The sequence below is a fragment of the Oncorhynchus nerka genome, linkage group LG7 (genome assembly GCF_034236695.1).
Source record: "Oncorhynchus nerka isolate Pitt River linkage group LG7, Oner_Uvic_2.0, whole genome shotgun sequence".
Classification (NCBI taxonomy): domain Eukaryota; kingdom Metazoa; phylum Chordata; class Actinopteri; order Salmoniformes; family Salmonidae; genus Oncorhynchus; species Oncorhynchus nerka.
This window is the reverse complement of record NC_088402.1, coordinates 60,265,856-60,554,213: the sequence shown is the minus strand read 5'-3', so window position 1 is coordinate 60,554,213 and position 288,358 is coordinate 60,265,856. Positions and strand designations below refer to the sequence as shown.

The 288,358-nt window shown below is 42.2% G+C and overlaps 5 protein-coding genes and 1 long non-coding RNA gene across 7 annotated transcripts; 3 read left to right on the top strand and 3 right to left on the bottom strand.

The window, feature by feature from the left end:
* Window positions 1-64,123: 64,123 nt before the first annotated feature.
* LOC115132102 (thymocyte selection-associated high mobility group box protein TOX-like) lies at window positions 64,124-185,283 on the top strand. 2 transcript variants are annotated; one of them, XM_029664356.2, is made up of 9 exons: window positions 64,124-64,702; window positions 121,605-121,700; window positions 135,519-135,578; window positions 153,993-154,253; window positions 173,232-173,459; window positions 180,909-180,989; window positions 182,519-182,890; window positions 183,263-183,399; window positions 183,817-185,283. In XM_029664356.2, the coding sequence occupies exons 1-9, from the start codon at window positions 64,613-64,615 to the stop codon at window positions 183,857-183,859; spliced, it is 1,368 nt and encodes a 455-aa protein (XP_029520216.1). In that variant the 5' UTR covers window positions 64,124-64,612; the 3' UTR covers window positions 183,860-185,283. The 2 variants fall into 2 exon arrangements, with proteins under 2 accessions (XP_029520216.1, XP_029520217.1); XM_029664357.2 differs by lacking the exon at window positions 121,605-121,700 and having other exon boundaries at window positions 64,125-64,702.
* A 4,463-nt stretch (window positions 185,284-189,746) lies between these two features.
* On the bottom strand, window positions 189,747-191,659 carry LOC115132799 (E3 ubiquitin-protein ligase TRIM35-like). The gene has a single exon (XM_029665538.2). The coding sequence runs from the start codon at window positions 191,445-191,447 to the stop codon at window positions 190,164-190,166; it is 1,284 nt and encodes a 427-aa protein (XP_029521398.1). The 5' UTR covers window positions 191,448-191,659; the 3' UTR covers window positions 189,747-190,163.
* A 55-nt stretch (window positions 191,660-191,714) lies between these two features.
* Window positions 191,715-196,111, top strand: LOC115132798 (uncharacterized). Its single transcript, XR_003864119.2, has 2 exons — window positions 191,715-194,892; window positions 195,382-196,111. It is a non-coding gene; the product is annotated as an uncharacterized LOC115132798 (long non-coding RNA).
* Window positions 196,112-214,106: 17,995 nt separating this feature from the next.
* LOC115132101 (large neutral amino acids transporter small subunit 1-like) lies at window positions 214,107-224,661 on the bottom strand. Its single transcript, XM_029664355.2, has 12 exons — window positions 224,346-224,661; window positions 223,468-223,859; window positions 223,107-223,278; window positions 222,587-222,712; window positions 220,525-220,630; window positions 220,096-220,140; window positions 219,455-219,578; window positions 219,158-219,261; window positions 218,905-219,001; window positions 218,391-218,540; window positions 217,517-217,691; window positions 214,107-216,976 (listed from the first exon to the last, which is right to left on the bottom strand). The coding sequence occupies exons 1-12, from the start codon at window positions 224,422-224,424 to the stop codon at window positions 216,867-216,869; spliced, it is 1,680 nt and encodes a 559-aa protein (XP_029520215.1). The 5' UTR covers window positions 224,425-224,661; the 3' UTR covers window positions 214,107-216,866.
* Window positions 224,662-231,165: 6,504 nt separating this feature from the next.
* LOC115132100 (N-terminal EF-hand calcium-binding protein 1-like) lies at window positions 231,166-269,922 on the bottom strand. The gene is made up of 13 exons (XM_029664354.2): window positions 269,657-269,922; window positions 261,995-262,019; window positions 251,293-251,401; window positions 250,149-250,174; window positions 249,887-249,984; window positions 242,337-242,473; window positions 239,384-239,505; window positions 238,916-238,998; window positions 234,981-235,034; window positions 234,720-234,832; window positions 233,798-233,875; window positions 233,272-233,363; window positions 231,166-233,033 (listed from the first exon to the last, which is right to left on the bottom strand). The coding sequence occupies exons 1-13, from the start codon at window positions 269,774-269,776 to the stop codon at window positions 233,005-233,007; spliced, it is 1,086 nt and encodes a 361-aa protein (XP_029520214.2). The 5' UTR covers window positions 269,777-269,922; the 3' UTR covers window positions 231,166-233,004.
* A 659-nt stretch (window positions 269,923-270,581) lies between these two features.
* Window positions 270,582-284,935, top strand: alas2 (aminolevulinate, delta-, synthase 2). Its single transcript, XM_029664353.2, has 10 exons — window positions 270,582-270,687; window positions 272,111-272,475; window positions 275,061-275,153; window positions 275,870-276,092; window positions 279,571-279,755; window positions 280,137-280,316; window positions 280,644-280,808; window positions 282,502-282,770; window positions 283,721-283,883; window positions 284,302-284,935. Exons 2-10 carry the CDS (start codon window positions 272,133-272,135, stop codon window positions 284,463-284,465), a joined length of 1,785 nt encoding a protein of 594 aa, XP_029520213.2. The 5' UTR covers window positions 270,582-270,687; window positions 272,111-272,132; the 3' UTR covers window positions 284,466-284,935.
* Window positions 284,936-288,358: the final 3,423 nt, after the last annotated feature.

The following is a 288,358-nucleotide window of genomic DNA, read 5'->3' as shown; positions in this document are numbered from 1 at the left end:
AACACTAAGTCGGTGAATTCACTGGAAACCTGCCCATTTGTAACAAGTATAGTAACAAGTATTCGTTGTTACACTTCTGTAATTACAGTCCGCAATTACTACCCGGTATATGTTTTTATTACATTGTAACTACGAGTCGTGACAGTAAACTACAATACTTGTTACAATGTAAGTACACATGTAATTACAATGTAATAATTACCATTTAAAAGAAAGTGTTACCCATATATATTTAGTGGAGAATGCATTAATGGTAAACGCTGCATATGTCAGCTCAATTGGAAATAACCTTTACATTTCAAGCGTGCTACAAAGCTAAACTTCAGCGATATGGATTAAATCAATCCCTTGGTGTTCAAAATCTTGTTTTATTCCAATTCAGCAGTCCACAGACATTTGTATTTTATTTGACATACCATGACATTTGTCCAGTTTCCATAAAGCTCTCATTAAAAAAAAAAAGATACATAATAATTATAAGGCAGAATTTTCATTTTTTTTGATTTTGCATGTCATAGACATAATTGTACAAGCAATCATTTAGATGTGCTTATAAATCAATAAGAATTTCCAATAAAGCTCCACAAATCAATCTTGTAGCCTATTAGAGCATTTTGTCATCGGGCCCAAAATATTCGGAAGGCACTCCAGATGATTTGTCTGTTCCTTAGAGAGGAAATTAAGATGAATCCAACATCTTTGCCCCTGTTTCCCACCAAATATGAGATAGAGGCTTACAAGCACGTCTCTCAAAGATGAGACATAGGCTTGTGTACGTACCAAATGGTACCATATTTCCTATATTGTGCACTTCTTTTGACCAGGCCATGGTCAACGGAAGTGCACTATATAGGGAATAGGGAACCATTTAGAACGAAGATAGGACTCTCCACTCTGAGATTGCCCTGTCGCTCTGATTCAGACCCTTTATCTTGATTTAAAGTGGTGTCTGCCTGTCGCACCAGAAGCAGAGAAACCCTATGTTAGCACTACATTGTTCTATTACAGCAAAAGCTGCCACTACAGATATTAAGTACACAATGACACATTACATCTGCTCAATTATTAGCCAAGTCATGAAAATGACAGTGAAAATGTGCAAGGTATTTTTTATAGCTAATTGTAAGCTAATTACAAATAAATTGTATGTGTGTGGTTCTGTTCTGGAGAGTAGGGCTACATGTATTGCCACTTGACTTCAATGACATGAATATGAACAATAACTAGAGCCAGTACAGTCAGTCAATGCTGATTATTTTCATGGCTTGTATCAACAATGGCATCTCCATTTTCATAAAGTGTGTGCACTTGATAACTGTCTCTAACTCAATTAATCTTTCCATGATTCCTTGCGTCCTTTCCTCGCCTCCTCACCTCTTTCTCAACCATATTGGAGGAGAACATCCAAGGTCCCTCCCCTTGGACCTTCTTCTCCAATGCGTTTTGAGAAAGAAACAAGGAGAGAAGATGCAAGGAATCGAAGAACCTTGAGAAAGAGCCAATGTTTTGATTCCACTGCAGTACCACAGTTTTCCTGTAGATGGTTGTCTTTGCTTGAACATGGAGCCACAGATTGCTTTTGACCTCTTCCGCAGGTTTTACTGTAGCAAATAAAGGCTTATTCTGAAATCTTACAGCTTTAGTCAGTGTAGGAAAAAAACATATTAGGAATGCCTAAAATATCATTAACATGCAATATGTGAACCCATAAGGCTGTATAAGCCTGCCAGTGGCTGCAATCTGCCTGTCTCAATGAAAGCAGCTCTCTGTGTTCATTTTGATTGACAGCTATCCCCAGATCCCTCACACAGTGTTATTATACAGGGTGCAGTGAGGAGTAATTTATCTCCAAGAAAGGAAAGGCCATGCAATTTGCAAGGCCAAGAAAGTGCAGGACTGCATTTATAGAGTGCACAGTCAGTAACCAATGGAAATGTGGCTGTAGTCTGTTCAAGACTAGCTCTTGTAGAGCCTTATGTAAGAGCATCATCTTCTCAGTCACATATCACAGCACATATTTTATTTTGCTTATAGACTACAGTATCTGCCATACACATTGGCTTTCGGTATATGCTAAGAAAGTCTGCCTACTTCCTGGTTCAAGTCCTGTACTGTTTTTGAATGGGCTTCAAGCTAATATCAAATTCATGAAAATGTGGTCATTTAAGATATGCAAAATTGTATATTCATATTTATGGATGAATTCATTTAAACTTGATGCCTTTCATGAAGGTTTTCAATTGCATTTCTTTCTTTCATCAAAAACCTTCATTTTGAGTAAAGGTCAATTAATCCACAAATACGAATATCATTTTACATAGGTTATATCTTAAATGACCTATTAGAAAACAGTATGGGACTTAAACCAGGAAGTAGGCCAGGACTTTCATATGGTATTGCCAATTTCCTCCATCTTGTTTGCCTGATTGGTATTCATCAGCGCATGCAACGGAAAACATATATTTCCGTCTCTCTTTGGAACAGTCCAAGTAGTCCCTCTCTGTTTAAGTCTGTTTTCTTCTGTTTGGTGTCTAATGAATACAACCCAGGGCACCACTTTTACATGATATTCCAGACTCTCCCGATGCACAATTGTCTTCCCCTCATTGATATTTGCATCTCGTGTGAGTTGCGTTTACCCCGACACCTAGCTGGCCTCCCCCACCAAACCTCCACCACCATCTCTTTTCTCTGTCCTTGGGAATTCAATCATGGGATAGCAGAATGCCTTCTGCCTTCATGCATGTAACACAGCTTCGCTGCATGTCCTTGACATAATATCATTTTCACTTGTCATTTTGGATGTTGAATATACTGTATGTGAGTGGGGAAATTATAGGACTGTAAGTATGGCATTTTTATGTGTACTTTAAGGTCTTTCTATAGCCTAAATAATGGGGGCAATCTGTGGGATCAACGTTGGGATAGACATTTCAACATTTCAGACTGGTTTTAAACAAAAAAAAAGGATTTTCATGCAGTTCCACATGTGTACTTACATGAATAAAAGTGAATATATGCAAATTGACCCATAACTCCTCCTATACAACAACATAGGACTAGGACTATTCATCCTTTAAGCAGGGTTCATACAGACATTGGCAAATCAAATGCAAGCACTTAAATGTAATGTTTGAGGACCTTAATTGTACATATAGGGCCCCCCCCAAAAAAAAGCATGGCAAAAGTTTCCAAAAGGAAGGCCATTACCACTTTAAGAATAATGCATTTTTAGGCCTTGCCAATGCATTGATATTCAAATGATTATTACATTCTAAAAAATGTGAGAATAATGTGGACATTGTCTGACTAAATAGATTGGATGCATGGCGATTTTTCTGTAGCCTATGTGGCCGACGGTAGCATTAATCTCACCATAATAATCACACATGGTTTTACCGCAACAGAGTAGCGCAACACCCTTCAATTGAAGCTGCGGGAAACAAACAAAAATGGCCACATTTCTCAAAAACGGATATAAAAAGAACTCACAGATCATTACAAGGGAGCAGGAGAGCTTATCAATTGGCTACAAATTGAGAAAATGTCAAATTTTCAAGGTATGCCTATTCCAGTACTTGAATTTCTGAGTTCCAAATTCAAGTAGGCTCCTTAAGCCCTTTCTATTGTTTAGAATTTCAGGTCTAACATGGAAAGTAAAACGTATTTGTCATTATCAGATCTTATCATGAATAAGCCCCGTGGGCTATGTAATTTGTTGTCATTATATCCAGAATAATTAGCAAGAATAACATTGGGAGTCTATACAATTGTACACAGTAGACTTGGTGTCCCTGCTCTACAACACATTATCAACATAAATCTGCTAGGGATACTAGATCCAACTTGTCTTCACTAGTTTAAAAATGTCTTCCTGGATCAAATGATGATGTGTGAAAATATCACAGTGTAACTAATCAGCTGGGAACCAGATGCACATCCAACAAGTATTATGCATAATTATTGAAGAACCACGTTAATGACAGTATCGATTTAGGTTTTAAGTATCAAGGTACGGTGACTCTTTGATGGGAAGCATTCGATTTTGCAACAATTGAATACATGATTTTGGATTTGTGCGCCATGTAAACAGTTTTTACCCCCTTACATAAGTTAAACATATGGTTAAAATCAACTGGTGAATTTGATTGAATATAGCTATGATCCCCACTTACAGTATATGTTAATGTAATGACATGTAAAAAAAAAATGCAGATTTTTATCTATGACTTATAAACAGCTGTAACAAGTTGTCCAGCATGGGAAATCCTCACTGCCATCCTAGTTTTATAGAAAGACCCAGTACTGAATTGTAAAAAATGAAAAGGGAAAGGTGAAGCAATTAATAACAAGTAAGGATTGAAATGTCAATTTATGTGAATGATATCGATGCAACTACTGTATATGGTTAAAGAAGAGTATGGTACCATTCAGTAAACTCAACTTAGACCAATACTCCACTCACTGCATGTAATATTCTTCTTGTATTCTTCTTGTAATAACCAATGCTTTGTGGATCCATTGTCTTTCGACAGACCCAAAACAAGTCTAATTTGACCTCTGACTCTTGAGAATGCACCTGCCCCCCCTGACCACACACACACACACTACAATATTCTGTTATGTACATTATAGCACTGTACATGCCCTGGATTTGACCCACATGCTAAATCCAATTGCCATATTATCTGCACTCTAATGTTCTTCTCATTCCAGTCATCTTGCAGAGAGGGAATCAGATTTGGAGCCTAGATTGCCTTGAGGCCCTGAGGCATCTTCAAACAACTGTTAGGCACTTGAATGGTAAAGGGCTTGTCATATCAATCTCCAGGAATTGGGAATTCAGGGATACAGGGCATACAGGGGATGTAAGGGATTGGCTGTGATTGGCTGTGGAGGAAACATGGTTTCCATTGCTGTGAAGTGAGAAATGTAGCTTATTGAGGGATAAAGCAGCCTTATACCGTGTTTGTTTGTTATTACTCCATTCCTGTCATATGGCTAGTAAGGCCCTTTGTCAGTGAAAAAAACTTGAATAGTGCATTTCAATAGTCGTACAAACACTAAGATTCAGAATCACCTTTATTCGCATGTACAGGAATTTGACTCTGTGAAATGGTGCTGCCACAATAAACAGAATATAGAGACAATAAACAGAATATACGCACCACATATATAGATGCAGAATTTACACAATCCACATACCATATTTTCCAGAGATTCTGGAGCAGAGGGGCCACAGCCCCTAGGAGAACGGTTGCTTTACTTTGGGCAAAGGAGAACGGTTCCCCGACGTAGAAGTGTCATACCAGCCTGTGCCGTCGCTTCCCCGCCCACCTCCTCAGACTCTGTGGAGGCCCCAGCTGATCCCCCCACGGCTCCCCCTGGCACCGACAGAGATGAAGAGAACCCCAGGGAGGAGAACACCCCTGGAAAAATGTTTTCAGAGTTTCCCTTTGCGGAGGAGGGAAAGGGAACATCCCCGGGACAGTTTGGCACTGCCCAACTCACCGATCCCAACCTGGAACAGGCGAGGACGAGTGTGGGAGATGTCGGTGGAAAACCAGTAGTGATTGTTCCTTTCCACATTTTGCGGTAAAAAATAATCTATTTTATCGGGTTGTGAAAGTGGGAGACGAAATGGTGGAACAACTCCCAGTGCCCAAATTTTACATCTCCACACTCACATTTGCTTGGAGCACACCTAGGAGTGGGGAAAACCTATGATCGGATCCTGGCCCGAAATGAAGCCTGAAATGAAGTGGGCTGTCCAGGATTACTGCCAGCAGTGAGAGGAATTCCAGAAAACAGCCCCAAAGGTAACCTATCAAAATCAGTTGATCCCTTTACCAATAATCAATACACCTTTTCAGAGGGTAGCCATGGACATAGAGGGGTCTCTGCCCAAGTCCAATCGAGGACATAGGTACATCTTGGTAATCATGGACTTTGGCACCTGCTACTCTGAGGCCATCTCACTATGTGCCACCAGCGCCTGTTCCTTCTCTTCAGTCGGGTTGGGATTGCAGAAGAAGTCCTGACCAATCAAGTATCATGATTCATGTACCGGATAATGAAAGAAATGTGCAGGATGTTAAAAGTGAGCAAAGTACGTACTTCTGTGTACCATCCCCAAACCGATGGGCTTGTGGAATGATTTAACAAAACCCTGAATCAAATATTAAGGAGAGCCATTGACGCAGGAGGAATAAATTGGGACTAAGCTAATACCCTTTGTTCTGTCCTCCATGAGAGAGGTGCACAGGAATCCACAGGATTCTCACCCTTCAAACTCCTGTACAGCAGATGGCCCCGGGGAATGCTGGACCTGGCAAAGTATGCCTGGGAGCAACAACACTCCCTTAACCAGTCAGTTATTGAATGCATGATAGAGATGCGCCACTGCATGACGAGAGTCTTGCCTCTGATGTGGGAAAACATGCTCCAGGCTCAGCAGGTCCAAGCCTGGGTCTTCAACAGGAGGGCCCATCTCCTGGAGCACTGGTCTTAGTACTCATCTCCACCTCTGACTGCAAATTCCTGGCCAAGTGGCAGGGCCTGTATGCAATAATAGAATGAGTTACCTGAGAGACATTTCAATTGTATTTCTCCCCACCCCGTTGTCCCCAACCTTTATTAAACAACAACTTGGTTTTGAGCACCGCAAAATGGTCTCCTGTTGTCTTATTTTATTGTGAGTTTCACCTCTGACTCCCCTGGGCTGCCACAATGTATAAATAGTATACCAAACATTAGGACCCCCCTCCCCTTTTGCCCTCAGAACAACCTTAGTTCGTCGGGACATGGACTCTACAAGGTGTTGAAAGCGTTCCACATGGATGCTGGCCCATGTTGACTCCAATGCTTCCCACAGTTGTGTCAAGTTGGCTGGATGTCCTTTGGGTGCTGAACCATTCTTTATACACACAGGAAACTGTTGAGCGTGAAAAACCGAGCAGTGTTGCTGTTCTGGACACAACCGGTGCACCTGACAACTACTACCATATCTAGTTTAAAGGCACTTAAATCTTTTGTCTTGCCCATTCACCCTCTGAATGGCACACATACACAATCCATGTCTCAATAGTCTCAAGGCTTAACAATCCTTATTTAACCTGTCTCTTCCCCTTCATCTACACTGATTGAAGTGGATTGAACAAGTGACATCACTAAGGGGTCATAGCTTTCACCTGGTCAGTCTATGTCATGGAAAGAGCAGGTGTCTTTAATGCAATGACTAGTTATACTGTTCTAGCCCCTACTGCCACTGCAACTATGTATTGTGTATAGTTATAGTGTAATACTATGACAACTACTACTAGTAGTTCTATGACTGCTGGGTTTTCTTCTACTACTAGAATGACGATGATCACTACCAGGGTTGGGTATGTTATTTTCTAAATGTAATCCGTTACAGTTACTAGTTACCTGTCAAATGTTAACCAGTGACTTTTGGATGACTCCAAACTCAGTAACGTAATCTGATTACTTTCCCTTTAAGAGGTATTAGAAGAAGACAAAAAATGTATGTTACCAATTGAACGACATCTATTGCTGGATAAATCAATGTTAGAGTTTACATAGCTGGCCATAAATGGATGTTGCATTTTAGTTTATGGATTGGTTATGTAGGCTTCTTCTAACCCATTGATTTTAACTACAGATAATAATGTGTATGTCAGATTTCCAATCGATCCAATTAATTTAATACCTCTTGATCTTCAAGAATACTTGGAAATATGGAAATATAGATTAGTCAAATTGTTTTACCTGAGCATAATCCAAAAACTAAGGATTTATTAGCCTACTCTGTTGTTTATGATTTTGTTGTCAATGGAGAACTGATTGCGCTCATTGCTTTGAATTGAAAAACAAGGCTGCTCTCATGGAATGGCATGCTTTGAGCACTACCAAAAAGTGCTATTTGCATGGGAAAAAGGTTTGCGGAGCATGTGTCCATTAGGCCTTTGGACTTAATCAGCACGAGTTAGATGTACAATAAAAGCTCCACTTGTGTTGTTCTTAAATTAAACTTGTTTTTGATTAATACCACAGAGGAGTTTAGAAGGGAGGCACTGCCTCAAACTTTTATTCCACAGGCTGTGATCAGCACTATGTAGCTGTTGCAAGAGCACATTTTTCATTGGCTATTGACAAAAACAATGGCAGCTTAAACTTCTTAAATTGAACCATTATTGGGTTAAAATGCACATATACATTTGTGAACAGGCATCCACAACAACCACAATCCATTTGTAAGGCGCACAGTGGTGTACCCGCAAGGTCTGTGTTTGTATGCGGGGGCTGTGGTGGTGTGTGGTACGAATTGGGGGTTCTAGCTTGCATGGTTCCCTGAACCCCCACTTCAGCCCCCCCACCCCCCCACCCCCCGACCCAAAAAATAAGAAGCACCATTCTGCACTAACTGTAATTTTTATTCAGACATTTGGAACAACATTTTTTTTTTTTATCATAACATTTAAACTATACAAATATTACAATATATACGAAAATAAAAAATAAAGTAACAAATTTGTATTGATTTGGCACTGGAGCATCAATACATTACACCTCCCCCCAACACGGTCAACCAAGAGTCAAGACTAAACCAATTCACATTGGTGATGTGCAGACTGGTTTAATATTATTATTTACATTTACATTTAAGTCATTTAGCAGACGCTCTTATCCAGAGCGACTTACAAATTGGTGCATTCACCTTATGACCTCCAGTGGAACAGTAGTGCATCTAAATCTTTTCAGGGGAGGGGGTGAGAGGGATTACTTTATCCTATCCTAGGTATTCCTTAAAGAGGTGGGGTTTCAGGTGTCTCCGGAAGGTGGTGATTGACTCCGCTGTCCTGGCGTCGTGAGGGAGTTTGTTCCACCATTGGGGAGCCAGAGCAGCGAACAGTTTTGACTGGGCTGAGCGGGAACTGTACTTCCTCAGTGGTAGGGAGGCGAGCAGGCCAGAGGTGGATGAACGCAGTGCCCTTGTTTGGGTGTAGGGCCTGATCAGAGCCTGGAGGTACTGAGGTGCCGTTCCCCTCACAGCTCCGTAGGCAAGCACCATGGTCTTGTAGCGGATGCGAGCTTCAACTGGAAGCCAGTGGAGGGAGCGGAGGAGCGGGGTGACGTGAGAGAACTTGGGAAGGTTGAACACCAGACGGGCTGCGGCGTTCTGGATGAGTTGTAGGGGTTTAATGGCACAGGCAGGGAGCCCAGCCAACAGCGAGTTGCAGTAATCCAGACGGGAGATGACAAGTGCCTGGATTAGGACCTGCGCCGCTTCCTGTGTGAGGCAGGGTCGTACTCTGCGGATGTTGTAGAGCATGAACCTACAGGAACGGGCCACCGCCTTGATGTTAGTTGAGAACGACAGGGTGTTGTCCAGGATCACGCCAAGGTTCTTAGCGCTCTGGGAGGAGGACACAATGGAGTTGTCAACCGTGATGGCGAGATCATGGAACGGGCAGTCCTTCCCGGGAGGAAGAGCAGCTCCGTCTTGCCGAGGTTCAGCTTGAGGTGGTGATCCGTCATCCACACGGATATGTCTGCCAGACATGCAGAGATGCGATTCGCCACCTGGTCATCAGAAGGGGGAAAGGAGAAGATTAATTGTGTGTCGTCTGCATAGCAATGATAGGAGAGACCATGTGAGGTTATGACAGAGCCAAGTGACTTGGTGTATAGCGAGAATAGGAGAGGGCCTAGAACAGAGCCCTGGGGGACACCAGTGGTGAGAGCACGTGGTGTGGAGACGGATTCTCGCCACGCCACCTGGTAGGAGCGACCTGTCAGGTAGGACGCAATCCAAGCGTGGGCCGCGCCGGAGATGCCCAACTCGGAGAGGGTGGAGAGGAGGATCTGATGGTTCACAGTATCGAAGGCAGCCGATAGGTCTAGAAGGATGAGAGCAGAGGAGAGAGAGTTAGCTTTAGCAGTGCGGAGCGCCTCCGTGATACAGAGAAGAGCAGTCTCAGTTGATTGACTAGTCTTGAAACCTGACTGATTTGGATCAAGAAGGTCATTCTGAGAGAGATAGCGGGAGAGCTGGCCAAGGACGGCACGTTCAAGAGTTTTGGAGAGAAAAGAAAGAAGGGATACTGGTCTGTAGTTGTTGACATCGGAGGGATCGAGTGTAGGTTTTTTCAGAAGGGGTGCAACTCTCGCTCTCTTGAAGACGGAAGGGACGAGCCAGCGGTCAGGGATGAGTTGATGAGCGAGGTGAGGTAAGGGAGGAGGTCTCCGGAAATGGTCTGGAGAAGAGAGGAGGGGATAGGGTCAAGCGGGCAGGTTGTAGGGCGGCATATTCACAAGACGCGAGATTTCATCTGAGAGAGAGGGGAGAAAGAGGTCAGAGCACAGGGTAGGGCAGTGTGAGCAGAACCAGCGGTGTCGTTTGACTTAGCAAACGAGGATCGGATGTCGTCGACCTTCTTTTCAAAATGGTTGACGAAGTCATCTGCAGAGAGGAGGAGGGGGGGGGGAGGAGGATTCAGGAGGGAGGAGAAGGTTGCAAAGAGCTTCCTAGGGTTAGAGGCAGATGCTTGGAATTTAGAGTGGTAGAAAGTGGCTTTAGCAGCAGAGAGAGAAGAGGAAAATGTAGAGAGGAGGGAGTGAAAGGATGTCAGGTCCGCAGGGAGGCGAGATTTTCCTCCATCGGCTGCCCGGAGCCCTGTTCTGTGAGCTCGCAATGAGTCGTCGAGCCACGGAGCGGGAGGGAGGACCGAGCCGGCCTGGAGGATAGGGGACATAGAGAGTCAAAGGATGCAGAAAGGGAGGAGAGGAGGGTTGAGGAGGCAGAATCAGGAGATAGGTTGGAGAAGGTTTGAGCAGAGGGAAGAGATGATAGGATGGAAGAGGAGAGAGTAGCGGGGAGAGAGAGCGAAGGTTGGGACGGCGCGATACCATCCGAGTAGGGGCAGTGTGGGAAGTGTTGGATGAGAGCGAGAGGGAAAAGGATACAAGGTAGTGGTCGGAGACTTGGAGGGGAGTTGCAACGAGGTTAGTGGAAGAACAGCATCTAGTAAAGATGAGGTCGAGCGTATTTCCTGCCTTGTGAGTAGGGGGAAGGTGAGAGGGTGAGGTCAAAAGAGGAGAGGAGTGGAAAGAAGGAGGCAGAGAGGAATGAGTCAAAGGTAGGCGTGGGGAGGTTAAAGTCGCCCAGAACTGTGAGAGGTGAGCCGTCCTCAGGAAAGGAGCTTATCAAGGCATCAAGCTCATTGATGAACTCTCCGAGGGAACCTGGAGGGCGATAAATGATAAGGATGTTAAGCTTGAAAGGGCTGGTAACTGTGACAGCATGGAATTCAAAGGAGGCGATAGACAGATGGGTAAGGGGAGAAAGAGAGAATGACCACTTGGGAGAGATGAGGATCCCGGTGCCACCACCCCGCTGACCAGAAGCTCTCGGGGTGTGCGAGAACACGTGGGCAGACGAAGAGAGAGCAGTAGGAGTAGCAGTGTTGTCTGTGGTGATCCATGTTTCCGTCAGTGCCAAGAAGTCGAGGGACTGGAGGGAGACATAGGCGGAGATGAACTCTGCCTTGTTGGCCGCAGATCGGCAGTTCCAGAGGCTACCGGAGACCTGGAACTCCACGTGGGTCGTGCGCGCTGGGACCACCAGATTAGGGTGGCCGCGGCCACGCGGTGTGGAGCGTTTGTATGGTCTGTGCAGAGAGGAGAGAACAGGGATAGACAGACACATAGTTGACAGGCTACACAAGAGGCTACGCTAATGCAAAGGAGATTGGAATGACAAGTGGACTACACGTCACGAGTGTTCAGAGAGTTAAGCTTACGTAGCAAGAATCTTATTGACTAAAATGATTAAAATGATACAGTACTGCTGAAGTAGGCTAGCTGGCAGAGGCTGCGTTGTTGACTAAGTAGGCTAGTTGGCATTGGCTGGGTTGTTGACACTACACTAATCAAGTCGTTCCGTTGAGTGTAATAGTTTCTACTGTGCTGTTATTCGGGGCTAGCTGGCTAGCTAGCAGTGTTGATTACGTTACGTTGCGTTAAAAGAACGACAATAGCTGGCTGGCTAACCTAGGAAATCGCTCTAGACTACACAATTATATTTGATACAAAGACGGCTAGCTGGCTAGCGTTGGCTAGCTGTCTACGATCAAACAAATCAAGCCGTTGTACTGTAATGAAATGAAATGAAAAATGTGATACTACCTGTGGAGCGAAGCGAAATGCGACCGGATTGTTGAGTGCAGAAGTTCTGTTCGGTAGACGTTGGCTAGCTGTTGGCTAGCTAGCAGAGTCTCCTATGTTAAGGACGACATAAAACTACACACTCTAAACTACACAATTATCTTGGGTACGAAGACAGCAAAGACAACTATGTAGCTAGCTAACACTACACTAATCAAGTCGTTCAGTTGAGTGTAATAGTTGTGCTGCTAATCGGTAGACGGTGGACTAGCTAACGGTGGACGTTAGCTAGCTGGCTAGCTGCAGGGCAGTGTAGACTGCGTTAGGACGACGAAATACGATAATTACGCAATTATCTATGATACAAAGACGGCTGTGTAGCTAGCTAAGAAGAAATTGCTAAGATTAGACAAATCAAACCGTTGTACTATAATGAAATGTAATGAAATGTAATACTACCTGCGGACCGAGTGCAGATGCGACCGCTCGCTCCAACCCGGAAGTTTCTCACAGAAACAGAAAAAAATGCAACAATAAGTCTGTGAAACGACATATTCACAGTATTATGAATGAATTGTGGTTCATTTGGTGACTGATTTTACTAATTGCATTAGCACTGTACAGAGTTAGAAGTGCGCTATTTGATATATTCCCCCCATCCCCCTACCTCGGGCTTCCAGTGGGGAGACCTGAGGTCAACCCAGCCCTGCCACCCTCCCCATGTTGTACTTCTCAGGCAGTAGCCTGCCTAGCTCACAAACTAGAATCAGGGCATCCACTCCAACAAGGTTAATTGACCCACAGTCCCACACAGTGACATGATATCATTGACGTGACGTGCAAATGAGCGATAGAAAACCGATCGAGCAAATGTCACCATTCCGAATGATTTTGTGCGGGCGCCCGAGCCACCCTCGGCAAAATGCCGCCCCGGGCGGCTGCCCATGTCGCCTATACCTAAATCCGCCACTGGTAGTACGCCAGTGAAGGCCCTAATAGCTAAATGAGATTGCATTGATGTGAATCGCACTGCTGCTATGTAGATATCAATAGTAAGTTATTTGTATCGCATGTAGGCTACACCACTGCTGTCATCCTTAACTCTAAGCATTTATTCATGTCGGATAATCTTTGGATGCCGACAGCAGTCGCACCATTGGACTGTAGCCTACAAAAGCCTATTCCTGCTCTTTTCCCGTGATACATCAAATGCATTTGGTGTGTCATCATAGTGGTCTCTGACTTGTTGTCAAACTCATTCAGGCAGAACAAACTTAAACTTCTGTCAATGCTGGTTTGAATGTCATTGAGAGGACTGAAAGGTGTCAATTTTTTTCTCTCGCAAACATCCTTTCTGGATTTAAAAGTAATCCAGTTTTTCAAAAGCATCTGTAATTTGATTACAACATTTTAGCTGGTAACGTAACAGATTACAGTTACTGTAGGCCTACAGTTCTTTGTGCTACAATATTACTACAACTACAATAACTTCAACCACTACTACTAATGATAATAAATATTCAAAAGTAATACTGATAATAACGGTGATGATAACAATGCTTTTTAGAAATCCTCCACGTAATCTTCTATATAGGCGAGGATCCCAAGATCCCTTGGGAAATCTCAAATCTATTCAGCCCAAGCCTTGGAAGTAAAATGAAAACAAATGTGTAATAAAGTCAAGAAGATGAAGAGATTCCGTGATGATGCTCTCCACCACCCCTTTAAATCAAAATAAAAAGTGGAGCAGGCCTCCTCCGCCTCCCCCATGCATACAGATATAGGGTGCATGTAAGACAGAAGGGGCTTGAAGACAATCTTATCTCCACCCACACCACCACCAGTGGGAATATTCTCTGATGATAGGATGTTAGCGAGAAAGAGGGGAGGGAGGGAGAGATTCTCTATTGGGCTAGCTTTTAGTAGACATGGAGAGAAAAAAGGAGAGGCCTATTGTGTGCATGTTTCAGTCGGTTGTGTCACTGCATGAAGTTGGTACATAAACTCAGCAAAAAAAGAAACGTCCCTTTTTCAGGACCCTGTCTTTCAAAGATCATTTGTAAAAAGCCAAATAACTTCACAGATTTTCACTGTAAAGGGTTTAAACACGGTTTCCCATGCTTGTTCAATGAACCATAAAAAAATAATGAACATGCACCTGTGGAACGGTCGGTAAGACACTAACAGCTTACAGAAGGTAGGCAATTAAGGTCACAGTTATGAAAACTTAGGACACTAAAGAGGCCTTTCTACTGACTCTGAAAAACACCAAAAGAAAGATGCCCAGGGTCCCTGCTCATCTGCGTGAGCGTGTCTTAGGCATGCTGCAAGGAGGCATGAGGACTGCAGATGTGGCCAGGGCAATAAATTGCAATGTTCTTACTGTGGGACTCCTAATACAGCGCTACAGGGAGACAGGGCGGACAGCTGGTCATCCTCGCAGTGGCAGACCACGTGTAGCAACACCTGCACAGGATCGGTACATCAGAACATCACACCTGCGGGACAGGTACAGGATGGCAACAACTGCCCGAGTTACACCAGGAATGCAAAATCCCTCCGTCAGTGCTCAGACTGTCCGCAATAGGCTGAGAGAGGCTGGACTGAGGGCTTGTTGCAAGGCAGGTCCTCACCAGACATCACCGCAACAACGTCACCTATGGGCACAAACCCACCGTCGCTGGACCAGACAGGACTGGCGAAAAGTGTTCTTCACTGACGAGTCACGGTTTTGTCTCACCAGGGGTGATGGTCGGATTCGCGGTTATCATCGAAGGAATGAGCGTTATACCAAGGCCTGTACTCTGGAGCAAGATCGATTTGGAGGTGGAGCGTCCGTCATGGTCTGGGGCGGTGTGTCACAGCATCATTGGACTGAGCTTGTTGTCATTGCAGGCAATCTCAACGCTGTGCGTTAAGGGAAGACATCCTTCTCCCTCAGGTGATACCCCTCCTGCAGGCTCATCCTGACATGACCCTCCAGCATGACAATGCCACCAGCCATACTGCTCGTTCTGTGCGTGATTTCCTGCAAGACAGGAATGTCAGTGTTCTTCCATGGCCAGTGAAGAGCCCGGATCTCAATCCCATTGAGCACGTCTGGGACCTGTTGGATCGGAGGGTGAGGGCTAGGGCCATTCCCCCCCCCCCCTAGAAATGTCTGGGTGCCGTGCCTTGGTGGAAGAGTCGGGTAACATCTCACAGCAAGAACTGGCAAATCTGGTGCAGTCCATAAGGAGATGCACTGCAGTACTTAATGCAGCTGGTGGCAACACCAGATACTGACTGTTACTTTTGATTTTGACCCCCCTTTTGTTCAGGGACACATTATTCCATTTTTGTTAATCACATGTCTGTGGAACCTGTTCAGTGTATGTCTGTTGTTGAATCTTATGTTCATACAAATATTTACACGTTAAGTTTGCTGAAAATAAAAGAGTTGACAGTGAGGACGTTTCTTTTTTTTTGCTGAGTTTACAATAGTTCCCTCTGAAGATTGTGTTCACCCTGCCCTGAAAGCTTCATAGGACCTCAACATCTAAATACTGCCATGTGAGATGAATCCAATAAATAAAAGGTGGCATTGTAGATTAGATCTAGAGAAAAAGAGAACGCCGTTCATTAGGGGACACCATAGCAGTGTCGTTTTGCAACAGAAAACAAAAGGTTCAGCTAGTCCCCCCATTTCAGTCTGCCTGTACAACCAATATCTATTAAGTACAGAGAAGTTGACCATTACCTCCACAGTCTAAGGGCTGCTGTTGTAATTGTGACAGAGACAAGCACTCCAAAACAGAGTTAGAAATGCCAGTGGTTGAGCTCAAGCAGAAAATGACTGAAAACCTTACATTTTTTAATATTGTTTTTATTTTTAAAACAGCAACGTCCATCACACTGGTATGCCATCTACAGTCTTGTGACAGAAGAGAATCAGTATAGAAATAGTCAACACTAAACAATCTATTCTCTTCAGTAGTTTAAACGTAATTTAAAGCAACAGATTGAAACAAGAGCTCACTGACAAGGAGCCTACTTATTACACCGCTAAAGAATAAGCAGTATAGGCACAACAAATAATTTATACCAAAGTCTAGGGAGAGGGCTGTTTATTTTTCTCCCACTTCATATCCTTCTCATTTTACGAGGCAACAGCATATATAAGCTAGTCGAAACAAAATAAAAAAGTATTTAAAAATAATCTAGTTGGAGACAGATGAGGCAATTGTTTTTGGATAGTACATACGATCCCAGAGAATAATGTTCATGTGCCTCTAAACAGCTTGGAAAATCCCAGAAAACAATGTCATGGCTTTAGAAGCTTCTGATAGGCTAATTTACATAATTTAGTCAATTGGAGGTATACCTGTGGATGTATTTCAAGGCCTACCTTCAAACTCAGTGTCTCTTTGCTTGACATCATGGGGAAAAAAATCTAAAGAAATCAGCCAAGGCCTCAGAAAAGAATTGTAGACCTCCACAAATCTGGCTCATCCTTGAGAGCAATTTCCAAAAGCCTGAAGGTACCACGTTCATCTGTACAAACAATAGTACGCAAGTATAAACACCATGGGACCACACAGCCGTCATACCGCTCAGGAAGGAGATGCGTTCTGTCTCCTAGAGATGAACGTACTTTGGTGTGAAAAATGCAAATCAATCCCATAACAACAGCAAAGAATGCTTGAGGAAACAGGTACAAATGTATCTGTATCCAAAGTAAAGCGAGTCCTATATCGACATAACCTGAAAGGCTGCTTAGCAAGGAAGAAGCCACTACTCCAAAACCGCAATTAAAAAGCCAGACTACGGTTTGCAACTGCACATGGGGACAAAGATCATACTTTTTGGAGAAATGTCCTCTGTTCTGATGAAACAAAAATGGAACTGTTTGGCCATAATGACCATCGTTATGTTTCGAGGAAAAAGGGGGAGGCTTGCAAGCCGAAGAACACCATCCCAACCGTGAAGCACAGGGGTGGCAGCAGCATTTTGTGGGGGTGCTTTGCTGCAGGAGGGACTGGTGCACGTCACAAAATAGATGGCATCATGAGGAAAGAAAATTGTGGATATATTGAAGCAACATCTCAAGACATCAATCAGTCAATGGACAATGACCCCAAGCATAAGTCCAAAGTTGTAGCAAAATGGCTTAAGGACAAAGGCAAGGTACTGGGGTGGCCATCACAAAGCACTGACCTCAATCCTATAGAACATTTGTGGGCAGAACTGAAAAAGCGTGTGTGAGCAAGGAGGCCTATGCACCTGACTCAGTTACACCAGCTCTGTCAGGAGGAATGGGCCAAAAGTCACCGAACATATTGTGGAACGCTTGCGGAAGGCTACCCGAAACGTTTGACCCATGTTAAACAATTCAAAGGCAATGCTACCAAATACTAATTGAGTATGTAAACTTCTGACCCACTGGGAATGTGATGAAATAAATAAAAGCTGAAATAAATCATTCTCTCTGCAATTATGACATTTCACATTCTTAAAATAAAGTGGTCATCCTAACTGACCTAAGACAGGGAATTTGTACTAGGATTAAATGTCAGGAATTGTGAAAAACTCTGTTTAAATGTAATTGGCTAAGGTGTATGTAAACTTCCGGCTTCAACTGTACATGCATAGGGAGGTGCTCACTAAGAAAAAACAAATCATACATTTACATTACATTACATTTAAGTCATTTAGCAGACGCTCTTATCCAGAGCGACTTACAATTTGGTGCGTTCACCTTAAGACATCCAGTGGAACAGCCACTTTACAATAGTGCATCTAAATCTTTTAAGGGGGGTGAAAAGGATTACTTTATCCTATCCTAGGTATTCCTGAAAGAGGTGGGGTTTCAGGTGTCTCCGGAAGGTGGTGATTGACTCCGCTGTCCTGGCGTCGTGAGGGAGTTTGTTCCACCATTGGGGGGCCAGAGCAGCGAACAGTTTTGACTGGGCTGCGCGGGAACTGTACTTCCTCAGTGGTAGGGAGGCGAGCAGGCCAGAGGTGGATGAACGCAGTGCCCTTGTTTGGGTGTAGGGCCTGATCAGAGCCTGGAGGTACTGAGGTGCCGTTCCCCTCACAGCTCCGAAGAAATCCTTGTACAACAAGAAAAACAAATCCTTGTACAACATACACTTATCATCCCTTTCAATTTTCAACACTCTTCCTTTTCAGTCAATTATTCACCACCACTACTTAATTTCCTCTCCTCTCCTCTCCTCTCCTCTCCTCTCCTCTCCTCTCCTCTCCTCTCCTCTCCTCTCCTCTCCTCTCCTCTCCTCTCCTCTCCTCTCCTCTCCTCCACAGTCCAGAAGTGAGTTGGGAGCTCCATTATAACCATCATGGAGCTCGTTAACTGAATCAGGCCCAGGTGTGGCAGACCTGGGCCAACTCCCGTTTCCGAGGAGACCAGAAAAGTGGGAGGAATACACAATCAATCAATTAAGAAACACAGCAAATCATAATCATGCAAAATTAGAATAAGGCACACAAAATATATATAAATAACAATAGCGAGGCCTTGTTGTCCTTGCACCACACGGTCAGGTCTCTGACCTCCTCCATATAGGCTGTCTCGTTGTTGTCGGTGATCAGGTCTACCACTGTTGTGTCATCTGCAAATGTAATGATGGTGTTGGGAGTTGTGCCTGGCCGTTGAGTCATGAGTGAATAGGGAGTACAGGAGGGGACTGAGCATGCAACCCTGAGGGGACCCTGTGTTGAGGATCAGCGTGGCAGATGTGATGTTACCTACCCTTACCACCTGGGGGCATCCCGTCAGGAAGTCCAGGATCCAGTTGCAGAGGGAGGTGTTTAGTCCCAAGGCCCTTATCTTAGTGATGAGCTTTGAGGGCACTATGGTGTTGAACGTTGAGCTGTAGTCAATGAATAACATTCTCACATAGGTGTTCCTTTTGACCATGTGTGAAAGGGCATGGAGGTGGTCTTGAGGATGGCCGACCGGGCTCTCCTCCACGTACGACGACAGCGGAGGACAAACATCTGGGCCGACCTCCTCTTCCTGCTCAGAGGAGAGCGGGGGCTGATACCCCAGGCAACACTCCAAGGGAGATAGGCCCGTGGCAGAGCAGGGAAGGGTGTTGCGGGCGTATTCAACCCACACAAGCTGCTGGCTCCAGGTTGGCGGAGACCAGGAAGCACGGGGTAGTCTCGAGGTTCTGGTTGGCTCGCTCCGACTGGCCGTTGGACTGGGGGTGGAACTCGGAGGACAGGCTGGCCGATGACCCAATGAGGGTGCAGAACGCCTTCCAGAACTGGGAAGAGAACTGAGGACCTCGGTCAGAGACCATGTCCACGGGCAGTCCATGGATCTGGAAGACGTGCTGAACCATGAGCTGGGCCGTCTTTGGCAGAGGGTAGTTTGGGGAGAAGAATGAAGTGTGCGGCTTTGGAAAACTGATCCACCACGGTCAGGATGGCGGTGTTGCCATCAGACGGGGGAAGACCCGTGACAAAGTCCAGGGAGATGTGAGACCAGGGACGGTGGGGGACAGGCAGAGGTTGGAGGAGACCAGCCGGAGCTTGACGAGGAGTCTTGTTCTGTGCACACACCGTGCAAGCAGCGATGAATGTGGACATGTCAAGGACCATAGTAGGCCACCAAAAGTGCTGTCGCACAAAGGTCAGGGACCGATGGGCTCCTGGGTGGCAGGCAAGCCTGGAGAAGTGGGCTCACTCCAGGACACACTGTGCCTCATTGGCCTGCTTCCCTTTTCCCCAGCTGAGTGCCGTCGCCAGGCATAAAGTGGGATGGTTTCGAGTTCCGAAGTAGTGGTCGTGGGGCGATAGCGGCGGGACAGTGCATCCGGCTTGACATTCTTGGATCCCGGCCAGTATGAGAGAGAGAAGTTGAACCGTGTGAACAGCAAGGCCCATCTGGCTTACCTGGAGTTGAGGCGCTAAGCAGTGTGGGGATACTCCAAGTTATTGTGGTCAGTCCACACGACGAACGGACATTCCATCCCCTCCAGCCAGTGCCTCCATTCCTCCAACGCCATCTTCACCGCGAGAAGGTCACAATTCCCCACATCGTAGTTCCTTTCTGTGGTGTTGAGGTGATGGGAGATGAAGGCGCAGGGATGTAGCTTGAGCAATGGTGGAGCAATGGAACTCGCACTTCTCCGCCTTCACAAACAGCTGATTCTCCAGGAGGCATTGAAGGACCTGCCAGACGTGGAGCACGTGTTCTTGAGGGGAGAGGGAGAAGACGAGGATGTCATCAATGTAGAAGAAGATAAACTGGTTCAACATGTTGCGGAGAACATCATTCACCAGAGCTTGGAACAAAGCAGGGGTGTTGGTGAGGCCAAAGGGCATGACCAGTGGCCACTGGTCGAGCTGAAGGGGGTCTTCTACTCGCACCAGGTGGTAGGCGTTCCATAGATCCAGCTTGGAAAACACAGTGGCCCGTCCAGCACCCTAACGTCCATGGGAATGGAAAGGGGCTGAGTGGGGATGTTCAGCTCGGACGCCAGGGTAGTGTCCAAAAGCCCCCCGTCGGCCCCAGAGCCAATGAGAACACGGAGAGATTTTGACAGGTCTCTCCACAGCGGAATGGCATGAAAAGGGGTGCGAGCAGGGGAAACAGGAACGTTCTCTATGTGGCCCACCAGAGTACTTGCTCCTACTGGTGAACCTGGTTTCTTTAAAGGACAAGAAATGATACAGACAACTCTTCATGTCGATCCTGTATTGCTGTTCCACTGACGACAGCCCAGCTCTTTCTAGTGGCAAAGGCTCAGGAAGCGGTGATTCGGACGTCTTCAGCAGCCCTTTGGGGAGGTCAGGAAGCCTCAGGTTCTCTCGGTAATGAGACCGCGGGAGCTTCCGGGATGACTCGGAGGCAAGGTGGGATCCCTGGGCATGCGAGCAAAATCCAATTTCCTCTCCCTCCGTCGTTCCTGTAATCGCCCATCGATACCTATGTTGAAAGGGATTAGGGAATTGAGCTCCGTAGGTGACTCGGAGGGTCCCGGGCTGCAAGCTCGTCCTTGACCTCCTCCGAGATGCGGTGCAGGAACATATCAAACAGTGCCTCTTGATTCCAAGCACTCTCCCCTGGCAACATGTGGAAATCCACCGCATAATCAGTTACACTGCGGGTGTCCTGCCAAACCTGGATTAGCTTTCAGGCGGCCTCTTGCCCAGAGAACGGGGCATCAAAGACCTTCCTCACTTCTCCTACGAACCCCTCCTGACTAGAGCATATGGCCGGCTGTTGTTCCCACATGGCAGTAGCCCAGGTGAGAGCCCTCCGGGACATCAGCGTGATGAGGTAAGCTATCTTGGAGCGATCCGAGGGGAAGGAGAAGGGCTGAAGACGAGGACACACTGAGCTAGGAATGCCGACAGGTGCTCAGCTCTCCATTGAAGCATTCCGGAGGTGTTAAGCGGGGCTCTTGAGAAGGCGGGGTGACCGATGAGACAGCGCTGCCAGCAGCTGAGTCGCTGTGGGATTACCACCGTGGTTGGCGGTCTCCCAGAGAATCCTTGGAATTGCTCCAGCAAACTGTCCAATGCCCGATCATGGCGTTCAGCCAACGTTTGGACCCCCTCCACAAGGCTACGAAGCAATTCCTTGTGCATGCCGATGGTGGCTCCCTGGGTGGAGATGGCATTGCTCAGCTGGCCTGTGTCTGCTGGGTTAGTCATGGCCAGTTCGTACTATCAGGAATCAAGATAAGACTCAGATGCAGACCGTGTCGAGGTAACAATGTTTATTACAGCAAAAGGGACAAAGGTACAGGACAGCAGGCAGGCAGAGTGGTCAGGCGGGCGGGTACAGGGTCAGGACAGGCAAGAGTCAAAATCAAGAGGACGAGAAAAGGGGAGACTGGGGAAAAGCAGGAGCTGAATACAAAAATGCTGGTTGACTTCATAAACAAGACAATCTGGCAACAGACAAACAGAGAACAGAGGTATAAATACACAGGGCGACACCTGGATGGCGACACCTGGAGGGGGGTGGAGACAATCACAAAGACAGGTGAAACAGATCAGGGTGTGACACTACCGGCCTACTTACTTTCGAGCATGCTTGGCTATTAAATAAGCGATGGATAAATGGTAGGCTGATATTTGTTGTGGAGACGGAATAAACCAGGCATGTCATAAAAATTTAGAATTATCCAGCAATATTAACTCCAATCCTCGGGGGCTGGAGTAGTGTAACACTTTTTTCTCATCCCTAGCAAACACAGCTGATTGAACTAATTTCATTCGAAACTGAAGATCATGATTAGTTGATTATTAGTCAAGTGTGTTAGCTGGGGCAAAAGTGTGACACCAATCATGCCCCTGAGGACTGGAGTTGGCAATCCCCGATTTAGGCCTATATACAAAAAAAAAAGTCAAATAAATACATTAGGCTACCGTTTTTTTTAAACAAAGCGATTATTATTATTAATTCATTTAGAATGATATAAAAGCCCCTTAGACATTCTCACATATCAGATTTGCCCTAACAAAAAATCCCCTTAGATATTAATTTAGAATCTTCCAACCCTCTAAATGTAACTATTGGCGGAGAGTCACGAAATATACTGTAGGCCTATCGTAGGCGAGATGAGGCTCACTAGTGTTGAGTAATGTGCTGTTAAAAGTGGTGTTGGTCTTATTTATTTAAAAAGCATATTGAAGTTAAAAGCAATAGGATTTGAAGCAATAGCCTACCCGCTGTGGTCAACTATTTCAGCACCATTTTGCTCTGCTCTGAGACAAGCATGGGGACTGATCTTGATAAATCAATGAGATTTTTACTTTCACTGAATCTCCGTTTGGGTATTGATTAGATTACAATTAGAGTGTGGAAATGTTATGCTCTTACTGTAGCCTACTCCCGACCGTCACGTTGTACAGCGCCATATTTTCCGTTCCATCCTAACTGAAACCCTGAGGGTTTAGTTTTTCTTGGAATAGAAACACCATAATATTAATCAAATTAATTAAGCAAAATTTCTTAAAATCAATCCCATATTCTATGTTCTTACAAAACAAGGTTTTAAATGATCTAGTACAGCCACTTTTGAAGGCTATCAAATGCTTCTCATTGATGCCCTCTGGTGGTCAAACTAGCAGTAATGGTAACAATGGCTGACAATTAAATAATGTGCCATAGAATTCTGCTGCCGCCCGCAAGGTGTGCTGCAGTATGACGACCCTTTTGAAGGAGGAACCACTGTATAGACAGGTGTGTGCCTTTCCAAATCATGTCCAAATCAATTGAATTTACCACAGGTGAACTCCAATGAAGTTGGAGAAACATCTCAAGGATGATCAATTTCTAAAAACCTGTTTTCACTTTGTCGTTATGGGTTATTGTGTGTAGATTGATAAGGATTTTAATTTTAATTTAATCAATTTTAGAATAAGGCTGTAATGTAACAAGATGTGGAGAAAGGGAAGGGGTCTGAATACTTTCCGAATGCGCTGTATATTTGCATTCATGCTGCATAGATAGGGATTGCTTAACCATCCTGTTGTGTTCATTTCATGTTAATTAATTCTGTGTTCCTGGTCCAAAATGTCCGCCCCCATAAAAGCTGATTATATATCCATAACAATACATATATTATCACCTAATGTGGTGTTAGATCTTTTTATCAACTTAAGTTATTGTGAACATTACAAGTTTTGAACTTCTATTTTCTATTTATGGCCTGTAGGTCTCATTGACCTGAGCTCATACAACTTTTTTTTTGAGTAAAAAAGCATAATATATAGATTATTTTCACTATAACAAATACTCAGATGAAACATATTGTGATATTTATCACAGACTACTTTGTGTCAAAGTTGAATAAGGACTCTCTCCTCCTCACCAGTGTCATGATCAAAGATATGATCAAGAGCCTCACATACAGTATATCGTTTGGTCATTGAGCTGCCACAGAATGAATTGTGATCAAGGCCTCAAAAAAGCCTTATATACCAGAGTTGCGAGAAAAGTTCTAGATATTATTGAAACAATGTTGCGATTGTTGCGATTTCCCCTCACAGTGACACAGAAAATACATTTCCCCAAATGTATTTCAAGTGCAAACACACACAGTATGCACTTGCATATTATATAAATGTAAGGTGTGTGTGTGTATATGCAGGCTGTATACAATGGAAAGTGCAGCACACATTAACATTGTACTTCTTTGCGTTGTACTATTTCCTGAGCTCAAACGCTTTCAATAGACATGCCTTTGTTCTATAATTGGGTTCCAGGGAACAATAGAAACGCTTACCACAACAAGTAATCAGTACATTGGCCGCTCCTTTTCCCACCATGCTTTGCCCCATAAAGAAAACACAAGAATAGAGGCCAAGTGTTGAATTGGTAGAATGGTACGAGCTACATAAAACACTGTTGCAAATCACAACTGAGTCACACAATGTTTCTATCTATTTGTGTGTTCTGTTCTTTCTTAAATGCAAAAACATGACAGGTAAATTAATGTGATGTTATCATGCATGTAAGACACAATTAAGAATTAGCAAGAACTGAAGGCAAGAACATGTTCTCAGTGTTTCATTTGATATCCAGTGAGGCAGCACCACTTTAGCTGCCTGGTTTAATAACACAATATTTGACTAAAATACCTGTGGTTTGGTTTGTGTTTCCTTTGGCACATTTGCCAATGTCAAGTTCTTCCTAGCTGATGACCAAATGTACTCTAACCTCCGAACTCCATAGCTGTAATTCATTTCATGGTCTGTTCTCATTTGAAGAGAAGTGGCGCATAAGAGATTCTCAGATACACAAAGATGGAAAATACTGTAACCTTGTCATGTCTTATCTATGTGACACCATGTGATGCCATAGACTATAAATGGGACACTTTCCCGTGATGCAAGCTTCTATTTCTAATGTCATCCAGATGTGCTGTCACCTGGGAACACAAGGCCTGCTATTAAAAATAATTGACAGGGAAAATCACAATCCTTGTAAATTCTCAGTGAATTACTTAGTGTACAGTGCCGTGAAAAAGTATTTCCCTCCTTTCTGATTTTCTCTATTGTGCATATTTTTGACACTGAATGTTATCAGATCTTCAACCAAAACATAATATTAGATAAAGAGAACCTGAGTTTACAAATAACACAAAAAATGTATTCTTATTATATTTAATGAATTAACGCAGTTATACAACACCCAATTACCCTGTGTGAAAAAAAGTAATTACCCCTTTACATTCAATAACTGGTTGTGCCACCTTTAGCTGCAATGACTGCAACCAAATGCTTCCTGTAGTTGTTGATCAGTCTCTCACATCGCTGTGGAGGAATTTTGGCCCACTCTTCCATGCAGAAATGTTTTAACTCAGCGATACTTGTGGGTTTTCAAGCATGAACTGCTCGTTTCAAGTCCTGCCACAACATCTCAATTGGGATTAGGTCTGGACATTGACTAGGCCATTCCAAAACTTCAAATGTGTTGCTTTTTAAAACTATTTTCATGTAGACTTGATTGTGTGTTTTGGATCATTGTCTTGCTGCATGACCCAGCTGCGCTTCAGCTCACAGACGGATGGCCTGACATTCTCCTGTAGAATTCTCTGATAAAGAACATAATTCATGGTTCCTTCTATTATGGCAAGTCGTCCAGGTCCTGAGGCAGCAAAGCATCCCCAAACCATCACACTACCACCACCATGCTTGACCATTGGTATGAGGTTCTTATTGTGGAATGCAGTGCTCGGTTTTCGCCAGACATAATGGGACCCATCTCGTCCAACAGTTGAATTGTATAGCAGACCATAGCGTGGGCTTCTCAATCAATTTGAATTCAGCTAAGAGTAATTCCAATAGTAATAGCAATCTGATATAATTTGAAGGCCCTGATATTTAACAATGAGAAATACTGAGTGACTATTTGCACACACACATACACACACACACACCTCGTGAACACTCGCTCCACTTACACTTAATCAAGTAAATTTCATCTGAAGTTGCAGCCTCTCTTTGAAATGGATGCATCTGTGCCATTATGGGGGGGGGGGGATTAATTATGGCCACTTTCATCTGAGTGCAATTAGTCTTTTCTGTGAAGTTGTTTGCCATAAAAAGGACAAGAGCCAATAGAACTTTTGTTACTTTCATCATGCTACTCTTTTTCTAAATCTAAATGTGAATCAATTTCTAACAGTTGAATGTCAACGGCTCCAAATGCCCTTCAACCCATTTATAATGGTGTTCTCGCAATGAGTCATTTATGCAGCTTCTGTACAGGAAATGGTATTAGTCATTAACTGTTTTCATCAACAATTACAGGGACGGTTTACTGCCATATTGTGGCTAGTAGTCTATCAGATTGAGAATGCAGAGAAGAAAAATGGAAAGTGTGACCTTAGAGAACATTGTTAATTGTTAAGACAGGCTGCCTATTCTGAATGTATTGGGTGAGGTAGAAGCTGATACAGTTGCAGGTGTCCCGGTTAGAGGACAAGGATAGGGAGAGAGACTTGGGGTTTCAGTTGAGAGAGATTTCACTTTTGTCTTTTCAATTACTCATTTCATTTCCACAAGTGTGTGGTTGGGTATTGGATGCACAGATAATACAAATAAAAGGGATAAATGCTGGAGAACTGCATGGGTTGTTTGGTACTGAACTAAAAGACAAAGGGAACTCAGGTATTTATTAAGGGAATTGGTTGCAGGTGTCCAAAAGCCTCTCTTAACATGGGCAGCACCATTAAGGACTGATACTTGTGATCTCTATACATCTCTATGGCTCACAGGTGCCTACAGTTAGAGAAAGTTAACCAAAAAGTGCTATTTAAGTGACAGTTTCCCTAAAAAGTATAAGAACAATTAGAGCCTTTTCTACAGTTATTCTACATGACAAAATAGGGTATAACCACAGAAAATGTTTTAACAAGAGTAACATGACATACAGTGGAGAGGTTGGAGTCTGTTTGATTGAGTGTGTGGACAGGTGTCTTTTATACAGGTAACGAGTTCAAACGGGTGCAGTTAATACAGGTAATGAGTGGAGAACAGGAGGGCTTCTTAAAGAAAAACTAACAGGTCTGTGAGAGCCGGAATTCTTACTTGTTGGTAGGTGATCAAATACTTATGTCATGCAATAAAATGCAAATTAAAGATTTAAAAATCATACAATGTGATTTTCTGGATTTTTGTTTTAGATTCCGTCTCTCACAGTTGAAGTGTACCTATGATAACAAATTACAGACCTCTACATGCTTTGTAAGTAGGAAAACCTGCCAAATTGGCAGTGTATCAAATACTTGTTCTCCCCACTATATATCATAACATCTCATGACAGTGTACTACTTGGATCAAAATGTTGGGCCCAGTCCAGATTACACGGTGCACAGTAACTCAGCCCTCAGTTCAAACAAAGTTAATGTTCAATTACCAAAAGATACTAGTTATGACAGTCTTATTGTGATGCCATTTTGTTATCATCATTGACTCACCATCAGCCTGGTTTGAATCCCACTCTAGTGAATGGAACTAAGACTGTGGTGTTATCCCCACCCCCCTAAACCACTCATAAAGCTGATTTGGTCTGGCATGCTATATTGTTTTGAAAATAAATCAGTTGGCTCCTTCCACTTCATGCACTCATGACATGATTTGTTTTCCACCTTAACTCAATTATTGTCAATTAGTTCATCTGTAGGGCAACAATGATTACCTGTAGCTACATTAGGCTATAGTCCCTCCCCATTCTATACAGTAGGACGAGCACTAAGGATGGTTACTCCTCCCGCCTGTGAGTTTGTCAATGTCAAATAAAGGAGGTATAATATCCCCCCCTTTCTCTATCTATCTCCATCCCTTTTTTTCTTCCCTTCATCACTGACAAGCTTTGGCTTTGAGTTAAATGTCATCTCTACTTTTTAGAGATTGTGAATACTGCACACACCATTCAATAATCCATTCAATTTGATTCATATTCAATTTCTATGTTGCTTTGTTGTGTAGAATGACAGAGTAGAATTGTAGCCGGTTGTAACGGTTGTCGTCATCCTCTTCTGAGGAGGAGTAGGAAATATCGGACCAATATGCAGCGTGGTAAATGTTCGTCATATTTATTTCACAGAAAACAAACAAACAAGCGAATAAAGAAAAACCGAAACGTATGGTGAAAAACACTGAAACGGAAAATAACCACCCACAAGCAAGAGTGGGAAAACAGGCTTCCTAAGTATGGTTCTCTATCAGAGACAACGATTGACAGCTGCCTCTGATTGGGAACCATACCAGGCCAAACACATAGAAATATAAACACGAGAACAAAACATAGAATGCCCACCCCAACTCACACCAACCTAAAATAGAAACATACAAAAGGAACTTGCTCAGGACGTGACACCGGCACTGTGTTTGCAAATAGTTCTCTGGGAAGCTAAATGAATGATCACATGGTCATTCTAGACTAGGACAGTCAAGCCTGTCTGAACATGTTGTATTTTTTGCACATCACTCCAGTTTAACTGGACATTGCACTCCAAAATCTCGAATGCGGTCTCTTGTCGAGATAAATCCACGTCAGAGTGTGTTTTGTAGGTCCAACTGTATGCCACAATTCTAAATGAATGGAAAAGATAAGTACCTTATATGGTGTTTATCCTTTCAATTCATTTGGGGCTGAGGCACATAGCTGGATCTACACAATCGATTGAATGGGATGTGGATTTTGTCTTGATATTAGACTACATGAGGTATAGAAAACGGCAAATGTTTTATTTTGAAGTGTAATGTCCCTTTACGTTGCTATAACTATGTTGGTTGATAGTTTGATTATCTAGAGATCATATATAGACTACTATCCAAATAAAGTCATCCGCAGTCATGTTTTGATTTGTCAATCAATGTGCAGACACACGTTTCAACACATCATTACATATGTATTTTATTGTACAATAGTTCTGGATATTAGTTGTCTTTACCCTTGCAACCATAAGAGTTCTTTCTTTCAGCAATACCAAAGATCAACAACACTCAAATGCCAAATTCTGGATAGTTGGACATACAAGTCTTCCTCTTGAATAATTCAGCATTAACACAAGATGCCCAGACATTATTACATTCTGCATAAGCTTTTTATTGAACACACACATTAGAAAAGGTCTTTGTTGTGTCAATTAGTTGATTAAGTATAATCTATGTCTCATGGGTTCTGGCTACCTGATCTGTTTCTAAATGGATTCGTATTACAGAGCGAACCAAGAGCAAAGAAAGGGGACATTTTCAGTTACATGCCACTGTGTTGACTGACAGTCAGGCTCTATTTGATAGGGCTTTTATTTTAATTGCTTGTATTTAATTAAGGGCATTTATTATGGAAATTAATCTGTTCTGATTCAGCAATGTGCAACTGCATTATTCATGTAAGGCCAGCAGTCATTAGAATACATTCAATTATGGTATGAGAAGCCAGGTCTGACAATATGTATGAGGAGACCCAGGAATATACAGTATGTTCTGTTCATTAGTTACCAAGGCTGTTGCAATGTCAATTAATGAGAGAGAGAGAGCGAGAGAGAGAGAAAGAAAGACAGAGAGAGAATGAGACAGAGAGAACAAGCGAGAGAGAGCAAGAACGAGAGAATGAGAGAGGGAGACAGAGGGAGAGAGAGAGAGAGAGAGAGAGAGAGAGAGAGAGAGAGAAGCTCCAAGGTAGGAGGATGAATGGGAAACCCTCATCCTTAAAAATACTTACAAAGCACCTGATCATCAGCTGATTTAAAAGACACCGGACATACTTGGACTGGAACATCACAAGACCAGTGGGCCAGACGCACACTCACAAGATTCAACCACGATAACATACTGCTGATTAGTATTACTTCAGGCCAGTTTGCCTCACTTTGATTTCTTCAGTCTCTATAAGACAGACCCAATTTTGAATTAAATTGCATTGAATTACATTTTAAATACCTTTAATCTGAAATAATTTTGGAGAAAATTAAACAGAGGGAGAATAAGAATATCTCCTTCATCAAAACAATCAATCTGAACGTGCAACCACTGGCCACATTTCCTCAAATTAATTGAACTGTGTTGGGGAATAATCAGAATTAGTTGGTAACATAGGTAAGATGTTTTATATTCATTATATGTGTGTAAGTTACTTCTCATCAGAATGTTTATTTTTGTATAATACTGTTGCAGTCATCTGTTCTCTGTCTGGACTAAGTTACTTGGGCCGCAGAGAGGGGAGAGGTCAAGCCTGTATCTCTTGGCTCCACAATGTCTGTGTGCCAGTCAATGTGTATCTGTGATCTTGTCAAGGAGGGGGCATGTGATATATGCCTGTTGATATGAGGATTTGTTTTATGGTTCTGAGTTTGAGAAAATAACATAGTTTAGGAGACAAAGCTGAACGATAAATTATGGCCAATGCTGTCTGGCTATGTGTGTCTTTGCTATAAAGGATCTCAGTTGCAATGTGTAAGGGACTCTCAGGGAATTCATTGATAGACACTGAATTGATCTAAGAGTCACAGGGTTGTGATGGAGCTCATATAAATAAAGATGGACTTTATGATAACTCTGACTTGTGTGTGGTTTGCTCTCATGATTTGGTAAATACAGGAAATTTCCACGACAACTGACATTTTCAGGAGCTCTACTTGGAAATGTATGGCTCTGGACTTGTAAAGTATATCCAATATTCTGATTTATCCATGATTCACACAACTCGGATCCTCCATCACCTCCATTGCTTGGACGTGTTCATTGCTCAAGTAAGGAAGCAGCTTACACAGTTTTCAATAGACTGTGTTACCAATGGCAAACTCAAGATGCTATAGCATCACCTTTGCACCCTGGTAGTCAATTCATAGGCAGAATTCCAAGCACTGTAAATCTTGTCCTTTGACAGCATACCCTACAGATGTAGGATCTCTCTTCTAAAATGTCAAATTGTAGTGTATTTTAGTTTTAAAAAGGCTTCTAATTTCAATTTAGAATTTCAGACTTGACGTGCCCTAACAAAACATTTACAATAATTATAATCCACAATATAATTGACATTTCCTGTTTCTGCAGGATTATTTTCCTGCTGTACCAAACTGTCTCTAATGAAGATCCTCCATCTGTACGTAAATCCCTATTCCTTATCTTTATGTTGTCCTTTCTATAGTCCTTTGTTGATTTTGACACGTTTTAAAAAATATGCTACTTTTCAGTCAAACACTGCGTAGAATACAGCTGCACATCATCCATATCGAAAACGAAATTGATTTGGAAAGACAAAATGGATTTAGGCTATCATGGTTTCTTTAGAAAAATTGTTTTGCGTGCCTGTATCATTTTCAGAGTGTCATCTCAGCGACAAATCCATTCATATTGGAAAAAAAACAACAAAAAATATACGTAAATGAAAAGCATAACCATGAGAGGCAGGCATAAGAAACCTTTTGACGGCTGTTCTCTCATATTGTTTGAGGTGGATGTTGGGCAAATGATGAGGTGGCACTACTTCTCCATACACAGCGCTCTGTGTGGGAGTGTGCAAACAGATGGGTGACCTGATCTAAATTATAATCTGGTTATCCATTGAGAAGAGGGACAGCTCTGAATTGACGGGCATGACATTTGCATGAAAGTATGTGTACACACTGCTGTGAAAATCCCATTGCAGAGACATATGCCTTCACCCAAGTCTAGATCACAATGGAACCAAAAGATGAGGGTGACAATAGTCACACGGAAAGGAGCAAACCATCTGCGTTCATGAAAATGTGATAAAAATGAATTTCTGCCATTTACTTCTTTTTTTTTATCACTTTGTATTTATACCAGCTATTCTTGTGACTTAGTTGCACTGTAAGTCAAGCTTATTTAGACACCATATCATATTAAGAAACAGTACATTGACTGTGATAGAGAGGGACAAGACCTGTTGGGGAAATGCTAGTTATTCCGTTGTCTGGAACAAACGGGAAAGAAGGTTCAGCAGCTTTTGCTTTGAACGACACATCTTAGGTGTCATAACACTAAACATACAGTATATATCTGATGCAATGGGTTCTCGAAGGATTGAATCCAAAACTTGAGATCTGGGTGCGCAGGCTACCCTGAGTTTTTGTGCAAATCTCTCATTGACATCAACGCATAATTTACGTGAAAAGTATGTAGGTGTAGGACTGAGTGACCAAAAGCATTGATCATTATTACTGTGGCATTCTACTCTAATTCATATTCTCTAAAAACAAATGTTAATAAAATTGGCAATACTTAAAGCCCTGTGCAGTCAAAAATGTGATTTTCCTTTGTTTATTATATATATTTCCATACTATGAGGTTGGAATAATACTGTGAAATTGTGAAAATTATGATAATGCCCTTTTAGTGCAAGAGCTGTCTGAAAAGATTGCCTAAAATGTGCACCTGTTTAAGTAGGACGTATTGGCATGTCTAGTCACATCACCATGCTGTAAATGAGTTAATAGACCAATAAGAAAAAGAGTTCCAAACCTCTCTGCCAATAACAGCTAATTTTCAGTTTTTCACTCCCCATTCAGACCACTCCCAGACAGTCCCAGACAGTCTTAGAAATTGCTCTGTACTAAGAATCTATTTTTGTTAATTTTGACCATTTTATTTGAAAACAATCACAGTAGGGTACTTCATTCTTACCCAGAAAGGATTTGATATTGAGGAAAAAAAGTCTGCATTAGACCTTTAATTTTAAAGTTACTTTTACGAAATAGGATTTAATTATTTGGTTTAAAAACATACTTTGCCCTTCTTAGAACAAATGACAAATGTGGTTAAAATCTCCTATGTGTTTCTAAACGGCAATATTTCCACAGTGCTTTCCACCATCTGTGGGAATGTGAAACCTTTCTGTAGCACAGTGAACGGGGGGTGGTAGTGGTGTTTTCTGTAATTCCAGAATCCCTCAAATCGAATCATGCAAATTTGTGCACTTTGAAGCTAATCCAACTCCTACCATATGCACAGTGAAATCAACAATCTATTATGCATGCATTGCACCAAGCTTAAGGTAATGTTATTTCACTGGTATTCCATTTTTATTTTTTTAGAGTACATACATATCCTACGTTACCTTAAAAAATAGTTTATCTAATTGTGTTGTGCAATCCTGCATATTAAGTCATTAATATAAAGGAAGCTGATGATAACTGTTTGGTTTGAGTAAGGGTACATTTTTGCAAATTTAAAGTACAGCTCTGTTTCAGCTGTAGTACCATGTAATATTAAATCAAATTGTATTTGTCAGATGCAATGTGAACAACAGGTGTAGAATAACAATGAAATGCTTACTTATGGGCCCGTTCCAACAATGCAGAGAGAAAGAAAATAGAAAGATAATAACACAAGGAATAAATACACAATGAGTAACGATAACTTGGCTACATACATGGGGTACCAGTACTGAGTTGATATGCAGGAGTACGAGTTAATTGAGGTACATATGTACCCCGTAGATACGTACACTACCGATCAAAAGTTAGGAGTCACTTACAAATGTCCTTGTTTTTGAAAGAAAAAAACTTTTTTTTTGTCCATTAAAATAACATCAAATCGATCAGAAATACAGTGTAGACATTGTTAATGTTGTAAATGACTATTGTAGCTGGAAATGGCAGCTTTTAATGGAATATCTACAGTACATATGCGTACCAAGGCCCATTATCAGCAACCATTACTCCTGTGTTCCAATAGCACATTGTGTTAGCTAATCCAAGTTTATCCCTTTGAATGGCTAATTGATCATTAGAAAACCTGTTTGCAATTATGTTAGCACAGCTGAAAACTGTTGTACTGATTAAATAAGCAATAAAACTGGCCTTCTTTAGACTAGTTGAGTATCTGGAGCATTGGCATTTATGGGTTCGATTACAGGCTCAAAATGGCCAGAAACAAAGAACTTTCTTCTGAAACTCGTCAGTCTATTCTTGTTCTGAGAACAGAAGGCTATTCCATGCAAGAAATGACCAAGAAACTGAAGATCTCATACAACGCTGTGTACTACTCCCTTCACAGAACAGCGCAAACTGGCGCTAACCAGAATAGAAGGAGGAGTGGGAGGCCCGGTGCACATCTGAGCAAGAGGACAAATACATTACAGTGTCTAGTTTGATAAACAGACGCCTCACAAGTCCTCAACTGGCAGCTTCATTAAATAGTACCCGCAAAACTGCAAAGTTTGCAAAGAAAAAGCCATACTTTCCAAATATGCTGTACTGAGTGATCAAAACATTACGAACACATGCTCTTTCCATGACATAGACTGACCAGATGAATCCAGGTGAAAGCAATGATCTCTTACTGATGTCACTTGTTAAATCCACTTCAATCAGTGTAGATGAAGGGGAGACGACAGTTGAAATAAGGATGTTTAAGCCTTGAGACATCTGAGACATGGATTGTGTATGTGTGCCATTCAGAGGGTGAATGGGCAAAACAAAAGATTGAAGTGCCTTTGAACAGGGTATGGTAGTAGATGCCAGGCGCACTGGTTTGAGTGTGCCAAGAACTGCAACGCTGCTGGGTTTTTCACGCTCAACAGTTTCCTGTGTGTATCAAGAATGGTCCACCACCCAAAGGACATCCAGCCAACGTGACATAACTGTGGGAAGCATTGGAGTCAACATGGGCCAGCATCCCTTTGGAACGGTTTCGACACCTTGTAGATTCCATGCCCCGATGAATTAAGGCTGTTCTGAGGGCAAAATGGGGTGCAGCTCAGTATTGTAAACTCAGTGTGTATATATGTACTGTATATGAGATGCATTATGCACTATGATGGTGTTTATGAATGTTACTTAAACCTTCACGAATGTGTTATTCATATTTTTACATCTATTGTTATGAAGGCTTTATGCATGCAACCTTTCAAAGAAAGGATCTAAACCCAGCATTGATATTCATTGCTTACCGTACAAGTGTCATCCTGCTCGAATGTCTACGTAGTGTGTATGAATACTTATTGAGCCCCTTAATTGTGACACAATTTCCTCCCTCTATTCCTGTCGACATATATCAAATGCCAAATTATGTCTGTGAGCGCGTTTTATTCCTCGCTGTTTAAGGGTGGATTAAAACGCAAATTAATTATATTTTCATTTGTTCGCCGTCTAATGAATTCTCTCAACACGCCAAGAAGCATTTTTCATCTCAGCTAATTCTTCATTTAGGGGAGGAATCATGCAAGCTGTAATTGGCAAGCAGGGATGTGAAAGAGGTACTGGTGTTTCCCTTGCGGATGTCAGCTTGTTTGTTTTCCACATAGAATTCTCAGTGATGTGAGGAGTCAGTCAGTCACTGCTTCTGCTGTGCTGGCTTGCTAACATTAAGTGCAATACTACAATATATTTTAGCTCAACTTGTTGCAAGTAATCTTGACTTGTATTGCACCCATATCGTCCATGAAGCTTTACACTTGCAACCCATAGTCAAAGCCTGGATAAACTGCCATCATGATTGACATTGCAACGTGGGTGGTGTGAAAAGAGAAGGTGAAAAGATTCCACGCCAGGACAGCATGAAAATATTTTGTGTATCTCAGATTGTTCTGGCAATTCTCACATATAAACGTCATTGGTAGGAAGAATGTTTGACATGCTTCTTACATTCCTAACACACATTTTTGGGGGGAGGAAATCGTGATGAAAAGGGCCATTTTAGAGGCCTTTTTTTAGACCTATACATGCCTCCTGTAAAACCCTATAATCTGTGAACTGTATGAGTACAGACAACATCTTGGTGTCATTATCCTCCTTTTTCTCAAAGATTGTTTGTGATACAAATGTAAAAAGCATGTCAAACATCCTTCTTCCCAATTAAGTTTGTAAGTGAAAATCGCCAAAACAACATGAGATACCAAAAATCTTCCTGGGCTATCCTTGCGTGGAATCAACAAGGTCCCATGTAGGAACCGGCAATAAAACACACACACACGCACACACCCGCATGCACACACCCACACACGCATGCACACACCCACACACGCATGCACACACCCGCACACGCATGCACACACCCACACACGCATGCACACACCCGCACACGCATGCACACACCCACACACGCATGCACACACCCGCACACACCCGCATGCACACACCCACACCGGTTACCATTTGCCAGTAAGTGTAAACCACAATTCACATGTATCATAACATCATAACATAATTTCTCATAAAATTGTTTCTCACATTCAACGCCTTGTGCAGCATTGAGGCTGTACAGTGTGTAGATGCCTCTGCTGAAATAACTTGGATAGGTTTTACAGCTATTGTGATGTCTTGTGGTGCAATGTATTCCTTCAGACCAGAGGTTCCAAATGTCCTCTATCTAATCATGTGTGTATGTATTACAACGTCCTGCTAGAATCATTAATGAAGACAATAGTAATGAATGATATTACATTTAAGAAGTTGTCATTTGTGGTCAGCAGCGTACACACACACACAGGACAGTAGGTAACCTAGAGCAGTGTTTCCTAAACCTGGTCCTCCAGTACCCCCAACAGTACACAGTTTTGTTGTGGCCCTTGACAAACGCACCTCATTCAACTCATTGAGGGCTTGATGATTAGTTGACAAGTTTAATCAGGTGTCCTTGTCCAGGGTTACACTAAAAATGTGTACTATAGAGGGTACTCAAGGACCAGGGTTGGGCAACAATGGCCTAGAACATTGGGCCAGTAAACGAAAGCTGGCTAGGTCGAATCCCCGAGCAAACACTTGTACCTGTATGAAATGCAGTGTTGGTGGAGTAGTGAAATGCATTTGTTGGTGGTTGTTTTCAGTAGTTAATTTGTTTGTTTGTTTTTACCTTGTAGCCATGTAGCTAATTACTGGAACGACACACTACTTTATTTTGCAAAAATAAAATAATGTGTGAAGTAGGCAAGAATGTTCTTTCTTTTTTATCATCAGACCTGCATAATGCTCATTTGAATCATGTTTTTTTTTTTATGTACTACTCTGAAACTACATTTTCAGAGAAGCTTCCCCAACACTGGTGAAATAGGACAAATATAAGCATCCACCCAATTATTATTACACACACACACAACAAACTGGACCCACGCACATCAAAGTACAGTACACCTCGTGAAGTGAGGATATGTTATGTGGAATAAAAAGCTGTTAAGCTTCTACTGAGAGACCAGTTCGTCTGGGAGGCCGACTATCAGACAAAATTAGAGGGATGTTGGGTGGCTTTGTTTACCCAACTTGCCTCATTTAGCCTGTGCTCAGCCAGGAAGACTCAAGTTTTTCTATGCAAGTGGAGCATTGGTTTTCGAACAATGGAATCACTATAAAAGTGCAATTTGTAAAGGCTTCATAAGCAAAACATTGTGAAGGGTGGTTGTCCACAGTACTGTTATACTCAATATGTAATACTCATTATTATACAACAGCGAGTGTGACATCCCTGTTTATACAAACTGGCCTCAAGGACAAAGTTGATTTGTTCTCAAGCAAACTGTGAAGTGGTAGCAAAATCAATGTTAACAGAGAACTGAATGGAAACAGTATATGAAAATAGCTCCATTGTCAACAGCTAGTCAATTAGACACACTCTATGAATAAATAATAGTGCCTCCGCTCTATGCTCAGGCAAGTTTCTATACATTTTCATTCATGTCAACTGATATTTATTTGATGTGCCTTGTTGTATGCCTTACACGTTCTACTCCTCCACGGTTCTGTTATCAGTGATGCATGTAACATGTTCAAATGTTACAGTAAATACGTGGTGAAGAGCATGAAACAGACACCCAAGATAAAGTTCTTTGTCAGTGGAAAAAAGCTAGGAAACCCAAGGATCATAGTATGTCTGAATTCCAACCTGGACTCCAATTAGTATGATATATTACATTTGGTATGGTACAGCTGAAGTCGGAAGTTTACATACACCTTAGCCAAATACATTTAAACTCAGATTTTCACAATTCCAGATATGTAATCCGAGTAAACATTCCCTGTTTTAGGTCAGTTAGGATCACCACTTTATTTTAAGAATGTGAAATGTCAGAATAATAGTAGAGAAATATTTATTTCAGCTTTTATTTATTTCATCACATTCCCAGTGGGTCAGAAGTTTACATACACTCAATTAGTATTTGGTAGCATTGCCTTTAGATTGTTTAACTTGGATCAAATGTTTCGGGTAGACTTCCACAAGCTTCACACAATAAGTTGGGTGAATTTTGGCCCATTCCTCCTGACAGAGCTGGTGTAACTGAATCAGGTTTGTAAGGCCTCCTTGCTCGCTCACACTTTTTCAGTTCTGCCCACACATTTTCTATAGGATTGAGGTCAGGGCTTTGTGATACCTTGACTTTGTTGTCCTTAAGTCATTTTGCCACAACTTTGGAAGTATGCTTGGGGTTATTGTCCATTTGGAAAACCCAGTCAACTTAGTGTATGTAAACTTCTGACCCACTGGAATTGTGATACAGTGAATTATGAGTGAAATAATCTGCCTGTAAACAATTGTTGGAAAAATTACTTGTGTCATGCACAAAGTAGATGTCCTAACCAACTTGCCAAACGTATAGTTTGTTAACAATACATTTGTGGAGTGGTTGAAAAACTAGTTTTAATGACTTCCGACTTCAACTGTAGAAGAAGTTTACATACACTAAGTTGACTGTGCCTCTAAACAGCTAGGAAAATTCCAAAAAATTATGTCATGGCTTCACAAGCTTCTAATAGGCTAATTAACATAATTTGAGTCAATTGGAGGTGTACCTGTGTATGTATTTCAAGGCCTACCTTCAAACTCAGTGCCTCTTTGCTTGACATCGTGGGAAAAATCCAAAGAAATCAGCCAAGACCTCAGAAAAAAAATTGTAGACCTCCACAAGTCTGGTTCATCCTTGGGAGCAATTTCCAAATGCCTGAAGGTACCATGTTCATCTGTACAAACAATAGTACGAAAGTATAAACACCATACAACCACACAGCAGTCATACCTCTCAGGAAGGAGACGCGTTCTGTCTCCTAGAGATGAACATACTTTGGTGTGAAAAGTGCAAATCAATCCCAGAACAACAGCAAAGAACCTTGTGAAGATGCTGGAGGAAACAGGTACAAAAGTATCTATATCTACAGTAAAACGAGACCTATATCGACATAACCTGAAAGGCCGCTCTGCAAGGAAGAAGCCACTCCTCCAAAACCACCATGAAAAAGCCAGACTACGGTTGTACTTTTTGGAGAAATTGTACTTTTTGGAGAAATGTCCTCTGGTCTGAGGAAACAAAAATAGAACTGTTTGGCCATACTGACCATTGTTATGTTTGGAGGGAAAAGGGGGAGGCTTGCAAGCTGAAGCACAGCATCCCAAGCGTGAAGCATGGGGGTGGCAGCATCATGTTGTGGGGGTGCTTTGCTGTAGGAGGGACTGGTGCACTTCACAAAATAGATGGCATCATGAGGAAAGAAAATTACGTGGATATATTGAAGCAACATCTCAAGGCATCAGTCAGGAAGTTAAAGCTTGGTCGCAAATGGATCTTCCAAATGGACAATGACCCCAAGCATACTTCCAAAGTCAAGGTATTGGAGTGGCCATCACAATGCCCTGACCTCAATCCTATAGAAAATTGAAAAAGCGTGTGCGATTAAGGAGGCCTACAAACTTGGCTCAGTTACACCAGCTCTGTCAGGAGGAATGGGCCAAAATTCACCCAACTTATTGTGGGAAGCTTGTGGAAGGCTACCCGAAACGTTTGACCCAAGTTAAACAATTTAAAGGCAATGCTACCAAGTACTTCTTGATTGTATGTAAACTTCTGACCCACTGGGAATGTGATGAAAGAAATAAAATCTGAAATAAATAATTATCTCTACTATTATTCTGACATTTCACATTCTTAAAATAAAGTGGTGATCCTAACTGAACTAAGACAGGACATTTTTACTAGGAGTAAATGTCAGGAATTGGGAAAAACTGAGTTTAAATGTATTTGGCTAAGGTGTATGTAAACTTCCGACTTCAACTGTATGTTAGCACTTCAGATTTAAGCTAATAAGTCACTCACAGGACAAGAAAGTTGTAAGATTGTGCTTAACTGTATTTTCATTTATTTTATAGTTCTCACAGAAGGTGATAATTCTGACTAAACCTACAGAATATAACCGCCAGTTAAAATCAAGGAACAGTTGTGCTCGTGGTTACTGGAGGGAGTTACAGCTGCTATGAAAGTGAACTGTGTATACCGTTGGTCAGGGGTGTATTCATTCAGCCAATTCTGTTAAAAAAACGTTTCTTAAACATAATCAAACAGAACAAAAAAAAAACTATTGTCTAATAGAAACTCCCATTTGCAACTGTTGGACTAATGATTACACCCTAGATCAGCTAGATGCAGGCAAGAGTGTGCAATTCGCTGTTGAACGTGTCACTGTCTGTCACCTAAACATTTTCTCTCGACCTGTGTGCACCTACGTTGTAAACTTTCATTCATAGGTTGGACTAGGTTGTAGTAACCTCATGATGGGTATTGGGAAATTTGAGTATCATGTAGTAGCCTAAACCTGTCACTGTTACATTGAACTGCATGAATGGAATATGAATGACAGCAATCCAATAAACTACAATAGAAATAAGGCCATGCTCATGACATTTTTTTTGTCCCCCCTTATCTTAAAAGGCACTGACGACCACTGGTAACCATATCAAACATAACATATCATACTAATTTGAATTTCCCTGATTTTTGTTTACTATGTTACTATGTTCTAGTCTATGACAGCAAAAGTATGGTTGTTTCTATTGGTAGTAAAACTTGCAGAACTTTGACTTCCTGATTGTAGAAGCTCAAACAATTACAAATTGAACCACTCCTACGACAATTTATTTTCAATGCAACTAGCACTGTTGTTTCTGCTTACAGTGGTACTACAAACACTTCTACAACAAAATCATCAACAACAATACTGCTATTTCCCATTACTACTGCTGATTCTGATGAAATTGATAAGGATAACTGTAATGACAAATCTAAAATACATTTTAAGAGAATGGTGATCTTAACAGCAGCAGAATTGCCCTTCTTTTAGAAGATAAACACTGTCAATGTAATTACATCAGCGTAAATATGTAATATTGCGTAAATGAGATCTTTAGCTAAAACATTCTTGTAAATGGAATTTTATCTGTAGCTCAGTACCATTAGTGGCAGAGTTGGAGGCAGCCTAGAGGACTGTAATTAACTCCATTCATGCGCGACTAAACATTTTTGACATTTTCCCTAGTCCGGAATGAACTGTCACTGCAGAAAGAGAGTAACCATCTTGTCACATTGTGTTTGTATAAGAATAACAGAATGCTGTGTGTTCTATTTCAGAGAGTGTCAAGTTTCATTTCAGAGATTTTTCATTATCAGCAAAATGAAGGAAAGAGAGATAAATATCAGCCTGAAACACAAGAGTATGTCTGCCTTTTGGAGTGTGCTTGTGTGTGTGTGTGTGTGTGTGTGTGTGTGTGTGTGTGTGTGTGTGTGTGTGTGTGTGTGTGTGTGTGCAAGAGAAAGACAGAGGGAAAGAGAGCAAGCATATTCAAAATGCTTGGAAGCTTAGGATGGCAAGAATTCTACTACCCTCTTCTTACCAAACTGCACTAAGGCCCCGATTCAATCAGATCGAGTGTTAACCCACATTGAAAGTCCCTTCCTAGTTGTAGGAAGTCAAGCTAGCCTATTCTAAAGCCCATAAACAGTCCAAGTGTGGGCTTTAATGGACTCCCTTTGCCCACTGGGGTTATCCTTTACAGAAAATAGGCCCCAGTTTGTGCCTCCAGAGTTATATCTCCACTTGGAAGGAAAAGGGGTCATTACATCTGCACACAATTCAACCACCTTCAGACCTTAGCGGGTCAGGAACAACCGGATGCATCCAGTGTACGGGGGAAATGGGAAGAGGGTTTCCAACTAGCCTGTGATGCGACTTTCGTTTTTTGGATGTTAACCAGTATTTCTGTGATAACAAGGCAACACTCCATCTTAACTCTTCCTCCACATTTACTGGATTGGTTGAACAGTGGAGAAGAGGACCTCCCCAGACATTTGTTTTTCTCTCGCCAGGACCAGAATTAAGCAAACACTGCACATGCATTTATTTCACGCCTGCTACGTTAGGTTACCTACAAACCGACATGCTAGCCACCTCTCCAAAGTGAGAGCACGTTCTGTCAAGTTAAACACAGTCGACCCTGTAAGTCTACCAGCCATGAGGCAGGATGCCTCAGTTGCTCCACTACCCTATCAACAGGCAGTCATAGAGGGGAGCCCCAGTCTCAGCCTCGCTACCTGAACAACAGTGATACTGTGCTGCACGTTAATATTATACTGTTTGAACCGTGGTCCTACTTTAGCGCCAACCTAGCTACCAACCTAGTTACCAACCTAGCTACCAACCTGCTGCCTCTTGCTGTTATGACTCTTGCTGTATTTCCACTCCAATTTTGGAGCAAGGAGTAAAGTATGTGGGTACTTTGATTGTAAGTCGTTCTGTATAAGAGCATCTGCTAAATGACCAAAATGTAAAAAATAAAAATAAAAGAAAGTAAACGTACTTTGTGTTTTTTTACTAGATACAAGTATAATAGGTTGCAGTGCATGGTGAACAAAGCATAAAGAGATGACGAGGTGACTGACTGTAGCTTAGGTGATATTCCATGAGCATACTCGAAAAGACAAAAACATTCATCAACCTCCTTTTTGCAGGAGAAAATGCTATATCCTACACAACATGGTTCCTGAAAATACATTACATGCATTGAATGAACCAATAATGGTAGCTATGTGGAGAGGTATCGATTTTGTAACAATAAAGTTTAACTTTATCGTATCGTACTTTTGTCGTATAATTGCAGTCCTACCTTGTGTGTTTTTAATAATGGGGAAACATATATCCTGCATGACTTGATGAAGGAACAATATGATTTTTGTCAAGGCACATCAGTTAAAGTTTGATTGAATTCCAGTCTCAGTTTCAACGACAGTGAATTAGCTTCAGTAAAAAACAAGTGAAGTCAAGCTTTAAATCTGGTTGCATACCATGTGACTTGACACGAAGACAGAGAGAGTGCAATACCCCCATACAAACCATCTTTGTATTCGGTTTAAATAGGTCCTATGATTTCCATGACAACAGTGGTAATGGTAACATGGAAATATATTAATGCAAAACCATGGCAACGTTCTCCAATTGAATTAAGCAGCACCTGTGCACATTACAGAAAAAGATAAAAGACTAAAGGAGTTTGCGCTTGCCAAGCAGCTGTGGCTTTCAGACCTTAAGTTCATGTATATTTTCTGTATGGGAATAATTTGTTTTCATACGTGTCTGTGTGGTACATCACCGTGGCATTCAATGGGTTTGTGTGATATTTGAGCAAACAGGGATGTGTGTGAGTAATGTGTATTTGGTTTGCAATCAACCCGATATGAATGTCAAAGAGAAGGGTTTCATGATTAAATTAATTTCATTGGGTTTTATGCGCGTAAAGAGAAAGGTTTCGATAAGTGAAAACTGTGGTCGTTGTGTAGAGAATGATGAATAGTGGTGATGTGGTCTCTTTTCTCTAAGCTGTGGTGGGAGAGAACATGATCTACATCACCATGCAATCAAATATGATTGATTTACCCCCCTCCCCCCAGCTTCTGTGTTCAGTGGAAATGGCATCACCCTTCAAAATGTGTGTGTAAGAGAGTGAGAGAGTGAGAGAGGGATGGAGAGAGGGAGGGAGGGAGGTAGAGAAGGAGAGGGGAGTTAAGTGAAATGACTCTTAAAAGGATATTGTTGTTCCCAAAGAATGTTTAACACCTCTCATTGCAATATTTTATTAAAGTATTTATTGTTCTCACAGTGATGTTCAGCATAGATGTACGTTCAATTTGTCCACCCTGTTTTTTTTATGAAGAAATTAATGACATGTCCTTACAGTGCAAGATAGTGCTGATAAAGCTTTGGTTTTTCTTCAATGAGTCGGACGCGAGGCAAATACTGTTGACACCCGACCAGGCCCCGATTCGCCGGAGAAGGAAACAGAGATTTCGAGGCAAAAGAACAGGGTGCTTTATGAGGACCAGGCGACGAGTTGCTAATCTGCCCTTGCCCTCCGTTCTGCTAGCTAACATTCAATCGCTATAAAATAAATGGGACGAACTGAAAGCACATATATCCTACCAAAGGGACATTTAAAACTGTAATATTTTATGCTTCACCGAGTCAGGATGAACAACGACATTAAGAACATAGAGCTGGCGGGTTATACACTCCATCGGCAAGACAGAACAGCAGCCTCTGGTAAGACACAGGGCGGGGGCCAATACATTTATGTAAACAACAGCCGGTGGACGATATTTAAGGAAGTCTCAAAGTTTTGCTGGCCTGAGATTGAGTATCTTATGATAAGCTGTAGACCACACAATGTACCCAGATAGTTTTCATGTGTATTTTTCGTAGCTGTTTACATACCACCACAGAGCGAGTTTGGAACTAAGACCACACTAAATTAGCTGTATTCTGCCTTAAGCAAACAGGAAAATGCTCATCCAGAGGCGGCGTTCCTAGTGGCCTGTGACTTTAATGCAGGGAAACTTAAATCTGTTTTACCGAATTTCTATCAACATGTTAAATGTGCACCCAGAGGGAAAACAACTCTAGACCACCTCTACTCCACACATAGAGACGCATACAAAGCTCTCCCTCGCCCTACATTTGGCAAATCTGACCATAACTCTATCCTCCTGATTCCTGTTTACAAGCAAAAATTAAAGCAGGAAGCTCAGATGAAGCAGATGCTAAACTACAGTACTGTTTTGCTAGCAGAGACTGAAATATGTTCCGGGAATCCTCCGATGGCATTGAGGAGTACACCACATAAGTAACTGGCTTTATCAATAAGTGCATCAAGGACGCCCCCCACAGTGACTGTATTTACATACCCCAACCAGCCATGGATTACAGACAACATTCGCACTGAGTTAAAGGGTAGAGCTGCCACTTTCAAGGAGCGAGACTCTAACTATCAAACAGGCAAAGCATCAATACAGGACTAAGATTGAATCGTACTACACCGGCTCCGACGCTCGTCGGATGTTGCAGGGCTTGCAACCCATTAGAGACTACAAAGTGGAAGCACGGCCGAGAGCTGCCCAGTAACACGAGCCTACAAAATGAGCTAAATAACTTCTATGCTCGCTTCGAGGCAAGTAACAATGAAACATGCATGAGAGAACCAACTGTTCCGGACGACTGTGTGATCATGCTCTCCACAGCCGATGTGAGTAACACCTTTAAACAGGTCAACATTCACAAGGCCGCTGGGCCAGACGGGTTACCAGGACATGTACTCCAAGCAGGCGCTGACCAACTGGCAAGTGTCTTCACTGACATTTTCAACCTCTCCCTGTCTGAGTCTGTAATACCAACATGTTTCAAGCAGACCACCATAGTCCCTGTGCCCAAAAACACTAAGGCAACCTGCCTAAATGACTACCGACCAGTAGCACTCACGTCTGTAGTCAGAAATGCTTTGAAAGGCTGGTCATGGCTCACATCAACACCATTGTCCCAGAAACCCTAGACCCACTCCAATTTGCATACCGCACCAACAGATCCACAAATGATGCAATATCTATTGCACTCCACACTGCCCTGTCACACCTGGACAAAAGGAACACCTATGTGAGAATACTATTCATTGACGACAGCTCAGCATTCAACACCATAGCGCCCTCAAAGCACATCACTAAGCTAACGACCCTGGGACTAAACAGCTCCATCAGCAACTGGATCCTGGACTTCCTGGCAGGCTGCCCCCAGGTGGTAAGGGTAGGTAACAACACATCCTCCATGCTGATCCTCAACACGGAGGCCCCTCAGGTGTGTGTGCTCAGTCCCCTCCTGTACTGCCTGTTCACTCATGACTCCACGGCCAGGCACAACTCCAATACCATCATTAAGTTGGCTGATGACACAACAGTGGTAGGCCTAATCACCAACAATGATGATACAGCCTATAGGGAGGAGGTCAGAGACCTGATCATGTGGTACAAGGACAACAACCTCTCCCTCAACGTGATCAAGACAAAGGAGATGATTGTGGACTATAGGAAAAAGAGGGCCGAGCACGCTCCCATTCTCATCGAATGGGACTGTAGTGGAGGAGGTTGAGAGCTTCAAGTTCCTTGGTGTCCACATCAACAACAAACTAACATGGTCCACGCACACCAAGACAGTTGTGAAGAGAGCACAACAAAACCTATTCCCCCTCAGGAGACTGAAAATATTTGGCATGGGTCTTCAGATCCTCAAAAGATTTTACAGCTGCACTATCGAGAGCATCCTGACGGGTTGCATCACTGCCTGGTATAGCAACTGCTCAGCCTCCGACCGCAAGGCACAACAGAGGGTAGTGACTAGGGCCCAATATATCACCGGGGCCAAGCTTCCTGCCATCCAGGACCTCTATACCAGGCGGTGTCAGAGGAATGCCCTAAAAATCGTCAAAGACTCCAGACACCCTAGTCATAGACTGTTCTCTCTGCTACTGCATGGCAAGCGGTACCGGAGCGCCAAGTCTAGGTCCATGAGGCTTCTAAACATTTTCTACCCACAAGCGATAGCGATAAGACTCCTGAACAGCTAATCACATGGCTACCCAGACTATTTGCAACCCCCACCCCCACACTACGCTGCTACTTTATTTTATTATCTATGCATAGCCACTTTGACAACCCTACCTGCATGTACATAATTATCTCAAATACCTCGACACCGGTGTCCCCTGTAAAAAAAAAACTCTATTGTAATTTACTGCTGCTCTTTAATTATTTATTTTTCTTACTTTTTTTTACTATTTATTGTGTAGGTATTTTCTTAAGATTGGTTAAATGCTTGTAAGTAAGCATTTCACTGTAAGGTAATACAACACCTGTTGTATTCAGCGCATGTGACAAATACAATTAGATTTTATTTTATTTTATTTCTACACTCTTAAGGAAACTTGATCCAATGGAAAACCATTTTCTCCATCAGACTTTTACATTGATGAATTCCTTTCCTCTCCAATATCAAGTCTTTGAATAGCAATCCAACCATTTATTTTACCATCAAGTGAGCTGAAATAATGCACTCAAGCCTCATGGTAACCTCCATTTAATGGGCAAAAATTACATAACCATCAGCCATTTCAAGACAGAAAGAGACAGAGTGAATGAAGGAAAACAAGTGGACAAGAAATCAACAACAAGAGCAAACATTGAGACTCTTATCGGGCTTTGTCTCCATAGTGCATTAAATATATTAGAGCTGCTTGTTTCACTTTATGACCCCAGTTTTGTTGCACCACTGCCAGTGGGGGAGAAAATGTGCATAGCTTTAACAGTTTATGTCCCTTTGTTATTTTCCCTTATTTTACCAGGTAAGTTGACTGAGAACAAATTCTCATGTACAGCAAAGACCTGGGGAATAGTCACAGGGGAGAGAAATTAGTCAATTGCAAGCTTGGGAACTTTAGACAGCCATGATGGTATGATGTCCAGACTTGAAATTTAGCCAGGACACCAGGCTTAACACCAGGCTTAACACCCCTACTCTTACGATAAGTGCCATGGGATCTTTACTGACCACGGAGAGTCAGAACACCCACTTAAAGTCTCATCCAAAATACGCCACCCTTCACAGGGCAATGTCCCCAATCACTGCCCTGGGGCATTGGTATCTACTTAGACCAGAGGAAAGAGTGCCTCATACTGAGCCTCCAACATCACTCCCAGCAGCATCTAGCCTCCAATTCAGGAACCGACCAAGACCAACCCTGCTTAGCTTCAGAGGCAAGCTAGCAGTAGGATGCGGTTATTAGTGCTACATGTTCATCATGCCCTGTTACTTTTGTATCCTGTCTTCAAATTCAATTGTAGGGTAAGTTCAGATCACCTTTTTAGCAAGGTGAGTAATTAATTAACTAATAGATCATTCACAACAAATTATTTATGGGTGAACAATTGAAAATGTTGGTATTTGGGCTGTATCTGTTTTCTGTATCTGTAATTTCCCAACATAAATCACAGACAAAAATAGGTATTTACCCTCTAAAGTAGTAGCATTAGCATTAAGAGTAATACATATACATTGGAATAATTTAGCTGACACTCAAATCCAGAGTGACTTACAGTTAGTGCATTCATCTTAAGATAGCTAGGTGGGACAACCACATATCACAGGAATAGTAAGTACACGTTTCCTCAATAGCGTAGCTACCAGCAAATTCAGAGTTGAAAGGGGGGGACGGGACTATTTCAAATACTCTTTGAAGAGGTAGGGTTTCAGGTCTTTTCGGAAGATGGGCAGGGACTCTGCTGTCCTAGCTTCAGGGGGAAGCTGGTTCCACCATTCGGGTGCCAGCACAGAGAAGAGCATGGACTGAGCTGAGAGGGAGCTGCCCTCCCGTAGATGTGGGAGGGCCAAGAGACCAGAGGTGGCAGAAGGTAGGGAGGGGCAGTCCCTCTTCCTGCTCTGTAGGCAAACACCATTTTAAAAAATGTTTTTATTTCACCTTTATTTAACCAAGTAAGCTAGTTGAGAACAAGTTCTAATTTACAACTGCGACCTGGCCAAGATAAAGCAAAGCAGTGCGACACAAACAACATCACAGAGTTATACATGGAATGAGAATGTCTATATACAGTGTGTGCAAATGGCGTGTGGAGGTAGTCAATAAATAGGCCATAGTAGCGAAATAATTACATTTTAGCAGATTAATATTGGAGTGATAAATGAGCAGATGATGATGTGCAAGTGGAGATACTGGTGTAAAAAAGAACAGAAAAGTAAATAAAAACAATATGGGGATGAGGTAGGTAGATTGGGTAGGCTATTTACAGATGGACTATGTACAGCTGCAGCGATCGGTTAGCTGTTCAGATAGCTGATGTTTAAAGTTAGTGAGGGAAATATAAGTCTCCAGCTTCAGCGATTTTTGCAATTCGTTCCAGTCACTGGCAGCAGAGAACTGGAAGGAAAGGCGGCCAAAGGAGGTGTTGGCTTTGGGGAAGACTAGTGAGATATACCTGCTAAAGCACGTGCTACAGGTGGGTGTTGTTATCGTGAACAGTGAGCTGAGATAAGGCGGAGCTTTACCTAGCATAGACTTATAGATGACCTGGAGCCAGTGGGTCTGGCGACGAATATGTAGCGAGGGCCAGCCGACTAGAGCATACAGGTCACAGTGGTGGGTGGTATAAGGGGCTTTGGTAACGAAACGGATGGCACTGTGATAGACTGCATCCAGTTTGCTGAGTAGAGTATTGGAAGCTATTTTGTGATGACATCGCCGAAGTCGAGGATCGGTAGGATAGTCAGTTTTACTAGGGAAAGTTTGGCGGTGTGAGTGACGGAGGTTTTGTTGCGAAATAGAAAGCCGATTCTAGACTACCATGGTCTTGTAGTGGATGCAATCTTCGACTGGATGTGAGTGGAGTGTGTGGAGGAGCGGGGTGACATGGGAGACTTGGGAAGGTTGAAAACCAGGCTGGACAAGTTGCAGGGGTTTGATGGCACAAGCGGGGAGCCCATCCAACAGTGAATTGCAGTAGTCCAAACGGGAGATGACAAGTGCCTGGACTAGGACTTGCGTGGCTTTCTGTGTGAGGTAGGGTCGTACTCTACAGATGTTGTAGAGCATGAACCTGCAGGAGCAAGTCACTACTTTGATGTTTGCAGAGAACGACAGGGTGTTGGCTAGGGTCATGCCAAGGTTTTTTTCACTCTGGGAGAGTGACACTATGGAGCTGTCAACTTTGATGGAGAGATCTTTGATCGGGCAGGCCTTCCCCGGGAGAAAGAGAAGCTCCGTCTTGTCGAGGTTGAGCTTGAGGTGGTGAGCCGACATCCTAAGCTAAGATATCTGCAAGGCAGTGTCATCTGCATAGCAATGATAGATGAGACCATGTAAGGATATAATGGAGCCGAGTGACATGGTTTATAGAGAGAAGAGGAGAGGGCCTAGAACCGAGCCATGGGGACACCAGTAGTGAGAGTACGTGGTGCAGACACAGATCATCTTCACGTCACTTGGTAGGAGCAATCCAAGAGTGTGCAAGGCCTGACACGCCCAGTCCTGAGAGGGTGGAGAGGAGGATTTGATGGTTCACGGTGTCAAAGTCAGCAGATAGATATAGGATGAGAACAGAGGAGAGAGAGTCAGCTATGGCAGTGCGGAGAGCCTCCGTGACACAGAGAAGAGCAGTCTCGGTTGAGTGACCCGTCTTGAAGCCTGACTGGTTAGGGTCAAGAAGATTGTTCTGAGAGAGATAACAAGTTAGTTGATCAGAGACAGCACACTCAAGTGTTTTGGAAAGGAAAGAAGGAAGGGATACAAGTCTATAGTTTTTTATTTCAGATGATTCGAGTGTTAGTTTCTTGAGGGGAGCAACTCCGCCCATTCTGAAGTCAGAGGGGATGCAGCCAGTGGTCAGAGATGAGTTGATGAGGGAAGTAAGGAATGAGAGGTCTCCAGAGATGGTCTGGAGAAGGGAGGAGGGGGTAATAGCAGAGTGTATTCCTATCAAGATCTTCACATCTTTAACATATACTGTATATCTTTCTGAACACTCGTGACGTGTAGTCCACTTGTCATTCCAATCTCCTTTGCATTAGCGTAGCCTCTTGTGTAGCCTGTCAACTATGTGTCTGTCTATCCCTGTTCTCTCCTCTCTGCACAGACCATACAAACGCTTCCACCGCGTGGCCGCGGCCACCCTAATCTGGTGGTCCCAGCGCACGACCCACGTGGAGTTCCAGGTCTCCGGTAGCCTCTGGAACTGCCGATCTCGGCCAACAAGGCAGAGTTCATCTCCGCCTATGTCTCCCTCCAGTCCCTCGACTTCTTGGCACTGACGGAAACATGGATCACCACAGACAACACTGCTACTCCTACTATCTGCCCACGTGTTCTCGCACACCCCGAGAGCTTCTGGTCAGCGGGGTGGTGGAGGATCCTCATCTCTCCCAAGTGGTCATTCTCTTTCTCCCCTTACCCATCTGTCTATCGCCTCCTTTGAATTCCATGCTGTCACAGTTACCAGCCCTTTCAAGCTTAACATCCTTATCATTTATCGCCCTCCAGGTTCCTCGGAGAGTTCATCAATGAGCTTGATGCCTTGATAAGCTCCTTTCCTGAGGACGGCTCACCTCTCACAGTTCTGGGCGACTTTAACCTCCCCACGCCTACCTTGACTCATTCCTCTCTGCCTCCTTCTTTCCACTCCTCTCCTCTTTTGACCTCACCCTCTCACCTTCCCCCCTACTCACAAGGCAGGAAATACGCTCGACCTCATCTTTACTAGATGCTGTTCTTCCACTAACCTCGTTGCAACTCCCTCCAAGTCTCCGACCACTACCTTGTATCCTTTTCCCTCTCGCTCTCATCCAACACTTCCCACACTGCCCTACTCGGATGGTATCGCGCCGTCCCAACCTTCGCTCTCTCTCCCCGCTACTCTCTCCTCTTCCATCCTATCATCTCTTCCTCTGCTCAAACCTTCTCCAACCTATCTCCTGATTCTGCCTCCTCAACCCTCCTCTCCTCCCTTTCTGCATCCTTTGACTCTCTATGTCCCCTATCCTCCAGGCCGGCTCGGTCCTCCCTCCCGCTCCGTGGCTCGACGACTCATTGCGAGCTCACAGAACAGGGCTCCGGGCAGCCGAGCGGAAATGGAGGAAAACTCGCCTCCCTGCGGACCTGACATCCTTTCACTCTCCTCTCTACATTCTCCTCTTCTCTCTCTGCTGCTAAAGCCACTTTCTACCACTCTAAATTCCAAGCATCTGCCTCTAACCCTAGGAAGCTCTTTGCAACCTTCTCCTCCCTCCTGAATCCTCCTCCCCCCCCCTCCTCCCTCTCTGCAGATGAGTCATTTTGAAAAAGAAGGTCGACGACATCCGATCCTCGTTTGCTAAGTCAAACGACACCGCTGGTTCTGCTCACACTGCCCTACCCTGTGCTCTGACCTCTTTCTCCCTCTCTCTCCAGATGAAATCTCGCGTCTTGTGACGGCCGGCCGCCCAACAACCTGCCCGCTTGACCCTATCCCTCCCTCTCTTCTCCAGACCATTTCCGGAGACCTTCTCCCTTACCTCACCCCGCTCATCAACTCATCCCTGACCGCTGGCTACGTCCCTTCCGTCTTCAAGAGAGCGAGAGTTGCACCCCTTCTGAAAAAAAACCTACACTCGATCCCTCCGATGTCAACAACTACAGACCAGTATCCCTTCTTTCTTTTCTCTCCAAAACTCTTGAACGTGCCGTCCTTGGCCAGCTCTCCCGCTATCTCTCTCAGAATGACCTTCTTGATCCAAATCAGTCAGGTTTCAAGACTAGTCATTCAACTGAGACTGCTCTTCTCTGTATCACGGAGGCGCTCCGCACTGCTAAAGCTAACTCTCTCTCCTCTGCTCTCATCCTTCTAGACCTATCGGCTGCCTTCGATACTGTGAACCATCAGATCCTCCTCTCCACCCTCTCCGAGTTGGGCATCTCCGGCGCGGCCCACGCTTGATTGCGTCCCCTACCTGACAGGTCGCTCCTACCAGGTGGCGTGGCGAGAATCCGTCTCCACACCACGTGCTCTCACCACTGGTGTCCCCCAGGGCTCTGTTCTAGGCCCTCTCCTATTCTCGCTATACACCAAGTCACTTGGCTCTGTCATAACCTCACATGGTCTCTCCTATCATTGCTATGCAGACGACACACAATTAATCTTCTCCTTTCCCCCTTCTGATGACCAGGTGGCGAATCGCATCTCTGCATGTCTGGCAGACATATCCGTGTGGATGACGGATCACCACCTCAAGCTGAACCTCGGCAAGACGGAGCTGCTCTTCCTCCCGGGAAGGACTGCCCGTTCCATGATCTCGCCATCACTGTTGACAACTCCATTGTGTCCTCCTCCCAGAGCGCTAAGAACCTTGGCGTGATCCTGACAACACCCTGTCGTTCTCAACTAACATCAAGGCGGTGGCCCGTTCCTGTAGGTTCATGCTCTACAACATCCGCAGAGTACGACCCTGCCTCACACAGGAAGCGGCGCAGGTCCTAATCCAGGCACTTGTCATCTCCCGTCTGGATTACTGCAACTCGCTGTTGGCTGGGCTCCCTGCCTGTGCCATTAAACCCCTACAACTCATCCAGAACGCCGCAGCCCGTCTGGTGTTCAACCTTCCCAAGTTCTCTCACGTCACCCCGCTCCTCCGCTCCCTCCACTGGCTTCCAGTTGAAGTCGCATCCGCTACAAGACCATGGTGCTTGCCTCACGGAGCTGTGAGGGGAACGGCACCTCAGTACCTCCAGGCTCTGATCAGGCCCTACACCCAAACAAGGGCACTGCGTTCATCCACCTCTGGCCTGCTCGCCTCCCTACCACTGAGGAAGTACAGTTCCCGCTCAGCCCAGTCAAAACTGATCGCTGCTCTGGCCCCCCAATGGTGGAACAAACTCCCTCACGACGCCAGGACAGCGGAGTCAATCACCACCTTCCGGAGACACCTGAAACCCCACCTCTTTATGGAATACCTAGGATAGGATAAAGTAATCCTTCTCACCCCCCTTAAAAGACCTAGATGCACTATTGTAAAGTGGCTGTTCCACTGGATGTCATAAGGTGAAAGCACCAATTTGTAAGTCGCTCTGGATAAGAGCGTCTGCTAAATGACTTAAATGTAAATGTAAATGATATCTTTACATATATATACAGTATAATGGCGCCGGAGGAGATGGCTGGCTGCCTTTTTACGGGCTACTAACCAATTGTGCTTTTTTTGTTCTTTTTTTTTTTGCATTGTTTGTAACTTATTTTGTACATAATGTTTCTGCCACCATCAATTATAACTGAAAAGGGCTTCTGGATATCAGAACAGCGATTACTCACCTCGAACTGGACAAAGATTTTTCTTTAACGATTCGGAAGTCAAGAATTTACTGCTGATACGACAATGCCCAAATCCCGTCATTGTCATGAAGAAGAGAAGCCAATACAGGGGTCGCAGGTCCGGGTGCCTTGTGAGGATTCGTTGGTGAGTGTGTAACCCGCCCTATACCATCTGTCCTATAGGCCAATGTGAAATCAGTGGAGAATAAACTCGATGAGCTCATACCAATGGGACATTAAAAACTGTTATATCTTATGTTTCACTGAGTCGTGGCTGAATGAACACATGGATAATATACAGTTGGCTGGGTTTTCTGTGCATCGGCAAGACAGAACAGCTGTCTCTGGTAAAACGAGGGGTGGTGGCATGTGTCTATTTGTCAATAACAGCTGGGGCGCGATATCTAATACTAATAAGTCTCTAGGTCTTGCTTACCTGGTGTAGAGTATCTCATGACAAGCTATAGACCACACTATTTACCAAGAGAGGTTTCATCTATATATTTTGTAGCTGTCTATTGAACACCACAACTGATGCTCAGCACAAAGAATGAGCTGTTTAAGACTATAAGAAAACAACAAAATGCACATCCAAAGGCGGTGCTCCTATTGGCTGGCGACTTTCATGGAGGGAAACTTAAATCTGTTTTACCTCATTTCTCCCAGCAAGTAACATGTGCAACCAGTGGGAAGAAACTCTAGACCACCTTTACTCTACACACAGAGGTGCTTACAAAGCCCCGACTTGACCTCCAATTGGAAAATCTGACCATAATTCTCTTCTCCTGATTCCTGCTTACAGGCAAAAACGAAAACAGGAAGTACCAGCGACTCGCTCAATACGGAGGTGGTCAGATGATGCAGATGCTAAGCTACAGAACTGTTTTGCTAGCACAGCTTGGAATATGTTCCGGGAATCATCCGATAGCATTGAGAAGTATACGACATCTGTCAACGGCTTCAACAATAAGTGCATCAATGACTTCGTCCCAACAGTACATACCCCAACCAGAAGCCATGGATTACAAGCAACATCCGCACTGAGCTAAAGGGTAGAGCTGCCACTTTCAATAAGAAATCCTGCAATGCCCTCCGAAGAAACGATCAAACAGGCAAAGTGTCAATACAGGACTAAGATTGAATCGTACTACACCGGGCATGCAAACTATTATGGACTACAAAGGGAAGCCCAGCCACAAGCAGCCCAGTGACACGAGCCTAACAGACGAGCTAAAAAACTTCTATGCGCGCTTCGAGGCAAGCAACACTGAAGCATAGCACCAGCTGTTCCAGACCACAGTGTGATCACGCTCTCCGTAGCCGATGTGAGTAAGACCTTTAAACTGTTCAATATTCACAAAGCCGCAGGGCTAGACGGATTACCAGGACGTGTACTCAGAGCATGCTCTGACCAACTGGCAAGAGCCTTCACTAACATTTTCAACCTGTCCCTCACCGAGTCTGTAATACCTACATGTTTCAAGCAGACCACCATATTTCCTGTACCCAAGAACACCAAGGTAACCTCCCTAAATGACTACCGACCCATAGCAATCACATCTGTAGCCATGAAGTGCTTTGAAAGGTTGGTAATGGCTCACAACAACACCATAATCCCAGAAACCCTAGACCCACTCCAATTCGTATACTTCCCCAATAGATCAACAGATGACACAATCTCTATTGCACTCCACACTGCCCTTTCCCACCTGGACAAAAGGAAAACCTACGTGAGAATGCTGTTCATTGACTACAACTGAGCGTTCAACACCATAGTGCCCTCAAAGCTCATCACTAAGCTATGGACCCTGGGACCTAACCCTTCCCTCTGCAGCTGGATCCTGGACTTCCTGATTGGCCGCCCCCAGGTGGTGAGGGTAGGCAACAACATGTCTGCCACGCTCCGCAACAGTGGGACCCCTCAGGGGTGCGTGCTCAGTCCCCTCCTGTACTCCCTGTTCACTCATGACTGCACAGCCAGGCATAACTCCAACACCATCATTAAGTTTTCCGACGACATAACGGTGGTAGGCCTGATCACCGACAACGATGATACAGCCTATAGGGAGGAGGTCAGAGACCTGGTAGTGTCGTACCAGGACAACAATCAACGTGATCAACACAAAGGTGGACTACAGGAAAAGGAGGGCCAAGCACGCCCTTACTCATCGACAGGGCTGTAGAGGAGCAGGTTGAGAGCTTCAAGTTCCTTGGCGTCCACATCACCAACAAACTGTCATGGTCCAAACACTCACAGACAGTCATGAAGAGGGCACAACAACGCCTATTCCCCTTCAGGAGACAAAACACATTTGGCATTGGTCCTCAGATCCTCAAAACGTTCTACAGCTGCACCATCGAAAGCATCCTGACGGGTTGCATCACCACCTGGTATGGCAACTGCTCGGCCTCCGATCGCAAGGCGCTACAGAGGGTAGTGCGTATGGCCCAGTACATAACTGCGGCCAAGCTTCCTGCCATCCAGGACCTCTATACCAGGCGGTGTAAGAGGAAGGCCCTAAAAATTGCAACCAGTCTAGCCATAGACTGTTCTCTCTGCTAATGCACAGCAAGAGGTACCAGAGTGCCAAGTCTAGCTCCAAAAGGCTTCTTAACAGGTTCTACCCCCAAGCCATAAGACTGCTGAACAGTTACTAAAATGGCTACCCAAACTATTTGCGTTGACAACCCCCTTTTTTACGCTGCGGCTACTCGCTGTTCATTATCTATGCATAGTCACTTTACCCCTACCTACATGTACATATCACCTTAATTACCTCGATTAACCTGTACCCCCGCACATTGACTTGGCACCCTTACCCCCTGTATATAGCCACATTATTGTTACTCTTTAATTTTTTTACTTCAGTTTATTTAGTAAATATTTTCTTAAATCTTAAATCGGTCTTCTCACGAAAACGTCTGTAGCTTCCGAACGGTTTGGCCAAACGGTTTGCCCCCTCTATAGAAAGGTGAGACTCTCAGGAACACATACACTACCATTAAAAAGTTTGGGGTCACTTAGAAATGTCCTTGTTTTTTAGCACATTTTTGGTCCATTAAAATAACATCAAATTGATCAGAAATACAGTTTAGACATTGTTAATGTTGTAAATGACTATTGTAGCTGGAAACGGCAGATTTTTATGGAATATCTACATAGACATACAGAGGCCCATTATCAGCAACCATCACTCCTGTGTTCCAATGGCACGCTGTGTTAGCTAATCCAAGTTTATAATTGAAAAGGATAGTTGATCATTAGAAAACCCTTTTGCATTTATGTTAGCACAGCTGAAAACTGTTGTACTGATTAAAGAAGCAATAAAACTGGCCTTCTTTAGATTAGATGAGTATCTGGAGCATCAGCATTTGTGGGTTCGATTACAGGCTCAAAATGGCTAGAAACAAAGACCTTTCTACTGAAACTCGTCAGTCTATTCTTGTTCTGAAAAATTAAGGCTATTCCATACGAGAAATTGTCAATAAACTGAAGATCTCATACAACGCTGTGTACTCCCTTCACAGAACAGAGCAAACTGAGCCAGTTTAGAAAGAGAACCAGAATAGAAAGAGGAGTGGGAGGCCCTGGTGCACAACTGAGCAAGAAGACAAGTACATTAGAGTGTCTAGTTTGAGAAACAGACGCCTCACAAGTCCTCAACTGGCAGCTTCATTAAATAGTATCCGCAAAACACCAGTTTCAATGTCAACAGTGAAGAGGCGACTCCGGGATGCTGGCCTTCTAGGCAGGGTTCCTCTGTCCAGTGTCTGTGTTCTTTTTCCCATCTTAATCTTTTCTTTTTATTGGCCCATCTGAGATATGGCTTTTTCTTTGCAACTTTGCCTGGAAGGCCAGCATCCCGGAGTTGCCTCTTCACTGTTGACGTTGAGATTGGTGTTTTGCAGGTACTATTTAATGAAGCTGCCAGATAACCTTTTTGGGCAAAGGCTCAACATCAAAACTCACAAGAACAGACAATGACTCTTCTGTTTCACAACTCACACCACCCTGTCTGCGTCTTACCAAGCGAAGAGCATCTCAAACACTGGGAATCTTCCCCTTCAGCTGGTCCACTTTCACATTTACCGCTACACCAGTAATCACTCCTTTCAATGGCTCCCTTTTCTTGAGCGCAAAACAGGTCACAGCTCTTGTCCTCATCTGTGTGGCGTGGAGCTCCCTATCCCTCTGACTGGCAGAAACACAAACAATGATCACAAGACCACTATGGGTTATCTTCACCGATTTCACAGCTACCAACTCCATTTTCACCCACCCTGCAACCACGTATGGATCAGCCAAAAGGCAGGGGTCCACTTTATCCTACCGTCACAAAAACATCTTTATCCTGACCATCGGTGCAAGCCTCGGGCTCCGAGAACTTCACCACACCTGCCACTTCCAATAATTCACTTCCATTTCACCTCCAGACCTCGATCCAATTTACGGCTCACTCTGCTTACACATTCTACTTCCACAAACCATCTCCCTTTTATCCACCATTGTCAACCGTTTCAAGCTCACCCTCTACCTCCCTCACTCTCTTCGACCTCCTCCGCCTCTCTTTTCCCCTCCATTCCTCCTTATAATAATATTGCACTTCTCCTAACATACAGTGAGCTCCAAACTTTTGAAGCTCATTGTGCATCTCGTTCTTGCCCTCTCAAGGGACGCCATATTTCCCTCGCGGTCCTCCCTCCTCGCTCCAAGCACCACTCTACCTCATCTCGTAAAAATCAAATCTCACTTTCATTCTCAGGCACAGTGCAAGAAACTAAACCCATTAACATAATGAAACTCTGAAGCTAAGCAGAGTTTGTCCTGGAGGGGAGACCAGATGCTGGTGGAAGGGGTGTTGGAGGGCCACTAGGAGGCACTCTTTCCTCTGGTCCCAAAAAATTAATATCCCGACGGCCCAAGGCAGTGATTGGGGACATTGCCCTGTGTAGGGTGTCTTTCGGATGGGATGTTAAACGGGTGTCCTGACTCTCTGTGGTCACTAAAGATCCCATGGCACTTATCGTAAGAGTAAGGGTGTTAACCCTGGTGCCCTGGCTAAATTCCCAATCTGCCCTCATACCATCACTGTCACCTAATCATCCCCAACTTTCAATTGGCTCATTCATCCCCCCTCCTCTCCCCTGTAACTATTGCCCAAGTCATTGCTGTAAATTAGAACAAGTTCTCAGTCAATTTACCTGGTAAAATAAGTTAAATAGGTGAAATAAATCAAATAAAACAGAATTAAACTATATAATTCCAAGAATTGCATAAACATGCAGGTTTGGGAAGTTACAGAGTGGTGAGGAGGAGGAGTCTGCTGTGTCCAGGTGCGCCTTCACCATTCATTTTCTGGATTCAGTTTCACTCAAATATCGTTTGAAGCTTTGTTTTACTATTGACAGTTACAGCTGTTTTGGGATTGTATATCGATTCGCCATCCTTAACTATTTGTCATCTAATGTATTCGTTTGACTCTCTGAATTGTTTAAACAAACTTTTCACCACTTTTCGATATCAGGGCATAAAAACTACAGTCTGTGTCCTGAATTAGACTGGTGTGCATATGCGCCCAGATTATCCTGTCCCAAACTAGTTTTCCCCGGTTTTGCCTGGCTAAACTAGCTGGCTAGTTTTCGTCCTGATTGACAAAAATCTAAAATACTGCACCCTCAACTTCAATGCTTCTTTGCTAGTTATACATTCATGTAATTAAGTCATTTGTTGGACTGAAACTTTTAAATTATTTATTATTTTGTTGAATAGTCATAACTGGTTTGAGCTATCTGTCATTTCATAAGACAACGGTGGCGAAGGATATCATTACTTTAACTCGGATCCATGTTCAGCTTTGAGATCCACCGGCGTCATTGGCGTAGCGTTAGCTGGACGTTTCTGACTGGTCTTGGAACTTCCCATTTGGCTCGATTGGATATGTAGTGACTTGTGTTGGCGAACTTTATTTTAAAACTTTCTTTTAAATGACTATCGTATTTGTTGATTAAATCTGACTTTATTAGTAGAACGAGTAATCCATTAATGTCACGAGTTCTTTGACAACTCTACAAAAAGAGCCAAAGGCTACAATGAATTAATGGCTAAATTATTTCTGGACACAAATGGTTCTCCTCCTCCTCAACACTCTATTAGGTCTACACATAAACGTATACTTCCAAGGACACAGAGCGGAGCTGTGATGAAACCTGCAACAATGTAATCTTATTCCATGCTATTTATATTACAGCAAAAGGATGAGTGAGCTCTTTGGCATTGTTTTATTTTAATGTGAAAGATAAAACAATGTTGCCTTAAAGCATCCCAATGTTCTTTCAGACAAAGCAGATGAGGAATGAGGTTTGCATGCTTTCCGATTTTAGTAATGATTATGAAGCTACCAATTGTTAAAGACCATGGCAAAATTCATCACATTGGAACGAGGAAAGTTAAAAGTGTTAAAAGTATAAGCTAATACAAATTGCCATTTGTCATTATGCTTCATCTAAGCTTAAAGTAAAAAAATATATACATATTTAGCCAATTCTGCTTACATTTATGCAGATGATTTCATGGTATAACAATTAGCACCACCTTTATCAAAACAATAACAGATAGGTGTAGGTTTAATGGTGAGCATTTATGAAGATAAATACAACAGAGAATAGGTCTCGTTGCTGATTACTGCCATGAAAGGTGATATATATTGTACATTCTCAAAGGAGTGCAAAATATGAACAGGAGCTGGATCTTACATGGCCAAGTGAGTGTAAATGTATAGGGAAAGGTTGAGCGAACTAGCTCCCTTTGACAGCTCACTGAATGTGATGGATTGTGCTCCCTTCTCCTGTGATGTGCATGCACATTGATGTTGAAATGGCCTATCCATGGGACCATTGTCTTTCAATCATGTCAAGGCAAAGTACAGAATACACTCTGCAGCGCTGTGTTGTTATTATCATACCACTAGTCTGTAGCAGATCATGCACCATGCACAAAATGGCTTATACAGTGCATTTGGAAAGTATTCAGACCCCTTCACTTCTTATTTTTCTTTTTGTTACGTCACAGCCTATTATAAAATGTATTAACCCCCCCTCCCATCAATATACACATAATACCCAATAATGAGGGAGCAAAAACAGGTTTTTAGAAATGTTTGCAAAATTATTAAAAATAAAACCTGAAATATTACATTTACATAAGTATTCATACCCTTTACTCAGTACTTGAAGCACCTTTGACAGAGATTACAGCCTTGAGTCTTCTTGGGTATGACGCTACAAGCTTGGCACACCTGTATTTGTTGAATTTCTCCCATTCTTGTCTCTGTCAGCCCTGTCAGGTTGGATGGGGTGCGCTGGTGCACAGCTATTTTCAGGTCTGTCCAGAAATGTTCGATCAGGCTCAAGTCCGGGCTCTGGCTGGGCTACTCAAGGACATTCAGAGACTTGTCCCGAAGCCACTACTGCATTGTCTTGGCTATGTGCTTAGGGACGTTGTCCTGTTGGAAGATGAACCTTCGTTCCAGTCTGAGGTCCTGAGCACTCCGGAGCAGGTTTTCATCAAGGATCTCTCTGTACTTTGCTCCGTTCATCTTTCCCTCGAACTTGACTAGTCTCCCAGTCCCTGATGCTGAAAAACATCCCCACAGCATGATGCTGCCACCACCACTCTTCACAGTAGGGATGGTATTGGCCAGGTGATGAGCGGTACCTGGTTTCCTCCAGACGTGACACTTGGCATTCAGGCAAATTAGTTCAATCTTGGTTTCATCAAACCTGAGAATCTTGTTTCTCATAATCTGAGAGTCCCTTAGGTGCTTTTGCCAAACTCCAAACGGGCAGTCATGTGCCTTTTACTGAGGAGTGGCTTCCGTCTGGCCACTCTACCACAAAGGCCTGATTAGTGGAGTGCTGCCTGACCAAGGCCCTTCTCCCCCGATTGCTCAGTTTGGCCGGTAGGCCAGCTCTAGGAAGAGTCTTAGTGGTTCCAAACCGCTTTCATTTAAGAATGATGGAGGCCACTGTGTTTTTGGGGACCTTCAATGTTTCAGAAATGTTTTGGTACCCTTTCCCAGATCTGTGCCTCGACATAATCCTGTCTCGGAGCTCTAAGGATAATTCCTGGTTTTTGCTCTGACATGCACTATCAACTGTGGGACCTTATGTAGACAGGTGTGTGTGCCTTTCCAATCATGTCCAATCAATTGAATTAATTTACCACAGGTGGACTCCAATCAAGTTGAAGAAACATCTCAATGATAATATTTTTAATACATTTGCAAACATTTCCCAAAATATTTTTTCATTTGGTCATTATGCATAGATTGATGAGGATTTTTATTTATTTAATCAATTTTAGAATAAGGCTACAGCGTAACAAAATGAGGAAAAAGTGAAGTGGTCTGAATACTTTCCAAATGCACTGTAATGTTTATCTAAAGTAGGTAAATATTTCAGGTGCCCAATTTGTTCCATACTGTATATTGTTGCTTGCAGCGTTCACAAATAGAGAGGGCAGACTTCTTCCATTCAAGCCTTCCACACCAGTCCTTAGAATAATTGTGATTTGCATTTACCAACCAAAAAACAAAGAATGTGGATCTTAATACATTTTGTAGTTGCAGCAGGTTATGTCATAATGCTATATTGCCAGGATAGGCCTTCAACAGTTTATTTGTAAACTCTAGATGTTCCCCTTATAGGGTAATGTATGACTGATAATGTTATTTTGACGGGAGACAACAACAATGTATTTGTAAACGATGGATGTTCCTTATGATTGGTTGTGGACCTGTTTCATTCTGGACCATATAGTGCATGCTGATTGTGTCGTGTGGACCGGACTGTATAGATTTGCCATTTGCCACACAGGGTTAACTCCGTGGCCCAGTGCCATAGATTCATGGGAATGGAATGTGGAGTGCTGTATGTGTAGGGCTCCCTTCCCCAGCAGCCTTCACTGCCCACTGAATGCTAACGATCAGTATTATTAAAGAACAATTGATGGGCTAGCAAACAAACAAGATAATAAAATGACTTCTAAAGCTTTATTGTCCTTTAATTACTAAATGCTCTATGGCAATTAATGGAACAAAAACACTACCCGCTTTAATGCAAAATAAAATGTATTGTGGCTGGGGTTAAAACAATAGTATTTGTAAAAGCTGGATAATGTGATCTAGTGTGAAAAATGATTGTTGAGTTTGAGGTGGTCTTTATTGAGACATGTTCGTATAATACTATGCCCCATTGTCTCACACCAGTCTGTCTGCATAATAATTCTGTATCCTTTCAGTTGTTCTTTAAACAAACTTCAACTTAAAGGCTTTATAGGGCATTTACAAATCATTTATAAACAAAGTCATAAAGGATATTATTCATTGTTAATTTGGTGGTTTAATAAATGTGGCATTACCCCTTTGCCACCCGTAGGATGACATTTGGTTACATGAATGATTTAAAAAAGCAATGCAGCTCCAAATGCATTACTAAAGTGGATGTAACATGCAGCATATACTTTAGATCTGCATAAAGGATGCAAAGCCTACTAAATACATTGTAAATTGAATTAGCTATACTTTAATACATGTAATAATATATATAATAACAAATATATGAGGTACAGTACTGAAGAATCCGCTGAGGGAAATTATCATTTTCAAGGGAACCCTTTTCTTGATCAGGTTCCAAATCAAAATGCTAGCTGCATTTAAATTGGAAATAAATGGTTGGTTCTAGGTTTTGCATAAATATGTGCTTTAAGAGGTTTGTGTTTAAGTATGAAAATAAATAAAAAACCATGAAGAAACCATGCATTGACAGCAGAATGTGGGTCCAAACGAGTTTCCTTTCAGCTTGGCACACTAAAACAAATGGAACCTTTGGAAATAAGTAGACCTTGTAGTAGCAGTGGGTTCTTTATAATGCACAGCCGTGCACACTACTACATTTCCAGCTAATCAGAATCGCGCAGTTGCAGAAAGGAGAGCGGTTGTCAAGGCAGCCCCCAATATCCCCTCCCCCTTTTCCCGTTTATCAGCAGAGGTCGCATGGCATATGGGGAACAGTCCAACCACTTCTCTGTCCTGGAACCAATGTATGAATATGCACCTCCGTGACAAAGCCTATGGAGTATGAGAACAGCGGGGGGAAAAGAAGCAACATTATTAGAGTCTTACGCTTTTTAAAATATATATTTTTAACATAAACCAAGGGGGGATATTTAATTTAATTAGTTCTGGAGTACGTAATAGTATAACCGATCTGGATATTTGCAGTTACTTTTGTTCTACGGTTGAGTGATAACTGCATTTGGCTCTCCAAAGTGGACGCATCTTGTAGTCTAGCGAAAAAAGGACTGTGCATCACCGGGACGCGAGTTGGTGCAGAAGTTCGACCGCGAACGGATGTGAGGGAAGAGTGCACTGAGAACCTCAACCCCCTTTTCTTTCTCTCCTGGCTAAACAATAGAGTCAAAGTCAAAGACACTGAAACTGATTTCATGCCGTCAGCCTCACAGACCCTGACATGGACGTGAGATTTTATCCTACGCACCCGTCAAGTGTGGGTTCTGATCCAAGTTGTCTAAGCTCGTTGGACTATTACCACGCGAACAAGGTAAATACAAAGTGCAGTCCTCCTCGTGTGGTAGTACCATGAGTTTGAAGTCTACACGTTCTCACCTGCCCCCGCTTCTTCTTCTTCAGCATGTCTGCAACATTTACGCAATGCACGTGTAGGCTATGGAATGTGGTGTTTAAAACCTTAATTTGTTTCCTTCTACAAAAAGTATGTTTTGAGATGGTGTTCGTTCCCAGACAACCCACACCTCCACATAGCCTAAACCACGTTTTTCTCTACTACATATCTTATTCAGTCAACATTTTCGGCATATGATATAACTATTCTAGTCTAGAACATATAGCTATTTTGCTTTAGGCTATGTTTAACACAAGTTAGAGTGCATATTACTGTTTGGATGAAATTATTATTTTGGAATGAACGAACATGCGCAGGTATCCTACTTTTTGAAGTGATATGTTTGACAATAAGACGAAACCATGACTGGCTGTGTTCATGCCAAATTAAAAGATCATTTAAAAAAGATCATTTAAAAAAAATGTTTACCGTTAAATGACACGTCTTTACTAGTAGGCCCATAAAACATTTTATTGTACACGCAAGTGCGTTCACACAGGAGGTCCAGTGAAAGAAAACAGACCACCGAATGTAATTCGCACTCTGGTTATAAATGTTGGGTAACGTGAAAGTGCATTCATTCATCTGCAAGAGCAATGCATTATGATAACAGCGATATGGTTTATCAAAAGTAACGTTAGCCTAGACTGATTCTAACAGCAATCATGTAGCCTATGTAATATATAGTGCGCAACACCATAGTGCCCTCCAAGCTCAACACTAAGCTCAGGCCTAGGACTAAACACCTCAGTAGTAAGGCAAGAAACAGCGCATGCCTTTTTTTCCCAGACTTTTCCCAATTATAGTCGCACACCTCATGTAGCCTAGCCCATAGGCCTATATGTTTTGATACGGTTTGTATCACAACTAAAGTGGCTACATAACTTCTTAAAATTAAGCACATTAATCCACTTCACAACTGGTGTAGAGCCTAACTGGCATACATAGGCGGCAAGTGAGTTTCAAGTTTGAGCAAGATCATTTTTAGGGGGAATTACGGCCACACAAGGGGGATGCTGCCGGGAAATTGGAGGCCTGGTGAAAATATTATGAAGTGCTTGTCAAATTGTGAATGAGAGACTGATGAGTTGTGTGCAGCCTGCACAAGAAACAAATCAGAGCTCATGACTTTCATGCAACACTTTTTTTCAAATCATCATTACTGTCGCATCATGCAACCTTTAGAATCTATTAAAATCCAAACATATAACCCAACATTTGTATCACAACTAAAGTTGCATAAATACTAAGAATATAGGAGGACTTGTTTCTTTGTTAACTGCTCAACACAGAATAGCCGCATGTGCACATCCTTTCTATTTTATTCAGCTAAATTCAATTGTATTCTTCATACTCTATAATAATAAAAAATAATGCCACATAATTCTAAGCAAATCTTGTCTGCTAAATGAACTACTGTAGGCCACAGCCATAAGGCGTAGCCATATCAGGGCCTAAAATAAGGACAGTCTGCATCAGTGACTTGTAGGCTATGCATGGAAGCTAGGAGATTAACGGTCAATTACCGTGAGACTGACAGTTATTTGCTTGACAATCACCGACTGACAAAATATCATGACCGCCACAGCCCTAATCTTGAATGGCTGCATCACCGCTTGGTATGGCAACTGGTTGGCATCCGACCGCAAGGCGCTACACACTACACAATGGCCAATGCGCAATTGTGTCATGTTTCCGGCTTCGTATCTTAAAGCCATATCAAATATCTTCGTTGTAAAATAGTTCCTATTGAGCTCAATATTAAGAGATGAAAATTAAATTATTAAAGTAGTTTCTTCCAAAGCTATGTATTTCCCACAATTGAATTTTGAAATGTTATACAACAGACACCTTTTTTCCCTCTCCCAGAGTGCACATCAAGTGGCTCGCTCATCACAGAAGCAGGCCCCAGAGAAACAGGCAAAGGGGCTACAGTAGGCACTTTCATTATAGGAATCATGAGGATAATGCAGTTTATTGTTTGACCAAATCATGCTTTTAGCAGAAAGAAAAAAACAAGTTTTGAAACTTTTGAGTGAGATGACCATGTAATGAATGTTCAGCTCGCACTGATGCGATCAATTAAAAATGTAACTTGCACAGCCAAGTCAAAGGGTCGCAGTCTGGAACCCTGTCCCTTGACACACCGTAGCTATGTTGTAATCAAAGTTATGTCATAAGTAGTGGTTACAGCAAGCTAACTAGCTAGCATTATCAATCTGTTATAACCTGAGCGTATATATTGGAATGATGTGCTTTCCGATGTCTTTTGAGGTTGGTAGTATTTTTCCCTGTCGACCTGTCTCCCTGTCAGCGATATAACAAACGCTGTCTTTTCCCGTGGAAATCATTGCATTCTTGTCTTGTTTGAATCGACCTTATACGTAAAGTGGCTCCAAATGTCGCTATTTTTTCTACCAGGAGCTTGTACCACTGGGAGAGTAGCCATGCCTTATTCACATGATTGATTTGTTGCCGCCAGATTGGAGAACGGTTTCCTGGCAGAGAGGTGACTCGTGAATGACCTGGGCATGGTATATATTTTACACTGCATTGCAACAATTTAATGAGAAAGCCTTACAATCCTGCTCATGTCATACATGCTTTTGATTAGACCAAACAAATAACACTGAAAAGCTCTCAATGTCTCCACAAACTCTTGTCAAATCCACTGACTAGTAAGATTTTAGTCACAGAGAACATTTAGTTAACATTTCGTTTCCGTCAACAGAAATGACAAAAATGCTTTGTTTAGTTATAGTATTTTTCTGGGTCTATTCAGTCAGTTATCGTCTCATAATTTAGGGGGGCTCATGTCTCATTCAGGTGGTCTGAGACCCTCTCTGGGCCGCTGTAAATCCATACCTTCTTGGATTATTTTCAATCACCTTGTACGGTAGGTAGGCTACTGCTCTCGTTCTGAGAGGCTATCCCGTCAGATGAATTAGCATGTTGGATCAAAATAGGCCATGGGCTATTTGTCCATATTGTCCGTATCTATGATGATTATGAGTCCCAATCATGGTGTCTCACTGTGAGATGAATACTAAAATGGTTTTAGAGATGCATCTTTTTACACCCCACTGCTTCAGTTCTCGAACTGACCTCTGACACTTCATCTCCATCTTTGGAGGATGTATGGTTGACCTAGCCAACTATAGCTAGGCTACTTATGATCTATTGCTTGTTAGTTTTTTGCTTTTGTTGTGCTTGAGATTATGAAAAGCGCTATAGAAATGTAATCAAATTATTATTATACCAAATATAGTTTATTCAAGCAAAAAGCTCTAACAAAGGCCAAGAGGCCGACACGTAAGCTTCAATATAAAAGTGATGTTAGCAAGAGCAGTGTGCGGGCTTCTTTTTTCTTTTAACGTATTTAATTGTTATGCACCTGCAACAAGATAGCTCAGATGTGCGAGTGCATTTTTGAATGTTGAAATGGAACACAACAACAGTAGATGTACCGGTATCAAATAAATGATTTAATTACACACAAGAAACATTTATTGAGAAAACAGAAATCCACTTTGGGTTTAAAAAAAGGACCACTTCCAGTGTGCGGCTGTGACCTCCCCTCCCCCTGTGCCGACTCCGGTGGGGGGAGCTTTTAACTCCTGGAAAATATGCAAAAGAATAGCTCTCAGTCATCAAACATACTACATGTAAAGGCCTGTAAAACGTATTATGCCAATTACAGTACATTTCTCTGGAATACACTTGCACGTTTCTAACACGTAACACTGAGTGTACAAAACATTAGGAACACCTGCTCTTTCTATTGCATAGACTGACCAGGTCAATGCTGTAATCCCTTATTGATGTCACTTGTTAAATCCACTTCAATTATTGTAGATGAAGGGGAGAAGACAGGTTAAAGAAGGATTTTTAGGCCTTGAGACAATTGAGACGTGGATTGTGTATGTGTGCCATTCAGAGGGTGAATGTGAAAGACAAAATATTTAAGTGCCTTTGAATGGGGTATGGTAGCAGGTGCCAGGCGCACTGGTTTGACTGTGTCAAGAACTGCAAAGCTGCTGAGTTTTTCACGCTCAACAGTTTCCCGTGGGTGTCAAGAATGGTCCATCACCCAAATGACATCCAGCCAACTTGACACAACTGTGGGAAGCATTAGGGTCAACATGGGCCAGCATCCCTGTGGAACACTTTCGACCGAGGTTCTCCCACTTCTTTTTCACCCATGCAGATGTCAGCTGCCCCTCCAGCTCACACTCCTTCACATATATTCTTAACAGGCATAAGATGAAGTACAACATTAACCAAAACATAGCTAGACTGCCACATAATTTGTCAAATTGGAAGGTGAAACAGTAACGAGTGCATTTTACCATTACTTTCACCATAACAGCTTATGTGCAATGAAACTACACAGATAAACAGTGACAAATCAGGAGAACTAGGGGATTAGAGAAGTGTTGGGACTAGCTAGCTCTTGATCATGACTCTCGGTTCCATTACATTACACATAAGAGTCATTGGACAAAGGCGTCTTCTGTTTGGTGGAGTTTTGTTAAGATTCCCACATCGCTTGCGGTAGCACTTGTTTACGGAAAACAGATGGAAGACGAGGCAGCCACATGTGCTAATTAGCTATCAAGCATGCTCCGAACTCCTGTGTGTAAGGGTAACTCAGGAAGTGTAGTGGAAGTGTAGTTTCATCGGACGGAGACACCCATAGCTGTATGGATCTGTTCAAAACTACTACAGTAAGTGTATCTTCTTTCTCGCCGATGAAAGATAAGGGCCATATGTTTCAAAAGCCAGATAGCAAACAATGATTATTGACGTTTTTTAAACGTTAAAACTCAAAGAGTCGGGATTGTAGTTCACACAAGGCAGTCGTGGGCAAAGCTAATGGCTGTGAACTTTAGGGAGAGGGCAGAATGCCACCTATAGTTTTGGAGCTGTGACCAGCACCACTGTGGAAAATAGGAATATGGGCTGGCACGTTACTAACGCTAGCTATAACACAGCTAGTGGCAATGCATAGTGCATTGGCAAGAGGACTAACTATGTCCACATGACTTACTCAAACCCTTTTCTTGTGGCATTTCTCCTGCTGATTTCACTACTGAATTAAATGCCTTGTATTGTCATCACACCTTGTAACAATTTGAACACAAGCCCTGGTATTTACAACAAGTAGCTCGCTAACTCGGTTAATATCAAATATGAAGTTATCGCTAAACAACAAGAAAGTAACTCTATAGCTAACATTACTGTTCAAACAGTTATAACCTTTAGTCCTACTAAATCACGTAGCCAGCTAAATGCACGGCAGGCAGCAGGCTGCAGATCTGTTTTCAATGATGTAACGTTATGATGAAATAGTTCGCTATTCGCGGTCCTCCAAGTTGTTTTGTTGTTTACGTGAAGCTATCTATCAAAACGCTCAGCGCTCCCTTTTCCAATGTATTGTGGCTGTGAAATTCCCGAAAAGTGTGCAGAGAATTCTACTAGATGAAAAAACAAAATTAGTATAATATCCTGGCATTTAAAGCATAGTCGATTTTCAAAGATGCACATACTTCTATTTTCACATACTGAGAATGTGTCATGCACAATTGCGTTGTTTCCCCACTATAAATTGATTTCTGTAGTGCATCCCCATATCTAATTGATCAGCTGTTGACAAAGCCAAAGTGAGTGTGACATCTGGGCATTTAAAGTATACTTTGTGTTTGAAATGTCTATTAAACATGATTTTTTTTCCGCATACTATTCGCCTACTATTTAGGATGCAATTATGGGTAGTAGGACACGGCCAGTATCTCAGGAAGAAAGAACGCATCAAGTTGGCTATAATAGGCTACAATGGAATGCTCCAAAATATGTATTCGGTCCCTTGAATCTCAGGTATTTATTTGAAATATTTAAAGGTGGCCTATGCTTCTGGTTGATAGGTCCCTCACAAGGCGAGATTACAATCATCCCACATGTAACATTAACTGCCTTCACTGACATTACAAATGAGACGGAGACCATTGGGACCGTCTGATCTCATGTTAACAAGGTGCACAGGGTCAGTTTCTTATCCTCAAACAGTTGTCAAACTGGCTGTCTCATTTAAGAGTGGCATCAACCTCTCTAATGTAGGCCATATCTATATCTGATCTATCAGTAGCTAATCGTTTTAGGTGGGCTCTGCTGCCGAGATCCTCAGGAATTTTGACACATACCCTTTCAGAGATGGAAAGGAGAGGCAAGAGAGTCTCATGATTGCTCATTTCCATGACAAGATAATATGCCATTAGCAGACACTTTTATTTAAAGCGACTTCCAGCAGTGCGTGTATAAATGATCAAATGGGTGGCCACAGCGGGAGTCAAACCCATTTTTAACACCATGCTCTACCAACTGAGCTACACAGGTGCTGTTTTAGGTTTTTGTTGCACACTTCCTAATTAGACATTGTGATCCCTGGTTAAAACCTATGACGTATTTTGGGAGGAGAGATGAGAATATGATTGGCTTAACGGTGAGGTGATTTGCCTAAAAAAAAGGTCCCGGGAAGTTTCGCTGGCTGCAGTATGCCCCTTGAATATCCATCCTCAAGCCGAATCACATCTCTGAAAATATGGGAGAATTAACAATTCTTGTTTCTTACTATCCCCCTGAAAAGCAATTTGCAGCCTGAGGAATCGTTTTTCTTTTCATAGGTCTTGAATTAACAAGTCTCACGTGTCTCACCAAAGCTTGATTGGAAAACACGATAAAACATTTTCTGGTATAGATAAAAGGGTATGTTTCTTTGCCAGCATTTTGTCAGAGCAAATTTACTACTTACTTTCAAATCCACATAGGTTACAAACCTTGTTATGGTAACTAATTAGCATGCTTATGAGGCATCCAGAGAATCAAGAATGGTGTAAGTCTGTTTTAGCATACAACTGTTAATTTTAGTGTGACTGCTCTTACATATTTTAAAGGTATTTCAAGGAAATTAATTTCAGTAAGAGGTTAATAAATGACCCTATGATTCAGTTCAACTGACCATGGCAATCTCAATAATTGGTTGAAATGTCTTGATGAGAGAAAATGTAAAGCCTTTTTTTCAGATTTCATTTTTATATGGCTCCAAAGCATTGCATGTCAATTCCTCCATAATGTCTATAACACCCTATAGCTAGCCATTTTACCTGGTGGAGCTGAACCGTGCACATTTGAGGGTAAATGGAATTCTGTGAAATTATCACGAGAGGGGCTGCTGGAGAAGGAAAAGAGAATTGGTAAGGAGTTGAGACTTTCACATGTCCATGAATAACTCTGAATAATGTCTGTGATAATACGTCTCTCTTACTCTGTGGCGCTCCCGCAGCCTAGAAATAACATCAAACGTTGTAATTACTGCCGTCTTTGTGCTACTTTGGAATATGAACCAGTACTATGTTTTAGTGTTCTCTACCTTTGCTTTCAGCACATCAAGTAATTGCTGCATAGGTTGTCTGTAAACGATAGAAAATAATGGAGTTGAACTACATTTTTCGACTGCCACTTCTAGATGTTTTGTTCAGCTGTAATTATGTATGGTCTTCTATTCTGTCATCCTGCACGTTCAGTTTGTTTTGGGAAATAAGGGTACGCAATGGCAAATCCACTGTTTGTATAACTAAATCAGACAGTGCCAGCTGTCCTTCTGTCCTACAGTATGCTGAACACTTTAAGTGGAGGCCACACCCAGGTCCTATATTTTCCGACAACTGACATCTGGATGCCTGTCTGCCTGCTTTATATACCAAGCCAAGGCCGCGTAAATCATTGTCTGTAGGATATATGTATATATATATATATAATATTTAAGTTTACATACACCTACACAGTTTTTCACAATTCCTGACATTTAATCCTAGTAAAATTCCCTGTTTTAGGTCAGTTAGGATCACCACTTTCTTTTAAGAATGTAAAATGTCAGAATAATAGTAGAGAGAATGATTTATTTCAGCTTTTATTTCTTTCATCACATTCCCAGTGGGTCAGAAGTTTACATACACTCAATTAGTATTTGGTAGTATTGCCTTTCAATTTTTAACTTGGGTCAAACATTTCGGGTAGCCTTCCACAAGCTTCCCACAATAAGTTGGGTGAATTTTGTCCCATTCCCCCTGACAGAGCTGGTGGTACTTAGGCCTCCTTGCTCGCACACGCTTTTTAAGTTCTGCCCACACATTTTCTATAGGATTGAGGTCAGGGCTTTGTGATGGCCACTCCAATACCTTGCCTTTGTTATCCTTAAGCCAATATATCCACATAATTTTCCTACTCATGATGCCATCTATTTTGTGAAGTGCCCCAGTCCTTCCTGCAGCAAAGCACCCCCACAACATGATGCTGCCACCCCCATGCTTCACGGTTGGGATGGTGTTCTTTGGCTTGCAAGCCTCCACCATTTTCCTCCTAACATAGCGATGGTCATTATGGCCAAACAGTTCTATTTTTGTTTCATCAGACCAGGAGACATTTCTCCAAAAAGTACGATCTTTGTCCCAATGTGTAGTTACAAATCGTAGGCTGGCCTTTTAACCTCTAGGGCTAGCGTCCCACCTGGCCAACATCCTGTGAGATTGCAGAGCGCCAAATTCAAATACAGAAATACTCATTATAAAAATTCAGAAAAGATACAACTATTTTACATAGGTTTAAAGATGAACTTCTTGTGAATGCAACCACGAAGTCAGATTTAAAAAATGCTTTACGGCGAAAGCATACCGTACAATTATTTGAGAACATAGCCCAGCAGACAACTCATTACAAACAGTAACCGGCCAAGTAGAAGAGTTACACAAGTCAGAAATAGAGATAAAATTTATCACTTATCTTTGATGATCTTCATATGTTTGCACTCAGAAGACATTCATTTATTCCATAAATGTTCCTTTTGTTCGATAAAGTCTCTCTTTATATCTGAAAACCTCCATTTTGTTCACTCATTTTCTTCAGTAATCCACCGGCTCAAACGCAGTCACAACAGGCAGACAAAAAAATCCAAATTGTATCCGTAAAGTTCATAGAAACATGTCAAACGATGTTTATATTCAATCCTCAGGTTGTTTTTAGCCTAAATAATCAATAATATTTCAAACGGACAATAACTTCGTCAATATAAAAGGTAAACAAGAAAGGCACTCTCTCGGTCGCGTGCATGAAAAAGCTGTGACACGGTAGGGTCCACTTATTCAGACTGCTCTTACTCCCTCATTTTTCAGAATACAAGCCTGAAAAAAATTCTAAAGACTGTTGACATCTAGTGGAAGGCATAGGAACTGCAAGTTGAGTCCTAAGTCAATGGATACTGTAATGGCATTGAATAGAAAACTTCAACAACAACAAAAATCCTACTTCCTGAATGGATTTTTCTCAGGTTTTCGCCTGCCAAATCAGTTCTGTTATACTCACAGACATTATTTTAACAGTTTTGGAAACTTTAGAGTGTTTTCTACCCAGATCTACTAATTATATGCATATCCTATCTCCTGGGCATGAGTAGAAGGCAGTTTACTTTGGGCATGCTTTTAATCCAAAATTCCAAATGCTGCCCCCTACCCTAGAGAAGGTAAAGGTGGTTTTGGAGCAGTGGCTTCTTCCTTGCTGAGTGGCCTTTCAGGTTCTGTCGATATAGGATTCGTTTTACTGTGGATACAGATACTTTTGTACCTGTTTCCTCCAGCATCTTCACAAGGTCCTTTGCTGTTGTTCTGGGATTGATTTGCACTTTTCACACCAAAGTACATTCATCTCTAGGAGACATCTCCTTCCTGAGCGGTATGACAGATGCGTGGTCCCATGGTGTTTATACTTGCGTACTATTGTTTGTACAGATGAATGTGGTACCTTCAGGCGTTTGGAAATTGCTCTCAAGGATGAACCAGACTTGTGGAGGTCTACCATTTTTTTCTGAGGTCTTGGCTGATTTCTTTTGATTTTCCCATGATGTCAAGCAAAGAGGCACTGAGTTTGAAGGTAGGCCTTGAAATACATCCACAGATACACCTCCAATTGACTCAAATGATGTCAATTAGCCTATCAGAAGCTTCTAAAGCCATGACGTAATTTTCTGGAATTTTCCAAGCTGTTTAGCGGCACAGTCAATTTAGTGTATGTAAACTTCTGACCCACTGGAATTGTGATACAGTGAATTATAACAGTGAATCAGTGAATCATGCACAAAGTATAAAGGAAATCAGCCAATTTAAATATGTTCATTAAGCCCTAATATATGGATTTGACATGAATGGGAATACAGATATGCATCTGTTGGTCACATATGCCTTTAAAAAAAGTAGGGGCTAGGATCAGAAAACCAGTGTGACCACCATTTTCCTCATGCAGCACGACACATCTCCTTCGCATAGAGTTGGTCAGGCTGTTGATTATGACCTGTGGAATGTTGTCCCACTCCTCTTCAATGGCTGTGCGAAGTTGTTGGATATTGGCGGCAACTGGAACACACTGTCCTACACGTCGATCCCGAGCATCTCAAACATGCTCAATGGGTGATAGGTCTATTGAGTATGCAGGCCATGGAAGAACTGGGATATTTTCAGCTTCCAGGAGTTGTGTAAAGGTCCTTGCGACATGGGGCCGTGCATTATCATGCTGAAACATGAGGTGATGGCGGTGGAAGAATGGCATGTCAATGGGCCTCAGGATCTCATCACGGTATCTCTGTGCATTCAAATTGCCATCGATAAAATGCAATTGTGTTCATTGTTCGTATCTTATGCCTGACCATACCATAACCCCACCACCACCATGGGGTACTCTGTTCACAATGTTGACATCAGCAAACTGCTCGCCCACACGATGCCATACATGGTCTGCGGTTGTGGGGCCAGTTAGACGTACTACCAAATTCTCTAAAACGACGTTGGAGGCGGCTTTTGGTAGAGAAATTAACATTTCATTTTCTGGAAACAGCTCTGGTGGACATGCACGCAGTCATCATGCCAATTGCACGCTTCCTCAAAACTTGAGACATCTGTGGCATTGTGTTGTGTGACAAAACTGCACATTTTAGAGTGGTCTTTTATTATCCCCAGCGCAAGGTGCACCTGTGTAACGATCATGCTGTTTAATCATCTTGTTGATCTGCCACACCTGTCAGGTGGATGGATTATCTTGGCAATGGAGAAATGCTCACTGACAGGGATGTTAACAAATTTGTCCACCAAATATGAGAGAAATAAGCTTTTTGTGTGTATGGAACATTTCTGGGATCTTTTATTTTAGTGTATATTCACACACATGAAACCAATGCAAAACTTGTTGGTCTGAAGCATTTGTAATATTGTTAATTCCATTAGATGCCAGGAAATAATTCAAGCTACGGTACGGTTTTATATCCTAGGGCAGCAAATGTAGTAATGTAGCTATTAGCTAATAACAAGCCCTATTGTGGTGAAGGGAGAGCGAGTGGAATGGGTTGAAATAATCAGTGCCACACAGCAGGTGGACAGTGTCTGTGTCTCAAATGGCACACTATTCCCTATATAGTGAGCTACTTTTGACCAGGGCTCATATGATGTATTGCACTGTGTAGAGAATAGGGTGCCATTTGGATTGCAGCCAGTGTGTTCTCACTCTGACCTCAGCCATTCAATGGTTTTGCTGACTTAGACATCACAATCACAATTGCTTTTCTAGACTGTGAAGGGGAAGGCCATGCATACCACAGTGTGGACTCATGACACAGAGGGCCCAGGAGAAAAAACATGCAGTAAATCACTTGTGCTCCAAGGAGATTTTACTGGGAATTTGTACCATTTGAAATCATCCATGGGGCAGATATTTTGTACAGGAGACTCACTAGATTATTTTTGTTAGATGTGAGAAAGTCTTCGGGCCCCCATCTCATTTTGAACCTCTAACTGAGCTAATTTTGTTCTGCCCCAAGCTTTAGATTCTCCAGGAAGACATCCATTTGAATGTGTGAACTTTTTTGCCAAGTTTTAATAAAACACCTCTAGTTGTCAACTGTAATATCATCAAGAGAGTAATTACAGCATAGAAGAGCTCCATGCAGCTCGTCTTAGAACAGGGATTAGTCCTATTTAAGAGTTGGATTTATGTAAATCAGCCTGAAGAGAGAGCAAAGGAATCCAAGAAATGATCAGTCCGTACTAGAGGTCGACCGATTAATCGGAATGGCCGATTAATTAGGGCCGATTTCAAGTTTTCATAACAATCGGAAATCTGTATTTTTGGACAACAATTTGGCCGATTTAACTAGGCAAGTCAGTTAAGAACACATTCTTATTTTCAATGACGGCCTAGAAACGGTGGGTTAACTGCCTTGCTCAGGGGCAGAACGACAGATTTTTACCTTGTCAGCTCGGGGATTCAATCTTGCAACCTTACAGTTAACTAGTCCAACGCTCTAACCACCTGCCTCTCATTGCACTCCACGAGGAGCCTGCCGCAAATGCAGTAAGAAGCCAGGGTAAGTTGCTAGCTAGCATTAAACTTATCTTATAAAAAACAATCAATCAATCATAATCACTAGTTAACTACACATGGTTGATGATATTACTAGTTTATCTAGCGTGTCCTGCGTTGCATATAATCGATGCGGTGCGCATTCGCCAAAAAGGACTGTCGTTGCTCCAACGTGTACCCAATGATAAACATCAATGCCTTTCTTTAAATCAATACACAGAAGTATATATTTTTAAACCTGCATATTTAGCTAAAAGAAATCCAGGTTAGCAGGCAATATTAACCAAGTGAAATTGTGTCACTTCTCTTGCGTTCATTGCACACAGAGTCGGTGTATATACAACAGTTTGTGCCGCCTGGCTCGTTGCGAACTAATTTGCCAGAATTGTACGTAATTATGACATAACATTGAAGGTTGTACAATGTAACAGCAATATTTAGACTTAGGGATGCCACCCGTTATATAAAATACGGAATGGTTCCGTATTTCACTGAAATAATAAACGCTTTGTTTTCGAAATGATAGTTTCCGGATTCGACCATATTAATGACCAAAGGCTCGTATGTGTGTTATTATGTTATAAATAAGTCTATGATTTGATATTTGATAGAGCAGTCTGACTGAGCGATGGTAGGCACCAGCAGGCTCGTAAGCATTCATTCAAACAGCACTTTCGTGCGTTTTGCCAGCAGCTCTTCGCAATGCTTCAAGCATTGAGCTGTTTATGACTTCAAGCCTATCAACTCCCGAGATTAGGCTGGTGTATCCGATGTGAAATGGCTAGCTAGTTAGAGGGGTGCGCGCTAATAGCGTTTCAAACGTCACAAAATCTGAGACTTGGGGTGGTTGTTCCCCTAGCTCTGCAAGGGCCGCGGATTTTGTGGAGCGATGGGTAATGATGATTTGAGGGTGGCTGTTGTCGATGTGTTGCTGGTTCGAGCCCAGGTAGGGGCGAGGAGAGGGACAGAAGCTATACTGTTACACTGGCAATACTAAAGTGCCTATAAGAACATCCAATAGTCAAAGGTATATGAAATACAAATGGTATAGAGATAAATAGTCCTATAAATACTATAACCTAAAACCTCTTACCTTGGAATATTGAAGTTAAAAGGAACCACCAGCTTTCATATGTTCTCATGTTCTGAGCAAGGAACTTAAACGCTAGCTTTTGTTCATGGCACATATTGCACTTTTACTTTCCTCTCCAACACTTTGTTTTTGCATTATTTAAACCAAATTGAACATGTTTTATTATTTATTTGAGGCTAAATTGATGTTTATTGATGTATTATATTAAGTTAAAATAAGTGTTCATTCAGTAATGTTCTAATTGTCATTATTACAAATACATTTTAAAAATCGGCCGATTAATCGGTATCAGATATTTTTTTGGTCCTCCAATAATCGGTATCGGCATTGAAAAATCATAATCGGTCGACCTCTAGTCCGTACTGTGCATGTAGTGTTTGTATTGAGCGTCTCTCTGTGTGTTGGATAGTGTGAGGGAGATTCAGAGCGATAAAGAGAGAGAAACAGAAAAATGAATACCCGTGCTACCCGTGCACTAATTAGTGGGACTGGCAGCCATGGATTGCTGCCTGTTGTTGTAAGAGAGAGAGAGAGGGGGGAGTAGTCTGTTCCTCGGAGCGGCTGTTGGCATAATTAAGACCAGTCGGCCTGTTCCAGTAAGACTTCGTCAGAACGAGCCTCCCATGGGGAAACTCCACGGCACTCTAATTTTACCTGCAGAAAAGAAAGAAACTGCTGTGGGTTAGGCCCCTGGGTGTAGTGTTAAGCGTTGATTATGTTTGTTAATGGTTACGAGCGCCGAGAAGTCAAAAGATGGGGTTGTTAAAATGGATGCGCTAATAACAGTGTATGTCCATCACGTTGGTTCCACTTCTTGCTGCATGAGGACAGAAGCATGGACAAACATTTTGGATGTCTTAGCATCACAAGGAAGCTATTGTTCTACTGGCCTTGACATGTTCATAGACCTTTCTGGTATCCTTCAGCCATTTGTGTGTGGGGTTGAGTTGTGTAGAATATTTGAGGGGATCAGTTTGAGCAAGGTGAGGGACAAAACCGATAATCCTGATCACATAATGAACAGATATTTGGGATGTAGGTGTTTTGCAGTCTTACAAAGCCAACCTTACAAATTGTGCCTCTTTGACACAACTATTGGAATATGACTATTCTGTTAGAAATTCCTGGGCTTCTGAGGCTAGATGATTTGTAGATCAGTGATTCTGCCCAGTCCGGCTGCAATGTAGAGAATTTCAAAGTCAAAGATGTACACTAAGCTATATGGAATTGTTTAGCTATTTGATTTAGAATTTTAAGACCCCTTGAAGTATAAAGAAAATATAAAACATTTTTTGGTATATATTTTTATTCAAGTTTTACTAAATGTACAAAGATATGACCACATCCCTCCCTCCCTCCCTCCCTCCAACCCCCCCAGCCACTTCCCTACCTCAGTCCACCCACCTCAATTCCCTCCAAACCAGTCACCCCAACCTCTCCCAACCACCCACCCCAATAAAAAAATTATTTCATGAGAAATAAAAATGTGGCCTTACTGCCATTAGCTTGTACAAACACATTGAATAAAATATTCACTACATGGAGAAAAACATCGCAAGGAAGTTTGTTCTGAAGTGTCTGTCTTATATCCAAGAGATGTAACAAAGATCAAGAAACATTATTATTTATTTTTGTACATGTATTTAACCCTTTAACTTAAGCACTAAACTGTCTCCATATACACAGAGTATACAAAACATTACTCTTTCCATGACATTGACTGACCAGGTAAATCTAGGTGAAAGCTATGATCCCTCATTGATGCCACTTCTTAAATCTACTTCAATCGGTCTAGATGAAGGGGAGGAGACAGGTTAAAGAAAGATTTTTAAGCCAATTGAGACATGGATTGTGTATGTGTGCCATTCAGAGGTGAATGGGCAAGTAAAAAATGTAAGTGCCTTTGAACAGGGTATGGTAGTAGGTGCCAGGCACACCGGTTTGTGTCAAGAACTGAAACTCTGCTGCAACTCCGTGTGTATCAAGAATGGTCCACCACCTAAAGGACATCCAGCCAACTTGACACAACTATTGGAAGCATGGGAAACAACATGGGCCAGCATCCCTATGGAACGCTTTCGACACCTGGTAGAGTCCATGCCCCAACAATTGAGGCTGTTCCGAGGGCAGGGGGGGGGGGGGGGGTATATTCAGTGTATACTTCCATACATTTTTTAAACTGTTATCTGGGGATATCCAGACGAGTCTTCTAAGGCCTGTGGGCCTTAGTCCAAACTGTTCAGATGCTACAGACAGAAGTTGGCATATCGTCTGTACCGACTTCAGACGAGTCCCAAGACGCTTGTGGGGGTCGTAGAGCAAAACAGAAAACACCGTCTGTAACGATCCTCTTCCTGTGAATGACTGGACCAAAGCGCACTCTGAGACGTGTTCATGATATTTATTTAAATTCAGAACACTAGAAGAAAAAATAACAAAGAGGAAAACGAAAAGTTCTGTAAAGAAACTAATAATACAGAAAACAACTACCCACCAAACCCATGTGGGCAAGAGCTGCCTAAGTATGGTTCCCAATCAGAGACAACGATAGACAGCTGTCCCTGATTGAGAACCATACCCGGCCAAAAACAAAGAAATACAAAAACATAGAAAAAATAACATAGAATGCCCACCCTAGTCACACCCTGGCCTAACCAAAATAGAGAATAAAAGCCTCTCTATGGCCAGGGCGTGACACTGTCGTGTTTGTGAGAGTCTCATCTTTTCCATAATAGTTTGCAGGCCAAACCGTTCGGACGCTACAGACGGTTGTGTGAGAAGACCAATTTTCGGGATGTCTCACGGTCTGACAAACACAGCTTTAGCTTTGTCGTTTTTTACTGCAGATGCGGAAGTGCGACATCGGTGGATGCGGTGGATTGAGACGCAAACAGATTTTTTTATTACATTAATTACATTTCCGCGGGGACATCGACGCTAGTTAAAGTGATCAACCAACAGAGGGAGATAATACGAGGGGGGAAATTAATGAATTTATTAATGATTGGGGAGGAATGCAAGCTGCTGGGGCTGTGTGTATGTATGGAAGAGTCTATGAGCTGGACAAACATTCACAGTTGTCTCAGCCTCCTGAGGTATGTCCTGTACAAATAGTATCAGCAATGGCAAGCTCTTCGTCTGGCTTAAAAGCTCTTTCCCACACTTGTTTTTTCTGAATATCCTTTACAAACATTATCGGGTGAATGTCAATGCTGTGTTTGCACTGCGGCCTGGAGGGATGGTATCAACGAAAAAGGTTACATTCATTAATGATCTAGCTCCAAATGCAAACAAACAAACAGATGGGAAGAGGGTCCAGTCTTACATTTTATCCAACTGTTCTAACAGTTCAAGTAGTTATTTAAAAGGCTCAAATCTAGACACCAAAGATACGTTTTGTCGTAATGTTGCGCTGTTCTGTTGCAAAATGGCAGTGTTGCATCATCCCTTGTAGATCCAACATATGTTTAGCTTGTGGTGTGTTTCCCTCAGCCTTGATAAATGGCATACATGCAATCCATCACCATGACATAGAATGTGTGTTATATTTAGTATCAGTCTCCTTCAGAAATCCATTGGGCTTATCGATCCCATTGGTTGTCAGGTAGGAGATGGACCTGAATGACTGGGCCTCTCTCTTATACGAGGCTGTATCTCCTGCCTTGTCCCTCGTCTGTCAGGAATGCCGGATTTATTGTGTGTGACATATTTAGCTAGCAGATATAATTGCCTGTGCGAGGTGATGATAGCCCCATCCAATGGAGTCACTGGAGAGGGCGCCGGCAGCGCGACAGCGAGATCGAATCTGTGGCTCATTCTTCTTCATTGAGACTTTAATGATGAGATTAATTCACAAATGGGCAGAGAGAAACATCACAGCGTATGGCAGAGCCAAGCAGAAGCCGTCTTTTTCCTCACAGCATTTCTGTAATGAAGTGGTGTGGCAGAACAGAGACGCAGAGGGAGGCCTTATTTGTCTTTGTTTTGTCCGGCTGTTTAGTTTCAGCCAGACAAGCCATCCTGTTGAGGGATGTAAGAAAAACAAACAGAGGAAATAAAGTATAACACCGTGTTGTGCTCAGTTGATTCCGTTTCGTCGAAACAACACCATGACAACTTAGTAATTGTTGTTAACACCGCAAACACAGGAAAGAGTAACTTACAATATATTTTTTTTATAGAACTGTTAATCACACAGTAGACAGTAGTGGAAAAAACACTGCCTGTGTGTGCACACTTGCATGTGTATGTGTGTTGGGAAGAGAGAGAAACAAAGACGCTGAAAGAGGAATGTATGAGAACATTTGAACAGTTGCTCCTTTCAGCCTGGATCGGAAACTGAAATAAAACCTGACTTGTTTACTAAAATGGCTAGATCTCTGTTCTTCAGCAGCTCAATGTCCTGCAGGACCTCATGTTGTCTAAATTCGTGACGTTCCAATGTACGTGGTGACTTTGAATATCTCAAATAGCATACTGTATGTGGGCAATTTCAAGGTAACAGAGTGATGTGGAGACTCAGATTTTTTCACTTTAAAATGTACCTCAAACATAAAACAATGATTGCAAAGTTAAACAAACCATAGAGCTCTATGCACAAGGAGAACTTTAGTCATTTTGCATAGAGTTGTGTGGTTTGTTTAACATGGAATTGATCATGTATCAATGCATTTAACATGTGGAAGATAACACTCCAACTCAATTTAATTTACTGAACAGCAGGTTTTGGGTATGCACTGGTACCCAGTACTCAAATGGCAAAACATGCTTGACTCCTTACTTACTTTCTTGAGTCTTTCCTTCATAAACAGTGCAAACCATGAGGCCTGAGGTCAATACGATATTTGGTGTGATTTACTTCACTACACAGGTCTGAAAATACACACCAATCAAGCCTAACTGATTATAGACGAAAATAGGCTGCTGGTCAATTGTACCTCTTCACCCTTTCTGTTGCTTACCCTGTTGTTAAAACCCATAGAGAGAATAGAGGCTTGAGGGTGCAATGCCAGCAAGGCTAAAAAGAGCTTATGAAAACATAATAACCGTCCTGTTTTGGGCTTGATGAGTATCAATAATTCAATGAAGAGCTCTGATGATCCGAAACAAGGCCCGTGGAATAAGAATGTCTGACTCATTTCATCAGAAAGAGCAGGTCAATATCGATTATATTGTCAGAATAAGGGCTATCGTTGGGTGCTCTTATTGAAAATAAAGCACCGGGGCCCTTATGCATAAAGTGTCTCTGAGTAGGAGTGCTGATCTAGGACCTGACCATACAATCATATTCATTGTGATCTAAAAGGCTAAACTGAGCCTAGCCCAGCACACTTTCTTTGAGACACTTTGCGGATATAATCCCAGGTCCTCCCTATCCATACCATTTAAATCATTATGATCTAAAAAGGAAAACGGATCCTAAATCAGCACTCCTACACTGAGACGCTTTTTGAAAGTGGGCTAAAAGGTTCCTGTCGTAAACAGGAGCAAATGTTTGCGGTCCGACAGGTCATGTGATATCAAGTGAAACTGAATGGAGCCAACAAAGAGATTGTCGTCATATTTTATTGAACAAGATAACGTGGGCTAATCTCTGGCTCAGGTTACCCAGTGCTTTGTGGGAAATTAGAGATCATGTTGTAGGGGAAAATGACACCCCTCTAATCCCTTCCTCCCCATCCTCCTTTCTCTCTCGTCAACCTCCCTACTTTCCCTCTTCATTGAACTGCATGCTTCCCATAAGCTGGCACCGTTTAAGACCAAAAACAAACAAACAAACAGCCATGTCCGTGCTTCAGAGATTGCGGCTGTTAAATGAATGACTAATCCGTTCGGGCAAGTGCTCAACGTTTACTCTTACCCAAACAATGGCACTTGATACAGTGTGTCCTTGGTTTACACATAGGACTTCAGACCACTGGTGCTTTCTTACCGAAACACTGGCCTAGGGCCTATTATATTAGAGCAGGTGTTACGATAGAGTTAATACGATTTCCCAATTAGAACTGTACATCTCAGACAGGACCCCCCCACCCCCCCCCCCTCGTGTGATTTCCACATGAGACTGTAATTAAGTCATCTCAGAGCCTTGAGCGCATGAGTTGCGCACCGAGCTGAGACCAATCTGGAGCTAATTGTCCTGAGTTTTAATTTCTAATAGAATAAGGACCAGCGGGAACAGAGCTTAATGAAGTGCATGCTGTGTGTGTGTGTGTGTGTGTGTGTTAAACTGCTTCAGAGCTAAAGATCAACTGACTCTGTATGAGTACTGTTTGCTTTCATCACTTCATCATCCGTCAAAATTTGATTAGACTTCCGGATTCTTCTAGATGGGTGGATTTGTGGTGTTCAAGAACTTGTATTCCATTATCAGTTATGGACTGATAATAACCGAGTTCCTTTCAATGTAACGTCTTAGTTGTTCTAGGGTGTTGTGCCTTTCAACAGTGTTGAATCATTTATTTTGCTATAGTAATAACAAGGGTACGGGGTGAGGGAGGTGGGCCCGCTCCGCCTTAGTAAAGTGGAGAAAGTGCCTTTGCCTCAGGCGTCAAAGTTATTGCCTAGAAACCATGCATGTAGATTGTAACATTGAATGTGTTTACATTGCCATGGGAATGTTTGTCTAATGATTTAGATTCCAGTAATTTTGACATTGGAACAAATCCGTTTCGACTTGTGTGGGAAAATAAACCTCCAATAAGACAAGTAACAGCTGTACAAAATATGCTAGATTGTTTTCCATGATACGTTCAGAACACTGTGTATACAAAACATTATGAACACCTGCTCTTTTCATGACTGACTGACCAGGTGAATCCAGGTGAAAGCTATGATCCCATATTGATGTCACCTGTTAAATCCACTTCAGTCAGCGTAGATGAAGGGGAGGAGACAGGTTAAAGAAGGATTTTTAAGCCTTGAGACAATTGAGACATGGATTGTGTATGTGTGGCATTCAGAGGGTGAATGGGCAAGACAAAAGATAGTAGTTAAATAAACATTGAATTGTTAATATTATCTCATTAGCTTACATAACATGCTTTAGCCTTTTTATTAGATTCTGTTTAGTCCATTGCTATCGCATATTCAAAACGTTTTGAAATGCTATTGCATTAGCAACAATATTCCTTGGATCTTAAAGGATTGACTTGGCCAATACTGTGTGTTATATTTCTTCATGACGCCGAACCCGATCTAAATCCACTGGCAATACTTTTGCACCATCAAATTAATTATTCTACGAAAGACTATAGTGAATGTCATTTACTGTGCGCACTAGAGTCGAGTTTGCTTTTGCAACTGGCTCAAGGCTCTTCCTCTTATTGTTTCAACTTGTCAGAGGCATTGTTTGAATGAGGTCATCCATTACCGATTTGGCCTGAGGCCAGGTTGACTTCGGCTGATTTTAATTGAATCTACAACATGACTCAAACTCAAACAAGCAGAGATTGCTCCGCCATGACAGCCTCATTATTCCACATTAAGGACTCATTTCGGAATGCATTGTGACTCGGCTGCTTGACGAACGATGGAAAGAGACTAAATAAATAAAAAAAAGTGGGGAGGGCTCGTTCTGGAGAAATATATTCCCAAGACATGAAATGATGGGAAAAGGGGGCTTGGGGGGGTTGGGGTTTTACAAGTCAGAAGTGCATCATACATTTCTGTCAAATAATGTCAAGTCAATAGCTATTAGTCTATATACTTGTACTATAGTTCATCAACGGAGAATGGCATTGACAGGAACGCTCTCATGAATGTATTACAAAATCTAACCAAAATTATTTGTAAAAGCATTGGCAGTGCAGAGAAGGTCAAACATGCAAATCAAGCCTAAGATAGATACAGACCTATGTTATCTGCAAACACAAGCAAATGAAGAAAAGCCATTTCAACACTTTAACTAACTGTACATCGGATAAAGGACGGATCAATATCATATACCAAGGCACTACAGAGGGTAGTGCGTACGGCCCAGTACATCACTGGGGCCAAGGTTCCTGGCATCCAAGACCTCTATACCAGGCGGTGTCAGAGGAAGGCCCTAAAAATTGTCAAAGACTCCAGCCACCCTAGTCATAGACTGTTCTCTCCGCTACCGCACAGCAAGCGGTACAGGCCACAAAACGAGCGGTACAGGCCACAAAACGAGGCCTCTATAAGTATAGACCTTTAATTGTTTGTATAAGGGACTGCACCAAGTCTAGGTCCAAGAGGCTTCTAAACAGCTTCTACCCCCAAGCCATAAGACTACTGAACATCTAATCAAATGGCTACCCAGACTACTTGCATTGACCCCCCCCCCTTTTACGCTGCTGCTACTCTCTGTTATTATCTATGCATAAGTCACTTTAATAACTCTACCAACATGTCTATATTACCTCAATTACCTCGACTAACCGGTGCCCCCGCACATTGACTCTGTACTGGTACCCCCTGAATATAGCCTCGCTATTGTTATTTTCCTGCTGCGCTTAAATTTTTTGTTACTTAATTTCTTTTTTCTTCTTAAAACTGCATTGTTGGTTAAGGTAAGCATTTCACTGTAATGTCTACCTGTTGTATTCAGTGCATGTGACTTGCACAGAAACGCACGGTTGGCTTCGAACCGCCAGTGCCTCACAATAGGAAAGGAAATGTTGAGACTGTGAGGGCTGCAGAGAGAAGATAGGCAATGCTTGCTCAGGGCTAGGTATCGGGCACAAAAACAAACATGGCCACCCTTAATGAGCCTGTTTGCCTGCCAAAGGTAAAGACAGCTGCTCTCTCTCTCTCTCTCTCTCTTGCTCTCTTTCTTGCCACAATGGAACAGTCTCACTGTGCCACAGAGCAGTGGAACACTCCACGTCCCCATAGTAACGTTCACTCTCTCTACATCCGGGGGAACTTATAACTGAGGTCAACAGAGATGGATAGAGTGATATGTACTGTAAATAGTGAGGCTATAGCTACAGGCCACAAAACGAGGCCTCTATAAGTATAGACCTTTAATTGTTTGTATAAGGGACTGTGTACTAGCCAAGTGACTGTAGTTTAATGTACGAGTTGAAAGAAGGGGGAAAACATATGCATAGGTTTGTGAGTTGAGAGCTTGTCAATGATGAGGCGCTCTTTGCAGTCGTATGTATGGGTAATGACTATAGTGGTCATACAGTAGTGCACAGTTGTCTTATATTTATCTTGCCATCAATGGGGGGGGGGGGTTGTTTTTAGTGTTTGAAAATTCGGGTTATTTCCCTTTCAAAAACCTCAAGGGACTTCTGAAAATGCCCCTAATGCAAAAGAATATGAGCAAAGTGGTGGGGGGGGGGGGGGTATTGAAACGTTGAAAAGCACTTTCCTGGCTTACGAGAAAATGAATACACTTTCCTGTACCTGTCTGGCTGAATCAGCATTGACAAGTTTCTGCTTTCAGAGGCTATATTTAGCAATAGTTTTCAGGGTCGGTTTTTGAGTGAGAAGACTGCACCACTACCCTTCAGTGGGGAAGGCAACAAGAGACCACAAAACTAAGTCAAAGAAAGGGGCTTTCATAACGATTTTATACTTACAGTACCAGTCAAAAGTTTGGACACACCTACTCATTGAAGGATTTCTCTTTACTTTTTTACTATTTTCTACATTGTAGAATAATAGTGAAGACATCAAAACTATGAAATAACACACATGGAATCATGTAGTAACGAAAAAGTGTTAAACAAATCAAAATATATTTTATATTTGAGATTCTTCAAAGTAGCCACCCTTTGCACGCTCTTAGCATTCTCTCAACCAGCTTCACCTGGAATGCTTTTCCAACAGTCTTGAAGGAGTTCACACATATGCTGAGCACTTGTTGGCTGCTTTTCCTTCACTCTGCAGTCCACTTCATCCCATACCACCCCTACCTCGTCACAACACAACTGATTGGCTCAAACACGTTAAGAAGGAAAGAAATTCCACAAATAAACTTTTATCAAGGCGTTCCAGGTGAAGCTGGTTGAGAGAATGTGCAAAACTGTAATCAAGGCAAAGGTGGCTACTTTGAAGAATCTCAAATATAAAATATATTTTGATTTGTTTAACACTTTTTTGGTTACTACATGATTCTATATGTGTTATTTTATAGTTTTGATGTCGTCACTATTATTCTACAATGTAAAATTTTTTAAAAATGTATTAAAACCATGGAATGAGTAGGTGTTTCCAAACTTTTGACTGGTACTGTATGTGATTAGATTCAGAATGTTCTTTATCTCAATAAAAACTTCATTTAGATTTTAATTAGGATTTTCATGTTGTGAAAATACTGATACATTTAGACTGTGGTATCTATGTTGAGTAGAGTGGTAAAATATGCCAAAAAAGATAGCTATTTGTATTTATTAAGGATCCCCATTAGCTGCTGCCTGGCATCTGGCAACATTAAGGCAGTTATGTACAATTTAAAATATTACTTGACATTACATTTCATAACACTTTTCACAACACATTAAGCGTGTTCCCTCAGGCTACGACTCTACTATCACATATCTTTAATACAAAATCCATGTGTACGTGTGTGTAGAGTGCATGGCTTATCATGTGTGTCTGTGCATGTGGGTGTGTCTCTTCACAGTCCCAGCTGTTCCATAAGGTGTATTTTTATAGATAACAAAAAAATCTGGTCCTACTGCTTGCATCAGTTATCTGAAGTGGAATAGAGTTCCATGTAGCCATGGCTCTATGTAGTACTGTGCGCCTCCCATAGTCTGTTCTTGATTTGGGGATTGTGAAGAGACCTTTGGTGGCATGTCTTGTGGGGTATGCATGGGTGTCTGAGTGGTGTGCTAGTTGTTTAAACAGACACCTCAGTGCATTCAGCATGTCAACACTTCTTACAAAAACAAGTAGTGATGAAGTCAATCTCTCCTCCACTTTGAGCCATGAGAGATTTACATGCATATTATTAATGTTAGCTCTCCGTGTTCATTTAAGGGTCAGCCGTGCTGGTCTCTCTTTGTAGCACCTAACCACACGACTGAACAGTAATCCAGGTGCGACAAAACTAGGGCCTATAGGACCTGCCTTGTTGATGTTGTTGTTAAAAAGGCAGAGCAGTGCTTTATTATGGACAGACTTCTCCCCATCTTAGCGACTGTTGCATCAGCATGTTTTGTCCACCTCAACAATTTCCACATCTTTTATTACAAGTTTTAGTTGAGGTTTAGGGTTTCGTGAATAATTTGTCCCAAATACAATGCTTTTAGTTCATTTTTTTAAATGTAGAACTTATTCCCTGCCACTCATTCTGAAACTAACTGCAGCTTTTTGTTAAGTAATTGCAGTGTTTCCACTCTCTGTAATAGCTGACGTGTATAGGGTTGAGTCATCCGCATACATAGACACACTGCCTTTACTCAAGGCCAGTGGCATGTCATTAAACATTGAAAAAAGTAAGGGGCCAAAACAGCTGCCCTGGGGAATTCCTGATTCTACCTGGATTATGTTGGAGGGGCTTCCATTAAAGAACAACCTCTGTTCTATTAGACAGGTAACTCTTTATTCACAATATAGCAGGGGGTGTAAAGCCATAACACATGTGTTTTTCCATCAGCAGACTATGATCGATAATGTAAAACGCTGCACTGAAGTCTAACAAAACAGCTCCCACAATCTTTTTATCATCAATTTCTCCCATTCATCAGTCATTTCTGTATGTGCCATGCTTGTTGAATGTCCTGCCCTATAAGCGTGCTGAAAGTCTGTTGTCAATTTGTTTACAGTAAAATAGCATTGTATCTGGTCAAACACAATTCTTTCCAAATGTTTACTAAGGGTTGGTAACATGCTGATTGGTTGGCTATTTGAGCCAGTAAAGTTAACGTTTTTTTTCCATAATTTTGTTGTGTTACATGGTGGGATTAAAATGGATTTAACTGTTGTTTTGTGTCAATGATCTAACCAAAATACTTTAATATCAAAGTGGAAGGAAAATTCAAACATTTGTAAAATAAAAAAAATAAAAAATATATATAACTTAATTAATATTTGGAATATTTGTATTCTGTACAGACTTCCTCCTTTTCACTTTGTCATTTAGGTTAGTATTGTGGAGTAACTACAATGTTGTTGATCCATCCTCTGTTTTGTCCTATTACAGCCACTATGTTTTAAGATCACAGTTGGTTTCATGGTGAAATCCCTGAGCGGTTTCCTTCCTCTCCGGCAACTGAGTTAGGAAGGTAGCCTGTATCTTTTTAATGACTGGTGTGTATTGATGCATCTGCCAAAGTGTAATCAATGACTTCACCATACTCAAAGGGATATTAAATGTCTGCTTTATTTTTATTTTTACCAATCGAATAATAGTTGCCCTTCTTTGCAAGGCATTGGAAAATTTCCCTGGTCTTTGTATTTGAAATTCAGATAATTGTATGTGTGTGGGGTACAGAGATGAGGTAGTCATTAAAAAAATATGTTAAACACTATTATTGCACATAGAGTGAGTCCATGCAACTTATATTGTGACTTGTTAAGCAAATTGTTACACTATTTAGGCTTGCCATAACAAGACAGTTCAGCTTTTCATTTTCAAAAACATTTCTGAAAACATCATTCCACTTTGACATTATGGGGTATTGTGTGTAGGCCAGTGACACAAAATCTCTCTTTTTTTAAGGCTGTAACACAGGTGCATCCAATATCCTTTGATCATATTTAAGATGTCACTACAAATTCATTGGAGTCCACCTGTGGCCATTGTTTGGGCATGATTTAGAAAGAAACACACCTATCTATATAAGGTCCCACAGTTGACAGTGCATGTCAGGTCATAAACTATTCCATAAAGTCCAAGGAACTGTCCCTAGATCTCTGAGATAGAATTGTGATGAGGCATATGTCTGGGGAAGGGTATAAAACCATTTCTAGAGTGTTGAAAGTTTACAAGAACGCAGTGGTCTCCATCATTAGAATTGGAAAATATATGAAACTACCCAGACTCTGCCTAGAGCTGGCCTTCCGACTAAACTGAGCAGCCATGCAAGAAGGACCTTGGTCAGGGAGGTGACCAAGAACCCAATAACCACGCTGACAGAACTACATAGATCCTTGGCTAAGATGGACTTCCAGAAGGACAACAGTCTCTACAGCACTTCATCAATCTGGGTTCTGTGAGAGAGTGGCCAGACGGAAGGCACTCCTGAGAAAAAAAATCACATGGCAGCACGCCTGGAGTTTACAAAAAGGCACGTGAAAAACTCTGAGATCCTAAGGCAAAACATTCCGTGATCTGATGAGCTTTAACTCTTTGGCCTGAATACAAAGCACTATGTCTGGAGAAAACCAGGCACAGCCCATCACCCGTCCCTACCGTTAAGCGTGGTGGTGCCAGCATCATGCTATGGGGATGCTTTTCAGTGTCAGGGACTAGAAGACTGGTAAGGATAGAAGGAACAATGAATGGAGCCAAATTTAGGCAAATCCTTGATGAGAACCTGCTTCAGTACAAACTACCTTAGACTGGGGCGAAGATTTATGTTCTAAATGGACAATGACCCCAAGCATACAGCCAAAGCAATGCTGGAATGGCTAAAGAACAAGAATGTGAAAGTCCTTGAGTGGTCCAGCAAAAGCCCAGACTTGAATCCCATGCTGTTATCCTGCGTTCCCCATCTAACTTAACAGAGCTTGTGAAAATCTGCAAGGAAGAATGGGAGAAAATCCCCAAAACCAGATGTGTAAAGCTGATAAAGACATACCCAAGACGACTCAAAGCTGTAATCACTGCCAGGGTGCTTCTACAAAGTATTGACTCAGGGGTGTGAATGCTTATGTAAATGAGATATTTCTATTTTCCATTATGAATAGATTTGCAAACATTTCTCAAAACATGTTTTCACTTTCTCATTATGGGGTATTAAGTGTAGATGGGTGTGAGAAAAAAATATTTAATCCATTTTGAATTCAGGCTGTAACACAACAAAATGTGGAATACGTTAAGAGGTATGAATACTTTCTGAAGGCACTGTTAAACATTCTCCTGAGAAAATGGAAATTCGACATATGAGCTTGTCTGAACATCACGCGTACTACCGCATACTATTCTTATTTTTTATCCCATCCCCGCAGGAGGCCTTCTGCCTTTTGGTAGACTGTCATTGTAAATAAGAATTTGTTCTTAACTGACTTACCTAGTTAAATAAAGGTTAAATAAATAAAACATATAATAATAATAATAATGTTGCAGGCATTATAGAAAATTAACACGGATCTCATAAACAATCTCTCAAGCACAAGCCCACGTGCTAGTGAGTAGTCAGCTAAAATTTCTATTTCAAGTTTAGCCAACTTAGGTCTAGGTATAATTTTACAAGCTCTGAATTCAGCTAACAAGGCAAAACGGTTGAATTGTTATGAACACAACCTTCTGTCCGTCTCCAACTGTTTGAACAGCGTGCTAGCCTGTCCACTTTGTTCAGATGTTGAAGTCAAGTCAATTCCTGATATAATTGTTTCATGCTTATTGCACATTTATAAACCACAGTCTCAACAGCTAGTATAGCAATCTTTATTTGACTGAAATGCTGCTGTCGATACATGGTGCCGGAATGCGCGTGCGACAAACTGAGCATACATTTTCCAGAATGAGTGTTCATTGGTACGTCCGCTTTAGTAGTGTCTGCTCGACATTTGAGGAGCTGAAATGGTTCGAACGGTTAGCTTCTCCTCTATTACAGTAAAATAATGGCTCCAAGTGTTTCGGTGACCATATGACCGATTCTGTTGCACCAAACCTCAAATACAAATAGCGAGTTGAAACTGTTTGTCAGAGAGGAAGAAGTGATCTCTTAGGAGATGGAGGCGAAGCGAGAGGTTTCACTCTCGCCAAAGTCTGTCCAAAATAATCCCAATGCGTTTCTATGCTCTTATTTTAAACCTAAGCGTGTCACCTGCCTTCCCGCCTTTGGGACAACCACTCCCATTGTTAGGGCGGAGACATGAGCATCTCGTTATTATATACAGATCTCTGGTGTAAATGGGAAGGAGCACAGCACAGAAGGAGCGAACGAGACGAGACCAAAAAGTTAACATGACAACAAGAGGACATAAACACTCATGAAAACGAAAAATACAAAAGAAAACTAAATACAGCGAAACAGGCATTTGGAATATCGTGGAAAAACATCAATTCTAATTAATTGAATTAATTCAATATATCGCCCAGCCCTAATCCACATCAAGACTAAGTCCTTTCTAAAATAATTAAGAACTACTCTTCTCTCAACTGAGCAAGCCGCCGCGTTGGGAGCCCAAATCTTCTTCAATGAACTGAAAAGGGCATTGGATAGCGTGAATAAAGATATTCCTCCTGAGGTCTAGTTGACATTTAGGAACTAATTAGGTGTTTTAAATGATTAGAACAGCCGTTAACAAAGGCACATTTGGGAGGGTTGTGAATAGAGCACAATTTTTGCTTTTATAAAAAAAGGTAAGGATGCCACCCATTGTTCTCATTATCATCCCCTATCTTTGATAAACACCGTTATTAAACTGTTTTCCAAAATGTTGTCATCCCACCTTGAGACTTAATTACCCAAAGAGGTCCACATAGACCAAAGCGGGTTTGTAAAAAAATGTTATTGTCGTATAATCGTCGACTATTATAATCGTCAACTTTTTTATCTCTTGATGCAGAAAAAGCTTTTGATAGACTAGAATGGTCACACAGAGTATTGGGAAATATTCAGACTCCTTGACTTTTTCCACATTAAGTTACGTTACAGACGTATTCTAAAATTTATGAAATTGTTTTTTTCCCTCATCAATCTACACACAATACCCCATAATGACAAAGCAAAAACAGGTTAAGACATTTTTGCTCATTTATAAAAAATGTACAGAAATATTACATTTACATAAGTATTCAGACCCCTTACTCAGTACTTTGTTGAAGCACCTTTGGCAGCGATTACAGCTTCGAGTCTTGGATATGACGCTACAAGTCTGGCATACCTGTATTTGGGGAGTTTCTCCCATTCTTCTCTGCAGTTCTTCTCAAGCTCTGTCAGGTTGGATGGGGAGCGTTGCTGCACAGCAATTTTTAGGTCTCTCCAGAGATGTTCAATCGAGTTCAAGTCTGGGCTCTGGCTTGGCCACTCAAGGACATTCAGAGACGTATTGCAAAGCCACTCCTACGTTGTCGTGGCCGTGTGCTTAGGGTCATTGTCCTGTTGGACGGTGAACCTTCGCCGCCCCATTTTGAGGTTCTGAGTGCTCTGGAGCAGGTTTTTATCAAGGATCTCTCTGTACTTTGCTCCGTTCATCTTTCCCTCGATCCTGGCTAGTCTCCCAGTCCCTACCTCTGAAAAACATCCCCACAGCATAAAGCTGCCACCACCCTGCTTCACCGTAGGGATGGTGCCAGGTTTCCTCCAGATCTGATTCTTGGCATTCATGCCAAAGAGTTCAATCTGGGTTTTATCAGACCAGAGAATCTTGTTTTCTTGGTCTTAGTCTTTAGGTGCCTTTAGGCAAACTCCAAGCGGGCTGTCATGTGCCTTTTACAGAGGAGTGGCTTCTGTCTGGCCAGTCTACCATAAAGGACTTATTGGTGGAGTGCTGCAGAGATGGTTGTCCTTCTGGAAGGTTCTCCCATCTCCACAGATAAACTCTGGATCTCTGTCAGAGTGACCATCAGGTTCTTGGTCAGCTCCCTGACCAAGGCCCTTCTTCTCCTATTGTTCAGTTTGTCCAGGAAGCCAGCTCTAGGAAGAGTCTTGGTGGTTCCCAAATTATTTCCATTTAAGAATGATGGAGACAACTGTGTTCTTGGAGACCTTCAATGCTGCAGACAATTTTTGGTACCCTTCCCCAGATCTGTGTCTCAGAGCTCTACGGACAATTCCTTAGACCTCATGGCTTGGTTTTTTCTCAGACGTGCATTGTCAACTGTGCAACCTTATATAGACAGGTGTGTGCCTTTCCAAATCATGTCCAATCAATTGAATTTACCACAGGTGAACTCCAATCAAGTTGTAAAAACATCTCAAGGATGATCATTGGAAACAGGATGCACCTGAGCTCAATTTTGAGTCTCATAGCAAAGGGTCTGAATACTTATGTAAATAAGCTTTTTTTTTTTTTTAGGTATTTCTGGGTTTTTAAAAATACATTTGCAACAATTTTGAAAATCCTGTTTTCGCCTTGTCTTTATGGGGTATTGTGTGTAGATTGATGAGGAAAATGTTTACTTAATACATTTTAGAATAAGGCTGTAACGTAACAAAATGTGGAAAAAGGGAAGGGGTCTGAATACTTTCTGTATCTCTGGTCTGTCTTGGAACATGGGAATTGGCTCCAATTACATTAATGTGAATATATTGCCGTAGAAAAATGTATATATTGCCACGGCTGAATTTCTGTAGTGCAATGCATGTCTCCCCCTTCTGGCTATTGGGATACAATTCATAGTGCGGTTTCAAAATTCATGTGGCAAGGTAAGCAATCCCGGATAAAATTAACAAACTTACAAAGAGTGGAAGACGTAGGAGGACTATCCATACCAAACTTTAAATTGTATTCCCAGGCACTAGCATTTAGCCCCATCCTAAATGGGTTTAGACGTTATTCTTCTGCCCCCTGGCTGAGTATAGAGAGCAATTTGGTGTCTTCTTTTGCCCTGAAGAGGTGCCTTAATCAATGTAAACTACTCTTTGGTCCTATTATTACTCACAACATTTATATTTGCCTCAAAATAAAAAAGCTCTCTAACTGGGAATCAAAATGGCATGCCCGTATACTCCATTATTTCACTATAATGCCTTGCGATCTGGAGGACGGCCTTTTGCATCCCCCGCAATGGTCCACATGTGGAATCTGTACCATTGTCGATATGATGGACAGTAATGGTTTGAGAACATTCCAAGATTTGAAAGACACATATACATTACCAGGCAACTCCAAACTGTCCAATGATGGGATTTATAAATAAATTATCTGGGCTCCCAGAAGGATTGATCTCTATAATATATAAACAGCTTTTGGAAAGCTCATATTCTGAGCTAGCCATTAAAAGAGTATGGTCCACAGATCTAAGTGAATGACAACCCTTTAAATGGAACAGAATATGGAAAAATATGACCTTGGCATCCTGTTTGTTCACAGACTGTATTTAACGACAAAGAAACGTTTTCAGAGGAAGTTGGCCCCACCTCCCAACTGTTCACTGTGTTCCCTAAATCAGGTAGACACATTCCTTCATATGATGTGGGAGTGCCCTGCAGTTAAATGCTTATAGGACAAAGTTACAAAATTAATTTTGAAGTGCATGAATGTTAAAATGTAATGCGTTGCATTTACTATGCTACGTAACATTGACAGCTCCTTGAATCTCACCCTCTGAATGGCACACATACACAATCCATGTCTCAATTGTCTTAAGGCTTAAAAACCATTCTTTAACATGTCTCCTTTCCATCATCTACACAGTTCAGTCTGTTATGTAAAGATGTTTTGTACGCTCAGTGCATATACAGTACCAGTCAAAAGTTTGGACACACCTACTCATTCAAGGGTTTTTCTTAATTAAAAAAAAAACTATTTTCAACATTGTAGAATAATAGTGAAGACATAAAAACTATAAAATAACACATTTGGAATCATGTAGTCACCAAAAAGTGTTAAACAAATCAAAAATATATTTTATATTTGAGATTCTTCAAAGTAGCCATCCTTTGCCTTGATGACAGCTCTGCACACTCTTGGCATTCTCTCAACCAGCTTCATGAGGTAGTTACTTGGAATGCATTTCAATTAACAAGTGTGCCTTGTGGAATTTATTTTCTTCTGAATGCGTTTGAGCAAATCAGTTGTATTGTGACAAGGTAGGAATGGTATACAGAAGATAGCCCTATTTTGTAAAAGACCAAGTCCATATTATGGCAAGAACAGCTCAAATAAGCAAAGATAAATGACAGTCCATCATTACTTTAAGATATGAAGGTCAGTCAAGAACTTTGAAAGTTTCTTCAAGTGTAGTCGCAAAAACCATCAGGCGCTATGATGAAACTGTCTCTCATGAGGACGGCCACAGGAAAGGAAGACCCTGAGTTACCTTTGCTGCAGAGGACAAGTTCATTAGAGTTACCAGCCTCAGAAATAAAGTTCAAGTAACAGACACATCTCAACATCAACTGTTCAGAGGAGACTGCGTGAATCAGGCCTTCATGGTTGAAATGCGGAAAATAAACCCCTACTAAAGGACACCAACAAGATGAAGAGACTTGCTTGGTCCAAGAAATACGAGCAATGGACATTAGACCGGTGGAAATCCGTCCTTTGGTCTGATGAGTCATTTTTGTTTCTTTTTCTTTACATAGCAATTTTATTATTACAAAATCCTGCGTGATCAATATGATCAGTTCTCTGTATGTATTTTGTACATTCTTTTTCCTTTAGAGTGGAAGCCTACGGGTACATGTGGTATAAACCTAAGTGTGTAAATTTACATGAATATTGTACCGTTTCCTCTTTCTATTCTGGTTAGAGCCAGTTTGCGCTGTTCTGTGAAGGGAGTAGTACACAGCGTTGTATGAGATCTTCAGTTTCTTGGAGATGTCTCGCATGGAATAGCCTTAATTTCTCAGAACAAGAATAGACTGACGAGTTTCAGAAGAAAGTTCTTTGTTTCTGGCCATTTTGAGCCTGTAATCGTACCCACAAATGCTGATGCTCCAGATAATCAACTAGTCTAATGAAGGCTAGTTTTATTGTTTCTTTAAGCAGTACAACAGTTTTCAGCTGTGCTAACATAATTGAGAAATGGTATTCTAATGATTAATTAGCTTTTTAAAATGATGGATTAGCTAACACAACGTGCCATTGGAACACAGGAGTGATGGTTGCTGATAATGGGCCTCTGTACGCCTATGTCGATATTCCATAAAGAAATCAGCCGTTTCCAGCTACAATAGTCATTTACAAGATTAACAATGTCTACACTGTATTTCTGATGAAGTTGATGTTATTTTAATGGACAAAAATGCGCTTATCTTTCAAGAACAAGAACATTTCTAAGTGACCCCAAACTTTTGAACGGTACTTTAATTCCCCCCTATGGGAAGATGATGGAACATGAGTGCTGTGTAGGTTGTGTTCATTAGGCACCAGACGTAAGAAAACGGACTGAAACAGGAAAGACTTATCTTGGATTTGTCCAATAAGAAACAGAAAATGTTGTTTTCTGTTGCAAAACATTTCAAAGCATTTCCCGTTTCATTCGTGACTTAAAATGAAAACAAACTGAGCCACTCACACCCTGTTCTCTTTGTGAAACGACATGAAGTCAATGATGTTTAAAGGCAGAAAGTGCACTTCTCAGAGATGGATAGTTAATAGCCTCAGCTGGTTGTTGATTGAGAAATAAACCCTAATAAAGAGGAGCCAATTAGCCTAATAGGATAGGGAATGTAATGGCAGAATTAAACGCCTGTGACAGACAGACAATGGGCTGCACTGTCACTGCCACACACTGACTAGTTTATTACAGTTAATCTGGCATGATTAAGAATGCAAATGGATTAAGGTCATTGATGAGTTTAAATGTTTTTATAATGTTTAACTGACTTAATTACACGGAAAATGAACCGGCGCTGTGTGATAGAATATTTCCCCCCGCCGATTGCCACACTCAAAATAATATTTATTCCCTCTTGCCAGGTAATGAGATTGTTCCTCTCAAGGAAAGTGATGGCATTGGTTTTAGAGGAACTAAGAAAGTCTCTCCACTGGCTTCCAGTTGAAGCTCGCATCCGCTACAAGACCATGGTGCTTGCCTACGGAGCTGTGAGGGGAACGGCACCTCAGTACCTCCAGGCTCTGATCAGGCCCTACACCCAAACAAGGGCACTGCGTTCATCCACCTCTGGCCTGCTCGCCCCTCTACCACTGAGGAAGTACAGTTCCCGCGCAGCCCAGTCAAAACTGTTCGCTGCTCTGGCCCCCAATGGTGGAACAAACTCCCTCACGACGCCAGGACAGCGGAGTCAATCACCACCTTCCGGAGACACCTGAAACCCCACCTCTTTCAGGAATACCTAGGATAGGATAAAGTAATCCTTCTCACCCCCCCCCCCCCCCCTTGAAAGATTTAGATGCACTATTGTAAAGTGGCTGTTCCACTGGATGTCTTAAGGTGAACGCACCAATTTGTAAGTCGCTCTGGATAAGAGCGTCTGCTAAATGACTTAAATTTAAATGTAAATGTAAGAAAGGGGGACATTTTTTAAGAGGGCTTCACTTGCAGAAAATGCATTGCTTTTTTAAAACGTCATTTTACACCTCGTAATGTGGCCATCCGATGCCATGACATGTTTCTGGCACTTCAAACTACACCATGTTCATTATGCCCAATTAGGCTCGATTTAATAAGATAACATAATATGACCGTTTGTGTCTGATGTTATAGATTTTCTTCCTAGCATCCAACACATATTCTAAATAGTAATTTCTGATGACATATTGCAGTCAGCTTTACAAACAGAGCTAAACAGGACCACACTTAGATAAGGTAGATTTGTAACTAAATGGATAGTTTCTCAGTTGAAACATGCTAGGTTTTTTAAACCTTTCAGCTGCTGTGGTCATTAAGAATTCTATCATGAGAGGATATCCTGTCGGGAAGGAAATAGATTTTTGCCACTTTGTTTTTTCAAGACTGGTGGGCAGCTCTCACTGTATGTTTTCTTATTCATGTTCATTTTTGCCGGATCATTTTATTGACATATAAATATGTTTTATGACCTTTATCGCTTCACTGCTGTTTTTGGAACAGCTTTATTTTGAAACCAGTTAGACCTTCTTATTGTTTTCCACAATAAACAGACTTTTCTGTGCTGGCATTGATAGCTGTCTGTCAACTTGATTGATATGAATCTGATGCCAGCTGGGTCTATTTTACCAAAAGAGTAGCTTTGACACATGTTCCTATTTGGACATACAGGTGGCCATGTTATTTTTTTATGTTTGTGTTGGGGCAAATGAGAGGGATAATGTGTGTGCTCGCATTGTTAAAGTCCAAGTAGCAGATAATGGAACCTAATAGATATTTATGTAGTTGGTACTGTATATGAACTCATATACATAAAAAAAAGATTTGTTAATGATTTGTTAGTTTACAATTGCGCTCCCCGCATATAAAAACCACGAAGACTGACGAAAAGCTACGAACGCATGATTGTAATTTGTATGACTCACGCGGTGGAGGAACATATTGCTTGTAGCCTACTGTACTTGGTAAGCTGTAAGTGGCAAGTGAGGATTTTTCTACAATATTCACAACATATTGACACAATTACATCAATAATATGTGATACATTTATTTCAGTGAACATTAGCAAGCCAGCAGCAGATGAAACAGAAAGTGAATTAATCTCCTCCCTCTTTCCCTGGTTTTAGCTTGCCATCTAGCTGGCTATGTTTAGGATATTTAATAGCGTGGCTCTGGGGCTTCTCCAAAATGCCTCCTGATCTTCGATCAGATCGATAGCGGAAGTGATGCATTTCAGTTTAGCTCGCAACGCGCAGCCCCTACAAACACATTGAAAACTTGCTCTATACAGTAACAGTGACCTCCGTTGCGGCCAAAACTACTCTTTACCATAGACTTGTAATATCTATACGACAGCATCAGCAGTTAGCTACCAACAACTGGCAGACATGTTTACATTTTGGTTAGTTTTTATCAGTGTTGTTTAGATGGAAGACGTGAGCTAAATGGGCTATTGCTAGCTAACGTTAGCATAGAGGTAGCAAGCTAGCTCTTTGAATTTCACTTACCAGGTGGACTTTCATGCTCACTGAAGCCCATGATAATGCCCTGTCTCTGCTGGTGCTGCTGGCTGTTTGAGATGCTTTAGAAGCCACATTGATGGTAGGGACAGCATCCACTTTGAGAAGCAACTTCTTACTGAAGCACTCCTTCCATGGTTGATAGCGGTGGAAGTTCGCAAGGATGAAATGTGCCCCGCAGATGGACGAGTAGATGCCCAATTCGCCCGCCTCATTCTTACAAATGTATCCCATTTTTTATGAAGTTTAAGTAACTATTAAATGTGTTTCTGGCACTGAGAAATAAGTGCTACACTGCCTTTAAAATTCAGAGGTGGCAATATAGACTTGCATTTTTTAAAGCAAAGTGTCTATTAAGAGTCACCGTAGTAATATGGTAATATTGCTTGATGTCCCATTTGCTACTAAAAGCAGCCCATGGAACTCAATAACATTTTCTTGGCATCACATAATTTATAGTGCAGAAATCAGGTAGTTCATAATGTGTCTACAATACTATTCTCCACGCAGCTATGAGGCTGCAAGGCAGACATACTTCAGTTATTCCCCCTTCCCCCGTAATTTTCCCTCAAGGGAAAAACATAATTACTCAATGTGCTGTGCCGTATATCACATTTTGCACATTTCAGGCAGAGAAGAGAGGCACTGTTTTTTTGTGGCATCATGATCAATATGGTTGAGAGGAGGAGGGTGGTGGTGGTTCACTGTCAAGGCATACATTGAATGAACAATAGTGTGGTGACTGGATTAACATACTGTAAACAATGGGTTATTTAAAAAAAGATATTCCAGTTCAAGTGTTTCTATATTAAAGGGAAGTGAACTGAAAAATAATGACTGAATATTTGCGAGAAACAAAAAGGCACGAAAAGGGTTTGAATTTAAATATTGACGATTGGTTTGATCATTACTTGGTATGTTTGGGAATGCTGATATGTGGTAAATAAATATTGTGTCTCAGCGACAATTATAACATGGATCCAAAAATACTGTCTGGCAGTGAGTTAAAGTTCTATTTTGCCTCAACGCAGAAACTCAAACTCTCTAGCCCACAATGTATGTTGCTCATAGTACAGTCGGGGGCATTCAAAAGTTGGCCTTTACTGCAGTGCAAGTAAAAACACAACCTTTAAAATGGACGTACCTATGGAAATAACTAAACCATCAGGGGCATATTTCAGAAATGTATTTCCTCACATGGGTCATTGTTAGATGATGACTAATCAACTTGCTTCATGGAGACGAGAGTGGATATAGAGAGGTAAAGGCATGATAAGAGTGAGAACGAGAGACTCTCCTTGAAAAGCGATTGAATTGGGTCAGCACATCTACTGTACTGTGAGCCAACACTGAAATGACAGGAAACGTGTCGGTGACAAGGAACACCCTGGCAGTTGCACACAGTAAAGCAGAGAGTAAAAATAGGGCATGGAGAGAGGAGCAGGAAGTTAGTGGACAGTGGCTTCTAGCAGGGACTTTCTTCTGGCGAGCAAAGATAAGAAACTTAACCCTTCGGTGTCTGTGTGGGCTTTCAGTTCAATCTTTCATCTTTGTCTTATTGTCTCCAAAATTGTTCAAGAATGTTGTTCGGCTTACCAAGGGCCTAGTGTTACTCATAACCCCTCTTTTGGAAAGGTGGCATACTGTATATTCTTGTGTGGTAGTTTCAAGGTTTACATTAAGCAACTCTCTTAGCCTGGTCGACCATATAGGTGTGGGCTATACAGCACAAACAGATCTGGAACCAGCCTATGAATTTACACCAATCTGAGTACGGTTTCACAGAGGTCACGTTCTGGTCCTGTAAAAAGGGTCAAACAGGTAGCCCACAGGGAAAGCAACCACACAGATCACTTCCATCTCCACAGGTTTTCCCATTCATCTGCGCTCCTCCTTAATGGGTAATTACCTGTAATTAGTGAATCATTCCTCTTAATGAGGATGTTTAGAGCTGCCAGAAGGAGCAGTCCAGGTTCGGAATGATGTGCAAGACGGGGCATGACTCAAATTAATTAAAGCCTGCGTGGGCTACTTGTTTTGCATGCACATCAGGGGCCATATGCATCAAGTGTCTCAGAGTATGATTGCTGATCTAGGATCAGGTCTCCCCTGTCCATGTACTCTTATTATTTGTGATGTAAAAGGCAAAACTGATCCTAAATCAGCATTTGACCTGATTACTATATATTTAGGCCATTGATCCCCATAGACGTATATTGTACGCTAAGTTAAGCTCTCAGTAGACGCCTTCTAACCGGTCTTTCTATGCAGGCTTTCTATGTAATGTAAGCTAGGCAAAGTAGCTTCAGTACTGTACCTGCACTGCCTGCCTTAGCCAGCATATATTACATCCAACCATAACTCCAGTGACATCACATTTCCTTACTCTGGGGGCAAGTGTGAGTTATTATATCAAAGCAGGCTAATGCTGGAGATGATAGCTGTGTGTATGTGTGCGCACAGTGACTGTTTAATCTGGCCCAGTGGTGTGCCTTTGGCCCGGCTAATCATAGTCTGTCTGTGGGAGCGAGGTGAGCCAGGGGAGCACGCCATTGCTAACAGCGCCTGACAGACTCATTAGAGAGGCCTGGCACTGAGTTAGCGACTCCCCGACCCACTCACACACTCCACGTGTGAGAACAAGGCAGCCGGTGACCTCTCACAGTCTCAGGCCAAACACGAGGCAGTGCCAGGAGAGCATCTGGTAAAAAGGGAGGGAGGGTGGGAAAAAAGGAGAGATGGGGAAGAAAGGAAAGGAAGGAAGGGGAGGACCAAGCAAGTGAGTCGCCTGACACAGCAACTTTCTCTCCAATTCAAATTGTTACCTAGGCAGTCAAATGACTGAACTTCAATGGACTCCCGAGGCTTATTGCCATCTATGCTAAGGAGGCAATGTGTGTCCCATGTAGAGTTTTTTTTATCAACCTCATACCAGCACAGTGGATGGATATGGGACTACAAAATGTGATGTTTATGATTGGTTGATCATTTGACTTTGGATTAAAAAAATTATTACATACCAAATGTCTCTGTAGCGATGTTATTTTTTAGTTTGTTGCGTAAGGCTGATGTAGGCTAAATCAAGTGTTATCAAATGTTGTGCTGCTGTGTGGCAGTAATATTGATATTTAAACTAGGTAGCTACACACACTCGATGGGTGACCTCATCTCTCAAGCCATGCATGTTTGGATACCGGATGCGCACAATCTCCATACAGGGTAGACTGGGGGAAACGGGCACAAACAACGGACTGGGTGGTGGGGGTGAACTTGATGATGACTTGAGGGTAGTGGGTTCTGAACAACAATGACAAAAATGTATTTGGGGGGGGAAATTATACCACCACCCAAAAGGGCACTTTGAAAACTGGGAGGGCAAAGGGGCATGTGCTCTGCACAGGTAGAGCCCTATCTGTGCATGTGCCTGCTTAGAACCTCTTTCACCCCTTTGGTGAAAAGGTTCTACCTGGAACCAAAAAGGGTTCTCCTACACATAGACAGTCAAAGAACCCTTTATGGTTCCCCCCTTTTTTCTAAGAGTGTGTGTGTTTTCATTGGTGCGTTGTTGTGATGAAATGAAGGTGTTGCGTGTGTGGTTCAGTGCAGAGGAAGACTAGGGCGTTGGATGTTGCACCTGACACACCAATGGGCAGATTCACACACTTTGCACTGGAGTTGATGGCAGGGCAGGAGCGCTACAAGCAGACAGTGGAAAATGTTTGGTTTGGCTCACTAACAGGTGGATGCAAAACAAGTCAAGACAATAATGTAGTCAAGAACACACGCACACACACACACACATACACGCTCCTGCTCCAGGTAAACCTTTTTCATCTGTTGTGCATTATGGGCACTCGCAGAGTAACCTTCTTGTCAGTGGCTTTCATCTTGCCCACTAGCTATAACAGGTAGACCCCTCTCTGACGACCTTGTTTCACGCAAAAACCAAATCAAACACGCTTGAATCTTCTCTCTCACTGTTCATAGAGACTGCGTCTCTGTGATGTGAAGGGATGTAATTGTGGTGAATAATGTATTCTGCTAGGATTGTAGAGAGCAAACGGAGCAGATGGCTGCAGGTTGGTGTGTGTGTGTGTGTTCTTGGGGGAGGGGATGAGCGGAGGGTGCTGGGCTTGGGTTTCCATTGTGAATGTAAAACGTGCAAATGGTGGATTATTTTAATGCATTTCTTTCTAGATCTGAATCCCTAATCCCTAAAGCAGTTTGAAATGAAAAAAGTATATGTTTTCCTTCAAAGTAACCCCACCCCCCTTTCCAGATAGGAATTTACAACTACCAGCTGTCTAGGAATGTGATCCTTTGCACTTTAATTCCACTGTGGCACAGTTTTATACTGCAAAGCAAATAGTTACATCACTGTAACATGGAATGGAGCCAGTTTGGTCAAAACCATACTGAATTAATTCTCCTTTTCAAATGTTATATGATGGTTATGATAATGACAGTTGTGATGATACTGTGGAATTATTTTTATCTTGAGTATTTACAGAGTTAAAAAAATGATACCCACACAAATAAATTCACCTTTGGAAAGGTTGTTTGACAGTGATGATAATTGTAATGATAATATAGAAAATGTACTGTATTTAGAACCTTCAATTGAAACAGGGTGGAGGCCCACACATCAAGTCTCTTGTGTCAATTATCCTCTATAGACTCCGAGGTAACCGATGAGAAAAGCTCTTTGCACTCATAGTATTATACTGTAGGTGGTCATTTTACCCCTACCTACAGTATTGCCTCGACTAACCTGTACCCCCGCACATTGACTCTGTACCGGTACCCCCTGTATACAACCTCATTATTGTTATTTTATTGTGTAACTTTTTAAAACTTTAGTTTAATTAGTCAATCTTTTATTAACTCTTATTTGATTAAAACTGCATGGTTGGTTAAGGGCTTGTAAGTAAGCATTTCACAGTAAGGTGCACACCTGTTGTATTTGGTGCATGTGACAAATCAAATCTGATTTGATTTAAATCACTTTGTGAACAACAGTGTTGTTTGACATGACAATGAATGAAAATAAAAGGGAGGTATTGTGACAGGGTAGGAACCACGATAAAAACTCAGTAAACAGAAGGCACAGTATGTGTGGATGGATGGTGTGGTGTGTGTCTTTTGGTGTTTGGGAAAGTGTGGCGTTGAATGGGAAAGGAAATGTTTGCATATCTCAGAGCCAAAGTTTTGCTGTGAGCAGGGGTTGTGAGAGAGCTTTTAATGTTGTTCAGATGAGGGCTATACATTTTATAATGAATTATACATCTTATATATTTATTTATTGTCCTATCATGGTGGAACAGCGTTTTAATTTTTTTATATTAATTATACATCTAATGTATTTATTTATGGTCTTATATTGATGGAATGGTCCACAACCCTATACCCTAGACAGACCTGAATGACCCAGATACTAGTCCCTAACTGTTTTATGGGCCTGCTGTAAGCCGCCTGTATGCCGCCAAAATGCGGTCAGAGACCTAGAGCAGCACCGCCCCCTCAAGATTTTGAGCCTGCCTGGCAGGGTTGGTCCTGCAAAGCCAAAGCCCCCTGAGGGGAGAGCATAATATACAAGGAAATTCTCAAAGCTGCTAATGAGAACCTTAATGACCTTGTACCTAGCCGGTGGGGATTCCGGTGGGGTGCCCCCACCCAGGCAGTGGCAGTGCTGGCAACACTAGCTGTAGTAACCCATGGGGAGGGGGTCACACTCAGACATTCAGAGATGGGGCATATTATTGTGGCCCTGGTGGCACAAAATCAAAGGTCTGACTGCATGGAGATGCTTGGGAATATGGTCAATACGAGGGGCCATGTTGTGGGTGTTTCAGGGGAAGGGGGTATATCTGACCTCCATCATCTAGGATGTGACAATGGTTAATCAAATCTCCCCATTTCTGCCCATTTTTGGCTCAGTTTTGCAGGCCTTCTCATACAGCTGCAACTGTATATGCATTCGTAAATCAAGACCTTTCTTGAGTTGGGTTCTGGGATGGTGCAACTGTTGAGAATCTGAGTCTATGGTTGTTGTGGGGGAAAGGGGTTGAGTGTGTATCCCACAACTGTTGCGAGGGAGTAAAAGATTTTAGAGACAAAATATAAGATGATTCACAATAATTGTTTGCTTATATAATAATTGCTTGCCATAATGTAATTTTGGTAATGGCGAGACTGGTAAGAGGTAAAATCCTTTGCATAAATTCCCTACATTACTTCAAATATTAATAGCTAATTATGGAAAATAAGATGAACATGATTTAAAAAATATATATATTTATTTAATGGCTATATATAATTAAAATCGATGTGAGGTCGATGGAAAAACATTTGGCGGTTGTTCTGCTTCTGTTCTGTGGGTGGCACTGTGTGCTCTTTTCAAAGGATGGGTCCTGGTCTCTCCGGGGCCATGGGATCCGGGGGGTTGGGAGCGGTCTTCCGGGCATTGGGATGACAACCCAACTCGGGATGAGGAGGGCTTTTAGCGGGTGGAATAGTGCGGACCAATTGGAGATTTACTTAGTAGCAATGCAAATATCATGGTACAGCTATATAGACACTCAATTATCATGTTACTTTTTAATGGTACGTTTAAAAAGTAATCAGTGTTTACTTGGCTAAAAGAGAAGGAATATAATATCTATTGTTTCAGGAAACTCATTCAACAATTTTAGATACAGTTTTGTGAAAAATGGACTGGGGGGGTAATATATTTCTCCCATGGGCAAAGAAATTCAAAAGGTGTGATGATATTAATTAACAGTAATTTTGATCCAAGGTAGGTGGTAGATGGATTATTTTAAGTATGTAATTGGACAATAAATAGATATGGCTTATTAACTTATATGGTCCAAATAATGATGATCCAAGCTTCTTTGAAAATATATGTAAGAATTTATCAACTCTACAAGCAACACTATACTCTATTATTATGTTGGGGGATTTTAATACGGTATTAAATATCTCTATGGGCCGTAAAGGAAAATCACACTACAAACTATCACCCTCGGGCAATTAAGGAAATCACCAATGTCATGGATATATTGGAATTAGTGGATACAGTTGAAGTCGGAAGTTTACATACATTTAGGTTGGAGTCATTTAAACTCGTTTTTCAACCACTCCACAAATTTCTTGTTAACAAACTATAGTTTTGGCAAGTCGGTTAGGACATCTACTTTGTGCATGACACAAGTAATATTTCCAAAAATTGTTTACAGACAGATTATTTCACTCATAATTCACTGTATCACAATTCCAGTGGGTCAGAAGTTTACATACACTAAGTTGACTGTGCCTTTAAACAGCTTGGAGAATTCCAGAAAATTACGTCACGGCTTTAGAAGCTTCTGTTAGGCTAATTGACATCATTTGAGTCAATTGGAGGTGTACCTGTGGATGTATTTCAAGGTGTACCTTCAAATTCAGTGCCTTTTTGCTTGACACCGTGGGAAAATCAAAAGAAATCAGCCAAGACCTCAGAAAACAATTGTAGACCTCCACAAGTCTGGTTCATCCTTGAGAGCAATTTCCAAACGCCTGAAGGTACCACATTCATCTGTACAAACAATAGCACGCAAGTATAAACACCATGGGACCACGCAGCCGTCATACCGCTCAGGAAGGAGACGCGTTCTGTCTCCTAGAGATGACCGTACTTTGGTGTAAAAAGTGCAAATCAATCCCAGAACAACACAAAGGACCTTGTGAAGATGCAGGAGGAAACAGGTACAAAAGTATCTATATCCACAGTAAAACAAGTCCTATATCGACATAACCTGAAAGGCTGCTCAGCAAGGAAGAAGCCACTGCTCCAAAACCGCCATAAACAAGCCAGACTACGGACTGCACATGGGGACAAAAATCGTACTTTTTGGAGAAATGTCCTCTGGTCTGATGAAACAAAAATAGAACTGTTTGGCCATAATGACCATTGTTTTGTTTAGAGGAAAAAGGGGGAGGCTTGCAAGCTGAAGAACACCATCCCAACCATGAAGAACGGGGATGGCAGCATCATGTTGTGGGGGTGCTTTGCTGCAGGAGGGACTGATGCACTTCACAAAATAGATGGCATCGTGAGGCAGGAAATTTATGTGGATATATTGAAGCAACATCTCAAGACATCAGTCAGGAAGTTAAAGCTTTGTCGCAAATGGGTCTTCCAAATGGACAATGACCCCAAGCATACTTCCACAGTTGTGGCAAAATGGCTTAAGGACAACAAAGTCAAGGTATTGGAGTGGCCATCACAAAGCCCTGACCTCAATCCTATAGAAAATTTGTGGGCAGAACTGAAAAAGCGGGTGCGAGCAAGGAGGCCTACAAACCTGACTCAGTTACACCAGCTTTATCAGGTAGAATCGGACAATATTCACCCAATTTATTGTGGGAAGCTTGCGGAACGCTACCTGAAACATTTGACCCAAGTTAAACAATTTATTGGTAATGCTACCAAATACTAATTGAGTGTATGTTAACTTCTGACCCACTGGGAATGTGATGAAATAAATAAAAACTAAAATAAATCCTTCTCTCTACTATTATTCTGACATTTCACATTCTTAAAATAAAGTGGTGATCCTAACTGACCTAAGACAGGGTCTTTTTACTAGGATTAAATGTCAGGAATTGTGAAAAAATGAGTTTAAATTACATTTGGCTAAGGTGTATGTAAACTTCCGACTTCAACAGTATATGGAAGCTTAAATACCCTGACTTAGTGAGATATAGGCTTAATCAAGCTAGTTGTCTCGATTACTTTCTTATGTCGTTCTCTCTGGCACCAAAAATTTAAAAAGTGTTGATAGGGGACAGAATGCGGTCGGATCATCATGTATTTGACATATGTATTACTCTTACAGAATTTCCACGTGGGCGAGGATATTGGAAATTTAATCAAAGCCTACTGGATGATAACTTGTTTATAACTAGGACAGAATCATTTTTAACTGACTTTTTCCGACATAACATAGGTACAGCAGATCCCCTTATTGTATGGGACACTTTTACATGTGCCTTTAGAGGCTATGCAATTCAGTACTCATCTATAAAACAAAAGATCAAGAGTCCATCTTTACAAAGGATGTTGATGGACTAACAGTACAGTTAGATATAAATAAAAACTGTACCATAGAGGCATTGTCACGCCCTGACCTTAGAGAGCCTTTTTATTTCTCTATTTGGTTAGGTCGGGGTGTGATTTGGGTGGGCATTCTAGTTTTCCCATTTCTTTGTTTGGCCTGGTATGGTTCCCAATCAGAGGCAGCTGTCTATTGTTGTCTCTGATTGGGGATCGTACTTAGGCAGCCTTTTTTAGTTTGTGGGATCTTGATTTTGTATAGGTGCTGGGTAGCCTGCAGAACTTTACGGTCATTTTGTATTTTGTTGTTTTTCAGTATTCATTTTAAATAAAGTAAGATGTTCGCCTACCACGCTGCATTTTGGTCTAATTCATCGCACGAACGTAAAAGGCATGGAGGAACTTATTCAAGAAATTATCCAGTGTGTCACGTAAAGTACTTTCGAAATATGTTTTCGTTTCAGTCTCCTCCATCTCCACTAACCAAAGTTAATTGTATGGATTTTTCCCCTATTAATAATGTAAAATGAACATCTGTACAGAAAGACTCATGTGAAGGCCAAATTACAGAGGAGGAACTTCTTGATGCAATTAAAGCCTTTACGGCTGGGATAACTCCAGGGCTGGATGGCATACCAGTGGAAGTATACCAAACTTTTTTTTATATACTCAGAGGACCAATTTTAGCATGTTTTAATCACTCCTATATACATGGTAGATTATCACCCAACAAGAAGGTCTGATTTCATTATTACTGAAACAGGATCCAAGTGGTATATATAAAATCCAGTCCATTTAAAAAAATTGGAGGCGTCTTACACTTCAGTGTTGTGATAAAAGAAATTATAACTAAATGCTTGGCGCATAGAATTAAAAGGTTATTGTCAGATATTATTCATCCTATAATCAGACAGTTATTTTTTACAGGGACGATACATTGGAGATAATATAAGACAAGTACTGGAAACAATAGAATATTATGAAATATCAGGGACACCAGGCCTTGCTTTCAAAGCTGATTTTGAAAAGGCTTTTGATAAAGTACGACGGGGGTTTATACAGTGGGGCAAAAATCAGTGGTCTTGTATGTCTTCCATTTCCTAATAATTGCTCCCACGGTTGATTTCTTCAAACCAAGCTGCTTACCTATTGCAGATTCAGTCTTCCCAGCCTGGTGCAGGTCTACAATTTTGTTTCTGGTGTCCTTTGACAGCTCTTTGGTCTTGGCCATAGTGGAGTTTGGAGTGTGACTGTTTGAGGTTGTGGACAGGTGTCTTTTATACTGATAACAAGTTCAAACAGGTGCCATTAATACAGGTAACGAGTGGAGGACAGAGAAGCCTCTTAAAGAAGAAGTTACAGGTCTGTGAGAGCCAGAAATCTTGCTTGTTTGTAGGTGACCAAATACTTATTTTCCATCATAATTTGCAAATAAATTCATAAAAAATCCTACAATGTGATTTTCTGGATTTTATTTTTCTCATTTTGTCTGTCACAGTTGAAGTGTACCTATGTGTACCTATGATGAAAGTTACAGGCTTCTTTCATCTTTTTAAGTGGGAGAACTTGCAGAATTGGTGGCTGACTAAATATTTTTTTGCCCCACTGTATATAAATGCCTAGAATATTTACATTTTGGAGAATCTCTTATAAAATTAGTTAAAGTTATGTATAGTAACCCTAGGTGTAAAATAGTAAATAATGGCTACATCTCAGAAATGTTTTAACTATCAAGAGTAGTAAAACAAGGTTGTCCACTATCGGCATATCTATTTATTATTGCCATCGAAATGTTAGCTGTTAAAATTAGATCCAAGAATAATATTAAGGGATTAGAAATCCGTGGCTTAAGAACAAAAAGCCTTAGAAAGTTTGTTGCAATTTCAGTTTAATCCACTTGAAAAGACAGAACAAATAATACAACAAATATTGTGGTTAAACTCAAAAACACTAATTGATTAAAAAAACGTATTTTTCAATGAAATGTTTAAAAAAGGTATACTTTTTGAAAATTATATCATAAATAGGACTGGTGGAGTTATGTCACACATGCAGCTAACACAGACATATGGAAATTTCTCCTCTACCCAAAATTACAACTGACTAATGGGGGAAAAAGGGGGGAAAAGTAAGGAACTTGTCTGTCGGCCCTGGATTTAAGACCATAAATGGTTAAAGAAAATTGTGATAAATAAAAACATATACCAATTTAATTTAGGGACCCAAAAATGGACAGCTGTGCCAAATAAATTGCAAAATAGTTTGGAAGAGATTTTCGATGTACCTATTCCATTCAAATTTTTCAATTTAAATTATTATACAAAATGCTGGCAACCAATAGAATATATATATATATATATATATATATATATATATATATATGGGCTCTGCAGATTTTGCTGTGAGGAGGCAGTCATTAGATAATTTATTTTGGTACTGTCCATATGTAGCTCGTTTTTGGTCACAGGTCCAGGAATGGCTGAAGAATTGCAACATTTATCTAGAACTAATGCTGCAGATAGCAATACTGGATGATTTGAAAAGTCATAGTCAATCAATCGATAATATAATAATTATTTTAGAAAAAATGTTTATCTTTAATTTACAATCTATTTTTACCTGCTTTTTAAATCTGATTCTTGCAAGAACTTGCATCAGTTACCTGATGTGGAATAGAGTTCCATGTAGACATGGCTCTATGTAGTACTGTGCGCCTCCCATAGTCTGTTCTGGACTTGGGGAATGTGAAGAGACCTCTGGTGGCATGTCTTGTGGGGTATGCATGGGTGTCCGAGCTGTGCGCTAGTATTTTAAACGGACAGCTCGGTACATTCAACTATTCAGCACTTCTTACAAAAACAGGTCATGAAGAAGTCAGTCTCTCTTCCACTTTGAACCATGAGAGATTGACATGCACGTCATTATTGTTAGCTCTCAGTGTACTTTTTAGGGCCAGCCGTGCTGCCCTGTTCTGAGCCAACTGCAATTTTACCAAGTCCCTCTTTGTGGCTCCTGACCACATTACTGAACAGTAGTCTCGGTGCGACCAAACCAAGGCCTGTAGGACCTGCCAGTGTTGTTAAGAAGGCAGAGCAGCGCTTTATTATGGACAGACTTCTCCCCATCTTAGCTACTGTTGTATCAATATGTTTTTTCCATGACCGTTTACAATCCAGGGTTAGTCCAAGCAGTTTAGTCACCTTAACTTGCTCAATTTCCACATTATTCATTACGAGATGTAGTTGAGGTTTATGGTTTAGTGAATGATTTGTCCCAAATACAATGCTTTTTAGTTTTGGAAATATTTTTAACTAACTTATTCCTTGCTATCCATTTTGAAACTAACTGCAGCTCTTTGTTAAGTGTTGCAGTCATTTCAGTCGCTGTAGTAACTGTCGTGTATAGTGTTGAGTCATCCGCATACATAGACACACAGGCCTTACTCAAAGCCAGTGGCATGTCGTTAGTAAAGATTGAAAAAAGCAAGGGGACTAAACAGCTACCCTATAATCTTTGGCTACATTGAATGTTTTCTCTTAGCTACTTCATGTAGCTAACATATTTTGCATCGGCTTGCAGCTGTGGTAGCGTATAAGAAGGCTGAGTATTTTTATCAATCGCTGTTTGACCATCGACAATTTCATGCATCTAAGATGGTAGAAGCGGACGCTGATGTGGATTGTGAATCTAATGGCGGTAGAATCAAGGAGAATTTGAATATTGTCCAAAATAATGCAAAGTAGTGTATAGTCCTCAGAATGACCTTCTGAGGACTACGGTTTATTAATGAGCAGCTGATTGGATTGAAGAATCCATTTGAGATAGCCAAACTGGTGGAGAGAGTGCTGGGAAAAGTGAAGGCTGTGAGGATCACGAGAGGCGGCTTGTTTAGATCTTTTGTAGTTCTGAGGATCAGAAGGAACGTGTGTTGCGTCTCATCCGATTTGACAAGTTAGATGTGTCGTGTGTGTCTCTTCGGAACAGTGCACCCCTCAAGGGGGTAATATCTGGCGTCTCGTAGGAAGTCAATGTTGAAGAGCTGAAAAATATTCCTGGAGTGATTGATGCACGTTGGATGAATCTGGTTGTGAATGATTAAAAAGTGAAGAGTCTATCAGTTCTTTTGTTTTTTGATATGGAGTCTCTCCCTACTCAAGTGCAGTTGGGGTATATAAACTACAGAGTCTAAGCATTTATCCCAAGACCAATGCAGCAAGATCACTGTAAAGGTTTTGGACATGTTTCAAGTGTTTGCAGAAGGGAGATGCCGAGATGTCCAAGTTGTCGAAAGTTCACGTCATCAAATCAAATCAAATTTATTTACCTAGGAAGAAACCTAGAGAGGAACCAGGCTATGTAATGTATTTTAAAAGTGCTGAAAATGTGACATGTTGCAATTGTGGGAACCCATGAAGCCATGTCTTTGGAATGCCCGACAAGGGTGAAAGAGATTGAGGTAGATATCATTGTGGATGCGGCGGAGTGGTTCCTGGGACTGAAAGATCTCTCGGCAGATGAGTTGCATGGAGTATTGTCACAAGCCGTACCCTAGAGCCTGAGAAGGGAGCTATGGAGATTTAAAAGAAGGAAGAAGTGGGAGTTTGGTTTTGTTTTGTTTTGTCAATGTACTTTTTTTATTTAGGTGGATTAAGTTAGTTTTCCCTATCAACGTATGGATTTTTTCCCCCCTTGTTTTTTCAACCCGTCCAGTTGGTGGCGGCAATACACCTTTTTGTGTTGTAGTCTGCCATAAAACCCACAGAAGAAGATGAAGAAGAACATTTTCTTGCTTTGAATTAAAAGATACTGTTGCACAAACAATATGCTGATTTACGTCTACACCATCACTGGTATTATCAGGCTGTATAGCTAATTACGTTTGCTCTGACTCAGTACAGTTATTAGCTAGCTAGCAATTAGCATTAGCGGCTAACAAGATTTAAACCCAAACTAGCTGTTTGTAGATGTAAGAAACACAAACTAATAGTGTAATTATAGAATCCTAGTGGACTTATATTAAGAAGCAAAGTAAAAACAGCATCTTGTCATCAATGTTGTTGCATGTGCTGCATTGACCATGCAGACTGAACGCAAGTGTCTCGTGGTTGAGAAACAACAAATGGGCTCCTTGAGTGGGGCTAGGTCTGTGTGGAAAGCGGCATGGAGAGAGTTGAGTCAAGTACCTTAGTAAACTATAAAAATGGATGTTACACACGGCACATCACATTTAACAAACCAAACATTCAAATACTGTTATAGAAAGTAAAGTAAAAACTCAAACCGGTCCTTGCATCAATACCAGTATACCGCCCAGTCCTACTGACATAACTTTGTCACTCATTATTATGACGTTTTGCACATTGCAAACATATAACAAACACTTCAGTGAAGAGAACAGCAGGGTCCACAAAGAAAAGTAGCTGTAAGAAAAGATACTGTCAGACATTACAGCATCATTCACTTTATTGGTCCACGAGGGGCTGGATTCCTCTCTAATTGAAGTTGTTATGGTCATTGGGATTGTTCTGTTGGTCACATAAGCCACGCTATCTCAATCAAGCACAGATAAAGTACACTGCTCAAAAAAAATAAAGGGAACACTTAAACAACACAATGTAACTCCAAGTCAATCACACTTCTGTGAAATCAAACTGTCCACTTAGGAAGCAACACTGATTGACAATACATTTCACATGCTGCTGTGCAAATGGGATAGACAACAGGTGGAAATTATAGGCAATTAGCAAAGACCACTTCTCAGTTCCTATGCTACCTGGCTAATGTTTTGGTCACTTTTGAATGCTGGCGGTGCTTTCATTCTAGTGGTAGCATGAGACGGAGTCTACAACCCACACAAGTGGCTCAGGTAGTGCAGCTCATCCAGGATGGCACATCAATGCGAGCTGTGGCAAGAAGGTTTGCTGGGTCTGTCAGCGTAGTGTCCAGAGCATGGAGGCGGTACCCGGAGATAGGCCAGTACATCAGGAGATGTGGAGGAGGCCGTAGGTGGGCAACAACCCAGCAGCAGGACCGCTACCTCCGCCTTTGTGCAAGGAGGAGCAGGAGGAGCACTGCCAGAGCCCTGCAAAATGAGCTCCAGCAGGCCACAAATGTGCATGTGTCTGCTCAAACGGTCAGAAACAGATTCCATGAGGGTGGTATGAGGGCCCGACGTCCACAGGTGGGGGTTGTGCTTACAGCCCAACACCGTGCAGGACGTTTGGCATTTGCCAAGGTTGGCAAATTCGCCACTGGCGCCTTGTGCTCTTCACAGATGAAAGCAGGTTCACATTGAGCACATGTGACAGACGTGACAGAGTCTGGAGACGCTGTGGAGAACGTTCTGCTGCCTGCAACATCCTCCAGCATGACCGGTTTGGCGGTTGGTCAGTCATGGTGTGGGGTGGCATTTCTTTGGGGGGCCACACAGCCCTCCATGTGCTCGCCAGAGGTAGCCTGACTGCCATTAGGTACTGAGATGAGATCCTCAGACCCCTTGTGAGACCATATGCTGGTGCGGTTGGCCCTGGGTTCCTCCTAATGCAAGACAATGCTAGACCTCATGTGGCTGGAGTGTGTCAGCAGTTCCTGCAAGAGGAAGGCATTAATGCTATGGACTGGCCCGCCCATTCCCCAGACCTGAATCCAATTGAGCACATCTGGGACATCATGTCTCGCTCCATCCACCAACGCCACGTTGCACCACAGACTGTCCAGGAGTTGGCGGATGCTTTAGTCCAGGTCTGGGAGGGGATCCCTCAGGAGACCATCCGCCACCTCATCAGGAGCATGCCCAGGCGTTGTAGGGAGGTCATACAGGCACGGGGAGGCCACACACACTACTGAGCCTCATTTTGACTTGTTTTAAGGACATTACATCAAAGTTGGATCAGCCTGTAGTGTGGTTTTCCTCTTTAATTTTGAGTGTGACTCCAAATCCAGACCTCCATGGGTTGATAAATTTGATTTCCATTGTTAATTTTTGTGTGATTGTGTTGTCAGCACATTCAACTATGTAAAGAAAAAAGTATTTAATAAGAATATTTCATTCATTCAGATCTAGGATGTGTTATTTTGAGCAGTGTATTTGAAATGATTTCAAATAGTATGTGTGCCAGGGTTGGGCTTAATTGAGAATTTTGGAATTGACTCCCATTCAACCCATGAGTTGAAATTGCAATTGAATTGGCCACTGCACAGTCTGTAGCATTTGAATTAGAGTTCCTGAGTGACAGGAACAGCGGCGATTTAAGCATGTACATCTTGATGGGGCAAAAACAAATTATGCATGTCAGCAAAGCCACAACACTAAACAATACATTAATTGCACTATAACGGTGCCCACAAACTGTTAGGGCCTACATAAAGCTGTCCTAACAGCACTACCAACACCTTACCACTGCTCCACCTGGCTATCAGCAGAGCCTTGTCTGGCAGCGAAACAGTACTGCCTTTAAAAAAACATAGCTGATATGGCTGACTTGTTTAAATAAATGTGTTTTCTACTGACAATTGAAACCACATTTGAAACCACCATTGGGCGGTAGGTAGCCTAGTGGTTAGAGCATTGGGCTAGTAACCAAAAGGTTGCTGGATTGAATCCCAGAGCTGACAAGGTAAACATCTGTTGTTCTGCCCCTGAGTGGTATACTGATATTGATGCACCTGCTGTTCCCTGGTAGACTGTCATTGTAATTAAGAATTTGTTCTTAACTGACTTGCCTAGTTAAATAAATAAAAAAAATGTGTAAAATGTGCAAACTATGGCATAAGGGAATGACGAGCGGACAAGAGGCAATCTGTCATTTCTATTAAGACATTAATGAGCGAGCTAGGATGGACGTTGTCAATGTAACTATTTGTTCAGCACTTTTTAAATGTACAGCGATCGAAATCAGAACATGGGCCGTTCTTACAGTATTCTCCCGGTACACCAAGTTAGACCCGTAGGATAAATAACGGGCCATATAAGCAGATAATATTCAATGATTACATTTCTCTAAAACAGGTTATAGGCTACAGGTGCACGTGCACCACCAAGTCAGAACAGTAGGCGAAAGAGGGGAAACGGGACCAAATTATTAATTAGCGTGAGGCACATGGGCAACAGCTTGCTACACCACATATGCTTAGTATTACTTTCTTAGCTACAGTATACATATCTCCCTGGCATATTACATATAACGTGATTTGACGTAATGTTATCTGTACCCAATTACCTTGAGCCTTCTTGGATGGGCTCGAATTCTCGAGGTCTCCCCTTAGACTTTGCAGTGACGTAGTTTCCCCATGAGTGACAGAACACTGAGCCAATCATGGCGCAACGCTCCGTATTTTCTGCTGACTTGCCCCACCACCACAGAAGCACTGGCCTGAGCTGCCTTACTTAAGAAAGCAAAAAAAGAGACCATGTTTATATGCAGCTTTATTAACTCAGTGATATATATACACTACCGTTCAAAGGTTTGGGGTCACTTAGAAATGTCCTTGTTTTTGAAAGAAAAGCACATTTTTTGTCCATTAAAGGAACATCAAATTGATCAGAAATACAGTGTAGACATTGTTAATGTTGTAAATGACTATTGTAGCTGGAAACGGCAGATTTTTTATGGAATATCTAGGCGTACAGAGGCCCATTATCAGCAACCATCACTCGTATTCCAATGGCATTGTGTTAGCTAATCCAAGTTTATAATTTTAAAAGGCTAATTGATCATTAGAAAACCCTTTTGCCATTATGTTAGCACAGCTGAAAACTGTTGTTCTGATTAAAGAAGCAGTAAAACTGGCAATCTTTATACTAGTTGTGTATCTGGAGCATCAGCATTTGTGGGTTCGATTACAGGCTCAAAGGACTTTCTTCTGAAACGTTTCAGTCTATTCTTATTCTGAGAAATGAAGGACATTCCATGCGAGAAATTGCCAAGAAACTGAAGCTCTCATACAACGCTGTGTACTACTCCCTTCACAGAACAGTGCAAACTGGCTCTAACAATAGTAGAAAGAGTGGGAGACCCCGGTGCACAACTGAGTAAGGGGACATGAACATTCGTGTGCCTAGTTTGAGAAACAGACACCTCACAAGTCCTCAACTGGCAGCTTCATTAAATAGTACCCGCAAAACACCAGTCTCAACATCAACAGTGAAGAGGCGACTCCGGGATGCTGGCCTTCTAGGCAGAGTTGAGAGTTGCAAAGAAAAAGCCAAATCTCAGACTGGCCAATAAAAATAAAAGATTAAGATGGGCAAAAGAACACAAACACTGGACACAGGACCTCTACCTAGAAGGCCAGCATCAATATGTCGCCTGGTATGGAAAAGAGATGAGATGGAAGCGAACATCCGCTCGTGTTAGTCATATTTGCTAAACCGGGTATAATTGAAAATTGAACCAATCTAGTGAAGTATTTTACAGAGATGATTTACTGTCTCATAGGGATCTTTGATACTTTGAAAGAAATGTAACCCGAGGCAATATTCATTAACTGTAAATAATTGAGCGGCTTGGAAAGTGTATCACCAAGGTGAAATTAGCCTCTTATTATTTTATAAAGTTTGTGTTCCTAGGGCTTTCCAGTTAGGATTATAAAAAATGTACAGCCCTCCAACAAATTACTCACTAGAATGATTCGCTATGGGCCTTTAAAACAACCCAATCAGCTCCATATGGTTTCAAATTGATAAAATGTGATGTTGCCCTCTGTCTCGTCTTTGTCTAGTACAGAGGATAGCTTGGTATGTCCTTTATCTCATGTGCCTTCTATATTTCTAACTACACCCATTATTTTTAACATTTATATTTGAGTAATTAAAGGAGACTCTCTTGTTCATAGAGACCTACAATAAGTGCATTCAAATAATGAGAAGTAACCATATCATACAAACATTGCAAGTAAAACCTTCTTCAAAGGTTCAAAGAAATTGTATTTGAAGAGTTTCTTGAAAAGGATTTCCATTTTGGGACCCACTTGGATTGATCCACTTATTCTCCCAATAGGGGGTAATGGAGCTCCTCATTGAGCCAGGCAGGCGACAGGCCGGTAGATAAGTAGCCAGGGCTCACACGCGCCAGCTCTCCTAGGGGAAGCCTCACTGGCAAACAAACACATCTACCCTCTGCCAACGTTGAGTGAATCAGCGTCTTTTTTTCTTCTTTCATTTTTACCTCAGGGAGGATCTCACAAATGGAGTTTGTTTACATTAGCTAACACCAGGCTCATTTCTTAACCGTTTGCGAACCCATATGAGTTTTATGAAGGTTTCACCTCTCTTTGCCTCATGTTTTTTTTCTTGTCTCTCGCATCCTCTCTCTCTTTGTATCACCAGAGTACTTTTGCATTGAGTCTCAGCAGTACCAGTGTGGGGGTGGCATCTTCAGTTTCCGGTGAAGCAACATAAAAGGCCGCTGAGACTTTATTTAACATTTTATTCACCCACAAACCATGTGACAAACGAGAAATGGGGCAGCTGTCAATGCCTCAATTGGTTATTTTGCAGTGTCCTTTAAGGTGATAGGCCACAGCCACACCACGTTTTGAGGCCCGGGTTTCGGTATGTGTGCCTCGGCTTCACAAATTGTGTTCCAAACTGCTTTACAGTAAAGCAGTGTTGTGTTGGTAGATGTGCGTAAGTGTGGTGTTCAGAGGTGTGCATACATTATGAAACGTGTTGGTCTGTGTATGTGTGGTGGTTGTGTGTGTGTGATTGTAGGCCTATGTGTGTGTGTCTGTGAGTGTGTAGTGTTTGTTCTCATGTGTGTTTTTGTGGGTTTGGTTGTGTGTGTGTGTGTGTGTGTGCCTGTGTGTGTGTGTGTGTGCCTGTGAGTGAGGTGTCTGTTCTCATGTGTGAGTTCTTGTGTGTGTGTTCGGTTGTATGTGTGTGTTTGTGTATGTATGTTTGATTATGTATCCTCTCTAGTTACAGTTCAAAGTGATCCCTCTTTTCCATCATTCATCCTAACCCGTATAGACTGCTCTAGTTTGGTCAGACAGCCACTACTATGAGGCCTGGGAGCTCCATGGCTCTTCCCTAGTCTCCAAAGCCTTGGCTCTGTGTCAGTGTTCAACCCGACTCTTCTGGGAATTGGGGGGGCACCGGGAAGAGGGCTGTAAAGGGGGTGGCGGAGGATGTCAGCTCATTAAGCTCCATTCTTCCCGTGCAGCGTGGCACTGTATGGAACCACTGTTTGAGACCCATGTCATTACCCCTCGGCTCCCCCTGCACATGTGGGGAGAGAGGGGATATTTTGGGGCTTGATATATTCCTTTTGAAAATGCCCTGCTTGTAACGCCGATCTAAAGGGCTTCCCTCTCCTTTCCTCCCCCTCCTTCTGTTCTCTCTCTACCTCCTGTCTCTCTCACCACAGGCCCGGTACGGTGCGGGTGGAAGAGGTGTTCACCTCCTCCACGGTACCCCACCCCCAGGCTCCAACCCAGCTGGGAAAAGACTGCCCACTGCTGGGGTGAGATATGGCTAAGGCCCCCCTAACCTCCTACCTCTATGCTAAAGCCCCAGAGGGTGTTCCCCAGGGGTTGGTACTGAGCCCCTTGTAGGTTCAGAAGGTTGTGATCCATGAATTAACACTCCCTAGACTCTAGAGTTAGCACATTAGTGGTCCTCTAGCATGCCAACAAGCAAACCCAGAGGCACTTATATGCAGGGCAGGTACACACACCATTTATTTATTTACCATAGAGAACGAGTAGTAGATTAGCTAATATGCTCTTCTTGTATGTTCTACTTTTGTTGTCTATTATACATCTAATAGGATATCATGGCCATAAACACATGTAGGGATTTCTCAAAGGATCTTTGTGACGTTTTATACGTCCGGGTAATTTCCATCTCACTGGAAGTTGCACTGAGAGTATGTTTATATTGTTCTTGTGCTCCAATTATTTATATTCTAGAGGGTTCCCATTGATAGTAAATATGGAAATCATATTTAAAGCACACACACACTGCTCCGTACTCATCGAGACTCCAAACACTCTAGTAGTCATTGTAACCATCCCTTATGTTTCCCCCGTGGTTGTTCTCGGTTGTTTTCACACAGAAACCATGCAGGGAGAAAAGAAGCCCGAGATGTAAATAGACTGATACGCTTCCCTTGCTGGTAATGATTTCTTTTTGTCACTGCCAGAACAGTCAAAACTTCAGCTGCGCTTTTTTTCCTCTCTTCTTTCTATTCCTTTTCTCTTTCATACGTTCATATGGTGCAGGGAGGCACGAGAGCAGTAGATCGCATTCAGATAACCAATTATATGCTGGAGAAAAACTAACGTACCCCACCCTATCTGATGTTGCGGCGAGCAGAGGCAAAGAGCTGGGGTAATGTGACATTCACTCTGCCCTTCATCTCCCCATCGCTGTTTGCCAGATTCAGTTAAAAGTGGGTTCTGCTGTACATCCTCTACCCCGCCAGAGAAACCTCACTGACACATACACACACACACACACTCACACACGTGTACACGCGCACACAAACGTGCACACACACACACACATACACCCACAAACACACACACAAAGAAAGAAATGGCAGACACCCGCTCACACCATCCCCTTCCCCCTCCATGGCTGCACCTTACCGTTACATTAGAATGTGTGTCTGTGGATGGGTGCAGTAGATATACCAATGGTTTGTTTTATGTGTCTGTCTGTGTGCGTGCGTGCGTGCGTGTGTGTGTGTGTGTGTGCGTGTGTGTGTGTGTGTGGTGTTCAGTGTCTGTGTTCAGTGTTTATCTACCTCTCCACTTGTTACCCTATGCATGCTCATGTTTAGGTTTCTGATAGTTCACAGGTTAGCCCACACTACAGCATATGAGCTAACACAGTTGAACCTGAGGAAGTCCTCTTATCCCCTGTTCATGCTAAGACTAAAGTGGCAGGCTAGTTATATTTTGCTCATTAATTCTAAGTGTTTCCCCCGACACAGGTTAATAGGTGGGCTGTCAGAGGCCATAGTGCCTGGATGGGTAAAGACAGATTGGGTGAAACACATTTTCCAGGGGACTCAGGGGGATGTTTTATAAGGGCTCTTTTACTCACGTTCACTTTCTCTCATGTATACACACATCCTTGTTCACACTGTCAAAGCAACAGACACTCAAGCTCATGAAGAAGCACACACGGATGCATGCACCCTCACACACATAGACCAAGAACTCACTGAATATAAACAGTATTTATTATACAGCTATTTTACATTTCGTATCCCCTATTGTGGGCTGTTGAGGCCTTTTGTTATACTATGGCAGTAGTTTTGAATTAGATACTCTTTATGCTTCAATCTTGTCTAGTCCTTGTGTTTTGAACATATTTTTCTCTACTATTGTCTTAACTCCAAACTCTATCCACCAGTATTGTGAAATTATATTTTTTTATAATGGGAGTGAGTTGAAAAGCTTGGAGTTGAAAATGGTCACAGTGGCCAAATCAAATCGGGCAAAAAGAAAAAAACATCTCTCAAAACTGATTCCATCTTTCTTTCAACTATTGACCTGTGAGCGTTGCTTGAATGGGAGATTTTTATCCTATTGTACGCGCTCACAGTGAAAACAAGACCTTATTTAGCGCCACCCAACCCCATTCCATTGCGCCTTTCTCTTCAATCTCTCTTTCAATCTCTCTATTGTTCAACCTCGGCTGTGTTGTGGTGGTTCGACTGCAACAGCAAGTGGATGGATGACAACCATCTCAGCTGGCTGCCATTTTCTTTTTACATATTTGCAGTGTAAACATGCCTCCATAGTTTGTCATCCTTCTTTTGCTCTTTAAATTATCATTATTTTAGAATGAAAACGTTATTTTATGCGTTAGCACTACATTGATGTGTCGACCAAATAATGCTACCAACAGAATATATTCTCTTTGAGTCTCTGTATTTATTGTCATAGAGTTGAATATTGTTGTCTTCAAGTCAGTTTGTTGGAGCATTAGGCCAACCTTGCTTACTGGTAGTAGTTTGATCCTAAGGTTAGCTAAAACCGTTTTTCATTGAAATTGTAGTGGGATTCGGGTATAATGCCACACAGTTTGACACTTGCCCTACTAACTCGTGTTGAGTGCTAATTATAGACAGTCATACACTATATTTTAAAAAGTATTTGGACACCCATTAAAATGAGTGGATTTTGGCTATTTCAGCCACACCTGTTGCTGACAGGTGTATATAATCGAGCACACGGCCATGCAATTTCCATAGACAAACATTGGCAGTAGAATGGCCTTACTGAAGAGCTTAGTGACTTTCAACGTGGCACAGTCATAGGATGCCACATTTTCAACAAGTCAGTTTGTCAAATTTCTGCCCTACTAGAGCTGCCCCGTTCAACTGTAAGTGCTGTTATTGTGAAGTGGAAACGTCTACGTCTCAGCCGTGAAGTGGAAAGCCACACAACCTCACAGAACGGGCCTGCCGAGTGCTGAAGAGTGTAGCATGTAACAATTGTCTGTCTTCGGTTGCAACACAGTTCCAAACTGCCTCTGGAAGCAACGACAGCAACTATTCGTTGGGAGCTTCATGAAATGGGTTTCCATGGCTGAGCAGCCGCACACAAGCCTAAGATCACCAAGCGCAATGCCAAGCGTCGGCTGGAGTGGTGTAATGCTCGCTTCACCATCTGGCAGTCCGACAGATGATTTTGGGTTTGGCGGATGCCAAGAGAACGCTACCTGCCCAAATGTATAGTGCCAACTGTAAAGTTTGGTGAAGGAGGAATAATGGTCTGGGGCTGTTCTTCATGGTTCGGGCTAGGCCCCTCAGCATAAAATGACATTCTAGACGATTCTGTGCTACCAATTATGTGGCAACAGTTTGGGGAAGGCCCTTTCCTGTTTCAGAATGACACTGCCCTAATGACAAAGCTAGGTCCATACAGAAATGGTTTGTCGAGATCGGTGTGGAGGAACTTGACTAGCCTGCACAGAGCCCTGACCTCAACTCCATCGAACACCTTTGGGATGAATTGGAACGCCAACTGCGAGCCAGGCCTAATCTCCCAAAATCAGTGCCCGACCTCACTAATGCTCTTGTAGCGGAATGGAAGCAAGTCCCAGCAGCAATGTTCCAACGTCTAGGGGAAAGCCTTCTCAAAAGAGTGGAGACTGTTATAGCAGCAAAGAGGCGACCAACTCCACATACTTTTGGTCATGTAATGTATCTGTAATATAGATATGTGTACTAGGTATAGAAATAAATATTTGCATGTGCAAATGAATTGTGTGATAGAGAGGAGAAAACAAAAGGTGGATTTGAGGCACTGTTGGTGGATTTGACCTAGCAGTGCTGGTGCAGCTCTGTCTGTGTAGTTAGGATCAAGCAGTCAGACCCAGGAAGAGGCCCCGTTTCCCCTTATCTAACGACAACAGAGCGCGTGTCGCCATGGCCACAGGCTGCACTCTTTATGGGCTTACGGCTGTGTGGGTGTGTGTCTGTGCATGTGTCTTTGTGTGTGTGCAATAAAACCTTTTTATTTATTTATTTATTTTCTTTGTGACAGGTTGGGCCCTCTCAAAATTCAGTCACACATTGTTTCAGGAATTGTTTCAGGTTGAAGCTGGCGAGGACCTTCAGTTAATTGCACAGGAAAAGAAGGGGAGAAGAGGAAGATGGAGGAGTAGAGTGCTCAAACCGACATGCATATTGCATGAGTCCCTCCACTGCACCCCGTTCTTCACAGAATGGCTGAGCAGTGCTTGTTAATTCCGCTCGGTGAGAGAATTATTTTTGGAGAGTTAGTGTACTGTACTGGCAAAAGCTTTTAAAGTCACAAGTATCATACACTCGCTCTTTATAGATTGTCTTATATAAATTGACAAAAAATAAATCACTGTCAAAATATTTCCCTTCTTCCATGGTAAACTGCGACACATTGTAGCCACCAATGTTAATGGTTCCGAGGCCACCTCGCCAGTGATTGAGATTTCAGTAACACATTCAACGTGTCGCCATAACGCCTTCAGTTCTCAGTCCTTTTTCTGATTGGTGCCTCAAATACAACATTTAGTTGAGTGGTCTGATCGATCAGCCTATTTGTTTTCTTACTGCCATTCAGCAGTAGGCCTATGCTGCAAGGTAAAATGAATGAAGTCATGTAATGTAGGGCTATGTAAGGTGTTTATGTTGGCTAGCTTGGCTAGCCCACCAACAGGAATGGATTATTTCGTGTCATGGTGGGAAAGCAGACCTGGGTTTGGATACTATTTGAAATCTTCAAATACTTTGAGCGTTTAGTTTAACCTGATTGGAGTACCAAGGGTTAGCACTTTTGCCACTACTCTATTGGTTCTATTGTGCCAGGCGAGCTCAATCAAACCCAGATCACGTATTTGTAAGGATTGTAAATAAAGTTTTAAGCCAGGTCTATGAGATAGTTGTGTTGATATTCAAGAGGAAATTATATAACATTGAACAATCGCGCGAGCCAAGATGAGAAGACAGCAACATTGTGTTCGACCATTACATGTATAATGTCTGTAGTAACTCATCTAGTTAACATTACTTCCACCTCTGAGTTCATTATTTTTCAAGCTCCACACTCATCGATGATGGCAAGGCCTGACCTAGTTCTGACTTCCTCTCTCTCTCTCTTTCCCAATCTCTCTCGCTCTCTTTCCCAGTTCATTCCATCTCTTTCTCCCCATCTCTCTCTCGCTCTCTCCCCGTTTCGCTCTCTCTCCCCATTTCTCTTTCTCCCCGTCTCTCACTCCCTCCCCGTCTCTCACTCCCTCCCCGTCTCTCTCTCGCTCTCCCGTCTCTGTCACTCTCACCGTCTCTCTCTGTCAGCCCGTTTCTCTCTCTCCCCATCTCTGTCTCTCTCCCGTCTCTCTCCCCATTTCTCTCTCTCCCCGTCTCACTTTTCCCATTTCTCTCTCTCTCTCTCTCTTCCTCCTCGTCTCTCTCTCTCCCTGTCTCTCTCTTGCTCCCTGTCGCACTCTCTTTCTCCCCGTCTCCCTCTCTCTCACTCTCCCCATTTGTTAACATTGCCAAAGCAAAGTACATTATAAAGAACAGTGAAATAAACAATAAAATTAACAGAAAACATTACACTCACAAAAGTTCCAAAAGAATAAAGACATTTTAAATGTCATATTATGTGCAAAAAGTTAAAGTTGAAGTTCATTATTTTTGAAGCTCCATGCTCATCGATGATGGTAAGGCCTGACCTAGTTCTGACTACCTCTCTCTCTCTTTCTCCCCATCTCTCTCTCGCTCTCCCTCCCCGTTTCGCTCTCTCTCCTCGTCTCTCGCTCTCTCTCTTCCTCCCTCCCTCCTCTCTCTCTCTCTCTCCCTCCCTCCCTCCCTCCCTCCCCCCATTTGTTAACATTGCCAAAGCTAGATTAAAAAGAAAAGTGAAATAAATCAAATTAACAGGAAACATTACACTCATTACAAATACATTTTAAATGTCATATTATGTGCAAATAGTTAAATAACGAAAGGGAAAATAAATAAACATAAATATGGGTTGTATTTACAATGGTGTTCTCTCTCAATTTCAATTAAATTCAATTGACTTTATTGACATGGCAAGTTCATTATTACTTACATTGTCAAGTATACGTATTGAAAAATAAAATAAAAATATATATTTATATATAAAATATATATATATTTATATATAAATAAATGGTGGGACCAACAGCAATAACAGCAACCAACAGCAATCTCTCTCCCTGTTTCTCTCTCACTCCATCTCTCATACATGCTCTCCCTCACTCTCCCTGTCTCTCTCTCTCTCTTTTTCTCTCCACCACATGTCACACTGGGAAACATTGCAAGTGGCGGTCCCTGCTGAACAATTACCATGCAAAGCAATCCAAATTGAGATGTTTCCCGAAAACAACATGTGTGTAATTACTGCTTAATGAGCCCCTTGTCTAGGCCGAATGCACAATTAGACCGGAAATGGGGAAGCAGTGCCGGGGCCCACTGGAGAGGGAGGGGGAGAGAGTGGGAGAGAAGGAGAGAGAGAGAGAGAGAGAGAGGTTTCTGCAGTGAATGTGGAGTAATGGCTGCGCTGATAGCATTCTGCCGAGGATAAATTGGCATTTTAAAAGGGAGAGAGGCAGCGCAAGGAGAGCTAGAAGAGCAGAGAAAAAGCCTTACATTGGAATATATGTGCAGCCATGTTGAACCACAAAATGGCTGACCTTTCTCTGTTGTATTGGGGCCTTTTGGTGGTTGATTGGTAGTCGGTTGGATTCAATTTGAACGTCAGATATCGTCCCAAGTCAGTGTTGAAAAGACAAGACTGTGACTACACAGATAAAGACTTACATTCTGTATCCATTTTTTCAAAAGAAGAGGGTAAAAGGATCTAACAATTGTTGTATTTGTTGACTGTACTATGAGACCTGACATGAGACCAGACTGAGTCTTTTCCAGCCTCACCTCTTTATCTAACTGCCGACTACAGTGGTTTTTGATAGATGAAATTCAACTCATATGTTGATGTACTGGAGAGGCTTTCATGAAACAATTATATCACCCCGTACCACTCATTGATCAAGGTATTGTACACATAATGTATGTCGTGCGGTTTTGAAAGGAGATGATTTCACCAAGATAAATGTCTGAACATATCATACCTATTCAAAGTGAACAGAATATAGGTGCTTGGCATTTAAACTGTTCTCGCCATAATATATACTTGGTCTTTTACCAAATAGGGATATCTTCTGTATACTACCTGACTGGCTCAATGATAATAATAAATGCAATGAACTTTTAACAAGGTGCTCCAGGTGACTACCTCATGAAGCTGGTTGAGAGAATGCCAAGAGTGTGCAAAGCTGTCATCAATGGGAAGGGTGGTTACTTTGAAGAATCTAAAATATATATTGATTTGTTTAACACTTTTTTGGTTACTACATGATTCCGTATGTGTTATTTCATAGTTTTCAATATTATTATTATTATTATTGTAGAATTTTTTAATTTTTTAAAATAAATACAAAATTATAATATTAACTTGAATGAGTAGGTGTGTCCAAACTTTTGACCCCCAAAATTAATGATGCTTGTGTTTCGTGCCATGCTAAAATGTGTTAAATATATTATTGGAGACAAGAAACTGAGGTGTCATTAAGACATCTTATTTATGTGTCTGGGTGGTGAATCTATAGGGACGAATATTCATGTTTATTAGAATAAGCAAGTCGATCCTCACAAGGTTTCCTTGAGATGCATCATTAACCAACCATTGCTTCGGGCCACTGCTCCTTCCCCAGTCATTACTAGCAATAATTTGGTGTAAATTGTGAATCCCTCTCTGTCTTCTTTTCTCTGTATCTTTCATTCTCCCTGGCCGTGTCTGAAATCCATGTTGCCTACTACTTACTAAAACTGCATATTGTGTACTGATCAAACAACGTACTATTTGGAACACACTGTTTCGTAAAAAAAAACGTATGCAGTAAGGTACAAATATCAACATGCGTCATCTAATGTGGAATTGCGTTGTTTCCCGCCATTCATTCATTTTGGTACAGCACGTCCCCTAATCTGATCATGGTTATGAATAGATGATTCTCTTCCTCAATAGCATGCAGTGAATTTGGACTAGATGACAACCGAAACAGTATGACATCCTGGCATTTAAAACATACTACATTTTTTGAAATTTCACACACTATGAAACATTATATTTTCGCATCCCAAAAATGCCACCTATTTAGAACGCAAGTATTGGTATTCGAACACAACCCGTCTCTTGCTGTCTCTCTCTCGCTCTCTTTCTATCGCTCTGTCTGTAGTAACTCATCTATCTACTGTATCTACAGTGCCATTTTCTGTCAACGATCTTCACAAAATACTCTAATGTCAAAGTGGATTTTAAAAAAGACATTTGTAAAAAAAAAAGACAAATAAAACATGAATATATCTTAGTTAGATAAGTATTCAACCCCCTGGGTCAATACATGTTAGAATCTCCATTGGTAGCGATTACAGCTGTGAGTCTTTCTGGGTAAGTCTCTAAGAGCTTTCCACACCTGGATTGTGCGACCTTCGCCCATTGTTTTTTTCAAAATTCTTCAAACTCTGTCAAATTGGTTGTTGATCATTGCAAGACAACCATTTTCAGGTCTTGCCATATATTTTCAAGCAGATTTAAGTCAAGACTATAACCCGGCCACTTAGGAACATTCACTGTCTTCTTGGTAAGCAACTCCAGTGTAGATTTGGCCTTGTGTTTTAGGTTATTGTCCTGCTGAAAGGTGAATTAATCTCCCAGTGTTTGGTGGAAAGCTGAACTAAATTATCCTCCAGGATTTTGCCAGTACTTAGCTCCAGTCAGTTTATTTTTTATCCTTGTCAGAGTCGGGTGTATAGGTGGCAGGGAAGTCAGGCGCAGGAGAGTCAAACGGAGTGTAAAATTGAGTCTTTTAATGAATGTCCACGTAACATGCTCCATAACACTAATAAGAAATGAATATAAACAAACATGGGTACGAGGACCCGTCGCGCACCTATACAATAAACACAACACTGACAATAAACAATCTCTGACAAAGACATGAGGGGAAACAGAGGGTTAAATACACAACAGGTAATGAATGGGATTGAAAACAGGTGTGTGGGAAGACAAGACAAAACCAATGGAAAATGAAAAATGGATCAATGATGGCTAGAAGCCCGGTGACTTCGACCGCCAAGCACCGCCCCAACAAGGAGAGGCAGTTGTGACAGCACCACGCCCCTGTCGCGCGGCTCCAGCAGCTGCCTCGAGGGCGAGGTGCAGGGCGATCCGGATGGAGACTGTGGAATTCTTTTAACATGGAAGGATCTAACACGTGCTCCAACGGAACCCAGCATCTCTCCTCCCGCCCGTACCCCTCCCAGTCCACGAGGTACTGAAGGACCATCGCCCAACGTCTCGATTCCAAAATGGATCGAACAGAGTACGCCGGTACCCCCTCGATGTCTAGAGGAGGCGGAGGAACATCACGCACTTCAGCCTCCTGGAGCGGGCCAGCCCCACCGGCCTGAGGAGAGACACATGGAACGAGGGGTTAATACGGTAATTAGTGGGCAGTTGTAACCTTTAACATAGCTCGTTCACTCTCCTCAGGACTTTCAACAGCCCCACAAACCGCGGACCCAGCTTCCGGCAGAGCAGGCGGAGGGGCAGGTTTCAGGTTGAGAGCCAGACCCTGTCCCCTGGTGCGAACACCGGGGCCTTACTGCGGCGACGGCCTGCGCCAATTTTCTGGCGCCTTATGGCGCGCTGAAGGTGGACGTGGGCTGCCTCCCAGGTTTCCTCAGCGCACCGAAACCAATTGTCCACCGCAGGAGCCTCGGTCTGACTGATGCCAAGGAGCCAGAACCGGCTGATACCCTAATACACATTGAAAAGGAGTAAGGTTAGTGGAGGAGTGACGTAGTGAGTTCTGGGCCATCTCTGCCCAGGGCACGAACTTCACCCACTCCCCCGGCCGGTCCTGGCAATAAGACCGCAGAAACCTACCCACACCCTGGTTAACTCTCTCCACCTGCCCATTACTCTCGGGGTGAAAACCTGAGGTAAGACTAACCGAGATCCCCAGACGTTCCATGAACGCCTTCCAGACCCTTGATGTGAACTGGGGACCCCAATCAGACACTATATCGTCAGGCACCCCATAGTGCCGGAAAACGTGTGTAAACAGGGCCTCTGCAGTTTGTAAGGCCGTAGGGAGACCGGGCAAAGGGTGGAGACGACAGGACTTCGAAAACCGATCCACAACGACCAGGATCGTGGTGTAACCCTGTGAAGAATCCACCGACAGGTGCGACCACAGCTGTTGAGGAACGGGTAAACGTTGTAGCTTACCTCTGGGCAGGTGTCTAGGAGCCTTGCACTGGGCGCACACCGAGCAGGAGGAAACATAAATCCTCACGTCCTTAGCTAAAGTGGGCCACCAGTACCTCCCATCAAGACAGTGCATCGTCCGACCTATCCCATGATGACCAGAGGAGGGTGACGTGTGAGCCCAATAGATCAATCGGCCGCGGACAGCAGACGGAATGTACAGACGACCAGCTGGACACTCAGGGGGAGAGGGCTCTGCACGTGACGCCCGCTCAATGTCCGCGTCCAGCTCCCACACTACTGGCGCCACCAAACACGAAGCTGGGAGTATGGGAGTGGGATCCATGGACCGCTCCTCTGTGTCATACATCCGAGACAATGCGTCTGCCTTGACGTTCTGGGAGCCTGGTCTGTAAGAAAGAGTAAACACAAAACGAGTGAAAAACATGGCCCACCTTGCCTGGCGAGGATTCAGTCTCTTCGCCTGCCGGATGTACTCCAGATTGCGGTGGTCAGTCCAGATGAGAAAAGGGTGTTTAGCCCCCTCAAGCCAATGCCTCCACGCCTTCAAGGCTTTTACGACAGCTAACAGCTCCCGGTCCCCCACATCATAGTTTCGCTCCGCAGGGCTGAGCTTCTTCGAAAAGATAGCACAGGGGCGAAGCTTCAGTGGCGTACCCAAGCGCATAATTGATTCAATTATGTAAATGTTTTAAAGTCATCATTGACCACATGGTGAAATCCCTGAGCGGTTTCCTTCCTCTCCGGTAACTGAGTTAGGAAGGACGCCTGTATCTTTGTAGTGACTGGGTATATTGAAACCCCATCCAAAGTGTAATTAATAACTTCACCACGCTCAAAAGGATATTCAATGTCTGCTTTTTGTGTTTTTACCCATCAACCAATAGGTGCCCTTCTTTGTGAGGCATTGAAAAACCTCCCTGATCTTTATGTTTGAATCTGTAGGGACCTTACAGATAATTGTATGTGTGGGCTACAGAGATGAGGTATTCATAAACAAATCATGTTAAACACTATTATTGCACACAGAGTGAGTCCATGCAACTTGTGACTTGTTACACACATTTTTAATCCTGAACATGTTTATGTTAATGTTAATGTCTTCCATTGTGGGTGTTTTCGTTCGCCCTCAGGAATGGTATCCATTAGTGCTCTCAGGACATAATTTCTTAGCTAATTGTAGTGGCCCATTTGTGTTCCCCGATATTTTTCTTCTGTTTATCTAGGTAGTAAAACTTCAGTCCATGTCTTCTGGCTCGGAAAATACCACACACCGAATCGCCATGTATCTCCACATCTCTGGAATTTGAAATGGAATGCTGTCTAGTTTGATCATGTTTTCATTGCGGTCTGTCTGTTCCATTTTACACAGAGCTAGGTGATATGCGCTATGCAAAGAATGACTTTTGTCAATAAACAAGAAAACATTGGCTCTTCTTCATGTCTTTCGGCACTTCCACAGCAGTTTGAGAGCTGGCGTTGATATGTGTCTATGAACTTTCTGTGTTACCCGATGGGCGGTGAGGTCACTGTCAAGGTTTATCAAACTGCTTCACTACAGAGCTGAGTGCTATGGAGAGTCCAAGGTTGCACAGGGAATATATTTACATTCCCTTTCTGTTGGGCAATAACACTTTTTTCACCATCCCAATTGCTACCATCTTATTCGTTTGTAGTGTTCCCAGTTTGGGCTTTGTGAACTTTCCCAATTCTTAAAAGATGAGTCTTTAGATGACTATCGTCACTGGTGTAAAGTACTTAAGTAAACATACTTTAAAGTACTACTTAAGTAGTTTTTTGGAGTATCTGTACTTTACTATTTATATTTTGAACTACTTTTACTTCATTACATTCCTTATGAAAATATTGTACTTTTTACTCCATACATTTTCCTTGACACCCAAAGTACTCATTACATTTTGAATGCTTAAATTGTCCAATTCACACACTTATCAGAGAACATCCCTGGTCATCGCTACTGCCTCTGATCTGGCGGACTTTCTAAACACACATGCTTTGTTTGTAAATTATGTCTGAATGTTGTCTGAATGGAGTGTCCCACTGACTCTCCTAAAAAAATATTTTTTTAAATGGTGCCATCTACTTTGCTTGATATAAGGAATTTAAAATGATTTAGAATTTTACTTTTGATACCGAAGTATATTTTAGCAATTACATTTACTTTTTACACTTAAGTAAATTTTAAACCAAATACTTTTAGATTTTTACTTCTACTTGAGTCATTTTCTATTAAGTTATCTTTACATTTACTCAAGTATGACTATTGGGTACTTTTTCCACCACTGCCTATTGTGATTGAGCACACTACCATCAATCTTTCCTCAGATAGGCAGGACGATTCCAACTTAATAGTAGTACTGATCTAGGATCAGGTCCTCCCTGTCAATGTAATCTTATTAATTTTGAACAAAAATGCTAAACTGATCCCAAATCAGCACCCCTAATCTGAGACGCTTGATATATCTGGCCCAGAGCCCTTAAACGGGCCTCTGAGTATCTTTCCCAGGGGTTGTTAAGTAGTGACCAGTCAGTTAAACTAACCATAGCAACATACTGTAGTTAAAACCAGTTTTCGGCATTTAGGGCCATATCATAACATTCTGCCATGCAATCTGATAGGCCAAGAGGCGTGCGAAGCCTTGGCTTCGTCTCATACGTACTGTATGAGCACAGCAGTTCTAAAACCACAATGAATCACGCCCCCTTGTGTATTAATCCTTTATTAAAACACACTTAGCAGTGTTTTGGCATCTGCAGGAAGTGTTCTCTCCGTGACTAGAACACTCCTTATTACCTACCTGTGAGAGACATGGATCACCTAACTTCAACAGCACTCGGACATGCACGCACGCAGAGACAGTGTACACACACGCACACGGTATGAACAACCCCACAGGGGAAGTCCAACGCTTGTCACTCGGCTCAACTAATTACCGCCCCACTGACGAACAGTAATTACCGAAGCCACCGCAACGAGGTTTAGTGAATGTGACAAAGTCATTAGACTCACGCTCCTTGCCTCCCGTAGAGCCATCATTACTTCTCTTTGCTTATTTATAAAATCATTTTTTACTCCTTTTTTATTCCCAATTTCAATCTTGTCTCATCGCTGCAACTTGGGAGGCAAAGGTCGAGTCATGCGTATTCGGAAACACGACCCACCTAAACCGCGCTTCTCAACACTTGCACGCTTAACCCGCAGCAATGTGTTGGAGGAAACGATGTTCAACTGACGACCGAATGCTGGGCCAATTGTGCGACACCCTATGGGACCCCCGATCACGGGCCGGTTGTGACACAGAATGGGATGGAACCTGGGTCTGTAGTGACACCTCTAGCACTGCGACGCAGTACCTTAGACCGCTGCACCACTCTGGAGGACCGCTATCTTGCTTATTATTCACAAAATGTTTGTTTTTCTTTTCTTTTTCTGTTCACAGTTTGATGGTGACAACATGTACATGAATGACAATAACCAGGAGTTTCGGTCACCAAGCCAGGTGAGTAGTCCGGTCCAAGGTTCATCCTAAAGGTTATACCTCCATTATGGTCAAGAGACATTCTCTTTGTGGTGACTAGGTGACTTAACATAAGCATTCAAATATCTATTAGCGAAGTATGGAAAGCACAAACAAAGGAATGATACTGGTTCAGTGCAACCACCCCGCTGGGGGTCATCCACGCTGTAGTTCTCTTCTAGAAACATTCAATACATTTGTTAAACACCAATAATGCCACCCGAAAGGTTGCCCTAACTGCTTATTTATTGTGTAGTTCTTAGGTAGTTCCCAAAACCCATAGCTGTGTGACCTACTCCAGGTAAGGTAAAGTGTAGATTTGTTGTTACCGAAATGAGTTTCACTTACTTGTCTCAAACCCCATTCGCTCCTTGGAGGGCATAGGTCATACACAAACTTCCTCCAGCAGACTTGGTGTTGTGAGGTTTTACAGTATTTGAAGGTGTTAGATGTGTCTAACTAGGATGTTGGGAGCTCAGGGCCCGTATCCCCACAGTGCCACAGATCCTAGATCAGGACTGCTACTCTGACACAATTTGTGAATACGGGCCCAGGAGTGTAAGATAGGAGCGGACCGACACTCACTCTAGTGGTTTGGATGCAGGTTGACATTTATTGTCATGAATCTTGGAGGCAGCTCTGCAGAGTGGTCACAAGTTAGCACAAGTCACAAAGTCATACAATTTTAAAGCTAACCCTATGTCACAGTCGTCGTATAGAGGAGACCAAGGCGCAGCGTGATATGAATACATTATTCTTTAAAGGAAAAACACTAAACAAACCTTGACTCTATATAGACCGAGTGCTGACATGCAACTACACATAGACAATAACCCACAAAACCAAAATAGAAAATGGCAACCTAAATAGGATCCCCAATCAGAGACAACGAAAAACAGCTGCCTCTGATTGGGAACCAATTCAGGCCACCATAGACCTACATTTACCTAGACATACCAAAACCCCATATATATACAAAAACCCTAGAGAAGCCAAAAAACACATACCACCCTCGTCACACCCTGACCTAACCTAAATAATAAAGAAAACAAAGATAACTAAGGTCAGGGCGTGACACCCTAACCTTAATCCTAACCTTAAACACACAGCTGACCCTAATGCCTAACTCTAACCTTACACTTTTGTGTTCATGAATTTTTACAATATAGCCAATTTTGACTTTGCAGCTGGCCCATCTAGCGGAAATCGCTCAGTTCTGCCCCCAGGGCAAGATTCATGACAATAAACGTCAACCTGCAGTTTGGACGGGAGGGAGGGGAGAACGTCTTGGTTGACATATGGCAGTGTTTAGATCTTCCAGGCTTTGTTGATACTGAGGCAAAGCCTTGGTGTTTAAACAAAACATAACAAGGTTCCAACTACTCATCAATTAGCACTTGCCTACACAGAGAGAGAGAGAGAGAGAGAGAGAGAGAGAGAGAGAGAGAGGGAGAGCTAAGGAGGGTGGGGAGAGGGGAAGAGGGAGGGAGAGAGAGAAAGAGAGAGGTGGAGGGAGAGCATGAGGCAAAGCCCCTCTCCACCTTTCCTAGTAAGTTTGTATTTTCTTTTAAGTCTTGATTGACTGCATATAATGAGGGGTTGAAGGATAGATTTAGCAGCTTATTGGTTGCTCAGTGCAGAAGCACAAGGTCTACCGTGTTGACTACGTGCTTTTGCCTGACGACATCACTGGACACACATTGGTTGCTTGTAAACTGTTAGGCACTATTGTCGGTCAGACTGGTCATATGTCAATCAGCACCGACTGTACTTTAAAGTGTTACAGAGAGCTTTTGAACTACTTTGCGGATATGAAACAAAAAGACAATCATAATATCAGTCATACATATCAAATTCCCAGTTTATGCTACAAAACCAAGTTTATAAGAGGTTTTAAAAATAAGTTATAGTTGACGAAAAATTCCATGGCGTAGAGTAAGGCATTGTTGGTATAATAGATGGATACAGCTCAATGCATGATTAATACAATTCAACAATACATTTCTTGGTAGTCCAGCAAATATTGCTATCAGGTTGTAAATCACAGCTGGCCTGGTACATTGTTTGCTGCCTTCAACCATTTGGGATGCACTTGTTTCAGTTTCAATTACTCAATATGTTGGACAAAAAACGGACTAATGCAACTACGGACCAATTCTAACTATGTCGTTTTTTCTGTGGCTATGGCTAGAGATGTGCAATTGATGGCAGGGAGATTGTGATGTGCAAAACTCCCTGATCTTCTAAAAAAAAAATAGGTTTGTCTAGTTGTGTCCAGTCCAAGTGGTGCTTGTACAGGCAGACCATCTATGGGAGGAAGGACGTCAGCGTTGCGCAGCAGCTGAAACCTGGTCCTGACGGAGTCCGAATGCTCCTTGGCGACAATGTCAATGGCGTGCGTACTGGGAGCGGAGTCAGGTGCAGGAGAGCAGAGAGTTGTGAACAGGCGCACACTTTATTAAGGCAGGAGAAACCAACAGACGGACGCCACTGCGTCAAAACCTCCAGCCAATGCAAAAGTGCAAACGCGCAAACGGTCACATTAATATTGTATAAACACAATAACATACCTCGTGAAATAAAACACGGAATAAACGCATACCAGTAAAGCGCATCAACATAGACACGTAACACAAAATATTCTCACACAAGGACATGAGGGGGAACAGAGGAATAAATACATGTAGTGTGATTGGGGAATGAAAACCAGGTGTGCAGGGAACAAGACAAAACAAATGGATAAATGAAAAATGGAGCGGCGATGGCTAGAAAGCCGGTGGCGTCGAACGCCGCCCGAACAAGGAGAGGGGCCGACTTTGGCGGAAGTCGTGACAGACAACAACACCAGGCTCTAGAGCATTGAAGCTGTAAAACAGGAAAATAGACCCCAACAAATGTAGAAGACATTACAACCTTGCATAACATCAATTCACCTCCCAAGTATAGATAATAAGAATAACCTCATACAATGCAGTGAAAATGATATTCACCTGAAGTGCTGGTACTACTTGATCTGTGGTTGCGGCCTGAAGTACGCGGTCATGTTTTGTTGCCAGACATAACTTTCCACCAGCACCATACCATTCTGCAGTCCAACCTGTTGTGGGATGTTGACCCCCGGTCACAGTGCTGTCCTTGACCACACCAGCAATTTCTCCACAGATTCCCGAAGGAAGACAGCCTGACTACATGTACCTGTGAAAAATACACAAATAATGTGAGATCAATTAAAGTAGTGCCAATCATGTTGGAGGTAAATGAAATAATGAAAACGTGTTGTTTGTGCTTTACATTCCAAGTGTTGTCGTCGATTCCTTGTGGAGACGCCACACTGCTGCTTTTGTCACATGAGATGGCAGCAGCTTTCCACCAAAGTGTTTGTGTCTTGGGTGGCGTCCTGGTAATACTATTGCATTATTCTCTGCATAGTTGTTGACGAAGTTCACAACTCGCTGCAAGTCCTCATGCTTCAGGTGTGACCTGTGCTCGCTTGGGCCAGCTCTCTTTTTGATGAGAGGCATTAGACCATTCTCCTTGTATGACTGGTGGAGGAGAGTCAGTCGGGTTCTACTGATGCTGAAAGACAAATTCCGGATACAAATATACAGATACAATATTTGATCATTATTATACAAAATATGGCCGTAATCACCTCCAGACACACCTGGCTAACTAGAAGGGGTCATGTAATCATCTGTGGAGTCTTTTGTTTAGACATGTAGCTAGCTAGCTAGCTAAACAATGAACCATTATTCCAACCCATCACAGGAGGTTGGTGGCACCTGAATTGGGGAGGATGGGCTCGTGATAATGGCTCCTATGTAGTTATGTGGCAATATGAGCCAGGACCCCTTTAGTCATCACCTTGTTTTCTTTTGTTTATTGCATCTCCAGGTTTTGGTGATTTTGGGAGTATATGTTGTTGTCATATCATGGCCTTTATTTTCCTGACCTTTTCAGGAAATTGGCAAATTCAAGCACATATAGTATGCCTAATGGCCTATTTTAAAAGGATGGGGAATGATCCAAAACAGTTGTTCTGCCCTTAATGTGGGTTACTTTTGATGGCCCATCAATGTTGTGTCCTACGTCTGTGGACAAAATGTGGAGTCTAGTACAGAGTCGCCTTTGTGACTGTGTCCAGGGCTTTTTGTTGTGTCTAAGTAGCACCCTTCAACGCAGAGACAGGAGATTGCAGTATCTCAGGCCCCTTCAAGAGAAAGCCACTAAACAAAAACAGCTTTCATTGACTCTAAGCTAGGAAACAGGTCTAGTCACTCAGTGGCTTTTTCCCAAAGGTATTCATTTGTTTGTTGTTACTGTGCATGTAAGGGACTATGTCATTTTTGGTTTGTTTACCAGTTGACATTCTTGCGGGTGACCTATTTAGTGGATCAACATGACATGGTTGTTGAGCAGTGTTACCTGTGTTTTCCTACTGCATACTGTACCAGTATAACTCATAATATCACTAATTCACCCTATTGACTCGCGTCCGTGTGCCGCGTTTGATTCGAATCCAGGATTTTTAATGGCTCGTTCAATGATCCTGATTGAGATGTTCCAAGAAAAAGCATCACACCTGTCATTTGATCCTTCCTATCTATCATTGGATGCACATTATTCACACCCACACACTTCAAGTGCAATGATGTTAATTGCTACACATACATGTAAAATAAATGTAGTACGTATTGTGGATTTGTACTTCCGGTGCCGACAGAGATGGCCGCCTCGCTTCGCGTTCCTAGGAAACTATGCAGTTTTTGTTTTTTTTACGTGTTATTTCTTACATTGGTACCCCAGGTCATCTTAGGTTTCATTACATACAGTCGAGAAGAACTACTGAACATAAGAGCAGCGTCAACTCACCATCAGTACGACCAAGAATATGACTTTCGCGAAGCGGACCCTGTGTTCTGCCTTTCACCCAGGACAACGGAATGGATCCCAGCCGGACTCCGGAGACGGGCACATCGTGCACCACTCCCTAGCATTCTCCTCGCCAATGTCCAGTCTCTTGACAACAAGGTTGATGAAATCCGAGCAAGGGTAGCATTCCAGAGGGACATCAGAGACTGTAACGTTCTTTGCTTCACGGAAACATGGCTCACTGGAGAGACGCTATCGGAGACGGTGCAGCCAGCTGGTTTCTCCACGCATCGCGCCGACAGAAACAAACATCTTTCTGGTAAGAAGAGGGGCGGGGGCGTATGCTTTATGGTTAACGTGACGTGGTGTGGCCAAGACAACATACAGGAACTCAAGTCCTTCTGTTCACCTGATTTAGAATTCCTCACAATCAAATGTAGACCGCATTATCTACCAAGGGAATTCTCTTCGATTATAATCACAGCCGTATATATTCCCCCCCAAGCAGAAACATCGTTGGCTCTGAACAAACTTTATTTGACTCTTTGCAAACTGGAATCCATATATCCGGAGGCTGCATTCATTGTAGCTGGGGATTTTAACAAGGCTAATCTGAAAACAAGACTCCCTAAATTTGATCAGCATATCGATTGCGCAACCAGGGCGGAAAAAACCTTGGATCATTGCTATTCCAACTTCCGCGACGCATATAAGGCCCTGCCCCGCCCTCCTTTCGGAAAAGCTGACCACGACTCCATTTTGTTGATCCCTGCCTACAGACAGAAACTAAAACAAGAAGCTCCCGTGCTGAGGTCTGTTTAACGCTGGTCCGACCAATCTGATTCCATACTCCAAGACTGCTTCCATCACGTGGACTGGGATATGTTCCGTATTGCGTCAGACGACAACATTGACGAATACGCTGATTCGGTGTGCGAGTTCATTAGAACGTGCGTTGAAGATGTCGTTCCCATAGCAACGATTAAAACATTCCCAAACCAGAAACCGTGGATTGATGGCAGCATTCGCGTGAAACTGAAAGTGCGAACCACTGCTTTTAATCAGGGCAAGGTGACTGGAAACATGACCGAATACAAACAGTGTAACTATTCCCTCCGCAAGGCTATCAAACAAGCTAAGCGTCAGTATAGAGACAAAGTAGAATCTCAATTCAACAGCTCAGACACAAGAGGTATGTGGCAGGGTCTACAGTCAATCACGGATTACAAAAAGAGAACCAGCACCGTCACGGACCAGGATGTCTTGCTCCCAGGCAGACTAAGTAACTTTTTTGCCCGCTTTGAGGAACATACAGTGCCACTGACACTGCCCGCAACTAAAACATGCGGACTCTCCTTCACTGCAGCCGACGTGAGGAAAACATTTAAACGTGTCAACCCTCGCAAGGCTGCAGGCCCAGACGGCATCCCCAGCTGCGCCCTCAGAGCATGCGCAGACCAGCTGGCTGGTGTGTTTACGGACATGTTCAATCAATCCCTATCCCAGTCTGTTGTTCCCACATGCTTCAAGAGGGCCACCATTGTTCCTGTTCCCAAGAAAGCTAAGGTAACTGAGCTAAACGACTACCGCCCCGTAGCACTCACTTCCGTCATCATGAAGTGCTTTGAGAGACTAGTCAAGGACCATATCACCTCCACCCTACCTGACACCCTAGACCCACTCCAATTTGCTTACCGCCCAAATAGGTCCACAGACGATGCAATCTCAACCACACTGCACACTGCCCTAACCCATCTGGACAAGAGGAATACCTATGTGAGAATGCTGTTCATCGACTACAGCTCGGCATTTAACACCATAGTGCCCTCCAAGATCGTCATCAAGCTCGAGACCCCGCGTCTCGACCCCGCCCTGTGCAACTGGGTACTGGACTTCCTGACGGGCCGCCCCCAGGTGGTGAGGGTAGGCAACAACATCTCCACCCCGCTGATCCTCAACACTGGGGCCCCACAAGGGTGCGTTCTGAGCCCTCTCCTGTACTCCCTGTTCACCCACGACTGCGTGGCCACGCACGCCTCCAACTCAATCATCAAGTTTGCGGACGACACAACAGTGGTAGGCTTGATTACCAACAACGACGAGACGGCCTACAGGGAGGAGGTGAGGGCCCTCGGAGTGTGGTGTCAGGAAAATAACCTCACACTCAACGTCAACAAAACTAAGGAGATGATTGTGGACTTCAGGAAACAGCAGAGGGAACACCCCCCTATCCACATCGATGGAACGGTAGTGGAGAGGGTAGTAAGTTTTAAGTTCTTCGGCGTACACATCACAGACAAACTGAATTGGTCCACCCACACAGACAGCATCGTGAAGAAGGCGCAGCAGCGCCTCTTCAACCTCAGGAGGCTGAAGAAATTCGGCTTATCGCCAAAAGCACTCACAAACTTCTACAGATGCACAATCGAGAGCATCCTGTCGGGCTGTATCACCGTCAGGTACGGCAACTGCTCCGCCCACAACCGTAAGGCTCTCCAGAGGGTAGTGAGGTCTGCACAACGCATCACCGGGGGCAAACTACCTGCCCTCCAGGACACCTACACCACCCGATGTCACAGGAAGGCAATAAAGATCATCAAGGACAGCAACCACCCGAGCCACTGCCTGTTCACCCCGCTATCATCCAGAAGACGAGGTCAGTACAGGTGCATCAAAGCTGGGACCGAGAGACTGAAAAACAGCTTCTATCTCAAGGCCATCAGACTGTTAAACAGCCACCACTAACATTGAGTGGCTGCTGCCAACACACTGACTCAACTCCAGCCACTTTAATAATGGGAATTGATGGGAAATGATGTAAAATATATCACTAGCCACTTTAAACAATGCTACCTAATATAATGTTCCCTACATTATTAATCTCATATGTATACGTATATACTGTACTCTATATCATCTACTGCATCCTTATGTATCACTAGCCACTTTAACTATGCCACTTTGTTTACATACTCATCTCATATGTATATACTGTACTCAATACCATCTACTGTATCTTGCCTATGCCGCTCTGTACCATCACTCATTCATATATCTTTATGTACATATTCTTTATCCCCTTACACTTTTGTCTATAAGGTAGTAGTTTTGGAATTGTTAGCTAGATTACTAGCTGTTGGTTATTACTGCATTGTCGGAACTAGAAGCACAAGCATTTTGCTACACTCGCACTAACATCTGCTAACCATGTGTATGTGACAAATAAAATTTGATTTGATTTGGATTTACATCAACAATCACGGTCGCCATATTACCTGTGGCATCATGGGTAGTGTAGTAGTGTAGTGTAGTTGTCCTCATACGAGCCTTCCTCTAGCCCAGTGTTTCCCAAACTTGGTGCTGGAGCCCCCCCTGAGTTCATATTTTAGTTTTGGTCTTGGCACTACACATCTGATTCAAAAATCCAACTCATCGTCAAGCTTTGATGATTTTAATCAGCTGTGTAATGCTCGGGCAAAAATGAAAACGTGCACCCAGGGAGGTCCCCAGGACCAAGTTTGGGAAACCTTGCTCTAGCCTCTGTCTGCCCAGTGCATTGAGAATCCAGTGGTTCCCCAAATAATCAGGCTGATTGGATATCAGGACAGTGGGACGGACAGGAAATGCTTTGATTGGGGCTGGTCTGGAATGAGCGGTGAGGGTGATCCGTTTGGGTGATTACAGACTGGAGCCGGTGTGTGTTTACGTTGCTGTCGGCCTCCTCAGTCCCTGTCCCACTGGGGTTTCATTTACAATAGGGTTTTAACAGACTGGATTTATAACTTCCTCTCTATGTTATAATCAGTGTAAGGAGAGCAGACCTGAGTTTAAAAAAAACGTTTTGAAATATTTTGCGTTTGCTACCTGGAGTGCAAGGAGGCTAAATAAAACACTTTTGAGACTGTTCTATTGGTTCCTTTGCGACAGGCGTACTGAATCAAGCACAGATCCAGTATTGAAAATACACTGAGTATACCGAACATTAGCCCTCACAACAGCCTCAATTCGTTGTGGACTCTACAAGGTGTCGAAAGCGTTCCACAGGGATGCTGGCCCATGTTGACTCCAATGCTTCCCACAGTTGTGTCAAGTTGTCTGGATTCCCTTTGGGTGGTGGACCACACTTGATACACACAGGAAACTGTTAAGAGCGGAAAAACCCCAGAAGCGTTGCAGTTCTTGACACAAACTGGTGTGCCTGGCACCTACTACCATACTCTGTTCAAAGGCAATTAAATGTTTTGTCTTGTCCATTCACCCTCTGAATGGCACACATACACAATCCATGTCTCAATTGTCTCAAGTCTTAAAAATCCTTCTTAAACCTTTCTCCTCCCCTTCATCTACACTAATTGAAGTGGATTTAACATTGACATTAATAAGGGATCTCAATAAGGGATCATAGCTTTTACCTGGGTTCACCAGATCTGGTGTGTAGAGGGAGAGAAAGAATGATAGAGAATGATAGATTATTTTCTCTCTGTTACCTCGTTTTTCACTTTTGTACCGAACCTGCCTTGCTGTAGAAAGATACCCAGGGTCTTTTAAGAACCAGCTAGTTTTAGCTTGTTTGTGTTTGTGCCTTTGTTTCTTTTGTTGTTGAGAATGCAAGACAACGTGGGGCTCTTATATAGTCACGACCACAGGGGAGCTGTTGCTGATGGTCTAGATTAGAATAGAAACTTGGATAAAGTGGCTCCTCTCTCTCTCTGCCTCTCTCTCTCTCTCTCTCTCTCTCTCTCTTTCTCTCTGTCCCCTTTCTCTCATTTCCTGTCTTTCTCTCTCCCCTTTCTCTCTTATTCTCTGTCTCTCTCCATCTCTCCCCTCTCTCTCTCTCTCCAATCTCTCTCGCTCTTTCACCCCTCTCACCGACACACACATAATGCACTCAACGTAGACACAATATCCCTCCCCTCTCACCACACAGCAGCTTCGTCCAGTCAAGTGCGCTGCCCATAGGGTCCGTGCAGATGTTGTTTGGCCTCTCTGGCCCTGCGCTGTTTCCAACACACATCTCCACTGACTGACTCACAGCGCAGGGAGCAGAGACACGATGGTAGCACATACACCACATGTGGGTGATGGTGAGGTGAGAGCAAAGTTACTTAATGGTGACTCATGGTGTACCATTTATAGTCGGAGCACAACAGACAGACGCACGCACACACACGCACACACACACGCGCACGCACACACACACACACACACACACACACACACACACACACACACACACACACACACACACACACACACATACACACACACACTCCCCTTCCCTCTTCAGTGGATGTGCATATACAGGTCTCTTCTCATCATCTTTCCTTTCTGGTAATGTGAAAAGTTGCATGAGTAGATGACTAATCATGTGGAAAGGGTGACGCACATCTCTTTCCCGAGCCCAACTAGAACACTTTGTGCGATGCATAAAACAATGGAGAGAGTGGAGATGAAGGCCTTATCGTCTGGCTCTATCTGTTGTGTACTGTTATTCTAAAGCAGTTACACCCCAAAAATATGCTCCTTCAACATTGAGACAACATTGAGACAACATTGAGGGAATAGGATGCCCACACCCACGCTGAGAGGATTTGTTAGGGTCGTCTTATGTAGGTCAGCCTATGTCAGCCAATAAATCCAATTATCATCAGCTTCTGAAGGAGTAGAAATGAAAGAAGAAATGGGCCTAGGGTCACCACAATCTCTGCGAGTGCGTTCCAGTTTTAGCTGAGATTTCCCTTTATGTTTCAGGTTCTACTGGACTAGACAACAGGACCGATACAAGACTATCCCAATATCTTTAGTATTGTAGCAGACTTCAAAAATAATATTTCAAATAATAAAAAATGCTTTTAAGCTGGGCTTGATTGAGCTTGCCTGGCGCAATGGAACCAATAGGATAGTTGCAAAAGATCTGGTACTCCAGACAGATGTGTATTTGAAATATTTCAAATAGTATTTGAACCCAGGTCTGGAGTAAAGTGCATGAGGATGATCTAGTGAACGCCCTCCTTTGACTGTGACTCGCTAGGTCCTCCTCATCTAAATGTACATCGTGCTAACATCTTAAAACCACCTTATCAGCAGGGGAAGTAAACTGAATGATTCATGCACTCTTTTATGAGAACTTGAAACCTTGGATCTATTTTCAGCTCCACTCCATATGCAGTATTGCTGTTGCGGAGGGATTTAGAGAGGACTAAATAGTTTTAGCTTTTTTTCTCCCCCCACCCTCTCCCTCTCCCTCTCTCTCTCTCTCTCTCTCTCTCTCTCTCTCTCTCTCTCTCTCTCTCTCTCTCTCTCTCCCCCCCTCCCAGTGATCTTTCTCATCATATGGAGACCAAGGTCATGCCTGAAATACAATAGACGTGTAGACATCTGGTATAATACTGTGGAAAGTTAAATCTATATGAATGGCCCTGCCGCAGTAGATTCTCTCTGATGCACTCCTCGCGGTTCAGTGGAAGTAAATCACAATGTTCTCTTATTACCCTGACTGGAATGAGGGCATAGAGAAAGAACATGAGGGATCACCCCCCCCCCCCCTCCGTTTGCCACGGCTTAAAGAGAATGACATCACGGAAATAAAAAATAAATGAGGATTATGGGTAGGCTATTGTGCCATATGTGATTACCAGGGCTTCCACATTCCCCTAGTGGGAAGAGTGACTACAGGCTGACATCTTTTATTTATTCTTGTGATTTTAACCACAATGAATGGATGAAATACGGAAATGTGGTGCACCACAAATATCCCTGTTTTTGGCCCCTGACAAAGATCATGCTTTCTGGATGTTTCAAACAATTGTAGGAGTCTGTCAGAGCTTTATTTCTTTATACATACACTTATTACCCCGTCTGAGAAAAGAAAACACTTTTCAACCCATATGATCTAGTACATAATAAAAGTATAATAAAACATATACAAAAATATTTAAACAATGTGAAGGAATAAGCCTTTTCATACATTATAATATGTCCATATATAGTTATAATCTGTTGTAGAAACATCTACCCAAGATCATTCACATTCTTTATTACTTTACCAAATGTATCACGACATTAGTGATGTTCACAAAAATAACAGCTTTTGACTGTCTAAATCAACATTTGGGCCATTTAAACAGCGTGTGTCCCTGCTATAGACAAGGGGAGGCGGGCGATGTAAAGCATATGCAAGGTCTCTGCCTCCGATGTACAACAAATGTTTGACTTCCACACAAAATGACTTTGTTACTTATTTTAGGTTTAAGGTGGTACGTCGCATTCTTTTTATTTATTGTATTCCGATCCACCTGCTCGAGACAAATGCAACGATTGCGTTGCCACGTCTGTGCGGTGAAGCAGTCGAGCTGAATAAATGTTTTAATCAGGACCGCGTCTTTGACGTAACGTTGCAGTGAACTTGATTTCACCACTCTCTCTGAAAACACATCCATCACGTACTACGCTGAATGTCCTTTGAAGAAGCAATAATGTAAATGAATCTAATGATGCAGCCGACCACCGGAGAAAGGCTAATACACGAGTATTCGACAGAGGACGTTGATGTTATCCCAGGATGGCTGTCTTGTGACTTCTGAAATGGTGTGAAATCAAGAAAATAAGTGATGTAAACATATACAAAAACATTGGGGGTAATTCTAGTGCCAGATTTCAGGGGACTGTCGAGCTTATTATGGTGTGTTTCTTTTTCCACTCTGGTCAAAAGTCTTCCACATAAAATGTATTTTGATGTGGTTTTGGTGGAGATCGAGCTCTGCTCAAATAGGCCACACACAGCTGTAATGGAGTGTGGAGAGGGGTCTTTTACCCAACTAAATTAGATCTATTTTGGTGTGACATTTGAGGGAATTGCCAGTGAGAGGAGCAGGATGGAAGATACCACACTCCCCCTCCCCAAGGCTTCTGAAGGACATCACCTGTGACCCTGACACGGGATTGGATGGTGAAAACCGCCCCCTTTTCAGGTTACTTATCCCAGTTCTACCTGGCTGTCAGTCAGCCGGCTCTGAAATCCATCTTCTGCTCTTTTTCAATCGAGGGCCATTTATTGCCATTGCCATCTATTGTAGAGGGCTGGTTCTGCTGATGCATTAAACCCAATGGAATTTTGTGTCAATTGAAAGCCTGGTGGATAGGTCACGTGCCTGTCCTTTGTCTTTTTGACCATCGTTCTGAAACACGCACTCGTTCTTGTTGCTGAGTGTCGTTTTTGTCCTCTCTCTGCTCAAGAGGCTCTTTTTAGCTGCTGGATCTAGTCCTAGAATGTAATGTTGTGTTGTGTTTGAGTAGCCTATCCTAATCCAACTGTCATATATGCTGTGGAATACTAGTGGATTTATCCAATATTTTTATTCAACATTGATATTAATCCATATAATCACCGGTGTTAGATTATCGCATATGTGGACAGCCTACATGTGGAATGGAATTGTAGAGAGGAGGAGTTGTGTCGTGTCCTCAGAGCTTTACAAGCATTTTTTTCTCCGCCAAAAAAAATAATACATTTCACCTTTAATGGGAGGGCGATGGTTGGGTAGCGAGGTTGAATTTTACATTTAGTTTTGACCCCTTCTGTTTTCTCCGCAGCCGCAATGTCCTGAAAGACAGTAGATATATGAATTATTTATCTGTATTTGAACATATTAAACTTGTAATGTCCTTGTCCCACCTTTTATCCTCAAGGGCATCCAACAGAGCTGTTAAAAGAATGGAAGGCCTGATTGTAAAATCGCCTCTTGCAGCATTCAAATCTTCTAACATGAATCCTACATCAATTTACTTTAATCTTGGAGAATGAATTGTCTGAAATACATGTTGTGGTAGTTCGGATAAAAGCTGGATGAAATGCAGGGGAAGCTTTAGCCATTTTAAGCATTTAAAAAGTGGTGAATCCATACAAGCAAAGAAGCTAGCGTTTCGTAACATCTTAGCAACATACACTGCTTTACCAAAAGTATGTGGACACCTGCTTGTTGAACAGCTCATTTCAAAATCATGGACATTAATATGGTGTTGATCCTCCCTTTGCTGCTATAACAGCCTCCACTCTTCTGGAAAGGCTTTCCACTAGATGTTGGAACATTGCTGCGGGAACTAATGCCACAAGAGCATTAGTCAGTTCGGGCACGGATGTTGGGTGATTGGGCCTGGCTCGCAGTCGGCGTTCCAATTCATCACAAAGGTGTTCGATGGGGTTGAGGTCAGGGATCTGTGCAGGCCAGTCAAGTTCTTCCACACTAATCTCGACAAACCATTTCTGTATTGACCTCATTTTGTGCACGTGGGCATTGTTATGCAGAAACAGGAAAATGCCTTCCCCAAACTGTTGCCACAAAGTTGGAAGCACAGAATCGTCTAGAATGTCATTGTATGCTGTAGCGTTAAGATTTCCCTTCACTGGAATTAAGGGACCTAGCCCAAACCATGAAAAACAGCCCTAGACCAAAATTCCTCCTCTACCAAACTTTACAGTTGGCACTATGCATTGGGGCAGGTAGCGTTCTCCAGGCATACGCCTAACCCAGATTAGTCTGTCGAACTGCCAGATGGTGAAGCGTGATTCATCACTCCAGAGAACGCGTTTCCACTGCTCGAGAGTCCAATCTGGCTTTAGAAGATGCTCATTCCAATGATACTTGCCGTATCCACCTTTTTGACCACACAAGCAGGAAAGTGAGAAGGGGAACTATACAGGAATGGTCATGTTAAACATGCAGAAAGCTTTTGACACAGTGGACCATGATATTCTCCTGATGAAACTGAAATGCATGGGTCTAAATGGTGTAGCAGTGAATTGGTTTGGGTCTTATCTGACCAACAGAACACAAGTATGTAATGTTGGCGATGTTCTGTCATAGGCCAAAGAAATATCCTGTGCAGTACCGCAGGTATCAATTTTAGGGCCTCTCTTATTTCTTATATGCGTTAATGATATGCCAAGTACAGTAAAGTGCTTTATGCTGATGACTCAGCCATACTGGTATCAGGGATGGATACAGTTTACAGAAAGGAAACCCTGAGTAAAGAATTGCATTTTGTTAGAGATTGGTTGACTGACAACAATTTGTCGCTACGTTTGGGAAACACTTTAGTGATTTTGTTTGGAACAAAACGTAGATTGCTTAGGGCTGACAAGATAAGGGTAAACTATGCAGACAAGGAGATTGAACCTAAAACAATTGTAACTTATTTTGGTGTGTCCCGAGATCAATCCCTTTCTGGAGACCTGATTGCTGCTAAAATGATTTCTAAAAAAGCGAATAAATTGAAATGATTGATATTTTAACATCGAAGTTAAGAAACTGCTTGTCTCAACCTTGATCCCGTGTCATTTCGATTATGTCTGCTCTGCTTGGTATAGTGGGCTATCAAAAAAGTTATATGCAGGGCCTGCAAAATAATGTTATCAGGTATATGCTGAATGTCCCACCTAGGACCCACACAGGGGTACAGGACTTCCGGGAGGTGGGCATGTTGCCTTTGGAGTCCAACTTAATTAAACTTAATCATTATGTTTGACATCTTAAATGATCGTGCCCCAGGTTATATGAAGAACCACATTGATATGCTCGATAACCAACACAGTTACAATACCAGATCTAGTGTTATGTCTTGTAAAATGTTCATCTGGACAAGGTTGTCTAAGTAAGAGAAACCACTCCACTGCCCCTTGTGCCCCCTACTGCTGGTCAGGAGTATTTATTTGACTTACCTGTATGATGTGCAATGGACAGAGTGTTTTAATGTGAAATGAATATGGATGATTTTTAAGGTTAGGGAGAAGTGCAGTGAATAGTGGCACTTTTTAGGATGTCAATATAAATTAATGTATTTATGGTTGTTTGTAATTTTGTCTTGCCTTTTGTCATTATATGTGTTATTGTTTTCACCATCGAGGACCACTTTGGAAAAACAAGCATTTTAATGAATACTTTCAAGTGATATCCTCTGGTTCTACGTTGTACATTTTGTTGTATATGTCTGTTACTCAAAATAAATTCCATTCAATTACGGCGAGCTTTACACCACTCAAGCCGATGCTTGGCATTGTGCATGGTGATCTTAGCCTTGTGTGCGGCTGCTCGGCCATGGAAACCCATTTCATGAAGCTTCCGATGACAGTGTTTGTGCTGACGTTGCTTCCAGAGGCAGTTTGGAAGTCGATAGTGAGTGTTTCAACCGAGGACAGACAATTTTTACACTCTACATGCCGTTGTTACTCCGAGACGTTTCCACTTCACAATAACAGCACTTACAGTTGACCGGGGCAGCTCTAGCAGGGCAGGAATTTGACGAACTGACTTGTTGGAAAGGTGGCATCCTATGACGGTGCCACGTTGAAAGTCACTGAGCTCTTCAGTAAGGTCATTCTACTGCCAATGTTTGTCTTTGGAGATTGCATGGCTGTTTACTCAATTTTACGGGTGTGGCTGAAATAGCCGATTCCACTAATTAGAAGCGGTGTCCACATACTTTTGTTAGTGTATAGTGTAACAGTCAATAAATGTATCCTAGATACAAGTATCTAATTGATACTTGATGTCATAACGTGTCTTAATAACAGCTGTTCTTTCATTGTTGTGCACATGTTCAAATGCACAGTAAACTACCTCATATTACTGTATAGCCAAGTTATGACAAACCACACAGAGTCCCATAAAGTATCCCTTCAATACCATTGGTAGGTTCATTCAGAGAATAATAGGACTGATTAGAGCCAGATAAATTCATAGGACTTTCTGCAGTAGTCTAATTATGGTGTTCCCAAATGACATACTTGAAAATACTTGCTAAGTGGACATATTTGCCTTTTTTTCAAGAAATCCTTATATATTACAATAATATGCGATATTTATCTCGCTCATTAGACAAAACTATAGTAGCACTGTCCTTGAAAGTGTTTTGAGAAGTGCAATTTCGATGGACAAAGTAGAAAATAAATATGGGTTGTCATTAACCTGTTTTGTGAGAATACGAGCTGAATACAATAGTAATTGTAGTATTGTTTTATCAGCCCGTACACATGTAAAGTGTATATCATGAAAACATCAAGAAAAAAACCCAGCCTTTTATCTTGGTTCCATGCACCAACACAGCCTGTTGGACCATGCTTTATTTTCCTCAGTATTTCTTTCCATTTGTTTGCTAAAAGTATTTGTTTGCAAGATAAATGGCTGCTCTGGCAGGCGAGGTGACGGCCTACACGAAGATGATATTGAATTGATTTCTGAAATGTTGCAGAACGGACTGCTTGATGTGTACCCCGAGACATGAATCATAAAAATTCTATTAAAAAGCTCTTGAATGGCTGACACTGGAATACCATTTGTGATGATTAATTTTCCCCAGTCATTATAAAGGGAGTCAGCATCAGATTGCCTCTGACAAAATTGCTTTTCATTCCCTGGTGAATACCCTCAGTGTGCTTTTGAGAGTGCAAAACCATATTTCTCAGCATAATATTATGTCAAGATGGCCCTTGAAGATACCACAGTGAGGCTTCCTCCTCTACCACCTGATTTACATATGCAGAATCATGAGAACGTTTTTCACCTTGTTCTGATAGAGGGAGAGAAGAGGTATTTAGTCACCTTAGATACAAAACTCATGACGTCAAGACTGTCAGGGGGATTTAGTTAACTCCCATCTCCACCAAATTCAGTTCAGGAATTTGATTGAAATCCCATTATTAATCAGAACATAGAGAAATGTTAGTCAATGTGAGGATCTTTCATTCAAAGAGTTAAAGTAATTGACCGCAACCCTGGTGTTTGTTGCCAGGGCTCCACGAGTAAAGATTTGTTTGGCTTCTTGATTAATAAGCCATTAATCTTCAAAAGACATTGAAGTAAATTATTTTCATCATCACAAACAGATTTCTTTGTTTGTACATGCTCCTGCTTTCTGGACTGACACTGAGGCCCCCTAGTCAGAGAGAGCTTTACATCATTCTGCATTATAACATGCTCTAGGATTGATTTCAAAAGCCGAGTGAGCACATTAGTATTGGATGTTAAAGTAGGATTTGTATATTCATGTCTTCCTACCTAGAGAAGCATGTGCAGTTGTGGTTTCAGGTGAATTCATGGTAGTTTAATCTCCTAATAGATGACTGTAATTTGTGGCATCATGAACGATGGCATTTGCTGTTATTTTTTATTTCATTATCTCAACTCCTATGCTCTACAGTCTCACCATATGGGGCGGCAGGGTAGCCTAGTGGTTAGAGCGGTGGACTTGTAACTGGAAGGTTGCAAGTTCAAACCCCGAGCTGACAAGGTACCAATCTGTCGTTTTGCCCCTGAACAGGCAGTTTAACCCACTGTTCCTAGGCCGTCATTGAAAATAAGAATTTGTTCTTAACTGACTTGCCTTGTAAAATTAAAAAAAATATCACTCCTTTTACCGTAAGAACTCGAGTTAGCAAGGTTTCCAATGTGTTCATCACTAATGGAAAATAAACTGAAAATGTGAACCTTGAACTTGAAACTAATCCCATCACCTTGTCTCCCCTCTCAGAACTATTCCAGTCAGGGCCGAGGAAGCAACAGTGGAGGAGGAGGGGATGAAGACTACGAGATCCCCCCCATTACGCCCCCCAACCACGCTGATCCTTCTCTGCTGCACCTTATGGACCCCGAGTCAGGCTACACCTTTCACTCGCTGCCCCACAACGGCCTGCTCAACCCCTACTCCTACCCGGAGCTGCCCGCAGCCCTCATGATGTCCAACATGCTGAGCCAAGATAGCCATCTTCTCTCGGGGCATAACATGCACTCGGTAAGATTCACCAGTTACAGTCTTTCTCCTCTTCTGTCTCTTCCTCTTCCTCCTCCTCACTCATCCAGAGCTGCAGGTTGGTTTATGTATATCGTCATGGAACGTTTGCTACCACTTTTCTTAAAGCCTGCAGGTATAACACATTAGGATGCAGTTATAATGCATTGCACGACTTGTTTATGAGCATGTATGATAATTGAATTGGTTGTTTTGTCGTCGTTGGACTGTTGTTAGGGTTGGTATGAAGGTATAACCAGTATTTGTTTGCCAATGCAGAGTAGGATTCAATTCAATGTTTTGTTAATTGCCACATATTTTCAGTGTGGCTTCATAAGGGACATGTTCTGGTTTTAGAACAGGGAAACACGCTCGTTTCAATTAGCAGCCGTCTAACAGGCCTATTACAGAGTGTGGAACTAAAGCTTACAGAGACCCCAGCAGACACATGCAACAATTTTGCTTTACACATGATGCTTTTTAACTCCCAGACCTTTGCGACAAACTCCTTCACGTCTATTCAAATCGTCAAACTCAAAAAGATTTGATTCGCTCAAAGTGAACACAGAAAGAGAGCAACGAGCTGTGCGGTGCACATTTTCATTCACTCTCTAATAGACAAGGCGGAAAAAGGGGGTCTTGGAGGAGAAAGGGTTCTCCCTTGTCAGCTACTTTTCTCCTTCATAAGGATGCCGAGGACCTCCATTCCAACGCCAGTAAGCGTCTATTTCACGTGTTAAACATGGTTCACACTGAACATGCAAACACCCCTGGCGTACACATTCAAGTTTTTTAATCACGAAATCGAACGAGATGAATTATGGAGGACCTGCGTGTGAATAATTCAGTTTTATATACTTTCATCTGACACAAATATAACTTTTGGGTTATAAATATTCATGGTTTAATGTGAGCATCCGTGGCATTTATCCTTGGTTAATCAGGTTTTATGTGATTTTGGAATCAAAGTGCATATGTTGTACATTTTATGTGTGTGGCAGACTGGGCTTAAGTCACTGTGTTGAACATACCAGTGAGCTGAATATGGGTGGTAATAGTGATATATAGTAGGCTACGTATTGTGTTTTTTTTGCGTTTATTTCTTTAGTTATACATTTGCCAGTGGTCAGAAAATGCTCGAGCTACTATTTGTCATAGCAAAGACCGCATTAATTGACACAATTGGAATGAGGCATGCACGGGTGCGTGTTCATGTGCATGCCATGCGTATGTGCCTACGCGCACAAACATAGACATTTACGTATGGGAGAAAGCTGCTCCCTTTCCTACCTGGTGTATTAGGCCAATAACATTTGAGAAAGAGAGTCCTGGTTTATTAACAGCTTTTGTTTCACCTTTGCTATAATTTATTTTCAAGTAGTCCTTCAGGGTAATGTTCCATTTTCTTATTTCACACCCCCTTTTCTCATAAATGAATCGTCATAGCCATAAATCACTGCACAAACAGAGACTTGCACACACCGTGAACAGTCCAAAGATTTATGTAACACATTCATGTTTTCCACTTCCTCATTTTAGTACTACTCTACTGGAGCCTGGCTAATAATAGTGACTATTAATATTTCCTGTTGCCTAGCAACCTGAGCAAGTAATAGCTTACTCTGGGAAAAAAAGATAACCGATAAGGAAAAAAATGTAATTCATTTATTATCTCTGGGGACAAGAGGAGCTTATTTCTCAGGCAGAGGCATGGAAACGTATAGCATGAAATATCTTAAAGGAATTGAAGATGAGGATGTTTCATTTGACGTTTTTCCTATGATGTCAATGAACCTTAATTTCATGCCAATAAAGGCATAATTGACAGATGAAATTCATATTTTTGTCATAGCCACAGCACGGTATTTGTGTTTTAGGAACATACTGTGTCGAAAAAGGCAGAAAGTGCGGTTTTTGCAACGTGGGATAATGCAAAACATAAAGGTTTCCTTAGTATTCGATGAAGGCATATGCTGATCATTATTATTATTAAATTGAAACATTATAATTCAGTGTCAAGTGTTTTCTTTCATTGTAGCTGTACTGTAACCGAAAATAAAATGAGTTGATTCAACAGCAATGCCTCAAGCATACAGTTCATATCAGCAATGATAAATATCCTACAGGGTATGTAAACTCCTTTACAAATACAGAACTACAAGCTCAGCTGGAGCAATAGACATGGCTCATCTCTGGGGATGATGTTGCTGGTTTGAGTACAACATTTAGCCTAAGGCTAAAGCTCAGGAAACTTCTCTCTGCTTTAGGATTCTCCATGCACCTCATGGTCTCACATCGCAAACAGTTTTAAAGAGATAGTTCAGGGAAATGACATACTCTTAATATGTGTTGTCTTACCTTGAAAGCAGTCTTTAGGACAAGGAGTGACTGCAATTATTTTGCTTTTGTTAAACTAGCCACTATTTTTTAAATATGTACGTTTGCTGAACTATCCCTTTAAAGGCACATGTGTCATACTCATTCCACAGAGGGCCCATGGTCTGCGGGTTTTCGCTCCTCCCTTGTACTTAATTGGTGAATTAAGGTCACTAATTAGTGAGGAACTCCCCTCGCCTGGTTGTCTAGGGCGTAATTGAAAGGTGGAAAAAAAAAACAGACACAAAAAAAACTGAACCCGTGGAATGAGTTTAACATCCCAGATTTAAGGCATTACAGTATTGTCAGCAGTTGATCTGACCATGAGCATCAACATCATGTTAGAAATAGACATAGTCATATAAGCCCACTTGTTAATTTCTTGTCATAGATGTCTCAAATTGATTTGTTTTATTACTGAGAGCAGTGGCACAAATATCCCAAATCTCTGGTCACTGGTGGAGTACATGATAATACCCTTCCACTCGTTTAGAAACCTCACATTTTTTTCCTATTAATTCATCTCATCTTTGACAGGCTCCTCTCTCTCAGTTCATTCTGACTGCTCAGAAGGCTAAATAATTAGCTGCTAATTCACAGGATGATCTGCAGGAGATGGGGGAAAATGGGCTGAAGCAACTAAATGTTGATACGATATGTAGCTTTTGACTTGGATATGAAAGTAGTATTTTTTATGATAGTTAAATTAAATTCCTATTTTCGTCAAGCTACTGTATGTTTCATCTGAGACTTTGAATCTTAGCCTGCCTTTCTACAATGCATTTGTATGTAGTAGCTGACAACAAACTCTGCCTTTGTTGCTAATTACAATAATGACATACCACACGTTTAAACAGCTAGCAAAATAAGTTTCCAAAACATGCTGGAATGGTTCGGATATGTTATCCTTAATTAGAAGTTTACGGTGGCTTGTTATCGGTAAATTCAGCGGCCCACTACTAATTTGGCTGATGTGCTTTCCAGTGGTCAGACGGCAGTAGCCGACACTACTTATAGAGTAAAGTCTATCGACATGGGTCCAATATCAGCTTACAGTGGTGTACTGCCTCATAGCCATCAGTGGTCCGATAGGTATTTGCTAGCTGGATAGTGTTATAGGAGGATGTAAGGTGTTTACACAAGTGTGATGTTCAAGAAACGTTCTGACCCCCCTGCCCAAAAAACTCTGTTGTCTAAGGGCAGACGAACACAAAGTTTGAATGGGACATTGAACAATACTTCATTTCTAAGCTTGATGGAGATCTCATTATGCCTGCATGGAGAATCCCTATCACTGTCAACGTTGCTTTCTCCTCAGTGTGCTACTGTGGGGGGCGTCATGTTTGACTGGCCACCAGATCCCGAGCCTGGATCGTCTGGCTTATGTTTGCAAGAAGAAGAGGAGGGAATTCTCCGGCAGGCGGCAATGTGTCGAGGATGGGGACAGGCACAGTGCCAAGGGGGACGCCGGGACGTTTAAATATTAAAACTGAACGCCAGCCGACGTCTCCTTACAAGCATAATGAGGGTGGTTTGGCGAACTGCCCACCGCCACAAAAACTCAGTATAATCTGCAAGTTAATGTAGAACTCACATTATTCGAATTAGGGGATTTGTTCAATCTAGTTAAACATGTGGAGCTACGTAACTATTTTTGGCAGGGTGCATCTGTCATTAGACCACAGGCTGCCCGTATTCAGGAATCTCTGTTGTCTAAATACTTTAAATGTGGGTTATTGTTAGACTATGAATAGTGTCTAGTTGGCATTACTGTTGTGATGCAAAGCCAATGTTATTTTCAGACTGTTGAAGGCCATACTTGCTTTATCAATATAAAAAATAGTTGACTATGCTGCTATCCAATAATAACACACGGAAGGGATAGTTCATCCTTATTAGAAAATGTGTTTAAATGGAAGTCAATGTACTCAATGTCACATGTTTTAAATGACATGCCCAAGTATGGAATACTGTCTCCTTGTCCATAGACTCCGTTCAGGGTAAGGGACCAATAAACAATTCTTACATTTGGATGAACTATCACTTTAATCATGTGGGGTGTTTTACTGGTACTTCTAGATGTTCTTTATAACCCGTTTTAGATCTACACAAAGTGTTCGTTTTGAAACTGTCTGTGGCTGTTTGTGTGTGTTTTCGGCATACATTTTAGTCAGACTCACTGAATGTTATCTTAATTTAATCTGTTAAAGGAAATGTGTATTGCATCACTTGGCCTTTAGACCGGGGCATAGACAGCGAGGAAAAACAACACAACCATTTTAAAAGCAGCAACACAAAAAGTGTATCGATGGCTGCAGTTATTGACAGAATCATAGTACATGGAAGGCGAATCAAATGTTGAACAAGGTCAGAATGAGCCAGTCACATATTGTACAAATCAGTATCTGATCTTAGAAACATGAATGGTCATATTCAAACAGCATAACCTCGGGATGAATAATAATGATTACATGTGGGGCTAAAAATGGACGATTTCTGCTGTTTGAAGTGAAGTTAGCAATGAAGTCCCATTCCAGACAGTCTGGGCAGGCCTGAGACACATCTAATATGACCTGCCTGCACTGTTGCCTTCAACTGGAACATATATGACATCTTGTTTCGCTTTCACAGGAACTCAATAATAGTCAGGGCACTATGATTCAGTGTTTAATAGAAGTAAAGCTTTGCTTTTGGATGCTTGTGCATGGATGAGAGTAAAGAAATGAAGAAGTGTGTTGAAGGATTAAACATCAAAAACAAATGAGCATTCATTGCAGCCATGAATATTCATGCTGCTAATTCAAATAACCTTAGGCGACTGTTAAGACGAATGAATATTTAAAACAGCATGGTTGTAGAGTTTTTGTAACATTGCATGAGCTGACTTTCTGAGATTATGAGTATGTTATAATTGAGTAAACAATTGAATTTGGAGAACCACTTTTTATCCTGATGAAAATAGTTATACATTTTCATGTTGCAGTACATATTAGTTCCAGTACAGTAAAGTACTCTAAAGTAAGATTTTATCATGGAGAGAAGAAGCACAAAAGGGAGAAGCATACTCACTATTTAGTATAACTAACATAAACCTAGTACAATTATAACACCAGTATCCAGCAAGTAAGAGCAGAGGGAGGGAAGCGATTTACCAAATTGATACGCACCCCAGAGAGTGAGTAGAAAGGGCACTGACAGACTACACAGACTAAACATGTTGCTTTTCCATGCTAGTCTGAAGAGGGGAACCTGCTTACAGTACACATAGACAGTGGGACACACAGCCCACTTAAAAGGGGCTTGCCATTTCCTTTGAAATGCTAATTAAGCCCAGCACACAACAAGCCATTATTATAGTCATTTGTTTAAATTAAACGCTCTGTGATTCTACAATAGCAGCCGCGGCCCCGCGCACGGGGAAGCCATCACTCTCACCCAGGGAGCGACTGTGGTTAGGGTTAGACAGTCTGTTGGCAGGATTAGGGCCTACTACCTGCTTTCGCCAGCAGTAGCGCTCGCTCAACACAGCTGCTGTAGGCCTACAAGCAAGAGAGGGTGTAGCATACATACTGTAGGACTACTGTACACCCAGTAACACTTTATTTGAAAGGGCTTCATAACGACGACTTCATAACACATTCAGTGCATGACCATTTCTTCATTTACATTGTCTCGCGTGTCGTCCTTTGGGGCGTGAACACAATAGGGCCTACACAATTTACTTGACTGTTATTTCTGTTGTGGAATTGATTGAATGTTATTTCAAAGCATAAGTCAAGTTTATAGAGAATGATAGGCCTTGAACCCGGAGCGTTGCTCATTTTCATGTCTTCCTTTTCCCTTTCTTTAAATCGTGTTTGAAGGGGATCCAAATAAATGGTGCTGTGCTACAAGTGAATTTGACACACATTTTCCATCTAGTCTTTTTCGTATGAGACAGTGCACAGCCAAACAAAGCCTGTTGCGCCAACAACAGCCCTCCCCATCCTGACAATTAGTAATTTGTTATGTTTACACACCATCTCTGTACCATCTCGTTGAGGGGTGCAGAGGAGAAAGAGGAATGAGTCGTACTGTCAGAGCATGTTGCATAAGGTGTGCACATGGAGGAGATTATAGTTTTGACTAAGCTCACTTATGCTCTTCGCAGGAGCGGAAAGAAGTTGGAAAATAACCCCTGACTAGAATTAATGGGTACGCCAGCAGCTCAAGTCAGCTAGGCTTTCTACAGCAGCAGGTAGAAGCAAGCAGTTAGCTCCTATACAGCCATAAGCCAAGCCAAGTTGATTAGGGATACCGGGAGACCTCATCGTTTGCATTGTTATCGGAACGTATGGTTCACTAAAAAATATGCGTCCCTTTATGAACTTATAGACATCTAACCTTTTAAATGCATTATGAGTTTAATCAGTGTTTCCCCTATATTAATTTTAAAAATGGCATGGCATGGGGCCACCATTGATTTTGTTATAATATTTTGAGTCACTGAGATAGCATAAGAGCACGACCTAAGCCATGGCAAATTGTGTAGAATTGCAGGCAATTTGCTTTAGAATAACAACATATTGTCTCTGCGGCCAAGAGTAGGACATAAAAAAAATTGGTTGGATAACCACCCTACTCCCCCCGCTAACTTTGCCACCACTGATGAAAAATATCCCAGGGGAAACACTGGCTTAGTACAGCTGGCCCCACCCTGTCATAACCTGAAATGTATAGTTGTAGTATGCCATTGTTTATTTATGTTTTTAAAGTAATTTGAGTCTTGACACCACAATGCATAGCTTCATGTTGATTTCATGGAGTGTAGTTAAGAGTAGCTACATTTGAATTGAAGGGTAGTTACAGTGGTACTGTAAGAGTAGTTACCTAACCCCACTCCTCTATTTGCCAAACAAAGTGGCAGGGGCAGGCTGGTGAAATGACATATTGTGCCTTTAAAGTGTTAAGGCAGATATGCCATGTCAATATGCAGCAGAATATTGCTCTGGAGTGTTTTTCCTTTCTTTTTCCAATAGAAAATGAAAGTTTGATTGATATCAATAGGTTGTGGCCCTGTGATGCCTCTGTTGCTTGACATTCTGTTGCCGGCCATCTCTCCTGCTGGTCTGATGTTTACAGAGAAACATAGCAAATGGCCATTAAAGGGTCCACATTTTTCCATCGGGCTATTGCTATGGAAATAACCCAGCAGCGTTTGATTAATAGTTCATGTTTGAGTAATAGTTTTATCTTCTTGTATTGCTTCTCGGTCTGCAAAGCCCCATTCAGAGTGCCATGTCAGATAGAAAACAAAGAAAATATCATCCAAATCGACTCAGGTTTTTTTTTAACTTTTTGGGACTCAATGCTGTTTTCAGGTCTCTCCAGAGATGTTTGATCGGGTTCAAGTCCGGGCTCTGGCTGGGCCACTCAAGGACATTCAGAGACTTGTCCCGAAGTTGTCTTGGCTGTGTGCTTAGGGTCGTTGTCCTGTTGGAAGGATCTCTCTGTACTTTGCTCCGTTCATCTTTTCTAGTCTCCCAGTCCCTGCCGCTGAAAAACATCCCTGCAGACAGGTGTGTGCCTTTCCAAATCATGTCCAATTAAATGAATTTACCACAGCTGGACTCCAATCAAGTTGTAGAAACATCTCAAGGATGATTAATGGAAACAGGATGCACCTGAGTTCAATTTCGAGTCTCATAGCAAAGGGTCTGAATACTAATGTAAATAAGTTATTTCTGTTTTTAATTTTTAATACATTTGCTAACATTTATAAAAAACTATTTTCACTTTGTCATTATGGGGTATTGTGTGTAGATTGATGAGGGAAAAAGGTCATTAAATCCATTTTAGAATAAGGCTGTAACGTAACAAAATAAGGAAAAAGTCAAGGGGTCTGAATACTTTCCAGATCCACTGTAGGCCTACCTGGTTTGAAAATGAGCATTTAATTCCCCCACCTCTAAATAACACGGTTGTGTACAGAAACCCACTGGGGCCAATTAGAACGTGAGCAGAGTCAGGAAGTGCGTGGCAGATGCTTTGCCACTCTTTATGAAGAGCCGACCTCCAGGGGCCTCTCCAACAGCTCGTTAGCAAAGTGTTAATGTAATTAGTTTTCACTTAGGACTGTTTTCACCACATTATCAAATACGAGGGCTCAGCAATTTGTGCTTAGTTAGGTCCACCGCTGGGCAAAGGCTTTTAAAAATTTCTCCTTTAGGGTTGACAGTAGTGCCATTGTACATAATATAATTATATATACAGGGTTTGGGAGTAACTGATTAAATGTAAAAAACAATGTCAGTATCTTTTCCAGAAATCATCAAGAATTCTGAGGTTTTACATTGCGAGATGCCTGCCTTGGTTGCAATGTAATCAGTTACATGCAGGAATGGAATTTAAGGATTTTGGGCACTAGCCATCAGGCTAGTTGAGAACATTTTTTACTAGAAAAGTTCTAGCCTCAGGCTAGCGGGCCATCTTCATTTCCATCCTTGGTTACATGTAATACCAGCAAAAATATTGTAATCAGATTACAAATATATTTTTTTTTGTTAAACTAGAGGATTACTCCTTAGATTACTTTTAGATTCAGAAATTATGTATGTGGGAAAAAAATACATTGTGTTACCTTTCTGTGTTCTCAATGACATTCAATTCAGCATTGAAAAAAAGGCGGAAGTTTAAGTTTGTTCCACCTGAGCGAGTCTGTTACACACCAAATGCATTTGATGGATCCTTTTTGTCTTCTAATGCCTCTTGAGGGGAAAGTAATCCAAAACTAACTGAAAGTAATCCAATTACATTTCTGAGTTTGAGTAATCAAAAGTGCAGTTACTGTTTACAATTTGGGACAGGTAACATTTAGAAAGTAATGTACCCAACCATGTGTATATATATGCCATTTAGCAGATGCTTTTATCCATAGAGACTTACATTGAGAGCAGACTTTTTTATATCAGTGCCACAACGGGATTTGAACAGAGCCACACACGACCCATCATTCATATTTTGTAGGTTTAGTTCATATCAACCTAATCTGTTATCCTTTTAAATGGAGGTTATTGGTAGATGTCATGTCTGGTGTGCAAGTTTTGTCTGTATGCTGTATGTTTGAGGGAATACGATGTCAATATCTTTTCCATAAATCATCAAGAGTTCTGAGGTTTTCTGTTGCCGAATGCCTGCCTTGGTTGCAATTTCCTGAGCCAAAGAGCCTGGGCTATAATATGAATTTCCAACCAATATAATCATGTCTTAAATATCATGTGCCACATACATTTACACTTCCTCTTCATAATTGTTTGGTCTGAACAGTATTTCCTTTTGATTTGTGTGGTTCTCTGCACATATGCCTGGATATACTCAGGGTCATGACGTTCAGTCAGACTTACTTACAGAGGAACAGTATGACATGAGTTTCCAGATGTGTGTGGTATATAGTTAAAGCATAAACGTCAGTCTCTTGTTGGTATAGGTAGGGCTATGACCATGTGACTTGACTAGGAAAAACTCTGCCAATCTATAACCAGGAAAAACCAATAACCAGTCACCACAGTTCAAGCCATGCCCATGTTGCTTTTTCTAAACCTGCAAAGGCTTATAGACAACAGCTGCATTAAGCATAAAAGTCAGTTGTTGGAAGAGTCCATTGTCCAGGGAGCTAAGGGGGTACAATAACCAGGGATGGACAAACATTTGAAAATAAAATGGCAAACTACAATTACAAAATACCATAAAGATCAATGTATCAAAATAAACTACACAATACTTGTATTTTGAAATGTATTTAATCAAAATACATGTATTTTGTATTTTAAAATACAGAAATGCATTTGCAAGTAGCCGGCCCGAACAGCAACAACATTCTCAGTAATGGTTACAGAAATGTTTGACTTGATATGGCTGTGATATGTTGTTCTGGATAAGAGTGTCTGCTAAATTACCAAAATGTACAGTAAATGTATATGTGAAAATGAACATACCAGAATTAACTGCAAAGCACAAGTATTATTATTGTCCTCGTTTCAGGGTCATGTCTAGATGACGTACAGCGTGACCTAGTTCTCTTAAACCTGCTACGAAAATTTGATTTTGACAAAAGCTGTATCCCTTCTAGACAAAACCTTGTTTCGGGGCTGAGCTCATTAGAATAATATTTAGCATGCTTTGTAATTGTCTATTCTTACTTACACATTTAGGTTTAGTTCATTTAGCAGACGCTCTTATCACACCATAGTGCCATCAGAATTCTGATACCAATGCCGGGTGAAAGGGGGCCACACAATGGTGAACCACATAAAAAAATGATGTAGAAAGGTATTTTAAAAATACAAATACAAAAATACAGCTCTCGAAAGTATCTTCTTACGAAATACATTGAAGCCAAAAGTATGTGGACACCTGCTTGTCGAAGAGCTCATTCCAAAATCATGGGCAAAAATATGGATTTGGTCCACCCTTTGCTGCTATAAGAGCCTCCACTCTTCTGGGAAGGCTTTCCACTAGATGTTGGAACATTGCTGCGGGGACTTGCTTACATTCAGCCACAAGAGCATTAGTGAGGTCGGGCACTGATGTTGAAAGATTAAGCCTGGCTTGCAGTCGGCGTTCCAATTCATCCCAAAGGTGTTCGATGGGGTTTAGGTCAGGGCCCTGTGCAGGCCAGTCAAGTTCTTCCACACCATTTATGTATTGACCTTATTTTATGCACTGGGGCATTGTCATGCTGAAACAGGATAGGGTCTTCCCCAAACTGTTGCCACAAAGTTGGAAACGCAGAATCCTCTATAATGTCATTGTATGTTGTAGCGTTAAGATTTCCCTTCACTGGAACTAAGGAGCCTAGACCATGAAAACAGCACCAGACCATTATTCCTCATCCACCAAACTTTACAGTTGGAACTATCCATTCAGGCAGGTAGCATTCTCCTGGCATCCACCAAACCCATGACAGGTAAAGTGCATTCAGAAAGTATTCACACCCCTTGACATTTTCCACATTTTGTTGTGTTACAGAGTTAAAAAGTAATCAAATGTAGACTTGTTTGTCACTGGCCTACATACAATACCCCCTCAAATCAAAGTGGAATTATGTTTTAATATTTTTATAACAAATTCATTAAAAATGAAAAGCTGAATTGTCTTGAGTCAATAAGTATTCAACCCCTTTGTTATGGCAAGCTTAAATAAGTTCAGGAGTAAAAATGTGCTTAACAAGTCACATAATAAGTTGCATGGACTCACTCTGTGTGCAATAATAGTGTTTAGCATGATATTTGAATTATTACCTCATCTCTGTAGCCCACACATACAATTATTTGTAAGGTCCCTCAGTCGAACAGTGAATTTCAAACACAGATTCAACCACAGAGACCAGAGAGGTTTTCCAATGCCTTGCAAAGAAGGGCATCTATTGGTAGATAGGTAAAAAAACTGACATTGAATATCCCTTTATGCATGGTGAAATTCTTAATTACACTTTGGATGGTGTATCAATGCACCCAGTCACTACAAAGCTACAGGTGTCCTTCTTAACTCAGTTGCCGGAAAGGAAGGAAACCGCTCAGGGATTTTACCATGAGGTGATGGAGCTGGAGGGTAAGGCTGTCGTCTTATCGGCTTGCAACCAATCATCCTATTTTGTTAGTTTTTCGTATTGTTCAGAACTTGTTTTGTACATATTGTTGCTGCTACCGTCTCTTATGACCGAAAAGAGCTTCTGGACATCAGAACTGGGATTACTCACCTCAAATTGGACGAGGAGTTCTTTTTCAATGAGTCGGACGCAAGTGATATACTGCAGACACCCGACCAGGCCCCGATCCCCGTGATTCGCCGGAGAAGGAAACAGAGATTTCGAGGCAAAAGATCAGGGTGCCTTGCGAGGATCAGGCGACAAGTGGCTAATCTGCCCATGCCTTCCATTCTGCTAGCTAACGTTCAATCGCTGTGAAAAAAATGGGATGAACTGAAAGCCTGTATATCATACCAACGGGACATTAAAAACTGTAATATCTTATGTTTCACCGAGTCGTGGCTGAACGACGACATTAAGAACATACGGCTAGCGGGTTATACACTCTATCAGCAAAACAGAACAGCAGCCTCTGGTAAGACACGGACGGGGGCCTATGCATTTATGTAAACAACAGCTGGTGCATGATATCTAAGGAAGTCTCAAAGTTTTGCTCGCCCGAGGAAGAGTATCTCATGATAAGCTGTAGACCACACTATCTACCTAGAGAGTTTTCATCTGTATTTTCCGTAGCTGTCAACATACCACCACAGAGCGAACTTGGCACTAAAACCGCACTCAATGAGCTGTATTCCTCCATAAGAAAACAGGAAAACGCTCATCCAGAGGCAAACACTCCTGGTGGCCGGTGGCTTTAATGCAGGGAAACCTAAATCAGTTTTACAGAATTTCTATCAGCATGTTAAATGTGCAACCAGATGGGAACAAATTCTAGACCACCTTTACTCCACACACGGAGACGTATACAAAGCTGTCTCTCGCCCTCCATTTGGAAAATCTGACCATAATTCTATCCTCCTGATTCTTGCTTACAAGCAAAAATTAAAGCAGGAAGCACTAGTGACTCTGTCTATAAAAAAGTGGTCAGATGAAGCAGATGCTAAACTACAGGACGGCTTTGCTAGCACAGACTGGAACATGTTCCAGGATTCTTCTGATGGCATTGAGGAGTACACCACATCAGTTGCTGGCTTTATCAATAGTGCATCGAGGACGTTGTCCCCACAGTGACTGTACGTACATACCCCAACCAGAAGCCATGGATTACAGGCAACATTCACACCAAGCTAAAGGCTAGAGTTGCCGCTTTCAAGGAGTGGGACTCTAACCAGGAAGCTTATAAGAAATCCCGCTATGCCCTCCGAAGAACCATCAAACAGTCAAAGCGTTAATACAGGACTAAGATTGAATCGTACTACACCGGCTTCGACGCTCGTTGGAATTGAGCTTGTAAACAGGGCTTGCAAACTATTACAGACTACAAAGGAAAGCACAACCGAGAGCTGCCCAGAGACATGAGTCTACCAGATGAGCTACGTAACTTCTACGCTTGTTTCGATGCAAGTAACACTGAAACATGCATGAGAGCATCAGCTAGTCCAGATGACTGTTTGCTCACGCTCTCTGCAGCCAATATGAGTAAGACCTTTAAACAGGTCAACAGAAGGATTACCAGGATGTGTACTCCGAGCATGAGATGACCAGCTGGCAAGTGTCTTCACTGACATTTTCAACCTCTCCCTGTCTGAATCTGTAATACCAACATGCAGACCACCATAGTCCCTGTGCCCAAGAACACTAAGGTAACCTTCCTAAATGACTACCGAACCATAGCACTCCCCGTCTGTAGCCATGAAATACTTTGAAAGGTTGGTCATGGCTAACATCAACACCATTATCCCAGAAACACGAGACCCACTCCAATTTGCATACCGCATCAGCTCCATAGATGATGCAATCTATATTGCACTCCACACTGCCCTTTCCCACCTGGACAAAAGGAACACTTATGTGAGAATGCTATTCATTAACGACAGCTCAGCATTCAACACCACAGTGCCCTCAAAGCTCATCACTAAGAACGCTGGGACTAAACACCTTCCTCTGCAACTGGATCCTGGACTTCCTGACAGGCAGCCTCCAGATTTTAAGGGTTAGTAACAACACATCCGCCACGCTGATCCTCAACACGGGGGCCCCTCATGGGTGCATGCTCAGTCCCCTCCTATTCTCCCTATTCACTCATGACTGCACAGCCAGGCACTACTCCAACACCATCATTAAGTTTGCTGATGACACAACAGTGGTAGGCCTGATCACTGACAACAATGAGACAGCCTATAGGGAGGAGGTCATAGACCTGTGGTGTAATGACAACAACCTCTCTCTCAACGTGATAAAGACAAAGGAGATGATTGTGGACTACAGGAAAAGGAGGACCGAGCACGCCCCCATTCTCATCGACGGGGCTGTACTGGAGCAGGTTGAGAGCTTCAAGTTCGTTGGCGTCCACATCACCAACAAACTAACATGGTCCAAGCACATCAAGACAGTCGCAAAGAGGGTTCTTCAAAACCTATTCCCCTCAGGAAACTGAAACGATTTGGCATGGGTTCTCAGATCCTCAAAAGGTTTTACAGCTGTACCATCGAGAGCATCCTGACAGGTTGCATCACTGCCTGGTATGGCAACTGCTCGGCCCCCGACCGCAAGGCACTACAGAGGGTAGTGTGTACGGCCCAGTACATCACTGGGGCCAAGCTTCCTGCCATCCAGGACCTCTATACCAGGCGGTGTCAGAGGAAGGCCCTAAAAATTAGACACCCTAGTCATAAACTGTTCTCTCTGCTACCGCACGGCAAGCAGTACCGGAGCTCCAAGTCTAGGTCCAAGAGTCTTCTAAACAGCTTCTATCCCCAAGCCATAAGACTCCTGAACAGCTAGTCAAATGGCTACCCAGACTATTTCAAAGCCACTTTAATAACCCTACCTGCGTGTACATAATTACCTCAATTACCTCGACACCGGTCCCCCCGCACATTGACACATTGACTTTGAACCGGTACCCCCTGTATATATTTTTATTTACTGCTGTTCTTTAATTATTATTTTTTCTTATCTCTTACTTTTTTAAAAGTATTTTCTTATAACTGCATTGTTGGTTAAGGGCTTGTAAGTAAGCATTTCACTGTACCTGTTGTATTCGGCACATGTGACAAATAACATTTGATTTGATTTGACTTTAAAACAGTGACAGAATTTAATAGCTGTGATAGTAGAAAACTGAGGATGGTTCAACAATATTGTAGTTACTCCACAATAATAAACTAGTTGACACAGTGATAACATATAGCAAAACATGCATCCTGTTTGCAACAAGGCACTAAAGTAATACTACTAAGAAATGTGGCAAGCAATGAACGTTTTGTCCTGAATAGGTTTGGGGCAAATCCAATACAACACATTACTGAGTACCACTCTCCATATTTTCAAGCATAGTGGTGGCTGCATCATGTTATGGGTGTGCTTGTAATTGTTAAGGCCCAGGGAGTTTTTCAGGATAACAAATAATTGGAAAGCAGCTAAGCACAGGCAAAAGTCTAGATGAAAACCTGGTTCAGTCTGCTTTCCACCAGACACAGGGAGATGAATTCACCTTTCAGCAGGATAATAACCTAAAACTCAAGGCTAAATTTACGCTGGACTTGCTTACCAAGAAGACAGTGAATGTTCCTGAGTGGCCGAGTTACAGTTTTGACATAAATCTACTTGGAATCTATGGCAAGACCTATGGCAATGATCAACAACCAATTGGACAGAGCTTGAAGAATTTGGAAAAGATTAATGTGTAAAAGTTGCAAAATCCAGGTGTGGAAATCACTTAGAGACTTACCCGGAAAGACTCACAGCTGTAATCGCTGCCAAAGGTTCTTCTACAAAGTATTGACTCAGAGGTGTGAATACTTATTGAAATTAGATATTTATGTATTTCATTTTCAATACATTTACATTGTTGGGTATTGTGTGAGAAATAAAATGTTTTTTTTATCAATTTTGAAGTCAGACTGTAACACAACAAATATGTGGAATAAGTCCAGGGGTATGAATATGTACTTTCTGAAGGCACTGTACACATTCTCACCCATTTGAAATCGATACACAGCCCTTGGGAGACGTTTTAGAGATAACCTTACCCTTTCTGGGTTCCATTTTGCTTTTCATTTGATGTGTAAATATACGTATGTGCTGGGTCCTCTGATTAAACAACCACTCCCTCTCTCTCTCCCTCCCCCCTCTCTCCAGTTTTGAGAGTGACGCAGGTATCAGGCTGTCAAATCTAATCTCATCTTCTCTGCACAGTGCTGTCCATGCAGAATTACAGCAACCCCTCCCCCCTTCCCCATCGTCCTCTTCCCCTCTCTTCCTCTCCACATTTCTGACAACAGCAATTGTATGGGCCTAGAGCTGACACTTTCAAATCCAGGCCTAGACTTGCGAACTGAAAATCTATTTACCATGTATATACAATTTTGTTATATGTTTATAGTATAGTGCAATCAGCAGTCTGTGACTGTGTGGTGTAGTGGTTGGGGAGTGGCCATTTCTATTTTGATCTGTGAACAAGACTGCACATATTATAACTGCAGGTTCAGTTCATTTGAACGACCATCTTGCTTTTATGCCATCAGTAAGCTGCTTTTACTGTACAACGGCATTGACACTTGAACGTATAGGCTACCCAGCTTTACAAATGATACTCATCCGTTCCATTTCCTCAGTATTCTATTCCATCTGAGTCGATGTTCCATTGACATTTTGTTTCTTCTCTGTCTAGTGTAGCCAACTATCATACTGTATACAGAGAGAAAATGGTGCAATGAGAGAATTTCCTTTTTTTCTCTCTCTCTGACGGGTTGCTGTGCTTTGCCATTTATAAGTATAAATGATTTTTCCTGGAGATTATTTTGCTTTTCAGTTTGTCATTTCATTAGCTCTACTCCAATTTATTCGGCTTTTACATCAAAGGCAGAGGGGAACAGATGTCATTTCAAAGCTTTTTTTTTTGCCTAATTGCATAAAAGTGGAAGATTTTTTTTATTTTTATGAAACCACACACTCACGGAGAAAAAAATGTATACTATCCGAACCAGAGAGAGAGAGAGAGAGAGAGAGAGAACAGGCATGAGTGCATTTTCACTTTGAATGGGGTATCTTCATTAATTTCCGCATCCACATCACATCCAAAGTTATATTCAAGTGACCCTTTTTTATACCCAAAGCGTTTGCGAGTCTCCGATTCTGATTAGCTAATTTCATGCTGTGTGTGGAAGATATTGTTTCAAATGGTTTGTTAAACAATGCCATTTCAAAGGCAATCATTTCTGTTTAGAAAGCGCAGTTAAAAGGAATGATGATTGTATGAAATGGGAATGCTTTCAACATCCTAGAGTTGCCGTTTGATAGTTGCTAGTCAAGTGATCATTCAGAATTAGTTCACATGGTTTGTGTCCCTGATTGCCTGTTAATACTAGAGCAGTATGGATCAATGTTTTTTTTCACAGAACATTTTCAAAGTAGTTGTATTTTGTCAAATATAACACAATGGTAACATAAACATGACATTTGGAGATAAATAGATTGTATAGTCTTATATGACGGTGATTATGCTACCTGAAAAAAGCCCTTAAAATGGTCACTTGAGTCATGGGTTCAGCCTCACATTAAGAATGCATGCATCTTTCAATCCACACAATCATAGATGATCATTATATATTTGGTAATTATGTAGGCTATCAAATGTGATTATTTTTCTTTATGGTTACCAGGACTCTTAATGGCACATCAAGCTGCAGTCACTTCTCCTTTCCATCCTCCATTAGCTACAGCCTCACTCCACTTTATGTTTTTCTCCCTCTCCTCAAATGGTTGATGGGCTCTACTCACATCAGGAGGAATGAAATTTCCATAAAGAATCAAACCGAGGCTAAATTGACCTGGATTTGACTTCTTCGAAGATTTATGTGCCAGGTGACTAATGTATTCATAAACATTTGATAGACTTCAATGTCAAATATAGGCTAAAGCTGTACTTTACTGTGGAAAATATATTATGATGGCTGTTTATGATTATTCCTAATGAAACAAGCGGTTAGCTCTTACAAGAAGGTGTCATGTCGTCTTACTTATCCTGCAAATGACTATTTAGAGCTGCAGTTTGAAATTTGTCTGCTCAAATCCTTTTGATATTCTCATCTGGCACTCATATCATGGCCACCTAACCATCCCAAGCTTTCAATTGACTCATTTATCCTCTCTCCTCACCCAGAAACGAAAACATTTCAAACAAATGCAGAGTCAAGCATATAGTGTGAATGAGTAGTATAAAACCGCATTTAGTTGTGATAAGGTTCTACCTAGTGTCCTCCTCTCTCCTTCAGACCATGGCACTCTGCCCAGTCTCTCTACCTCAGGTTGTGTCCTAAAATGTAACCGTACTCTGGGGAGGTAGATAGACTCAGGTGAGGGTGTCCATAAATGTCAGCCGCCATTCACCCTCGTTCTCAGTAACTGATTTGTTTTCTTTCTCTTCTCAGAAGAAGGAGCTCTTGGTTTCTCAGAACCCTCCTTCTCTAATCTGTTCTTTGTGTTTGTGAAGGGTACCGACCGATCAGTCCTGTTCCATCGATGTCGTATTTGTGATTAATACGACAGTGTTGCTCTCCTTCCTTGTCGAAGATTTTCCCTACAAAGAAATATCTGACCTGTCTTTCCACTGTCTTGTTGGGGATACCATTGTGAGAAGATTGGTTCAAGTACTGTTTCTTTCGATACAGGGCTTTTACAATGACAGGCCCCTTACCTACCATTTGCCTAGAAAACAACATATTAAGGTACCATCTTACATCTCAGCTTCCACAGTTATCTGTTATCATTTTAGGATGACTAACCATGGAAGTAGAATAGGCGGAACCACTATAAACCGTTTTTATTGAGATCAGCACTTTTATGTCAGTCGTTGCTTACAATCCTCTCTCTGCCCCCTCCCCCCCCCCCGTTCTCCTTTCCTCTCGCCCTTCCAGATAGGGGAGAAGCGGCCCTCCTCGGAGATGACGAAGCCCAAGCCCAAACCGCAGAAGAAGAAGAAGAAAAAGGACCCCAACGAGCCATCGAAGCCCGTGTCAGCCTACGCCCTCTTCTTCAGGGACACCCAGGCGGCCATCAAGGGCTCCAACCCCAATGCCACCTTCGGGGATGTGTCCAAGATCGTGGCCTCCATGTGGGACAGCCTGGGGGAGGAGCAGAAACAGGTACACACACACATACACACATTGCTGAGTTCCCAGCAGATGGAGCCCGTGCACTAGCAGATAGAACTCACCTTTAATGAGCTAGTTCTGCTCTTTTCTCAAGAAAATCAGTCTGTTTATCCCCGGTCCCTTGACTCTCATTAAATGTATTTCATTCATAAAAAAAGGTATTTGAGCCAAAGAGGAAACACAAGATGAGCCTCCATGTGTAGCAGCAACAATAGAAAATTAAATTGATGTAGTCAAATGAAGTTAGATGTTTTACAGACAAACCTGTTTTTGACAAAAAAAACACCCACTGCAATGGTGTACCTCCTTCTAACTGTCCTGACAGCAGCTGATATAGAGCAGAGCCTATCATGTGAGTTCTAATCTAGAACGGAATATTACGTTTCCCCTATATTGTATTGTAGGGCAAGGTACTAACTAAGTTGCCTGAAGCGACACCCACAGCAGTTGTTGTCATCTGGATTTTCAATTGAAAACAGTTGAAAGTACATTTTATTATGTAGGATACAAAGATGGGAGGGATGGGGGACATTTTCAAGTCTTGCCACAGCTTTCAAGCCGATTTAAGTCAAAACTGTAACTAGGCCACTCAGGAACATTCAATGTCATCTTGGTAAGCAACACCTGTGTATATTTTGCCTTGTGTTTTAGGTTATTGTCCTCCTGAAAGATGAATTTGTCTACCAGAGTTTTTTGGAAAGCATACAGATCCTCTAGGATTTTGCCTGTGCTTAGCTCTATTCTTTTTTTTTTTCATCCAAAAAACACCCTGTTCCTTGCCGATGACAAGCATACACATAACATGATGCACCCACCACCATGCTTGAAAATATGAAGAGTGGTACTCAGTGATGTGTTGTGTTGGATTTGCCCCAAACATGTATTCGGGACATAAAGTTAAATTATTTTTTACTGCAGTTTTACGTTAGTGCCTTATTGCAAACAGGATGCATGTATTGGAATTGTTTTATTATGTACAGGCTTCCTTCTTTTCGATCTGTCATATGGGTTAGTATTGTGAAATAATTACAATGTTGTGTAATTAATATCTTCACCCGGCTCAAAGGGATATTCAATGTCTGCTATTTAAAATGTATTTTATCTACCAATAGGTCCCGTCTTTGCAAGGCATTTTAATACCTCCATGGTCTTTGTGGTTGAATCTGTTTGAAATTCCTTACAGAAAATTGTATGTGTGGAGTACAGAGATTAGGTAGTCATTCAAAAGTCACATAAAAATATGTCAGTTTAAGAGAGATCTGAGAGATCATTGGATGCGTCTCAATCCACCACATCCACCGATGTCACACTTCCGCATCTGTGGTGAAAGGTGGCAGAGCTAGAGCGATGTTTGTCAGACCATGTGACATCCCGAAAATTGGTCTTCTCACAAAATTGGCCTACAAACTATTATGACCCTTCTATTGAAAGATGAGACTCTCACTAACACGATGGTTTTCTTGGTCAGGGAGGTGACTAAGAACCCAATGATCACTCTGACAGAGCACCAGAGTTCCTCTGTGGAGATGGGAGAACCTTCCAGATGAACAATCATCTCTGCAGCATTCCACCAATCAGGCCTTTATGGTAGAGTGGCCAGACGGAAGCCACTCCTCAGTAAAAAGGCACATGACAGCCTGCTTGGAGTTTGCCAAAAGGCACCTAAAGACTCTCAGACCATGAGAAACAAGATTATCTGGTCTGATGAAACCAAGATTGAACTCTTTGGCCTGAATGCCAAATGTCACATCTAGAGGAAACCTGGCACCATCCCTAAGGTGAAGCATGGTGGTGGCAGCGGCATGCTGTGGGGATGTTTTTCAGCTGCAGGGACTGGGAGACTAGTTAAGATCGAGTGAAAGCTGAACGGATTAAAGTACAGGAAGATCCTTGATGAAAACCTGCTCCAGAGAGATCAGGACCTCAGACTGGGGGCCAAGGTTCATCTTCCAACAGGAGAACGACCCTCGGGATAAGTGTGGACTTGAGCCCGATTGAATAGCTCTGGAGAGACCTGAAAATAGCTGTTCAGCAACGCTCCCCATCCAACCTGACGTAGCTTGAGAGAATCTGTAGAGAAGAATGAGAGCAACTCCCTAAATACAGGTGTGTCAAGCTTGTGGAGTCATACCCAAGAAGACCCGAGGCTGTTATCGCTGCCAAAGGTGCTTCAACAAAGTACTGAGTAAAGGGTCTGAATACTTATGTAAATTTGATATTTCCGTTTTTTTTAATACATTTGCACAAGAAAAATATAAACAGTTTTTGCTTTGTCATTATGTGTAGATTTTTTAAAATTAAAATTTAACCTTTATTTTACTAGGCAAGTCAGTTAAGAACAAATTCTTATTTTCAATGACGGCCTAAGAACAGTGGGTTAACTGCCTGTTCAGGGGCAGAACGACAGATTTGTACCTTGTCAGCTCGGGGATTCGAACTTGCAACCTTTCGGTTACTAGTCCAACGCTCTAACCACTAGGCTACCCTTAATGGGGGGGGGATCTCTCTTATATCTCTCAGATATAGGACAGACTCTTCGGAACAAACTTCCTTTTGATTTGTTTTTCGACTCTCTGTTGTTCCATGTAGTGAATCTGTTATTCAGTGTGTTTGTATGGGCTAATAGTAGAAAGGCCAAATACATTTTTTTTTTTTATGTGTATATATTTTTCAGGGGGGGGGGGGATACTTCAAGGGGTCTTACATTTCTAAATCAAATAGCAAAATGATCCTTGGTATGACCTTCATAAATGGGTTTAAACACTGTTATTGCACACAGAGTGAATCCATCAACTTATTATGTGACTTATTAATCACATTTTTACTCCCAAACTTATTTAGGCCTGCCATAACAAAGGGGTTGAATACTGTTCACTTTTCATTTTTATATACACTGTATATATCTTTTTGACTCTAAAAACATAATTCCACTTCAATCCAAATTTGATCCATTTAAAATTCAGACTGTAACACATCCACATGTGGAAAAAGTCAAGGGGTATGAATACTTTATGAAGGAACGGTATCTGTATCAGTCTATTAAGGAAAATAAGCTGTATCGTTAATCTTCTTCTCCACCCATCAGTCTCAAAAGCAATTGCTAAAATAAGACGTTTATTTAAGGGATTTTTATGGATATGTTACCTTTCACCATGCATTTGCTCTCGTTAGTCTTTAGTAATATAGTTACTGTGTCAAAATGTCATTAAGGAATACTAACTATCAGGGAGGTGTGACAAATGAACCCATAGCCAAATATTCTACATAGAACTGAGCATAAATAAATTACCATTGGTGCTCTCTAGGTCCGTCCGTAAGTATGTAGGCAAGGTCTTCAAAGCATCAGTTGTTATGAATGAATGTAGTTATGAATGATATTGCATCATTCATGTCATGGAATAAAGGGAAGAATTGACCTGGCAACTGGAGGGCTGCTGGGTTCACATCTTAAAGACATTCCCCTACCGTTGGGCCCTTGATCAAGACCTTTAACACCACAATATGCTCTCCATCCAGGGGCACTGCAGTTTGAACCTGTGCTCGTCTCAACGGTGAAGAAACCACATTTACGTTGTTCGCTGTAACATGGACAATGAAGTTGTTATGTGTGCGCACTACAACAAAAGATTTTCAACCAAAGCATTGCGTGTGTATATCCACTTACAACTTTGAACGTTAAGGCCACACAGCTAAAATAACCCTAAAACACAAATTACAATCAGATCCTTATGAAATATCTTCTTGTTGTAGTTTAGCTCCCTCTCTTTTATGTCCTATGACTAGAAAACACTATCTCGCACCGATACTGAAACAATATAATTTCAGTTCAAATTCTTAATCAGCTCATTTTTGTTGAGCCGGCTGTATGTGTTTATTTGTATGCATTGTAGAGTCAGCTGTCAATCAAAATGCTGCCATGCTGCTCCATCTGGAATTTAAATCCATTATGATGTATTCCTTGTAAATCAAATCAAATCAAATTGTATTTGTCACATGCGCCGAATACAACAGGTATACCGTGAAATGCTTACTTACAGGCCCTTAACCAACAATGCAGTACAAGAAATAGAGTTAAGAAAATATTTACTAAAAAGACTAAAGGAGAAAAATGTAAATAAAAAGGTAACACAAGAAAATTACATTACAATAACGAGGCTATATACAGGAGGTACCGGTACCGAATCAATGTGCGGGGGTACAGGTTAGTCGGTGTAATTTGTAAAGTGACTATGCATAGATAATAAACAGCGAGTAGCAGCAGTGAAAAAACAAAGAGGGGGTGGGGTGGCCATTTGATTGTTCAGCAGTCTTATTGGCTTGGGGGTAGAAACTGTTAAGGAGCCTTTTGGTCCTAGACTTGGCACTCCGGTACCTACGGTAGCAGAGAGAACAGTCTATGACTAGGGTGACTGGAGTCTTTGACAGTTTGTTGGGCCTTCCTCTGACACTGCCTTGTATATAGGTCCTGGATGTCAGGAAGCTTGGCCCCAGTGATGTACTGGGCCGTACGCACTAACCTTTGTAGTGCCTTACGGTCAGATGTTGAGCAGTTGCCATGCCAGGCGGTGATGCAACCGGTCAGGATGTTCTCGATAGTGCAGCTGTAGAACCTTTCGAGGATCTGGGGACCCAGGCTAAATCTTTCCAGTTTCCTCAAGGAGAAAAGGTGTTGTCATGCCCTCTTCACAACTGTCTTGTTGTGTTTGGACCATTATAGTTCGTTATTGATGTGGACACCAAGGAACTCATGACCCGCTCCACTTCAGCCCCGTCGATGTTAATGGGGGCCTGTTCGGTCCTCCTTTTCCTATAGTCCACGATCAGCTCCTTTTTCTTGCTCACGTTGAGGGAGAGGTTGTTGTCCTGGCACCACACTCCTCCCTATAGGCTGTCTCATCGTTGTCGGTGATCAGACCTACCACTGTTGTCGTCAGCAAACTTAATGATGGTGTTGGAGTCATGCTTGGCAACGCAGTCATGGGTGAACAGGGAGTGCAGGAGGGGACTAAGCACACACCCATGAGGGGCCCCGGTGTTGAGAATCGTTGCCTACCCTCACCACGTGGTGGCGGCCCGTCAGGAAGTCCATGATCCAGTTGCAGAGGGAGGTGTTTAGTCCCTGGGTCCTTAGCTTAGTGATGGAGCTTTGTGGGTACTATGGTGTTGAATGCTGAGCTGTATTCACTGAACAGCATTCTCACATAGGTGTTCCATTGAGATTTTGTCATCTGTGAATCTGTTGGGGTGGAATGCGAATTGGAGTGAGTCTAGGGTTTCCGTCATGATGGTGTTGATGTGAGCATTCACCAGCCTTTCAAAGCACTTCATGGCTACCGACATGAGTGCTATGGGACAGTCATTTAAGCAGGTTACCTTCACTTTCTTGGGAACAGGGACTATGGTGGTCTGTCTGAAACATGTAGGTATTACAGACTCGGTCAGGGAGAGGTTGAAAATGTCAGTGAAGACATTTGCTAGTTGGTCCGGTCATGCTTTGAGTACACGTCCTAGTTATCCGCCTGGTCCCGCGGCTTTGTGAATATTGACCTGTTTAAAGGTCTTGCTCACATCGGCTACAGAGAGTGTGATTACACAGTTGTCTGGAACAGCTGGTGCTCTCATGCATGCCTCAGTGTTGCTTGCCTCGAAGCGAGCATAAAAGGCATTTAGCTCGTTTAGTAGGCTCATGTCACTGGGCAGCTCATGGCTGGGTTTCCCTTTAAAGTCCGTTATAATTTTCAAGCCCTGCGACATCCGACGAGCATCAGAGCCGGTGTAGTGGAATTCAGTCTTAGTCCTGTATTGACACTTTGCCTGTTTGATGGTTCGTCTGAGGGTATATAGCGGGATTTCTTATGTGTTTGGGTTGGTGTCCCGCTCCTGGAAAGCAGCAGATCTAGCCTTTAGCTGGGTGCGGATGTTGCCTGTAGTCTATGGCTTCTGGTTGGGATATGTACGTACGGTCACTGTGGGGATGATGTCGTCAATGTACTTATTGATGAAGCCAGTGACTGAGGCGGTATACTCCTCATTGCCATTGGATGAATCCCAGAACATATTCCAGTCTGTGCTAGCAAAACAGTCCTGTAGTGTAGCATCCGCGTCATCTGACCACTTCCATATTGATCAAGTAACTCGTACTTCCTGCTTTAGTTTTTACTTGTAAGAATCAGGAGGATAGAATTATGGTCAGATTTGCCAAATGGGGGGCGAGGGAGAGCTTTGTATGCGTCTCTGTATGTGGAGTAAAGGTGGTCTAGAGTTTTTTTCCCCTCAGGTTGCACATGTGACATGCTGGTAGAAATGAGGTAAAACGGATTTAAGTTTGCCTGCATTAAATTCCTCGGCCACTAGGAGTTTTTCTTGTTTGCTTATGGCCTTATACAGCATCGGTTTGTGGTGGTAAATACTGTAGATGTCTACAAATAATATAGATGAGAACACTCTTGGTAGATAGTGTGTTCTACAGCTTATCATGAGGTATTCTACCTCAGGCAAGCGATACCTTGAGACTTCTTTAATATTAGACTGCTCCAGCAGTTATTGACAAGTAAACACACATCCCCTCCCCTCGTTTTACCAGACGTAGTTGCTCTGTCCTGCCGATGCACGGAGAAGCCAGCCAGTTCTATATTATCCGTGTCGTCGTTTAGCCACATCTCGGTGAAACATAAGATTTGACAGTTTTTAATGTATCGTTGCTGGGATAGTCTTAATCGTAGACCGTTCAGTTTGTTTTCTAATGATTGTGGTGGTTTACCTACCAATGGTGCGTCAGGGCTTAAGTTCCATCTACCCCACAACTCTTCTCTCCTGGGGCTTACTGGGCTTGTTATTTACAACCCGCCTCAATATACACACAGACCAACATGCGCGCACACACACACTCACACATACCTGCATACACACGCACGCATGTGCATGTACGCAAGCACACAGAAATGTACACACACAGACACGCATGTGTACGCACGTGGGTGCACACCACACGCACATGAACACACAAACACACACACACACAATATTATTTTCAACATAACTGTTGCACTTGATTGGAGCACGAAGGCATTGACCACATTTATACATTTTTTGAATTGCACAAAACTTTTGAGTGTGTGATGCAATGTCTATTGTAGCGCTAAAATTATGGAGAGTTCGAGTTCATTTTGCTTCTATATAAACAATGTGTGGGCAGCAGGTAGCCTCGCGGTTAAGAGCGTTAGGCCCGTAACTGAAAGATCGTTGGTTCAAATCCCTGAGCCGACAGCGTGAAATATCTGTCTGTTTCCTTGAGCAAGGCACTTAACTCTAATTGCTTTGGATAAGAGTGTGTACTAATTGACTGTGGAGGAAGCCCTCTTGAAATGATGTATGGAAAGGGAGACATTTGTGAGTATGTCTGTAGACCTCTTCTCATTTTCCTTCTTCTTTGATTTCCAGGCGTACAAGAGGAGAACCGAGGCGGCCAAGAAAGAGTACCTGAAAGCCCTTGCCACGTACAGAGCGAGTCTGGTTTCCAAGGTAACACTTATGACACACCAGGCTTGCTTAGAGTGATGATGGATTGGATGGAAAATCTTGGCTAATGGCGGGGGAGGGGCTAAAGAAGAGTGGAGGTGGGGTGTTGCAACAATACTGTATACCATGGGGACAATACCTTATTTCCATAGGTTGGGGGTTGGGACAGTTGTTCTGATAGAGGAAGGTCATACTATTCTCTCCCTTATGCACCAAAGGGTATGAAGCTATAAAGCTTTGTTAGAAAGGGAGTTTAGTGATTTTAGTGCATGCGAAGCATACTGTATGTTTGCCCTGTGTATTCAGTATGTATGTATGTATGTATGTATGTATGTATGTATGTATGTATGTATGTATGTATGTATGTATGTATGCCCTATATGTACACCGTATTCCATTGAGCCAATATCTTTGTCTGTCATTACATGAAATGTTAATTCTATCTGGTCTGTCCAGACATAGTCCTATGTTTCTCTACAGTTGAGCTATGCCTGTTCATACAAGACACATGAATGGAACTAATGGTTTATTCTTGTTATTGATGCATCCATCATGTCTTCTGTTTCACTGCTTATACACGAATGTGCATCCAATTCAATACTACACATAATTGGGTTTTTGTTGCATTTTCTCCGCGTGACACCCCACTGCTAATTTAGATTTATGGCTTTCTCCTTTTTGCCTATGAGTAATGGCGCCCTATCTCCGGTGCAGCAACATGGATAGGAAGGAAGGAAGGAATGGTGGAATTGCATTGTTTAGTGCCGTGTCGCGTTAACAGGCCACAATGTAGCGTCTGGGAGATTCCTTTTGTCATTCCATTTGTTCTCCTGGCACACAGTCTCATTTCCCTCTCTCTATGTGTGTGTGTGTGTACGCCCTCTCTCTATTCCCATCCAACTGTCATGGTGTCCACTGATCATTATATGGCGGCACAATTCATACAAATGGGCTCCATTACCCCTGTAATCAACACTGATAGGTGCAGATAAGCAATCTGACAGCTCATCATAGGGTCTGGGTTGGGTGTGGGTTGGGGGGCGGGGGCAAGACGAGGGCTGCACCTGCTCTGAATGATTCACCCACGATATACATAAGGAGCCTATAAGTCGCATGATACATGACCTGGCAGTTCTGGGTTGCATTCATTAGGGTACGATACAGAAGCAAACAGGCCAAAACAGGGGAGGTACTATCTGAACTTGTCCAATAAGAAACATTGTTTCACATTTTGCATCACGCAAAATGTTAAAATGTTTTACTATGTTGTGCCCTAATGAATACAATCCTGAATAGCTAGGGCTTGTAAACTTGTCTCTTTCTGCTGTGGCCATTGTAGCCAAAGATAATGGGAAGAGTTGAATGAATGTGTTTGACTAATTTATTCCATAGATGAGAGATGAGTTTTAGGGGGAGAGTCCACTCTCCAACAGTATATGAAATCATTACATTTTTTACACATTTACACATATAACTATTTGTGCTTTCTCTAACTCTTCCTACTTCCTATTTCTTTTGTTTCTCCCCTCCAGACCTACGACGACCCCGTCGAACCAAAAAGTGCCCAAAGCAGCCAACCCTCCCACATGCTGCCCCCCAAGCAGCCCTTGTACAGCATGCCTCCGCAGCCCTCCTCCCCCTATGGTCTGGGCCCCGGCTCCTTCCCCCTGTCGGACCTGCAGAGCTTCGCCGGGCCGCCCCGCCATGCCCTGACCCGGACCCTCAGCCAATCCCAGATGCTGCCGCCCAGCATGAGTGCCTCTCCCCCCTCCCCCTTCCAGATCAGCCCGCCCCTTCATCCCTCCCAGCTCGCCCTGCACCAGAGCTCTCTGCGCATGCAGCAGGTCCAGTCACATTCAATGGGGCTCCAGGGGTCTCTGCACTCACCTCCTCTCAGCCAACAGGTTAGTCCTATCTCTGTTCTTTAGTGGTCAGCCCTGTAGTGTTGTGGAAACATTTGAAATAGGTGATAGAGCACTGATATAATGTTTGCTTTCAGGATCTCATAACACCGGGTGATTGGACTATTATTAATAATAGGAAAAAATCTTAAAGACCATGGTATCCATTCTGATCCTAGATCTGCACCAGGGTTAGGGATCAATTCGAAATGAAGCCAGTGTCCACTTATTCCCCAACTTAAAGTAAATTGAGCATTACCCCATTGCCTGCAGTGGACGTGAACCTCTTCCTATTGGGCACTCCAACCACATTGGAACATTTGAAATGGTAGTGGTTTTTAAGAGAGCACTCTTCTGTTTCCTCTTCTGCTCCAGGGGTTCTCTCACATTCAGGACTACCAGAACAGTGTGGGCGGTTCTCAGTCTCCGGGGGCGCCCAACCCAGGGCATGGACAGAAGCCCGACTGGGATGGCGAGTACTGCAACCGGGACTGTGGGCCCAACCACTGCAGGTGAGCACGTCGTGATAACCTAGTATACTGGGACGAGGAACAGTTTTATCAACAGTGCTTTGCCAGATGAGTGAGGCTTGAGGCTGAGTCGTGCTGTTTATTCAAAAGCGGTAGTAGCACTTTTCCCTACACTGTGAGAAAGTGTGACATCCAATGAAGTTTCCCTTTGTTTGACTTAGTACACATTGTTATATGGAATGTAGGTATTTGAGCATGCATGCATTCTTCCAGCACAAGATCATGCAGCGTCACTGTTCATTCACTTCCACTGCTATGCTAGTGACACACAACTACTTTGCCACCAAATAAATCATACAGAATTGAATAAATAGTTTTAAGACTGTCATTCGATGCTTTGGTTCCTGGACCAACATTTGCCTGTTTTTAACAGCATCTTTTCTTTGTTCTCTTCATCAGCAGTGGCATGGGAGTTCGGGACAAGCCTCTCTACCTCACTTGAAGCTGGTGGACCTCCATAAGTCAAGACTCCAGGGAGTTTTCCAACATTCATTAACAACGTCAATGTATCTTTTTCCTCCAGCTTGTTTTTTTCTGAAGGATTTTTAAAATCCCAAAGACTGCTACTACTTCACCTTTTTGCCAAGTACTTAGACTGGACAGGAGCCTTGCTTATTTTTTTCCATGAACGTTCCATTTTGTGGGGGGTTGAGCTTTAAGCTCACATCAACATACCATACACGAACCCCCCCCCAAAAAAATGTCTGTCTTTGTTTTGACAAAGGGGTCGTTGTAGGTCTGGAGGGGAGAAACACAAGTGTCCCATTTTTCTTTTCTCAGAGTGATTGTAAATATCTACCAAGATGGAACCTGGCCCCTTATGCCCAGATGTGTGTATCTAACCGCAATCCCCTTGCTTTTTACATAATTTTGTCTGGTTATGTGATTTTTGTGCGGGCTGGATTCAGTGAGGGAATACACACTAAATCTGATCCCAGATCTGTTTGTGCTGTCTTTGCCACTTCTATGGTGACAATGGCCATATAAATTGACAAGACAGCACAAATAGATCTGGGACCAGGCTAACTCCTCTCTAATGAAGAGAGAAATACAAAGACTGCAAATGATTCAGTTCCCCAGTTGTTATTGGGGGCTCTCTGAGAGAGAGTGTCTGCGTCTGAAATGGTACCCTATTCCCTATCTAGGGCACTACTCTAGTCAAAAGTAGTGCACTAGATGAGGAATAGGGAGCCATTTTGGACACCCTCTGCACTGGCCTCAGGATGTTACTGGACTGAAGAGGTCAAAGGTGAAACCTCTCCTGGTCCAGCGGACCATGCCCCCCCACTCCCCAACACCACTTGCTAAATGTGAAATGTTACTAAAGATAAAAACATAACAGTGGGTTTTAAAGTTTTTGACTAGTTTCATTAGGTGTTTTAGAATTGTGTTGATTTTAATCTTTATAATTTGTTGTGAAATAAATAAATAATGCATTTAATTCTTAAAACATTTTAGTTTTTCACTGTAGCACAATTTAAGTTTCTATGGTATGGTTGCCAGGTAGATATTTCATTTGCGCACAAACCTGCAAAAATGACTTATTTTATTTGTAAAGACAGCGATGAGAGAACCCATTTCCTTTAGTTGAAGAACATGTTTCACAATGTTGTAATGCTATTTAATTCGGTTGACAGATTTCTAATCTATTTATGAATGATATGAAGTAAAGTTTTGGCTTGTTTTCATCAGGGTGCATTGTTATTATTGTTATTATTAAAATTCCATGGTAATTTGAATAATTATTATTTGTACATCACTTCTTCCTGGTGCATTGACTTTTTGTCAGCATTTGGTTCATTGTGTGTTGCAATGCTTCTTTTGTTTTCTTTTGTGTGTAATAAAAAAAATTAAGTGGAAAAGAAACAGTTTGCCTCTGCTTATAATGTACATGTTCTTATTAGGTTTATCACATTTACATGGTGAGGCTAGCGAGTGAGTGAAAGGCTAGTTCCTCTCAAGGCTTGGCAGCCTCGCGTGAAAGTCCACATTTTTCACCCTTCTGAGATGTGTGCATTTGCACACTGTCTCGCGAGGATTTTACAATGGTGGGAACTTCACCCAACCAATGCTTATACCAATCCTGTATGTTTTGTTATGTGCACATATCAGTTATTTAGATGCTAGTTGTCTGAACCAATGTAGATGTCTTTGTTCACTTAGCATGTTTTCATTTTCATCAGGTTAGACTATGAAGATTAGACGACTATAAGAGTTGATACTGCTAGGCCTAGCTGGGGAAAAAAACACAGGCTCTCACTTATGAATTTCACAGATGGATTAGAGTTAGAAAATACATTTAATCTATCATCCCTCTTCTCTCTCTCCCTCTCTCTCTCTCTCTCTCTCTCTCTCTCTCTCTCTACCTCTCTCTCTCTCTCTCTACTTCTCTACCTCTCAACCTCAACCTCAACAGACAGGGCGGCAGCGTAGCCTAGTGGTTAGAGCGTTTGATCGAATCCCCGAGCTGACAAGGTACACATCTGTCGTTCTGCCCCTGAACAAGGCAGTTAACCCACTGTTCCTAGGCTGTCATTGATAAGAATAAGAATTTGTTCTTAACTGACTTGCCTAGTTAAATAAAGGTGTAAAACATGATAATATAGTGCCCTCTAGTGTTAGCTTTGGACAAGTTTTTAAACAACACCTAAACAAAAATGTGTCCAAATCTCTCTCACTCTCTCTCTCTCAATTCAGTTGTCAATATAAGGGCTTTATTGGCATGGGAAACATATGTTTACATTGCCAAAGCAAATGAAATAGATAACAAACAAAAGTGAAATAAACAATAAAAAAAATGTATAGTAAACATTACTCACAAAAATTCCAAAAGAATAAAGACATCTCAAATGTCATATTATGTGCAAATAGTTGGTGTTTTACGTTGTACACAGATGACATTTTTACCCATCAAAAAGGAACATAAAATTTGACATACCAACTAGGATCAGGCTAAAAAATAGTTATAGAACCCATCGCCCTTTATGGTTGTGAAGTCTGGGGTCCGCTCACCAACCAAGAATTTACAAAATGGGACAAAAACCAAATTGAGACTCCATGCAGAATTCTGCAAAAATATTTTCCCTTCTCTCTCTCTCTCTCTCTCTCTCTCTCTCTCTCTCAGCCTATAACTGTAAAACATGATAATGTAGTGCCCTCTAGTGTTAGCTTTGGACATATTTTTAAACAATAATGCCTAATATTGTCAACAGGTAAAACTAATGTGTCCGAATCTCTCTCTTTCTCTTTTGCTCTTCTTTCTCTCAGACACACAGCCTGAAACTGTAAAACATGATAATGTAGTGCCCTCTAGTGTTAGCTTTGGACATGTTTTTAAACAATAACACCGAATACTGTAAAATCATTGAACTATCCCTTTAATCTTATAATCTTATATCTAATGACACTTGGGACATTTTACAGAAAATACATCATGCATTTATTAGCAGTTACATCAATGACATTTGGCATTAAAGGCAGCATTAATGAAATGCTATTGATGAAAGAAAAATAGATTTACATTGTATTTCAGTCATGAGTCAATATATAGTTCAGACAAGAGCAGTGATGCTGTACAAAGTTTCTGAAGAGCACTGAGTGTAAACACACGTAGGATATTGTTACCAAAGCCTGTAACATTATACTATATAGAGTATCTGGTATATGTACTGCATAAATTTCAATTTTGTTTCCAGTTTACATTTCCCAGGATTTAACAGATTATTTTAGAATAACAGATTATTTTAGAATAAAATTTGTTTTCATAATTTGCAACATTAGAGCATTTCTCACCTATCGAGGAAACAACGATATAAAAAATGACCTCTCCAATTGAAATTAAGTGAATTTGAAGATGAGGTGAGTGATTAGAATCAAATGACAGTACTGTCCCTCCCACGTTCACGAAACAAGGCTTTCTGTTGCCATTGTAATTGTTGAGTTCTCCTGTGTGCCAGCTAGTGTAATCCAATCTAGACATGTCACTCCATAGTCACACCCAGTTCTGTAGGGAACATTTGATTTATTTAACCAGAGAACAAGCAGATCCCTTTAAAGCCTCAAAATTAAGCCCCATACAATACTTTTGGGGGGGGGGGACAATAACACAAGCTTTGTGGAGACACCACAAAATGGTTGAGTGAAGATTTCTGTACAGACAAAAAGGCTCGATTCAATCTGTATTGCCGAATTTCAACACTATACTGTTCTTGAAAATGTTAAGGTCATTTCCGATTGAGCCAACATGTGCAGCGTTTGACTTGAATGCAGTCTCCGTGAACGTGGGAACATTGCCTTTAATACTCAATCACGCTACAGCGCTGAACTTCAGCTATACGGATTGAATCGAGCCCAAACTCTATGTCGTATCAAAACAGAGATCAGTTGTAATCACAACCATTGTGTCCAATGTGTTGAACATCAGAGTGGTGTACAGGGCCTTAGTGGTTCTGTTCTAACATTTCCCAAACCTACTGTTACAGCAAGATGTGACACAATACATGGGCACTGAACGTGGTCCAATCCTCCGATCCAGGCAAAGGTTAAATCATTTGATGTGTCCACCTCAAAGTGCTATAGGAGGGGTGAGAGACAGAGTCAGCGCTGACAAGTAAGTCTGTTACAATTGATCTTTTAGACTCCGTGTAGAGTAGTAGACCATGGAGTCTTTGCGAGGGGAAGAGGTGCGTCAAAATATCAGCATACCTCTGCCTCAAGCCATGTTCTCTGGGTACGAACAAACCAGCCTGGACCAGCCTGAGGGACATGACCTCCTGCTCTGTTCCTCCACCTCCTCAGCCTCTGTAGAGAGGAAAGACACAGGCCGTGTGACACAGACCACACCGTCTCCTAGGTTACACAGCCTGGTTGGGACAAACCTCTGCTATTCAATCATAGAGCAGCGCACGGGACATCTGACTTTTACAGGCGTTAGCCAGGATCATACTCATGGTAAACACTGAGAACATCGGCATGAGTAACCTTTAAAAGGCAGTTGTCAGCTGTCCAGTACACTGCTCTATAATTTGGATTGAATCGCAGCCTTACTGTTAGTTATACCATGGCATTGTTGAATATTCGTTTCTGATCAGTGGTGTAAAGTACTTAGGTGAAAATACTTTAAAGTACTACTTAAGTAGTTTTTTGGGGGTATCTGTACTTTACTTTACTATTTCTATTTTTGACAACTTTTACTTCATTACATTCTTTAAAGAAAATAATGTACTTTTTACTCCATACATTTTCCCTGCCACTCAAAAGTACTCGTTACATTTCGAATGCTTAGCTGGACAGGAAAATGGTCCAATTCACGCACTTATCAAGAGAACATGCCTGGTCCTCTCTACTGCCTCTGATCTGGCGGACTCACTAAACACAAATGGTTTGTTTGTAAATGATGTCTGAGTGTTGGCGTGTGCCCCTGGCTATCCGTAAATCAATAAAAAACAAGAAAATGGTGCCATCTAGTTTGCTTAATTTATGGAATTTGAAATTATTTACACTTGTACTTGTACTTTTGATACTTAAGTATATTTTAGCAATTACATTTACTTTTGATACTTAAGTATATTTAAAACCAAATACTTTTACTCAAGTAGAATTTGACTGGGTGACTAACTTTGACTTGAGTCATTTTCTATTAAAAGTACTTTTACTAAGGGGGCTGGTGAGTCGTGGAACGTGTTTTTCATTATTTTCCATATAATGCAAAGCCCCTATATAAAACACCTACTCAGAGGAGGAACCTGTTCAAGGTTCATCTTCAGTAAGTGTTCTGTAACAGGGAGATATGTGATCGATAATGATGATGATGATATTAGGAAGGTGTTCCTAATGTTTGGTATACACAGTGTATGTGGCGTACTATGAAACTTTAGGCTCGTGAGCCATCTTTCAGAACTACTGGCTAAAAGTATACAAAAGTACAAGAGGATCTCTAATAGAAGAAAACACAAAAGCAAATTGGTGCTCACTATTTCCTGAGGTGAACTGATTTGACCTTTCCATTTGAATTGGTCTTCCATTTGTTATACTCTAATGGCATCTGCTGGAAGGGATGTGATAAGTGTGCTGGGGTATATGTCCAGGGCCCCTATTGCAACAGAAAACTAAAAGTCCAGGTCTCCCCTTCCTGTTTCAGTCCGTTTCCTTCCATTTGGTATCGAATGAACATGACCCAGGTCAAATGTTTTGAGGTTAGCAGCACAGCCCTGAAATCGAACATGCTATTACACTGAGGTTAGAATTCAGCAATGGGAAAAATATACAAGAATGCATGTGTATCATGTCGTACTGAAAGCCTCTAACCAATCAAGCAGTCTGAATTCTGGTCACATTTTTTAAATCAACTTTATTCACATTATAACTCGGGCTTGATTCAATCCGTATCGCTGAAGTTCAGCTCTATAGAGTGATTGAAATGTGAAAGGCAATGTTTCCGCGGTCACGGAATCTGCATTCATGGTAAAATCTACATATCCCGGCTCAATTGGAATTACCTTTAGATTTCATATAGCACTGAACTTCAGCTAAATGGATTGAATCGTGCCCCTACGATTAACATCACAAGTCTCACAGACGGGGATGAGCTAAGCATAAATTATATTATTTATTTATTTTCTTAAATTACTGTTCTGTTCAAGGCATTATTTCAAATCATTATCCCAAATTGTATTTTTTTTCAGCACAAGATTCTAGCCTTTGAATTCATTTTGATAAGTTTCAATTGTAAGATGTGATCACATGCCTCACTGAGATGCCATTACTGTCAGAGACACCTCTGATTGGCAGATATGTATATCAGGGTTGTTGGCACCACCAGCCAGTCCAACAAGAAAGTATGGGTACAGTCTCTCAGCAAACGTGTCTTTATGAGTATAGATGTGTGTCATATCTTTGGGGTCGTAGAAGGACACCTCCCCACTGGTGAAGTCCAGCTGCACTCGGATCCTCTTCAGCTTCTCAAAAGCAAGGGGCTCACCCTTTCCACTTTGATACACACCATTCCTGTTCAGTATAGCCCAGATTCCATACGCTGGTGAAGCAAGAATCTCCCCCTTCCTATCAATGGTTTCTTTAGCTACTCCCAGGTTCCACTCAGGATGGTCCCCCACCTCCACCTCCCAGATGTGCTTCCCTGAGCTGAAGCCCTCTGAGCCCAGAACCTTGGCATACTGTGCGAACCTCTCTGGGTTGTCAGTGATTTGCTGACCTATGTTATTAAATCTCACACTGGTCAGATTATCAGACACAGAGAGCCAGCGGTTTGCAGTGTTGGGGTTCAGAATCACAGGAGTGAATTGGACTATCTCCTTCATCTTCTCCCACACTCTGAACTGCAGGTTTCCCAGGTGTTTGGCCATGTCGATAAGCACCCCTGAGACCTGCTGTGTATCCGGCAATGTGCTGTTCTGGATGTATTTGTAGCTCACAGGGAAGGTGCGGTCGTCGTTCTGCAGGTCCTGTTCAAGAGAAGAGATCTGCTTGAGAATTCTCTCCATCTCGCTGGCAATAGCCCTGCCCTTCTGCTCCTCTTCCTCCCTGAGCGCAACCAGTCTGGCCTCTTCTTCCTCTCGCAGAAACCGGTGGAACTTTTCAAACTGCTCCCTCATCTGCCTCTCTGCGTCCGCACGTTGCTTCTTAATGTGGACCTCCATGCTTTTGTACGTTTCTTGATTCTTTCGAAGACTCTCTAAATTGGATTTCAGTTCTTCCTTTTGATGAAATGCAGTCTTTTTCAATGCTGGCACCTCTTCTAGAGTGCCTCTCTCCAGCTTCATAGCAAGATCATTCTGGCCCATCTTCCTCAGGATCGTCAGTGAGATCTTCACTGCTCCTTCATGGCTGTAGGCGCTGACCATCTTCTCCACGGTGTCCTCCCTGTCAGCGTTCTCCAGACGGCTCTTAGGAATAGGAAACCAGCCATCTAACATGTTCTTAGTCAGTAGATACTGAAATCTCTTCAGCTCGCTTGAGACCAAGCTATCCAGAGTGTCCAGCAGCAGCTCATGGACAGAAGCAGGAGTTGCCATTGTAGATGATCCAGAAGCTAAAATACAGTCAATAAACTTTGATCAACTTTACAACCTTCACTTTTAACAGCTGCGCTTAGAATTTACAGTTTAGATGGTATGTCCTTGTAATTGTTTAGTCTCTTGGTATTTGTAAGGAGAAACATTCCAGTTGTGTGTCGCAGTGAGAGTGAAAGTTATAAACAGTCTCTGTAATGACTTCTGATGGAACAAATCTATTTTCACTTTCGACAGCTCTCTTCCTGTTAGACATAGGTGGGAGGGGCTTCTAGGTTGTGCTAAACTTTCATGTTTGACTTTATTTTCCTTTTTGCAGCACATACCTTTACCCACACACTTTTTCTTTATATTATTTATTTGTGTTATGTATGAATACATACTGTTGCTATACCGGGGCGGCAGGTAGCCTAGTGGTTAGAGCATTGGGCCAGTAACCGAAAGGTTGAACTAACTGAATTCCTGAACTGACAAGGTAAAAATCTGTTGTTCTGTCTCTGAACAAGGAAGTTAACCCACTGTTCCCTGGTAGGCTGTCATTGTATATAAGAATTTGTTCTTAACTGACTTGCCTAGTTCAATAAAGATTCAATTAAAAAAATACTATAGTTATCATGCAATGTTGACGCTCCACCTAGTGACACATTAACCTTCTAATGCTGCCTGAGGAAGACCTTTGGCCGAAAGGTGTGGCACCATGCATAGCTGTGTATCCAAGTGTTGGATAGATGCCACATCTTTTCCATTATGGCTCCTGTGACATTATGAGCAGTGCCATTGAGGGCAATCTCCATTTTAAAGTACAGTAGTCAATGTCTTCTTCTTCTAGTTCTATAAGTTTATTTACAGTCGGTAGACAAACTGAAGGGTGCATACCGCCACCTAGAGTGTGTTGTCTGAACAGGCATGAAGCCAAGATTAGTAAATGACTGCCAGCTACAACTATCAAATGTTTGCTCAGGGGGTTGGAATTATGTGATCCTTCCTTAAAGGGGGCTGAACTCGCTGATTTTGCTTCGTTTTTTCACCCCCACATTAAGAAATGCTACAGTAGAAGCCAATCTAGAGTTTAAGTAGCGCTCGTTGGAGACCTCACCAGAACAACCGGGAGGTTTGCCTTTGTACTTGCCCTTCGGATAGCACACGCTTTGTCACATCCTGATCTGTTTTACCTGTCTTGTGCTTGTCTCCACCCCCCTCCAGGTGTCTCCCATTTTCCCCATTATCCCCTGTGTATTTATACCTGCGTTTCTGTTTGTCCGTTGTTGCTATAGTTACTAGTTGTAGGGGTTCCGACCATTTCTGCTTGCCCTGACCCCGAGCCTGCATGCTGTCCTGTACTTTTCTGACTCTGACCTGCTTCCGAACTTCTGCCTGCCCTACCCATGAGACTGCCTGCCGCCATGTACCTGTCGAACTCGGACCTGGTTACGAACCTATGCCTGTCCTCGACCTGCCCTTTGCCCATCTCCTGTAGTTTCATAAACTACTCTGTGTATTGAACCTTCTGTTTCCTGTGTCTGCAACTTGGTCATTTCCTGAGTTGTGGTAGTTTTGGGGCTTTTTCTGACTAAAGTACATTTAACCTATTTACTACCTATGGTATTAGGCCTAAGGAAATGGCGTCCATTGAGAGGGCAAGAACAAGATGTATGTTAGGAGAAGTGCAGTATTATCAAAAGGAGATGTATACTTGGGTTACGGATGAGGAATGGATGGAAAAAGAGAGGCAGAGGTCGAAGAGAGGGAATGAAGAGGGTGAGCTTCAATCGGAAAAAGGGGAGATGGTTTGGTAAAGAAGAATGGTAGGAAGTGTAAGCAGAGTGAGCTGTACACCGGATCAAAGACAGGAGGAGAAATGGAAGTGAATGACGGCGAAGTATCAGAGGTGGTAAGTGTGGTGAAGTTCTCAGAGTCCGTGGCTTGCTCCGAGGGTCAGGAAAAAGATGAGTCTGTGACGGTAGGAGTGACATTTTTGGAAAAAGTGGACCCTTGCCTTTTTAGATGATCCATTTGTGTTTTCAGGGTGGGTGAAAACAGAGTTGGGTGCTGTGGAATCAGTGAAGGTAACCAGAAGTGGTCTTGTGATAATTATGTGTTTCCGCTGGTCAGAGGGAGCAGTCGCTCTGCGTTAAACATGGGGACAAGAGATTTTGTTTTGTTTTGCTCTCATGAAAAGGGTGCCATTGAATGGTGTGATTACTGGGGTAGCAGTAAACGTGAAAGTTTACCAACTGAAGGGGAAGATTCCCAGTGTTTGATGCGCGTCCTTTGGTGCGACGCAGACAGGGTAGCGTGAGTGTTAAAACAGAAGAGTCGTCTGTTCTTTCAAGTTTTGATGTTGAGTCTTTGCCTGACAAAGTGATGTTAGGATATAGAAGTTATCCCGCACAAGCTTTTGTGTCGAATACATTACGTCGTTACAGGTGTCAAGCTTATGGGCATGAGACAAAATAATGTGTAGCATTGGGGTAAGTAGTGGTATGTGTTAATTGTAGGGTTGCCCATGGAGCTGAGGATCAGAAATGCCCGGTGTGAAAGAGGCAGGTTGAGGTTACCAGGGACAGATTAGTGCAGAAGTTGTGGTATGCTGAGGCAGTGAAGAAAGTAAAGGAAGATGGGTCAAGGGGGAGGGATCCTGAGAGGAGTGATGTGAGTAGTAGATCTGTACCAGTACAGAGGGATAGTCCAACAAGTGATATATGCTTCAGTATGACTGGATATTTAGCATTTATAGCAATAGTTATCAACTATACTGCAGGGATGTAACAAAAATCGCAGAAAATTTAAGTTGTGGTGGCAGCTGCAGAGAGGTATTTGAGTGTACAAGACTTGAAGTCAGAAGAGCTACAGCGTGTGTTGAGTGGTGGTGTCCCGTCCTTTCAGGCTGTTGGCCTAAGGGAGGACTAGATTGACTTAAATAGTGGAGTAGGGTGGTGGGTTTTGGTGAGTGTAGAATTAAATGGTTGGGTATTTGTTGATATGTTTTATTTTTTGAAGAAAAATATAAGGGAGTTATACTCCAGTCTAGTAGGTGGTGGTAATACAACATTTATTGGATGCCAACTGCTGTTAAACCCTATCGAAGAAGAAACAAACAGGAGTTATCTTGGGGGTGTGGTTTGATCAATGGGTTTGATGTGGGTGTTATGTTCACTATTAGGTGATTGGCAGTAGGAAGCCGTCTGCTTAAGTTTTCGAGATGATCGATCTCTGTGGACGGAGGAGCTGGTTTTTACATATTGTGTATATTTATTTATTCTGAAAATATTTCAGTTTGTTGGCACTGTCAATTCTTGCAGATGTTATTGTTCGCTAGATGGACAGGCAAATGTAAAATGTAAACCAATTCAAACTTGTGTACTATCCATGGTAGTATCTCTGCTGATCACGTTATCCGCATCTAAGGTAGTAGACTGGTGATCTCCGTTCATCAAACTGCTATCAGGTAAAGTCTTATTTAATTTGTATTTAACTAGCTGTTTAGTTATAGAAACATGATACCATCAGTGCAAGCTGTAAAATGGCTCTCAACTTAGAACACAGCAACCTTAGTAATGTAGCTAGTTAGCTAGCTACTGTAGTTACAACAAGTAGATATGTTGCTAGCTAGCAGGAGCAGAAAGCATTATAACGAGCTAGCTTGTCATTCCGGGACAATGATCGTTTTAGCTTTCAGATTACTCCAAGTAATAATTTAGGACTACAAAAATCTATAGGACAAGTAGTATAAATATACTACAGTCATCAAGGCAGGACCCACTTATTGTATTCATACTGACAAATAAGAAATAACACATTATCCCTGTCAATAGTTGGAGTAGGATGATTGCAGAGCTTTCGGGATGTTCATTTTCGAGCTACAAACGACATTCCTTTGCTGTGATTTATTTTATTCATTCGTGTCTCTCACTTTTGTCTCACATGACCTATTCAGCTCTCCTGTGTCCTGCTCCCAGAGATCAACCAAGTGCTATTCACCAAGCATGGGCTGATTCCCTCACCTGTGAGAACCATCCGACTGCAGTTTGAACTAACCCTGCCGTCACTATTTATACATTGGGACCACATATTGTCTTAGTCTAGTGCATTTTAGAATTGAAGAACACCCATTACAGATACATGTGCTTGTTTGAGCATATTTATTCATTGTCTCTCACTTTTGTCTCCTGTGATCTATTCACCAAGTCTTGCGGTTTGAACTAGCCCTGTCGTCACGATTTAGACATTGCATTTGCCTGTTTTTTTCTTCTTTGTGGTTTGTCTTACACAGTGTTAGGGTGGCAGGTAGCGTAGCGGTTAAGATCATTGGGCCAGTAATCGAAAGGTTGCTGGTTTGAATCTCTGAGCCGACTAGGTGAAAAATCTGTAATGTAAATGTCTCTCCACATCGCTGACCAGGGTGGGATACTTTTGATATGCCGCCAATGGGGTCTGAGCACACAACGACGCACACAATGAAGGAGGAATACTGAAGCATGCATTGATATGTCTCCTTCAGAGGCTCAGGCTTTTGGCATAGATGGTAACGCTCTCATTACTGGACTGTAAGATTGTGCTCTCCCCGGCACTTGAAATATATTGATTGGTACTGTAGGTTATACTATATTTAGATACTTCAAATACCTTTGCTATTGTCTCCGTAATCAATAAATGGTGAAACACTATTCGTGATGGTGTTCTTTGTTTGAATGTACAGTCCCTTTGTCTTTCCACATTTTGTTATGTTAGTCTTATTCTAAAACAGATTTGAATTTTTTTTTTTAAATCTATCTACACACAATACCACATAAGGACAAAGTGAAAACAAATGTATTACAAATAAAAAAAACAAAGACCTTATTTACATAAGTATTCAGACCCTTTGCTATGAGACCCTTTGCCTTTATGGTAGAGTGGCCAGACAGAGGCCAGTCCTCCGTAAAAGGTGCATGACCGCCGCTTGGAGTTTGCCAAAAGGCACCTAAACAAGATTCTCTGGTCTGATGAAACCAAGATTTAACTCTGACTTGAATGCCAAGCGTCACATCTGGAGGATACCTAGCACCATCCCTATGGTGAAGCATGGTGGTGGTGGCAGCATCATGCTGTGTGGATGTTTTTCAGCGGCAGGGACTGGGAGACTAGTCAGGATTGAGGGAAAGATGAACAGAACAAAGTACAGAGAGATCCAGAGCGCTCAGACTGGTGCTAAGGATGAACTTCCAATAGGACAACGTCCCTAAGTACACAGACAAGACAACGCAGGAGTAGTTTCAGGGACAAGTCTTGTGAGTGGCCCAGCCAGAGCCTGGACTTGAATGCAATTAAAAATCTCTGGAGAGACCTGAAAACGCTCCTCCATCCAACCGGACAGAGCTTAAGACGATCTGCAGAGACGAATGGGAGAAACTCCCAAAATACAGGTGTGCCAAGCTTGTAGCAGAAGACTCGAGGCTATATCGCTGCCAAAGGTGCTTCAACAAAGTACTGAGTAAAGGGTCTGAATACTTGAGGAAATGTATGGGGTATTGTGTGTAGATTGAGGGGGGGAAACTATTAATCAACGTAACAAAATGTGGAAAAAGTCAAGGGGTCTAAATAATTTCCAAATGCACTGTATATCCAGAATAAGTAGAATAAGTTAGTAGAATAATGAATGGATTGGCAAGATTTTGGCTTCGTCAACATTTTGGTTCATAGGAAAGTTTTAAAAAAATGTAATCCACTTAAATATATTCACATTCACTGAACATTTAGTAGCCTTCTTTGAAACTAAAACGTTCATTTCCCAACGGATATTTCTATAATCCTACTACAGGCTCCTTATCAAGATCAAAATGATGCCGACCAAGAGCACTGCCATGCTTCTAGCTCTTAGGAAACTTTGCAGTATTTTGTTCTTTTTAATACACTGCTCAAAGGGAAAAAAGGGAACACTAAAATAACACATCCTAGATCTGAATGAATGAAATATTCTTATTAAATACTTTTTTCTTTACATAGTTGAATGTGCTGACAACAAAATCACACAAAAATTATCAATGGAAATCAAATTTATCAACCCATGGAGGTCTGGATTTGGTGTGTGTGGCCTCCACGTGCCTGTATGACCTCCCTACAATGCCTGGGCATGCTCCTGATGAGGTGGCAGATGGTCTCCTGAGGGATCTCCTCCCAGACCTGGGCTAAAGCATCCGCCAACTCCTGGACAGTCTGTGATGGATGGAGCGAGACATGATGTCCCAGATGTGCTCAATTGGATTCAGGTCTGGGGAACGGGCGGACCAGTCCATAGCATCAATGCCTTCCTCTTGCAGGAACTGCTGACACACTCCAGTCACATGAGGTCTAGCATTGTCTTGCATTAGGAGGAATCCAGGGCCAACCGCACCAGCATATGGTCTCTCAAGGGGTCTGAGGATCTCATCTCGGTACCTAATGGCAGTCAGGCTACCTCTGGCGAGCACATGGAGGGCTGTGCGGCCCCCCAAAGAAATGCCACCCCACACCATGACTGACCCACCGCCAAACCGGTCATGCTGGAGGATGTTGCAGGCAGCAGAAAGTTCTCCACGGCGTCTCCAGACTCTGTCACGTCTGTCACATGTGCTCAGTGTGAACCTGCTTTCATCTGTGAAGAGCACAGGGCGCCAGTGGCGAATTTGCCAATCTTGGTGTTCTCTGGCAAATACCAAACGTCCTGCACGGTGTTGGGCTGTAAGCACAACCCCCACCTGTGGACGTCGGGCCCTCATATACCACCCTCATGGAGTCTGTTTCTGACTGTTTGAGCAGACACATGCACATTTGTGGCCTGCTGGAGGTAATTTTGCAGGGCTCTGGCAGTGCTCCTCCTTGCACAAAGGCGGAGGTAGCGGTCCTGCTGCTGGGTTGTTGCCCTCCTACGGCCTCCTCCACGTCTCCTGATGTACTGGCCTGTCTCCTGGTAGCGCCTCCATGCTCTGGACACTACGATGACAGACACAGCAAACCTTCTTGCCACAGCTCGCATTGATGGTCCATCCTGGATGAGCTGCACTACCTGAGCCACTTGTGTGGGTTGTAGACTCGGTCTCATGCTACCACTAGAGTGAAAGCACCGCCAGCATTCAAAAGTGACCAAAACATCAGCCAGGAAGCATAGGAACTGAGAAGTGGTCTGTGGGACCACCTGCAGAACCACTCCTTTATTGGGGGTGTCTTGCTAATTGCCTATAATTTCCACCTGCACAACAGCATGTGAAATTTATTGTCAATCAGTGTTGCTTCCTAAGTGGACAGTATGATTTCACAGAAGTGTGATTGACTTGGAGTTACATTGTGTTGTTTAAGTGTTCCCTTTATTTTTTTGAGCAGTGTATATTTATTACATTACTAGCTCAGAACATTTGTTGTGTTATTACATACAGCCGGGAATAACTACTGGATATCAGAGCGACAGTAACTCACCAGCACTACCAGTATTACGACCAGGAATAAGACTTTCCCGAATCTGATCATTTGTTCACACTACCCAGGGAAATTGAACTGATTCCAGAGACCGACCCAAAACACCGCCAGTGGAGGAGAGGTACTCGGAGTGGTCTTCTAGTTTGACTTAGGAGGCTCGCACACCACCCACCGCTTACGAGTATATAACTCGCTAATGTTCAGTCTCTGGATAATAAAGTTGACGAGCTCAGGGCGAGGATTTCTTTCCAGAGAGACATCAGGGATTGTAACATACTCTGTTTCACCGAAACATGGCTCTCTTGGGATATACTGTCAACAAAAGTTGACAGTCCGTCCAGCCAGTTGGGTTCTCAGTTCATCGCACAGACAGGAATAAATATGTCTCCGGGAAGAAAAAGGTCTGTGGTTTATATTTCATGATTAATGACTCATGGTGGGATTGTGATAACATACAGGAACTCAAGTCCTTTTGTTCACCCGACCTAGAATACCTCACAATCAAATGCCGACCGTATTATATTCCAAGAGAATTCTCTTCAGTTAAAGTTACAGCCGTGTATATCCCCCCTCAAGCCGATACCACAACGGCCCTCAAAAAACTTCACTGGACTTTATGCAAACTGGAAACCACATATCCTGAGGCCGCATTTATTGAGAAAAAGGCTGCTGAAGTTATATCAACACATTGACTGTAGTACTCTTGCTGCTAAAACACTGCCTCTGCTACTTCAACCTCCTCCCTTCCTATAGGCAGAAACTCAAACAGGAAGTACCTATTGTAAGGACTGTTATGTTCTGTTAATTACTGATGTCCCCTTTAAGGATGGAGCACCCTTGGTCATGCGCAGTATTGTTCTGTTATTCTGGTACTAACTAGTTTGAGTAAATGTGAAGCTCCAGTTCAATTGCTTGTATTCAGAGTCTTTCTTATTACATAAATAAGTACTAAGTGTTAAGACACTACAATGGCGACGAGGATGATTACCTGCAGTGTGCATCACGAATACAGATGGAGTTCGTAGGAAGAGAGGAAGATTTTGACCCTGTAGCACAACAGCTAGCAAGCAGTGAAGACGAGGGGAGAGCTGACGAGAACGAGGCGGCAGATCAAAGACCCGTGGAGCCAGAGGTAAAGAGAATGGCTAGCATCGGGAAAATAGATGTGTTTGATGACACGCAAGAAAACTGGGCAACTTACATTGAACGACTGGAACAGTACTTCATTGCAAACGACATTGCTGATAACAAAAGAGTCCCAGCGTTGTTGAGTTTAATTGGCCCAAAAACAAACAGTTTGCTAAGAGATCTGACTGCCCCTCTGAAGCCCTCAAATAAAACATTCACAGAGATTGTGGAGATATTGCAAAATCACCTATCACCTAAACCACTCCTCATCGCGGAACGTTTTCGTTTCCACAAGAGAGATCAGAATGAGGGGGAGGGTGTTAGTACATATGTAGCAGTGTTGAAGAAACTGTCTGAACATTGCCAGTTGGGAGAGAACCTAAATGACACATTAAGGGATAGATTTGTTTGTGGACTGAAACATGAACACATTCAAAAACGTTTGCTCACAGAATCAGAGGTCACGTTTGCAAAGGCTGTTGAAATTGCTGTGGCTATGGAAATCGCGACTAAAGATGCATTTGAGTTGCAAAATAAAAGAAGTACTGACCTGTCACAAATTTCCCTGCACAAGTTTTCACGCAGTCGACAGCGCCCCCGTGTGGCCGAAAAATGCAACAGGTGTGACAGAGATGGTCACAGAGCAGAGAACTGCCGTTTCAAAGACGAAATTTGTCACAAATGCAGTAGAAGGGGGCACATTCAAAGAGCATGCAAAGCAAAATTCAGTCACAACAGGAAAACGGAGAAAATTAAAGGGTCTGTGAATGCACTAGCAGAGAACAGTGGCAGTGATTCAGATGAACGATTAATTGGTACAATGGAGTTAAACACAGTGACTTCTCCCAGCAGTAGCATAATATGGGTGACACCAGATATTGAAGGCAAACCCCTCAAAATGGAGCTGGACATAGGATCTGCAGTGTCTATAATTTCCACTACTGTCTACAATGAGCATTTTAAGGCTATCAAGCTGAAGAACACAAATGTGTTGCTGAAGACATACTCAGGAGAGAGATTGAGCCCAATGGGGGCGTTGCAGGTCAGAATGCATTATGGGGGGCAAACACAGCAGTTACAGCTGTATGTGGTGCCTGGAACTGGCCCCCCATTATTTGGCAGGGAATGGCTTTCAAAAATAAAGCTGAATTGGTGTGACTTGAAAATGCTCCACACGTTCCAGTCCAAAGAGAAAGGCACAGACCAAACACTGGAACACTTGCGAAAGAAATACAACACAGTTTTCAGTGATCAGATGGGAATAGTAAAAGGCTTCACAGCAAAACTTGTACTAAGAGATGACGCAACCCCAAAATTCTGCAAAGCCAGGTCTGTTCCATACTCCCTGAGACCAAAGGTGGAAGCGGAAATCGATCGCTTGCAGGATACAGGGATCCTGACGAAAGTGGACAGAAGCGAATGGGCCACACCCATAGTTCCTATTGTGAAGAAAGACGGGTCTGTTAGAATGTGTGGGGACTTCAAGGTAACTGTGAATTCAATGTTGCATGTGGACCAATACCCCCTGCTGTGTCTGGATGACATCTTTGCTGCACTAGCTGGTGGGAAACACTTCAGTAAAATCGATCTGAAACAGGCTTACCTGCTGCTACCGGTTGAAGAGAGTTCCAAACAGTACCTGACAATAAACACACACAAAGGTCTATACAGGTATAACCGCCTGGTTTTTGGCATTGCATCAGCCCCAGCCATTTGGCAACGAACTATTGACCAGATTTTGCAAGGAATCCCAGGGACCCAGTGTATCCTGGATGACATGATCATAACAGGACGCACCGACAAAGAGCACCTGGCTAACCTGGAAGAGGTCCTGAAAAGACTGAAAGAGTATGGTCTACAGGCAAACTTAAAGAAGTGTGAGTTCTTCAAAGACAAGATTGTCTTCTGTGGACATGAGATTGACTGCAATGGATTGCACAAATCACAGGACAAAATCGAGGCAGTGGTACAGGCACCACGATCACAAAATATCACAGAAGTGAGATCTTTCACGGGACTGATCAATTACTACAGAAGATTCCTCCCAAACCTTTCAGCAGTACTCCAGCCTCTAAATCAGCTCCTGGAAAAGAATAGGACATGGCGGTGGACAGAGCAGTGTGAAAATGCATTTCTGGAGGCAAAACGGCTCATAACATCTGAACAGGTCCTGATGCATGACGACCCTGAAATGCCAGTGAAGTTGGCTTGCGATGCGTCCCCTTATGGATTAGGGGCAGTCCTTTCACACACACTGAAAGATGGGTCAGAGAGGCCAGTTGCATTTGCGTCACGAACATTGAATGATGCAGAGAAAAACTACTCACAAATCGACAAAGAAGCACTGGCACTAGTGTGGGGAGTCAAGAAATTCCACGCATACCTATATGGCAAGCGTTTCACACTGGTTACAGATCACCAGCCGTTGCTTTCCATTTTCAGTCCAAAGAAAGGCATTCCGGCAATGACAGCAGCCAGGTTACAGCGATATGCCCTGTTCCTTGCCAGTCAATGACAGCAGCCAGGTTACAGCGATATGCCCTGTTCCTTGCCAGTCAATGACAGCAGCCAGGTTACAGCGATATGCCCTGTTCCTTGCCAGTCATATGTATGACATTGAGTTTAAGCCGTCATCCCTCCACACAAATGCAGATGGATTATCCAGACTGCCATGTACAAGAGAAAGACAAAGGATGCAGTGGACATGTTCCATACCGCTCAGCTCGAGGCCCTACCAGTCACAAGCACAGTTATCAAACAGGAGACAAGGAAAGATGTGACCTTGTCAAAAGTGTACACCTACACCATGTCAGGATGACCAGCTACTGGCAGAAAGGAGCTGACTCCGTATTTCCAGCGGAGAAACTAAATTACAACGTACCAAGGATGTTTGATGTGGGGAATGAGAGTCATGAGACCCCAGAAATGCCAACACCTAAGTCTTGCAGCAACTACATGAAGGTCATGTTGGAATTGTCAAAATGAAGCTGCTCGCAAGGAGCCACTTCTGGTGGCCAGGTCTGGACCAACAGATAGAAAATATGGCAAAGAACTGTAGCGGACGTTTGGAAACCCTTCACATGCCTGCTCCTGTCCCAGTCCACCCATGGGAATGGCCCGCAGAGCCATGGCAGAGAATTCATGTGGACTACGCTGGTCCCTTTGAAAAGCACATGTTTCTGGTTATAGTTGATGCCCATTCCAAATGGCCAGAGGTGTTTTGCACTGACTCCTCCACCTCAGCTCAGATGATAGAGTGTCTCAGAACAACGTTTGCACGCTTCGGTTTGCCACTGCAGCTGGTAAGTGACAACGCGCAAGCTTTTGTAAGTGACGAGTTTACAAGATTCATGTCAGTAAATGGAATCAAACACTCAACCTCAGCTCCATACCACCCTGCCACCAATGGGTTGGCAGAACGCTTTGTGCAAACCCTAAAGCAAGGACTCCGTGCAGCAAAACGAGACGAAGGGACTTTGCAAACAAAACTGGCCAAGTTCCTGGCCTCCTACCGAAACACCCCACATGCCACGACAAATGAAAGCCCAGCCGCACTGATGTTCGGGAGGCCTCTCCGCACACAGCTGGACATCATGAAGCCAAACAGGCGTAATGAAATGCTGAACAAACAAGCCAAGATGCTCTCTGGTGGCCGGGAGCGCCATCTCCAAACAGGACAGGAAGTGATGGTGCGAGACTACAGAAGAGGAGGGAAATGGACAAGAGGGACCGTACACACACAAACGGGACCCAGAACTTACCAGGTTCAAGTGAGCCCAGACATAATGTGGCGGCGTCACATTAACCAAATGCATTCCACGGAAAACAGCACAACAATCGAGAGAGAACAGGCACAGAGAGCTCCTGAGAGTGACACACAAGGAACTGTAGAGGACGGTGGGGCAGTAGAGAGACCCCAGGCTGAAAGAAGGGAACGTGTTGATGAAGGTGCTGCTATAGCAGACGCTATAATGGAACAATCACACACTGAGGATGTTCAGGAGCCTCCAGACAATCCGAGGCGCTACCCAGAACGAAGGCACCGTCCACCAGACAGACTAGACTTATAACCAAAAACGAACTGTTCAAGTTCAAATTAAAAGATGCAAATAACTACAACAAGTTCTGGGAAATGTGTCAGTTGTGGTTTGGTAAAAGTAACTCTGATTGTATAAGAGAAGGAATGTTGGTCATGCGCAGTATTGTTCTATGTACTAACTAGTTTGAGTAAATGTGAAGCTCCAGTTCAATTGCTTGTATTCAGAGTCTTTCTTATTACATTTACATTTAAGTCATTTAGCAGACGCTCTTATCCAGAGCGACTTACAAATTGGTGCGTTCACCTTAAGACATCCAGTGGAACAGCCACTTTACAATAGTGCATCTAAATCTTTTAAGGGGGGAGGGGGTGAGAAGGATTACTTTATCCTATCCTAGGTATTCCTGAAAGAGGTGGGGTTTCAGGTGTCTCCGGAAGGTGGTGATTGACTCCGCTGTCCTGGCGTCGTGAGGGAGTTTGTTCCACCATTGGGGGGCCAGAGCAGCGAACAGTTTTGACTGGGCTGCGCGGGAACTGTACTTCCTCAGTGGTAGGGAGGCGAGCAGGCCAGAGGTGGATGAACGCAGTGCCCTTGTTTGGGTGTAGGGCCTGATCAGAGCCTGGAGGTACTGAGGTGCCGTTCCCCTCACAGCTCCGTAGGCAAGCACCATGGTCTTGTAGCGGATGCGAGCTTCAACTGGAAGCCAGTGGAGAGAGCGGAGGAGCGGGGTGACGTGAGAGAACTTGGGAAGGTTGAACACCAGACGGGCTGCGGCGTTCTGGATGAGTTGTAGGGGTTTAATGGCACAGGCAGGGAGCCCAGCCAACAGCGAGTTGCAGTAATCCAGACGGGAGATGACAAGTGCCTGGATTAGGACCTGCGCTGCTTCCTGTGTGAGGCAGGGTCGTACTCTGCGGATGTTGTAGAGCATGAACCTACAAGAACGGGCCACCGCCTTGATGTTAGTTGAGAACGACAGGGTGTTGTCCAGGATCACGCCAAGGTTCTTAGCGCTCTGGGAGGAGGACACAATGGAGTTGTCAACCGTGATGGCGAGATCATGGAACGGGCAGTCCTTCCCCGGGAGGAAGAGCAGCTCCGTCTTGCCGAGGTTCAGCTTGAGGTGGTGATCCGTCATCCACACTGATATGTCTGCCAGACATGCAGAGATGCGATTCGCCACCTGGTCATCAGAAGGGGGAAAGGAGAAGATTAATTGTGTGTCGTCTGCATAGCAATGATAGGAGAGACCATGTGAGGTTATGACAGAGCCAAGTGACTTGGTGTATAGCGAGAATAGGAGAGGGCCTAGAACAGAGCCCTGGGGACGCCAGTGGTGAGAGCGCGTGGTGAGGAGACAGATTCTCGCCACGCCACCTGGTAGGAGCGACCTGTCAGGTAGGACGCAATCCAAGCGTGGGCCGCGCCGGAGATGCCCAACTCGGAGAGGGTGGAGAGGAGGATCTGATGGTTCACAGTATCGAAGGCAGCCGATAGGTCTAGAAGGATGAGAGCAGAGGAGAGAGAGTTAGCTTTAGCAGTGCGGAGGGCCTCCGTGATACAGAGAAGAGCAGTCTCAGTTGAATGACTAGTCTTGAAACCTGACTGATTTGGATCAAGAAGGTCATTCTGAGAGAGATAGCGGGAGAGCTGGCCAAGGACGGCACGTTCAAGAGTTTTGGAGAGAAAAGAAAGAAGGGATACTGGTCTGTAGTTGTTGACATCGGAGGGATCGAGTGTAGGTTTTTTCAGAAGGGGTGCAACTCTCGCTCTCTTGAAGACAGAAGGGACGTAGCCAGCGGTCAGGGATGAGTTGATGAGCGAGGTGAGGTAAGGGAGAAGGTCTCCGGAAATGGTCTGGAGAAGAGAGGAGGGAATAGGGTCAAGCGGGCAGGTTGTTGGGCGGCCGGCCGTCACAAGACGCGAGATTTCATCTGGAGAGAGAGGGGAGAAAGAGGTCAGAGCACAGGGTAGGGCAGTGTGAGCAGAACCAGCGGTGTCGTTTGACTTAGCAAACGAGGATCGGATGTCGTCGACCTTCTTTTCAAAATGGTTGACGAAGTCATCTGCAGAGAGGGAGGAGGGGGAGGGGGAGGAGGATTCAGGAGGGAGGAGAAGGTGGCAAAGAGCTTCCTAGGGTTAGAGGCAGATGCTTGGACTTTAGAGTGGTAGAAAGTGGCTTTAGCAGCAGAGACAGAAGAGGAAAATGTAGAGAGGAGGGAGTGAAAGGATGCCAGGTCCCCAGGGAGGCGAGTTTTCCTCCATTTCCGCTCGGCTGCCCGGAGCCCTGTTCTGTGAGCTCGCAATGAGTCGTCGAGCCACGGAGCAGGAGGGGAGGACCGAGCCGGCCTGGAGGATAGGGGACATAGAGAATCAAGGGATGCAGAAAGGGAGGAGAGGAGGGTTGAGGAGGCAGAATCAGGAGATAGGTTGGAGAAGGTTTGAGCAGAGGGAAGAGATGATAGGATGGAAGAGGAGAGAGTAGCGGGGGAGAGAGAGCGAAGATTGGGACGGCGCGATACCATCCGAGTAGGGGCAGTGTGGGAAGTGTTGGATGAGAGCAAGAGGGAAAAGGATACAAGGTAGTGGTCGGAGACTTGGAGGAGTTGCAGTGAGGTTAGTGGAAGAACAGCATCTAGTAAAGATGAGGTCGAGCGTATTGCCTGCCTTGTGAGTAGAGGGGAAGGTGAGAGGGTGAGGTCAAAAGAGGAGAGGAGTGGAAAGAAGGAGGCAGAGAGGAATGAGTCAAAGGTAGACGTGGGGAGGTTAAAGTCGCCCAGAACTGTGAGAGGTGAGCCGTCCTCAGGAAAGGAGCTTATCAAGGCATCAAGCTCATTGATGAACTCTCCGAGGGAACCTGGAGGGCGATAAATGATAAGGATGTTAAGCTTGAAAGGGCTGGTAACTGTGACAGCATGGAATTCAAAGGAGGCGATAGACAGATGGGTAAGGGAAGAAAGAGAGAATGACCACTTGGGAGAGATGAGGATCCCGGTGCCACCACCCCGCTGACCAGAAGCTCTCGGGGTGTGCGAGAACACGTGGGCGGACGAAGAGAGAGCAGTAGGAGTAGCAGTGTTATCTGTGGTGATCCATGTTTCCGTCAGTGCCAAGAAGTCGAGGGACTGGAGAGAGGCATAGGCTGAGATGAACTCTGCCTTGTTGACCGCAGATCGGCAGTTCCAGAGGCTACCGGAGACCTGGAACTCCACGTGGGTCGTGCACGCTGGGACCAACAGATTAGAGTGGCCGCGGCCACGTGGTGTGGAGCGTTTGTATGGTCTGTGCAGAGAGGAGAGAACAGGGATAGACAGACACATAGTTGACAGGCTACAGAAGAGGCTACGCTAATGCAAAGGAGATTGGAATGACAAGTGGACTACACGTCTCGAATGTTCAGAAAGTTAAGCTTACGTAGCAGGAATCTTATTGACTAAAATAATTCAAATGATACAGTACTGCTGAAGTAGGCTAGCTGGCAGTGGCTGCGTTGTTGTTGTTCTATCTCTCTATAGTGCTGTTTCTTGCATTATGATCTCTTGTTTCTTTAGAGGTTTCACTTTGTTGTCCTTTTTCTTTTCCTTTTTCTTCTGTCCTTATTTTGTCTTCCTTTCTTCTGTTAACTAGATATTTTTTGTTGTTATTCTTTGTAATCTAGCTAGCTTCTTACAGGAGAGTCCCTAGCAACTGCTTAGCAACAAGTAAACAATTCAGCTAGCAATTCAGCTAGCTAAGATAACTGTACAATTTTATGAAAAATAGTTACTTCTTCAAAAGCCTGTCTTTTTGGTTTGTTCCTTGTTTTGTCTTCTATTAAGTCTTGCAGTTTTCTCTTGATTTTTTCGATGTACTTCACTCTAAAAACACATTTAAATCTCAATATATACAGGAGCTCATTTTTCAGCAGCTGCTCAATTTGGAACTCCGGAACACACTATTTATTACATAAATAAGTACTAAGTGTTAAGACACTACAAGGACTATTCAACGCTGGTCTGACCAATCGGAATCCATCCTTCAAGATTGTTTTGATCATGTGGACTGGGATGTGTTCCGGGTAGCCTCCGATAATAACACCGACGAATATACTGATATGGTGACTGAGTTTATCAGGAAGTGCATAGGAGATGTTCTACCCACTGTGACTATTAAAACCTACCCTAACCAGAAATTGTGGATAGATGGCAGCATTCTCCCAAATGGAAAACGCAAACCACCGCATTTAACCATGACAAGGTGACTGGGAACATGGCGGAATAGTGTAGTTAATGTGTAGTTATGATTGCATGGCAATCAAACAGGCAAAACGGCAGTATAGAGACAAAGTGGAGTCCATATATTTATATATTCTTAATTCCATTCCTTTACTTAGATTTGTGTGTATTGGGTATATGTTGTGAAATTGTTAGATATTACTTGTTAGATATTACTGCACTGTCGGAGCTAGAAACAAAAGCATTTCACTACACCCACAATAACATCTGATAAACACGTGTATGTTATTTGATTTTAAAATGTTATTTGATTTGATTTATCATTCTCCATATACCTTATATTCCAATGCATCCAACATTATGCATGCCCACCATGGTATTGTGCAGCTATCTGCTATTTGAGAACTCATCTGGTTTAGAAATCGAACTCTTGTTTTTATTGCAGAGCACATTTTTCAACTGTTTTTGGAGAAGATTGTATTGCAAGTTATGCTATATGTGTAGCTATGCCATAAGTATAGGCTAATATGCATATGCAGCTGTTGGTTTTAAGCCTCCATTCTAACATACACACATCTTTCTATCCAAATGCCTTTATTTGGGTTACCATGCAAAGTATATGGATGTTTCTTTAAGCCTGCAGCTAAATACTTGAAATTAGACATATAAATATGCCAAAACATGATTCAACAATTGAATTCACTGAGAGATAGCTAACGAAACACAAATTAACATTTACAGTAGCTAGCTGGCTACTCTGTAACATTGGCTAACTTTCAATACATTGGCTAAATGGTCAACGGAGTTACCTCTTCATTTGATCAAGACCATTCGTATTGCATGCTGCATATTTCAAGTGCACTCGAAAACAGATATTTATTATATTTCAGTCTAGGACTCCGACCACAAAACCTGACTCAATAGGGGAGGGTCCGGGTGGGCATATATGATGGGTGACGCAGGGCGTCGGGGGCGGCTCCGGTGCTGGGTGCATCGCCGGAAGCTCCGGACCGTGGGTTGTCGCTGGAGGCCTCGGACCGTGGATCGTCACCGGAGGCCCCGGACCGTGGATCGTCACTGGAGGCTCCGGACCGTGGATTGTCGCCGGAGGAACCGGACCGTAGATCGTCGCAGGAGGCTCTGGACTGAGAACCCCTGCTGAAGGCTCCGGACCGCTAACCGTCACTGGAAGCTCCGGACCGCCGACCGTCTCAGGAGGTTCCAGACCGTAGACCGTCTAAGGAGGTTCCGGACCATAGACCGTCTCAGGAGGTTCCGGACTGTAGACCGTCTCAGGAGGTTCCGGACTGTGAAATGTCGCCGGAAGCTCTGGACTAGAAACTGTCGCCGGAAGCTCTGGACTGAGAACTGTCGCCGGACGCTCTGGACTGTGGAGGTGCACTGGAGGCCTGATGCGTGGGACCGGTACAGGTGGCACCGGACTGACACACACCTCAGGGCGAGTGCGGGGAGGAGGCACAGGACGTACTGGACTGTGGAGGCGCACTAGAGACTTGATGAGTGGGACCGGTACACGTGGCACCAGGCTGATGACACGCACCTCAGGGCGAGTGCGGGGAGTAGGCACAGGACGCACTGGACTGTGGAGGCGCACTGGAGGTCTAGAGTGCAGAGCTGGCACAACCCTTCCTGACTGGATGCTCACTCCAGCCCGGCAAGTGCGGGAAGCTAGCACAGGACGCACTGGGCTATGAAGGCGCACTGGGGATGCCGTGAGTAGAGCTGGCGCAGGATATCCTGGGCCGAAGAGACGCATGCTCACTCCAGCCCGGCAAGTGCGGGAAGCACTGGAGGTCTAGAGCGCTGAGCAGACACAATCCGTCCTGGCTGAATGCCCAATTTGGCACGGCAACTGCGGGGAGCTGGAACAGAACGCACCGGGCTATGAATGCGTACTGGAGACACCGTGCGCATCACTGCATGACACGGTGCCTGACCAGTCACATGCTCCCCACGGTAAGCACGAGGAGTTGGCTGAGGTCTGAACCCTGACTCCGCCAATCTCCCTGTGTGCCACCCCCCAATATTTTTTTGCGGCTGCCTCTCGTGCTTGCTTCGTTGAGCTAACTCCTCATATCGTCTCCATTCCGCTTTCGCTGCCTCTATCTCCTCCTTCAGACGGCGATACTCCCCGGCCTGCGTCCAGGGTCCTTTACCATCAAAATCTCCTCCCAAGTCCATTCCTCCTGTACACGCTGCTGGTCCATTTTTGGTGGGATCTTCTGTCACAATTTTCGTATGAGTGAGACCAAGGCGCAGCGTGGTATGCGTACATTCTCTTTTAATAAATTAAAACCCGAACAAAATCAACAAAATCAACGAACGAAACGTGAAGCTATACAAATAGTGCTGATAGGCAACTAAACATAGACAAGATACCACGAAACACAAAGGGGAAATGGCTGCCTAAATATGATCCCCAATCAAAGACAACGATAAACAGCTGTCTCTGATTGGGAACCATATCAGGCCAACATAGAAATACAAAAAACCTAGATGACCCACCCAAGTCACTGTCATGCCCCAACCACCACAGAGAATAAACAGCTTACTATGGTCAGGGCTTGACAGCCACTGACACATAATGTAGGTTGGGGTAAAGTGACTAGGCAAAAGGATAGATATAGAGCAGTAGCAGCAGCATATGTGATGAGTCAAAAGAGTTGGTGCAAAGGCGGGGGGTCTATACAGCTATTTCGCTAACAATTTAGCAGTTATGGTTTAGGGGTATAAGCTGTTCTCAAATCAAATCAAATTGTATTGGTCGCATACACATATTTAGCAGATGTTATTGCGGGTATAGCGAAATTCTTGTGTTCCTAGCTCCAACAGTGCAGTAGTACATTATCTAACAATTCACAACAACACACAAATCTAAACGTAGATGTATAAATGTTTAAATATTAGATATTAGTTCAAGGTCCTGTTGGCTCCAGAATTGGTGCATCGGTACCGCTTGCCGTGCGGTAGCAGAGAGAACAGTCTATGACTTGGGTGACTGGAGGGACATTTTTTAGGGCATTCCTCTGACACTGTCTGGTATAGAGGTCCTGGATAGGGATGTACTGGACCGTACACACTAACCTCTGTAGCGCCTTGCGGTTGCTATACCTAGCGCTGATGCAGACAGTCAAGATGCTCTCAATGATGCAGCTGTAGAACTTTGAGGATCTGCCAGCCAATGTTCAGTTTGACCGGGCGACCCGCTCTGAGAAGAGTTTTGGTGTTTCCAGACTTCTACCATTTAAGAATGATGGAGGCCACTGTGTTCTTGGGGACCTTCAACCCTGCAGAAATGTTTTGGTACCCTTCCCCAGATCTGTGCCTCGACACAATCCTATCTCAGAGCTCTAAGGACACTTCCTTCGACCTCATGGCTTGGTTTTTGCTCTGACATGCACTGTCAACTGTGTGCCTTTCCAAATTATGTCCAATCAATTGAATTTACAACAGGTGGACTCCAAGTTATAGAAACATCTCAAGGATGTTGGGTCTGAATACTAATGTAAATAAGGTACTTCTGTTTTATACATTTGCAAAAATTTCTAAATTCCAGTTCTTGCTTTGTCATAATGGGGTATTGTGTGTAGATACATTTTAGAATACGTCTGTAAAGTAACATAATGTGAAAAAGTCAAGAGGTCTGAATACTTTCCGAATGCACTCTTTTTACCACAATGCTGGACATTTCTCTCCTCTGTTTCATTAACAAAGCAAAAACAATAACAGAGGTGCTGGGAGCCAAAGGTGGCACTGTTTCACCTTATGCGGATTCCAGCTTTAACCCATAAGAAGTCTTACTAAATAGTTAACCAAATAGCTACCCGGACTATCTATATTTACCCTCTTTGCACTAACTCTTTTGACTTATCACATATGCTGCTGCTATTGTGTATTATCTATCCTGTTGCCTACTCACTTTACCCCTACCTACTGTATATGTACATACTGTATCTACCTCAATTATCTCGTACCCATTACATTTACATTTACATTTAAGTCATTTAGCAGACGCTCTTATCCAGAGCGACTTACAAATTGGTGCTTTCACCTTATGACATCCAGTGGAACAGCCACTTTACAATAGTGCATCTAGGTCTTTTAAGGGGGGGGGGAGAAGGATTACTTTATCCTACCCCTGCACATTGACTTGGCTATATAAGTTACTCATTGTGTATTTATTCCTCATGTTATTATTATTATTATCATTATATGTTTCTCTCTGCATTATAGGGAAGGGGCCCGTAAGTAAGCATTTCACTGTTAGTCTACACTTGTTGTTTACAAAGCATGTGACAAATAACATTTGACCCAGTTGACTACTTCAAAATGGTGAAAGTCCTAAATGGTGCAGGCCATGCTAAAATAGGCTTTGTGGCAAGTGCACCCTCTATCCAACTCTATGAACGGAGACAATCTTCCATCTTTTAATATGATCTTCAGTAGATCCGCGACTGGCTCCCAATCACAGAGGCAGCATCCTAATTTCCTTCCCTGGCGGATATGAACTCCTCACCCAGAACAGGCCTCAATCTTATCGCCGTTTGGGAATCAATGAACACAGAGTTCATTGCACCATGCCTTTGATACTAGCTTTGGAAATAAATCATCACAGAGACAATGACAAAACAGAGCATATTGCACGGAGTACTTGGTATCATGGTTGTATTCTGAGACCCTCATATAGGCAATATTCTTCTTTGGAGATGTTATCTTGTTGTTACCTAGTTGTGCCATGCTTTTTCATGATTTGGTGGGTTCCCTTATGCTCAGATAATGGGTTGTTGTCTGTATGCATCCAGTGGCTGCTGAGTTCTGCAGTAGCTGACTTTGTTTCCCATGGAAGTGGTGCATAATAATACAAATCCTTATAGCCATCAGTGACAAGTTGATAATAGATACTCAAACACAGACGTATTTTTGCATCTAAAAATCTAAAGTTCAATACAAACATTTGTCAAATATGGAAAATCTGTCACTGAAAAATCCCCAATAAAAACATAACCATTCTGTCAGATATTTTGACACTCAGATGGAGTTGACGTTAGACAGAAATCTAATGGAGTTAATGTTTCACGGAGTTGACAAATTATCATTTTTCTTCTTCATTCAAGTGGTATGCACAGTAAGCAATTGATTTTTTCCCTCAGTTGCTTTATGACTCTAAACGTAATGAAACATTTGAACCAAAATTCACATTCTATCATAATCTACCAAGCAGAAGGAATTGAAAGTTTATGGTTGTGACCATGGTCATTCCAATATTGTTTGTTTAAATCTATCAAAAGTAGAAAACTTTACAGACCATTGGTGGTCTTGTAGAACTACAGTACATGTATTGAGGACATGAATAAGGCGTCCTTATGGTATAGCTGACCCTGCTCGTTCTTGATGAAGTTTATATCCATTAGTTAATATCCATTATTGCCTGTTTTTAGAATTTGAAACGTTTTTTTGGAACGTTTAAAATTTGGATGCTTTGCTCCAGACAAGGGCATTTCCAGGCATAGAGCCGACATGGAACTTAATAATATTGAAAGTATTTGGAAAATTCCCACAACTAATATTTTCCTTATAAAATTACCCTAAATGTAAATGCTATGCTTAAATAATGCAACAAAATAAAAATAAATGTATGTATAAAAATGAAGTTTTACTGCTTGAAAATGATGATCAAGAGTCGCTGAGCTAATTTCTTGCTATTCTACACACATTTTTTTCATGGGGCTTCTGAGTTCCCCTGTGGGGCGTGTGCTATGCCAATGAGTAAAATATGAAATGTGTGAACAATAATGTGTTTCTTAATTTCACCTCAAAGACACAGACCATTTGAACAAAAATAGTTTAATGGTAGATGTACCCGCTATGGTCACTGACATATAAGTTACAATAGCTGACAGCGATACAATTGTTTCTTCCAATTCAAATAACAAATAAGTATTTTACCATGACATTAAATACAATTAAAGACTTTATAGTACATAATACGCAAGACTTTGTACACACCTGAACTGTGTTGTGCGATACATTTTAGGCCACAAAATTTTGGAAGGTGCCCCAAGAGTTTCTCCCTCATGCCACCAATCATGAATATACTCTGACAAGACACAGATATATCAGTAATCTATTTAAACTTCCCTATTCCTTATACTTCATTATTGACTCTTTCTGTAAACTCTTCCTGGTCCGATTCGTTAATTATTTTCCTGTAAACTCTATTCCCTCTGTGCCTGTCGAGCTTCTTCACAGTTTATACTTCCTGTAACTCCAGTGACTTACTGTGCTCTTGACCTATTGCTCCTACTTTCCAAGCCACTCAATAATCAAATGGGGGGAAATGATATTTTATAATAATAGGAGCAGTTAACATTCTATACTTCATCGTATCCATAATTCAGTAACATGTACATGTTTGTGCTAATATTTTGTGCTGAAGGCCCTCCAGAATTTCACTTCGTTTTTTTAGTTTGTTTGTGTCTTTTGGCTTGAACTGGTCTGGCTTGGGGTGAGACAAGGTTTGGACTGGGGTAGGGACAGCTGGTCTTAGATCTGCGCTTACAGCAATCGCTCCTTCAAAAGAGAAAAGACCCTCCAATATCCACTTACGATGCTCACAACATTAATTCTGGACTGACATGACAAAGATATACATCAGTTGCGAAATAGTCATGCTAGCTCAATGTGGACATCAGACATCTGGCATGGTATCTGATGAGTACAAACAATACAAAACATTGATACAAATGTCTTCACCGAATACAATGGTTAAAAATGTATGGTAGAAAGTTGAGACACAAGAAGTTGGTTGACTGGCTTGATGCCATATTCACAACTGCTTGTATCGAATAACATAAAACAATGCTTACAACAATATCATGAAGGCATGGTTTGACATAGGAACTGAGAAGTAACAGGGCATTGAGTATCAATACAAGCAACTGACCTGTGTAACAATAACCTTAAGGCAACACATCAGAATACAACACGGAAGAAATCCACTAATGTGCTTCAAATAGTGCTCTGTCGATTCAATTTGAAAATGTTTCAAAGTGAATTTGATTATGGGAAATTACTATGTGTTCCAAACATCGAATTTTAAACTGGTTGTAGCAATACAGTGCACAAATAAATCATGTTAACATTACATAAAGGACATTACACTCCAAAATTAAGGGACAGAATGTACTGAATGAGTTACCTGAATCAATTGATGTGTTTCTCATAGATGGATGGCCATTGTTCAATCACATTAAGTGAGCACTAGATAGTTCATTCAAATACACTGAGTTAAATACATACCTTCAGTTAAAGTGGGGTTAATAAATCATTTAAATCAAAAGTTAAATATATACACTACTACAAAAGTTTTAGAACACATACTCATTCAAGTGTTATTCTTAATGTTTTACTATTTTCTACATTGTATTTTAAGAGTGAAGACATCAAAACTATGAAATAACACCAAGGAAACATGTAGTAACCAAAAAAGCGTTTAACAAATCAAAAATAAATGTTATTTTTGAGATTGAGATGATTTTTGAGATTATGTGTGTATTTCCCACCATAAAGCATGGAGGAGGAGGTGTTATGGTGTGGGGGTGCTTTGCTGGTGACACTGTCTGTGATTTATTTCGAATTCACACTAAACTAGCATGGCTACCACAGCATTCTGCAACGATACGCCATCCCATCTGGTTTGGGCTTAGTGGGACTATCATTTCTTTTTCAACAGGACAATTACCCAACACACCTCTAGGTTGTTTAATGGCTATTTTACCAAGAAGGAGAGTGATGGAGTGCTGCATCAGATGACCTGAACATCACAATCCCCCGACTTCAACCAAATTGAGATGGTTTGGGATGAGTTGGACCGCAGAGTGAAGGAAAAGAAGCCAACAAGTGCTCAGCATATGTGGGAACTCCTTCAAGACTGTTGGGAAAGCTGGTTGAGAGAATGCCAATCGTTTTGCAAAGCTTTTATCATTGCAAAGGGTGGCTATTTGAAGAATCTCAAATATAAAATATATTTTGATTTGTTTAACACTTTTTTGGTTACTATGGGATTCCATGTTATTTCATAGTTTTGATGTCTTCACTATTATTATACAATGTAGAAAATAGTAAAAACAAAGAAAATCCCTTGAATGAGTAGGTGTTCTAAAACTTTTGACCGGTAGTGTAGTTATCTAGATTTGGATGATTTCTGAGGAGCATACCAAAACTTGATGAAAATATGACTCTTTTGTCTGTTTCCTGACTCCTCTTTTTGTTAGCTTAATCCAGGTCTATTGAATACTGAAGAACAAAATAGGTTAAAAAAATCAAATACAAAAAGGTTAGGTAAGATAAAATGTGAGGATGTTTGATGTACTCTATACGACTGGAAAGTGGAATAACTGGAATTGAATTACTGGAGAGAGTACAAAGGGATGACACAGTATGACAATGCATGTAAAATACAAAATATGTACACTGAAGCATACATATAAACCCTATATGTATAAACCCTATGTTACCAAGAGTCATGCAACTCTGTCACAAAAGCAATAATGAGTGTAAACATGTAATGTTCCAACTAATAGATTGACTCAGTCGTCCTTTGTTGTTTCGACTTCTTCAGCTACTTCGACTGATTCCTTCTCTTCCCGCTCTTCTGGAACAGACATAAAAATCTTCTGGCAGAACAGAGTAAAGATCTCTGAGGAAAGAAAACAGCCATTTCGCATTATTTATTTTTTAGTTGTCTTTAACACTCCGAAGGACACATTTCATTTGCACCAATGGAAAGTTTGCACCATTTTTAGAAGCACATGTGTAACTATTTAAAATTCAATGTTTTTTATGTTTTTTTCTTCCTTTAAACCTCTTTACTTTTTGTTTTATATCATTTTGGGGAAAAGATGGAATGTTTTTATCTGAGTAAAAATAAGTAAATCGGTTGGAAACCAATTTAACTGGATGTTAACCTTAGACACAAAACAGTTTGCGAATTGCAAAAACAGAAATGGCTGCTAATGGTAATATCATATAACCAGTCACAAATGTATCTCCAGCCTTGACAACCCATTACATAAAGGCCTAGTTCACACTCAAGCAATTGATGTATAATGACACATTTGACACATCAGGAGTGATACATTGTGATTTATGAGTTTGCCTCCACATACAGTACATCAGTTGTGCTACCCACATTTGAACTAAGCCAGTAACAGTAACAGAAACCACATGACCAGCTCACCTAGGATCTTCTTTACAACGTGGGGCTTCTTCCACTTGTACCCCAGGAGATAGGCGGGGATACCAGTGAGGATGATCCCGCTGCCTATCAGGCACTCAAAGGGAGCTGCCCAGAAGGACACCACGATCATAAAGACACAGCCCAGCACAAACACCACAGGGACCACCAACCAAATCTGCCAGGGAAAATTAGATTAATGTACACAAACCCAACGGTTACAGGATGGAACTTAAAGAAACTCGGCTTCATATCACTTCAATCGTGCTATCTTGTTGCATGGAAAACATTATTTTTTACTTTCTCCGGTTACTCATTTGAATTGTAACGTTTTAGGTCACCCAACTAAATTCACATAGAAATGTGAGTTATAGATCTGTCATTCTCATTGAAAGCAAGTCTAAGAAGCAGTGGATCTGTTCTATGTGGGCTATTTCTCTGCTTCCCTTTCTTAAGTTTTGTTTTTTTGTACACCAGCTTCAAACTGTACACCAGCTCCAAACTGCTAAAAATACAATGTTTTTAGTTATGGAAAATATATTTCACAGCAGTTTAGATGCTACACTTAAATTAAATTAAATAAATTAAAATTAAGCAATATATTTGAATTTGACCAAACAGGAAATGGTAGAGCAATTTCAACATAGTGCATCTTTAAGTAGGCCCTGTTTTATCGTCTTAAAATGCATCCATCCTTTCTCACTTCCTTAAAGAAATCACTGATCTGACATGACATGCAGTAACTGCTGAAAGCAATGCATAGGACATCTGGTGTACACCAATCCAGACATATCAGATCAGTGATTAATTCAAGGAAGGGATAAAGGAAGGATGCATTTGAAGAGTATTCAAACAGGTCTTATTACAGTAACAGTACCTTGATGGGTCTCCTGAGCTCTGGCTTGGTCCAGCGGAGCCACAGCAAGCCGGCAATGGCCATGCCCACACACAGCCAGGTGAAGAAGCTGAACAGGTTGATGACCGAGAAGATGTCCTTGGACAAGGCATACAGCATGGACAGGAAACACTGCAGGGAGACATTTGGCTGATGCATTAAACCTAATCTGTAGTCAGATTGTGGGGTAGGTAATTGCATTCTTGCGTTGTTTATGTACGTTGACTATAAATGTGCCTTTTTTTCTGTAAAACATTACCATGACACTTTTTTTAAAAGACAATAAAAAATGCATTGCGATGGGAATAACTGCTATTCGGTTGCTATGTAAAATGTTGTGATGTACTGTATTTACCAACTAATGATCTATGCCAGATTGATTTGAGTTGATGACTATGATTTTAGCCTTGCCCAATTGTGAGTTCTCAAATTGGATCTCAAAATTTGAAACCAATTTACATTTTAAACCAATTTAGGGACCAATGGCAGGACTCACCGTGAAAATGAGGGAGGGCACTGGAGTGAAGAGGTCAGTGTGGACCAATCCCAGTGCAGCAGGGAGCTGACCCTCTCGAGCGCCAGCATAAAACAGCCTATGAGACAGACAGGCAAACCCTCATAATTGAGCATTTTGATACAATCTCCAGCCTTTAATTAAAGTATCAAATGACTGGATTAAACACACACAACCACACACAGATCTACACACACTCTTTGCAGAGTTATCTGTGTGTAGAACTGATACAGACCGTGCCGAGGTGAACAGGCTTCCGTTGACCGCTCCGAAGCAGGACAGCCCCACAAAGACAGGGATGAGCCAGGACATCACACCAAGATGGTACTCCCCAAAGATCTGTAATGGGAAAGCGTTACCATTCAATACTCCAATTCACATTCAATCTCTTTATCTTTGCTATTATTATGCTGTCCCCTGTTGCCTTTTTGTTAGCAAAATAAACGACAGGCACATTATGAATGAAAAAGGGAATATCAGTGCCATGTTTTCCTGCTCCCAAAACATGATGTTTTAATAAAGCCATCCTTACCACAGCTACTGCCTCGGACTCGACCATCACACTCGGGGGGATAGTGGTGAAGTAGGCCAGATTGGTCAGTACGTACACCACAGTCACAATGGGCATGGAGATAATGATGGACAGTGGCAGGTTTCTGGAATCAAGGTCAAAGGTCATCAATGACAGATGATGTCATGGAGAAGCACTCATAATGTGTCAGCCAATCCAATCTGAGGTTATTTGAGTCAACTGTATTTGTGTTTCATTTCATGCAATTTCATGACTGTATTCAATGTGATTATTCTATTGTTAAATTGTATGAATGTGATATTTGAAAAATATTGTATATAAGATTACTAGTACTGTGAATTTCCTGCTATCTGAAATGTCATGATCTGTCATTATCACATTGAAAAACACCCTCATGCAGTCAATCGAGGGCAATTAAGCACAATCAAAATGTTAGGACACATGTTACACATAGTGATAGACATATTTACAGGGTAGCTGTGGTAACTCTGTACAATCCTCAATAAAACCTTCACAACACATAACCCACTGAGCACACACTGGTTTAATCAACATTGTTTCCACGTCATTTCAATTAAATGACATTAAACCAACGTGGAATAGACATTGAGAATTGACGTCTGTGCCCAGTGGGAAGTCACCTCTCTGGATTGATCATTTCCTCTGTCACGTAATTCAGGTAATTCCTAAAGGAGAGGAAACAGAATAGGACGCATTATATAGTACAACAACATTGTATAAAAAAGTATAATATTAGATTATTAAATCAGATTAGTAGCATAACATCAACCTTCTACAGTCTGCAAAACTGGAATTACATTCATAGTATATAAGAAGCATCCTATATGATCAGATCATCTTTATTGGTTGATGAAAGTCAGATGACAAAACCAGGGTCGTATTCACTGGGCACAAAACAGAAGAAAACGGAAGCACACTATTCAAAATTGTCCAATAAGAAGCGCTTGTTTACGCTTTCCATTGCATAACATTTTGAAACATTTTACTATGTTGTAACCTAATACCACTTGGGTGTAAACATGCCCTAAGTTGTGTTGCAAAGGCCTTACCAGCCACCAAAAGCAAAGAGTCCACTGTATAGAGCCAACACAATGTTGTCGACTCCCCATTTGCTGCCTTCAAACGCCAGTTCTGGTGTCAGGTATGGCACATCACCTGTTTAGACAGACAAGAGAGGAGCATTGATATCACTGCTTGGCAAAAGGGACTGACTCCAACAAACTGAGAATATAAACAGTACAGTATATCACATGCACGAATGTTTGCTGCATGGAATATGGTAGATACACACACACATGTCCACACACACACACACAAAGAACATCAACTAAAAAAATCACAATTGTTGCAGTGATTTGGCCCAATATATTTTGCCGTTGCACACCTGCTACACTCTTAGAAAAAAGGGTTCTTCGGCTGTCCCTTTTGAGTTCCAGGTAGAACCCTCTGTGAAAAGAGTTCTACATGGTACCCAAAAGGGTTCTTCCTGGAACCAAAAGGGTTCTACATGGAACCAAAAAGGGTTCTTCAAATGGTTCTCCTATGGGGACAGCTGATGAACCCTTTTAAGTTCCAGATAGCGTATTTTTCCCCCCGAAGACTGTATGTGTGACTATGTTTGACTGAAAGACATGACATTTTGAGAAATAAATGAAAGAAAATATATTTTCTTTGACACAGGCTGCACCCTCCAAATGCCTAACCCTGGGTTAGTCCGTCTGCCATTGATGCACTGAAAACATAATGTTTGGCAGTTGACATTTCAACATGAGGAGGGAGACCTTTTCGATGATAAGAAACATCTATCCACTCAATTATTCACACAAGGTCCAGTCCAGTGTTGAGCCTACTATAGAGGCCTACATCAGCGAGGGAAGATGCTGTCAGGGTTGACTTTATTTTGTGATAAAGAAAAAGGTTGTTTTCTACTCCACTGTCTTGTCTACCGTTTCATTTCAGGTTTAAATGGCATTGCTTCCATTACTTGGAATAGATTTGGAGCATTGCATGGTCCATGTGTTATATCAACTCTGCTTTGCATACTGTACATATGTTTCCCTCTCTCTCTCTCTCAATTTCAATTAAATTCAATTCAATTCGCTTTATTGGCATGACGTAACAATGTACATATTGCCATATTGCTCTCTCTCTCTCTCTCTCTCTCTCTCTCTCTCTCTCTCTCTCTCTCTCTCTCTCTCTCTCTGTCTCTCTCTCTCTCTCTCTGTCTCTGTCTCGCTCTCTCTCTTGTCCCTGAACAAGCAGGAGGGCGCATACCAATGAAGCATTTGGTCCTTATTGTCCATGTTGGAATATATTAACATCATCTGTAGAGGCAAACAATGAGACTCTTATGAGTTGTGGATATTCGTGGTCATCCTACATCAAAGGCACATTTAAAATAAGATGAAAAGGGTGTTACAACACAGCAAAATGGCAATCTCATCAAGATTTTGGACCAATTCTGGTCCTATCTTTCCTACTCTGAGTTTAAAAAATAATCATGAATGATATTTTCCCTCTGTCTTTCTCTTCAACTTTATAATCTGCATAAGAAGAAGATGCTAGAGAGAGGAACCTGAAAAAACAGACAGATACCTCTCAGTTTCAGATGGCAGTGTTTTCGTATTTCCCCCTGTCCTCCTCTCTAGACTTCAGAATCTAAAAAGCACAGCACGACAAGCTCACCGCCTAGTTTCCATGGCAACCCTACATGCAGCACCATGTTAGCCGGCGTGGCAGCGGGACCAGATGTAGTGCGAAGAAAAAGATGGCTGCACATTATATCTCTCGGACGGGTGGGTTGTTTTTACATACAAAGCTATTTTGCTATGAATTCATGAGGTGGGTGCAGATAGCGCACCTTTATAGCAGATAGGACTATGAACATATTACAATAGAAATATCTAAATCAATTTTAGCTTTACTTTGGTATTTTATAAAGACATTGTTGGTGAAAACCCAGATGAATAAAGTACATGTAACTAGCTAAGCCGTGGCAAAATACCTTTAACAAGCACTAACCTATAGACAGGGGGAGAGTGTGTGTCAAACGCGTGTCAGACGTACCCACACATACACCCAGTACATGTGTGAAATGGGTGTTGACCTTACCTGTACCGATCTGAATGAAACCGAAAATGATGATTATGATCAGGGCCAGGAGCTTTGACGCAGTGAACAAGTCCTGGACCTTGGTGGCAGCCCGCACGCTGATGCAGTTCACAAAGGTCAATGATGCTGAGGGAGGGAAGCGCAAGGGAGAACATCATTGCACCTCTTAAAGCTAAATTGCATATGTTTTTATTTATTTTATTTCATTTCATTCCATTTGTTATTTTAGAAAATAAATAGAAGTGAGAGAAGATCAGTGGGGAAAAAAGGTCCCTTAACAGCAGGGAGAGTCCAAAATAAGACAAAAAGGAGGCCTGTGTATTGCAGCAATAATACTGTAGTGAATACAGATTTAGCTGTAACAAATATATACTCAAGCAGCTGGCTGAGAAAGACCTGATTGGTCAATGTGTGTTACAGTTTGTGTCAGTATTTGTATATAGTTCACTATATATAAAAAAGTATTATCTCTGCAATGTACAGGCCACCCGATTCTGGTGGCAGTGCTGGTTATACTCACTGAGGCAGAGGCAAGCGATGAGCTTGGCGGCGCTGTCGGGCACACTGCAGTTTGGGTAGAGGGGCTTGAGCAGGTAGGTGGCGAACACCAGCGACACCACGTACTGGGAGGATGGCCTGATGATCAGCATCTCCACCCACAGCTTGAGGAAGGCGGCCAGCTCGCCGTACACCTACAATACAATACAGTACAACTTTTTTAATCCATTTGTGAACAACAGAGATTTGGCTTCTGCTCATATCTCAACCGCTCCAGATGCAGTAGCACACACACACACACACACACACACACACACACACACACACACACACACACACACACACACACACACACACACACACACACACACACACACACGTACCTCCAGGATGTAGGTGTAGTCTCCACCCGACTTGGTGATGGTGGTGCCCAGCTCGGCGTAGCACAGGGCGCCCATGGTGGACACCACACCGCACACGGCCCACACCACCAGTGACAGACCGGCCGAGCCAGCCTCCTTTACCACCCCTGTGGGCGTGATGAAGATGCCCGAGCCGATGATGGTGCCGATGATCATGCCCACGCCATTGAAGAGCGTGATGCTGCGCTTCAGCTCGATCTTGCCGCCTGCTGCCTTGGCTGGGGAGGAGGCATCTGCAGTAGGGGTGGTGGGTGCCACGGTGCCTGTGTTGGTAATGGTGGATTGGGACGGAGGCTTGGATGGATGCTTGTCCGGTGAAGGAGGCTTGTCTGGGTTGTCGGGAACCGCCTCAGCTGCAGGTGGAGGAACAGGGTGTAGGAGGAAGGGGGAACAGAGGAGAGTTCACGAGAAGGGATTGTTGGCACACTGATAGTCCAGGAGTAGCACATGGACTTTACATGCCCCTGTATTGTAAATAGACTGAAGGCTATGCCATAAAGGGAAAGTAAGAGGATGCAAGCAGCATGGGGGGCGTCATTACATATCCCTGCAAGGAATCACGTTATATTAGAAAACCCTCGCTGACCCCCATACCACCTCACTGAGTAATAGCCTGATAGCTGTGCATGACAAATACATATATATATATATATATATATATATATATATATATATCCATAAATGCATGCTTCCATTGCTGCACCAGATCATGCAGCAGCCTATGAGCGACTGATGCAACCCTGCACCATGTGGTGTCTAGGCTAGGCTACAGTGTGTGTGTTTTTGTGTTTTTGTGTGTGTGTGTGTGTGTGTGTGTTATTCTGTAGCGGTGTACCTACCCTCCATCTTCTCCTGGCCCTCGGCTGCCTTCTTCAAGCTCTCCAGGCTGCTCTGTGATTTCAGCTCTGGCTCTGCCATCCTGTCTTCCTTTAGCCCCCTTCTCTCCTTTTCCTTCCTTTCTTTTTTCTCTCTTCCTCCTCCCTACGCTTCCCCTCAACTGTCTCTCACTCTCTCTGTCTTTCTAACACCTCTCTCTTTCTCTACTCCGATGTCTACCTCCTTCTTTTACCCTCACACTCTCTCTCTCTCTCATACACTCTGTCTCTCTCTCGCTCTCTCCCTCTATCTCTATCTCTCATCCCCTTTCTCTCTCTCTCGCCAGTGTGATACTGTAGTGCAGGAGAGGAGGCAGCAGACCTAGTGTGGTGCTTGATGTGGTGATAGTGATGCTGCTACCTAGCCTACGCCCACTTATGATGAATGATGGGAGAGATAGAGAGCTCAGCTCAGAGAGGGTGGAACTAGGTCATTGTCAGCTTTTGGGCTGTGTGTGTCTGTGTGTGCGTGCATGCGTGTGGCTATGTACTTTGATGCGAGCGTGACACATGGACAAAGGATGCAAAAGCTACGGCACTCCATCTAGTGGCCATGATGGGAAAATCCAATGTCTTTGTTCTCTCTCCCTCGCTGAAAGATTATTGGGGGAAATAGAATGGTTCAAATAGAGTGGATGAACATTTATTTGATGGAGTATAAAGCTTAAGAAAGCACTGTCCAAATACATACAGGGAGCTACTGTATTTCCCTTGGGGTACAATCCTTGCTTCTTACTCTTTGACCCATGACTACAAGGGATATGGAGGTAACCAAACATTTTAACCCCTAATAATATATGGATACGTGTGATGATTGAATATGACATTGAAACCTTGGCTGTCATATTCTGAGTCATCACCATATACAAGCTGTGTGTGTTTTACTTAACTCCACTAGATGGCAGTCTAACATATGCATTCACCTAGATGACCTGATTATTCTTGTGCTTGCTGGTCATTTCTGTTTTGCTGGCCGCATAAGTATGTTTTCACCATTTTCCATTTTCATAAAAAAAGTGCATTCTGAGAATGAGCCCCGTTCTGTTCATGCGCTAGTATTACTTGCATTTCTATCGCACTGACAAAGGAGTCTCATGAGAACCAAGCTCCGTCCCATGGAACATCTTAGCCACAAATGGTAACGCACAAGCCGGGTAACTGCGAACCAACGCAGGGCACTTTCTGCCATGTGTCCGGGGACTTTCCCCTAGGCGTGAATGGAGAAACTTCGTTCTCAGCGAGTAGCCTAGTCAACAAGCCTTCTGAATGCCCGTATGTTAACTGGCGACTAAAATATTTATAAAGGTTGAAGTAGTAACACAGGTTTAACTAACGGTGTATAACTATCGAAGTAGAATTTTTAGGGGAATAGGATCCCCTTTTGCAACATTGATCATTCATTGCAAAGACTTACTGACAAATAATATTGTAAGAGTTGTAATACTAAAATTACTTCCTAAATCCAGACAAAAATTCTAAAAGGATCATGGGTAAATTTAAAGAGACAGCGCCTATAGGAAAAAGAACAGTCGTCTTTAAACTAACATATTAAGTCAATTTCTCAACACCTTTTTGATGATTGTTACTCAAGCAACAATCACCTCATTTGTTTTGATTCAAGTTAATTAATTGTTCTGAGTATTATGATTAATTTATTATAATTAGAGTTTGTTCAAACCCCAATTGCAATGCTCCCATGCCTTGATCTTGTTTTCCATATGGAATTACACACTGCCCCTCATCCTCCCTCCCTTCTCCACATCTACTCTCAATCCCACAGTACCTCCTTATTGTCTTTCACTGCCTCTTTTCAACCTCTGGTTTTCCTTTCCCCCATCCTATATCTGGTCTTCCACCCTCCTCCTCTTGGGGGATTATTGTAATCCATGTTTCCCATCTGACGATCATAACAACTGTATTTTCTCCTGCCATTAACTCGGTCATTAAAATTAATTAAAAGAGAAACTGGCCACTCCATTATACAGAGGATATTTAATATTTTCATAAATCTCTCTCTCTCTCTCTCTCTCTCTCTCTCTCTCTCTCTCTCTCTCTCTCACGCACACACACACACACACACACACACACCACCACCACCACCACCACCACCACCACCAGTGGATGCTCCTCAGAGGAGGAAGAGGAGGACCATCGTCCTCAGTGAATTTCAAACAGTGAATCTTTAAAAAAAAAAGTTATAATGGTTCTCACCCCCTTCCATAGACTTACACAGTAATTTTGACAACTTCTGGAGGATGTCCTCAAACCTATCAGAGATCTTGCAGCATGAACTGACATGTTGTCCACCCAATCAAAAGATCAGATAATGAATCTAGAACTGAAAGCACACACTACAGCTAGTTAGCACTGCAGTGTATAAAATGTGTTGAGTAGTTGACTCAGAGAAAGACAATAGTTGAACAGTTTTGAACAAGTGTATTTATTTAAAAATGAAGGAGAAGCAAGAGAGGGAGAGAAAGAGAGAGATATTTAGTTGTATTTTTTTTTAAACTTTCACTTAGCTAGCGAATGCTGCTAGCTAGTTTAGCCTACTCAAACACCCAGCTCAAACATAGAGGGATGCTATGTTAGCTAGCTGGCTATGGCTATCCAACACTGGATTTTTTCCAAGTCAAGGAAAGCTTTTGGTTTTATGAATTTATTGCCACCGGGGCCTGCTGGTGTAACTGCTAAACTGCTTGCTAACTGTACACTGTACTGCATGATTGTAGCAGGTTTACTAATGTGTTAGTTCTATTAGCTATGTTGACTGATGTTAGCTAATACGGTGACAACTATGTAGTGTATTCATTCCACCGATTCTGTTGAAAAACATTTCTTGAACAGAATTAAGGGAATTAACTGGAATGATATCTTGTCCTATATTGATGTGGAAGCTGATAGTCAGGTGTTTCTATCCACAATCCAGACTACAATAAATGGCTTCCTAAAGAAAATCAAATCCAAACCTGGCCAAACGAGCACTCTTCCTTGGCTAAATGGAGAAATCTGGAAACTGATAAAAGAACGAGATCATGCTCTAAAAACAGCCCTAAAGTCCAAATTAGATCATGACAGACGTAGGTTAACCATGTTGAGAAATAAAGTGATGAAAGAAATCAGACAGGCCAAGGCAAACTTTTTTATTGACATAGTTGGTGAAGGAAAGGGAAATTCTATATTGATCTGGGAGAATCTAAAAAAGAGGGAAAGACCATAGTAACACCGCAAAAAAACTAGAAATCATGGTGAATGACAATCTTACACAGGATGCAGTCGAAATAGCAATAGCCTTCAATTACTACTTTATTGACTCTGTCAGGGTACTGACACAGAACCCCTCCACTGTTTTCTTGGGCTCAGGGCTAGTGAATGACACTGAACCTGTCTTCATCATAAGGGAGGTTACTGAGTCAAAGGTGAACAAGATGATTAGCCCACTAAAGAACATTAAAGCCAAAGATGTGTTTGGGCTGGACTCTACTTTTCCTAAAAACTAGGGGGTGTTTCCAAGGGTATGCATGTCGGCCATAATAACAAGGGGGGGGGGGGGGGTACTGTTAACCATGAGGTTCTTATCACCCTCGATGCCTTGAGATGGATGAAATCATACCTTGAAGGCAGAACTCAGTGTGTCAGAGTGAGCAATGAGCTGTCGCCCACTCTTAGCTATGATGTGGGTGTGCCCCAAGGGTCAATACTGGGGACCCTCCTGTTCAGCATGTACATTAATGATCTGCCTTCTGTCTGTACTGGGTCTGAAGTTCAAATGTATGCAGATGATACAGTGATATATGTGCATGCAAAGAGCAAACAACAAGCTGCACAAGAACTCACTTCTGTAATAGTCCAGGTTACAAAGTGGCTCAGTGACTCATGTTTGCATCTCAATGTGAAAAAAACGGTCTGCATGTTCTTCACAAAGAGAGCAACTGATGCTACTGAGCAAGATGTATATGTGTCAGGGGAGAAGCTCCAGGTGGTATCTGATTTTAAGTACCATGGCATCGTACTTGATTCCAACCTCTCTTTTAAAAAGCAGGTGAAAAAGGTCATTCAAATAACCAAATTCAACCTAGCTAATTTCCAATTTATACGAAATTGTTTGACTACAGAGGTAGCAAAACTGTACTTCAAATCTATGATACTCCCTCGCTTAACATACTGCTTGACTAGTTGGGCCTAAGCTTGCTGTACAGCATTAAAACCCATTCAGTCTGTCTACAAACATACTCTCAAAGTGCTTGATAGGAAGCCCAATAGCCATCATCACTGTTACATCCTCAGGAAGTATGAGCTCTTAAGTAGGAAAATGATTGTGCAATACACCGACACATATTTTGTATTCAAGATCCTAAATGGCCTGGCTCCCCCTCCACTCAGTACTTTTGTTAAACAGAAAACCCAAACATATAGCAGCAGATCCACAAGGTCTGCCATGAGAGGTGACTGTATAGTTCCCTTAAGGAAAAGCACCTTTAGTCAATCTGCTTTCTCTGTGAGAGCTTCACATGTTTGGAATACACTGCCATCAGACACACATACTGTAACTGCACCACCTATCACACTCTCACAAAAAACATGAAGACATGGCTAAAGGCCAATCAGATTTGTGAACATAATCCCTAGTTGTGTATTGCCGCTTTCCATGTTGTCTGTAGTTTGTGAGGTTTGGAAACATTTTGTTGCTTTTATATATTTTGTCTTGTTGCTTTTTGTGCTATGTTGCTCTGTCTGCATGCCACGTTTTGCTTGTTCTATGTTGCTCTGCGTGTGCTCACTGCTCAATGATTGGCTGTATTGTTATTGTAATTGTTTTTAATAACCTGCCCAGGGACTGCGGTTGAAAATTAGCTGGCTGGCTAAAACCAGCACTTTTACTGAAACGTTAATTAATGTGCAATGTCCCTGTAAAAAAAAAAAAAAAAAACTCAAACACAAACTCAAGTAAACGGAACGAAACAGGGATAAACATACCTGAATTCGTCCAATAGAATCCTCTCATTTGAAATTTTGGACTAATAATTACATCCTAGATCAGCTAGATCACGTGTCAAACTCATTCCACAGAGGGCCGAGTGTCACAGGTTTACGCTCCACCCTTGTACTTGATTGATGAATTAAGGTCACTAATTAGTCATTTAATTTGCAAATAAATTCATAAAAAATCCTACAATGTGATTTTCTGGATTTTTTTTCTCATTTTGTCTGTCATAGTTGAAGTGTACCTATGATGACATAGCCAAATCTAAAATTCAAAATCAAATGACAATGACCTCCAAATAAGAGGTTAAGTACTTTCCCTGATAAATCCTTCCTCTGTAGTTTTCCATATTTCAGCTGTTTTGTGGCTTATCCAGTAGGGAACCAGGAGGATTGTTCCCCTTCTGTTTATGTTGATGCATCTCATCTTCCCAGATCTCTCTCTCTCTTTCTCTCTCTCACACACGCAATAATCACCTTATTATAGTTATGGGCATACTGTGAATAGCCTATGAAGCTAGCAGCTTGTGTGTTCCTTACATTGGCTGATATAGAAAACTGGTCAGATAAGATAGTAGAGGGATGGGATTGGGGACAGAGGAAGGATTTACTGTATCTCAGTGGACGACTGCTGCTGCTGCTGTATCAGACTGTTGTTCTGCCTCTGCTATCTTGAATTTCCACTGGTTCTGTCATAGTGGAATGATTCATTTTTATATTTGATACGAAACATAAGAGAACCCATCAATCCTACAAGTATTGGATAACTTGAGTATTTTCTAATGCTTTGGACAAACAGATTAACTTATTGTAAATGATTATTGTCTGTGGTGGAAAATTGCTGTTATATTGTTTATCCAGTGTATCTAGCCACTGGATAAAGTCATATAATGTACTAATGAGACTTGCTCCCTCTGCCAGAAAACGTCCCCTTTGTCTACGTGACTGACTCATGGTTCTTGATTTATAGCAAAATGCTGAACTAAGATGTGAGAGACGAGCAAGACAAATGGTTTCATTTGTCACTAACTGGTCTTTTGACCAATCAGATCTGATCTTTTGCCAATAATTGGTCAAAATATCAGAATTGGGCTCCCTAACAGGCTTAAACATCAGTAGAAATCCAGAAGCACGGAACCAAGTCCACTAACTGCTCCATATTCAACTCGGAGCTCTTAAAAATCAAAGTTTGCAGCTGCTTATACTATAGACCTATTATTAGGTTTATAGTATATACATTTTTATTTTCAAAAAGCTATTCTAAATAGCATTCTGAGACAGCTGGAGGTAAAGCACCATTTTTGAAACCTCTCGGATTAGTTACTGAGGAATTGATCTGTTGTTGTGGAATAATGGTATGTACAGGGTTTAATGCATCTCTTGTTGTCATACTTCAGTCCTCCAGACAGGGATATAGGGCTCAGTACTGCGGAAGTTCAGTGTTATAGCTCAATTTAAATGTAAAGATCATTTTGAATTGAGCCCACATATGCAGCGTTTACTGCATATGAAGGCATCTCCGCGAACACGGGAGCATTATCTTTACATTTCAATCACACTATAGTACTAAACATCCACAATATGGATTGAGTCGAGCCCATAATGTAAACCATCACTGTATGCTAAACAAACCAATGAGGTCAAATACTGGTTTTCACCTCATGACATATTTGATATCATGTCATAATATGACACATTATTATAAATTCTAGTTAGAGTTGTCTGTGAATTGCATCATATACCCATAGCACTGTACATGCACTTAGCTGTATTGGTGTGAATCAATAATGATGTGAAATGGTCAAGTCATTAGCTTTAATTCATGCCAACAAAAAAAACCATAGCATCCACATAATTATTGTAACATTGATTTCAAATGTTGGATGACTGAAGAACAACTATAGTACAGAATAGCAGGGACATATTCATTCATCCTCAATTGGACATGACTAATTCATCCCCATTTGACATGATCAACACTCAAATCACAAAATATCTACTAATAATCATTAACAATATGTGAATTACCTTCAGTTTCATTAAGATTCTCAGACTTGTATTCTATCCATAAGTGATTACTCTCATACTAACAGGGATAAACTATTCAAAAAATACAATGTGTGTTTGTTTTGTTCTGCACACATAATGTTGGCTGCATATTTTTTTTTTCACCACAGAAAACAAATACTCCCATAAACAAATAATCCCATAAATAATGCTGGATAATTAATGTTGATGGCATTGATTTGTTTAAGCTGAGGGATAGCAGTGCAGGTTCAGCCCTTGGAATTGATATTTCAATAATATTAAAGATTTAATATAGCATATTAAAGATCCACTCCAAATGTTTTAACATTTCCTGTTGAAAAACAATATCCCACATATGAACACAGTAATGTAGACACACGTAAGGGCCGAAAAATGTGTTTTGAGCAAAATAGTGTTTTTCAGATACATGTGCAAACTTCATTAAGTAGGCCATTCAAGGAGTTGGTCTTATGGCGCCTTCTGATGTCATCGGCCTCCCCCCTTGCTTACGGGAACAATAGAGGAGCAATAGAGAACAAAAGAAGAAAGCCCCCCCCCCCCCACACTTGTACCATGTAATGAGGATATCTGGACCACCTATTGAGATGTGCCTTTGTTGAGTAAATCAGGTGATAAACGAGATGAATCGGAAACTGGAGTGCGACATTAAATATGATTACATTATTAATATTACAAAATGTAGTAAAGTGACTGAAAACCTACCATGTTATCCGTCCACATACTTATCCATCCATATCCATAGCAACGGCAAAAAATATAGCTCCATTCACAACTAAAGTGCATGAGTGACATACAGTAAGTATAAATACGATATCCAATTCAGGGTTGGGTGTGAACCAACCGATCTGTGACAACATTATATCTAAGAAGCACATTGGAAATCACTGTAGTGGTACTTTGTTATTTTACCTTCTTTTTTTTATGAGCTAGGGTTCAACATTGCACAATACAACAGGTAGAACAATTGGACACTGGTAAACTCTACCTCTGTAGTTAGTAATCTGCTGTTATTTTAGTAGGAATGTGAGTACTGAATGACCATATTGAATGATCAATATGTATACACATTTGAGGTAACTAACAAAGTACATCATGGAATGCTAAAGCAATGTGGTATCAATTAGCTTACTAGTAAACAATGTCTATTTCGAGGCTAGTAACAAAGTAGCATTGGGAAATCATTCAAATTCATGCAAATGTTTTTGTTCTTGTACATCTATTTCTACATCTAAACTCATACAAGACATGTCAATGTGTCGAAAGATGCACAGCAAAAAAAATACTTATTATGATGATATGGATTACAATAACACAATAGTTATTGCAATATTTCAAAACGCTTTCTGTCTAACGCATTATGTTTTTGGACTGATTTAACTGAACAGGCATAGTTAAGTCGTGCATAAGTTCATCTCAAATTATGACAATACAGCAAACACACAGCATATTGTCTAGGAAATAGTCATTAGAATGCTGTGGTAAACAAAGGAAGCAAAGCATATCAGTAGAAACAGTCAAATGTAAGAATAAAACACTTTCTCCTCCTCTTATTGTTTTGAATATCATGGTTTCAATGGGAACTTTACTTCTGTCAGTTGTTATTCATAATCCACCAAGATGCTGAAAAAAAACAAATTAACAAAATAAATAGACTGGTCGTTTACATATGAGCATCATATTTCTAATCTATGGACAACAATATACTATATGAACATCAAAAAACGGTATGCATTACCACATCCTCTCCAGTGGGTTTGAGTCTTTGTCCCTCTGAGCTCCCAGAGGCATTCCTTATCTCTCCTTTCACCCATCCCTACCTCATCCACTCCCAAAAATCCACCCCCCACATGACACTTACCTGGGAGGAGCATGGTGGCAACCATTTCAGGGTCCTCCAGTACGTCAATGATACAGCGCTGGAATGTCTTGCTGATGGGGGACTGCAGGTAACTGTAGGAGGAAGGGATGGAGAGCGGGGACAGAGGAGTCAATGGGTGGCCCTGGACTGTCGGTGCTTTGTCATACCGTCAATAAGGCTTTGTAGAATGTCTTTAAGTCCAACAGCATTGCAACATCCCATCTTAATCAAGGCATTTAGTAGGAAAACTGAATTTGGAAGAATTCTGAATGGCTATATCTGGGTGCAAATCCATTTTCATTCAGTCAATTCATTTGAAACTGTTGGGACTACACTCTTAGAAAAAAAGGGTTTCTTCGGCTGTCCCCATAGGAGAACCCTTTTTGGTTCCAGGTAAAACCCTCTGTGGAAAGGGTTCTACATTGAACCCAGAACCAAAATGGTTCTTCCTAGAACCAAAAAGGGTTATTCAAAGGGTTCTTCTATGGGGACAGCCAAAATAAACCTTTTTTTTATATTTATGTACCTCATCCAGGAGAGACGGTCTTGCCAGAACTCGTACATGATGAAGCAGGATCTCTCTGGAAGAGTCTGGACAGACACACTGTGGGATAAGGAAGTCACAAGTATATTGCAAATGAAATTGGCATTTTGATGACAAACATTTGTAGTTCCCTGTAGTAGTGCCATAGTTCCTTGTAGTAGGGTCTGTACTCTTTATCAGAAAAGTCTGAACTATTGTCACCTATTTGACAGTATTGCAAAACAATAGTTATGATGGAAAGAAAGTCCCTTTTTAGTATTGAAATACAGCAATGACTGGAACGAACTACAAAAATCTCTGAAACTGGAAACACTTATCTCCCTCACTAGCTTTAAGCACCAACTGTCTGAGCATCTTACAGATTACTGCACCTGTACATAGCCCACCTATAATTTAGCCCAAACAACTACCTCTTTCCCAACTGTATTTAATTAATTAATTTATTTTGCTCCTTTGCACCCCATTATTTTTATTTCTACTTTGCACATTCTTCCATTGCAAAACTATCATTCCACTTGCTATATTGTATTTACTTTGCCACCATGGCCTTTTTTTGCCTTTACCTCCCTTCTCACCTCATTTGCTCACATTGTATATAGACTTGTTTATACTGTATTATTGACTGTATGTTTGTTTTACTCCATGTGTAACTCTGTGTCGTTGTATCTTTCGAACTGCTTTGCTTTATCTTGGCCAGGTCGCAATTGTAATTGAGAACTTGTTCTCAACTTGCCTACCTGGTTAAATAAAAATAAAATTAAAATAAACAGCCAAAGTGTGTTCACAAAATCCAGAGTAGCTACAGGATTAGGGTGATTAGCCAGGAAAAGCGGCTACATTCACAATAGGTAAAATCCTAATTGAAAACAATGGGCAATGTATTCAATGTAGAAGAGAGACCTACTGCATATTGTTAGTCTGGCAGGCTGTGGCTTCTGTGTAGATCTTCAGAGCCTGCTGGAACTCCTCTGCGTCTTTGTCCTTCACAGACATCTGTCTCTGCACCAGCAGGATGTTCTGTTGAGAAGGAAAGAGGGGAAAATAGTTCAGGCCAGTGGCATCTGGGTTATATTCATTGTGCACCAGACAGAAGAAACTTTTTGATAGACATTGAAACCTTACTTTTCCAAATCTAAAAGGAAGTGGTCATCCGAGTTGGACTCACCGAGTTATATGTTCCGGCTAAAGTGTCCTCTTTGAGTGGTTCCAGATGTGGACTCTGCAAATGGAGGCATACATATTTCAGTCAGTCATGAAAAGAAATGCTGTAACAGAACGAGCCTGACCAAATCAAGCTCAAGTATGAACTTCTAGTAACAGTACGTCACAGAGCATTGCCTTTGATATGAAATGGATTGATATACTGTATGTATATTATATTTCCCTAAAGCGAGAAACAGACCCTAAGCAAACTGACAATTTGGAGCATAGCACAGTGTTGCAATGTCGTTTTTCGTCACAAAATGGGCGGCTCCTTTTAGTACAATGGGCAGCTCCTACGGCGCTTGCTACGCAGAATTTCTCTGCTCAAATATTGAAACGTAACATATCATTCCTTACGCTACCGTGGGTACAGTGTTGTGTAGGCAATGAAGCTGAGCCAAACCTGCCTGGTTCCTTGATCTGAACTATAGGCTATGTGTCAAATAAGCAGTTCTGCCTTGATAACCAAATATAATCTTGGAGTGTTTAAACAATAAACCAATCAATATTGTAGCCTTATTATAATCATCCCAAAAGGTATTTTGTGTCGAAGTAATAACTATGTGATTCTAGGCTATTTTGAAACGGTAAAAACAGCTGCTAGCCATGAGCAAACATTATGACATTCTATTTTTAACTGATATGGGAGCGAATACATTGAAGCAGCATGTCAAACTGGGATAATTATAGTATGTTACACCGGTAAGTATAAGAATACTTGCCAGGGCATATTATTTCATTATAAATCTGATTATTTCACATGGGGAAGATGTGGGAAGCTAAAAGGCTAGCATGCTTGATGTTTTTAGGCAGCTAGCTAGCAAGCTGCTAGTCGAGTTGCCTACAGCCAACTGGCAGGCATAAAACAAGGTAATGTCAAACAAACCTAAAATGTCATACATGCAGCATTTACTAAAATATGCAATTTATTATTTGAAATTAGGTAACAGTGGTGATGATGTTTTCAACATGATTCTTCGCTTTTACCACAAATGGAAGGCAACAAGAAAATCGCTGCTATATAGCCTTGTGATTGTTGCTATTCGGGGGTCTAGAAATGCATGGACCGCACAAGCGCACAGACGCTCACTTGTATCGGCCTTTAGCAGGTTGAATTGAGCTTTGAGAGGTTGGGAAATAAGATGAGAATTTGGCAGTTAGCACTTTAGCTGGTTGTCATTGTCTATCAAATATTAGTATTTCCCAACAGGAGGGGCGATGTTGTGACTTAAGCTAATTGTCGACTAAGCATAAATGAGTCAGTGGGCACTGATCAGAGACGGTAGTTTTACATTTACATTTACATTTACATTACATTTAAGTCATTTAGCAGACGCTCTTATCCAGAGCGACTTACAAATTGGTGCTTTCACCTTATGACATCCAGTGGAACAGCCACTTTACAATAGTGCATCTAGGTCTTTTAAGGGGGGGGAGAGAAGGATTACTTTATCCTATCCTAGGTATTCCTTAAAGAGGTGGGGTTTCAGGTGTCTCCGGAAGGTGGTGATTGACTCCGCTGTCCTGGCGTCGTGAGGGTAGTGTTTGACTAGAGACTCACAACACATCATTAAGACTAAATGGAATGATCTATGTATAACAACTTAACCTCGTACTCATACTCCAGCTAACGACCACTGAACCTTGCTAAAAATGTTTTCAGAATACTCAGAAATCTCAAGAGGAAAAATTCAAATAAAGAATGATTCAAGGGTTTTTCTTTATTTTTACTATTTTCTACATTCTACAGTCTTGAAGGAGTTCCCACATATGCTGAGCACTTGTTGGCTGCTTTTCCTTCACTCTGCGGTCCAACTCATCCCAAACCATCTCTATTGGGTTGAGGTCGGGTGATTGTGGAGGCCAGATCAACTGATGCAGCACTCCATCACTCTCCTTCTATGTCAAATAGCCCTTACACGGCCTCCTGAATATTGTTCCTCATACTGCAGCTAACAAATAGTGAGCTTAGTTCCCCATACTCCAGCTAACAAATAGTGAGCTTAGTTCCCCATACTGCAGCTAACAAATAGTGAGCTTAGTTCCCCATACTGCAGCTAACAAATAGTGAGCTTAGTTCCCCATACTGCAGCTAACAAATTGTGATCTTAGTTCCCCATACTGCAGCTAACAAATAGTGAGCTTAGTTCCCCATACTGCAGCTAACAAATAGTGAGCTTAGTTCCCCATACTGCAGCTAACAAATAGTGAGCTTAGTTCCCCATACTGCAGCTAACAAATAGTGAGCTTAGTTCCCCATACTCCAGCTAACAAATAGTGAGCTTAGTTCCCCATACTCCAGCTAACAAATAGTGAGCTTAGTTCCCCATACTCCAGCTAACAAATAGTGAGCTTAGTTCCCCATACTCCAGCTAACAAATAGTGAGCTTAGTTCCCCATACTGCAGCTAACAAATAGTGAGCTTAGTTCCCCATACTCCAGCTAACAAATAGTGAGCTTAGTTCCCCATACTCCAGCTAACAAATAGTGAACTTAGTTCCCCATACTCCAGCTAACAAATAGTGAGCTTACTTCCCCATACTCCAGCTAACAAATAGTGAGCTTAGTTCCCCATACTCCAGCTAACAAATAGTGAGCTTAGTTCCCCATACTCCAGCTAACAAATAGTGAACTTAGTTCCCCATACTCCAGCTAACAAATAGTGAACTTAGTTCCCCATACTCCAGCTAACAAATAGTGAGCTTAGTTCCCCATACTCCAGCTAACAAATAGTGAGCTTAGTTCCCCATACTCCAGCTAACAAATAGTGAGCTTAGTTCCCCATACTCCAGCTAACAAATAGTGAACTTAGTTCCCCATACTCCAGCTCACAAATAGTGAACTTAGTTCCCCATACTCCAGCTAACAAATAGTGAGCTTAGTTCCCCATACTCCAGCTAACAAATAGTGAGCTTAGTTCCCCATACTCCAGCTAACAAATAGTGAACTTAGTTCCCCATACTCCAGCTAACAAATAGTGAACTTAGTTCCCCATACTCCAGCTAACAAATAGTGAACTTAGTTCCCCATACTCCAGCTAACAAATAGTGAACTTCCTTCCCCATACTCCAGCTAACAAATAGTGAGCTTAGTTCCCCATACTCCAGCTAACAAATAGTGAACTTAGTTCCCCATACTCCAGCTAACAAATAGTGAGCTTAGTTCCCCATACTCCAGCTAACAAATAGTGAACTTAGTTCCCCATACTCCAGCTAACAAATAGTGAACTTAGTTCCCCATACTCCAGCTAACAAATAGTGAGCTTAGTTCCCCATACTCCAGCTAACAAATAGTGAACTTAGTTCCCCATACTCCAGCTAACAAATAGTGAGCTTAGTTCCCCATACTCCAGCTAACAAATAGTGAACTTCGTACCCCATACTCCAGCTAACAAATAGTGAGCTTAGTTCCCCATACTCCAGCTAACAAATAGTGAACTTAGTTCCCCATACTCCAGCTAACAAATAGTGAACTTAGTTCCCCATACTCCAGCTAAGAAATAGTGAACTTAGTTCCCCATACTCCAGCTAACAAATAGTGAGCTTAGTTCCCCATACTCCAGCTAACAAATATTGATCTTAGTTCCCCATACTCCAGCTAACAAATAGTGAGCTTAGTTCCCCATACTCCAGCTAACAAATAGTGAACTTAGTTCCCCATACTCCAGCTAACAAATAGTGAGCTTAGTTCCCCATACTCCAGCTAACAAATAGTGAACTTCGTACCCCATACTCCAGCTAACAAATAGTGAGCTTAGTTCCCCATACCCCAGCTAAAAAATAGTGAACTTCCTTCCCCATACTCCAGCTCAGAAATAGTGAACTCCCTTCCCCATAATCCAGCTAACAAATAGTGAACTTTGTATCACATACTCCAGCTAACCACTGAACCTCATACCTCATTCTCCAGCTTGTCTATCAGCTGCTGCAGGCGGTTGACCTGGGAGCTCCAGTGGTGGTTGTCTGGCTCCACACTGACACCTTAACCAAGGAAACAGAATGTCAGATCACCACTACACACATGGCTTGTGTCATGAAGTGAAAAATAACTGATCCGGGGTGAATTTCCCCCAAAAATGAAGATAATCTTAACCAATAAGATCATTGTTTGTTCAATGCCTACCAATGCACTTAAGATGCTCTAAGTGCTGAAAGTGATCTTTATGTTTTCGGGGAACCTAACCTTTGGTCAATGTGGCAAACAATATAATCGTATAATTTCATATTTCAAAACGGCACTAAATATATTTTCCTAAATTGCCATAGGCCTATAGGTCATATGCGTAATTGCAATCAAAGACATGTTGCTACCTTTAAATTGAAACAGACCCTTAGAATGAGGCAAAACAAAGGTGTCAATGTGTACCTGTAGTGAGCATGCCAGAATAAGGGTCTGTGGGGGAGAGACACAGGTTCTTTTGGATGCGACGGCCTGGGCGTTTGGCGATTTTCTGGAGGGAAAGATCCTCTGGCTTCTTTATCATCTTCCTGCAGTGGACACAATTATCATCAACGTCATCCTGATCAACAACAACATTATTATCATCATCAACAGCAGTATCATCCTTATCATTGTTACTAGCTAGGTTACTATCCAATTGGCAACAGATTTTCATGCGAATATTAACAAATCTACATAAAAACAATATGCACATTTTCCCACCAGATATGTATTTCCATCATATTGACTTGGGTCGGATAAAAGGCTGTGTGTGATGACGTAGTGCACATAATAACTTTTGCGGTTAAATTCCCATGTACCAAATAAAAGATACAAGCTAAATGGGTTTCCAATGCATTTTCAACACTAATGATGGTTTTGTCACAACAACAGTTGCATTATATAGCGAATGTGCCCACTCTGGTCTTGGCAAGTGCCAACAGCTCGCCGATACAGTGCGGGTATAGCCTACATGATGAGAATATATTTATATTTATATTTATATTTAATTTATATTTATATTTATATTTATATTATATTTAAGTCATTTAGCAGACGCTCTTATCCAGAGCGACTTACAAATTGGTGCGTTCACCTTAAGACATCCAGTGGAACAGCCACTTTACAATAGTGCATCTAAATCGTTTAAGGGGGGAGGGGGTGAGAAGGATTACTTTATCCTATCCTAGGTATTCCTGAAAGAGGTGGGGTTTCAGGTGTCTCCGGAAGGTGGTGATTGACTCCGCTGTCCTGGCGTCGTGAGGGAGTTTGTTCCACCATTGGGGGGCCAGAGCAGCGAACAGTTTTGACTGGGCTGCGCGGGAACTGTACTTCCTCAGTGGTAGGGAGGCGAGCAGGCCAGAGGTGGATGAACGCAGTGCCCTTGTTTGGGTGTAGGGCCTGATCAGAGCCTGGAGGTACTGAGGTGCCGTTCCCCTCACAGCTCCGTAGGCAAGCACCATGGTCTTGTAGCGGATGCGAGCTTCAACTGGAAGCCAGTGGAGAGAGCGGAGGAGCGGGGTGACGTGAGAGAACTTGGGAAGGTTGAACACCAGACGGGCTGCGGCGTTCTGGATGAGTTGTAGGGGTTTAATGGCACAGGCAGGGAGCCCAGCCAACAGAGAGTTGCAGTAATCCAGACGGGAGATGACAAGTGCCTGGATTAGGACCTGCGCTGCTTCCTGTGTGAGGCAGGGTCGTACTCTGCGGATGTTGTAGAGCATGAACCTACAAGAACGGGCCACCGCCTTGATCTTAGTTGAGAACGACAGGGTGTTGTCCAGGATCACGCCAAGGTTCTTAGCGCTCTGGGAGGAGGACACAATGGAGTTGTCAACCGTGATGGCGAGATCATGGAACGGGCAGTCCTTCCCGGGAGGAAGAGCAGCTCCGTCTTGCCGAGGTTCAGCTTGAGGTGGTGATCCGTCATCCACACTGATATGTCTGCCAGACATGCAGAGATGCGATTCGCCACCTGGTCATCAGAAGGGGGAAAGGAGAAGATTAATTGTGTGTCGTCTGCATAGCAATGATAGGAGAGACCATGTGAGGTTATGACAGAGCCAAGTGACTTGGTGTATAGCGAGAATAGGAGAGGGCCTAGAACAGAGCCCTGGGGATGCCAGTGGTGAGAGCGCGTGGTGAGGAGACAGATTCTCGCCACGCCACCTGGTAGGAGCGACCTGTCAGGTAGGACGCAATCCAAGCGTGGGCCGCGCCGGAGATGCCCAACTCGGAGAGGGTGGAGAGGAGGATCTGATGGTTCACAGTATCGAAGGCAGCCGATAGGTCTAGAAGGATGAGAGCAGAGGAGAGAGAGTTAGCTTTAGCAGTGCGGAGGGCCTCCGTGATACAGAGAAGAGCAGTCTCAGTTGAATGACTAGTCTTGAAACCTGACTGATTTGGATCAAGAAGGTCATTCTGAGAGAGATAGCGGGAGAGCTGGCCAAGGACGGCACGTTCAAGAGTTTTGGAGAGAAAAGAAAGAAGGGATACTGGTCTGTAGTTGTTGACATCGGAGGGATCGAGTGTAGGTTTTTTCAGAAGGGGTGCAACTCTCGCTCTCTTGAAGACGGAAGGGACGTAGCCAGCGGTCAGGGATGAGTTGATGAGCGAGGTGAGGTAAGGGAGAAGGTCTCCGGAAATGGTCTGGAGAAGAGAGGAGGGAATAGGGTCAAGCGGGCAGGTTGTTGGGCGGCCGGCCGTCACAAGACGCGAGATTTCATCTGGAGAGAGAGGGGAGAAAGAGGTCAGAGCACAGGGTAGGGCAGTGTGAGCAGAACCAGCGGTGTCGTTTGACTTAGCAAACGAGGATCGGATGTCGTCGACCTTCTTTTCAAAATGGTTGACGAAGTCATCTGCAGAGAGGGAGGAGGGGGGGGGGGGGGGGGGGGGGAGGAGGATTCAGGAGGGAGGAGAAGGTGGCAAAGAGCTTCCTAGGGTTAATATATAATATTAACCTAGAATATTATGGACAAAAGAGAAAGATTATTTTTATTTGTCAAACAGCAGCCAAACGTTGATCATCACGTCACCAGAATAAGACCCTCAATATCTTATTGGAAAGGAGCGTCAAGCTCCCTTTGAAGTTCATAATTGATTTAATCTGTAGCCTAAACTGCATGCTTTGTGTGGGAGGACCACACAACATATCAAATTGACTTTGAAATTATGGTTATTATATCAATATTTGCACATAAAAGCATTTACATTTTCATTTCTCACATAATTAGCTTTACAAATAAAATTAATCCTGGAGTTGCAAACTCCAAAGCTTGTGCTATGCTTTACCAACTGAAATACAGTAGCAGTGCACAGTGAGAGAGTGATTAAGGGAGAACGCAGAGTATCATAGATAGTCGTTGCGGTGCTACTCTACCTGCCAGTGCAGCTCTGCTCATCCACGGCCTCCATAGCGCAGTCTAATGACGACTGCAGGGACTGCAGCTGGGTGTTGGTCTCTCGCAGAAGGAAACGTGTCACAAACTGTCCTAACACTGATGAGCCCTGGTATTCCTGTACAGGGAGGGGGTGAGGGGTGGAGGTAGAGTGGGAAGAAAGCTTCAATGAAACAAATCCTATTCAATGGTCATTTCAATGATTATTAATAATAATAATAAATATATACACATTCTTCCTTGCAGATTTTCTCAAGCTCTGTGCATCACTGCACAGCTTTTTTCAGGTCTCTCAAGAAATGTTAGTTCAGGTTCAAGTCCGGGCTCTGGCTGGACCACTCAAGGATATTCAAAGATTTGTCCCGAAGCCACTTCTGCGTTGCTTAGGGTCGTTGTCCTGTTGGGAGGTTAACCTTCGCCCCAGTCTTAGGTCCTGAGTGCTCTGGAGCAGGTTTTCATCAAGGATCTCTTTGTACTTTGCTCCATTCATCTTTCCCTCAATCTTGACTAGTCTCCCAGTCACTGTTGCTGAAAAACATCCCCACTGTATGATCCTGCTACCACCATGCTTCACCTTAGGGATGATGCCAGGTTTCCTCCAGATGTGACGCTTGCCATTCAGGCCAGAGTTCAATCTTGGTTTCATCAGACCAGAGAATCTTGTTTCTCATGGTGTGAGAGTCGTTTAGGTGGCTTTTAGCAAACTCCAAGTGGGTTGTCATGTGCCTTTTGCTGAGGAGTAGCTTCTGTCTGGCCACTCTACCATAAAGGCCTGATTGGTGGAGTGCTGCAGATATGGGTGTCCTTCTGGAAGGTTCTCCCATCAGTACAGAGGAACTCTGGAGCTCTTTCGGAGTGACCATCGGTTCTTGGTCACCTCCCTGACGAAGACCCTTCTACCCCGATTGCTCAATGGCCAGCTCTAGGAAAATCTTGAGAAGCAACCCCACACATGAATGGTCTCAGGATGCTTTACTGTTGGCAGGACTGATGGTAGCGCTCACCTTGTCTTCTCCGGACACGCTTTTTTCCAGATGCCTCAAACAATTGGAAAGGGGATTCATTAGAGAAAATGACTTTACCCCAATCCTCAGCAGTCCGATCCCTGTACCTTTTGCAGAATATCAGTCTGTCCCTGATGTTTTTCCTGGAGAGAAGTAGCTTCTTTGCTGCCCTTCTTGACACCAGGCCACCCTCCAAAAGTCTTCGCCTAACTGTGTTTGAAAATGCACTCACACCTGCCTGCTGCCATTCCTGAGCAAGCTCTGTACTGGTGGTGCCCCGATCCCGCAGCTGAATCAACTTTAGGCGACGGTCCTGGCGCTTGCTGGACTTTCTTGGGTGCCCTGAGGCCTTCTTCACAACAATTGAACCGCTCTCCTTGAAGTTCTTGATGATCCGATAAATGGTTGTTTTAGGTGCAATCTTACTGGCAGCAATATCCTTGCCCGTGAAGCCCTTTTTGTGCAAAACAATGATGGCGGCACATGTTTCCTTGCAGGTAACCATGATTGACAGAGGAAGAACAATGATTCCAAGCACCACCCTCCTTTTGAAGCTGTTAGTCTGTTATTCGAACTCAATCAGCATGACAGAGTGATCTCCAGCCTTGTCCTCGTCAACACTCACACCTGTGTTAACGAGAGAATCACTGACATGATGTCAGATGGGCCTTTTGTGGCAGGGCTGAAATGCAGTGGAAATGTTTTTGGGGGGGGATTCAGAACATTTTCATGGCAAAAAGGGAGTTTGCAATTAATTGCAATTAATCTGATCACTCTTCATAACATTCTGGAGTATATGCAAATGTCCATCATACAAACTGAGGCAGCAGACTTAATTAATATTTGTGTCATTCTAAAAACTTTTGGCCTTGACTGTACAGTTGAGGTCGGAAGTTTACATACACTTAGTTTGGAGTCATTAAAACTCTTTTTTTCAACCACTCCACAAATTTCTTGTTAGTTGGCAAGTCGGTTAGGACATCTACTTTGTGCAATGACACAACTACTTTTTCCAATAATTGTTTACAGACAGATTATTTCACTTATAATTCACTGTATCACAATTCCAGTGGGTCAGAAGTTTACACTAAGTTGACTGTGTCTTTAAACAGCTTGGAAAATTCCAGGAAATGATGTCATGGCTTCAGAAGCTTCTGTTAGGCTAATTGACATCATTTGAGTCAATTGGAGGTGTACCTGTGGATGTATTTCAAGGCCTACCTTCAAACGTAATGCTTCTTTGCTTGACATTCTTGGAAAATCAAAATAAATCAGCCAAGACCTCCACAAGTCTGGTTCACCCTTAGGAGCAATTTCCAAACGCCTGAAGGTACCACGTTCATCTGTACAAACAATAGTACGCAAATATAAACACCATGGGACCACGCAGCCGTCATACCACTCAGGAAGGAGACGCCTTCTGTCTCCAAGAGATGAATGTACTTTGGTGTGAAAAGTGCAAATCAATCCCAGAACAACAGCAAAGGACCCTGTGAAGATGCTGGAGGAAACAGGTACAAAAGTATCTATATCCACAGTAAAACGAGTACTATATTGACATAACCTGAAAGGCCGCTCAGCAAGGAAGAAGCCACTGCTCCAAAACCGCCATAAAACAAAGCCAGACTACAGGTTGCAACTGTACATGGGGACAAAGATCATACTTTTTGGAGAAATGTCCTCTGGTTTGATGAAACAAAAATAGAATTGTTTGGCCATAATGACCATCGTTATGTTTGGATGAAAAGGGGGAGGCTTGCAAGCCAAAGAACGCCATCCCAACCGTGAATCCCAACCGCTACAGCAGGAAAAAATCAAGTCTGACAAAGTGGAAATTGCAAACTTTGCAAGCCTTTTTAAACCTTGAATACATTACTTTGCATTCACTTCTGACAGCACTATCTGACAGCACTATCTGGAAATCTACTATCGGCACTTAATCGAATCCCGGCCTGTGTCGTTTTTGAGGAATTTCACACACCAAAAATGAGCTAAATTGATCTTAAATGTGCTTAATGTGAAAATGTTACAGGGTGCCAGGTGTCATGTGTAACGGTGTGTGACAAGTAACATCGTAAAACTATTTTTCATGATACTTTTATGTTTTTTATCACTTCACTAGCTGAGAAAGCCTGCTGTGTTCTCACCGATCTCTGTATGATTCTATTGGTTTGTAGGTACTGAAAATGCCCCATGGCGCTATGAAATGGAGTTATCGAAATTGAGTGTGCAGTGCCTTGAAGGTGTGCTAAAATTGCAACCTATGGAAACATTGTTTTGTATCTCTTCCTTCCCTATTCTGAAACCATTCAGTTGTACAATTGACTAGGTATCCCCCTTTCCCATTCATTTCCAGTGTTTTCTTTCTCCCTCCCAGCATCCTGTATACTTCAGGAGTAAGGAAGAGTTTGAAATGTTTTACTAAATCTCTCTTTCTCTCGGAGTTGCAGATTTTCTGTTGAAAATGGGTGATTTATTATTTTTTATCTTTTTATCTCAGCACTGCACTGAAAGAAAGAAAATTATTATACAGTATTCAGTTGTAACTCCTCATGGATAAAATACATGCTGCTCTTTCTATAAAATCAATAAAATACATTCTGTGTCTCCTAATAGGATGGCTGATATACTGTAAGACCAGTTTTGCCTTTTAGATCATAGGGACCAGCGCTGTGGAAAGCATTTGATTGAATGTTATCCACACCATGGCTGTAGAGACACACTTTAGTGTTCACCCCCACTTTAGTGTTCCAAGAAGAGACATATTAACTAGTACTGATATATAAAGAGGAGTGTTGATAGGGTTTGTCCTGAAGTCAGTCAAGCTAGGACTGGGGAGGGCAAGGTTGATCCCAGTATAGCCCTCAAGGTAATACCTTCTCCTTGCAGTGAATCAAAACAGACATTGGGCAGAATAATGACGGAATGGAAAAGGCAAAGGAGGACTGTGTGAGAGAGGGGGGGGATAGGGAGGGGGGAGAAAGAAATAGCTACATAGAGAGAAAGAGGGATAGATGGGGAAAGGTAGGGGTAGGGGGTGAAAGAGATAGGGGGAGAGAGAGATATAGTGAGGGGTTGAGGGAGAAAGAGGTAGATAGAGAGAGGGAGAGAAAGAAAGACGATAACCAGCTATGTAGCTCTGGTGCTGCTCTATCTCTAGAGTATGTTTGACGTCAGACAGTAGGAGTGCTGGGGGGGTTCATGTCAGCATTGGTTATTGTCACGTCATTCTCCGTTCACAGATGAGATCACAATCTTTATCTGGTGTGTGTGTGTGTGTGTGTGTGTGTGTGTGTGTGTGTGTGTGTGCGCACATGCGTGCATGTTGTTACCATGGTCACATCCCTCAAACCCATTACATAGCCCAAATACAGTGCATTCAGAAAGTATTCAGACCTCTTCCCTTTTTCCAGATTTTGTTACGTTACAGCCTTATTCTAAAATGGATTAAATCAAACATTTTCCTCATCAATCTACACACAATATCCCATAATGACAAAGCAAAAACAGGTTTTTAGAAATGTTTGCAAATGTATTACGAATAAAATATATAAATATTACATTAACATAAATATTCAGACCCTTTAATCAGTACTTTGTTGAAGCACCTTTGGAAAATAATGTAAATCAGTATTTTACTCAGTACTTTGTGGAAGCACTTTTGGAAAAAATAAAAACAGAAATATCACATTTCCATAAGTTTTCAGACCCTTTACTCAGTACTTTGTTGAAGCACTTTTCTACAATTGTATTGTAGTCGACGTGTGGTAAATTCAATTGATTGGACATGGTTTGGAAAGGCACACACCTATCTATACTGGTCAGTTGACAGTGCATGTCAAAGCAAAAACCAAGTGGTGAGGTTGAATGAATTGTCCCTAGAGCTCCGAGACAGTGTGCCAAAAAAATGTCTGCATCATTGAAGGTTTCCAAGACAGTTCCTAGAGCTGGCCGCCAGGCCAAACTGAGCAATCGGGGGAGAGTTCCTTTATGGAGATGGGAGAACATTCCAGAAGGACAACCATCTCTGCAGCACTCCACCAATCAGACCTTTATGGTAGAGTGGCCAGATGGAAGCCACCCCTCAGTAAAAGGTACATGACAGCCCGATTGGAGTTTGCCAGAAGGCACCTCAAGATTCTCTAGTCTGATGAAACCAAGATTGAACTCTTTGACCTGAATTCCAAGCGTCACCTATGGTGAAGCATGGTGGTGGCAGCATCATGCTGTGAGGATGTTTTTCAGTGGCAGGGACTGGGAGACTAGTCAGGATCGATGGAAGATGAACGGAGCAAAGTACAGAGAGAGATCCTTGATTTAAACCTGCTTGATACTTGATTAAAACCTACCCCAGAGTGAAGGTTCACCTTCCAACAGGACAATGACCCTAAGCACACAGCCAAGGCAACGCAGGAGTGGCTTCCAGACAAGTCTCTGAATGTCCTTGAGTGGCCCAGCCAGAGCCCGTACTTGAACCTGATCTAATATCTCTGGATAGACCTGAAAATAGCTGTACACGAAGCTCCACATCCAACCTGACAGAGCTTGAGAGGATCTGAATGGGAGAAATTCCCCAAATATAGGTGTGCCAAGCTTGTAGTGTCATACCCAAGAAGACTTGAGGCTTTGCTTTGTCATTATGGGGTATTGTGTGTAGATTGATGAGGGGGGGGGAAAAAATATACTGTAATACTTAAAAAAATAAAAATAAGATGAGTCTGTAACATAACAAAATGTGGAAAAAGTAAAGGGGACTGAATACTTTCCGAATGCACTGTATATACTGCTGTCCCTTAACCCAGGGTTTCCCAAACTCTGTCCTGGGGTCCCCCCTGGGTGAACGTTTTGTTTTTTGCCCTTGAACTACACAGCTGATTCGAATAACCAACTCATCATCAAGCTTTGATTATTTGAATCAGCTGTGTAGTGTTAGGGAAAAAAAAACTAAATGTGCACCCATGGGGGGGGGGGGGTTCAGGACTGAGTTTAGGAAATAATGCCTTAACCCACCCATACACACTGCTGTGTCACTATAGCAATACCGACACAAATGGCACAAAGTGGGGATGGGGAGACACAGCATATTGTACCAAGGACCAATCAATAATGTACATCTGCATCCGTTCACACAAGTTGCCTTAATCTTCTCACAGCACAATCCGCTTATAATTTTTGAAATTGAAGAACGATAAAGCTTAGCCTGATCCCAATATCAAGAATTAGATGAGACTGATGAAGTGTACGCAGTGGTATCGATTAAGTCTTCTCGGGGGTTCTTTGATGTTGATCTGAACGCAGTGCTTATTAGAGCAATCATTTCACTAAGCTCACCCAGGGCTCCAGGCTGCCTCCGTATGAGCTCTGAGCAGAAATCCTATATAGATCGCACCAAATTAACACCGTTCTGCTTCATGTCTTCAAAAATATGATTACAAATTCTCTTTTTAGTTTGTTTCTTCATAACCAAGCATGATTCTTTGAAGTGATGTCTAGTTTTGGGAAGCAATGCCCAGTTAACCCGGGAGGCTGGTGAGGGGAGGACGGCTCACAATAATGGCTGGAATGGAGTGGAATGGAAATGGAAACCATGTGTTTGATGTGTTTGATACCATTCCATTTATTCTGTTCCAGTTATTACTCTGAGCCCATCCTCCCCAATTAAGTTGTCACCAGCCACCTTTGCCCGACCGAGAAGGCAGCCATGGTTTTATATGCTTTACTTCATGCTTGGACCCTGGTAGTAGTTTAAACTCTTGAAATACTAACTAAAGGGTGTGACCCAAGATAGGCCAGAAATTACCAACCAGAAGTTCTTTGCTGGGTTTGGAGGGGATTCTTCTTTAAGAACTTCCGAATTTACAGCACCTGTCCAACTAGAGATATGTTGGTCCTCATACAGACACCACAGTTCACAATAAAAATATCTACACCACCATGGTTGAAGCTCAAGTGTTAGGGAAGGGTCCCTGCAGGTTACAGCCCGTTGTTTTCAATTGCAGCATGAGCGTGAAAGAGGAAGAGGACTCAGTTGTGCAGATCCACTTTCCATACTGTCATATCACTGTCACAGCTGAGAAATCTGAGACGCTTCAAAAGGTAACAAAAGCCTATGCAAACTCCTACTGGGGAAAGGGGTGGTTAGATATTTTCTAAATGTCAATAAGCGGATAAAGGCGGATCAACTGGCTATTATCTTGCTGCTCACTTAATAGTCTCAGTAGACATCAACAATATGTTGCTTGAAACATATGTAATGGCGAACGGTAACAACAGCGAAATGTAATGGAAAGAGATGGTCAAGTAAGTTTCTTTTACCAAATGAGTTCTGCAGTTAAGAATCCCAGACAGTTGATTGTAATGTTAAAGAGATAATTCAGCAATATTAGCGTTTATTGGCAGTGGCTAGTTTTAACAAAAGCAAAGTGTGGATCTCAGTCACACTTTGTGCAGAGACTATTTTCGAGGTAAGGAAACACATATCTAAATATGTCATTTCACTGACATGCTGTACTGTATTGGCCACAAACCTCTTTAGTTTTGTCCATGGCCTTCAGGATGGCGACGTTCAGCTTCTCCAGAGCAGAAAGGACGTTCAGATATTCCCCCAGGTGTGGAGAGAAGTATTCTGGGGGTGGATATACAAAGAGCTGTCAGGTACAATATTGAATATACATAGCCTTTGTAATTTAAAATCCTGTAAAAGACGGGATTAGATTATGGTAAAGGCCTTGAGAGAGCATTTCGACAGCAAACAGTCCATAAAAACAGAGAAGAGTCAGAGAGAAATACCTGAGAGTTTGTCTGTGTCGAGGTTGCTGAGAGGTATGAAAATTGGCAGAGGAAGAAGACGACAAAAACATTAATGGAATCAGGGAAGACCAGAAATCTCATCAAACCACTTGAACCTTTTACTGTAGTGGGCTAAATCAGGATCACACAAGGTATTTCTTGGTAGTCTAAAACAAATCTACTTTGAAACAAATGTATACACTTCACACACAAGGTTATGGGCATAAACAAAGAAGACACCTATATACCATGCCAGATATAGAGTTGATATGTATTCAATTTTGAGATTTGATCCCAATATTACATTTTATATTGATCACAGAAGAATGAAATATAACAAAACCGTTTGACATAGAAACACCGGATTTTCTGCGTGTTTTTTTAAATGTATGTTTATCACTTATGAAATTCGGAAAAAATATGAATAACATTCCACCCATGAGGCCACTAGGTCCTTTGACTGACTTGACAACAGGTCAAGTCATTTCCATGAGAAAAGCCACTATTGTTATCCTGTGATATATTCCCTAGAGATACAAAGGAGCAAAAAGAAAGAAAACAAAGGATTGTGTAAAAGTCTATTACATAGTATGTGTATCTTCTTTTATAATGCGCACATTGTCTTCAAAGAAAGCCTCATACCTCTACTTTTCCTGACCAACGGTATCAATTACGAGGACATCGTTTGACTACATTATCTTTCATTTTCCCCCCTCTGTCTTTATATTCTATTGTGTATAAACATGCTGGGGTACAGGTGTACATTTTAGGACACCCTCAGCTTCAAGCTTCACTCCTCACCCCTCCTGGAGCCTTCAATAGACTACTAAAAATACCCACTGGGTAAAAACAGGTTCAATCAACATTGTTTCCATGTCATTTTAACAAAATAATTAAATGTGGCGACATTAAAGTCAACGTGGAAAACTGATTGGATTTGCAAAAAGTCCTCAACTTTGAACCTAAATCCAATGACAGGTCGACATTTTTCTGTGCCCAGTGGGTACAGATTCTAAGCTCCCTTGATGAAATATTGACACATCCTCATTGAAGTGTAAACGTCCCGCCTGTGTGGCAGTTACGTCCCGACGCCTGTGTGGCAGTGACTGAATAGGATTCCCAGAGGCAAATAAGACGCACTCACTCAGTCTGCTGCCTGTCAATTGAGTAGAACAGCTCCTGCATCTGCTCTGGGGTGAGGATACCGTCGGCAAAGTACGACTGGAACTCCTCCAGGGATAGCTTGCCATCGTCTGAGAGAGGGAAACCAGGGACATGTTAACTACCTACTGAAACAGAGAAGACGATAAAGGAGTATTCATGACTCAGTTTGTTCAAGACTCAAGTTACTGGAACTAAATAACTGTGTTGGGTTCTGAGAATAGGAAATACACTTATTCATGTCAGTGAGGGAGAGAGGGTAACGTATAACGTTTACATGATGTCAGGATATGTTATTGTTAGCCATCAGGGATCCTATGGGAGGGATCCTCTGGGAGGAGAAGAGACACAGCCTTGTGTTGAGTGCAGGGAAGCGATCACATGTGGCAGGCAATGATAAGGGGAGAGAGCCATGGATTAGTGATGGAGGGGGGTCAAGATCAGGTCAGGTCATGTTAAGGGAGAAATAAACGTTTATGGCCCGTATCATTTAGTGTCCTGCCTAGCAGTAAAGAACAATGCTTGTACAGATGTGTAGGAGGAGACTCAGGAGGAAGGGTTAAATATCAGTGCTTGTGTGAAATGTTGTCTAATGCAGCTGTATTGATCCTCTGGGAAAATAAACTTGGTGAAGCTTTCATAGTGTCCGTAGAGTTTATTTTCTCTGAGAATTAGTACCTAACACTGTCTCAGTGAGTCGAGTGCACTATATAAATTAAGTACAGGAATATCTTTCTTCACGCCTGGCTTTCTCAATTAAGTGATAATGCCCAAGAAGCTGGTGTTTGGAGGATATATTTGCATGGGTATTTGTCTCGGGCCAACAAACTGTACCAATATATCCGACAAACACCGGCTTTGAGGGGATTATCACTTAATTGAGATAATGCCAGGCGTGAATAAAGAGCATTATCACTTTTATACAATGGGTTATGAACATATTCAAATAATGATTGACATATTTTCTTTAAAAACTTTATTTTGATGAAATTATTCATGCTATTTCAACCTTCCTCGAGATATAGTCCCGACACAAATCTAGGGTTGCTACCCAAGCCAGCTGGTCGTTACATATTTTTATTCTAAATCTATGGACACGACCCAGTCATACATTCTAAGTGTTCCGTTGTGATTTTTTTTTAGGATACATCCATAAAAATGAGCTAATGAGCGAATTTCGCCTGGCATAGAACATTTGTTCTCTCGCCAAGCAACTGTTCAGAGAGCCAACTACACAGCTAACACAATCACTTCAAACTGAAGCTGGAATGACAGCAAACTTGCTGCATTTCGTTTTTTTATATTGACATTTCTTTGTAAATCAATACAAATGATGCTGATTCATGAGTTCATTACCATAAGACAGCTGGAGTTCAAATTTCAATATTGAAACAATGTTGCAAATGTCGGAGAGACAGACAGTAAGGTTTGTACAAATCTCCTCTGTTGAAAACTAAATGTTAGTCTAAAAGAAATGGGAGATAATGTCTAGATGCTTTTTACAGTGTAGATCTATATAGTATATCAATTGCCTGTCTGAGCTGATGAGACAGCGGGATGGAACTGAGTAAATGGGCATTACAACATCATAGATTTAGCCGGGGATAACGTGTGGAATAGACATCGTCTGAAATGCGGTTTTAACCAATCAGCATCCAGGATTAGACCCACCCGTTGTATAAATTCCAATTATTTCACATAACTCCCTATGCTGAAACAAAATATTCAGAAGACAAAACCACTGTTGTCAATGGCAACCCTTTCTCAAGGCAATATTTGATTCGAAGAGTTTTCCCTCTTGAAACTGAAGTATGCAGAATTCAGATTCTTTGTCTTCCCATTTCCTACTTTACAGTACATCAGTGTCTCTCATCTTCTCCAATGATATGGAAGGAATAACTTGATCATCAATTTAATTATGATTTACATTTGACAATCCCTTTGATTCTCTTCATCTTCTAATATTTCAACATTCTCTTAAAGTGTAAAGACCGACGCTGGGGTCGAGAAGCAGGTACGGGGAGTTGACATTTAATGAGGAACAGACAAAGAGCAAGACAGGAACAGCGTCAGCACACAACGACAAACGACAATCAATGCAGCAACGGGGAACAGAGATGAGGAACTAACAAATATAGGGGAGGTAATAAACAGGTGAGTCCAATAATACGCTGATACGCGTGACGGGGGAAGACAGGTGTGCGTAATGTTGGTGGCAGGAGTGCGTAATGCTGGGGAGCCTGGCACTTTCGAGTGCCAAGGAGGGGAAGCGGGAACAGGCGTGACAGTTAGTCTTAAAGAGGTTGTTCACATTTATTGCCTGTCAAAATCAAATACATGTAAAAAAAGTGAGCTATCCCTTTAAGGTAATGAATATGCAGCCATGTAACCATGTCACAAACATTTGTCTGTAAAACAAAGTTAAGTACAGTGTATTCCTATGGTAAGTCATGCTGGTGGCTCTGCAGAGAGCCTGTGGAGGCCCTGGGGGACAGGCAGGCAGAGTGTGGGGTGATTAGAGTGGTCCGGGCTCACTGACAGGCAGACTGTGGATTAATGAGATCTATCCCAGCTCTGCTCCACAAACCCCGACTACCACTAGAGACTGAGCTATGAGAGAGATAGAGATCCACCAGTCAACAGACATCAGACAGCTAGGCCTACAGTAAATAATTACATATGTGAGGAAATTTGCCATCATTCTGGCCTAATGCCATGTCATGAATTTAATTCATGAGGGCAAGTCATTTTAAGCAACCATAATGTCATCCAAGTGGGCTTCATTTATGAAATTATATTGTTCATCTTAATTTCTTATGCACGACAACATTTGAAAATGCTGCTTTTAGAGCATATGAGGATGAAAGATATTTTAGCTCTGGGAGAAGAAAAAGGTTTGACACAACTCGTACTAGAATTTTTAATCTGGACCTCAAATTGTAAGAATAAAGTAACGGACAAATAAAGGACCAAAGCAATGTGTTTGTACTCACTTTAAATATACTGTACATTACCAGGCAGGTGCCCATACTCTGTACCGGCGTGGACCGGGCCAAGTTAGGCAGGTGCCCATACTCTGTACCGGCGTGGACCGGGCCAAGTTAGGCAGGTGCCCATACTCTGTACCGGCGTGGACCGGGCCAAGTTAGGCAGGTGCCCATACTCTGTACCGGCGTGGACCGGGCCAAGTTAGGCACTGCCCATATTTCAATGTGCCAGGTTTCTGCTAACTGACCAAACAAGCTCTTTGAGAACAACAGCCATCACTCATCTGTCAGAAAGTGAATTGTGATTATTATTGATAATAATAATAATAATATTATTATCCTTTTTATTATACAGATAATTTCAAAGATTAAAAAAAAAAATGTTTAAAAAAAAAGCACATGTAGTTCTTGGGCTGTCCATGTTACATCCAACTCTGGTGGGCTGCACAAAGGTCTAGCCTGGCTACAACAGTCTCCTGAAAGTCAATCAAAAAGAGCCTTCACTTTCCATCCTAAGCCCCCTCCCCGCCACACCATTCTCAAGCTCCTCTGATGCCCTGAAGCAGGCTTGAGTAGGGGGGAATCAGTGGTTGCATCCAGCAGTAAAATCATCAGGCCACCCCTTGTCATTCCCAGCTTCTCTGCCGACTTCATGGGTAGATACACCTCAAACAATATGTAGCAGCCAACTGGTTGAAGCCTGTGCCCATTTGATTTTGCTAGGGGGTACACATCAATAGTTGGGATAGTCCTTCCTGGAGTGAGCGATGCACTCAAAATTACAACAATCCTCTGTGTTCTCCAAGCATGTGCCATCTCCAGTTTCAAATAAAAACAAACGCTAGCTAGAATTGTCAATATTGTACTGTATTCAATATACCGTTGAATCAATATATAAATAATCAATCATTACTAAGCTAACAAAATAAAAAGTATATTCAATATTTTTTTATAAAAAAACACAGTAAAACAGTAAAATATTTACACATTTACAGGAGCTCTCTGCCTAGCTGGCCTCACGGCACCATGGCAACCTATAATAGTAAGGAATAAATAAATATTGTGGCTGAAAAGTTTATATTAAACCACTGCTGGTAAGAGTTCCTGGAGAGCTATCCTCCTGAAGGTTTTCACTCCAACCCCAGTTGCAATTGACCTGATTCAGCTTATTAACCAGCTAACTATTAGAATCAGGTGTGCTAGATTAGGGTTGGAGTGAAAACCTACAGGAAGGTAGCTCTACAGGAACAGGGTTGGAAAGCCCTGGCATAAATCAAAGCAATCCTCACTACAACACTGTGTCTCTGTAACCAAATCCTACTAGAAACATATTTCTTTGAGGGTCTGCTAAAGTAAGGCAGACAAAAACGGATTTTCAGAGTCTGGACCAAAGCAGCACATTCAATAATTCATAAGCCCCATCACCAGCCTAGTTTTAAGGGGACACTGGATATATGAGTATCATAGCCAGAAAGCTTAAAGCATCTCATGTCCCAGTATACTCAAACTGTCAACTGGAATTGGTGGCATTGGCAACTCAATTGTCCTTCCTTCACCAATTGATCAGCGACCATCATGAAAAAGCTACACTAATCCATCCTTATTAGTTAATTAACAATGTCTCCAATAAGAAGCCATTATAAAGATGAGTCATATTTACATGAAGAGGTCCTATAGGCTAGTTATTTTCCATAGTTTCAATGTACAGTATAAATGTTGGTTCCATAAAATACTCACAACCCTTTAAAATGATGCATGTATTGTAATCTATGAAGAAAGACAAGCATGTGTAGTTCATTTTGAACCTTTATTGGAAAATAGAAATCGGAGGGGTAATCTACAGAGTAATAACTACTAACATGCCATTATAGTTTTTTTTAATACAGTGAATGCATTTGTGATAAACAATACAACCAAAATCACTGATCACTTGCCTAAAGTTTGAACTTTCAACTTTGGTCACAAGCTATCTAGTCACCAACGGTTAAACTGCTGAATGACTCATTGAGTCTCCTCCAATAGAAAATTATACATTTTAGGTAGCTTGGCCACTGTGAGTTGTGTGAGCAACCCATACTAGATTGTCACCTCTTTCTCAGAGACCACTGATACAGGGAAGTTTCCCAACTCTGTGGAGGTAGAGGAGGGGCTACACAATCCCAAAAATCATAGTGATGGAGTCAGAAATAGCGAATGAAAAAAGTCGCACAGCCTTATCGAGGACATCGTACAAAGTCATAATTACCATCTCAGGGAGGTAATTCACCATCATAGCCACAGGATAATCCAAATGATCTTAAACGCCCTCATCTTCATGCTGTTTGTCCTCTCCCTCTCTCTGTCCCTGTCTCCCAGCCCAGGCTGTTTCAGAGCCCTGACAACTGACAAGCAGCAGAATGATACCACAAATATCAGGATGAGGTCCTGAACCAAGATAGCATAGTTGAATAGGCTTATGAGTAAAGACAATTTAAGCAGAACCATACAGAACAAAGAGGACCCAAGCACAATCAGCCAGGCAACACCACAACACCCCACCCTGTATCTGAGGGGTTTGTATTTCAGGAAGAAAACAGGTCGGACCACAGCCAGGTAGCGCTCCACACAGATGCAGCATTGAAACAGAGGTCGGCCAGTGTGCAATAAACCAATTGAAAATGCCTCAATATATGTAACTGCAGTTGTTTGGATGAGCTTGCAGAGAAATCTGACAAGAGAAAACAGGCAGTAGAGGATTTCAGACACGGTCAGGTTGAGAGTGAAGAACTGTGAGGCCATCGTTCCTCCCGCTCCGGTCATTATTAGCCACAGGACACACACATTGGTGGGGAGACCCAGGATGATGTTGATTGCACAGGAGGCATTGTAGATGTGTTCTAAACGATCAGCTACTGAAGAGCTGTTTGTTTTTGAGATATTCATGTCTTCCCCTTCTGTACTGGTGTGTGAGCGTCGATATTCTTCAACGATAAAGAGTTGTCATTCTGATTATTTCCTGTTGCAACAGCACAGTAAATCAGACAATCAAATTAACCAGGGTTCAATTCCATTTGAAGTCAGTCAATTCAAGACATGCATCAATATTGGCACAACATGATATGTGTTACTGTCACTCAATAACTACATTTACATGCACACAACTATTGTGAATACTCAAATGAATGTAACAGTTTGATTAAAATGTTTACATGCTTTTGCAAGAAGAACGATCTCCTTAATAATCCTGTTTGCATGAACACATCTGATAATCAGGCTGCCTGATGGGACTGAAAAATACAGAAAATCATCAAAATAAACGTTCTATCACAGCGACCATTTCCAATTTGTTGTTGCTAACTATAGCTAGTGGCTAGGTGACTAACACTAATGTTAGCTAGGTGGCAAATGTTAGCTAGGCTAGGGGTTAAGGTTAGAAGTTAGGTTAAAGGGTTAAGGTTAGGGTTAACTAACATGTTAAGTACTTCTAAAGTAGCTAAAAAGTTGTAATTAGTTGCAAGGTTGACTAATTAGCTAAAATTGTCCATGATGACATTCAAACACACAACCTTTGGGTTGCTTGCTAGACATTCCTATACCCACCCATCCATCCTGACCAGCCACTCACCTTTTGTTTTTCCTTAAATAACCTTCTGCCTTAGTATCGAAACGTAACATATCATACTAATTTGAGTGTCCTTAAATGTACATTTACTATGTTACATCCTAGTCTATGAGACCAGGTTGAATGCACAGCAGGAACTCTGATTAAGGTGTTTACATGTCCTATTATTCGAATGATTGATAAACAAATCTAGGTGTTGTAATCGCTGTATGCTTACTTTGATTATGACCTCACGCCGATTAAGATAATCAGAATAAGGCGTTTACATGACTGACTAATGCCATACTCAGCCTATTATTGCCATAATCAGTTTAATATCAAATTATTAGTGCACATCTATTGAAATGAATCAATTCAGCAAATATTGCACTGTTTCTCATTGTTTCTTACATAAAAAACTAAGTCAGAGCCAAAATGAACAAACCTGAATGGATGAAGTTCTCTTGTCTGGCTTGAGTACAGACAACACACCCTCACCCACACACTGACTTATACCCACAACCATGCCCTCACCCACACACCTGTAAATTGATACTGCCCATCAACTCATGTGATGGACAACATACACCTGGTATGCAAATGCATTCATTGGTTATGACAACACTTAGTGACATTAAGTATGATTCAAGAGAATATGCCGTGCTGTGTGGAATGTGTTATGAATACTGGGCCCCGACCAGAGTTTCTGCCTGTCCAGGTCATATGAAGTTAATGCTTTAAAACATTTTATATAGCAACTTATAATTTGAAAGATATCTTCCAACCAAAATACAACCTTAGTTTATTTCTCCACTTACCATGGCTGTAGTCGAATCCCCAATACTTTTTTTTAATACATTTTTTATTTCAAACATAAATAATATTTGATAGTCATTTTGTGTGTTGTCAGCATCACCATAGAGTCCCATTCATCCTGAAAACACCTTTAAAAAAACACAGCAATACAACTAATCACTTTCAGATTTTAAGGTTTTTACGTGTTTTTCTATGTACTGAGATAGAAAGTCATGAGTGAGAGGGGTAGACATAGATATGAAGTCGCAGGCAGTGGTTGAACCCATACCATAAGGGGCGATGTGTGGTCCAGAGGCAGCAGCACTACACTAGACCGCTAGACCAGACTCCGACAGAGAATTTAATGTTTTGATGTATCATGAAACAATTCAAAAGTGGATTAAACAGCAATAAAGTCAAATACCTAAGTAAGCAAAAATACATATCCATACACTGTCTCAGGGATTTGACCACAGCCAAGTACAATAAGTGAACAAATGTATGTAAGTTTGTATTTAAGGGCATTGTCATTTCATTAGACATCTATTTTTATGCTCATAAGTGGATTTTTCATGGAAATATGCACAAGTATTTCAAGTTAGGATTTGTCCATAGCTAAGTCTCTCTCTTTGTCTTCAGACTCGATAATATGTGTCTCAAATGGCAAGTCCCTACATAGTGCACTAGTTTTGACCAAAATAACTGCACTATATATAGGGACTAAGGTGCCATTTGGGTCAGAACCTAGGTAACATGCCAGAGTTATGGCCTCCATTGGCCCTCAGTTGGCCCTCAGAAAATCATGTCTAAGGCACTTAAGGCATTTCGTTAAAGCCCTTCATTTGATGAGCAGATCACTTTAACTGTTCACTTTATCAAAGCCCAATTGAACTATCCTGAAAAAGTGGACCTCATCCTGTTTAAACACATTATGATATTGCATTGGATCAAACCGAGAAAATGGCGGATCGTTGAGCTCCTTAAGAAAGTCCATTGTTCATTACAATGGCATAGGGAGAAAGACTTGCTTTGGCAAGGAGCCAGCTCTCATAATGTGGTAAATCTGCAGTGCTCACGGCGTATCATGGCGGCCCACTTAGTGTTGCTCAGAAGCATACATTTTCCTCCAGGGTGCGCGGCTCAGCGAGTTAGATGAAAACCATGGAAGGCTTTCTTCTTTTTTTTTACTGCAAATTGAAGATAACTAGTGCAAAACACACACACACACACACTCAAGTTCTGTTTTCACAGCAAAGTGAAAAAAGCAACTCATTTATGTTTTTTCGGGAGGATAAAAATCCAGGTTGTTAAGGAGCTAGACAGCATCCGACATGTTAATGTTACATGCTAGGCTCATTATTGCAATGCATTCCATACCAATGTCCAACCCAAGTCACAGGTTTAGTTCACTACTTGCTACAAGATGCTGCTCTTCTGTCATCCTACAGAGCCAAAGAGTCACTCTCTGGCAGAGACGGGTCAAATCTATAATAAGGAAAGAGTCCGTCTTTTCTCCTGGGCGTCAGTAATGTACATTCTCTGCATCTCCTATACACAACAGCCCATCTCACTGACCAGCAAAAGGGCATATTTTAGGGCTGCATGTCTTGAATGACATGATCGACCAATGGGTTTGTTTCTGTGATTCCTCGCATCCTATTTGCCTCCTTCTGTCCATATTGGAGGAGAAGATCCAAGGTCCCTCAGCCCCAAATGCTGTAATGCATTTTGAGAAGGAGGCGAGGAGAGCCGTTGCGAGGAATCCAGGAGTGTCCTTGGATGACCTTTGCTCAAGGGAGTATGTATTGCATCATTAACACTCTGTTATATAACAACGCTCTCCAGCTAAAGCTGTCCTGCATTCATACATGCATTAATCACCATCCTTATTACATTTCACATCCCATTACACTCTAATGCAAGGCATGAATAAAACATGAGAAGGAAACACAAATGCCTATTTGTCACTGTAATTTCCCAAAGCCAAACGTTTCAATGTGTTTTTCCCCGTGGAGTTTAGGGACGGCACTCACTTAAAGACGTTATGTTTGAATCACAAATAAATCAATTTAAAACAAATCTAAAACCAGAGAAACCATTTTGTTTAAAGGTGTTGGAACATGGATGCTATAGTCTAGTATGCTATTGGGTTGTGCTGCATTTCACTCAATAACATTTTCAGGTCTATTTCTGGTGTTTTTCCAACCATGTTTCTTTCTTCCATGTTTGCACAAGATATGACAAAGCAAAAGAGCAAATGATCTGTCTGAGGTTTTCCGATAACAGGTCAAATCTCAAACAATACAGACCGAAAAACACTGACAATTTATACAACAGACTACATGCCTGACTTGAGCATTGCATGGTGGATAGGCTCAGTCAAGGGGATCCACCGAATCTCTGAATCTCCACAAGGCCTGCCCTGTCAATCCTCATGTTTCATATATAAAACCGACCGCCCCTTTGCCATCGCTGCAAGATTTTGCTCCCAAGTCTGAGAAAGATATCAGCAAAGTAGATAGATAAGGCTCTGCTGCTTTTGTATCTGATGAACAAGAATGAACATTACCCGATGAACATTACCCTAGGCTTTAGATTTTAATCTAACCAGTCTCTCAAAATGAAGTTATCACAGTCCCTCATTTTCTGTGCCTACAATAAACTAAAATGGCTCCTTTAAGATCGAGAGCCCCAAACAATGAAGGATGTTTTTAATGATTGGTAATATCAAGAAGAGCGTTAGACTACAGTCACCAGACTGGTCTCATAGATTAGATGTAACATACTGTAGTAACCGTAAACGTGGGACAATCAAATGAGTATGATATGTTACGTTTGGTATGGTTACATAAGACAGAAGCCTACTTAAGGAAAAAACTAAAGGAGGGTGCTACTTTGCAACTACTTAGCTAACTCTTCCCCTAACCTTAATTTAACCTAACTCCTAACCCGAACCCGAACCTTCACCCGAACCTTAACCCTTTAACCTAACCCTAACCCTAACCTTAACCCTGGCCTTAACTGTAACCCTCACCTTAACCCATAAACCCTAGCCTAGCTACCGTTGGACACCAAGCTAACGTTAGCCACAAGAAATTGGAATTCGTAACATATCATACGAAATGGATGATGGACATCAACAAATTAATACATACATATGAAACGTAACATACTAAATGGAGAGTCTCGGATTTACAGAATAATACCAAATGCTCTGAGACCACGTTGCAGACATATACAGTTTTTGCAAGGAGGCCATTTGAAAAACCATGAAAGCAAATCCTTTGTGTGACCATCTTATTAATAGCATAAATTGTACTCACCATTTTTGTCTGCACGGCGAAATATCTGGAAATGAAAAAACAACAAACATTAAATCAAACAATCGACATAATTCATGTTTAAAGCAAATAACAACACGGTGAAACATGCAGTAAAAGTGGCACAAAAAATCTGGAAAACTGCATTGTGTGGATAATTATACACAAAATATAAGGGTGAGATTGTACCTTGACAAATAAACCAGGATGGAAAAGAACTGTGAGGCACGTTAGGAAGATAATGTATGTATGATTCATAGACCATGTATAATATCATGATACATGTTTTGGTATGCTGCATTTGTGCACAAGAAAACATTAAAGATTAACTATAATATCTGCAAGCATTTTTTTTTTTATATCTGAGAGAGATGTCATCTCAGGAAATGATGATGTTAAAATTTTAGCAGGATGCAGCTCTGGATGAAAGTTGGTCATTTGCTAGGCAAATGATTCTTGGTCATTTGAGGAACATTGGTATTTTGCCGGGCAACTGTAATGGCTGTTGGTGGAAGAAGGTAAGGACCAAGGTGCAGCGTGGTACGTGTTCATGTTTCTTTATTGACACTGAACACTAAATACAAAAATAACAAAGGGAATAACCGAAACAGTCCTGAAAGGTGAAAAACACTAAACAGAAAACATAGAAAATGAACATAGAATGCCCACCCTAGTCATACCCTGGCCTAACCAAAATAGAGAATAAAAACCTATCTATGGCCAGGGCGTGACAGCAACACTGTAATCGAGCTGTTCTGGAAAGGTTGCCTAAGCACTCAACCTGGTCTCAGAGCAAAACGTATTAGATTTGACTCAAATCTGTGCCATTCCATTTAGTATGATATGCACTTTACGTTTGGTTACATTACATTGCCCTACCAATGTAATAGCAGTCGTACAATATGATATGAATTGTAGGATGTATAGTATCCTACGTCTTGATCGCACCAGTTTGCTTTGACACATTTAGTATGATATATTACGTTCGACTGCTTTAGTATGATATATTAAGTTTGACTGATTTAGTGTGATATATTACGTTCAACTGATTTAGCATAATATATGACATTTGACTGCTTTAGTATGATATATGACATTTGACTACTTTAGTATGATATATTACGTTTGACTGTTGTAGTATGATATGCTACGTTAGGTTTTGGGTTAGGAGTTAAAGGGCTAGTTTACATGCTAAGTATTTGTAAAGCATTTCCAAAGTTGCTAAAGTTGTCCGTGATGAGATTCAAACCCGCAACCTTTGGGTTGCTAGACATTTGCGTTATGCACCTACCCATCCACCCAGACCAACCACCCTTCTTTTTGTTTTCACCATTAAGTAACCTATTGTCATACCAAACGTAACATATCATATTAATTAGAGTGTCCAGGATTTATGTCGGCCAATGTAAAGTAACCTAATGTAAAGTTTTAAAAAATGATACTAAATGGAGTGGCTCTGATTTTGTCAAATACAATACTTTTCACTCTGAGACCAGGCTGAAGCACTGGCAGGGAAACTATTTGCACAAATGAGGGCCGAATGTTGTGTTTGCACTTCTGGTCCAATCAGGCCCTTCATCAAGTGTTACGTTAGTGACACTTTGTACAATTAAATCAGCTCTATAGCCATTGAAACTCCTATGTGTATTTAAGTCAGAGCAAAATCCACTAAAAGACCTAGAGTCCTGTCACGCCCTGGCCTTAGTTGTCTTGGAGTTGTCAAAACAAGCACGGCGGTGCGGTAGGAAGCCCGAGAGGCAGCCCCAAAAATTTCTTGGGGGGGGGTCACACAGGGAGTATGGCGAAGCCAGGTAGGAGACCTGCGCCAACTTCCTGTGCTTACCGGAGAGCGAGAGAGACCGGGCAGGCACCGTGTTATGCTGTGGAGCGCACGGTGTCTCCAGTGCGGGTACATAGCCCAGTGCGGTACATTCCAGCTCCTCGTATCGGCCGGGCTAGAGTGGGTATCGAGCCAAGTAAGGTTGGGCAGGCTCGGTGTTCAAGGGCTCCAGTGCGCCTGCACGGTCCGGTCTATCCAGTGTCACCTACACGCACCAGCCCTCCGGTGGCAGCCCCCCGCACCAGGCTTCCTGTGCGTGTCCAGAGCCCAGTACTCCCTGTTTCTCCTCCCCGCACTCGCCCTGAAGTGCGTGTCCTCGACCCAGTACCACCAGTGCCGGCACCACGCACCAGGCCTACAGTGCGCCTCACCTGTCCAGAGCTGCTAGAGTCTCCTGCCTGTCCAGAGCTGCTAGAGTCTCCCGCCTGTCCAGAGCTGCTAGAGTCTCCCGCCTGTCCAGAGCTGCTAGAGTCTCCCGCCTGTCCAGAGCTGCTAGAGACTCCCGCCTGTCCAGAGCTGCTAGAGTCTCCCGCCTGTCCAGAGCTGCTAGAGTCTCCCGCCTGTCCAGAGCTGCCAGAGCTGCCAGTCTGCAAGGAGCCGCCAGAGCCGCCAGTCTGCGAGGAGCCGCCAGAGCCGCCAGTCTGCAAGGCGCCGCCAGTCTGCAAGGAACCGCCAGTCAGCCAGGATCTGCCAGAGCCGTCAGTCAGCCAGGATCTGCCAGAGCCATCAGTCAGCCAGAAGCTGCCAGAGCCGTCAACCAGCCTGAGTCCTGGGCTGCCCCTCAGTCCTGGGCTGCCCCTCAGTCCTGAGCTGCCCCTCAGTCCTGAGCTACACCTCAGTCCAGAGCTGCCCCTCAATCCGGAGGAGTTTGTTTAGTGGAGTGGGGCCCTTTTGTAGGGTTGCAAATCCTAGGTTGGCGGCGAGGGTCGCCGTTCCTAGGAAGATACTAAAGCGGACAAAGACTATGGTGGAGTGGGGTCCACGTCCCGCGCCAGAGCCGCCACCGTGGACAGACGCCCACCCAGACCCTCCCCTATGGATTTAGGTGTGCGGCCGGGAGTCCGCACCTTTGGGGGGTGTACTGTCACGCCCTGGCCTTAGTTATCTTTGTTTTCTTTATTATTTTGGTTAGGTCAGGGTGTGACATGGGGGATTTATGTGTTTTGTCTGGTCTAGGGGTTTTGTATGTGTATGGGGCGGTGTCCTGTCTAGGTAGTTTTGTATGTCTATGGTTGCCTCGATTGGTTCTCAATTAGAGGCAGCTGTCTATCGTTGTCTCTGATTGGGAACCATATTTAGGCAGCCATATTCTGTGGGTACTTTGTGGGTGATTGTCTTCTGTCTTTGTGTCATTGCACCAGATAGGACTGTTTCGGTTTTCACTTTTGTTGTTTATGTATTTTGTAGTGTTCTCATTTATCGTCAATATTAAAGATGTTGAACACTAACCACGCTGCATTTTGGTCCTCCTCTCCTTCGACGGAAGAAAGCCGTTACAAGTCCAATGGTTGGCTGAGTGCAGTATTGAGCTTTGCACACAGTTTCATAATGGCTACCTATCAAACACACTCGGCTGTGGAGCCAAGACATGCACTGCTGGGTGTCCATTTAAAACAACAGTATACCTTCATTCAAGTGAGATCTACTGAGCATCCCATAGTAAATAACTGTCTCAGAAAACACCTAAGACCAGCTCCTTAACTCCCAACATTGTTCAACTCTAGCTTAATGGCTGGTACCCACTGGGCACACACTGGTTGAATCAATGTTGTTTCCACATCATTTTAATGAAATGACTGAACCAACGTGGAATAAACATTGAATTGAAGGCTGTGCCCAGTGGGTAAGTTCTAATGGTTGATATGTCCTGCTAGCTATTTTGGGGTGCCTATAAAGAATATGTCAAACTCATTCTGTGGAGGGCTGAGTGTCTGTGGTTTTTGCTCCACCCTTGTACTTGATTGATGAATTAAGGCCACTCATTAGTAAGGACCTCCCCCCACCTGGTGGTCTAGGTCTTAATTGAAAGGAAAAACCAAAAACCCGCAGACACTCGGCCCTCTGTGGAATGAGTTTGACACCCCTGCTTATAAGACTTGAGTTTAATTTCAATTCAGTCCATTCAGGAAGTAAACTGAAATTCCAAATCCAATTGCCATTGCTTTTCAATGAGGAGTATTGTAATTGTAAGTAGAATTTCAGTTTGCTTCATGACTTGAAGTGGAGTTGACCCCAACCCTGGTACATATCTATGTAAATGACATCTCAACTGTCCTATAAAAGGTTGTCTAAGCATCTCACAGTGCAGGTCTCAGAAACCTCCTGCGGACATTTTTGTCCATGTCATGAGGGGCTGATATGCTATCTACCAACTGACCCTCAGACATTCCACATGGTGACAAACTGTGAGCCTGTCCTGCTGATTCTTATCCAGGTCAACAGATTATACCCCAATTTAGGGTTTTAACCACTCACACAACATGAGTCCTTCAGATGGAAATATTAAGCTCCAAACTAAAAGTGTGTTGTGCAACATGTCTTGAAGCTTGTTTATCATAAACTCTTACTAGCCTACTCAGCCAAATTTAGTGAGCCAACCTGGAAACATTCAGCGCAATGTGCATCACCGCCAATAAAATCATAGAGAGAGGCAGAGGAAACTATTCAATCCGTATTGCGGAAGTTCAGAGTTACAGCGTGATTGAAATTTAAATGCAATGTCTCAGAGTTTGTGGAGGCTGCATTTCAGGTAAATGCTGCATGTCGGCTCAATCAGAAAGACCTTTACATTTTCATCACGCAACCTGTAACGCTTCAGCGACAGAGATTGAATAGAACCCCTTAATCAACTCTAATGAGTCCTTTGAGAAGAAGGCTGAATAAATAAGTAGGAACATTTCCCTGCGACACTGTACTGAGAGTGCAGAGTCGTTCCCTCATTAAATCAGAGGGAAAACTAAACGAGGGGGAAAACAACCACTGTAAGCATCAGGCATAAAGGGTTCCCACATTCACTGTGCCGTTCAACTATTGTTCTGCCAATTGCACGTAGGGGAGGGGATCATACACAGATGCACGAACGCTTACACGTAGAAGTACAAAGGCTTACACACTGAAGAAGGCTCTTTACTGTAGCCAAAATGTCTGTATACAATCCCATCCCCATGTGCAGTGAAAATCGTTTTAAACATGGAAAAATGAATAAACTCTTTGCTACATCTTTCATATGCAAACCTAGCCTACAGTACTATTTATCTTTAACATATTCATACTTACTGGTTTTTACACACCTACTAACCCTTTGTTCACTTTTTATTAGTCATTAATTATCCTGATTAGCGGAACCCTAAGCCCCAATGTATTGGATAGTCCCGTATAGATTGTCTCTAGTCTACATGTTTAAACGTTCAACAAACTATCAAATGCAACTCTAATACGATGCAGTAAATAGCTTTACTAGTGTTAAGGTTGAAGCAGCAAAATGTGACAACTGTGAAAGAGTTGTGAAGACTTTCACTTGGCACTTTGAACTTATTGCCCACAAACCCTAAGATATCATTAACGCCCCGCCATGGTGGGCTATTTGTTGGGCTTGGTTTTATTATTTTACTCTTACTGTTGCTGTCATGACAAAAAATATTGTTGTTTTCTGTTCTGGATATAGACTGAGGGCGTGACTCTGGGTCCCTCAGAACTTGCTTCTCCTTTGTGGACATCGCATTAAATCTCTGGTTGTCGATCTCTTCTTTGGTTCAACACACACTGTAGACTCCACACAAATTTCCTGGATCAATCCATTTCCAACTGACTTTGGCGTTTACCGGCAGCCAGATTGTAAACATCTCCTGCGGTGGTGATAGAATTATCCAGGCCACATAAACTGAGGTGAGACAGTTTTGCCTTTTGCATTACTGTGATGGTTTTTTCGGCTTCAACTGCTTAATCTAGCTGGAAAACAATACATGTGTTGATAAAGCAATAACAGCATGTGTCATTCAAGTGAATTGTTAGTTCTGCCAACTGTGCTTTAAATGGGTTGGTCTTTGTCAAGCTGGAGAACATTAAATGAGCAACCCTGTCGGGTTTATATGGTTAGACGGCAAGCACAGATTGTTCTATGCATGTAAACTGCTCAACGTGCACTCATTAGGATACAGTACTGCAGGATAGATGAACATCCACTACCCACCCATAGAGAAGGCCTTTAGGAAATGTTTCTTCTTTTTGGAGATGCCGTCTCATACATTACAGTGGACTCACTGAATGCGAATCGATTGCATTTTGTCCTTTAATGTGCACTTATCATTGGTTACTTACGGTGTCATCTTCTCTTCATCATATTCTCATTACGTAATAGCCTACCTTTAGGCTAACAATTCAAATGCACACGCAAATGTCCTCCATTACTGCACTTACTGCTCCTGTTATTGGCCAATTACCTGCCTCAATGAAATGTGGAAAATGCTCATCTTTCTATCCGATTGGAGGGATATCTGGCCGAGGCAACAAGACAGTGATGCTGTTGAGGGTCATTGGTTACTTACAGTGTCATCTTCTCTTCATCATATTCTCATTACGTAATAGCCTACCTTTAGGCTAACTATTAAAATGCACACGCAAAAGTCCTCCATTGGTTACAATATCATGCCTTTCACTCATTATAGGTGTATTTATTATGTAATAGCCTTCCTAAAGGCAAATATAGAATCAAAATGTGAATGCAAAAGCTCTCCATCACCTAATTTATTGAAATCATATTTTATTAAGAATTTTCTGTTACTAACCAGAACTATAAAGAGATTTAACTGATTTTACTGCGGAAAAGGGACTTGAGGGCAATGGTGTACTGTAGGCTGGCTATTATGTACATGATTCATGACCAATAATTCTTGCTACAGGCCTATCAGAACAGGCAACTCTTTTTTTCATTGAGATCATTAGTAACATTAATAATGAGCATTTTTATGCTGCTGGGGCAAGCATGACCAATCCAAGCCAAAGTCTGGGCAAGATGCCTCAACAGACCATCGTCAATCTAGGACAAGTTAATGGTAGTGAAATCCAAACACTTCAGACATGCAAGGTTTCCATAGTCCTCCTCATTCCTGTGATCTACTATAAAAACATATCACATACATTTTTTTTTTTACAAAAACGACAAAAAAAGAAAACTAAACAAAGAAAAAAACCATTATGTCAACGATGATCTTGAATTAGTGAATTGGCTAATATTTTATTAATTCATTATTTAATGTATTCCTTTGATCATCCATTCATTCATTCTACCACCAATGTCATGACCCTTATGACCATGTGAGATCCAACGGTAGGCAAAATGATATGTTATATATATACATAACAGAGCCTATAGCCGTTTTTTGTTATGGGTCATAAATAACACATCCAGCAGATGTGTTAATTAGATGTGAGATTTCGTGTTATTGTTAATAACATCAGATGATTTTCACAGACTAATGATCTTTAAACACCCCTCACCTTGTTATCATATAATAACATGCAAGAGTGCAATAAAGGCAATTTAAAATCATTATAGCATTATTTGATATAATGTCTAATGTCTTTTTTTTTGTTGGTTCAACAGATTAAAGGTAGCCCTAGATTAAAATAGACTACTTGAATATGTCGACCTGCAGCATCTTTGAACGCTTTGACAGCTGCCTGGCGTATAATATCAAAGTGCATAATGACCACATTATGCACTTTGACCACATGATAACAAATTATGTCAAATGATGCGACATACTGAGTAAAAACGCTTCCATTTTTTTTTTATATTGACGATGGATGCAGACTGGGATACTTACATCTTGAAAGATAGAGATTCCTTGATTTTGGTTCTTCTGCTGGAGCTGCTGCTGTTTCCTGTGGTGGTCATGTTTCGCAGACTGAAGACATATGGTGATCATTTCTGTGCATGCCAGCATCTTGAAAATATTTTTGGATGCAATGTATTAACTCTGAATGAATGACAATCCTTGGTCCTAGTTATGATGTCCGTGGTCTATCCTCTGATGCTGCTCATATGACGATAGGCTACCGCCTCGCTTTCTGTTCGAGGAGGCTGCTCTCCAGTTTGCACATCAATTTGATTTGACAACATAAGAAACTCCGGCCCCGCCTTTCCACTGTCACGAGCGAATTGCTATTGATGAAAATATATGTAGAATGCACCATCTGCCGGCGAGCTCTTGTGTAGTTTACAGTTTTTAAGGCCATGCCACCCAACCTGTCTAATTAACGAGAGCTTTTGGTTATGATGATCGTAGAAATACATTATATTAACACATCTATATAATTACATAAAAGTGTTATATTTAATTGTATGATACTGATGTGTGTGAGTGATAGATAGAGAGAGAGAGAGAGAGAGAGAGAGAGAGAGGGAGCTGAAAAATATAGAGCACTTTGTGTCGTTGGTATGACAAAATGTTCAACACAAATGTAACATTCGCATACCACTATAGGCTGGTCTGAAGCTGTATATTATTCATACAGTATATTAAGGTTAAGGTTAAATATAAATTGCACAGAAGTGTTTGTTTTTGTATGCCTATATTTAACAGTAATTACACTTTTATTAATTACATCACAAACCGCAGCAATTAGACAAAAAAGCATTTGGGCTAGCCTATCCTCAAATGCATCATGACTTTTTACAACTTGGTTGCTCCCAGTCCCCAGCCTGGCCCCCTACGTGACAACCTATGGGTGTGAACAAGAATAATTTTCGAAGAATATTGCATAATGCTGACAACGTCACTGCCCCGAACTTTTGACGACAGATGCATCTCTGTCTATTACTGTTTTGAAGTTCGTCCTCAGTGCAGGTCAACAGGTAAGATGTTCAGCATTTTTCTATGTGTTTGGCCCTATGCAATTTAGCTAGCATTATATTATTGCGTATGATACTGCAAATTAGGCAATGTTGCACTAAAGGAACCCATAAGTAGGCAGGCTGTGTGTCTATATGGTCATTGACAGCTAGCCTACATTTCAAGTTCAGGAATGTTAAGATAAGAGTTTTGACTGTTATCTAAATAATATATAACAGCCAAATACATTGTATGTCGTGCTCCTCATTGTATCATCTCTAATTGCAAAAGAAAAACAACAACAACAAAGATATGAAGAAAGCTATAAACAATACATAAAGAAGATAACCCTAAAACCATAGATGGACTACAGGAATGCACATAGCGTGTCACTTGAATGTGAATAAATGTAAACTGTGTTTGCTCGTTACTCATCAAGCATTAGGGTCAATGGTTTAGTTCCCTGGGACGTTTGACCGAATAACGGACTCATAATGCTCAGCTGCTGTGGATCTAGATAGACTAACTTGGAGGTCAGATAACCTCATACCACAAGAATAAACTACAGATCCTGAGAAGTGTCTTCTTATCCCCTAACCGCAGACCAGCTGAGTAGCCATAGGGGGTCCTCTATTCTTTACATGAAATGCTCGATCAAGACAAGGATTGGTTAGTTCCAAACAAAACAACCATTAAAACAATGAGTACGGAAACCATTATTCTTATTCTTATTATTATAATCCGAAATGGCTGGCTTGGACTTTTTATTAATTAGGATTTAGAAACTAGTTTGGTCACTGTGACAGAAATAGTATAGGCCAAATATGTCTGTGTTTTGTCATCAAAAACGAAAAGACATCCACGTCGTCTCATGATATTCGATTTTTAAATACACTGATGCTCACTAATAATCGTCCACAGTCCCTGCGCAATGACGTCTTTTTGTCGGAATCTTGCTTCAGCACCTTGCAGAGTATGAAAAGCGCGCCTGCACAGACAAGATAAGCCGCGCCCGCAGGCGCACCTATTCCATCAACTCTCTTTATTTTCTTCAAACGTAAATAATGGGCCACACTGTTCACACATTTCGGAAACAATTTCAAATCACTAAAACCTTATATTGCTGAAAGTTTGATTCAAAGTGTGTTCCCCTCTCTCTTGAACATAGTATACATAGTATACAGTCCTATATTTCGTTTTAATTTCCCCTTTAAAATGTTAGGTTATGAAAGATTCTGGAAGATGGTGGCAATAGCATTACATAGGCTACTTCAGGACTATTGTACATTAGCCTACAGTGACTTTAAACGTGCCTAAGCCTGTTGAAAAGTACTGTAGGTCTAAACTAGTGTAAATAGCATTTAGCATAGATACTACAGCTATAACAAAGTGTCAGAATTGTATGTTTTAAAGGTATTATATCCTATGTCTCATGTGTTGATCCAGATTCAAAACTGCTTCAAGAGCCATGGCCGCTTTCCTTCACCACTGCCCCTTCCTGAAGTCGGCCCCCAAGCCTGTTTTGCTGAAAACTGGGGCCGCCCTCCTCTCTATGGCCGACCGATGCCCCATGATCGCCCGCCAGATCACTGTTTGTGCCTCAATCCCCAAGGAGAGGAAGACAACCATCCATTCTACCCAGTCAGCAGGCACCCTGCCCCTGATTGTGGACTCAAAGCGTCATTTTGCCCAATCAGCAACCCAGGTGGCTGTCTCCATGTCCAAGGGATGTCCCTTTGTCTCCAATCAGATTGGCATGGTAAGAGCGAGTCCTGAGGTTCAGGAGGACGTCCCGACGGAGTCTAACCCAGGTAAAGACAACACAATGGTAGTTTATTTGTTTATTTGGATCCTCATTGGCTTTTGCAGAAGCTGCAGCTACTGTTCATGGGGTCCACAAAAAACACATGACAAATAACAAAACACTGATACACTGATAGACAAGGGCAGACACACACAATTAAAATACAATGATATACAAACAATACAACTAAAAAAGAATACAAACAATACAACAACAAAATAAAATAGTGTGTTAGAGTGTGTCTGTGTGTGTGTCCCCTCACGTTCCCTGCCGTTCCATGATATGTTTTTTAAAGAAGTTAATTTAAAGCAGTTAACTCAGATTAATACTTCAAGAGTTACGTTGAAAGCAAAAGGTTGTGTCTCAAATAGTCAAGGCCTGTCTTACCTCTTGTCTCACCTCATCTAACCTGGTCTAAACCTTTTTCACCTCACCTAACCTGGTCTAAACCTGTCTCACCTCACCTAACCTGGTCTAAACCTGTCTCACCTCACCTAACCTGGTCTAAACCTGTCTCACCTAACCTCGTCTAAGTCTATCTCACCTCATCTAACCTGGTCTAAACATGTCTCACCTAACCTGGTCTAAATCTATCTCACCTCATCTAACCTGGTCTAAACCTCTCTTAAACGCTAGTAAAACCAAATGCATGCTTTTCAACCGATCGCTGCCTGCACCCGCTTGCCCGACTAGCATCACCACACTGGATGGTTCCGACCTTGAATATGTGGACACCTATAAGTACCTAGGTGTCTGGCTAGACTGCAAACTCTCCTTCCAGACCCATATCAAACATCTCCAATCGAAAATCAAATCAAGAGTCGGCTTTCTATTCCGCAACAAAGTCTCCTTCACTCACGCTGCCAAGCTTACCCTAGTAAAACTGACTATCCTACCGATCCTCGACTTCGGCGATGTCATCTACAAAATGGCTTCCAACACTCTTCTCAGCAAACTGGATGCAGTTTATCACAGTGCCATCCGTTTTGTCACTAAAGCACCTTATACTACCCACCACTGCGACTTGTATGCTCTAGTCGGCTGGCCCTCGCTACATATTCGTCGCCAGACCCACTGGCTCCAGGTCATCTACAAGGCCATGCTAGGCAAAGCTCCGCCTTATCTCAGCTCACTGGTCACGATGGCAACACCCATCCGTAGCACGCGCTCCAGCAGGTGTATCTCATTGAGCATCCCCAAAGCCAACACCTCATTCGGCCGCCTTTCGTTCCAGTACTCTGCTGCCTGTGACTGGAACGATTTGCAAAAATCGCTGAAGTTGGAGACTTTTATCTCCCTCACCAACTTCAAACATCAGCTATCTGAGCAGCTAACCGATCGCTGCAGCTGTACATAATCTATTGGTAAATAGCCCACCCATTTTCACCTACCTCATCCCCACAGTTTTTATTTATTTACCTTTCTGCTCTTTTGCACACAAATATCTCTACCTGTACATGATCATCTGATCATTTATCACTCCAGTGTTAATCTGCAATATTGTAATTATTCGCCTACCTCCTCATGCCTTTTGCACACATTGTATATAGACTCCCCTTTTTTTCTCTACTGTGTTATTGACTTGTTAATTGTTTACTCCATGTGTAACTCTGTGTTGTCTGTTCACTCTGCTATGCTTTATCTTGGCCAGGTCGCCTGTCTCACCTAACCTGGTCTAAATCTATCTCACCTCATCTAACCTGGTCTAAACCTGTCTCACCTAACCTAAACTGGTCTAAACCTGTCGCACCCCACCTAACCTGGTCTAAACCTGTCTCACCTCATCCAACCTGGTCTAAACCTGTCTCACCTCATCTAACCTGGTCTAAACCTGTCTCAACTGATCTAACCTGGTCTAAACCTGTCTCACCTCAGCTAACCTGGTCTAAACCTGTCTCACCTCATCTAACCTGGTCCAAACCTGTCTCACTTCATCTGTAGGCCGTCATTGTAAATAAGAATTTGACAAGAATAAGAATTTGTTCTTAACTGACTTGCCTAGATAAATAAACATTATAAATAAAAACATAAAAATCTCTCATCAACCCTCAAACAGGAAAGACTGGCATGCATGTTGTTGATGTTAGTTCTGTGTGTGCAGTTAAGGACTAGGTGTGCTGCTCTGTGTTGAGCCAGCTGCAGCTTTGATAGATATTTCTATGCTGCACTTGACCCTATTACCGGACAGTAATCAAGATGGGACAAGACCAGATCCTGAACAACTAGTACAGTTGATTTTTGTGTAAAAAGAATTATATTTTTTATAACAGACATACCCTTCCTCATCTTCACAATAACTTTGTCAATATGACTTGACCATGATAATTGACAATCTACTGTTATACCTAGGAGTTTAGCTTCCAAAACTTGCTCAATGGACACACAAACACCAGTGGAAACACAGCAACCACACTTTGGTAGACACAAACAACAAGTCCAAGTTCTAAACACAGTGAAAAAATGTACAGTTGCCACAAAAACCTATCAAAACCTGCATCACTGAAGACAAAGAAACAAATGGACGAGCATAGCATAAATGAGAAATACTTTACAGTGTAGTACAGACTGTTATACCCCTGCTCTCTGTCACAGGTATGAAAAGATCTCTTTTGAAGGAACTCGAGGACTCCGTCATGCCGAAGGTCCAAACCCCCAGAGTGTCCCACCTGCTGAAGGACAATATAGGTGAATCAGACCAGCGTGACTCGTTTGCATTGACTCAATCAGAGGAGAATTTGCACTGTAGTTCTACAAGAAATTATATTGACATGATACAGTGCATAACAGAATTGTTTTCAGTCACACGTTATATTAAGTGGTAATTTGATACCAGTTTAATGATTATTGCATTGGCAAGTTGTATTACATACACCTTATCTGTTTGCACAGCTTTTAAAGGGAAAGGATTACCAAGTATAGGCCTACTTACAATCGCGTAATCTCATGCAGTAATTATGCACAGCAAAATGAGGTTTAAACACAAGCAATTTGAGTTGATTTGTAAATGGGCTCCCGAGTGGCGCAGCAGTCTAAGGCACTGCATTTTGGTGCAAGAGGTGTCACTACAGTCCCTGGTTTGAATCCAGGCTGTATCACATCTTGCTGTGATTGGGAGTCCCATAGGGCGGCGTACAATTGGCCCAGTTTCATCTGGGTTTGGCTGGGGTAGGCCGTCAATGTAAATAAGAATTTGCCACATTCAGGTATCACTACCGGTATGTAGTGGGACCCAATTTTCTTTTCATTCAATGGATACATGATGATTCATTCTTCATCATATTAAACAAGTTATTGGATCTAGAATCACATGTAACTTGAGAAACTATATGAATGTCTCTTGAATCATTTTAAGTCTTTCACAAAATAATTTGCTGACACTATTATACTTTTAACCCCTACAGTGGGCCCCAGTTTCGACTACGATGGCTTCTTCGACAGGACGATCTCTGAGAAGAAGAACGACCACACCTACCGCATCTTTAAGACAGTGAATCGGCGAGCTGACGTCTTTCCCTTTGCAGAAGACTACTCCATGGCCGGGCGGGAAGGCTCCCAGGTGTCTGTCTGGTGCAGTAACGACTACCTGGGCATGGGTAGCCACCCCCGGGTCCTCAACGGAATTCAGTAAGCCAGACATCAAGATTCTTTCTCAATTCATCTTTCCTTGATCCCTCACATCCTCTCTCCTCAAAGTGCATTGGAGAAGGGGAGGGAGTTTGAACCTTCTCTTCCAATATGGTTGAGAAGAAGGCGAGGAGATAGGATGCAAGGAATCACAGAAAGACAAATATAGATTGAGCCCATGATGTAGTGCAAAAAGACCAAAGACTAAATTCAACCGAATCAATTCCTTAGATATTCAATGAGGTATTCTGCTTAAATGTATGGCTCGTCATACTGCACATTATATTCTTACGCTACCCCCAGAAGAAAAACATTGTCTAGAAACCAACCAGTTCAATGTTCATACTGTATTAGAATGTTCAAGAAAGTTCAAGCACTATATTATAAAGTTCAAAGCAGTTGACCGTAGCAAGGGCTAAACTAAATATTGAACAAATTCGCTGTATTCATGACAAAATGTTCAGCATTAGACAAAAACATTACGAGTATGGTAATAAACCAAGCTCCTTGCCTATCAATTGAAAAAGGAAAAATCCGAACGCAAGATTAATGCTATTAGCTTACAAAATAACTCAGTCACCTATGACCCAATTTTTGCAATCCAACTATTCACCTCATTTATTAAAATCATATTTAGACAGCAGTTCTCTCCCAAAACTATCCTAACCAGAGCCTCTGTTCCTCAATTATCCTTTTACCCTTGAGGAAGTGTTTGCAGCAATTAAATCTATGCCTAATAATAAATTCCCAGGCCCAGACGGCTTCCCAGGTGAATTTTACAAGCAGTTCTGGCCAGAACCCTGTCCTATATTTACATGATAGATTACTTTTGTGTTAAGGGAATTTTGCCTTATTCTATGAATATACCAGTAGCTTCTATCAGTGTCTTGGTTAAAAGTGGGAAGGGCTCATTAGAATGCTCTTCTTTCAGACCGATAAGTTTGTTGAATTTGGATTCCGAAGTGATAACTAAATTGATAGCCAGAGGTAGAGGCTCTATTACCCTCGCTTACCCCGATCAAATGGGATTTATAAAAAACTGGTATTCACCGGACAATGTTAGACGACTGTTTAATGTTATCAACCATTTAAATTAGCATAAGACTCCTCCTATATTGTTGTCATTAGATGCTGAGAAGGCGTTCAACAGAGTTGAATGGAATTTCCTATTCTCTGTTTTGCAAAAAATTTGATATGGTTGCTAATTTCATCAAATGGGTCAAAGCGATTTATACCATTTCCAGAGCTATGGTCTCTACCAATGGTTTAAGGTCACAAGAATTTCCCCGGAGTAGAGGGACCCGGTGAGGCAGTCCTCTGTCTCCCCTTCTCTTCACCATGGCCGTAGAACCGCTGGCAGAGTCCATACGTTCTAATGAGAGTACCATAGGTCCCCTTATTGCAGATCAGGAACATAAGCTATCTTTATATGCAGATTATATTGTATTGTATGTTGTCAATCCAGTGAACTCCTTCCACATATCGTTGATACTAATGCCTAATTTGGTAAATTCTCTGGATACAAGGCTAATCTTATCAAATCTAATGCCTGTTTGCTAAATAGCCAGCTAACAGATGAGTTGAGTTTGGTCTGTCCCTTTTCTTGGAAACAAAATGGATTCCACTATTTGGGAATAAATGTTACCCCAGTTCTAAAGAATTATCTAAATGAATGAAGACCTGATTTGTTGGTCCAGTCTCCCAGTAACTATGATTGGAAGGAAAAACATAATCAAGCTGAATTGTCTTTCCAGCTGTAATTATTTATTTAAAATGTTGACCTGTTATTTACCATTTTCTTTTTTTTGTTTTATTAAAAAAATGATTGAATCAAGGTTTTCATTATTGGTCAGCCCAAACTCACAATTTGACATCTTGGACTTTGGACAGACACCATGGGTTCAGATTGAAGCTCAATTTAGCTACCTTTTACCTCCAAAGAATCTTATGTTTGTGAATTGGGTCCAGCATATTTGTGATAACAAGAAGACCTTTACTATGTACAACACATGAATGGCGTGTGCAGACTGTACAAAGTACTTAGGTATCTCAAACACGTATTCTATACTTGCGTCTATCTCTTGTAATCCTGATCTGCCCAATGTGATGTCAAAGGTCGACCTCTATAGGTGGTGCTTCCTGGGTCTTATGAGTTTCGCTGACCTGTTCCATAGTGACTAGAATACAGTGAAGTAATTTATTGAAATCTGTAAGGAATCCAACATCCCTGGTACGGATTATTTGAGATGTCTTCAAATCCAAAATATTTTCCTTATGATTATCAAAGAAGGAGAGCTGAGATCTCAGTTGTAAAAAGTTGAAGAATTAATAACCACATCTATATTTATCAAAGGAATAATTGCTAAGATGTACTGTACATTGTCAAGACGGGGCGGCAGGGTAGCCTAGTGGTTAGAGCGTTGGACTAGTAACAGGAAGGTTGCGAGTTCAAACCCCTGAGCTGTCATTCTGCCCCTGAACAGGCAGTTAACCCACTGTTTCTAGGCTGTCATTGAAAATAAGAATTTGTTCTTAACTGACTTGCCTGGTTAAATAAAGGTCAAATAAATTTAAAAAAAGACAATGGGAATCCACCTTTATCCCTCTTCAAAGGATTTGGGAATTTGATGAGGAGGTATTGCTTGAGATCTGTAATAAGATACCCTACCCATTTACTAGTTTGAATATTAAGGAAACAAACACAACATTATTTTTCATGTTTTATTTTACTCCTATTAAATTAAATCAGATGTTCCCAGACACCTCAAACCAGAAAAGGAACCTTTTTGCACCAAAGGTATTTTGGCAACGCAATAAGCTAATGGATTTCTGGTGCTCTGTTCATACAGCCACTCAGATTATTTTAGATATTGGTAAAATCTCCAAGCCTTCTTAATCACATGCCAAATATTAAGCTTGACTCAGACAAGACATATCATACTTTGCAAAGAAATGTAGTCTTGTGTGTGGGAAAAATTAAAACCCTTCCACGTTTCAATTGTCGTTAAAACAAGTTGCAGATTTTTTACAGTTAGAAAAAACAGAATCGTGCTCCCATATTCCTAAAAGTATGGTTTCCTTTACTGTCCTTTATTGGAAAAAGCGTTTAAAAGGTGTTCGGGCATCCTGAGACCCAGCAAGTATCCTTGTTTCATATAAAGAAAGTGTGGGGGGGGGCGATAAAAATAATAATTGTACTAGTTTATCTAAAAAACTCTGAAAATATAAATGTATTACGAAATTGTATCTGCTGCTATTTGTCACCAAGTTTTAATGCTAACTACACATGAACTGCATTTTCTGATGATAATTGTACCAGCTGCTATTTGGTATTTGTTATATTTATACAATTAAAACCAATTTGTCCTTATAATTGTTATGGGGAAGAAAACAAAATATTCAAAACATACCTTCTTTGATGTGTTGGAGCTGAGGTAAGATGTGATGTTTGATTATGATTCTTCTTGTATTATCTCAGGGATGCCCTGAAGAGGCATGGCGCAGGTGCCGGAGGTACCAGGAACATCTCTGGCACCAGTAACTTCCATGTGCTGCTGGAGAAAGAACTGTCCCAGCTCCACCAGAAAGACGGAGCTTTGGTCTTCTCATCCTGCTTCGTGGCCAACGACTCCACCCTCTTTACCCTGGCCAAAATGCTGCCAGGTTAGCCTAAACCCAGGGCCCTCCCGGGTCTCCCAGCTGAATGTCAAACATTGACAGAGGATGAGAGGTAGCATGATCCAGGATCTGTTTGTGCTATCTTGCTAACTTGTGACATTGACCATAGGAGTTGACAAGATAGCAAAACAGATCTGGGACCAGGCTAGATGAGAGGTAGCAATGAGAAGAATAGTCAATACTTATAGCATTTCATTCTAATCAGAACTTCAGCATTGCTTTCAAGGGCAATGTGGTTACATTAGTGGCACCAATCTATATTCCAAAACACGTTCTTTGTACTATAACGCACACACTCTATCACTTCTGAAAGACATAGAGTTAGAAGCTCATTCTGCCTTGTGGGCTCTCTGCTTTGAAATACAGGCTGTGAGATATACTCTGACATGGGGAACCACGCTTCAATGATCCAGGGCATAAGGAACAGCGGCGCCAAGCGCTTCATCTTCCGCCATAATGACAGCCAACACCTGGAGGAACTGCTGAGTGGCTCCGACCCCAAGACACCCAAAATCGTGGCCTTTGAGACCGTGCACTCCATGGATGGTAAATGTCACGAAACGGGCTACACAGTCAGGTTGCATGTTAGTTATTCTTTGGTTGTCTTTCATAATATATATTTTGCTAGGGGTTTGTGGTGGTTTAATATGTGATAAGCAAGCAGTATTATTTATTTGTTGCTAATATTTTATGTTACGTCCTCTCATATTAATATACTAAGTTCTAAAAACATAATATCCCCGTCAGTGTTGATTTTGAGTGCTACACATTTCATCATTCTGTATTGCTTAGTGCCTCAGTAATAATATCCACGGTCTCTCAGTTATTTTCAGTAAAAGGTCGTACATCCTATTTCATCTCACTCGCTCTCAGGTGCTATATGTCCCCTGGAGGAGCTATGTGATGTGGCCCATCGCTATGGGGCCTTGACGTTTGTTGATGAGGTCCATGCTGTGGGCCTGTATGGAGCCCATGGGGCCGGTGTGGGAGAGAGAGACAACATCATGCACAAGATTGACATTGTCTCTGGAACCTTGGGTAAGAAATAAACAGGTTTGATAAGAGTGTCTATGTTTTATGGATTTGTTGTTGTTTTTATAAGTGTATTTTGTACCATGTTGTATTGCATTTTATTCTGTACTATTTATTGGTGCTTCCTCTTGCCCATGTCTCACTTAAAAAAAAGAGATTAATATATCAATGGTTTAATAAAATGTAAATAATTAAAATTAACAGATGTGTCTGCTGTAACAAGGACAGTTCTTGACTAGGCCAACGAGGGACACCAGTTGATTCTCACTTATTTCATTTGTTTTATTTCAAGGATCTAATTTGCTACCACAAACTGAAGTAGTAATATGTGTTTATGAATTAATTTAATTATACACACTTGCAGTGAAGCAGGTTCCATCATGGCTATAACCATTTCGTCTCTGTCTGTCTTAGCTTGTCTCAGAGCTAGGAAAATGCCCCTCACAGCAGAGATAGATTTGATTGAGCCAAGTGAGTCTCCCCTGGAAGAGGTCCCATTTAACCAATTAATGCCGGTCATTTATTAAATACATTTTTAATTCAACCTTTATTTAACTAGGCAAGTCAGTTAAGAACAAATTCTTATTTACAATGACAGCCTACCGGGGAACAGTGGGTTACTGCCTTGTTCAGGGGCAGAACAACAGATTTTTACCTTGTCAGCTCAAAGATTTGATCCAGCAACCTTTCAATTACTAGCCCAACGCTCTAACCACTAGGCTACCTGCTGTCATCAGGCACAAACTGACATTTATATCGCTGACATCGCAGTAACAACTTTCATCATGCTCTGGTGTTGGCTAACGGAGGGAACGGCAGAGGCTGCAGGCCAGGGGATATACATATCAGCTGTGGAAGTGCTCCCACACACCCAGTCTGGTCATACTGATAAGCCTCTCTAGGAGCAGTTTCTGTGAAAAGTTGCATCTTATGCACAGATCTAAGGTCAGCTTACCTTCTTTCAATCCTAACCGTCACCATTTGAAGTTAGAACTCAATGTTACTTCAGATCAGCGCTTATAAAGGCAACCTTAGATGACAAGGTGGTATTAAGTAAATCTAGTCTTAGCCCTACTTATTTCAGAGTATGTGGTTGTCAATCTAGCTAGGTCACATTGGGGTCACATTCAAACTTGATCAACACTATTTGAACTAGGAATACTCCATCGCTCCATCCAGTAATAGTGTACACTAACTCCAATAAGCATAATGGTTCATTGTGATTTGAGGTGTGTTTGTTATAATATATCTATAAGTTATAGATATTGTATATGCATTTTATTGTATATACAGTACCAGTGAAAAGTGTGGACACACCTAGGCTCAAATGCATTCCAAGTGACTACCTCATGAAGCTGGTTGAGAGAATGCCAAGAGTGTGCAAAGCTGTCATCAGGGCAAAGGGTGGCTACTTTGAAGAATCTCAAATATAAAATATATTTTGATTTGTTTAACACTTTTCGGTTACTACATGATTCCATATGTGTTATTTCATGGTGTTGATGTAATGTATTCACTATTATTCTACAATGTAGAAAATAGTAAAAGAGTAGAGTAGGTGTGAGTAGGTGTGTCCAAACTTATGACTGGCACTGTATACAAATCATTCCATTTGATAATTATTTCTTCTTCTTCTGTTTCTTCTGTTTCTTCTTTTTCTGTTACTCCTTCTTCTTCTTCTTCTTCGCCATTGCTGCAGGTAAAGCCTTTGGCTGCGTGGGGGGCTACATTGCCAGTAGCGCTTCCCTGGTGGACACGGTGCGTTCCTTCGCTGCAGGTTTCATCTTCACTACTTCGCTGCCCCCCATGGTGCTGGCTGGGGCCCTGGAGTCTGTGAGAGTCCTGAAGAGCTCCGAGGGCCAGGCGCTGCGCAGGGCCCACCAGAGGAATGTCAAACACATGAGACAGCTGCTCCTGGAGAAGGGACTGCCTGTGGTCAACTGCCCCAGCCACATCATCCCAATAAAGGTACTGTAAGAGATTTACACTGCTACTACATAATTTGCGATGATAAGGAGACAGGACGAAGACGATTGGATATGTTGAGCAGAGAATTATGGGTACTGTAGTCCATGTTCTATTGCTACTACAGCGTTAAGGGCAGTGGATACCCTAGCTATGTCACTCCAGTTATGAGAGTTACTGTGTCATTACTAGGGCCCTGCCCTTTTCTCAGCTTCTTGTTTCTCTGGTAGTTTTGTCCTCCTGCACCAAGACATAGATAGTTCCTTCTACTGACACCTGTTAAACTTTATTTTTATTTTTATCATCACATCTTGATAGTTGAATCATCTCAAATAAGGATCTAGTTGCCACAAATTAAGCTTCTAAGCATGTGGACTGTCTGTGCACCTCTCATTTAACTGGGTCATTTCCATGACTAAAGGGATATAAAATCTCTAGAGATTAATTTTCTGACTTAATTGTCTGATGTGTTAATTATCTAATGAGTAAGAAGGTTGTGGAAGTGCCTGAAAAAGCCTGCAGTGACACCTTGAGTATAGTTGTAGGTCGAAGATGTCATAGTAGGCCAGGTAGTGGAGAAAAGGGCCCTAGTCATTACTACTGTGTGCAAGAGGTACTGTATCATACCAGCTTTGTTATTTCACAGGTATAAGACTTACTGGTATACCTACCCCAGAAACAACATGTAATCTATTATCAAAATATTTGACCACTCAAACTACCTCTGTAGCCTGAGTGCCAGTCTGTTTACTGTATGCTCTCTTGCAAACTCTTATTGTATTCCATAAGGAGTTGGCAAGAGAGCAGAAACAGACTGGCATTCAGGCGGATCATTCTGTACATGACAGTGATGCAAGGATGTACTTTGAACCTGTTTGAGCACAGCACACTAAGTTCATTATCGAGATGATAGACTGTATTTGTGTGTGTGTGCATGCATTGTCATCTCTCAGGTTGGTAATGCGGAGCTCAACTCCAAGGTGTGTGACATCTTGCTGGAGCGACACAACATCTACGTCCAGGCCATCAATTACCCGACAGTAGCCCGAGGCGAGGAGCTGCTGCGTCTGGCTCCCTCCCCTCACCACAACCCTGCAATGATGGAGTACTTTGTGGGTGAGTGACCAAGCCACCTGCTGCTACTGCTCTGACAGGGTTTCCCGTAGAACTGGCCTGTGTTCAAGCATCTCCGAGTAGGAGTGATGATCTAGGATCAGTTCCCCCCCTGTCTGTATAATCATATACGTTATGATCTAAAAGGCTAAACTGATCCTAAATCAGCTCTGAGACTCTGTGAATACATCCAGTGGTGTTCAACCCATTAATGGTCAATGGTCATATTCGACACATCAGGGGGTCCGGAGAAAGAAAACTTCAACTACCAATAGTATCCTTCCTCAGTGTATTCATAAAAATGTGATTCCTGAATAACCTCTGTATAATCTTAAAATAAGATACTACAGCCAATACTACTAGCTGTGTTAGCCATGACTCAAGTTTCTTTGTGTTTGACCCATTTCACTTTGATTGACAGAGAGGCTCGTGGAGGTGTGGCAAGAAACGGGGCTCCTTCTGAACGGGCCGGCGACTGTCTCCTGCACCTTCTGTGATCGCCCACTGCACTTTGACCTGATGAGTGAGTGGGAGAAATCCTACTTTGGCAACATGGAGCCTCAATACATCACTGTGTCTGCATAGTACAAAACTCCATTCATTATACATCATTATCATCACATCATTGCTCTTATTTCATACCAGGTTTCATTCAAACAACGTACATATTATGTAGACTACACATTTTAATCTTATCTCATTCAGTATTTATTTTCTGTGTTTATTGTTTCTAAAGTAACTTGCTATCCCCAAAATATTTAAGATTACATTCATAATTCCGTGAACTAAAATGTGTGCCCCTTTCACATAGTGACTTAAAACGTAAAACCTGCACATGGGCACTTTCTAAAATAACAATTTAATCTCAAAGTGATATTTTGGATTGTATAGATTTCTGTATCAATTGTCTTGTGCTTTGGTCACCCGTAATAGTGAAAGACCACAATCATGAGTTGTCTCACTGAAATGTCATTGAAACTGAAAATATGAAATAGAATCACTATTCAACTTGAATGTAACAAATTGAATGTAAAAATAAAAATACTGCTGTAGAAGCGATTTGGTTTATTACACAGGAATTCAAAAATACAAAAAAATAAATTGAAATAAAACAAAAAGTGTGTGTAGTTGCATCTTTTGAAAATAGTTTACCATCTTACTAGTTATGTAGTAAAATAGCTAAATGTAATTGCACAGCAATAATTTATGTTACTTGTTTGTTCCTTTGGCATTCTTTCAAACAAGCACCACATGGTAATATATGGTACCAGGTATCAATATTGTGTTGAAGTATTGTTCTTTGTAAGCACCAAGGGATACCCATTGTTTCCACGTAATTTTCTATTAAATACCAGGAACAATATAAGTAACAGAATAGTCACATATGGACCTCGCTTTGTGCATGGGGGCATTGTCATGCTGAAACAGGATAGGGCCTTCCCCAAACTGTTGCCACAAAGTTGGAAGCGCAGAATCGTCTAGAATGTCATTGTATGTTATAGCATTAAGATTTCCCTTAACTGGAACTAAGGGTTCTAGTCCGAACCATGAAAAACAGCCCCAGACCATTATTCCTCCTCCACCAAACTTTAGAGTTGGCACTATGCATTGGGGCAGGTAGCGTTCTCCTGGCATCCGCCAAACTCAGATTAGTCCGTCGTACTGTCAGATGGTGAAGCTTGATTCATTACTTCAGAGAAAGCGTTCCCATTGCTCCAGAGTCCAATAGCGGCGAGCTTTGGAGCACTCCATCCGACGCTTGGCATTGCGCATGGTGATCTTAGGCTTGTGTGAGGCTGCTCGGCCATGGAAATCAATTTCATGAAGCTCCCAAAAAACTGTTCTTGTGCTGACTTTGCTTCCAGAGGCAGTTTGGAACTCGGTTGTGAATGTTGCAACCGAAGAAGCGCCTCAATACTTGGCGGTACTTGAGCTTGTGTGGCCTTCACGGCTGAGCCGTAGTTGCACCTAGACGTTTCGAAATTCACAATAACAGCACTTACAGTTGACCGGGGCAGCTCGAGCAGGGCAGAAATTTGAAGAACTGACTTGTTGAAAAGGTGGCATCCTATGACGGTGCCACATTGAAAGTCACAAGCCCGGCCTCCACACACTGCATGGCCTTGCAACGATGGAGTGCCAGGGCCCGGGTGAAGTCATCGGGGGCAGGCCCCTCACAGGAGCACAGCACCAGGCTGCGGCCTCGCTGGCACAGGTCCTCGATCCAGATTTGCGGCTCCTCTGAGGCTCGGCAAGCAGCGTCGGAGGGGCCCCCGTGGCTCTGGATGACCCAATCCAGGTCAGCCATGGCCTGTTCATGCAATTCAAGCTGGGTGAAGCAAGAGGCCCTTTGACACAGGTACTGTGGTTGAGAGCAAGGGCACTCCCTGCTTCCTGGGCTGCTGCCTACAGTAACACAGACAGTTGTTTTAGTACGTATTATGATGAGAGTTGACTGTTTTGTCTCGTAATAAGAGTTAATTGTGTTTTCTTGTAGTAAGAGTTGATTGCTTTGTCTTGCAATAAGAGTTTATTACCATGTCTTGTAATAAGAGTTGATTACTTTGTCTTGTAATAAGAGTTTATTGTTTTGTCTTGTCATAAGAGTTTATTGTTTTGTCTTGTAATAAGAGTTGATTACTTTGTCTTGCAATAAGAGTTTATTGTTTTGTCTTGTAATAAGAGTTGATTACTTTGTCTTGCGTGAGATGAAAAAGGTGATTATAAAACGTTTAGTTCAGACCAAGCAATCTGATTGGTCGGTAGGTGTTAGTTGTCCTTGTTGTTTGTCCTTACATGTTTCGTCTTGTAACTAGTTAAATAGTTGTCATGTATTTGGTCTTACTTGTGCCATGCGTTTCCTGTGACTCGGGGGAATGAGGCTCAGCAGGAAGTCGAAAGTGGAGGGTTCTTTTTCGGCCAGCCTGCCAGCTGCCCTGCGGTACTTCTGTTGCCAGGACTCCACCACGTCTATCCTGGCCTGAGCTGCAGCCTCCCGGGGTTCCTGGCTAAACACCTGAGTCAGGTGAGCTCTTGCTGCTTTCATCTCACCTGGTTCACAGAGGTAGATATTACAAAACAGTTGCATGTACTAACTGTGCACAGTCCAGCAGACGTTTTGAACAAAACCTTCATAAAGGTTAATCTGTTTAGATAGTGGTGCCCGTACTGTGTCATCTGCAGAGCAGAACAGGACAAAGGCCCAATCCCAAATCGACCCATAAAACCTGAGCCCTATGCACTTCTGGAGATCTGAGATAACTTGACAGGTTTAAGGTGTAATCATAGGGCATATGGTCTAGGGAATATGGCAAATTAATCAAAAAAGAGTATCCGCTGATGATAGATAAGGGAGCATCCTTTGGCCAAGTGCCAATGATCTCACCTTTGGTCAGTAGTATATCCACATAGAGGCAATGCCATCTGGAGTCTCGGCAGTCTGTCCTCATCAGGGCTCCTCCAATTAGAAAGGCCTGTCGTAACGTTGTATTGATTAATGTGGCAACTGCTGCTCATCGAATGATTAACGGTTTATAATTACGTGATTAAATGAATCAGGTAATTATTAACTCATTAACCTGGGGCACCATGGGAAAGTTTGGGCTTTATTGAGTTTCTATTTCCCAAATTAACTCAAAGAATATCAGAATATCGATTTTACAACTGTCACTAATTTATTAATTTCCTCTACAGTCTCATTCTGAACGTCGCTTAATCCGGGAATCTGCACAAACCTGAGTCTCACTAAATAAGTCCGTACCACACCAATTGAGTTGATTATTTATTTACTAACAAGCTAAAATTATAACATAAGATATACATACACAAACACACAGTTGAGGCTATTGATTAGAACATAGTACAATGAAACAGGCCCCTAGCGGGCCAACACAATATGGCATGTGTTACACAAAATGGGGATTTCGAAAGAGGGAGAAAGGGAGAGAGTGCACGAGAGAAAAACACACTTGGGTACATTTGTTAACTATGCTTATTTTAACCCTAACCTTGCCCCGAACTTCCGCTCTTATGGGTCAGAATACAATGATGTAATTACGTGTTGAAGGTCTCCGATGGGGTTTCTCTTCGTGGACTCGGTTCCGACTTCTCTGATGACGGCACGTCTTCGGTTAACGGGTGTAACTCTCTGTTTGTCCTCACGATGTCAGTGTCCTTTCTCTTAGGGGTCTGTTTCCTCACCTTTGCTCTGAAAAGGGTTCTTCGGAGGACAGCTAATCAGCCGTGTAGATGGTTCCAGCGTGGGAATGAAAGCAGTGTATGATTCCTTGGAGAGTGGTAACCGGGTGGTCCTGCTTGAATTCACCCTCTTAGACACAGCTACTCATCCGTAGCATAGATTATAAAAAGGTTCCTTTGTCTTCTTCAACCTCGTGTTGAATTTTGGGTTTACAACTCATTCGAACCTTGGCTGCAGCTCGTGGTCACTTAGTCTGATGTTACTTCTTAACTCACATGTT

Coding starts and splice junctions, on each gene's coding strand:
- LOC115132799 (XM_029665538.2), bottom strand. CDS start 191,447: ATGGCAACTCCTGCTTCTGTCCATGAGCTGCTGCTGGACACTCTGGAT.
- LOC115132102 (XM_029664356.2), top strand. CDS start 64,613: ATGGACGTGAGATTTTATCCTACGCACCCGTCAAGTGTGGGTTCTGAT. Junction 182,891..183,262: donor CACCTCCTCTCAGCCAACAG/GTTAGTCCTATC, acceptor CTTCTGCTCCAG/GGGTTCTCTCACATTCAGGA. Junction 183,400..183,816: donor TGTGGGCCCAACCACTGCAG/GTGAGCACGTCG, acceptor TCTCTTCATCAG/CAGTGGCATGGGAGTTCGGG.
- alas2 (XM_029664353.2), top strand. CDS start 272,133: ATGGCCGCTTTCCTTCACCACTGCCCCTTCCTGAAGTCGGCCCCCAAG. Junction 272,476..275,060: donor CCCGACGGAGTCTAACCCAG/GTAAAGACAACA, acceptor TCTCTGTCACAG/GTATGAAAAGATCTCTTTTG. Junction 280,317..280,643: donor GACCGTGCACTCCATGGATG/GTAAATGTCACG, acceptor ACTCGCTCTCAG/GTGCTATATGTCCCCTGGAG.
- LOC115132101 (XM_029664355.2), bottom strand. CDS start 224,424: ATGGCAGAGCCAGAGCTGAAATCACAGAGCAGCCTGGAGAGCTTGAAG. Junction 223,279..223,467: donor ACTACACCTACATCCTGGAG/GTACGTGTGTGT, acceptor ATTGTATTGTAG/GTGTACGGCGAGCTGGCCGC. Junction 216,977..217,516: donor CGTTGTAAAGAAGATCCTAG/GTGAGCTGGTCA, acceptor TTCTTTCCTCAG/AGATCTTTACTCTGTTCTGC.
- LOC115132100 (XM_029664354.2), bottom strand. CDS start 269,776: ATGCTGGCATGCACAGAAATGATCACCATATGTCTTCAGTCTGCGAAA. Junction 251,402..261,994: donor TCGCCGTGCAGACAAAAATG/GTGAGTACAATT, acceptor TCCCTCTCTCAG/ACGATGGCAAGCTATCCCTG. Junction 233,364..233,797: donor GACCGTCTCTCCTGGATGAG/GTACATAAATAT, acceptor TTCCTCCTACAG/TTACCTGCAGTCCCCCATCA.